Source organism: Chiloscyllium plagiosum, unplaced genomic scaffold (assembly GCF_037043375.1).
Source record: "Chiloscyllium plagiosum isolate Xiang-an unplaced genomic scaffold, Cpla_swu_hap1 HiC_scaffold_18, whole genome shotgun sequence".
Classification (NCBI taxonomy): Eukaryota; Metazoa; Chordata; class Chondrichthyes; order Orectolobiformes; family Hemiscylliidae; genus Chiloscyllium; species Chiloscyllium plagiosum.
The window spans coordinates 59,219,134-59,507,491 of record NW_028270156.1 but is presented as its reverse complement, the minus strand read 5'-3'; the positions used below and the strand labels follow the sequence as shown (position 1 = coordinate 59,507,491).

General features: G+C 41.5%; 1 long non-coding RNA gene across 2 annotated transcripts; it reads left to right on the top strand.

Annotated features, from left to right (window-relative positions):
• Window positions 1–105,688: 105,688 nt before the first annotated feature.
• On the top strand, window positions 105,689–257,686 carry LOC122557928 (uncharacterized). Of its 2 annotated transcripts, none has more exons than XR_015760204.1 (3): window positions 105,689–106,076; window positions 224,642–224,749; window positions 255,481–257,686. It is a non-coding gene; the product is annotated as an uncharacterized LOC122557928 (long non-coding RNA). The 2 variants fall into 2 exon arrangements; XR_006313980.2 differs by lacking the exon at window positions 255,481–257,686 and adding an exon at window positions 236,676–237,405.
• The last annotated feature ends 30,672 nt before the right edge of the window (window positions 257,687–288,358 follow it).

Below are 288,358 nucleotides of genomic sequence, written 5' to 3'. Positions count from 1 at the left end.
TGGATTTCATGGAGAGACTTATGTCGTATTATTTAGATTGGATACAAGGACAACTGTCACTTAGTATCCTGGAGCAGTCCATCAGAGGATGAGCACTGATATCCATGGAATACACAGCTATATTTTCTTAACAGGAAGGTCACATTCATGGTAGAATAATTACTGGAATGATCCACTACTGCAACCCTATAGCTAGCAACGTTGTCCTGGATGGTAGCAAACCTTTTGAATGTTGTTGGAGCTGCACTCATCCAGGCAAGTAGAGAGTTTTCCATCACATTCCTGACGTGGTGTGTCTTAATCATGATGAGATGATTGATGCACAGTTGTGTATAAAGTAATGGTTCTGAAAGAGTTAATGTTGAAATTATATTAGCTCCAACCAGTCTGATGGTGGATATAGTATTTGGGTGGAGGCATTCAGTTCTACGCCATTGTAGGCTGCATTCTATACAGCTTGCAAGAATCCTAGATGTGCAGTTGTACCTAAAGCTGTCATGCAATTGACCATTCTGATAAATAAGGAGAGTGCCTCTTTTGTATAAACTCAATCATGGTGTATTGCCAACTGTTGATCATTAGACAGGCCAAAGTGCAAGCGAAGTAAGATTGGTGGCTATGAAGAATATCAAACAACTTTTAAACTGAAGCACATACTGTTAGAGGTGGCAGAAACCTCAAGACATATGCGTGGTGACAATGAGGGTAATTCCACAGCAGTTGCCATGGTTCTTTTTGTCAAAATGAGAAAAATATTACCTTCCTGGAAACTGTGCCTCCTTAGTCACAGAAAATAAACCAGCCGGTCTAGATTGTAACTTGAGAACCTCATTGTGTGAGGCAGCTTGCTCTCATACTTTTAATATTTTCAGATCTGATGAGGACAAGTAGCCACCATACCTTTAGGAAAGTTATGTTTTCTCATTTGTGTTTAGTCCTTCTGTACCTGTACACAGGCCTGGTTCCTAAAGGTTCTTCATCTGTGAGGACTAAGATGGCAGTGAGCATGATGCCATCAAAGAGCCCCAACCTGATAGATATTATGCTCATTTTACACTGAAACGATATGTCTGTGTAGCCAGGAAATAATATTGGGCCCAGGATTGTGATGCCAGTTGCAACAACACCATGTTCAGGACACTCTGGAGTGAATACAACACTGCTTTGAGGAGATTTGCATTAGCCAACACCTAAAGGTTTACTATTTTCAATGTTAAGTATGGAGCTAACTCAAATTTCTCTAATTGAGAAATTTCTTTAATTCCAAATTAATGCCACTTCAAAATGTTATACACATAATACTGAGCACAAAAGACTTTTTCTCAGTTAATGAATTATTGTAAGGTCCATACGAACTTAAAATAGGTGAATTTTGTGAGCATTTAAACTTTATAAAATTGAATCTTTTTTTTATTGGCTAAGTGCCAATTTGGTCAAATTTCATCAAGGGTTTCTCTTCTTGAGACCTGGAGAATTTTCTCACACTGTTGTCCCACACACACACACCTCGTTACCCCGTCCCTATGGCAGCCTTTATTTCTGATGCCAGTTTGGTTTTTCCACTCAGCAGATCCAGAGGAACTCATCACTTTCAGGATTTTGTGGAGTAGTTTGGAATCCCTGGTGCCAGCTCCAACTTTTAAAGGCCATTAGATCTGCAGTGCAAGTGGCAGATGATTGATTGGTTGATTTGATTTATTGTTACGTGTACCTAGGTACAGTGAGAAACTTTGTTCACGAGCAATACAGGCAGATCATAGTAAGCAAGGACTTACAGATCACAAGGTGAGGAAAAAAATACTTAGAGGCATACAGGTTGCTCACTACAGCGACCCCCTTTGTGGATAGGCAACTGAATATCCTGATAGACGGGAAGTTGCAGATAGGGATTTCCTCTTCCCACCAGGCTGGCCAATCGGGTGCAAGGTTGCTGCCCATATGGGTGTGATCTCAGCTGTCTGGAAGAATGAGCAATAGTGAAGGACACAGGTCAATAGTCTATCCTACTCGACCAGAATAATTGCCACTATCTTCTCTTTGCTATCTCACACACACTCTATCTCTGTGACTGCACTCAGCTGTCATCAAGGCTCCTGCTCTGACCCTCTCACCATTACCTACAAAACCTTCCTTGCTCGCTCTCAGCCAGCCCAGCTTCCCCTCACCCATCTCAGCTTCCTCTCACCCTGCTTACGCCCTCACTCGGGTCACCTCACTGCCTTTCCCTCCCCAGCATTTAGGAGATGTGCCACCCCTTTTCCATTTCACTCAATCCTCCATTTCTCTCATTTAAATGAGAAAGCAGCCCAGAGCATGGAGGAAGAAACCAAGACAGGGTGGTGAGCTGCCCGACCATTCGGCAACTCATCTCCCGCGAGGACAGGAAACCTGGTACAAATGTGAGGGGGGGACCTGCCCCAGTGTGAAAAGTGCCCTTGCAGCAGCATTTCAATGCTAATTGCCTGAGCATCCAGAAACACAGGTTTGAAAAGCAGAAACGTCCTGCAACTAATTGGAAAGGTGCCATTACAGTCCTTAGAAGCTGGCAGGTGATGGATGGCAGCAGTGAGGGGGGTGGTGGGTGCGTTTGCCAGGTGTCCTGGATCATGCCCGGTGTTGTTGCCAGGTGTCCAAGTTGGCTGTCCCAGAAGGTTTACTAGGACCCACTCCGACTTCCACGTCAGGAATTGTCGGTGCCGCGTTTCCTCACAAGCAGTGTGCTAGGATAGGGAGCCGGATATGAATGAGGCGAGACTTGCAGTTAACGAGGCTGAGAACAAGTCATAATTCCCTTGAAAAGGCATCTTGTTTCTCCCTAATGAGAACCTTGCCGCAACGTCTAAAACTCTATTTGAAGATGCAACAATTTGCTCCCAAACCCAAGAAGGGTCTTACATGGGTGATCTTCCCAAATCTCTCACCGGAGCCCTCATTGTTCAGGTCTCTGTAAGATTCCATCCTGTTAATCCCTGTTAAAAAGTAAAATCCATTTCTTTTTAAGCAAGATTTATCAGATTTCTTGATACCATTTGAAAAGTAGGTATTTTTCCATTGAAAGAAAATCCCTTTAAATTTTCAATTTTGTGAAAACATGTTGAAATTATAATTTTACCAACCTAATTATAGACTCTTAAAATGTGCTTTTCCAATGCCTTTTTTACTTCAGCCACCTATTTATATCGTTTTTGTGGTATAGTGACTACCACAACTGACTGCTGTTTTCGCCCACACTACACCGTGCTGCTAAGACCTTGCAACAGCCCAAGTGGAAGGGAATTACCCCTTGAGCTAGCTCCAATTCCTGCCACCAGGATTGGTCAGAGACCTCTTCAATTCCAATTGAGCCAGCTAACCACAAAATCTGGGCTGTAGTGAGGGTTGGAAAGAACAGTTGATTGCAGTAATATGTTCTGCATTGCACAACATGAATTAAATTGTGGCTTCCTATCTTGCCACTCTGAACAAGGTCATTGAACTTAGCTTGGCACTGAACCCTGGTTGACTCTGCACACTGCTGCTGGTATTTGCTTGAACAGCCACCTCCTACCGAATTCTGTGACCCACCCCTGAGCTTATCTCATGTAGGGGAATGAGAGATCTCTGTGATTGCAGGGTACATCAGGTCATCAGGGTACATCAATTCATTGAAGTCCAGTGCCTTGCTGTTGCCATAATTGCACTCTACTGTTGTCTTCAGTGCCCACTATCAACACCCATGGTATTGATAGCTTTCCCATTTAAAGGCCTTTTCAATGACTTTAAGGACTAGTGGCTGCAGCTGGTGACCTCATATTGGGGGTGTGCTAGATCTGCCATTCTATATGATGGTCGTAAAGCCAGGCGAATTGGGCACTGGTAGACTGAAAATTGCCTGATTTGTATGGCCCAGTCAAATATGGGCTCCATTAAGGAGCTATGACTACCAGAAATGTCTCTGCATCCTTGTTTGTGTGCAGAAAATCCCGACCCCTCATCATTAAGCTCTCCATGCTGTGTGCTAAGAGCAGCATGACGCCATGTAGGTGAACTGAGCTATTATCCAGCAGGAACAGCTATCCCACCGCATGTAGTGCCAGTGTTATGAATTATCATCCCCATAACCATTGGTTGCTAGGTTGAAGTACAGGAAGGTATAGACTTGTACTTGGCTGCAAGTCAAATCCTGAGGTGCAGAGAAGTGGACATTACACACTTGTTGAGTTTATATCTGACATTCAGTTCTGCATTTCACAAATACCACATTCAGTACTGGACAGTTGGCCCATAATACTGAGATCACAAAATTGTTACAGCCCATAATGAGGTCATTTGGCTCATTGTGCCTGCCCTGGTTCTGTTTCCTGACCTTGCCCATGTCCCTGTGCATTTCTATCATTAGATTTTTGTCCAGAGGCTCAGATATTTGGGGGAATGAAACCAGAGTGTTGGCTGGAGTTACAATACAGACTGGATCTCATTGAATGGCTGAGCCAACACAATGGGGCTGAATATCCTTTTCTTGTCTCTATGCTCCTAGAAAGGGCACAAATTGGTAAAAAAAAAGTTATACACGATAATAGAACATAATTTTAGTGCACAGTGAGACATGTGAAGAAACATCTAAAGCATGACTCCAAAAAGGAAAATGATGTCACCTGAATGTCTAAATGTGAGCTGGGTGCAATTTTAATACCAACAGCTGAGCTCAACTGATTTTAAAAAGAGACTAACTGGCGTGATGAACTTTAAATGATGTACAATTATGAGCGTGAGGCGTCCATGTTTGGCAGTTATATTTGAAATAAACATGGGTTAATTGCCTTTCACCAGACCGTAGTAAAGGATTTTTCAAAATATGCAGCTTAAATGTACAGACGGATGGAGCAACAGGATTAGGGGATGATATTTTATCTGCCCCATGCGATTGGCTCAGAGGCGTGGGTGTGTACTGGTTAAATCACAGAGAAACATGTTGGAGTACAGCCCTAAGTCTTCACGACACTAGGAAAATGTCTCAGGGGCAGTTAGACACCTGAATTCAGAATGGGCAGGATGCTAGTAGTTGAGGTTACTAAACAGCCAACCAACAACAATTTTGAGACGTCTGTTAAAACCTTTCGTGGGGTACATGGAACAATCATGGCTCACCTGCCAGAAGGAAGCAAGAGCTCTGTGAGGGTTTCTGGAGATGGCAGTCTTTGTACGCAGTGGTATAGCATGTTCAGACAAAAAAAGGGTTCAAAATGTGGTGGCACTGCACACCGTGTGATTCCCATATCAGGGATCGTTTATTGGAAGGATGTTTCTCAGGCCTAATGCAGTGATATTGTCTGTGGTACTCAATGCTTACATCTCCAGGATACTTTTGAGGGATCGCACTGTCCTGGCCCATCACTGCATCAAGCTTCTGATGGATGCCATTCCCGAGGGAGTAGGGTGATGCATTGAGTATTACATTGGTCAGACCAGTCAGGCTAAGAGGGTGATAGGACTTGGGGCTATTGCAGGAGTTTATCAGGGACAGGGATAATTGACAGGTGCACTAAAATTATGTTCTATTATCGCATATAACTTTTTTTTTACCAATTTGTGCCCTTTCTAGGAGCATAGAGACAAGAAAAGGATATTCAGCCCCATTGTGTTGGCTCAGCCATTCAATGAGATCCAGTCTGTATTGTAACTCTAGCCAACACTCTGGTTTCATTCCCTCGAATATCCGAGCCTCAGGAAAATAACCTAATACTGAATGTGGTATTTCTGAAATGCAGAACTGAATTTCCGATACAAACTCAACAAATGTGTAATGTCCACTTCTCTGCACCTCAGGATTTGACTTGCAGCCAAGTACAAGTCTCTACCTTCCTGTACTTCAACCTAGCAATGGCTATGGGGATGATAATTTATAACACTAGCACTACATGCAGTGGGATAGCTGTTCCTGCTGGATAATAGCTCAGTTCACCTACATGACAGCATGCTGCTCTTGGCACACAGCATGGAGAGCTCAATGTTGAGGGGTCAGGATTTTCTGCACACAAATAAGGATGCAGGGACATTGCTGGTAGGCACAGCTCCTTAATAAAATCCATATTTGGCTGGGCCATACAAATCAGGCAATTTTTAGTCTACCAGTGCCCAACTAGCCTGGCTTTATGACCATCATATGGAATGGCTGTCCACAAAGTAGCAATAAGACTTTGGGAGCAAGAAGAGATTCCATTTGCTGAATGTAAAATTAGCCTGTGCACACTATGGAAGGACTGTGAGGAGCAGTCATGACTCACTCTTGGCTGTTTACAACTGTGCACTCTTCCACAATCAAACAGGATAACAACTACAGTCATTACCTTGTGACTATATCACCCACTCCTCCATCTTTTAAGACCCATCTGCCATCCTTGCGTACTTGGAGTGGTAGGACATCTTGCAGCAGATCCTGATATCTGATTTATTTTACTCACCCATTGCACAATAAAGCTTATAGATGAGTTTATAATATGGATGTTGGTGCTCACTCCTGTAGCCACCCAGTGATAAGTTGTATATTGCCCTTCATAAGGTGTTTTTCCTTTTCTCTCTCTGTCTCCTTATCAATGAAAACAATCATTCAGATGCTGGATATAGGACACCTCTCATGGTATTGACACTCTCCTCCATTGTCTGCTCATGGAGAACAGGTCCTGGGAGCTCTCACAGATCCTCACATTTTGCACACTCCTGCTGTAGAATCAGCAACATTGTGATGATTCCTGAGGCTTGATATCTGCAAGTAACTGAGCATAACTGGACCTGTCGTCAATCCTCCAAAGGGAACTGACCACAGCGGTCACAGAATCCATTCCCTGTTTTTGCGTATGTGTGCTATGCTTATCAGTTACAGGCTCCATTCTAAGCATGCGTCAATGCCCACTGGTGCTACTGGAGGATGGACAATTGATGTTTTTCTGTCCTCTGAGATCCTCCTCAGAGCTCTCATCTGTTCCTGCAGCCATAGTCAGACCCCTATCCCCTAGAGGGTCTACAGGAGAAATGGATGATGTCAATGAGTTGCACTTTTAATCAGCCCTTGCTGACTCTCCTTGATCTCGAGCTTCCAGTGTTCACCATAGCCCACAAGGGCTCTATAATTAGGACTTAGTGGAAGGTTTGATTGCTGCATGCATTGTTTTACCTACTTTCCATGAGGTCCAGATCAGCCTCACACTCAGTGACAGGCTGTTCTTCTGCAACCTATCCTCTTTTCCTTGCCTCCTCCTTCACCTGTGTCACTACAGTACAGGCCACCAGCTCCAGGTCTCTCTTCTCCCAGGCATTGTGAGTGCTTCTCTTGCGATCACATAAATGCAAAATGCCTCTCATATCCCAGCTACATTTGACAAGTTGTACCACCTTCAATGTCCAGTCTCACTGGGAGGGAGGCATGCTGCAAGTGAACATTCAGTCTTGATTCAATATGAAGATCAACACTGACTGCCTAGACTTCCTGTATCAATGGACATTGGTCCCTGGTCATTCATAATCCATGTTGCCACCTCACCCCACATCTTCCATGCACCATTGAGTTCATTTAGGGCTGCAAGTTGATTGCAACGAAGTTGAATGTAAATTTATTGCCACTCACCTTGCCAGACAGTACCTGGTCATTGAAATATTCCTGGTACTGTACACCCACCACCACCAGCCATACCTTCTTTCTGAGATGCGCTGACCTTCTCCACTTACACATTGGAAAGATAACTGATCTCTATTCCCTCACTGCTGCTCTTCCTTATGAAGATCTTCTTCTTTATGCATTGCTTTCTGGGTACCTTAAACATTGTTATTGCGTAAGAAGAATTTAACTCCTTACCATGAAGTTTAAGGTGGCATCAACCGTGCTCAAATAATTGAGAGTCACTGCAATTTCGCTCAAGTGAAAGACATAATATTTTTAATTGCAAATACTTGACCCACTGTCAGACTATTTCCATCAGAAAGCCATTTTATTTTTTACTGTTTAATTGTAGCTGTTGAGAAATCAAGATGAATGCTTAAAACCATATCACCAAGATCAAAAAGTGCAAGACAAGGCAAGAATTAAGTAACGTTTCAAGGTTGGTCGTATAGCAGCAATGAAAAGTGGAGATGTAACACGTTCTCTTGTTTGAAGATTATGGGAGCGAATGACTTTGAGAGGAAAGCCGTGACATAACTATATTAGGACACACAATGGATACTCATGCTCCAATCCCGAAAGCTAGCTGGTGAAGGATGATACTGGTGCCAATCAGTCTATTTATGTACAGAGTGAAACATTATTTGCACATCTTAACCAAACCATTGTTTTAGTATCTCTACATCTGCTCAAATGCGAGCAAACACCCAACTAATGATCTCCAACTACATATAACTGAGGACAATTGATATCTAATTTAACAGTCAGAGCAAAGACAAGAACACCAATAGTCATTGCTGTGATACCATTAAGTTAGAGTAAGACAACAAGTGGTACAATAGCGAAAGGATGGAAGAAGGTACAGGGAGAGGGATTGCAATAGTTTTCTTACATCACATCCAAAGGAATAAGGAACCTTTAGTATTTTTAATGGTTTTAGACTTAAAAAGGGAAAATTTACATGACTGTGGGGACAGGATGTGGTTGATGGACTAATTAGATAATTTGTCAAAGAGCCAGCACAACCTCGAGTAGCTAGGGCCTCCTCCTATCTTGTATGATTCTTTCTTTCATTTCTAGTTATTTATCCTTGAGTAGAAGCTTATCTTTAAGTTTAAGCTAGTGCCTTTAAGAGCTGCAGGGGCAGGTTGGGCCAGGAGGCTGGATTAATCATAGGAATTGGAGAGTCTTGTTAAAGGAATGCAAGGGTCTAATTTCACCAAACTCTGTATGTATCATTTGAACTTCTGGGGAAGTTGGCTTTGACTTGCATAATTCTATATTGGTCATTTCTCTATTTCAAAATACAAAGGAACCCTTTCAGATCATAAAGTGATGTTTTTCAGGAGGGGTATGGATGAAGTTGTTGTCTTTTATGGATGCAGGGAGAGGAAGCAAATGTTTAAAATATTGTTGCCTCCTGACTTTCTGCTCTTGGCCAGCGGTGAAAATTGGTAATGTTATTTCCTCATGCAGTCTCCTTGATAACAGCATGGGGGATGAAACTGCAAACATCCATTGTTCTGGTCTGGACAGACACACTGATATATGAAAAAGCAGCTTCATGTTGACTTTAGCCACTAAATGTGGTGGTCACATAACAGAGGTATCTCTGATGTAAATCTCAACCTTTTCTTTGGGCACTTCTTTGTTGTTCTTACTAGCTAAATGTGACTGGCATGCATAATGGATCCATGAGACATGTTGGTATGCCACTTAATACAATAGGCAGGCTTTCCTTGCTCATATTTACCCTCTTCTAGTGTAAGTGAAATGAAGAATGTGTACAAAAGCATAAGAACTGGAAAGATAATTTGACTCAATCTCTGAGTGACTTCAGTTTCCTCATTGTATCATTTGCCAGGCAGGTTTATTCATTCCTGATGAAGAGCTCTTGCCTGAAACATTGATTTTCCTGCTCCTTTTCCAGCACCACATTCTTGACTCTGATCTCCAGCACCTGCAGTCCTCACTTTCTCCAGGTTTATTCATTTGATGAGTGATTTGTGGCTGCTCCCATATGGGATTCTTCACTGTTACATTTCAATCCACAGGCTGATTGGCTTCAAGAAATTTCAGTTCAACAATTCTATCTCACTGTGTAAGTCACTGCAATTTTGAAATAGCCAGCAAATGGTGGTTGGTAAGCAAACACAGCATATCATACTCTTGTGCTTGGCAGGTTACTGCCTCGCAACTGCCACAGGCATTAATCTCAACGTTGAAAGAAAATTGAGGCTCTAATCTCTCGGAAACCAATATGAGTTTAGCCAAGTACACAACTGTATATTACCTTCTTTGAAATTATGTCTGGACATTCAAAAGGCAAACAGATGGTGAGATGCCCAAAGTCCAGCCATAGGGGCTTACAGCACAAAGGGACAGGAGGTCTGTGGAAGTGTTTTGTTGAGTAATCCAAAAATATTCCATGTGCTCTTTCCTAATTCTGTAACTTTTACTTATTAAGACACTTATTTCTGTTTTCCTTTAAGGACACAGTGGCCTCTGCCTGAACTATTGACAAAACATTCCATTCTGCAAAGAAAAAATCTCTTAACCTTATCTCTGTTCTGACTTTAAGTAATCATTTTAAATTGATCAACTCTGGTCACTAAATACAAGACTAGAGGTTATAACCTTTCCATTAGCACAATATTCTAATATTTGGTCAAATTAGCACTACTTCCTTACATTGGTGTTCCATAATGATGAAGTTAAGTTATCTCAATAACCTCTTTCAATCATTTGTTTGCACCACTGAGCTGTCATTTCATGAATTGTGCCTTTAGATCACAAAACTATGTTCTTTGGAGAACCACAGAAACTTACAGTACAGAAGTCTATGTACTCTGACTTTGCTAGCCACGTCCTCTCTGATTCATTACTAGAGCCCATTGCCTTTGACAATTTACTGGAATTCATTGCCCATCCTCTCAGGCTCTTCCTTGGACCTACTGTCTGTAGCCTTTTGTTAGTATCCATTGTGCATGGCTTTTTCTCGCTGAAGTCCATAGCAATTGCTTTTTGAAGGAACCCATCATTTCTTCCTCTTTGGTAGAACACTTGTTTACACAGTCCCTTTCATTGTTTCCCTGTTTACAACATTCAAAGAGTGTTCCCATTCTTCCAACTTCCTGTGTTTGCTTGTTCGTACCATTAATCATTTCTTTTGCCTTTCATAGTTCACAATACCTGTTAGATTAACAGCAGAAGATGCATTCCTTCTTATTCCAAATCCAGTTGATTTATGTGTGGAAGCAGTTTCGACAATGTAACTTTCCAATCATTTCCTAATCTTTTCTCTTTTCCTGATTCCCCAGGAGTTAGGAAATGCAACCAAAATGTAGGGTTTGGTTTGCTTTATGTGAAGGTATGCAGCAATTGGCTGTGCAAAAAAAAATGTCTTCAAGGCTGGGCAGCTCCCTCCCAGTAATTCTAATAGTCTTCCAAAGAGCCTTTCCAGAGGTTGCAGTATAGTGGGACGCACACTGCACTATACTGTGTGAGCAAATGTTACACTGCTCCAGAAGCTGCTGTTCTAGAAAAAGCAGACTTAATTATCTGTGCTGAGGGGGAGAAGGTGAATCTCAAAAGGGCATTTTTCGAAAAAGATTCCACGTACTGAAAATGAATTAGTTGACAAAAGGAAGCTTTGAAAGTGAGTAAGAGTTTAACAATGAATTTTAGAAACAAAGAGCCTTTAACAGAAGGGTGGCTGTATGGCAGAGAAGTTTTTGTCTGTTAATCGGGAAGCTTTTGTGCTTGTAAATCTATTGATGTCGCTGAATTATGATGACTACTATTAGCATTTTAAGGAAGAGTTTTTCTAAGCTTTCAAGTAACAAAAGTTAAGCAACAATCTGCAAGGTACAACAAATGCAATTTGCACAGAGGAGTACAGTGACTTTTTCTTTAATATGTTCAAAATATGAAGATTTAGTTGCTGTATACCACAGATGATGGGGTATGAATTTCTTTGGGTGATATGTGTAAACACTTAGTTACAGATTTCCTCTTTTTTTTATATCTTTTAACGAGACTATAAACATGCTCTGAAACTGAACAGGGAATGAAATGTTATTATGCACGGGAGAGTCTCACTTTGTACCATGAGCAAAAAGTTAGGTTGCTTGAAGAAAATAAGTGAGGAACAATGTATTGATGAACTGATAACAGTCTGTGTCGTATGAGCAAGTAGCATGGAGAAGACAAATTTCTCAATGGTTGTTAAATATAAATTTTTTAAAAATCAAGAATTCTTCATGAAAGTGGTGCAGTTGTTTAGGGCATGGTATATATTCATTGGATTAAGGAAAACGGATGATATTGTGGTGAAGAGGACTATATTGAAAGAACAAAGCTCAAAAGTACATTGTTAGCAAAGGGATAATACAAGGCAAGCAGTTGTAAGATGAAAGAATAAGAAATAATTAATTGTATATAAAGAGATTAAGTAGAGAAAGATTAAAGAGAAAAAACATGTTAAATATACAGTGAACAAAAAGTAAACTTTCTTAATGTATTAGCAAAGGTCAAACGGTAAAAATCTATTATTTTAAATGCTTTATGCACAGCAGGCATTTCCTTTTAAGCATCATACTACCTCCTACAGTTTTGCAGTCACATGCAACGTCAGACTGCCACTGTGTCTCGGCCCTATGTGAGCAATGCCAAAGGTGATCTGTTTGTAGAATGGCAAAATAATACTCATTGCAATGATTTGTACGGCTGCCCTCAGATGCCTCCTCCTTTTCGTTACTGAAATGAAACTTCATCTTGCTTATCAGTCGAGGTCCAATATAAATGAGCTGCTCCAAATCAGGATTTGTAGAACATATGATGTTGCAACACAATAGCTGAACAATACCTCTTCTCTTTTTGTTTTGTCTGATGATTCAACATATTTTTCATCACTGTTCTTCCTATTCCCTCAAAAAATAGGTCAACATCTAGCACGGCGATTCAACTCATGTTCAAAGCTCATGAGATTATTAAATTTTTTTGAGGTATTGGGGAATGGGTTAAATAAAAGATGAAGAATTCTCAATATAAGTACTGAAACAAACCCCATGTGACAGAGTGTGTTAGATTGACTTAGTTGTCTTGTTGTGTTCTCATGCTCCTGCTTTAAGTCTATAAAACTCTTCCATTGATGCGTGATGAAGCCATCAGCAGACAGTGAAGTCATGATATACTGTATCTGGTGGATATAAAGACATTATAGGGAATTGGAAAAATCTTGCATGAGCTTTCCAGTTTTCTCAGTTCATCATCAGCTCAATTAGTTCATCATCTAAGTTGAATGACAAAAAGCTATTTAAAACAGCTTCAATTCAATTAATTGCTTTTCTCAGCAAGTGAAAATGTCACAATGCGTCATTATTTAATGGAAAAAGTGATATAAATCACCAGATGCTGAGAATGAGATATTTGAAAGCATTTTTTTAATGAAGTGAAAGCCTTTAGAGAGTTAGGGTGCTACAATGGAGTAAGACATTGTCCTCTTCCTACTGAACTTGGGTTGAAATTCAATTCAGATTAACAGATAAGAACTTACCTGTTCCATTGTCTATATATTGGAACAATTTTGACCTAGCTATGTTTGGGTATAGGCTGACGGCACAAAACTGCCTTAACTGCAGCACTAAATTAGCATCTGCAGGAGCATCTGCCTGAATTTGGAACTGGTGGTGCAGGGTAAGAGATATTTTAAATTTAATTATATATTAATAATCCTTGCCTTGAGCACAGTGCAGAAAAACAAAACTTTAAAAAAACTTGATTAGAAATTCTTCACAGCAGCATAAAAGATTGCAGGACTAAAAAAGATCAAAAATGTTAGGTTATGTTCTTATTATTTTTCCACACTGTCTCTGAACCAACTTCTAAACCAAACATATTTTCACCTTTATTTATGGTTACCGACCTTTTGGCTGGTTTATTTTCTGAACGCCTCTGCATTGTTGAATGAGTTGATGAGGAAACGGGATTTTATGGTTCGTGCCTCATGAAGATTTTCATTTCTTGAATAGGGGTTGGTGGCAGTAACTCAGTTTCATACAATGTAAACTCTGGAATTCTTCCTAAACCTCTCTGTCTCCCTACCTCTCTTCCCCACTTAAAGGCATTCACTAAAACAAGCTTTTTTTGGCCACCTGTCCCGATGCCTCTTTATATGGCTCAGTGTCAACTTCTCTTTGGTAATACTGCTGTGAGCTTTACTCTATTAGTGGCTATTTAAATGCAAGTGGCTACTGTTGATAGTATGGAATTTGTAAACTTCATCCTATTAAATTGCAAAACTCTTGGACTGGAATTATGGATTTTTCCTTGGAACTGCACGTTAAGACAAAATACAAATTGTTGTTCTTGAATTTTATAAGGAAAGTTACAGTAGATTTTAGTTCATTTTCTTAAAATCTTGAATCCTTTGACCTTTCCTATTTAACATAGTGATATATCTCTCGATTCAAATGGTTAAGTTAGACAAATGTTTCTGTGCCTTTCTGAGAATGTAAATATTTAATGGGTGTAGTCTGCTCTTAGTTGATTTGCAAGTTCATCTACTTTGATGTTACAATGAGGTCACCCAGGAACAATGAGACTTTCGGCTTTTTGGAGTGTTGTTCAAATATTTCAGGTGCATGAGTCCTGGAACTTGCCCAGGTTTTCCCAAATTGTGCAACTTGTGAGGCAGCTTTAGTTCATAAAAGGCAAAAAGAGCGATAGCACAGATGGGGACTCAATTATTCAGTTCGAAGTCCATTTGAAGAGCTAATTTTAGTGTCGTCTAGCTACGAAAGAGCTGGGAGCACATTTACTTTATAAATACTTGGTCGAGTTTCAAGATTTTTCCAGTAAAGTAAAAAAAATCACAAAATTGTTCAATACGGGAGTCATTTGGCCTATCACGCCAGTGCTGGCTTTCTGAATGAGCAATTCGTTTATTGTTTATTCCCTGCTCTTTCACCATAGCCCTGTGTACTTTTTCAATTATTTATTGGGAATGCTTTCACCAACATTTCAATCTGTGTCTCCTAGATCAAAATTGTATAATGCAGCCTATTAATTTGCATACTTGCTTTTGTTTTTGCTAGTTAGCTTAAATATGTGTCCCTTTGGTTACTGACCATCCTGCTAATGGAAGCAATTTTTCTGATCTATGCAATCAAAATGCTTAATAAAAATGTAAGGTCTACACAGGCTGTAGCTATATCTACCAGATTTCTACCAGTGCAATATTACTTTCAGCTTGTAAACTGAAAAGAAATTCCTATTTGGGGAAACATCGTTGCGGAATGCTAGTGCACATCCAAGCAGCCTGTTTGTAAAGGAATCGAATTAACACGATTTCTGGCTCAGTGGACTGTCATTACATTTTCAAAGTATGATTAGAACAGGAAGGTTTAATAGGCTTGATAAATGGAGCGCATACATTGCAAACCTGAACTGAAGTTCAGTCAACAACAAGCCCTGTAAGTGAAGAGTTCTCTAGCTCCAACAAGCCAAGTTGTAATTAGTGATAGAGATACTATGTCACTGCAAATGCAGTGTTTTTTTGGCTGAAGTTCAACAAGGTGAAGAAAGGCAAACAGAAGATGCAGGGTGAGGGACAATCATCTTAAGTATAGGCTCAAGTACTTGACAATGGCCATAAAGAATTAAGATTTCAGACTGTGATCTCGAAATTCAATGAGGCTGCAACCATTTTTTTAGGTGGCGAACAGTTATGTATCTATGCCTGAGCAGGAACGATGCACTCATTTTGATGCTCGTATATATCAAATGCTACAGTTGATCTCCACAGGGATGCAAATGTCTTCTAGAACTAGTTAAAGCAATGAATAACTTGTACAGATGAGGCTTCTTGTTTGCCAAGCATGTTGGAGGAACATTTGCCAACTTTTAGTGCCTGATGAATTATATGCCAAAAATATCCAGCAATGTACAGTGCTAACAAGCAAGAAAAAAAGTCACCAAAATTATTTCAAAGAATCATGGAGCACTTTGAGCTGATTGCTAGTTTTCATAATTTCGGCCTGATGATTATGCTCTCGGTGTTCTGAGCTTGTCTCTTGACTCTGAGCATGCAAACTACAACATCAGTGTGGGTCAGTGCAATCTATCCAGCTCAACGCATGGTATTAGCAAGAGCGTTGGCATCTTGGGAAAGGACAGCACTTTCCTCTCTTATGGCCCTAAGCCCTCAAACCTGGGACTGTGTTAGAATTTTTATCGGTCTATTTTAGAACAAGATACAGAATTGGCAGAACACTCTAAGAAGGGAGAGACAAAGTATTGTGGTTGTAGACCAGTAATCCAGAGTGCTAGGGTGATTAATCAAAGAAACATGGATTCTAATTTCATCATGGTAGATGGTGAAATTTGAACAGGATAAAATCTGGAATGAGGAAAAAAATCCGGTATAATGTGCCCACCTTTACTGATTGTCATAAAAACCCACTTCGCCTCTTGGGGAAGGATATCTGCCATGCTTCCCCAGTCTGGTCCACATGTGACTCCAGACCCACAGCAATGACTAGTAGCGGCCCTCTGAAATTGTCTAGAGAGCCAATTTGACCTGGGGAATCTTGGAATGGGTGCAAAATGGTAGCATTACTAATTATGCCCGTATTTCTTGTAATCTGTCAAAACTGGTCCCAAATGTAAGATGGCAGTCTTCTATGGTTGCATGGCAGTTGTGGGAGTTGTCAGGAGAGACTTTGTGATGTTATGTCTTACTGCTGTATTAATGGAGCAGACAGCTGAATCCCTGTTCGGTAGAATGTTTTGTCTGAGGTCTTTACATAAGTTTGAACTACACTCCTCGGTGACATTGCTTCCGAGTTCACAGAAAGACTGAGATAGACTCACAGAAATAGCATTTCCTCCATCTTAGCCTTCCACAGTAGATTTGACTGAATTCCGGCAACACCTCTAATGTGTGATCACTTTGATCACTTCTCACATCTTCTTGATCTAGCTCCTGTAGACTTGTGATTCACCCCTCCTCTAGCCGTGCATCTGAATTACAAATGATCCCAAGATCTGAGCTAATGTTGCAAGGGTGAGATCGATTGACATTTGATGGTGCATCTTTAGCATTGGAATGAAATAAAGGAACATAGATGGACTTTTTAATGTAAAGGAATAATGATGTGAAAGTTTCAATCATCTGTCAGTTTATTGTCTGGATCTTTTAGGGTGAGAGAGAAGCAATGAGGAGAGTATAAGGGCAGGTTTTGACAAAATCTTTCTTTGTGATTGTCAGTTGCCATGGCATGACTGTGCCCTTGCCCACACCAACAAAATCTTTTCCTGGAGAAGGTGCACAGACAACCTTGCTGTACAAGAAAGATCAGAGTGTGTTGGCAACAATCTTGTGAGATCAAGGAATAGAGCACAGAGGACTGTACTTAAAACTTTGAGTATAGCAAGACAGATCTAAAAAGCAGTTAACCCTACATGTGTGAAATGGGGTTTTATAAATGGAAACGTTGAAACAACTTACCATAACCCTTATGATTTTATACGCTTCTATTCAATTGCCTCTTAACCGATTAAAGGTAAACTCTCTCATTTCATTAGATAATGGTAATCCCTTTTCCCCAGAACTCGATAAATAAATCTCGCCTGTACTGTCTCCAAAACCATCATGTCCTTTTTAAACAAAAACAGAAGTTGCTGGAAAAGCTCAGCAGGTCTGGCAGCATCTGTGAAGAAAAATCAGAGTTAACGTTTTGTGTCAGGTGACGTTTCCTCAGAACTTTATAAAATCCAGTGGCAAGAATTGTAAACAGTGCTCCAACTGACGCTTCAAAGATATTTGGTATAACTTCCTGATTTTCCTTTCAATGTTTCCATTTCTAAAACCTCATTTCACACGAGTAGCATTAACTGCTTTTTAAATCTGTCCTGTTATCCTCAAAGTTTTATGTACAGTCCTTTCAAAATTGTGCTATTTATCTTGTACTGTTTCCTTATTCTTCTATCGTAATGTATAAACACTGCATTAACTTTCATTTTCCACATATTGCCCAATCCACTAGCGCATCCTATTATCTTCCTGACACATCCCAGATCATGTCATCTACAGATTTCAAAATTATGTGCTGCTCCTCCAACAGCTCTGGCATTGAAATACATATCACCTTCTGTAGAATCTTATCTGTCCATTTGCCTTACCTCTTTGGAATTTTAACTCATGGCTCCATTTTTTTCATTCTCAGGATCATTGCCAATAGTTTCTTGGAGTTCAAAGTTTTGATGCGTTGAGTTATCTTGAAGATCCCTTTACAGTGCTCTCTTCTCTGGCTTAATAAATCTGTGTTTGTAATTCAACTGTTATAATAGCTTCCCGGTTATCACCAGTGGGACAATATAAAATTCATTGATGGGGTCACCTCACAGAACGTGTGCCAGCATCTAACTGGTTTGAATGATTTTAAATGTGAAAAGCTTTGAAGATGTGCATGTGATTGTTGTGGGTTACAGGGCCCTTGCTAAAATATGGTCACAGATAATAAGCCATGTGAGAGCTATAAAGGGCAAGTGCCTAGTCCACAATAGGCTAATCAGCAATATGCTGTGGTATGCATATTTGGGTCATCCACCCAGAGTTGCTGTTGAGTTACTTTGGCCTGTTGTACATCTCCAATTTTAATCATTTTGCCACTGGCAACAGCTCTCAGCTCTTGAATTCACTCCTAAAGAGCTCTGAGTTTCTCCCTCTGTCTCTGTTTTTAATATGTTCCTTAAAACCGTCCTCAAACATCTGGTCATCAATCCAAACATCTCTTTATTTGGATTAGTGTCAAATTTCATTTGCTAATGCTCCAATGAAGTGCCTTGGAAAATTTTACTGTGTGAATGGTGCTATACAAATTCAAGTTGTTGATGTCTTTCTTATCCTGAGGGTGTGCCATTTCCCCTGCACGGGTTCCAGGTTCTGAAGTCGTGATGTGCAGCATTTACTCTGGCTGCCTCTTCCTGCCAGGTAATGTAATTGCTGGACCCCCTTGGAGTTCCAAAAAGCAGCACCTGTCCCCAGCACCCACATTACCTGACAGTACCTTCACTTTGTTAGTCATTAGTCGGAGGGTTCTATCATTACATTGTTTCATCCTTGCAGCCTTGAAAAGGGTGGAATAATGACCACCCACCACCACCACCACCATTATTTCTTACATGAAATCTCTTTCAAAAGTTACACTTGCAATTGCTTTTCCAGAGCTTCTTGCACTTCTTTTTTTGCCAACATCTTCACACTGCCAATAAAATATGACCGTGAAATGTAGTTATGATTACCTTTTGCTCCTGGCTGAATGCACTGCTGGGAAAATCGATGGCAAAGTTCGAGGAAGGAACTTAATCAAACAGCAAAGAATTGAACCAAGCTGAACAGGAGGTCAGAACCTTGGCCAGCTCACATATCCCTGCTGGTGAGATCAGCCATGTTCACTCATTATTTCTCCCAGGAACATAAGGAGAGTAGTGCATGTGGACATTTCCAAGGACTCTGTCAATGCTAGTTTTTTTATTGAAAAGGCAGATGTTTTGTGGACTGTTCTGTCACGCTGGGAGGCTTAAGTTGACCACAATGATGGATTTGACATGAATTTGACCACTGCAAGGAGCAATATTGTTATCCTCTGTCAGACCCAGGATCCTGTACAGATGGGGTAAGTGGACAACTTCTTGTAACCAAAATACTTTTCATAATATTACAGCAGACAGTTCGGAACATTTGTTAGAGGGTCTTATTCATTGCAAAACAATGCATTTTTGAAGTAATGAAGGTCATGAAATTTAGAGTCATAGAGTTATACAGACCCTTCAGTCTAATTAGTCCATGCCGACCAGGTAATCTATGTAAATCTAGTCCCATTTGCCAGCATTTGACCCATATCCCTCTAAACCCTTCCTATTCATATACCCATCCAGATGCCTTTTAAATGCTGCAACTGTACCAGCCTCCACCACTTCATCTGGTAGCTCATTCCATACACGCACCACCCTCCGCATGAAAAGGTTACCTCTTAGATCCCTTTTATATCTTTCCCTATTCACCCTAAATCTATGCCCTCTTATTCAGGATCACCCCACCCAGGGAAAAGACCTTGTTTATTTACCATATTCATGCCCCTCGTGATTTTATAAACCTCTATAAGGTAACCCCTCAGCCTCTGACACTCCAGGGAAAACAGCCCCAGCCTATTCAGCCTCTCCCAATAGCTCAAATCCTCCAACCCTGGCTTGGAGGTGCCAGTGTTGGACTGGGGTGGACAAAGTTAAAAATCACATGATGCCAGGTTATAGTCCAACAGGTGCTTCCAACTACACCTGGTGTTGTGTGATTTTTAACTTTGTCCAATCCTGGCAACATCCTCGTAAATCTCTTCTGAACCCTTTCAAGTTTCACAATATCCTTCTTGTAGGAGGGAGATCACAATTGCAGACTGTATTCCAATAGTCTTCCAATATCCTGTACAGCCACAACATGACCTCCAAACTCCTATAATCAAAGCACTGACCAATAAAGGCAAGCGTACCAAATGCCTCTTTCAAACTGAGGGTCTGGACAAAAACAGAATATTATCTTCTGTGACCAGACAAAAATCTATCTCGGGCTCTCATGATTTTCCAACAGATGTGGCTTTGAGTTTGTGTCTGTGGATTATGAAGTGAAGATGTGTGTACAACCACCAAGCTTAGTTTTCTCAACTATCTAAATTACTTCAACATGAGAAAACCTCTATTACAAAGTTTATGAATGTTCTACATACTATTCTGAAAAAGTAACATTTTCAGCTGAATTGCATTATTTCATATTAAAGGTGATGAAAATTGCAGAGTACTATGTTATCACCAATATAGTGTAATTTGCTTAGAAGATCACAATGTATATTGGTTAGAGGGATTGTGATTCAGAGACATGAGGCCATGCTGCAGCTATACAAAACTCTGGTGCAGCCGCACTTGGAGTATTGCGTACAGTTCTGGTCATTGCATTATAGAAAAAATGTGGAATCTTTGGAAAGGGTGCAGAGGAGATTTACTAGGATGTTGCCTGGTATGGATGAGCCTTATGAGGAAAGGCTGAGAGACTTGAGGCTGTTTTCATTAGAGGGAAGAAGGATGAGAGGTAACTTAATTGAGACATGTAAGATAATCAAAGCATTAGATAGGGTGGACAGTGAGTCTTTTTCCTCGGATGGTGATGGCTAGCATGAGGGGACATGGCTTTAAATTGAGGGGTGATAGAAATAGGACAGATGTCCGAGGTAGGTTCTTTACTCAGAGAGTAGCAATGGAATGGAATATCCTGCCTGCAACCCCTCAGAAAATGAACAGGAAATGACATCACCACAAACCCCAGGAACCCCATCCAGGACAAACATATAAATAGAAAGCAGGAGGCTTCGCTTCACTTGGAGGTTGCCACTGATGATGTTACCTAGCCAGGTAATGAAACATCTGGATATCAAACCTACAGCTCAGTGAGCAAACCTACACCCTAAACAGTAGTACACTCACTAACGTTAAGGGCATTTAAATGGCCACTGGATAAACATATGGATGATAATGGAATTGTGCAGGTTGGATGGGTTTCAGATTGGTTCCACAGGTCCATGCAACAACGAGGGCAAAGGGCCTGTACTGCGCTGTAGTGTTCTATGTTCCATATTCTCTCCAGCTTGATGAAGCAGCTCATCGTATAAGGATCTAAAGTGATTATTAGATGATTGCACTGTATAAGATACTCAAACTTGTCTGTCCATTTCCTGCATTTTTTTTTGTCCTCACTTCTTTCCCTCCCTCCCCCAACTACGATATGGTTTGATTTCTCCTTATCTTCCAACCATCAGCCTCCTCAGTCAATGGAATGTATTTCACTATTTTCATCATTTCTGCTATACATACATGGTCTCTTCCCTGTCCTGTCAGTATCCTGAAGGTTCCAACTTCTCAATCAACTGCAATATCTTCTTCCATTAGCATTCAGTCTCCACAAGGAAGAACAGGAGAGGTAACATTTGCCTTTAAAGCCCTTTCTCTCTCTTACCGTCCATGTCTTAAATACGCCTTCCAAGTAAATTTACTTCTACTTATTTCAGTTTAATAAGCAGCATTTGCTGATCATGATGCAGTATTCTCCATGCTGGAGATATCATTTACAAATTGTGTGACCATTCAGTTCACAAGCCTAACCTGAGCTTTGGCTACCTGTTGGTTTAATTCCTTGCCCCACTATAACCCTGACCTCTCCATTCTCTGACTTCTACACTGATACAATGGAGCTCAATGGAAGCTGAGGAAGAGCATCCTGTCTTATGATTAGGCAACTTTACAGACTTTTGGACTTAAACATTGATTTCAACCATTTCAAATGATAAACCATTGCATGAATACTGATGTTGGTAATGTTTCTGCTGTTGTCATTTCTCTAGGCACATAATTAATTTATTTTTTTACTTATCCCATTAACATCTTGCTAACTTTGCAACATTATCATCTGTTTTGACATCTTATATTTCGTGTCTTCTGCTCCAATGCAGATCTTACGCGTTTGTTCTTCCCCGCCCCCTCACCACCCATACCCTTCTTTCCCTTTCTCTATACTTACTTAAAAATTGCAAAGTCTCGAATATTTTCCAGCTCTGATTAAAGGTTGTCAATCCAAAATATTTTTTCTCCACAATCAGTATCGGGCGTCTTAAGTATTTCCAAGTATTTTCATTTCAGATTCCCAGCCCCCAAATACATCGACTTCCTCGTGATCAGAACCCTATCCATCTCATTAAAGGTGTGATGTAAATACAAGAGCTTCTTCTTTCTTGCAAAACTGGCACATTTAGCTTCTGCACCTCATCCCACGTGACATTTAATGAAAATGTGTTTGTACTACAGTGTTTCTGAATACAATGCTAAAAAGATTTCTTTACAATTTTCTGAAGGCTGATGGGGGCTGGTTATTCAAGCTCTGTGAATTATATGTGCTGCGCTGCTAACTGATTCCAATCAGACCAAATACAGGATGACTCACCACTTGTTATGCCCTTTTGGAAGATCAGAAATTTTATCTACAAACCTGACAGTCATTGGTAATCTTGTGGGTTTGTGAAGTGCTCAATTGCTGTGAAGTGCTGCTGTGTTTACTAAGTAAATGGTTTGAGCAACATGTGGGTTAAAATGCTTGTCACCTCATGAATCATGGTAAGTTGCAGTTTGATGGAACTGCTTCCATGTAATTTTTCAATTGGCCTGACTATGATCTGAACAGGAGGTCTTTACGCTCTTGCGGATATTTTCAAGGTCTGAGCTCTGTGTCTTTTCTGGGGAAAAAAAGAAATATTGGGGCAGTTTATTTTGTGGTAGAACAACCCTGACTAAAGGATCCTGCAGTCTGCCAAGGACTACCATTGGCTGTGAGCGTCAAATTAAACTTTGCAAATGCCACCTCGCTCTCCCACCTGCACTACACCTCAATTCCCATTTTTAATTATTAACCTGAGAATCTCCTGAACTACAACTGGGTAGGAGATACAGGACTTTGAAGACTCCTGTGGTCCTGGGACAAGCAAACACATTCTATTTTCACCAAGTGAATGCCAAAGTTAATCTATGTGCATAGCACTTCATCTGGCATTGCAGCCTCACATGCACACATATATAGAGGTCAACTGCGTGTTTGTCATGATTGCAAGGGAGAAGCAGGCACTTTCCATTTTGCTCTTTTGAACCTGATTCCCTGAACTTTGAGCACACTGAATTGTGCTTTGCAGCTCCTTTCTTACTCTGTAGCTGTTTGCTTCTCTCTCTCTCTTTTTCATTATTCCTGTCTCCCTTTTTAATCTCTTACTGCTCTCCTATTCAGTCTGTCACATGAGTCAACTGGGTGATAAATTAATACCTCTAATCAGCCACATACCTCATTCCAGACCACTGAGGATATGAGAGCAACTGAATGCTTCATCCTTTTGAAATGTGAATGATGTTTCAACCAATCAGGATAAATGTTACTTCATAAGTGCAATATTTTACGTGTGGGGCAAAGTGTGACATTTCTCAATTACGTCAATGTTACATTTGGAGGTGTAATAAGCATGAACGAGGTGCAATACCTTTCATTTATTTATATTTTTAATTATAATTAAGCTTCTACCAGTCAAGTTAAAGGATGGTAAAGAATGATACACAAATTTAACACCCAGTGTCAGCATCAAAGGGAATGTCAGGTCCAGAACAGGCTATGGCCAAAGAAAAGAGGTTTGTCTCCAAGTCAACATTAATCTCAATCTCAGAGAAACACAATCAACTGCTGTTATTGTGCTATTTTTCAATTTTCAGTAACCTTATGGGTTATTAAAAAGACTGCAATTTTTGTGCCATGTTATCGATTCTCCATCCACTGGCAATATGTCTAACATAGCTTGTTGAGTCCAGGGCATCAGCTCAGCTCTGATGTGTGGGCCTGCTTCCTATGAAAGCATGATGAAGATTGCTGACACTGTGCACTTTAACATAGGAACGTAAGAACAGGAGTAAATAACTGAGCTCCCCCACCCCATCCTTGGGCGGCACGGTGGCACAGTGGTTAGCACTGCTGCCTCGCAGCGCCAGAGACCGGGTTCAATTCCCGCCTCAGGCGACTGACTGTGTGGAGTTTGCACGTTCTCCCCGTGTCTGCGTGGGTTTCCTCCGGGGGCTCCGGTTTCCTCCCACAGTCCAAAGATGTGCAAGTCAGGTGAATTGGCCATGCTAAGTTGCCCGTAGTGTTAGGTAAAGGGGTAAATGTAGGGGTATGGGTGGGTTACGCTTCGGCGGGTCGGTGTGGACTTGTTGGGCCGAAGGGCCTGTTTCCACACTGTAAGTAATCTAATCTAATCTAATCTTGATGCTACTGCACTACTCTGGATCATGGCTCATCATCTATCTCAATGCCAAGTTCCCAAATCTCTTGATGTCATTTGTAAATAGAAATCTATCAATGCTTGTCTTGTATGTACTGTGGCTGAGTTACCACAGATCTCTGGTGCAAAGAATTCCAAAAATCATCAGTTTCTGAGTGAAGAAATTCCTTCTCATTTCAGTCCTTAACGGTATGCCTTTTATTCTGTTCTGTCGGCTGGTTCTAAAACCCACAGCCAGGGGAATCATCCTCTCTGCCACCCATCCTGTAGAACCCTTTAAGAGTTTGTCATTTTCTAATGAGATCGTCCCTCATTCTTCAGAACTTCAGCAAATGCAGGCCCAATCTCCTCAATCTCTCCTCACAGGACAGTCCTGCAATCCCAGGATTCAGTTTAGTGAGCAAGCATCACATTCCCTGCAAGGGAAGTACTTCCTTCCTTAGGGAAAGAGACCAGAACTATACAACACGTCAGAGATGGACAAAGCATTGTTCTATTCCTTTTCTTTTATTTATTCATGGGATGTGGACATCACAGGATGGAGCCAGTATGTATTGTCCTTCCTAGCTGCCCTTGAGAAGGTGATGGTGAGCTGCTTTCTTGAATTGCTGCAGCTTATTAAGTAAACCCACATTGACCTGAGGGAGTGAGTTCCAGGATTTTGGACTAGTGACACAGAAAGAACAGTGAATACATTTCCAAGTCAGAATTGTGAGTGGCTTGGAGGGGATCTTGTATGTGGTGATGTTCCGATTTATCTACAGACCTTGTCCCAGAGATGGTAGGGGTGGTGGGTTTGGAAGTCTCTGTAAAAGGAGTCTTGGTGAATTGCTGCGGTGCATCTTTTAGATGACACACATTACTGCTCCACTGGTGAAAGGAATGTTTGTGGATATTGTGCAAATCAAGTTGCTGCTTTGTCCTGTTTGGTATGAAGCTTCTTGAGTGTTAGTGAATCTGCGCTAATCCTGGCAAGTGGAGACTATTCCATCACACTCCAGACTTGTGCCTTATAGATTGTGGACAGACTTTAGGAAATCGGGAGGTGAGTTACTCACTGCAAGATTTCTAGCCTTTGATCTGCTCTTATGTCATTGTATTCTGCTGGCTAGTCCAGCTCAGTTTCTGGCCAATGATAATCCCACAATGTTGGTAATAGGACATTCAGTGATAGCAATACCATGGAACATCAAGAGAAGGTGGTTAGATTCACTCTTGTTGCAGATGGTCTTTGCCAGGCACTTGTGTGGCACAATTGTTGCTGCCATTTGTCAGACCAAACTAGATATTGCTCAGAACTTGCCACATTTGGACAAGGACTGCTTCAGTATCTGAGGAGTCGCTAATACTGCTGAACACATTTCAGCCATTGGTAAACATTCCCACTTCTGACCTTATGATGGAGGGAAGATCATTGATGGGATACTGAAGATGTTTGGGTCCAGAACATTACCCGAAGCAGCTCCTGCACTGATGTCCTGGAACTGAGGTGACTGACCTCTGACTAGCAAAACCATAAATGTTTGCACCAGGTATGACTCCAACCAATAGAATGTTTGGCCCCGGATTCCCATTGATTCCAGTTTCGCTAGGGCTCCGTGATACCACATTCAGTTGAATGTAGCCTTAATGTCAAGGGCTGTCACTCTCACCTCACCTCTGGAATTCTCTGTTTTGTCCATGTTTGAGCTAAGGCTGTAATGGGGTCAGGACCAGAGTGGCCCTGGCGGAACCCAAACGGGGCGTCGCTGAACAGGTTACTGTCAAGGAGGTGCTGTTTGACCGCACTGTTGCCAACACCTTCCATCATGTTATTGATTGAGAGTAGACTGACTGTCGGTAGTTGATTAAGTTGAATATGCCCTTTTTTTTTTTAATACAGGACATAAAATGGGAAATTTTCCACATTTACAGGTAGATGCCGGTGTAACTGTAACAGAATAGATGGCTAATTCTGAAACACAAGTCTTCAGTGCTATTGCTGGAATATTGTTCAGGCCCACAGATTTGTGAGTATCCAATGTGTCCAACTGTTTGTTAATATCACTTGGAATGACTTGAACTGGCTGAAGACTGGTATTTGGATGCTGGTGAGGAGGCTGAGATGGATCACCCATTCGACACTTCTGGTTGAAGATTGCTGCGAATGCTTCAGAATCTATCTTTTGCACTGATGTGTTGGGCTCTTCCATCATTGAGAATGGGGACACTTATGGAGCCTCCTCCTCCAATGAGTTGTTTATTTGTCCACCACCATTCCCAACTGGATGACCTTAGACCTGACCCATTGATTGTGGAACACATTAGCTCCGGTTATCAATTACTGTTTGTGTTGTTTGGCAGGCAAGTAGTTCTCTATTGTAGCTCTACCAGGCTTCAACCTCATAGGTCCAGTGCTGTGGCTGGATCTCTTGCACACTTCACTGCACTAAGGTTGATCCCCTGGCCTCATGGTAACAGCAGACTGGAGAGTGAGCATAAGAGGTATAGTTAGTAAGTTTGCAGATGACACCAAAATTGGAAGTGTAGTGGATAGCAAAGAAGGTTACCTCAGTTTACAATGGAATCTTGATCAGATGGTCCAATGGGCTGAGAAGTGGCAGATGGAGTCTAATTTAGTTAAATGCAAGGTGCTGCATTTTGGGAAAGCAAATCTTAGCAGGACTTATACACTTAATGGTAAGGTCCTAGGGAGTGTTTTGAACAAAGAGACCTTGAAGTGCAGGTTCATAGCTCTGTAAAAATGGAGTCACAGGTAGATAGGATAACGAAGAAGACATTTAGTATGCCTTACTTTATTCATTAGAGTATTGAGTACAGAAGTTGGGAGGACATGTTGCGGATGTGTGGGAAACTTGAAAGTGTTCAGAAAAGACTTACAAGGATGTTGCCAGGGTTGGAGGATTTGAGCTATAGGGACAAGTTGAATAGGCTAGGGCTGTTTTTCCTAGAGCAATAGAGGCTGAGGGGTGATCTTATAGAGGTTTATAAAATCATGGGGGGCATGAATTGGGTAAATAGGCAAAGTCTCTTCCTTAGTATGGGGGAGTCCAGACTAGAGGGCATAGGTTTAGGGTGAGAGGGGAAAGATATGAAAGAGACCCAAGGGACAACTTTTTCACGCAGAATGTGGTACGTGTATGGACTGAGCTGCCAGAGGATGTGGTGGAGGCTAGTACGATTGCAACATTTAAAAGAGATTAGGATGGGTATATGAAAGGAAGAGTTTGGAGGGATATGGGTTGGGTGCTGGCAGGTGAGGTTAGATTGGGTTGGGATATGGGTCGGCATAGACAAGTTGGACCAAAGGGTCTGTTTCCGTGCTGTGCATCTCTATGACCCTGTGACTCTATATGCCAGAACATGAGGTTGTATAATGTATCAATTGTCTTTCCGCTGCTGCTAGTGGCCCACAGCAGCTCATGGATGCCAGTCTTGAGTTGATAGATCTGCATGGAGTCTATCCCATTTAGCACAATGATACACAGTACAATGGACAACACCTTCAAAGTGAAGGTGGGCATTCTTCTCTCCAAGAATTGTGCAGTAGCTGCTCCTGCTGATTCTGTTATGGACAGATATATCTGCAGCAGGCAAATGTGGGAATGTGGTTGAGTCTGTTTCTCCCTCTTCATCACCTGTTGCAGATCCAGTCTCGCAGCTATGTCATTAATGTAGGATCAGATTAGATTACATTCTGTACAATATGGAAACAGGCCATTTGGCCTGACAAGCCCAAATCTACCCCCCCGGGCAAGTAACCCATTCAGACTCTACATTTACCCCGACTAATGGACCAAACACTATGGGCTTGGCCAATTCACCTGACCTGCACATTTTTGGACTGTGGGAGGAAACCAAAGCACCTGGAGGAAACCCACACAGACATGAGGAGAATGTGCAAACTCCATGCAGACATCTGCAGCCAAGCCATTTTGGCTTCCTCCAAGTGATGCTCAACATAAAAGAGAGCTGATTCATAGCTGAGAGACAGTGTCACATAGTAATATGCAAAACAAGGTTTGCACATGTTTGACTTGTTGCCATGAGACTTGATGGGATCTGAAGTCAATGAAGAGGAGTACTAGGTCATCTCCCTCCAAGGCTGCAGACCACTATTCCACCATCTCTGTTCCAATGTGGTGAACTCTGCGCAAGGAGGGATTCGATTAGTATGACTATGTCAAGCTGTTAACCATGAGACAGCTCATCCAATTTTAGCAGTAGCACCAAGACATTAGGAAGGAGGACTTTGCAGGATTGGCAGGGTTGAGTTTGCCATTATTGTTTCTGCAGCCAAGTTTGGTACCATGTACTCCGTCCAAGTCCCATTCCCTTGCTGAGGCTTTTTAGCAATTTGTTAACAAGACTGGGTAAGAATAGCAGCTTTCTGAAAGGACATCAGTGATGGTTTTTAAATGAAAATTAACAGTACTTTTATGACGATAACTAGACTTATAATTCCAGAATTTTGTTTTAACTTCACATTCTATTGTCTGTCATATTGGAATTTTAATCCAGTTCCCCAGAACATGACCTGGCTTTCTAAATTACTAGTACAGCAACAAAATTGCTATGCCATTGTTTCTCCCAACCCTGAATGGAAACAGCTCCTTATATATACTTCTTGATAGTTCTGTAGTCAAGAATGTCAATATTTTGTTTGAATGGGAAGTTGATTATTTACCTTTTTGTCTATCAGCAAATGTGATGCTGCTAGACCACATTTAGAATAGTTTTGAGTATTTTGTTGAGGTTGTGACATGTTCAAATCCACAAATGGCTTCAATTTGACAGAAATGCTCATTAACAGTCTATGGCCTGTTTTCTTTACAACCATTATCAGGCATTCCAAATAACTCGTCTAAGACTCAGATAACTGCATCAAGAGCCGAGGTGTACAATTTCACGACCTCTTTCCATCAGGAGAAATATTTAATGACAATGAGGCAAGGTCTTCCACCAAAACAAATCGATCTGTGCCTACATATTCCCACGTTGTATTGGAGAATATGGTGGACATCAAAATTTCTTATTGCTCTGGTCTGTGGGTGGCACAGAGCTCATAACTATTCCTAAGCTTTGCTGGTGTCGCTTCTCCTGGACATCTTTGCAAAGTGAAACTAGAATGACTAGTTGTTCATCATACTCCAGCATGTTGCCCACAATTGTTAAACACCTGTCTCTTGGTGGCATCTTCCATGACTGTGGGAGCACCTTTCACATGAATACTGAGGATCTTCATCTCTATCTCTCCCTACCTTCCTTAACCCTGTCTTTAACTCTGTGCTGTCAGGTTAACTGTCTTGCACTTGGTCATGGATGAGCTATGACTTATTTCACCTCACCTTTGACAGGACCAAAATCATTACCTACAGCCTATGCAGTAAACTCAGTTCTCTTCGTAATGACACATGGTGAATAAATTGAACATCCCATTCAGACTCAAGATGAGCTTTTTTCCCATGTCTTGCTCATCACAGAGGTCACCAACTTCACCCCCTGGTCATTTCCATTTCTACCTCAACATTTCTGCTGGCACTGACATCATCTATGCCCTCACCACCAGATTTGCCTGTTTCAGCACCATCCAGGCCAGTCTTACATTATGATTGATTGATTTATTGTCATCAGATATACTGAGGTACAGTGAAAAGTGTTATTTTGCAGGCTATACAGCTGATTGTACCATACAAATTTCCTCAGGGTAGCAGGAGAGAGTGCACAATACAGTGTTACAGCCACAGGGAAAATGCAGAAAGAGAGATCAGAATTAACATTTGGGAGATCCATTCAAGAGTCTGCTAACAGCTGGGAAGAAGCTGTTCTTGAATCCATTCATAAGTGTATACAAACCTTCAGACAGAAGAGGCTAGAAGAGTGTATAACCTGATTATGTTGGTTTGTTTTCCTGCGGCAGTGGGAAGTATAGGCAGAGTAAATGGATGCAAAGCTAGTTTGCATGATAGACTGGGCTGAGGTCACGACTTTCTATTGTTTTCTGTGGCCTTGGGAAGAGCAGTTGCCAAACTACACTGTGATTGCATCAAGATGGAATGCTTTCTATCTAGAAAAATTAGTAAGGATCCTTATGGACATGCCAAGTTTCCTTAGCCTCCTGAGGAAGTAGAGATGGTGCTGTGCTTTGACGTGAGTGCACCAGGACAGACTGTTGGTGATCATCACTCCCAGGAACTTTCCTTCCTTTGTAGATATCAGCTGATCCAAAAACCTTCCTGGCCAAATTCTATTCAGCCTATAATCTACACATGCACGTCCCCAGTCCTTGCTAACCTCCATTGACTCTTGGGGTTGAAGCTTTAAATGGAATGGGTCCAAATTGGAGCTGGATAGCATGCAACTTGGTGCCACTGATCTCTGTGCTTGCTCACTGCTACGATCATGACCCTGAGCCATTTACAATGATGACAGCTTGGGGGTGGATTGGTGACCCACCAACAAGCAATGGACAGCCAATTTAATCTAATGATTTTGATTAAGTGGTGTATTGATTGGGATATTCCGTTCAATAAAGGCAGCCCATATTGTGAGCTCTGTGCAGGAGCATGCTGTATAAAATAAGGGTTTTGTTCGGATCATGGTTAGGCAGTTTAGTTTTTTAATCATTGGAAATAAATGAACATTGCTGCTTTAGTATGCCACTCCCACCTTGCTTGGTTGGGCTGTTGATCTTTGAGTTCTGGCAGGCCTTGGTTGGTTCTGGGTCTTGGCCCCATGACAATTTCCACTTCCTGTTCCATATACTGAATATAAATCCAGCCTTCAACACCTCAAATGTAATATTTTTCTTCCCTTTATTTAAATCAAAGTGTTAAACCTTCTGATTCTGTATTAGTCTGCAATCCTAGAACTCTGTCTTCCTTTTAACACTGGCCTCTTCTGTACCTCCCTTCATGCATTGCACCACTATTGAAGAATTCCCTCCCAAAACTAGCAGGCCTCTTCATCTCATCTTCTTCATTCTAGTGTCTCCATAAAATAGACCCCTTTGACCAAGTTTTTGGTTACTCACCTGAACAACTCCTTTACTAGCATTCATTTTGTATATGTTTCAGTGCGATATTTGTGTAATTCTTTGTGATATTGTCAAAATAAAAAGGCACATAAATATAAGTTCATGTCACTATTTGTTTGAAGTGTGTCATGCAGTTACCCATTTGCTTAGCATGCTTTATATACTGTAGTTTTTAAAATTTCAGACATCATAAATATATTGCATTATACAGGTGATGATTGTGCCAAGAGATATGGTCACATGTTTAGTACAAGTCAATGCAATTCTAATTGACATATATAATAGTTAACTGTAACTGACTTGGTGAGAATTTAATACCACACTTACTTGATTTAATAAGGGCCAAATATGTTTTGGAAAGGCGAGATTATGAAAGCTTTACATTGGAAGGACACTTTGTGACCACCCAATAGCCAAGAGTTTGTGTGGGATAAGTACAAAATTAGCTTTGGATTGGAACAACTTGCAGGAATGTGGACTGTCATTGAAAAAAAATTCAAGCCACATTATAATAAATTGTTAATTAATTTAAATAGTATTGAATAAAGAGTGAGAGATGAACTCAGAACAGACTTGATAATGAGACACAAGATCTTTCTGCGTGGGAACCACTCGCCTGCAATATCCGTACACATTAGATAAGTATAGCTTCAAATATCAATAGGCCTGACTTTGTCCTGCAATCCCTATATGAATAGATTGTAGTCCCTGCTATACGCTTAGAATTCTCAAACATGTACATGCTTTGGGATTGCCCTCAGATATCAACTTTCTGGAAAGCCAATATGGACTTTCTCCAATTGTGCAAGAGGCTGCCTCAGACATTCCATCATTGGATTGTCTTCTACAGCTGGGACAGATCTCACAGAGGATGAGTCTGCTTAATGTGTCAGCTCATAGATATAGCCTTATAAAGTGAAATGTTTCGCAATTAATTGCACTTCTAATCTGGGTCAGAGTTGTCTATGGCTGGACTCTTCTGCAAGGATTCAATAATTCACAAAAAAAAATTCAGATTTTTAGAATCTGGAATTCATTCCTGATTAGAGTCAGACTGATGAGTCTATGTCTGCTCTGTATAACAGTACTGATCCATAACCACAGTCTGGAAAAAAACAAGGGAAAAGGATGATAACAACCTGTGGGATGTGTCGGCTGGCTTGAAAATTTCAGTGACACGCAGATAATTGACCTCACCACTCTCTTTATCGTTCTTTTCTTGAGGCAAACTGGTTCAAGGAAAGGTTCATTTTAAATTCTTTTTACTGTGCAGCTTAATTTTTTGTTTGTGTCCCTAGAAGATTGCATGTAAACAAACTGAATGGCATTAATAAATGCCAGATTTAAAAATAAGAATTGGTATTTTGTTTGTCTAACAATGAGGTCTATACAAATATTTTTCATTAATAGAATGTAGATCCAATCCTAGCCTGGCAATGAGTTGTTCTTGTCAAGTAACAAAAGGAAACTTTTCTGTCTTCTCTCGATTCTGATGAAGGATAACTTCGTTTCTCTCTTCAAGGTTGTCTGTCTGCCGCAGAATTTCCAGCATTTTCTGTTTTTTATTTCTTTCCCTTCATGCATTTTATCTTGTTTTTGTAAATACATAACAATCGATTTTACCAAAAATTAAATTAACACAAAAGCCATATCCTCCAGCTTAGGGTTGGGTATGGGTTACAAAAATACAGGGTAGAAATCCTGGATTATGATAAAAGTCTCAGGGCCATGGAATATAATTTCACAAGACATCAATCCTTACTCTGTTGCATTTTTACATTGTATTTGATTTTGACAAAAAATGTATTTCAATTTTTTTATTTGTCATTTTATCTAATGTTTCTGATCTCAGTACTCACCAGGGAATATTAATCCTGTAAATAGAACTCTTTCCAATTTTCGACCATCAGTGGGAACATTACAAAACTCCCCTCAAGCTCCAAAGAGGAGTCACTGGACTCAAAATGTTAACTCTGTTGCTCTCACTACAGATGCTGCCAGACCTGCTGAGTTTCTGATGTCCCGAATCTGCAATATTTTGCTTCTGTTATCATAAAATTGTAGATCATTTGGTCCATTCTGTCTGCTCCTTTTGATCCTAAAATAATCCAGAGCTAATCCTGCTAATCCGATCTCTTCCTGTAGCTCTGACTGCTTCAAATACAGAGGAACCTCAATTATCCAAAGGACACGGGCAGGGTGCATTTCGTTTGGTTAATTAAATTCCGGATAATCAAATGACAGATAACATAGTTTAGCCAAGCAGCGGGAACTTGCAATCCTGCTGGATAATCCGATATTCAGATAATTGAATGCCGGATAATCGAGGTTCCTCTGTATTTAGCCATCTCATTTTAAATTATATAATTGTCTCTGATTCATCTACACTCTGCGACATAGTACAACATATTTGTATTAAGGATTTTTCTTAACCTCCCTTAGTCTTGCTACAATTTTAAATATGAACTTGGAACAGGAGTAGGCCATTCAGCCCCTCCAACCTTCTTTACGATTCAATAAAATCATGGCTGTCTTGATGTTAAACTTAAACTACATTTCCATTTGTACCAAACTGGTGACCTTTGCAATAGATGTAAGAAAAATAAGAAGTGGACTTTCATTAATCATCCTATCAGAATTCTTTATCATTTTAAATAGTTCTATTAAATATCATCTTATATTGCTTTTCTCCAGTAAGCTAACTGAAGAGTTAGGATTACAGTCAGAGTGAAGGTTAGTGCCAGAAAATATATTTCAAGGGAGTCCTGAAGGTCTTGCTGGAGTGTTTGGTGTCGTTCCACTTTAGACATGCCAGAACCTCACACTATGTTGCTCCAGATAGTGCAGTTTCATTAGCAAAGACCCACCTCTTATGACCACACCAGTAGGGAACCAGCCAACAGGAGACATTCGTAAGGCCAAGCGTGCAAGCATCTCTCCTGCACTCATCTATTCAAGTGTGTCTAACATGTAACTCATTCTTTTGGGATTTAAAATGGGCCAATTAGCCATCTATGAACACATTTGTGCCTGAAACTTGGTGAATGCTAGTTAATGACATTGTCATCTTTGACTCCAAAGGCTGAACATGACACGAGATGGACAGAGTGTCTGCCCGGTGTGATTTCAGCAGAAGACTCCATCCATTTTTATGATTGAATCTCATTAAAATAAAGCAAGAGTACGCTCATCATCACGCATGCTCTTTATTGGTAGATTGCCAGTTTACAAGGACGGAGATCTAGTCGGCTAGTAATAGCTTAACAGCGGCTTGAGGGACTCTTAATGTGCAGTGGTAGTGACCTTCCTCTAGGCTAGAAGGCTTGTGTTCACATGCCATCTGCTCGGCAGTTGTCTGAACAGATTGATTAAAAATGAAGCTTGAAGCTCTTTAAACAGGACAATTTATCATTCAAAAGTGGTAACAAGATCATTCTGTGACCAGTTTGTCCAAAAAAATGAGGTCCTGTCTTTCTTCAGTAACCCATAGGCATTCCACAAAATTTACTCTCCAATCAATGCCAACGACATTGCTTCAAAGACCTAATTGCATCGCAGAGACTTCTTGTCAGAACTAAACAGATCCATTTGACACCTCTATTGCTGTCTGCACTTTCTTCTACAGCACACAGACTGAGGATGGGTATCCTCCTCAAGACACAATATCACTTGGTCTTATTTTTCGGAGAACTAGAGCCAGCACACTAATTGCTGTTCTTCCTCATTCAGTTGGTGAAATATAAGGTTCTGCACTGGTTGTTTCAATTAGTGGAGATAATCAGGATCAGACGCATATGGAAAGTGAGTCTATAAAATGGCTGACAGGGAGTAAGCTTGGGCCTTAGTTTCGCTGAAAAGGCTTTAGGGACCTAACATTCAAAGCGAAAATGTTTTGGTTTAAAAAATTTATTGAATGCAACAAATGATCGCTGAGGAGTGATTGCAATGTATTGAAGATTGTGAGAAAACCCATTGTCAATTTGTTTGACTGTTTGAGGACATGGCATTGTGACATTGCAGGTAAATATGGAGTATTTGGCCACCTCAGTGGAAGATATGCCCGCAGCCCCATGCAAAGTCTTTACTAAGTTTCTGTGAAACAGCTGTATATTATAATCATCTGGTTTCTTTACTTCTTCTATTTCATCAGTGATGTATTAGTCATCATGTCCAAACGATTGCCAATTGTCCACATTGCAGTGTAATTTTATATAAGAAATGGGAAACTACTATCAGATGGAGCACTCTGGGTGGGCTGCATTTATAGGAAACACCATTGTAATGATCTTGTTGCTTGAAGAGTCCAGTGACCTCTGATGAAGATACTGATTAATTATTGAACAGTTTGACCACCAAGCATGGGTTCCCGAGATAGCTCATGAACCAAATATTGATGGAGAATTAGTCCAAGATAAAAATGTCATTGTCAGTATCTCGGAAAGAAAACACATCAGTTGAACATTAAGATCTATTTGCAAAACTAAAGAAGATAGATTCAGTGAAAAAGGCCGTACAAAACTAAAGATATATTGTACAAGGTTCCATTGATTTATTAATTTTTTAAAATTCAACCTATTTTGCAAATCAACCTATTCAGAGATGGTATTACATACCTCTGGAGCACGTGGGACTTGAACCTGAGCACCCATTCCAGGGGTAGGGATGCTACCACTGCACCACAAGAATGTCTTCTCCCATTGATTTATATGGAGAAATAGAAACCAGGAGTAGGTAAACTACTTGGCTCTTTGGACCTGCTCTGTCATTCAATATGAACATGGCGGGTCCTCTAGGTCAATACCATGTTCCTGCTTTCTCCCCTTGATACCTTCTAAAATCTAAACATTGATCTATCTCCATCTGTGGGAGAGAATTCCATAGGTTTGCTGCCCTTTCAGTGAAGAAATGTTTCCTCATCTCAGCCCTAAATGGTCCACCCTGTATCCTGAGACTGCATCCCCTAGTCTTAGACTCCACAACCGGGGAAAAAAAGTCCTCTCTGCATCTAGTCTCTCCAGCCCTGTTTCAAACAGATTCCCTCTTGCCCTTATAACCCTTCATGAATACAGGCCCAGTTGAACCATCTTTCCTTATAGGACAATCCTGCCAAGTCCATTATCAATCAGTGAACCTCTGTTGCACTCTGCTATGGCAAGTACATTTTTTCAGGTCGGGAAACCAAAACTACACACAATACTCCACGTGTGGTCTCACCAAGGCCCTGTATGACCTCAGTAAGAAATGCCTCTTCTGAACTCAAGCTCTATTGCAATGAAGGCCATCTTTATATTTGCCAACCTCACTGCTTGCATTGACCCGTGCACAAGAGCTATTTGCACATCCTCACTCACCAATATTATTACTATTTAAGTAATCCTCTTCCTTCCTCTTTTTCACAATGAAGTGTATTACTTCACATTTAGCCACATTGTACTGCCTCAACCATGTGTTTGTCCACTCCCTCAACTTGCCCAAGTCACCTTGGAGCCTCCTTGCATCCTCCTCACAATCCTGCTCAGTTTTGTGTCATTAGCAGAGTTAGAAAGTATGCATTTGGTGCCCATATCCAGGTCATTTATAAGTATTATGAATAGCTCGGGCCCAAGCATTGAACCTTGCAGTATTCCATTAGTAACAGCCTGCCATTCAGAAGGGTTACACCTGAAACGTTGATGACGTCTCCACCCCGTGATGCTGCCTGGCTTGCTGTGTTCTTCCAGCCTCCTGCCTGTCTACTCAGAAGAAGACCCATTTATTCCCACTGTCTGTTTCCTGTTTGTAAACAAATTCCTAAATCATGGCAATATATTATCCTTTATCCCATGTGCTTTAAATTTATCCACTAACCCCTTTTGAAGGACATTATCAAAAGCCTTCTGAAAATCCAAATACACCACATCCATTGGTTCTTCCTCATCTGTTATATTAGTTGCAATCTCAAAACATTTCAGTAGATTTGTTAAGCAAAATTTGCACTTCATAAACCCATTGTAATGTCCGATTAATGCTTCCCAAACATTCTGTAATTTTCTAACATCATTTATAACAGACTCTAGTATTTTTCCTGCTACTGGTGTTAGGCTAACTGGTATGTAATTCCTTGTGTTTTTTCTCACCTTCCCTTTTTAAATAGTGGGGCTATAATTCTCTATATTACATAGAAAGCTTTTAGACTGGTTATTGCCAATAAAATACTTCCATCATTGTGCATTCCAACTGCAGCAACAGACTGCTTACTGTTACTCTTCCTTTCAGTTTTTCAGACCATATAGAGACAGATGGATATTATCAACATACTGGCCTAAGAAGTTAACTAGTGAGAGTAAAGGTTAATGGATGGAAATTTATTTGGCCATGAATCAAGGACATTGACCTCAGCACCCAAAGTCCTGATATATGCTGAGAGGATTAAATTCTAATATTTACACCCATTTCCTGACTTTCAGAAAAGTGTTGCTAAGCTTCCTCAAAATAAACTTTTCACCAAAATCAAAGAAAAAGAGAAAGGAGTTGGTGAAGGGGTGGCGGGATAATTACATTTGCAAAGTGTCTTCAGGCAATGAATACTGTTTGAAGAGATGATGAAGGCAAACACTGCGTCAAATTAGCAAGCTGCGAGATCCCACAAGCAGACTATGAGCTACGTGATCAATTAATCTGTTTTTGGTGTGTTAGCAATGGAATAATCCTACCCAAGACAGTGTGCAAACTCATTGTTCTTCTTCAAATAATCATATAAATCAAATTAAATCAGACAATGAAGAAAACCTTCAGCCATCTGATCCTTCCACATCATTAGTCCTTACTTTGTTTTAGCTGTACAACATGTATTGATAATTGCAAAGTATCTAAAGACACACAATATAAGCCAGCTGTTAGGAAAACCGGGTAGCAATGTTCGCAATCCAGGCGCACATACAGAAGAAAGACACTCAGAAGAAAGATTCTGAGAGGCTCCTCAATGATTCAAAAAATATCTGATACATTTCCACGATTTCTTGCCCATTACTTCATGGGACCCAATCACATGCCCTTATTTGTACCTTTATTCTTTACATGCCTGTATAGAAAGAAGATTTACCTCTGATCATGTTCCTTCACCACTGCCCTGGTACCAAACCATCCCACCATGTGCCGTCATTCTCTGACCTTCTCAACTTCCCATTTCTTTCTTTAATCCTTTCTCCAATCATGAGTTATTATTAAAGATTACCAGTGTCTCACTGTTATAAAACCTGTATCTTTTTATTTTTTTCTGTATGTTTGATTGTGAACTGAAATTGGAAAAGGACTATTTTAAACACCAACAATTGTAGAAAGCATTACTGTACATTTTAAAAGAGTTGAAGAGTGTGTTGCTGGAAAAGCACAGCTGGTCAGGCAGCATCCAATGAGCAGGAGAATCGATGTTTCAAGCATAAGCCCTTCATCAGGAATGTACATTTTAAAAGCATGTTACCTGATTTTGTTTAAGTTGTTTACCCTGCTATTTGTTCAGGCAGTGGGGGTGGTTGCTACAGATGAGCTGCAACCAGGATCAGGGATGGGGTGTATGAAGAGAGATTCAGCCTGCAACAAGTTGCTGATTGGTCTCTGGGGTGAATAGCCTGTTGTAATTGACAAAATCCTCTCATTTAGGGTTTAGATTAGAGTGATATGCAAAAGTACAGCAGGTCAGGCAGCATCCGAGGAGCAGGAAAAGTCCTTTCATTTGCCAACAACAATGTTATCAGCTCACAGGTGGCTGAACAGCTTGTGGGTGTGAATGTTTGAGTAAGAAGCCATCAGGCTTCTGAAAAGTAAGTTGTCTTCTTCCCTGAAATAAAAGAAAACCCTCAAGTCTGAAAGCTATTTATTTCCCCCATTAATTGCTGTAAGTTATGGCTTTTAACCAATAAGTCAGAGATTTCATAAGTGTGAACCAGTTACCCTGTGCCATCTGCAAACAAGTGAAAGTACCTAGAGAAGGAAGATCAAGAGAAAAAGGTCATAGTGAACCAAAAATATTATCTAAGCATATCCTGTGGGTATGGATCACTGAACTGCCTTCCCGTCTTTCCCTCCACCCATAATATCAATGTTTCTTTTCTTGTCAGTCTCTGTATGTAAGACAGAATTTTACAAGGAGGTGAGAGTATAAACAATTAGTTATATGTTGGCAGTTCATAATTGTTTGTCTGTAGTTAGAATCTATTTGTTTATAATACAGTGGTGCCTCAGAATCTGAATTTAATTTGTTCCAGGAGGCTGTTCGGATTGCGAAAAGTTTGGATTCCGAAACTATTTTTCCCATAGGAAATAATGGAAAGTGAATTAATCCGTTTCTGGACCCAACAAAAAACATTTCCAAGACAGTTTTAACTGCAAATACACATGGTTGAGGTAAAATAAGATGAGTAAATGACCTAAATATCAAGTAATAATAATAAAAACAAGAAATAAGTGTACTAACATGAAAAAAACTTCATTTACCCTTAGTGAGGAGTGCTAATGGTGCATGTGGAAGCTGGAGAGGAGGAAGGAGGGAGAGGGTTTACTGCTTGGAAGGTGAGTCACCTTCCATAATAACATCAGGTAACTGTACTTCTGGAGTTTGCTTTTTGACTCTTTGTTGTCGTAACACTAAGACCACTTGTAGAGGGCTGAGGCTCACTGGACTGGCTTTCTTTAGAGAACCACCTTACCAAAATTGTCTGGTGTTGGCGACTTTTCTGAATTTTTCTGAAGTGGTCAATCACATTGTCATTGAACATGCTTATGCTCCTGTTGACCACTGCCTTGTTAGGATGTCACTTTTCAACAATGGCCTGTGTTATAGACCACAGGAAGCACAGTTCCTTAATTTCAGCACTGGAAATGTTCCCACTAGCGCCCTCTTCCTCCTCTGAAGAAATTTCCTCTGCCACTTCTTCTTTCTGCGTCTTGTGGAGGTGCTGACGTTCTTCTGTGGTGAGTTCATTCTTGTGATCCTCCACTAACTCCTCCACATCCTCTTCACTCACCTCCAAGCCCATGGACTTGCCCAGAGACACAATAACAGGCACAACAGGTAGTTCTTCGAAGCCTTCAAAGTCTCTCCCTGCAACACATTCAGGCCAGAGTTTCCTCCAGGCAGAGATCATTGTCCTCAGAGACACTTCCCTCCATGCTTTGTCTATGATTCTTGAGCAATGGAGGATATTATAATGATCTTTTCAAAAGTCTCTGAGGGTCAGTTCAATCTCGTTTGTCACCTCAAAACATCTCTGGAACATAGCCTTGGTGTACAGTTTTTTGAAATTTGAGATAACTTGCTGGTCCATGGGCTGGATGAGAGGAGTGTATTGGGGGGCAAGAACTTCACCTTGATGAAGCTATGTTCACCCACCAAATCTTCTTCCAAGCCTAGAGGATGAGCAGAAACGTTGTCCATCACAAGAAGAACCTTCAGGGGTAGATTCTTTTCCTCAAGATAAGCATTCACAGAAGGGACAAACTCCTCATGAATCCACTCAGTGAAGAACTGCCTGGTAACCCATGCTTTCATGTTTGCCCTCCACATAACATTAAGCTTGCTCTTCATAACATTTTTCTTTTTGAACACACGTGGATTCTCTGAGTGGTACACAATCAAAGGTTTTATCTTGCAGTCTCCACTAGCATTACCACACAACAAGAGAGTAAGCCTGTCTTTCATTGGCTTTTGGCCGGGTAAAGACTTCTCTTCCTTAGTTATATAGGTCTTCCTTGGCATCTTTTTCCAGAAGAGGCCTGTCTCATCACAATTGAACACCTGTTGTGCCACAGTGTTCACAAACTCACTACATTTCTTCACAAAATTTGCCGCTGCATCCACATTCAAACTAGCAGCCTCTCTATGCATAACAACACTGTGGATCCCTGTTCTCTTCTTAAAGTTTTCAAACCACCCCGTACTAGCCTTAAACTCATCACTATCAGCACTACTTCCAGGCACGTCTTTTTTAAGGTCAGCATACAGAAGCCTGGCTTTCTCACAAATTATGCCCTCAGAGATGGGATCACCAACCAACTGTTTTTCGTTTATCCACACTAAGAGGAGTTTTTCCACCTCCTCTATAAACTTCGATGTCTTAGAGGTCAGAGTCGTAACACCTTTTGCCACACCAGCTGCTTTTATCACATCTTTATTTTTCAGAATCGTACACATGGTCGATTTTGGCATCTCAAACATGGCAGCGAGATCAGACACATGCGTACCGCTCTCATGCTTAGCGATAAGTTCTTTCTTCAACTCAATTGTCATTCTCATGGACTTCCTCTTACTTTTATTTGCTTCACTGTTCTTCTTGGGTGCCATGGTGAATGCACAAGGGTGATCATTTAAAAAACCAGTACAAATCAAGGTGAGATAAACTAGTGATGGACACACGAGAGATGCTTCTGGGGACGAAGTGAACAAACAATGTGCGACCTGAATGGTACGTGGTGTTCGGATTCTGAAAATGTGTTCGGGTTTTAGGACAAAATTTTCTTGAAATAATTGTTCGGATTCCGAGTTGTTCGAACAATAGGGCGTTCGGATTCCAGGGTCACTACTGTAATTGGTAATTCTTGTTAAATGTGTTTTCTGTCACCCTGGATTTAAATGGCAGGTAATTTAGGGAATGTTGCATATTTTTATATAATCTTTAACTTTGATTACAACTCTGGGAATACTAGGGTTTGATTTCCAGTGTGCTACCCTAATGAGGAATAACACTCTATATTAATTTTAATAATTCAGCAAAATTAACTGTCCCTTTGTTTTTGCAAAGCTGATAGGTTTCCTATACTGCTAGTAATTTTATTTCAACATACAATCTAGAGTAGATTACTTACAGTGTGGAAACAGGCCCTTCGGCCCAACAAGTCCACACCGACCTGCCAAAGCACGGCTCACCCAGACCCATTCCCCTATACCTAACACTACAGGCAATTTAGCATGGCCAATTCACCAGCCTGCACATTTTTTGGACTGTGGGAGTAAACCCACGCAGACAGGGGGAGAATGTGCAAACGCCACACAGTCAGTCGCCTGAGACGGGAATTGAACCCAGGTCTCTAGCACTGATGAGGCAGCAGTGCTAACCACTGTACCACCGTGTCACCCTGATCTGTTCTGTCTTTTAGTGTCTCATATCAGTTTCTCAATTCCATCTGACCAATACTGAACTCAATCAAGATTCCTTCATGATGAACATTTTTAAAGGGAGTCCTGTCTAAATTCGACATCACAAGTGCACACTGAGAGCCTTTGGTGATAGTTAACAGGCCCTTTGGTGGTCATGGTTGTGGGAGTGGATGAAACTATAGAAATTTATGAGAAATTGTAGCAGTAGGAGCATTTTCTGAGAATGTCCTTCATTCATGACCCTGCCTACTCCCACTAACAAACCTGAATCAATGTCTTTGATCACAGCCTGGCATAAATTTAAACGGATGCCAATCGATTTAATTCCAAATATTGATATAATTGTGGATCACTGCATGCAGTCTTTGGATCTTGTGGTGTTATACAAATGGAACTTCAACTTTAAAATCTCACGTAATCCTCTTTACCCATTACTCCACAGTTTCAATCTGACCAATCATTAAAAGCCCAGTGCTGCAGCAGAAACATTATCCTGGTTCCGCTACCTCGTAAAACTATACTTGTTAATATCTGTCTCCAATCTGCCATTCACAACACTGAACCTTTGGGCTTTTAACACTGTTGCACTGATCTAATGGGGTCAGTTAGAGCAATTGTGTGGCAGCTTGTTTGCAAAGCAGAGTAATGCCAACAGAACAGGTTTGATTCCCATATCGGCTGAGGTTACGATGCACATCTCTTATTCTCAATCTCAACTCTCACCTGAGGCAAAATAACCCTCAGGTTAAATTCACCACCCATTCTCTCTCTCTCTCTCTCATGTACCTTCGCTGATATAACCAAAACTATTACTCTTCATCAACATGTATGTTACGCAAGGTCCATTTGAAATATGGTTTTGAAAGAACCCTATTTTTCTTGCTTGTCTTCATTGGACATTTCTCGAATACAGAAAATCAGCCTCATTGCTCTTCTGTGATTTACACCTACTTTCTTGTCGAGATAGTTATATTGCAAACTTACACAGTACTCTCAATTTATTCTAGCCAAGGTTTTCAACAGCTTCAACAAGACTACTGAAGAATTGCCACAACCAGTTTAATAATATACCCTGAATTCTATTCAAGTTGTTTCTTACTTCTTCATGTTGTTAGAGCTCAGTGAGTGATGAGTCTATCAATACTGTTAGTTTTTCAACTTCTAACAATTGCAATACCATTGACATGAGCTTCCTAGCTTTATTTCCAGTGTGCAATGCCTTACATTTGTCTGCGTTAAATTTAACTTACCATTGATCAGCCAAAATATAAATTCTGCCCAAATGTATTGTCAATTCTTGGCTGCCTCTTCCTAATCCAGAATCTACTCTGACACAGTGCCTCATATAAGTTTAACTAACTAGCAGGGGTTTAATCAACAGAAAGGACAATGAAATCTCTGAGGCATCCTATCCAATCTATTAGTTTATTTCAATTTAACAATTTTAATCTGTTCGAATCATTTAATTCTTTTCAATTAACCAATTACCCCTGTTTTACTTTGACTTTTATTTATAATGAAATCTCTTAGATAAAATTTGGCCATCAGTCTTTTATGAATCTAGATCAGTATTTATTCCAGATATGGGATGCCAGCTCCTTAGAACATCAGAGGTTACTTAGACTTTCCTTTTTCTATTCTGAACTTGCATTGGTTGACATTAGATTGTTTTCATACTGATTACATTTTCCTCCTGATTATTAATTTCATTAGGTTCTAATCACAGAGATCAAACTAACAGCCTGTAGCTGCCATGTGCAGCGTGTTTATCTTCTTTAATGATAGTACTTGGGTCTGGTGAAAGTTATGGATTGTTTCGTATGTCAGGACCCAACTTACACAGGGCCTTCAAGCTTTTCTGGCACAGCTTTTGTGCACAAAGCATGGTAAACATACAAAAACTGTGAACGCTCATAAAAATAGGTACAAATCTGGGAAGCTACTCATACCAGCTCAGTTAGCCTCCAGTCCCCCCCACCACATCTAACAACTTCTTGACTTTTACAAGGAACTGTCTACCTCATATGTTCAGGAGTTAATAATTGTTTAATACATCTGTCCCTTTATTCTAGAGCCATGGTTTAAGGTAGAGGTTTTGCTCAAGATTAATCCATTCTTTTCTAAGTGCTATTATGTACAGCTCTTTCATTGCATTCTCATCCCTGTCTTTTCAACAAAGATGAAACTCAAATATGATTAATCTTGCCTAATAAGTTAGTTACTGACACCAAAAATGAGCTTGATGGCCCTTTTCTGCACCGTTTCTGAGATTTGGCCATTTCCCTATTGTTTCAGTAGCCAGGGCAGCGGGTTAAAGTTGGATTCAGCCTTGTGAAATGTTGCACATTGTCCTTGGCACCGGACCTTTGGCATTAACATCGCTGCCAGTTTTCTTATGGTCTCATCTCAGTTTGATGTGTAAGGCTTCCTATCCACTTTTGGGGCCATGGCCTCCCTCCTGGAGCTTCTTCAATTACCAGAGCTTTCAGGTCAGTGTTGTTAAAACTGGCAGTGTACACCCATAGGAAATGTTGAGGTTGGGTTAGATTAGTTTCCCTATGGTGTGGAAATAGGCCATTCGGCCCAACAAGTCCACACTGGCCCTCCGAAGAGTAACCCATCTAGACATTATAATGCTTCTTTCTGCTTCCTATAAGCTTCCCAATTGAGGAACTGCCTTCACTGCATTATATCTGCATTAAAGGAAGAACTGAATCTCATGGTCTGTGACTCCCTTCCTCCAAAATAGATGGCTATCTAATCCTTAATCTGCTATCTTTATGAAGTGGAGGAAGGACAGTGGAAACTAATAAATAATTCTCATCATTACAGTTGTGGTTGATGCAGAATTCATTATGTTTTGTACTACAAAATATATTGTGTTATATCTTTGCAGCTGTATTTTCAGTTTGGTCAAGTATGATAAACTTAAATTAGAGCTATGTGACTATCCTCTTATGCCCAGGGGCCTGAGGTTACAGTGAATATACTGTCTAGAGATTAATTATTGGTATTAAAAGGTAGTGGTCAGAGCATCCGAGAGATCATTATATGTTAGCCATAACAGAAAATCTCTAATAGTGTATCAACAGTGGAAGACTGCTTGCTGATGCATCATGGCTGCTGAGGGCTATTTAAGGACAAAGCTTGGGAATGACACAAGAATGACAGAATATGCCTAAAACCTCGCTTCAAAGTTCTGCTGTAAAACACTGGAAACTCGGTGCAGCAGGAAAGAGATCTGAAATCCATAAAAACCACGGGGTCTTTTAGACAGATACTGCGGAGGCTGTGGGAGAACTAGCAGTCCGGGTCAATGCCGGCAGTGTAGCCTTGAGGACTTGAACACAGTGCTTCAAGACTTTTGAATGACCTCCCACAAATGGTCAAGGTCAATGACTGTAATCTTCAAATGTCACTTCTTGAGAACTAAGCTACCAGCCTCACACACTGTCCAACTCTCAACACCAACAATCCCTATTAACAACACACTTGCTTCATACACAAAACCTTTTCTCCCCCTAAGATACTTCACACTGCTGTAAGCTTCACACCCCTAATTCACAGCTTTGCACACACTGTCAGATTTTCAGCTGTATCACCCAATCTAGACTCACCACACTCACTGACATACTTCCCTCTGATAGGAAAAGGTGCAGCATAACTTCAGGCTGCACCACGATTCAGGAGACCATGGGTGAACATGACTGAGCATATGGCAAGTGGTGACGCTGAAATCATCAAAGGTGACAGACTCCTCATTTCAAATCTTCCTTCTAACATCCCCTTGCCCCTTCATCCCACAATCACTTCAGATTTACAAGCTGCAGATGGTTCATTTTTGCACATCCTGAGAAGAGTTTTAAAAAAAAGGAGGTTCATGCTTACACCATCTGTAAGTTGTAAATCTGAAGATGAAGGAATGAGGGGAAGTGGATATGAGGAGTATTTCCCCTCCCCTCCTAACAATCCTAACCTTTCGAATACACAACAACTGCAACCTGGAGCAGGAGGAAGAGGCATCAAAGGATGTAGAGACTGATGAAGGATCACTGTCACTTAGTTGCACAGTCACAGATACCAGCTCAGATGCTGACACTGTAAGAAGATACGAACATATGAAATAAAAGCAGGAGATGTCCACTTAGCCTCTAAAGCTATTTCCACCATTCAATAAAGTAATCCTTGACCTGTTTGTGGTTAGAATACCAGCCATCCTGATAACCCTCCATATTCCTGCCAGAAAGAATCCAACCATCTCGATCTGAAAAATCATCCATGTTCCCTCCTCCACTGCCTTCAGAAGCAGAGAATTCCAAAGTTGTGCAGTTCCCTGAAAGAAAACTCATCTCTGTGCTGAAATGTCAACCCCTAATGTTAAAACAGTTCTGTCTTATGCTGGACAGCCACAAGAGGGAACATCCTTTCCATGTCCACTTGTCACCCATGATTGTTGCCATCCAGTTATTACAAGCACCCAATATTTCTCTTGTATACTTTATCCCAGGTTGTGGTTAGTGTCGGGGGTCTGCAAACCACTCCCACTAGTGATTACCATTCCCCATCTCCACCCAGTCTGACTTGATGTCTGATTTCCTGAACCAAGGTCATCTTTAACAGTTGCCCAAATGCCATCTTTGATTAACAGTGCTCCCCTTAATCTTTACCTAGTTTCTTATTCTTCTTGAATGTCATATACCCTGCAATATTAAGGACTTGTCATTCTGTAACCATGTGTTTATAATGGCAATCAGATCTTATTTATTTACTTCAATCTTCCCTATCAATGTGGTTACTTTGCTTGGAATGCCACATGCCTTCAGAGGCTTTATTTTTGTCTTTTTGTTATCTTTGTAATTTCTAGCCTTGATATTTGGTGTACTCCTCAGATTTTTCTTTCCTTCCTGTCCCTTCCTGCCACTCTCTAACCCTATTCTTTGATATAATATCTTTCCAAATTTGAACTCTTACCCCAATTATTTAGGTTACAGCTCTCTATATTTCCCAGTTAGGAAGGACAACCCATCAGGCACATACTCTCCTGAGGGTACAGACCCCACTTTCTCCAGTACTGATATCAGTAGAACAATGAACTAGAATCCATTTCTCCCAGTCCAGTCCTACATATTAATCTCTCTAATCTCTCGAACCCTCTGCTCGAATTTTCACGTGGCTCAGATAATAATGCAGGTAGTCAAGTAAAAATAAAAATAGAGATTAATTTTGGCAGTTGCGCTTTTAAATTTAGTGCCTAGCCCTTCATTCAGTCTATGCAGAACTTCTTTGCTAGTGCTATCTATGTTACTAGTAGCTGTATGGACCACCAATCATCAGCAAGTGATATATGATGATGCAGATAATGACACTGGGAACTGGGACACAGTTTCTGGCAGCCATGAACTTTTGGAGGCTGATGGTTTCGAGGGACAGAGGAAGAACCAAACAAAAATGAAGAACTCAGCCATTCAAAAAAAAGGTGCAGATAAAACAAAGGCTGGTGAAGTATGCAGCTCTTCCTCACTCCTCCTTTATGCCAGATGGAGCAGAGTCTGCCATACTACAATGAGATTCCTGACCAGACAATTTGTAACATGGTTGACTATCGTAGTCGAGAGTGTGGTGCTGGAAAAGCACAGCCGATCAGGCCACATTCAAGGAGCAGGAGAATTGACATTTTGGGCATAAGCCCTTCATCAGGAATGAGGTGTATAAACTGTAGTCGTAGGGATGGGCAATAAATGCTGCCAGGCCACCAACCCCTCATTTTAAGAATGAATAAAAAAAAAGTTCCAGTCACAAATCCATCTCCTCAACTCTGCCAAAGCAATTTGTTCAAATACAACTGACCTATATTTTCCTGTGGCTAAAATTACTGAGCTGGCTAATTGCAGGCAATGTTTCTTTTCTTATCTCCAGCATGTAAACTTCTCATGCAGGTGTAAATAAAATGGAGATCCAGGTTACTTCATATCTGACTAGTTTCACTCTCATTTAATCAAAATGTTCATTTTAGTTGAGATAGATATTCTTATTTATTAATGGCTTGATGATGCTTGGCTCAACACGCTGTCAGGTGATTACTGCAGCCATTTCTCAGTCAGTGTATTTCTGTTTAGAAACTATTTCAGTCCATGGAATTTAAAGATCGATAGTCCATATTTTATCATTATCGTGACAAATTGATATCTTTATAATCCCTCGCTAAGAACATTGTGGGTCAATCCACAGCAGGTTGACTGCAATGGCTCAAGAAGGTAGCTCACCACCACCTTCTCAAGGGCAACTAGGGACCAGCAATAAATGCTGGTCAGCCAGTGACACCCACATCCCACGAAAGATCCAAATGTTAAAATCAGATGATGGAAGTTAAAAAGTGATAGTCCATATTATATCATTAGCGTGACAAATTGATATCTTTAAATTCCCTCCTGGGGGGTCAACCCACAGTACATGGTTTGCACTGGTTCAAGAAGGCAGCTCACTACCACCTTCCCAAGGACAACTAGTGACAGACAATAAATAGTGGCCAGCCAGTGATGTCCACACAAATAATTAAAAAGAAATAGGCAGGAGGTGATTCTTTTGTTGCTGAACATTTGCTCACCTTTCTAAGGTTAAGAGAGGCTGTTAGCTGGAGGAATGCACTTCTGTTTTTTTCAAAAAAAAGCATAAATTTAGAGAGAAATAATTTGTGAAAAGAACCACATATTGAACTTTCTTGTTGACAACCTGACTATCCAGCATGGGCAAGTAAGGTAAAGGAGCCATTTAAACCTCCATATATTACAACATTATTCATTCATATGTAATGATAGCTGGATAAGTCCAGTAACAGAAACAAATGTTTTATACTGAAATTGTTAAAATATTTATTCAAGGAATCTCATGTTGTTTCCTAACATCTCTCTCATGTCAATGATCTCATAAGTGTTTACATTGTCATTTTTATCTTTGCAAGGATTTACATTACGGCCATGTTATCTCTGCCTGGTTAAAATATTACTGAGTCAAGTGAACCTATTTACTGTGACAGAAATTCAGAACTGGCAGCTGTTTGAAACTTGTTAAAATTAAAGTTCACAGAGTACAGATAAATGTTGTCTTTAATACATGCTGTTAAAATTATTCCACGTGGAACAAACCATATGTAACAGCCATACAAAATGCATCCAAAAGATGTTTTTGGCTTGTTTCCTATGTTGTATCCTGAAGATATTGTCAACACATAGGGGGAAGATTTCCTCTTGCTTTTTTCTTGCAATGTGATCAACATTGTAGGTCTTTTATTCCCTCAGGACTACAGAAGTCTGCTGCTTTACATTAAAGTGTTGTTGATTGCAGGATTCCTACATGTTTTCTGCTGACAGTATTTCAATGGTAAATTGACTTCAGATCTCAAGTTTTCATGCAACATCTGTGGCCTGTGCTATAACTAACCTCAGAATGTTTCATTGATGCCCAAAATAGGAAAATGCTCCCTGGCATTGACTTCCATAACTTTTTTTTTCTTTTGATCTCCAATTTCCTTCCTTCCTTTGCTTACCTACAACTGTATGTCTCCTTCCAAACATATGCAATAGAGGGACAGAATTAAGACCAGTTGGAGCAAAAGCCTTTCCCACAACATGGTGGCTGGAGCTCCAAGGTTTAAAACTTGCTGACCAATGGACTGGGTCAAAGTCTTGGAACTCCCTTTCTAACCTCCCTGTGAATGTACCTACACCATACAGTGGTTCAAGAAGGCAGCTTCTTAAGAGCAAGTAGGGATGAGCTATCAATGCTGGCACATGAATGAACATGGGAGAAAAAAACGCCAATCATTGTCTGCATCCTTGCCTGCCCTCCACTTCAGTACAAGCAAAGAAGTCAGTGCTTTCTGGTACCTTGTTCAGTTGACTATTATGAACTCATGTGAACATTTATAATGATTGTCAATAGGATGCATCACAAAAAAGATCCTGCAGCTGCCCCAACTCCATCAGAGTTGTTTATTTCTCAAAAGCTTGTCAATGTTTAACATTCCTTTCTTTATCTACTTTTTTCTACAATATAAATGATTTTTCAAAATTTAGGATTGAAATTTCATATCCTGACCTCAACCCTAAAATTAACCTCACACTAAGTAGAATCTGTGTCCCCTGGACCAATTCCTACGATTTGTTTTGTCTGAACTTTTCAGGTGGCCTTACTTACCTTTTGGTACTTGTCAATGTGGAAATCTTTCAATTGCTTTGAACCACTGTCAAGATATTTCTAGCTTTTCCTGACAGCACAGATCTTTATTAGGAGTGACGTGGTTTTGTTCCTTTGGGGATTTGAACATTAAGCGCAAGGCCGATATTTGTTGCTCAGCCTCAGCTGCTATTAAGAAGGTGGTAGTGAACTGTGCTGTTGAATCTCTGCAGTCCTGGGAGAGTGGGCACTCTCACAGTGCTGTTAGCAAGAGAAATCCAGAATTTTGACCCCATCATGACAGTGAAGGAACGACGATATCGTTACACATCAAGATGGTGAATAGCTTGGAGAGGATCTTGCAAATAGTGGTGTTTCCATATATCTGCTTCCCCCACATCCCTTTAGGGAGTAGTGATCACAGGTGTGGAAGATGCTTTCAATGGAGCTATGGTAAGTTTCTGCAGTGTGTCCTGTATGTAGTATACATGCTACCACTGTGCATTGATAGTGGAGTGAGTGAATGTTTAAATTAACGGATGGAGTGCTGATCAGTGGATTGTTGCAATCAGCCTTAGACTCACTGTCTAGGATTCCTTTAGGTTTTGTACAGGAAATGGGTTTGGTATTCAAGACATGGTCCTACTAAAATTTTATGTCCAACCACCTGCGACTGTTACTATGACAGTTTCGATTTCACAGTCTATATTCCATTGGCTTTGTTGATTATTGCTTGCTTGTGGTAAGATCATTTATATCAGCAACCCCACCATCTAACACCTCTATCCCCCTCCCAATCCAAATCCCTTTCACAAGTAACGAAAGTGTATTTCAACACTATTTGGCAATAGTAAAAATCACAGCTGAATCCATTCCTGTCCTCAACCTATTAACCTGTAGATGTAAAATCAATACAATACATTTCCAACACTTTAACTGTGCTCAGTTGAGTGCTCAGTCCTCTTGGCCTGAATAATATAGGAGAAACTGTTTCTAGTTTATAAACGATACACAAATTCAGAATTGAAATTTGGCCCTTCTTGTGTTCTTTTCATTAAGAAAACCTAAAACTGATTAATATATGTGAATGGAACTATGATATGTAAGGTTCCACAGTACACCAAAGAGTGGGTGACAATCAGACAGAACATCTTGTCTCAGACCTAGCTGATACTAATGATTGTGAGGAGGTTTGCTCCTGAATATTGTTAAAAGGTGGGGATCTTGATTGCTTTAACCAGGAAGGATACTTTTACAACTTTTTGATTTTCTTTTGAGCTCAAATATCATTTGCCATGCTTCTGACCATGTGTGATATTGTGAGACCACCAAAGTATTTTACCTCCTTACCATACCTCATTCTTCTCTTGCCATATCAAAGACTTGTCAGAAGCAGGAATCAGAATTCCCAGTGGAACGACTTTGAGAAAGTTGTGACCACACTGATCTTTTATGACGCTAGGTCACTTTAAACAGCCACGGGGAATTGCTGTGATATCACCCAGGTGCTATCCTTGTGTGGGTTTATGTTCTTCAGTAGTGCAGGGGATTCGTGTATGACAGCTGAGACAGGCAATTCACATTCAATGAATTATTTTTTTTTAAAAGTGCTGAGTTCCTAAGCCATATGTGACAACAGTGAGATTCTTACCCATAACTTGTCACTGTGTGTATATCCTTTAGAATAGAACTGTCCCTGTGCTTTTCAAGAAGGAATATATGTCAGTGAGTGGTTTATGTCTGGGGAAACATGTTCCATGCAACCACAGCAAATCATCTAAGCATCTATAAGTTGTGTAAATAATAGGAGGGAATTGTTACCTCTACCAAAATGCTCATTGTAATTTTAAAGGGACTTTCCCCTGTTCTTACAGGTCAGGCAAACTTTAGCAATATGATCTAACCTTAATATCCCAAATACTTGCAGTTTACTCCACTCTGCACGGTTTTGCACTCTGAAAAAGGTCCAAAAGTGTACATTCCTGGGGTGGCCTGTGCTGCTTTGGATGCAAAGCAACTTGGAGCAGGACATCAGGATGATCAGCATTCCGTGGACTCCTTAGGGATTACTGTCAGGAACATCAGACTACAACTGCTCAGTGTTCTCATCTGTTTGGCATAATATACCCTGTCATCACAACATGTTCCCCATGATCAATCAGTTCTTCAAACCTGTATTCTTCCCAGAACATGACAAGATGTTAGATTTCTTTGTTCCTGCAAGAAGATGTTAATCAATGCAATAATTGCCAGATTGAATGAGTAAACAAAATTTGCATGACTGCAATTTTTATGAACAAGAAAGTATGATGTATGTGCACATTTGCCTTCATGACAACAAACCCCATATTGAACACAATCTAAACCATTTTTTCCTCAATTTGCCTGTATCCTTTAATGTGTCTTCCTTTCTCTTATTCCGTTACATCTCCTCAATGCAATTCTGGAGCCTGAAGTTACAACACCACAGAAACACTTTTTCACCTTAATCAGTTCTTGTTGCCATTAAACAAAAAAAAAACTGCAGATGCTGGAAATCAGAAGCAAAATCAGAAATTGCTAGAAACACCCAGCAGATCCGGCAGCATCTCTGGAGAGAAAGTAGAGTGAGCGTTTCAGGTCAAGTGATCCTTCTTAGCTCTGAAGAAAGGTGACCTGAAACGTTAACTCAGCTTCCCGCCTCAGGCGACTGACTGTGTGGAGTTTGCACATTCTCCCCGTGACTGCGTGGGTTTCCTCCGGGTGCTCCGGTTTCCTCCCACAGTCCAAAGATGTACAGGTCAGGTGAATTGGCCATGCTAAATTGCCCGTAGTGTTAGGTGCAGGGGTAAATGTAGGGGAATGGGTCTGGGTGGGTTGCGCTTCGGCGGGTCGGTGTGGACTTGTTGGGCCGAAGGGCCTGTTTCCACACTGTAAGTAATCTAATCTAATCTAAAAAGCTTTCTTTCAGAAGCTGAGTTTTTCTAGCAATATCTCATTTTGTTCATGTTGGCATTCACCCTTGAAGTGAGCAAATAGTTCCAATTATAGATAAGCTCAGTGGCTGTATGGTTGATTTGCAATGTAGAGTGATGCTAATATCATAGGTTCAACTCCCACACCAGCTGAGGTTGCCATGAAGGGCTCTCCTTCTCAACTTCTCTTCTCAGGTTAAATCACCATCCAGCGTCTCTCTCTAAAGTCCCAGTTATATTTATCTTTCCAGATTCCATGTCTTCTTAGCCTCTTGTTCTTCACTGATCAATACAGTCCAATCATGAATGTTATTTCTACCTCAAGTGTTAACCCTGGAAGTGAATTTCATAGCCTCACAACACCACATGTGAAAGGATTTCTCCACTTTTCTTTGTTTCTGTGACATGACTCACTCACTGCACCTTTCTCTGAATTTACTTGAGAACATAAGATATAAGAGCAGAGGTATGCCATTTGGCTGATCGAGTCCTCTCTACCATTTAATTATATCATGGCTGATCTGATAATCCTCAACTTCACATTCTGGTCTTAACCCCATAACTTTTGACACCCTTAAAAATCCATCTATCTAAGTCTGTTTCCAAGCTGTACATCCCTATGACTCTAAGTCTTGAACATATTCAATAACCCATCCTTCACAGCCCTCTGTCGTAAAGAATTCCACATTCATTACCTTCTGCGAGGACAAATTTCTCTTCACCTCTTTCTGAAATAGGTGACCACTTATCCTGAGGTTATGTCCGCTGATCCTAGACTTTCCCACAAGTGGGAACAACCTTTCTGCATCTAGCCTGTCAAGGTCCCTTAAAATTTTGTCTACTTCAATAAGGTCTCCTCTCTTCTAAATTCCAAGGCGTACAGATCCAACTCACTCAACGTCTCCTTATAAGGAAATTCCTCCATATTTGGGACCAACCGAGTGAACCTTTCTGAAATCCCTCCATTGCCAGTATATCTTGAATTAGTTCAGAGACCAAAACCGTTCACAGTATTCTGGGTGTCCCTTCCCATTTTTATATTCTTTCCCTATTACCTGTGCAACTTGGATTGCATTTTTTTGTGATTCGTACATGAGGATCCAAATCCTGCTGTGCTGCAGTTCTCTCCAATCTTTCCCTACTTAGACAATATTCAGCTCTTCTATTCCTCCTGCCAAAGCACATAGCCTCAATTTTCCTTCATAATATTCCATCTGTCAAGACTCATTCAATCTATCTCCATCCTTCTGTATTTTTTTTGTGTCATCCTTGCTATTTGCTTTCCCACTGACCATTTGTGTCATCTATAAACTTAGCTATAGTGTATTCACTTTCCTCATCCAAGTAATTAACATATTTGTAAATAATCATGGCCCCAGCTCTGGTCCCTATGGCACTCCAATAGTTACAGGTTGCCATCCTCAAATTGTACCCCAATCTCAACTCTTATAGGTTTATTTGAAATCACAAGCTTTTACAGCCTAGCCCCTTTGTCAGATGAAGGCAGGCTTGATATCCCCTTCATGATGTCCTGTTGACTTTGCTTGCATTTCTAAGTGCTCTGTTATGAACTGTAACATTTTCCAGTAATAGATTTAAGCTAACTGGCCTATAGTAACTGTTTTTTTGTCTCCTTCCCTTAATGAATAAGTGTCTTAGAATGGCAATTTTCCAAACATTAGGGATGTTGCCAGAATTCTAAGAATTCTTGGAGGTTTGCTACCAGTGCATTCGCTATCTCTTTAGCTACTTCCTTTGATGTTCTAGGATGCAACCCATCAGGTCCAGGGGACAAATCAGCCTCTAGCCCAGTTAGTTTCCAATTAGTTTTCTCTAGAGACAGTTATTAAGTTCATTTCCTCACCCACTTTAGCTCCTGGATTAGTTAGTAACTTTGGAATGCTTTTAATGTTGTCTATCATTTAGACAGATGAAACATATTTATTCAACTCCTTTACCATTTCCTAGTTTCCCTTTATTACTTCTCAGTCCTTGTTCTCTCAGGGAATCTATGTTCACTTTGACATTCTCTTACCTTTTATGTATGTTTTTACATCACTTGTTATTTTGGCCTGATATTTATTTCCTTCCTCTTTAATATTTTTAGTCATCTTTTGTTTGTTTTTAAAGCTTTCTCAATCTTCTGATTTAACCATTGTCTTTGCTACATTTTATATTTTCTTTTTTTAATTTGATACTTTCCTTAACTTCCTTGCTTAATCATGATTAGTATCCCTTTCCTAGAAACATTCTTACTTGCTGGATATATCTTTACTATGATATCTTTACTATGAACTAGTTTCTTAAATATCTGCTATTATTCTTCAATTATGTTTTCTGCTAAACTCCTTTCCCAGTCCTTTCCAGTCAACTCTGCTTTTACCCCGCCATAATTGCAATTATTTACATTTAGTACATTTGTTTAGACCCAGGTTTCTCACTTTCAAACCGAATGCTAAATTCTACCATGTTATGATCACTGTTCCCTATGGGATCCTTTATTTTAGTTATTTTGTTAAACTGCCTCACTAACTATTATCAGATTTAAAATAGCCCAATCTCTAGTTGGATCTTCAGCATATTATTCTCAAAAATGTCCCAAGTATACTATATATTTTTCCTCGTGGCTACCTTTGCCAATTTGATTTCCCAAAACTATGTGAACAACAAAGTCACTCATGATGAATGCATTGCCTTTTTGACATGCTTTCATTACCTCTGTTCTATTCAGCAGCCATCATTAGGAGGTCTTTAGACTATTCTCACAAGTGTCTTCTTCTCCTTATTATTTCTTCCCTCGACCTCAATGGATTCTACATCATCCAATCCTAGACCTTTTCTTGCTATCGTACTTATTCCACCTCATACTCACAAACCATCACTCTTCCTATCCACCTCTGTCCAATTGAAAAGTCACATATGCCAGAGTATTTCATTCCCAGCTTTGATCTCCTCCGCACCACGTCTCTGTAAAATCTATAAGACGTAGCCATTGTTGCTTACATTGTCCTGGATGATATCTGTCCTAAGTCTGATGGCATTAAAATTTCAAACTACAATAATCCATTTGGAATTATGATGCTAGTTACTCTTGGAGTAATCTTACAGAGAACTTATACAAAGCAAAAAAGAACATTCATCATGCACCATAAAGATATGGGGCACAATTTAATAGGGATATGAGCAAAGTGGGCTATGTTGTGGTTTGCACAGAATCAGACAAGAAACCCAGTAAGGCCGATCTCAAATTTGGGAGAATCTCACTCCATCTTTTATGTTTTTCACAAATGGAGTGGTGAGTTTGATGTTAGACATCAGCAAGTTCCCAATTGTTAAATGTTTTGTTGATAACCCAAGCTAACTCATTCAACTTTCTGTCTCAGCAAACTCACCAAGCATTCTAGACATCAAAATAACCCAGCAACAAAACAGGAAAGGGTACCTGGTGAGTCTAACTCACTGCTTACTCCAAAGCCCCTCCATGTTGGCCACTAGGCATCAGCCACCAAGCATCAACGTTTAAGGACACATTCCATGGCCAGTGGCCACATGCACACCATGTTCATGAACATTGGCATCTGGCATGTGGCGGCTTCTAAGAATTCTTATGGCATATCTCCAATTCACTTACAGGTCACTTCTACACTGTAGTGCTGCCCTCTGCCTGCACTGCCAACTATCATTGTCAAGCTGCAATAAGGACTTATTCGCAGATACACACCGAGCTCACACACTGGACCAGGCTGCATCTCCAGGCTCTTTGTTCACTGTCATAGTGCACAGTCACTTTGAGTCATTTGGAGCCCTCAACATTCCTCTCTTGCATTGCCATGCCAGAGGCAGAGATAGCCAGCTCCTGATATCAGCAAAGTATGGCCTTGCTGTTTAACACAGGCCAATGGAAGCAATGGTTGTCAGCAGGCCTTAGACAAGTGAAGGAAGATAGTCATTTTTGGGGGCCACAGCACAGTTAGTGAAGGGCAGCAGCTGATACCAGTCGAGGGGCTTAGACACAGTCAGCTAGCCACTTGGTGTTGACAGAATCAGGATGCTCTCCACATAAGGGGTGAAGAACCGAACGTCGGGCAGCTCACTGCCCATCTTGACTCTTTCTGCCCTCTGAGACATTGTTTTCCCATTAGAATAAAAGAGAGGCAAATACTAAGAGAGATCAGAGCTGTTACTTTTGCTATGGGGGGTGGGGGCGCTGTTCCAAATGAGTACACAGCGCAGAGGACATGCATGGCTAGTGATATCAGGGCTTAGATTGGGTGAGTGTGAGTAAGGGAAGATGTTGCAGGCTGTAGCGAGAGTGGTAAAGCAGAGTAGGAGGTGGGTGCAGTAGCAGAGATAGAGTGAGTGAGAGGCAGTGGAGAGAAGATGGTCTCACTTATCCTGGTCGGATGGAGAAGGGGTTATTGATCTTCTTATAGTCCTGGGAATCCCTCCAGATGGCTGTAGGGCTGTACTGAGCAGGGTGGCAACTTTGAACCAGACTGGCAGGGTCTGGTGAGATGGCTGGCACTAATTTCCCCTTCTCTGCCACGTCAAGGGGAAACATCAGGGTCTAAGCCAGGGCTGCTCTGGGCGAACAGTGCTTCTCCAGATGTGCAACTGGGCTTTTAAAGATGGCATAGGCACACATTGCAGATTCTGGAGACTTCTGCAATACCCGAGTGGTGGTTGTTCTGGGAATGGTGCCAGACATGAGGGATGGCATGGGGTGAGGTAGGTAACTAATGGAGTAAGTTTGGTAAGATATGGTGAGAAAACTCTCTGGGTCTCACAGTGAGAAACTCTCCAAAGAAAAATCTTGAGAAATTTGAACTTACTGAGACTAAAATAAGATTCTGCCCAATGCCTTCAAAAAGTAGTAAGAGCATAAGGTATTTATGTGCAATGCACCTACTGAGCATCTGTAGCTTTTCTTAAATGATTAAGAATGTAAGTCTTCGGACAAATAATATGTCCGAGCCACTTCATTCACCAATCTATCACTATAAAAGAATGAGGGTGGATCTCCCTTGAATGAAACTTTCTAAGCTTGGTCGCTCTGTCATTTATCTTGGCCCTCTCCCTATAAGTCCTGCATAGGCTTCAGCTGCAAGTAGATGACATTTAAGATAATATCAGCAGCTACTTGCCTCCTATTCCCCCTTCCTGGTCCTTGTCCATTAAGTGGAGTGGTGTATAGATGTAGGTTTGCTCGCTGAATTGGAAGGCTCATTTTCAGACGTTTCATCACCATACGAGGTAACATCTTCAGTGAGCCTCCAGACAAAGCAATGATGATGTTTCCTGTTTTCTAGTTATATGTTTGGGTTTCCTTGGTTTGATGATGTATCTACTGTCAGTACTAACTTACATCCAATGTTTGAAGGGTGTCCCTTTGGATTTCTGCCCTCTGTTATGTGAACGTGTGCTACAAAAAGTGGCACATGTTCACTATGTTCCATCTTCCTGAAAGTGCGATAAGGGCCATGCCTTCCCAGGATGCATTATGAGTATGTAAACAAGGGTGGGAATCCCCTACTCATCATTTACTGACTTACTCCATGATCCATTCAGCTTGAATTTTAGCTGGGTTAACATTGACAATAATATGCACCAATCATCTTCTTTCCACCTCAGGCGATTACATTTCAAAGGAGTTTGCACTAAATGTGAGAATCCTCTCATTTTTCCTATGAAACTGGGAACTATATCATTTCATATTGTTAGTGATCAGTAGCACACATCACCTTTACACTACAAAGCACATCTCTTTAATCTAATTTTGTGCTTGTCCGTGCATATATTTTCATTATTCAGTGAGTGTAAGGAAATTAAGATTAAGGCCCTGCTTCTCCAAATTTGATGAGGCCAAATTAGTGCATTCACATCAATTGCGAGTTTTGCTCCTGTTAAATGGAGGTCTTTTTTTTTACTTCAACTGTTGCGATGTTTCACTCACCAATTCAAAGCAATATTGGGAAAAATGATCCCCTACTTTAGCATTGATGCATGACAGCATGACATAGATCTTAAAGGATTACAGAAAGGGCCAATTTGGGATCATTAAGTGCAATGTATTTTGGGGAAACCTCTAATCGGAACAGTCTATTACATGAGCGAGAGTAAGATGGCTCAGATAAAAAACGCCTAAAACATTTTGTAATCCAGCTGGAACCTCATACCACTGTCTTCTTTTTGTTGATTTACAATCATTGCAATTATACATTTCCAGAATTACTTCTCTTAATGATGTACACTATTGGTAACATTTTACATTTATTACAACCATATACAGGAAAACTAAAAGGTGTTTTGCAAGGTGCTAGTTTAGGTGTGTAAGGTAACTTTTTTATTCTCTGTGCATTGATACACAATAACAAATCAGAGTTAGACTCCTAAGAGGAAGTGAAAACTCAGTTTGCCTGTTAGTGCCACAATATTTAATCATAACTCTAAAAATGTTCCAAAATCTTTTTATCATTGCTTGCTGCTTAGCTAAAGGCAAGGTAAACTTGTGCATAGTTATACAGCTAGGGCAGAATAAGAAGATTAAAGTTGGAAACTTGTGGGGGCTTGAGCGATGTGGGCTATGATGGGAAATGTGGCAGAATTGCATGAGAGGCCTATCTCGACTTTGGAAACAACTTGTATCTTTTCACTAAGTTTTGGTGTTGACGTGAGATTCTTGCTAGGCAGTGTTGAGTTTCTACGTAAGGAGGATTGTTGTTTGTCAATGACCTTTTTACTTGCAAGTCCAACCTGATGCAGCTTTCTAATGTATCATCTGTCACGAGCTAATAATTTGAGTCACAGGAGTCTGAGTGGGGACCTGGTGACTTCAGCTTGCTGTTGGCAGCAAGCAGCCTCTTTGTTGGTCAGCACAAAACAGCATCTATTGGGTGTTGGCACCAGTCACCGCGCCCCCCCCCCCCCCCTTCCCCCACCTCACCTGCTGATATTGGCATCTGATAAGTGCCATCCCTCTGGGATCCTCGTGACACCAGATCATTTGCAGGATGCTCAGAAAATTGGGAACTGCATTTTAGGATGTGATTGGAATTGAAGTGCAACAAAGACACTTTGTGCACAGAGATAGGCACCCCACCTTAGGGGTTGGACTAGGGTGCACCGCCAGGCTGCTTGCTTGCTCTTTTAGCACTCGCTCACTTAGTAACCACCTGCATGCTCACAGCATCCATGCCTCACCTTGCCTTGTCTTGCTGTGCCATGCCTGTTAGAGACTGAAAAACTGCAGATGCAGTAATCCAAAGTAGACAGGCAGGAGGCTGGAAGAACACAGTGAGCCAGGCAGCATCAGGAGGAGGAAAAGTCGATGTTACACCCGAAACATCAATTTCTCCACCTCCTGATGCTGCCTGGCTTGCTGTGTTCTTCCAGCCTGTTGTATGCCTGTTTGCATGTTGGCTATCATGATTGACACAGATACATTTAGGGATCTGTCCAGCCAGGAAATCAACTTGATGTAGAACATGCCAAGAAGTCATGCCAACACCTACAGCATATGCCAGCTGCCTGTGCAGCAACCGCACTGTTTATTTAACAAATGTTGGAAAAAATGTGGAGATTTGTCCTCAATTAAATCTAGGGGCGCCCGCCAGCAAAGACAGATAAAGTGTGCTGTATCAGTGTGGCATGCTGCACTCTGCACAATTAGAGCATACAACAAGGCGATAGATGCTGAAGAACTGGGAGGATAGGAGTAGTCTTCTGAGGAAGAGAGGAGGAGGATGAGATCACTGAGGAGAAGTGAGTGAAGAAGAACGAAGCTCTCCTTTTGCATGACAGAGCTCATTTACAAGACAGGCACGAACTGATTGACACCCCAGTTCCAATCGACGGGAGCTGGATTCAGCTGGCAAACCTGGAAGGTCAAATAATCATTGGTCTTCATGCCATTATTTCATTTTCATCACACTCACTATTCTTAGAGTCATAGAGATGTACAGCACGGAAACAGACACCTCGGTCCAACTCGGCCATGCCGACCAGATATCCCAATCCAATCTAGTTCCACCTGCCAGCACCTGGTCCATATCCCCCCAAACCCTTCCTATTCATATACCCATCCAGATGTCTTTTAAATGCTGCAACTGTACTAGTTTCCACCACTTCCTCTGGCAGCTCATTCCATATACGCACTACTCTTTGTGTGAAAAAGTTGCCATTCTTATCTATGGTTGCTCTTGCTTGGAATTGTTTGATTACTTGCCTGCATGGAACATTTCCCTACTGGACAATGATGAGATGTAGGTTTACAGTTGGTACTGGGGACAGAGTAGCAGTGACTAAGAGGGTGTTCACATAGTATATGGCTAAGGGCATATAAACAGATTGACTTGGCAGTTAAACTAGTGAAAGAATGAGTTTTTTGTGCCTGAGAGTGTCAGTCATACCTGCTATAGTTTTGTTGACTGCTGTGCCATTACATTACCGGTGAAAGGAATCACTGGATTGGCAACACTTGACCAGGTATCTTTTAAAGATGGGGTGCGTTCCAGGGATACTGGTCATCAGGGGACATCCTGTGAGTTTTACCAGCAATGGTGAGCATTGGCATGGGGTTACAATTGGGTGAAAGGGGCACCATTGGAGCCGGGTAGGTAGTTAAAGAGGTGATTATGGTAAGATGCAACAAGAATGGGAAGCCTCTGCGAAACTTGACAAAACTTATACTTTGCCAAAAAAAAGTAAGATTCAGTCCAAGTCTTTAGTCCAAAGTAGAACTGTTATTAGTCAAACTGAGGAAAAAAAATAGTTTCTTATTTTAACACTTGAATTTATTAATTACAAAAGCAGTGAGTTGGGTTAAGAGGACTGATTAAATGGACATGGTGATTGGAAGCTGGAGATTGGACACCTCCAAAAATACATTGACAACATTTCTCGGGCATGAGTAGCAAAGGTTATTATTCCATTGACATTACTGAACATAATGTGTGACTCCCTGGAAAGACCAGAAGGTGAGACGTTGGAAAAGAACTTCCGGGCTTGTGGTTGATATGTCCTCAGTTCCTCGACCTTACTGTAGCTTCAGGAGAGTCTGCTGAGGCCACTGCCCAGCATTCAGAACACTGTGAACATTTCTTATGAGTGCATTCTGGAGAACGTTGGGTCACTGGACCTGTGCTTGGCAATTGATGGGCAGAATACAACAAAGCTGATGGAAGCCTCCATCCCAACCAGGGATTAGGTGGCAGGGATATCCCTAGGATCCAGGATCCTGAAGGCTGAGGTCCCAAACACCAAGAACTACCAGCCAATCAGAGCATCATTGCTTAGGAGCATCATGAGGAAGGCAATGAAAGCTACTGCTAATGTACCAAGCTGAGGGCTAGGATCACAAAAGGTGGCTGGAAACAAATTGCATTGGTGAGTGTGTGGCTCTCAGTGAGCACTCCCTCCCCCCACTGACCTTCCCAACCTTAATGCTGAGACCCAACCTCAGGGACTCAGTGCACCCTTCTCCACGAGCAAGTCTGTCAGGATTTGTTTTACTGGCTCACAGGAAATAAGCAGCGTTGACAACTGGCAGAAACCAGCACATTACTGAAGAGCATTGAGATGAGGCAAGGGGGCACTAGCTGATGGGAGCAATCCCCTTCCTCCTCTCTCTCCTCCGTGATCCCCACTCCATGAAACTACTCCCAATTTGCTCCCCAGTTCACTCTTCAAACCTGGGAGTCTTGCTGAGAGCACTACCAAGTGGCAGCTATAGTCTCCTCTGTGGCACTTCCCAGACCAAGACTTCTTATTGGTTTGGCAGCTCTGGAAAGGTGGGATGTATTATATTGGGATCTTTGGTCAGGGGGAATACACACAGTAGTCCTCTTATGTGCCCAAATGGTTCAAGATCAGAGGACATTCCTTCCAAGAGTGAGGTGTCTTGATGTTTCTTCAGGCAGATCATGAGACACCTACTGAACTCAGAAGAATGTCCTTCGCTGGCTCCTGGTTGAATGCCAGCAGTGGTTGGGAAATGCCCTTGGAAGAGTAATAATTACCCATTTATGTGGTCGAACTGATGGCAGGGCAGGAAATTCCATCCACAAACCTTCCTGTTATGGTCTTAATCAGAGCAGAGGCAAGAGTGCAGCAGGGTTACCACTCACCACCTCCTGCCTGATAAATGCTCCCATCAGCATATTCCCCACAGGACTGGGCTTTAAATTTTGGCCGATATTTAATTTCAAACAGTGCAGTGTTACAGCTGTGGGGAGGGCCAATGCACAACACACCGTCCAGGGAAAAGAAAGAACACAAGAGGTGAGAGAGAGCGATCTGAGAGTTTTAGTGCACCACTCTCTGCACACCCATGAACCATGTTGTGAACCTATAATTAAAGTGAGCACAGGTCTAGGACATATTCATAGAGGACATTGATTCGGCCTGTCAGAATACCGTGTCTTCTCAGATGATAGACTGTTTAAAGTCAACAGAGAAAACTCTGGAGAACCTCAGCAGATCTGGCAGCATCTATGGAGAGAGAAACAGAACTAGCGTTTCCAGTCCAGTGACCCTTCCTCAAAACTAGTCTGGAAAATGGTGGGTTTTATACTTTTGACAGAGGCAGAGGAGGAGCGAATGAAAATTTAGATGAAATTTTAATGAAATGGTAAGCAGCTAGGAGATCAGGGTCATTCCAAGAGAGAGGTGTTCTGCAGTCACCCAGTCTGTTTGGTTTTGCTAATGTAAAGGAGACTGCATTATGTGCAGTGAATGCAATAAGCTAGATTGAAAGAAATATGAGTAAAGTGCCATTTCACTTGGAAAGCGTGTTTGGAGGCTTGAACAATCAGGAGGGAGGAGGTGAATGGGCAAGTGTTACACCATTTGTGGTTGTATGGGACGGTGCCAGGGTGAAGTGTGGAAAGGTTGGGAGTGATGGAGGAATGGACCAAGGTGTCACAGAGAGAATAATCCCTACAGAGTGCTGACAGTGGAGGGGAAGAGAAGCTGTGTTTGGTGATGGCATCCTGCGAGAGGTGGGGCTGATGGCGAAGGAGGATCCTTTGATGGTGGAGACTGGAGATTGTAGCTCTGTGAGGAAGGGTAAAAGGTGAGGACAGAAGCCCAGGCAAGGTCAGATGTTGCTGAGGACCCTCTCAACCACAGTGGGGAGGGAGGTGCACAGGTTGGGGTTGGGGGAGGGGAGTCCTCCAATGGGATAAAGGGGAAAAAGAGGTCAACTCGGAAGGACCGCAGCAGAGGGAGACAACATCGGAATAGTTGTGACAGAGACAGAGAAACTGGGAGAATGGAATGGAGTCCTTGCAGAAAGTAGACGGTGAAGAAGCTCAACTATATCTTCTCATACCCTACTTCCTGCTTGTCCTGGTGCATTTTGGCCTTTTAAAGGTGGAGCTGGTGCCAGGAATGATGGGTATTTCTGGGATAAGCCAACGGTAAGGGTCGCTCCAGGAACAGTGCGTGGTGAGATGGGATAGAAATGGACTGGAGGGACACTGAAAGGGCATCAACAAGGTGAATTTCGTAAGACCGGGTGAGCAGACATGCTACATCTCAGGGTGAAAAACCTTCCAAAAAAACTCAACGCAACTGGCACTTCGCCAAAACTCGTAGCACTCAATATATTCTGCGTACACGTGAAACAAGAAGACTCAGGTTTCTGTGGTTTGCTCATATCTACTGCACACAAACACAGCAACTTCATACACTGCAGTGATTTTCACTGCTCTAAGGTCAACAGTCTGGTAGTCTTTTCAGAAAGCTAACAGTCGAGAGCTGCAACTAACTTTTGGATTCTCATCTTTTTCTGTGCATTCATTTCTCACCTAAAATTGCTGCACTATTTACACATAAATAATGTGGAGCCTCACTAGCCTCACCATTATTTTGTCAGCAAAGGCTGGCGTATTATAATTTCCTCACAGTTTTCTGTTGTTTGTGTTCACTTCCACATTTTACAAAGGCACCTGGAACACAACCACACATTGTCAAATTTGCATGTGTTTCTAAACTCCGTGTGGGAAAGGCATTTAACATCTTCCTGAGAAAAAAAAACAGGATACAATTACATTATTTCACAAAGCTTATAGGTCATTAATTAAGGATGTATAAGAAGATCATATTAAAATCATCTCTTCCATTTTAAGATGATTCACACATACATTTCAGTCTAGTGGGTCTCTGTTGAATGCAGTTTCCAGTAAAGTTAAAAAACAAGGTCTCTTGGAAGACCAATAATTTTCAGTCAATACACAGAAACTTAGTGTACTTATAACTATGTTCCTGTTTTTGAAAGTTTTATTAGACATGCTATAGACCTTTTGTACATTTTTTTTTGTGTTTTCTGGCTAATTCTGTCCAAAAATGCATTGTTTCTGAAACTTTTTAATAAATAACTTGACTGAAAGCAGTTAAAAATTGCTATTGTGAATGACTCCAATGCTTATTCCAGTTTTCTCCCTCCTCTCATGAAGATATTAACTCATTCCTGGCTTCCAATTTGGTCAGGTTTCATGGAGTGCTTCACTCTGTGAGGCCTAACGGGATTTCTCATTGCATCGTCCCAATCTGCCTCATTAGCTACCAACTGGGCCCCCCCTCCCATGGCTCCCCATCAATTCTAGCCCAGTTCTCCCACTTGACATAACTGAAAGTTCTTGCGACTGACCAGATATCCCAGGTTAAAAGACTTTGGGCACCTGAGCAAGTGCTGATGTACTGGAGGTGCCCTACATGGGTGATCGATACTGGTCCCAGCAACCTCTGGCAAGTAAAACGGGCACTGGGATTTATGTGGGGAGGTCCTGGAGGATGGGATAGCTCAGAGGAGGGCAGGCTTCATTTCACCAGCCCTTTCCCAAAGAAGGCCACATGCCTGACCCTGCCAGCCCAGTCTGAGGGCACTACCCAGGTAAAATGTGGTCAGTATAATCCAGGTGAGAACACAGTGCAAGGGGATCTGTCACCTTTTCCATTCTGTTAGAGCAAGTGCTACAGTCTGCTGTCTGCTACTTCATGCTCACTCCATCTCTACTGCTGCACCCACCTCCCACCAAGCTGTACCACTCTCACTATTGCTTTTAACATAACATCCTTCTTCACTCCTCCTCATCCACCCAACCCCTCAACTGTACCTGGCTTCTTTGCTGCCAACTCACTCATCTGGGACATTTACTGACTTTGCCCTAGCTGCACCAGTGCTATCCGCTCTCACTGTGCTCAATCCCTCATTTTGTCACATGCCAGGAGAAAACAGCCCACCTTAATTCAGACAGAGCTAGGGAGGTGTTGGGTGCCTAAGTTTTGACTCCACACCCTCCCACAAGGACAAGACATCTTTTGTGTGGGACGCCAAGGTCGCTCTGTGCTGCAATGTGCTGAAATTAGCACCATTCTCGATTCAAGTGCAACTCTCATATTAGCTTCGCTGTCAATGTCATTCATTGCACATAATCCTCTAACCTTTGGCCACAAATTTGCTGGATATGTCAATGGGCCATGCTCCATTGTTCCAGCCATTGGTCCCTCAGTATCAAGACAACAGAGGAAATGGGGGAGCCTGACCTCATTCGAGGCGCCCCTTTCTCACAAGGAGACAGGATCGTATCAGTAGGTGGCCAGCCAGAGGAGAGACCACACGAAGAGGCCCCACAAAATCCTCCTCTCAGGGCACAGCTGGGGTGACAGGGCCTTCCAGCTCCCTCACGCATGCCATCCTCAGCCTTGTGGAAGTTTGAGCTGAGGGATGGTGTATTTTCATTTAGCAAGGACAAACCAGGCCCTCTGGACACCAATACACTCACTAGTATCAACAGAGAAAACCTCAAAGGCCAATGGGCTCCAGTGTAGGGCTTCTCCTTCCATCCCAGTTGTAGAAGACACAGAGTGGCACTGAGATGCAGTGAAAGGGAAAGGGAAGAGGTAAACCTCTTGAGGGCACCTAGGTAGCGCGGGTGATGCTGCATTGTGTATTGATGCTCACCTTTGTCAATACTTTTACACATTTCCACATAGTTTGTTTGCTTGCGTACCTGTGTAGTCACTACTATAAATGTCACACAGTGAGGCCAGCTCCCTGTTCGGTACATGATAAGCCACGGACCAATGTGTGACTTGAGAAGCTGCTACCCCAAGTGCACGCAAGGTGTACAGCACATCTGCTAGGGACTCCGACAACTCAGCACCATTCCTCTAGATAATCTGACATTGCTATTGTATCCCAGACCTCAATGTGTAATGGTGTTGCATGAAATAGTTTGCGATGTTAAGAGATAGGGGTTGCATTGCAGATGGAAGGGCAATGCACATGAATGGCCAGGGATGGGGAGTCTGCAAACATGTGCCCGCTAAATGCATCTGAATGTAATGTTATTGCCCTTCGAAAGGGCTCACACTAGTGCCCTGTTACTTGCAAGTTGAAGCCCCTACTCTGTTCAGTTGGGTGTGGGTCACAGCCATTTTGTGTACCATTATGCGGCTGTGGTTTACAGATCGATAGAAGGTGACAGACAGCACTACTCGCACAGTGACTTCCAGCCTTTGCCTCAAATGGTCTGCAAGTCCTCAGGCATCAGCAACCACTTCCTGGCTGCCCTTTCCCAGAAGCCTGCAGAGACTAGATGCACACCCCTCACCTGACTGGCCACGTCCAAAGACTGATGTCAGAGAATACCCTTGATTTCTTGTGCCTGGACACCCTAACTGACAGGCCCCTCCATGGACTTCCATGAGCAATGCTCTCATTAGATTTGAAGACATGGCCAATGGCTTGCAGCTCACACAACTTGTTTGCCACACAATATGCTGGCACATATTGGTGCGATATTGGTATCATAATGAGCCGCTTGGTGAGATGTCTGCCCTCTTACCAGCTAGTTGCCCATCTCTCTGCCTGCAAGGCTATACAAAACTGGGGTGCTGACTTAGCGTTAGGAGAATAACTGAGCAGTCAAGTAATCCATTCTGTGTGTGAGGTGTCTGTCCCTATGTCCCCAGTGTCCTTATAGCAAAATTTCAATGCTAGTTTCCAGCGCTTTAAAATACGAAAGTAGCCTATAAGTGGATTGGACAGGTGCTGCGAGGATTTTGAGATACTTGCAGTTGTCAGATGGCATCGGGTTTGTGCCACTGCTGCCCATGGAGAAGAGCCTGAGATCTGGAGGAACAAGCGGCAAGTTGGAGTCACTAGGTGCCAGTCCAACTTTATTCCCGGCATCTGGTTTTCTCGCAGTAGGTATCACGATAGGAAGCTGCATGTTAATAAGGCAAGATGTGCAGTAACTGTGGCCAATACCAAGCAATAGTCTTTCCAGTAGGCACCTCAGGCACCCTAGTGACAATCTTACCTCAATGTCCAGATTATGATTGGAAAATGCAGCTAGTCACTCCCGATGTTGAGACTGGCCTCACTGAAATTCTCATGTGATGCGTCCAGGTTCCTCATCATCAGGATCCTATATGACTCCATCCCTGGACCCTCATCTCTAGTCCTTCCACTCACATTGTATTTCCTTGCATCTGAGCTTGTATTGATGATCATATCACCACAGTTACCATTGGTGTTGTCTCCATTTAGCAGTGGACTGCAGAGCAATCATTTATCATTATCATTTTGGTTGCAAAAACTACAATAACTTGCAGTTATATCTCAGCTTTAACATAAGAAGTGTCATCAAACAGAATTTGACACAAACCCAAAGGAGATATTAGACAGGCAACCAAATGCTTTCTATTAAGGTCAGCCTTGGGATTGTCTTAAAGGAGGAATTGTTGAGATACAAAGGGAGGAAAGATTAGATTCCCTACAGTGTGGAAACAAGCCCACAACAACCCTCCGAAGAGCAACTCACCCCCTTCTGACTAATGCACCTAACACTATGGGCAATTTAACATGGCCAATTCACCTGTCCTGCACATCTTTGGACTGTGGGAGGAAACCCACACAGAGAGAATGTGTAAACTCCACAGACTGGAATTGAACCTGGGACCCTAGCACTGTGACGCAGCAGTGCTAACCACTGAGCCACCGTACCACCCAATTTTAGAGTTCAGAGCAAATATTGAGAGAGAACTTGTGAGACCATTATGAGCTCTGATCTCCACATATCCTCCAGCAGGAGTCAGTAGAAACTCTGATCAGGAACAGGAAGACTAGTTGATTTTCATTTTGTTTGTCTAAAGGTGTTTGAACCAAATGTTAGACTTTTCTCTGTCATCAAATCAGAAGTAGTGGTGTTTGCTGATGATTACATGATGTTGAGTACTAATGACAACTTCTCAGATACTGGAATACCCCATATCCAAATGTAACAAGACCTGAAGAGCATTCAAGCTTGGATGGATAAGTGGCAAGAGACATTCATGCTACACAAGCATCAATTAATAGCCTTGTCCCTAACAAGAAAAAAATCTAACCATCTCCAGTCATCAATCAATTGCATAACCCTCACTCAATTCCTGCTATCAACAGCCTGGGCGGCTTATCTCTGATGAGAAACTGAATTGGATCAACCATACACATACAGTAGCTACAGGAGCAGATCAGAGCTGGGAACTTTGTGGCATGTGACTCATCTTCTGTCTCCCCTGTGCTTGTCTGCCATCTGCAAGGCACAAGTCAGGGATGCTCTCTACTTACCTGGATGAGTGTAGCTCCAACAAGATGCACAACACCATATTGGTCAAAGCAACTTATTTCCTTGATACTCTATCCACCACCTTAAATGTTCACTCCCTTGACCACTCATGCACAAAGGAAAAGCGTATACCATGCACAAAATGTACTGCAGTAACTTAGCGAAGCTCCTCTGCCGTATCCTTTTAAACTCGTGACCTCTACCACCTGGAAGGACAAAGCCTGCATGGGATTATCATAACCTGCCAATTGTCCTCTAAGGTACACCCTATCCTGACTTGGACAAATGTTGCCTTTGTTTCACTGTCACTTGACCAATCTCTTGGAATTCCATCCTTAACAGCACTGTGGGTGTACCTACACCACATCAACAGCAGGGATTCAAGATTGCTTCACCATCACCTTCTCCAGAAAAAGAAAATAGAGCTGGAATGCTGACCATGCCAATATCGAACTAAGCCTTTAAAGAATAAAAAAAGTACTTCCTATGCCTAAGCTGTTTGAGAATGTGAAATGCTTGGAGAATATCAATACCAAGATTTGCACTTACATTTTGAAGATGTGGCTAGCTGGATTATTGATATGTGCACTAAAAACAATATTACAATTGATTAGCTTGACTTTTTCATGTTGGAGAAAGTGAGGTCTGCAGATGCTGGAGATCAGAGATGGAAATGTGTTGCTGGAAAAGCGCAGCAGGGCTAATGCCCGAAACGTCGATTCTCCTGTTCCCTAGATGCTGCCTGACCTGCTGCGCTTTTCCAGCAACACATTTCCATCTCTTTTTCATGTTGGGTTTTGGCAATACAAGTTGGGCCGTCTTCCAACTTGGGAATCTGAGCCTATTTCTTCTGCACAGGCCCATCATACCTTTGTCTCCCCGAGAAATAGACAGATGGCATTCAGGTTTCTCAACTACCCCAGGGACAGAGGACTATGGGTACCAAGTCAAGCTGGTTAGAAGGCCTGCATTATTTCACTGGGATATTGTTCATGTTTTCACTTCATTCTCATGCCCTTTAAACCTCATCCCTCATTTCCCATCCACCTCACTGCTCCATCCGTACACTGTCAGATTCCCCACTCCCTCATATTCTCCATGCCCCCATCATTCTCCTTCATAACCCCATGACTTCTCCATGTCATTCATACTCCTGTGCATCCTTCACATCCTTATGTGTCTTCTATGTCACTTAACCAAGTACAGACCTTAAGAGCCATGTTATAGCATTGGGAATCTTCTAAAATGTTCTTAGAATAAGTAAATTCTCACCATCGAATGTCATCACATATATTGCCAATCATGTTGAACAGAAATACACCTTCTTTCCCATTAGGAAAAAAAAGAAGAGTTGTCATTCAGTTCTAAATATAGACAACAATTTATTCAAGGAAGATAATCCTTTCATAATCTCTTCAAAATGTCAGTCAAACTGTATACGATATTCCCTGCTGAAAGAAATTGTTTACCAAATTTTAAACCTCATCTGAGCTCATTTTGAATGCCTGGTTATCTAAACAAACCATAATATCTTCAGATAATGGGATCGCTTTAAACTGAAAGGTCAAATAGTATTTGCATTTCTATTTCAAATCAGACATTGTGTCAATCAAAGGAGTGCTGTAGGTGGCTGGATTCTTTTTCCTACATTTCAAGGACAAGGTGAGTTGTTTGTAAGTAACATTTAAACTCCAGTTCTGATCATCATAGGATGCTTCCTGAACATATTTCCCACAATTTTGAATGCACTGTGGTACTTCTCCAGATGGGTTAGTTGCTAACGCATCTGAGCACCTAAACAATGCTGGTCAAGGTAATATTAACTCAACTTCACAGGACAGTCCTTAGATCAATTATTAAAACTCATCTACTTTAATAATAGCTCATCTTATTCCTGGTGGAAAATGAAGCATGCAGCATGCTTATTTATGTTTCTTCCCATAGTTAGATTATCATGGCAAAGTTTACTAACATGTCAACAGAGGATGTAGTTTTAAGGGTGCCATTGTGAATCAAGTATGGCGGACCAGGAGACTCTATTATTTTTATCGCCTCCTGTAGGTGCAATGAAAAGATTTATAGGTTTATGTTCAATTTATTTGGCCACATTATCACTATACCTTCTTCGGTCATCTAGGTCTGGAGTGATATTTGAAGCAAAAACTTTGGGCTCACAGGCAGGAACATTAGAAGTTGTCTTTACCTTAAATTATGACATCTAATAATTAAGTTTCAATTTGTCAAAACATTTAACAGCTACCAGTGAGAATGTTCAACTCTTATGTAGGTTTCCCCAGCGTTCCCAAATGTCAAATAAGATGTGCTTTCAGAAGCTTTGCAAAACCCATCCAGCCCATTGGAAGTACCAGGAGACACGGCAAACATATTTCCCAAGGGTCTGTCTATGGAGACCCTGACATGATTGAATGTGCATGTGTGGGCATGAGCCTAACCTAATGTAGATCTCTTCCCACATACAGCATGATTGAGTGAGACTATTTCAAATCTTGGAGCAGGCTTTCAATGATTGCTGGTGTACAATATGCGTCAGAGACACCTCTGTTAACAGAGTAAATATCAGGGATTCAGCACAGTAGATTTTTCAAGTCGATGTTCAACCTTTTTGAAAAAAGATGTAACACATTCACAAATCAATAGAATCAAGCACTTCACTGTTAGCCCTTTACAGTACACAAACACTTTAGCTTTTAAAGATGGAAGGGGAAATTCATTTTTAAAGCAGTCATTAGCTGCTTTTATTTTAGGTCCAATGGAATGCCAGAGGTATTGGCTTCTGAGTCAATGATCTTGGCAGACATCAGTAACTTCAAAGTTAATTATTCATTTTTGTTAAGATCAGCAGCCAGCAAGCCTTGTAAATACAGTAAAACACTGACTCTGATATGAAAATATTTCTTCAGTCATAGATTGTACCAATTAACACCAAATGTTATCCTACAAAAAACTACAACAGAACGTCAGTTGAATGAACTGAACTAACTTGAGACATTAGAATGTGTCTTTCTGGGAGGCAGGAAAGGTCAGGAAAAAAACGGACGCAGCTGCCCAAAATATTTCGCCTTTTAGGGAGATGTGACAGAGGTGGTCAAAGCAGAATATTAACAAGGTGAGCAGCTGATTAGGGGCCATTTTTCCAAATTACATTCCAACAAGTAAGGAAGGTTCCAAGGTATGGATCCATGGTTAACTAGAGATGTCAAATATCATATCAAATTAAAAGAAAATGCATATAAGTTTGCAAAGAGAGATGCTGACCTCACTTTCTCCTGCAAAAGGAGATGGGCAGTTCAGAAGATTGGAATGAATATTAAATATGCAAAGGACATCATAAACATTAGTAAGGAGGGAAAAATTAGTGTAAAAGAGAAAGCGAGATAGAAATATGAATATAGATATTAAACATTTTTGTATATATTTAAATATGAAAAGTGTTCTAAAGAAAGTGAAGAAAGTGAGAGTGAAGCATTAATAATAGAAAGTAAGGAAAATAGCAGATGAATTGAACAGATATTTTACTTCAGTCTTTGCTTCAGAGGATACACATAATATTGCAATGCAGCCAGAGATCAGGAAAAGGCAGGGAGAGAGGAAGTTAGGATAGTCACAATCACCAGAGAACTGATACTGAGTGAACTGTTTGAGCCATAGGCTGACAAGTGCTCGGGTCCTGATGGACTTCACCTCATGATCTTAAAACAAGTGACTAATGACATAGTTGATGCATTGGTTTTGATTTTCCAAAATTCACTTGATACAGAGATTATCCCGTTACATTGAAATCTAGTGAATGTAACTCCTTTATTCAAAAAGGGAAAGGGGCTGGAAACTACAGGACAGTTGGCTTCAGATTTTTCATAAAGAAAATACTGGAAGCTTTTAATCAAAGAAGTTACGCATAGATAGTTCAAGGTAGATGGGTAGAGTCAACATGGTTTTGTGAAAGAAATCATGTTTGGCCAATATATTGGAGTTTTCTTGAAAAGGCAGCATGTGCACTGGATAGAGGGGAGCTGGTATCTACTGTAATTAAATTCTCAGAAGGGATTTGATAAAGGTCCACATCATAGATTATTGAAGAAACTAATATAGATATCATGATATAGAGTGTAGCATTATCCCTGTTGCCCTCCTTAAACAGAGGAACAACATTAGCTGTTCACCAGTCTTCTGGGAACTTGCCTGTGGCTATAGGGGATACAAAGATACCTGTTAAGATCCTAGCCATCTCCTCCCTAGCCTCCTTCAGTATCGTGGGAAAAATCTCATTCAGCCCTGAGCACTTATCTACCTTAATGTTTTTCAAGACAACCAACACCATCTTTTCCTTAATATTAACATGCCCTAGAATATCAACATACCCCCTTCCTAGTCGTACCATCATCCATAATCTTCACTTTAGTGAATGCTGGTGCAAACTCCTTTAGATAAAAATTAGGAGCAAGAGGGTAACTAGAGAAAAGGTAGGTCCACTCAAGGACAAAGGTGGGAATTTATGCATGGAGCTGGAGGTACTGCCTGAAGTCCTTAGTGAGGAGGTGGTACAAGGGTTAGCATGGCTATCTCACAGTGCCAGGGACCCAGGTTCAATTCCAGCCTTGGATGACTGTCTGTGCAGAGTCTGCATGTTTTCCACACTGTGTGCTCCAGTTTCCTTCCAGAGGTAAAAAGTTTGGGTGGATGGGCCATGCTTAAAAATTGCCCTGTAATGTGTAGGTTAGCTGTGGCTAAACCCCCTTGGCAGTGGTTATGTGGTCTGGGTGGAATGTCCTTTGGCATGTTGGTGCTGACTCAATGGTCTGAATTGCCTCTTTTGATACTGTAGGGATTCTCGATGCACCTTATAAGCTTTGCCCCATCTTAGCCCCTGGTGCTAAGGGAGTCCCAGTCAATATTTGGAAAGTTAAAAATGCCCACTACTATAACCTTGCTTTTTTTAATATCTTTCCATGATCTGCCATCATATCTATTCCACTATCTCTGCTGGCTATTGGAAGGCCCATAGTATTACCCCATCAGAGTGATAGCACCTTTCTTATTCTTGAGTTCTAAATATGACTCCTTTTTCAGAGATAAGTAGGAAAGGAAGTATTCATAAACACATAAAGAGGTTACAACAAGATACAGATGGGTTAGGTGAGTGGTGAAAGATTAGGCAAATGGAATATAAGGTAGGTAAATGTGCAATTGTCCATTTTGGCAGGAAACATAAAAATTAAATCTATCATCTAAATGGTGAGAAGTTACAGGGCTCTGAGATACAGAAATATCTGGATGTCCTGTAACATGAAACAGAAAATATTAGTATGCAGGTACAGTAAGTGGTTAGAAAAGCTAATAAAATGTCATTATTTATCATGAGGGGAATTGAATGCAAACGTAGGTAGGTTATATTTCAGTTATATAGGGCACTATTGAGACCATACCTAGATCACTGTGCTTTGTATTGGTCACCTTATTTAAGGTAAATGAGTTAGGGGCAGTTCAGGGAGGGTTCACTCGGTTAATATGTGGAATGTGTAGGTTGTTTTAGGGTTCAAGGTTGGACAGACTTGACTCGTACTCACTGAAGTTTGGAAGAGTAAGCGAAGCCTTGATGGAAACAAATAAGAATAGCCTTGGCAGGGTAATTATGGAGAGGAAATTCTAGAATGAAAGGGTCATTGGAAATGAGAGGTCACCCATTTAAAACTGAAGTAAGATGTTTGTGTTTTTCTTAAAGTCGTGTGTACTGTCTTCCAGAGAGGTTGTAGAAACAGAGTCCTTGAATACTTTTGAGACAGACAGATTTTTTTTTCCCCATGGATTCCTCACAGTGTGGGGACAGGTCATTCAACCCAACAATGAGGCAGCACAGTGGCTCAGTGGTTAGCACTGCTGCCTCACAGTGCCAGGGACACAGGCTTGATTAATTCCTTAGGCTACTGTCTGGTGTGGAGTTTGCACATTCTCCCTGTGTCTGCATGGGTTTCCTCTGGGTACTCCGGATTGAAAGATGCGCAGATCAGGTGAATTGATCATGCTAAATTGCCCATAGTGTTAGGTGCGGTGCATTAGTTAGGGGTAAATATAGGGTAGGGGAATGGGTCTGGGTGGGTTACTGTTCGGAGGGTCGATGTGGACTTGTTGGGCTGAAGGCCCTGTTTCCATACTGTAGGGAATCTAATCTAATCAACTCTCCACAGAGTATCCTGCCCAAACTCACCATCCTGCCCATAACCCTGCATTTCCCATGACTAGCCTACACAGCCCTGTACACCGTGGGTAATTTAGTATGGTCATCCACCTTAACCGCACATAGAGTCATAGAGATGTACAGCAGGGAAACAGACCCTTCGGTCCAACCCGTCCATGCCGACCAGATATCCCAACCCAATCTAGTCCCACCTGCCAGCACCCGGCCCATATTTGGACTGTGGGAGAAAACCAGAGCAGCTGGAGGAAATCCACATGGAAAGTGCGCAAACTCCACAGGGACAGTCACTCAAGGATGGAATTGAACCCAAGTCCCTGGTTCTGTGAGTCACCAGTGTAAACCATTGAGCCACTGTGCCACTGTGTTAAGCAATGGGCTTAAAGGTTATCGGGGTAGCCAGGAAAGCAGCTTTGAGGAAACAATTGGGTCAGTTCTGATCTTATTGAATGACAGAATGTGGGTCTCAATGGCCTATTCCTGCTCTTAATTCACACGTTTGTATGCGACAAGTGGAAATGTTCCACAAGAACCATCTCCAAGTGAGGAGTTTGAATCCTGAAGATTGTGGAAGTTGAAGTAGGGAGAGTGGTTTATTTACAGATCTTGATTGAGTGGCAATGCCAAATCCGGTACTATGCAATGCGAACCTAATTAACAACTTTGTAGCAAAAGGGTTTCGAAGCCGGAGTGAACTTAATATAGAAGAAAATTACATTGAGCTTGTAAGTGATCTAGTTGGATCGAGAACTCAGATCTTAAATCTAAAAGCAGCAAGTTGCGTACACATATGATATGAGTTGACTAAAGCAAAACTGCATGAAAAGTTAAGATTACAGGTAGGCAATAACTTGTATTTATAGAACCATTACACAATTTACAGCAAATATACCTTCCTTTCAGGTGCAGAAAAATCACAGAAAGCGTGGCATATTGCTGGACCAAGAGACCAACATACAACTCCCACTGGCTCCAGAATTGTGTAAAAACATATTTGCACAGGTTGATTAGCAACGTAAATTAAACAAACAAAAAGATAGTTGAAGGTGAAGCTGTTTAAAAGTGGTAGCATTGTGGCACTGCTGCCTCATGTTGCTTGGGACCTGGATTTGATTCCACCTTTAGACTGTCTGTGTGGAATCTGCATGTTATGTGCATGAGTTTCCTCCCACAGCCCAAATATGTGCGGATGGGCTGTGCTAAAATTGCCAATAGTGTCCAGGGATGTGCAGGCTATATGGATTAGCCATGGCATATGCAAGGTTAGAGAGATAGGGCAGGGGTTGGGTCTGGGTGGGATGCTTTTCAGAGGGTCAGTAGGGAATCGATGGGTCAAGATTAGATTACTTACAGTGTGGAAACAGGCCCTTCGGCCCAACAAGTCCACACCGACCCGCCGAAGCGTAACCCATCCATACCCCTACATTTACCCTTTTACTTAACACTACGGGCAATTTAGCATGGCCAATTCACCTGACTTGCACATCTTTGGACTGTGGGAGGAAACCGGAGCCCCCAGAGGAAACCCACGCAGACACAGGGAGAACGTGCAAACTCCACACAGTCAGTCGCCTGAGGCGGGAATTGAACCCGGGTCTCTGGCGCTGCGAGGCAGCAGTGCTAACCACTGTGCCACCGTGCAAATGGTCTCTTTCCACACTGTAGGGATTCTAGGATTCTATGATCCTGGCTAACAAGAGTTAAAAATATTAGATATGGAGGAAACTTTTACTGCTGGCAAAAAAAGTATTAACCGTCATAATTTTAAAAAATTCAGAATTCAACAAAGGAAGACCAAAAATTCAAAAATGAAATAACAGAAAATATGAAAACAGGAAAGAAAAGGTTTGCAAATATTTAGCAACCTCATGGCCACTGGATGTGCTCAAAGCACGATGTGGCCAATGAAGTTCCTTTTCAACTGTAATCACTGTCGGAAACAAAGTTTAATCAGGTCAGTTCCCGTGATGACGGGACTGAAGTGCATGGATTGAGTAGACGAGACCTATATTCCTGGAATTTAGAAAAATGAGATGTGGTTGAATTGAAATGTGTAAAATTCCTTAAAGGCTTAGTAGAGTCGATACTGAGAAACCTTTTTCCCTGGCAGGAGAACATAGAACATGAGATCACAGTCCCAGAATAAGGGATCAGTCAGTTAGGACTAAGATGAAGTGAAATTTCTTCACTCAAAAGATTGTGGATCTTTCAAATTCTTTACACCAGACTACTGAGATTAATAGATTTTGGGGAACTAAGGAAATTAAGGGATATGAGGATCATGTGGAAAGGTGATTTTGAGATAGAAGATTAGCTGTGAATGACAAAATGGGTTCTTTTTTCTATGTAACATAAAAAATCCTGTGCTGGCCACAATTTTCCAAACCTCCTGTTATAGCCAAATGTCAGAAAGATTGTAATTCTGCAGCCCTGACTAAAACAAGGGGCTTAGGATAAACCTGACAATCACATAGCAGTCTGTTTAACATTGTTGGCGGGGAGCATTTTAGAACTAATCTTGAGGAAATTAATAGCCGTTTGGATGAATAGGTCCTAATAAAAGAAAGGTAGCATAGATTTATTAAAGGCAAATCTTTGACTAACTTGATTACGTCTGTTGATGAGTTAACAGAGACTATTGATAGCACGTGCAGGATAGGAAGGTGATGGCCTAATAGCATTATTGCTGGGTTGTTAATACAGAGACCCAGGTAAGGTTTTGGGAACCCAGGTTCAAATCCCACCATGGCAGATGATGGAATTTGATTTCAAAACACAAATTGGACTTAAAAATCTAATGATGACCATTGTCAACTGTTGGAAAACCCCATCTGGTTCACTAATGTCCTTTAGGGAAGGAAGCTGCCATCCTTACCTGGTCTGGCCTACATGTGACTCCAGACCAACAGCAATGTGGTTGACTCTTAACTGCCCTCTGGGCAATTAGGAATGGCCAATAAACGTGCATCCAGTGAATAAATGCATTTTTCAAATCTGATGTTGTGTGCGTCTTTTTAATTGAACTGTCCAACTCTGGTGGCTCAGTAGTAGTAACTGTACTCCAAGAGGAAGACGCCTGGGTTCAAGTCCCATCTAGTCCAGAGTTGTGTAGTGACACTTCTGAACATGTTGATTAGAAAAAAAAAATTAAAAATTAAATCACCCAGTTCAGACATCTTGGGAGTAAGTAGAACTTGAAGCTAAGTCATAGAGTCATAGAGATGTACAGCACGGAAACAGACCCTTCGGTCCAACCCATCCATGCTGACCCGATATCCCAACCCAATCTAGTCCCGCCTGCCAGCACCCAGCCCATATCCCTCCAAACTCTTCCTATTCATATACCCATCCAAATGCCTTTTAAATGTTGCAGTTGTACCAGCCTCCACCACTTCCTCTGACAGTTCATTCTATAAATGTACCACCCTCTGTGTGAAAAAGTTGCCCCTTAGATCTCTTTTATATCTTTTCCCTCTCACCCTAAACCTATGCCATATAGTTCTGGACTCCCCGACCCCAGGGAAAAGACATTGCCTATTTACCCTATCCATGCCCCTCATAATTTTGTAAACCTCTATAAGGTTACCCCTCAGCATCCAACACTCCAGGGAAAACAGCTGTTCAGCCTCTCCCTATAGTTCAAATCCTCCAACCCTGGCAACATCCTTGTAAATCTTTTCTGAACCCTTTCAAGTTTCACAATATCTTTCCGATAGGAAGGAGACCAGAATTGCACGCAATATTCCAACAGTGACCTAACTAATGTCCTGTACAGCCGCAACATGACCTCCCAAATACTGTGCTGTAAGACTGCTTTATTGATGATGCATACATGGAATTTGAAATGACATTTGATAATTTACTGCCGATTAACTTTGTTGGCATAATTGAAGACTGTGAAATTAAAGGATCTTTAGCAGCCTTGCTGAGGGCTAGAAACTAGGTGTGTGGTGAATGGCTGTTTATTGTACCTGATAGCAGTGTTTCCCAGGACTTTGATATGCATTAATGATTACAAATTCAAAATTTTTGGATATGATGCAACTCCTAATGGTTTTAGGAGAGATTAGCAATGCAGTCCACAAAGCTTGTGGGTTTCTGGCAGGAATATGATGTGGGAAAATGTAACAGTCGGCATTTTGGCAGGAAGAATCAACAAGCTGCATGTCACTTAAATGGAAAAAGACTGTAGAAAGCTGCAGCACGGAATAATATGGGGGGGTCCTTGTGTATGAATCACTAAAAGCTAGCATCAGGTGCAATGGATAATAGGGAAGAGAACTGAACTATTGGCCCTTGTTTCAAAGGGAATGAAGTAAAGAAGTAAGGAGTCTTGTTGAAACTACAAAGGCACTGGACAGACCACAGCTGGAATATTATGAACAGCTTTGGCCCCCTTCTCTAAGGAAAGATATAATGGCATCAGAGGCAGTTCAGAGAAGGGTCCCTAAATTGAATCCAGGCAATGGACGCATTTTCAGATGAGAAGAGATTGAATATTTTGAGTTTGTAATCTGGGGGAGCTTGTAAGAAGGAGAGGAGACCTTACTGAAACATGTAAGATTCTTAGCAGGCTTGCTGCATGTGGAGAGCTCGCTTCCTCTTGTGGGAGGATTTAGGATCAGAGGGCATAATCTCAGTAATCCATTTAATGCCAATTGAAGAGGAATTTCTTCTCTTAGAGGATAGTCAATCTGTGGAATTCTTTACCATTGTTGGCTGTGGTGATGAGGACAATAAACATATTCAAGGTTGATACAGTCAGATTTTTAATCAGTCAGGGGATCAAGTGTTCTGGGGAAAAGGAAGGAAAATAGAGTTGGAGCTTATCAAATTGGCCATGATCTCATTGAAAAGTGGAGCAGACATTCTTGCGCTGAATAGCCTACAGCTACTCCCATATTTCATGTTCATATGGTCTAATAAATTCCAGTAATGAAGAATTACAGCTTGATGGATACAAGGAGAAGCCGTCATTGTTCTCCCTGGAACAAATAACATGATGTGGAGGAGCCGGTGTTGGACTGGGGTGGACAAAGTTAAAAATCACACGACACCATGTTATAGTCCAACAGGTGTATTTGGAAGTACAAGCTTTCGGAGCATTGGCCCCACTAGCTACCTTCATCAGGTAGCTAGTGGGGCCGATCATGGGACACAGATTTTATAGCAAAAGATCAAAATGTCAGACAACTGATGTGATGTATTGAATAAATCTAGATTGCTGTTAAGTCTTTATTACTTAGAATAGGTTGCAGGTTTCGCTTCATTAATATGTAAACCCCAGAACATCTTTCAAGTCACATTCCTGCGATAATTTAAGATTGTCTAAAAAAAAAGCTGACATCTCAGCTCAGACAATGCATTAAAGGTGTGAGATTAGAGTCTGTCTGTATTCCAACCTTGACTCAGATCTGTTCTACTTCCAAAATAGGAATTTATGAAATGTCACATGGACTGACTGCCTACAGATTGTGTGCTTTTGGAACAAAATGGAATATATTTGCAAATACAAATTCACACCAGACGTCTGTGTGTGTGTGTATGTGTGTGTGTGTGTAAGAGAGAGAGAGATCCTGCCCCACTAGCTAGCTGATAAAGGAGCAGCGCTCCGAAAGCTAGTACAGGGTGACAGCCATATCCACGGAGTCGGTTACTGTGGTTTCAGTTACCCATGATTTACCATGGCTCGAGCATATTATATGGAACATTCCAGAGCCAGGGACGAAGGGGCCGCCGGGAAGGTAAATTTCCCATTTAAATGAACGGGTTCACTAATATCTGTGTTTCGGGCTTCCACGGTCGGTCTTGGAACGTATCCCCGGCGGGTATGGGGGTGGGGGGCAACTATTATACTTCCAAATAAACTTGTTGGACTACAACCTGGTGTTGTGTGATTTTTAATGTTGAGCAAACAATATTAAGAGGAAATTTGATGGCAGCACTGGATGATATGAAGGGTTGATGTACAGTACTTATTACCAATGACTGATAACAAACGTCAACAGATTTAACATAATTTTAGTGTGTGGTTAGGATTTGCGATGCACTGCCTGAGAATAATGGTATTTTTGTAGCTTTCAAACAGAAATTGGATAAATACCTGAAGGGAAAGAAAGATTTACAGGGATATAAGGAACCAGTTAAGGAATAGGAAAAAATATTTTGCCCCTTGAAAGAAGCAGTACAGGCTCAAGGGTAAATGGCCTCCTTCATTACAGCACTATTTTGTGTGTCTCTCACCCTCACTTTCTCCCTCTCTCTCTCTCTCATGATTTCCTCCCTCTCCTGATGTCCCCCACTTTCTCTCAATTCCCCACTCCCAATGTTCCCTTCTTTCTCATGATTTGACCCCCTCTTTGACTTTACCCCTGTCTTTTGACTTCCACTTGCTCTTTCGATTTCCCCCACTCTCGATTTCCCTCTGCTTCTCCATTTCTCTTCCCTCTCTCGATGCCCCCCTCATGATTTCCCCCAACACATTATCCATCTCTCTCGATATCCACCCTTCAATTCCATTTTCTCTCACAATCTCCCCTTTTCTATTTCCCTCCTCTGTCTCAATTCCTCTCTCTCAATTCCCCCTTCAATTTTCCCCTCCCACTCCATTTCCTCCTCTCTTCCTCGATTTCCCCCGCCCTCCTTCGATTTTCCTTCCCTCTCTTGGTTCCCCCTCTCGATTTCCCCCCTCTATCAATGTCCTCCCTCTTGATATCCAACTTTCAAATTCCCTCTCTCTCTCTCTCTCTCTCAATTTCACCCCCTCTTCATTTCCCCCCTTCTCTATTTCCCCCTTTCTCTCAATTCCTCTCTCTCAATTCCCCACTCTTGATTCCCCCCTTCTCAATTTCTTCCTTCTCTCAATTCCTCCCCCCTCAATTGCCCCCCTCTCAATTCACCCCTCCCTTGATAGCCACCCATCAATTTCTCTCCATCTTTCTCTCCCCCTCTCTTTTCTCAGGACAACAGTACATCCATACTATTTACCGCTCCACCCTCCAATTTACAGCTATCCAAAAGCTGGAAGGCAGGTTGAACCAAACTGGTCCCACACCAGTTGAGGTTGCACACTGTGGGGGTCAGTGGTATAATGTCACTGAACAATGCCGCAGCTTAATGTTCTGTCGACATGAGTTCAAATCTCGCCATCACAGATGATGCCATGTGCATTTAATAAAATCTGGAATTAGAAACTAGCCTAATAGTGACCAAGTAACCACAACTGATTGTTATGAAAAAAAAACATCTGGTTCGCAAATGCCTCTTGGAGAAGAAAACTTTCCATCCTTACCTGGTCTGGTTTGCATGTGACTCAACCACAACAATGTGATTGACTTTTAACAGCCTCTGAGATAGTCTAGCAAGGCATTCAGTTATATCAAACTGCAGACAAGTCTAAGGAAAGGAATGAAACTGGATGAAATTGGCATCAATCTCTTCGCTGGAAATATTAACGACAAAACTCATTTTGTTGACCCTGTGAGTCCTTCTCACCGGCATCTGGTGGAAACTTGTGCCAAAATTGGAGAGCTGACTCACAGATTAATCAAACATCAGCTTCACATAGACATATTATATCTTACTCACAATGTCCCAGACATCATCATCACCATCATTGGCTCTGTCTTACCAGCAAAAAAGACCCACCAGAGGCTGTGACAAGTTGGTACACAGGGAGTTGATGATCCAACTCTTTGTAAAGTTTCCAATCTCACAGATGCTGGTCTTCAACCAATTCAATTCACTCCACATGGTATCAAGAAATGGCTGAGGCAATGGATTCAGTCAAGGCTATGGAACTTGACAATAATCTAGCAATTATATTGTAGGAGAAAGTGAGGACTGCAGATGCTGGAGATCAGAGTGATGTGTGATGGAAATGTGTGATGCTGGAAAAGCACAGCAGGTCAGGCAGCATCCGAGGAGCAGAAGAATTGATGTGACCAGCATAAGCCCTTCATCAGGAATGTTTCTGATGAAGGACTAATGCACAAAATGTTGATTCTCCCTGCTCCTTGAATGCTGCCAGACTTGCTGTGTTTTTCCAGTGCCACACCTTTCGACAGCAATTGTACTGTAGCCTTCTGTTCCAGTACAACTACAACCCAGGCATCTACCCATGATGCTTACAAGTTGCCCATGGATATTCTGTGCATGAAAGATAAATCTACCTTGGCCAATTGCCATCCTATCACTCCACATTTGATCCTCAACTGAGTGAAGTAAAGATTAACCAACAATTTTAGCAAGCAGCATTCGCAAAGGAATAACCTGCTCATTGATGATCAGGTTGGGTTCTGCTCCTAACCTCATTACCATCCCAGTCCAAACATGGACAAAAGTATCAAATTCCAGAGGTGAGATGCAACTGATTGCCCTTGACAGCAAGGTCATGTGACAAAAAGGAATTTCAAAAAGAAGTTTTGATATAGTTCTTTAGGACAGAGGGGATGGGGAGAAAATAGGATCAAGATGCTGATTGGAATGATTAGCCATGATCATATTGAATGGCAAAGCAAGTTTCAAAGGGCTGAATGGCCTACTTCCTGCTCCTATCTTCTATATTTCTATGATTGAGTGCAGTTGTCTTGTGGAGGTCAATATCAGCAGCAGAACATCACGCCATAAGTTCCTCAGTATAATGCTCTAGGCCAAAACATCTTCAACTACTTCATCAATGATCTTCTCTACTTCTTAAAGTCAGAAGTGGAAATGCTTGCTGCTGACTGCACAATGATCAGTACTTTTTGCAACGCCTTGGATGCTGAAGCAGTTATTATTTATATGCAACAAGACTTGATCCACTTCTAGGCCTAGGCTAAGAGTGGCAAATAACATTTGTGTCCAGCAATGACCATCTCTTTGAAGAGAAAATCTTACCATCCTCAACAATCAGTGTGTTACCATCACTAAATCCCCCACTACCAATACCCTTGTGGTTACCAATAACCAAAGACTGAACTGGATGAGCCATGCAAATGCTATGGCTGCAAGTCCAGGTATGAGACAATGAGTTTTGCAGCATGTAACTCACCTCCTGTCTTCCCAATCACTGGTCCAGCACTTGACACCATTCAGGACACAACCTGCTTCATTGGCATCTTATCCAGCACCTTCAATATTCACTCCCTTCACAACTAATGCACAGTGGCAGCAGTCTGTACCATTGATAGGGTGCATTGAAATAACTAATTAAGGCTCCATTTGAAGTACCTTCCAAATCCTTGATCTTTCCTATCTGGAAGACCAAGGACAGCGGATGCATGGGAATGCTCCTCCAAGTTACCCTCCAAATGTCCGACCAATCTGACTTGAATGTTACCATTTCTTCACTGTTGCTAGGTTAAAATCCTGGGTCTCCCTTCCTAACATCACAAGGACTGCAACAGTTTAAGAAGGCAGCTCACCACTGGCTTCTCCGAGGTAATTAGGGATTGTCAATCTATATCCCTTGAATGAATATTAAAAAGAAATCTTCAGAACACTGAAAGGTTTGAAAACTATCTTATTTCCAGCACCAGGTTCTGGACCTCCTGTTCGCTTGTCAGTGGGGGGGTTAGAGGTATAGCGGAATGGATGTGCAATGCCAATACCCAGCAGGGAAAAGGCGGCCAGAAAGGCCGTGCGTTGTTCTGGGAAGTGAGCTGTCATCCAACATAGGTCAGAATTGGAGTGCAGTCAGTTTGTGCATTTTTTTACTGTAGCTGGACACGTATGGATGTGTGCAAGGAGGTTTTGCAAATAGGAAGGTACTGTAGATCTCACCAAGGGAATAATCTTGAAGTTGATTGAGGGTAGAGACATTATACAGAAAAAATGTAAAAGGAATTCCCACACTTTGCAAATGAAGCAGTTACTGTGACTTTGGAAAAGGCTTAGCAAAAAACCTTTAGCAGTATCGAAGAAGGCTCTTGCTCCACTTCTGCCTCCAAACCAACTATGGCTAGCACCTAATTCCCCTGGGTTAACACTCATTTACAGAAACTGGAGCAGGCTGTTCAGGCCCTCAATTCTGTTCTGCCACTCAATGAGGTCATGGCTGATCTGTGGCCTAACTCCATATAGCTGCCTTTGGCCCATATCCTTTAAAACTCTTGCTTAACCAAAAAAAAATCACCAGTCTCAGATTTCTACCATCAACTGCTATTTCTGGAAGTGAGTTCCAAACATTTACCACCTTTCCTATTTAAAGATCCTTCCTAACAAGGCTCCTGAATGATTTAGACTATTGCCCCCTTTTCTAGAATCCTCAGTCGGTAGAAATAGTTTGGCTTTACCCACCCATCCCTTTCCTTGAGGACTTCAATCAGATCACTCCTTAAGCTTCTAAATTCTCAGGAAAATATTCCTAATTTGTATAATGTCTTCTTATAGCGTAACCCCCAAAAGCCAGATATCATTCTCGTGAACCTATATTGTACTATCTCCAAGGCTAATATATCCTTCCAAAGGTGTTGTGCCCAGACCTACTCAAAGTGGTCCAAGTGGGGGTCTAACCCCATTATTTGACTGTATCTGGAACAGAAAGGCAAACGAAAGGACCAATTTACATTACCTGAAACCTGAAAGACTGACATGCTAGAAACGTTCTCCTGCAAATTCTATCACCCTTTTTCTTTACTCTGCAAAGGATTTGAGTTTGGTACAGTTTCAAAGGAGAGCACAGGAGTGGTGTTTATTTGCTTGCCATTGAATCTTGCCATTACTAATCCCTGAAGCAGTTCCACACACTGACCAATAGTCTTTCCTGATTTTTATTGTGTGCAGAATAATAGTTGGCAAATACTGTGTTACAGGACTGACCAATTAAGTGAGCTGTATGATATCACAGACCATCAGAATTAATAGTTCACTTATTAAGACACCATATGGCAAGATTCCTGCTGGCCTCAAATACATTTCCAGATGCCTGCAGTTCATATATTTGATGAACATCTTGTTCTGTTCACAAACACTGATATCTCTTGTCGAGAGCTCAAAATAAGGGAAGTTAACATGAAATGTGATCAGTTAGCCACCTTTTGTATCTGGTGTTAGCTCTCAGCTCTACCCAATCTGATATGGTTTGTATTAGATTCCCCACACCAGCCATCCATCAATCTCACTGATTATACTTCGGATAACAGTCGATAACGGACTCTGAAGTGAACTGAAATTTTTAATGCATTGACGGTGGGCTGCAGAGTGGAGTGATTACTCCTGTGAGATATTGCTTTGTTCTGGGGTTAGTGTTTAACTTTGGGAGTTGTTTTGAGTAATTATGTTCTACACAGTGATGGCTGTCTAATCAAATCCCAATCGGAAATACCTAATTACAACTGAGAATGCAAGAGTTCTACCACCGATAACAACTTAGTTATATTGAGCCCTTAATGAAACAAAATGCCTCAAGGGGCTTCACAGGGGCATTACAAATCAAGATATAATGCTGAGTCATGTAGCAAGGCAGCATGGTGGCTCAGTGGTTATCACTGCTGCCATACAGAGCCAGGGACCTGGGTTCAATTCTACCCCAGGGCAACTGTCTGTATGCAACATTAAGGAGCAGGAGTAGGCCATCAGGCCCCTTGAGCCTGCTCCGCCATTCAATAAGAACATGGCTGATCTTTTCATTGCCTTGGGTCCACTTACCCACCCTCTCACGTAACTCTTAATTCCTTTACTGTTCAAAAAAAATCTATCTTAGCTTTAAAAACATTTAGTGAGGAAGCCTCAACCACTTCACTGGGTAGGAAATTCCATAGATTCACAACCCTCCGAGTGATGAAGTTCCTTCTCAATTCAGTCCTAAATATACTCCCCCGAACTTTGCTATGCCATCTTGTCCTAGCTTCACCTGCCAGTGGAAACATCCTCCCTACCTCTATCTTATCTATTCCCTTCATAATTCTCTACATTTCTGTAAGATCCTCTCTCATTCTTCTAAATTCCAATGAATATAATCCCAATCTATGCAGTTTCCCCTCATAAATCAACCCCCTCAACTCTGGAATCAACCCAATGAACCTCCTCTGTACCCCCTCTAGTGCCTGTACATTCTTTCTCTAGTAAGGAGATCAAAACTGCACGCAATACTCCAAGTATGGCCTCACCAGCTGTTTTGTGTAATTATGTTCCACACTGCGATGGCTGTCCAATCAAACGTCAATCGGAAATAACTAATTACAACTGAGAATGCATCAGCTGCAACATAACCTCCCTGTTTTTAAACTCAATCCCTTTAGCAATGAAGGATAAAATTCCATTTGCTTTTTTAATTACCTGTTGTACCCGCAGACCAATCTTGTGTGATTCACGAGGACACCCTGGTCCTTCTGCAGAGCAGCATGCTGCAATTTCTTAGCATTCAAGTAATAGTCCTTTTTACTGTTATTCCTACCAAAATGGTTGACTTCACATTTATTAACATTGTACTCCAGCTGTCACTGACTTTGCTCACTGACTTAAACTATGTCCCTTTGCTAAGTTCCACAGTCCTTTGTAAACTTTGCTCTGCCACGCATCCTAGTGTCATCTGCAAACTTTGACACGCCAAACATGGTCCCCAACTCCAAACCATCTATGTAAATTGTGAATAATTGTGGTCCCAACACTGATCCCTGAGGTACACCAGTAGTCATTGATACCCAACCAGAATAGCACTCGTTTATTCCCACTCTTTGCTTTCAGTTAATTAACCGACCCTCTATCCATGCTAATACATTGACGATAACATATTGTGTCTTTGTCATATGCCTTTTGGAAATCTAAATATCCTCAAATGATACTGGAATTGGCAGATTATCCCAATCTCTGCAGGGGTTTACTCCGGGTTCTCCAGTTTCCTCCCACAGTCCAAAGATGTGCAAGTTAGGTGGATTGGCCATGCTAAATTGTCCAAGTGTTCAGGGATGTGCAGGTGTGGTGGATCAGCCACGGGAAATGCAGGGTTACAGGGATAGGGGATAGGTCTAATTGGGATGCTCTCTTGGAAGGTCATTGTGAACTTAATGGGCCGAATAACCTGCTTGCATACTGTAGGGATTCTATGAAAACACATCAGGGAAGGTGGCCAAAACCTTGATCACAAAGGTAAGTTTTGAGGAACATCTTAAAGAAGCAAAGTGATGTTAAGAGGCGGAGAATCATAGGGAGGGTATGCCATAGCTTGGGCATCGGCAACTGAGACACCAATGCTGGATTGAATAAAATCCAAGATAAGATAATTAGAAATAGGAAAAGAAGTAAGCCGCTTGGCTCTTTGAGCCTACTCTGGCCATCAATAGGTCATGGCTGACTCAAGTTCCTCACATCCGCTTTCCTGCTCTTTCTCCATAACCCTTAATTCCCCGACTGGTCACGAGTCTATCTACTTCATCCTTAAATATAGTCAAGGATTTTGGCCCAACAGCTCTGCAGAGCAAAGAGTTCAAGACTCACAGCCTTGTGAGAAGACTTTTCTTGTCATCTCAGTCCTAAATTGGTGCCCCTTTGTTCTGGAACTATGCTCTTTGGTTCTAGACTCTCCCATGAGGGGAAATATCATCTCAGCATTTACCCTATTGAGGTCCTTATGAATTCTTAAGGATGTTTAAGAGGCAAAAATTAGAAACGTGTCGATGTTTGGGAGGTTTGTAGGTATGAAAGAAATTAAACTGATAGGGAGAGCCAAGATAAAGAGAAGGTTCGAGAACAACGTTCAGGACTTTAAAATAAGGACATTACTTGACCAGAAACCAATGAAGTATACAGGGCTGATAGGTAGATGGATGATAATTCAGGTTCAAGGTAGAGACAACAGAGTTGTTGATGAACTTGAAGGCTTATTCCTTGTCTGGTTCCATGCTTGTTTTGGTGTGATGTCCTCAAGCTATACCTCAAATAGAGAGAGATGCTGTGATCCCTCTAAACTACACTAACCTTTCAAGTTTACATGCAGTAGATTGTGGGAAGCCAGTCAGGAATTGTCAAGTCTAAAGGTAACAAAGTGATGAAAGAATGAGAGCTGAGACAGAAGTTGGACAAAGTTATAGACATAGGAATAGACAGTCTTACGAATAGTATGAATATGATGCTCATGTTCCTTTTTCCCTGTGACCCACTCTCCCTGTGCCCTCCTTTCCTTTGCCTTCACCCATGATGCTTTGCTCCCACTGTGCCCCTCCCATCTTGGGATCAAGTATGTCATCACAATTGAGGCTTTAGTTTCAGACTGTTGCCTGGGAGAGGGAAAGAAATGGCAGCTAAGTAACTAAGGTGAGCAAGAGGGACCAAAAAAACGGCTTCAGTCTTCTCAAGTTTTATTGAAAGAAATTCTTGCTCATTCAGCAATAGATAAACAGTGGATGGGTTGGGAGAGCTAGTCACTGTATGTGTAAAACATATGAGGGACAGCATAGAAGTGAGAAATTAGGGTGAAAATGTGGTCAAGGTTAGACCACAAGGTCAAGGTTAGGTGATCCTAAAGGTAATGGTCCAGATGGAAGTGAACCCATTTTAAGTTTTACTCTGGCAATAATTAACTAGATTGGAATGAACCAGGTGAGAACAGTGCCCAGTTAGTTGAATGACTGTTGGCAAAGGAGGGTGTACAAACTGTACCAAAATTGAGAAAGATAAGGAGGGAACGTTTACCTCTGTCACAGTAGCATAGGATATCATTTATAACTTTGATAAGGGCTATTTGAGTACGGGGCATTTGAAGCCTGATTTGGAAGGATTCAGACATGGAGTTCCATCAAAAGATTTGAAATTAACGATGTGTTCAAAGACTTTGGAGAGGAAAGAGAGGTTGGAGATAAAGCAGCAGTTTGCAAGAATGATGGAATCAAAGGTTGATTTTTAAGAGAGATGGCAATGGGCAATTTAATAGAGAGAAAGGCAACACCCAAAGAGAGGGAATCTGGAAGAATATTGCCTAGTATGGGGGCCAGGAGAAGGTGCTGGTTCGAGAGTAGCGGGGTTGGAATGGGATCGAGAAAGCAAGAAGGAAGTGGGTCTCATGGGCAAGATGAGCTGGGATTGGGCATGAGAGTTCAAGGCCAGAGAAATGAGGAGCCTTTTAAGCAAATCTTAGCCTGATGGTGAGGGGTGAGGTGAGGCAGCTGATGAGATTGTCTCGATTCTCGTGACTGACAAATCCATGGCCTTCTTGAAAGTTTTATTGGAACTGAGGATGGAGGGACCAAATAAGAAGGATAGAAGAAGGAGAGAAACTAAGCCATAGTTTTCTTTTTGCATTACAAGATGACCCTGAAATAGACAGCAGTTAATGAGAAGACAGCAGGACTTATATTGCCTTATATGGTCCACCTAGATCCAGCATTGGAAAGTTAAATCAATTGTCCATCCTATCGTATAGACTTAAGAGAGCAGAGATGAGGACCATACCAAGGGGAATGGCTAGGGTGAGAAAGAATTGTGGTTTTATTGGGGATCAGAATTGGGGGGATGGGGGAATTGGAGAAAATAATTATCTGCAGGCATATTGTGATGGATGTAGGGCCAAAGCCTGGACAGATGGAACTCTGAAAGTATAATTGTGAGTAAATTATGAGCTTTCGTTTTCCTGGGCTGGAGAGAGAAGGGTTAGCATCGACGTATGGAAAGAAGCCGTGAGTGGAGAGTGAGAGAAGGAAGAATTAGTTAGAATAGCCTTACCTTTAGTGCAAAACACAAACAGAAACTACTTCTGAAGAAGATTGGCCTTAAAACATTAACTCTGGTTTTTCTTTCTCCACAGATGCTATCAGATAAGCTGGTTCCTCAGCATTTTCTCTATTTCTTTCAGATTTCCAGCATCAGCAGAATTTTCCTTCACATGATCTTATGGGTAATTGACACTGTGGAACTAGCAAAGCCACAAGATGGACAGGTCAAGGGCCAAGGAGGCTGTGAACAAGGGCAGAAGAGTTTGCATGGAAAGAGATGTATTGAGGATGAGAGGAGTAAGCTCAGAGGAGAGAGAGTATGATGATTTGAAATGAACACTTGAATCACTAAGGATGAGAAGTTAAGGCTGAAGGAAAAAGTAGTGAAGGTATCTAGGTGAGGATTTTTTATTATTGTACTTGAGAATGATGATTATGACCGAGAGGTGAAAGTAGAGTCATAGAGTCATAGAGATGTATAGCATGGAATCAGACCCTTCGGTCCAATCTGTCCACGCCGACCAGATATTCTAACTCAATCTAGTCCTACCTGCCAGCACCCAGCCCTCCAAACCCTTCCTATTCATATACCCATTCAAATGCCTCTTAAATGTTGCAATTGTACCAGCCTACACCACATCCTCTGGCAGCTCATTCCAGACACGTACCATCCTCTGCATGAAAAAGTTGTCCCTTAGGTCTCTTTTATATCTTTCCCCTCTCACCCTAAACCTATGCCCTCTAGTTCTAGACTCCCACAACCCAGGGAGAAGACTTTGTCTATTTATCCTATCCATGCTCTTCATGATTTTATAAACCTCTATAAGGTCACCCCTCAGCCTCCAACGCTCCAGGGAAAACAGCTCATTCAGCCTCCCCCGATAGCTCAAATCCTCCAACCCTGGCAACATCCTTGTAAATCTTTTCTGATCCCTTTCAAGTTTCACAACATCTTTCTGATAGGAAGGAGAGCAGAATTGCATGCAATATTCCAACAGTTGCCGAACCAATATCCTGTACAGCCGCAACATGACCTCCCAACCTCTGACCAATAAAGGAAAGCATACCAAACGCCTCCTTCACTATCCTATCTACCTGCGACTCCACTTTCAAGGAGCTATGAACCTGCACGCCAAGATCTCTTTGTTCAGCAACACTCCCTAGGACCTTTGCTTTCCCAAAATGCAGCACCTCGCATTTACCTAGATTAAACTCCATCTGCCACTTCTCAGCCCATTGGCCCATCTGGTCTAGATCCTGTTGTAATCTGAGGTAACCCTCTTTGCTGTCCACTACACCTCCAATTTTGGTGTCATCTGCAAATTTACTAACTGTACCTCTTATGCTCGCATCCAAATCATTTATGTAAATGACAAAAAGTAGACGACCCAGCACCAATCCTTGTGGCACTCCACTGGTCACAGGCCTCCATTCTGAAAAACAACCCTCACCACCACCCTCTGCCTTCTACCTTTGAGCCAGTTCGGTATCCAAATGGCTAGTTCTCCCTGTATTCCATGAGATCTAACCTTGCTAATCAGTCTCCCATGGGGAACCTTGTCGAACACCTTACTGAAGTCTATATAGATCACATCTACTGCTTTGCCCTCATCAATTCTCTTTGTTACTTCTTCAAAAAACTCAATCAAGTTTGTGAGACATGATTTCCCATGCACAAAGCCATGTTGACTATCCCGAATCAGTCCTTGCCTTTCCAAATACATGTACATCCTATCCCTCAGGATTCCCTCCAACAACTTGCCCACCACTGAGGTCAGGCTCACCGGTCTATAGTTTCCTGGCTTGCCTTTACCGCCCTTCTTAAACAGTGGCACCACGTTTGCCAACCTCCAGTCTTCCGGCACCTCATCTGCAACTATCGATGATACAAATATCTCAGCAAGAGGCCCAGTGATCACTCCTCTAGCTTCCCACAGAGTTCTCGGGTACACCTGATCAGGTCCTGGGGATTTATCCACCTTTAACCGTTTCAAGACATCCAGTACTTCCTCCTCTGTAATCTGGTCATTTTGCAAGATGTCACCATCTATTTCCTTACAGTCTATATCTTCCATATCCTTTTCCATAGTAAATACTGATGCAAAATATTCATTTAGTATCTCCCCCATTTTCTGTGGCTACACACAAAGGCCGCCTTGCTGATCTTTGAGGGGCCCTATTCTCTTCCTAGTTACCCTTTTCTCCATAATATATTTGTAAAAACGCTTTGGATTCTCCTTAATTCTATTTGCCAATGCTATCTCATGTCTCCTTTTTGCCCTCCTGATTTCCCTCTTAAGTATACTCCTACTTCCTTTATACTCTTCTAAGGATTCACTCGATCTATCCTGTCTATACCTGACATATGCTTCCTTCTTTTTCTTAACCAAACCCTCAATTTCTTTAGTCATCCAGCATTCCCTATACCTACCAGCTTTCCCTTTCACCCTGACAGGAATATACTTTCTCTGGATTCTTGTTATCTCATTTCTGAAGGCTTCCCATTTTCCAGCCGTCTCTTTACCTGCGAACATTTGCCTCCAATCAGCTTTTGAAAGTTCTTGCCTAATACCATCAAAATTGACCTTTCTCTAATTTAGAACTTCAACTTTTAGATCTGGTTTATCCTTTTCCATCACGATTTTAAAACAAATAGAATTATGGTCGCTGGTCCCAAAGTGCTCCCCACTGACACCTCAGTCACCTGCCCTGCCTTATTTCCCAAGAGTAGGTCAAGTTTTGCACCTTCTCTAGTAGGTACATCCACATACTGAATCAGAAAATTGTCTTGTACGCACTTAAGAAATTCCTCTCCATCTAAACCTTTAACACTATGGCAGTCCCAGTCGATGTTTGGAAAGTTAAAATCCCCTACCATAACTACCCTATTATTCTTACAGATAGCTGAGATCTTCTTACAAGTTTGTTTCTCAATTTCCCTCTGACTATTGGGGGATCTATAATGCAATCCCAATAAGGTGATCATCCCTTTCTTGTTTCTCAGTTCCACCCAAATAACGTACCTGGATGTATTTCCGGGAATATCCTCCCTTAGCACAGCTTATCAAAAATGCCACTCCCCCTCCTCTCTTGCCTCCCTTTCTATCCTTCCTGTAGCATTTGTATCCTGGAACATTAAGCTGCCAGTCCTGCCCATCCCTGAGCCATGTTTCCGTAATTGCTATGATATCCCAGTCCCATGTTCCTAACCATGCCCTGAGTTCATCTGCCTTCCCTGTTATGCCCCTTGCATTGAATGTTGGAACAATGTGAGATTCTCAAAGGAGCAGAGACAGCTAGACATGCAGGCAGGCAAACCATGGTGATAAGTACATTGTTACCATGGTGACTGTCCTGATGGAATACGTGATAGAAGATGTAGCCATAACAAAAGGCTTCATTCAGAAGATAGGTATCATCATCACTCAGCTAGGTTGCTGGTTAAGGCCTTCATCTCGATGCAATCATCCACAATAACTTCATGGATGTTGAGGGTCTTGGTCACAATTGAGCAGACATTTTTGAGAGCTGATCCACTGGCACAGTTCACGGGTATCAACCTCTGTTAGAACTGGGTAACCATTTAACCAGACGTTTATTTTGATTGGCTCTGATTTGGATGGTACTAAACAGTTTAACTGTCCCAAACCAGATGTAGGTGGGCTTCTCAGTGTGTGCACTCTCCTGGATACCAGCCTATGAGTTATCTTACTCAATTTACGTTGAGTGGGACAATTTTGCTGTCTCGAGTCCACATACTGGCAGCAACTACCATGGTCAGCCTGCCCGGATCCCGAAGAAGATATTAATCTTTTGTCCGAGGCTTGGCTTTGTTTTGGGGTTTTGCTGTGGGCTGACCTAGAGTCCCTTTGTTTAGGATATGTCCTCAAAACCTCTTTCACTCAAGTGGTGTTCCCCAAGCTCAGATGGACTAGCGAGAGTGTACATTTACATTGGAATTACCTGCAACTCATATGCTCCACTTGCTGCATTTTCTAATGTTAGAGCCAGTGGTAGTGCCTGTTTGAAAGTCCAGTTAGGTTTCAGTTAGAAGGAGCTTTTGTTTGCTAAAATCATCAATCCCGCTCTCATCACCACTGATATAACTTCACAGTTACCAAGTCACCCTTTATTGACATGTGGAGAATCCTTGACATGGCTCCAGTTCCCTCAGAGCTAGGTCTCTGAGCGAACAGGATGTCTGATCCGCTTGTTTGTATCTGTCAGCCAGGGCTACCTTATTGGCCCAGATTAACAGTCCAATCAGGGAACTCATACAATCACTACATACATCTGTCCCGTTAACCATTTAGAGTTAGTACAAATTAGAAGAAGTAATGTTTTCCACAGCTATTGCAGGCCCGAGATTTTATTCCTGTGCACCACTTGAACTTGTGCACCTGAATATTGCACTCCTACTTTCCCGATGTCAAGTTTTGACCCCCCAAATATCTTTTGCTATGTTCCCAGACAAAGCCAGACAAATTTTATGTTATAATCTGACTTGGACCCATATTTTAGAAATGTCAATGAAGTGTGAGATCCCAGGTACTTAGCAAATTAATATAGTTAGAAGGCTCCACAGTTTTAAGCAAGCAAAAATAAACTTTTAACTTTCAAATTTAGAACTGTAACAGTCTACTCTCTCTTTTAATCATACAACTTATACTCTAACATCCAGCGTTAACATGGAGTAAATAGTGGCAACAGACAAATAGAGGAAGCTGCCCCTGCTATTGCAGTGCTTTGCAGTGATGTGCTCTTCATGGGTATTCCACAGCCAACTCCATGGAATATCAGTTAGCAGCTACCAAGAAGACTATGCAGGTGTTGACGATGGCTATGTACATTCTAATTGCTAACATACCTGTCAGCTTAAATTGGAAGACAGGTGTTTTAGCCTTGGCATGACTGTGCTGCACTGATCTTCATTTTAATGTTGCCCATCACCATGACGATAGTAGCATTTGGCTGGGGCATGATAGTGACAAAAGAATGCATAGACATGAGGACTGCTCTCATGGTGTCTCCACTTCTAACCTATTAGTGGTAAAGAGGGTGTCTCTTCTCTCAGCTGCTGGGTAATGTTGCACTGCCCGTTTTGTATTATTGCACAGATTTCAGAAAGGTACTATGCCTTTAACACAACTAGGTGACATCGCAAAATGTCTGAGACCCTCTGAAGAGTATCCCACCCAGACTCAACCCACTATGCTATCCTTGTATTTCCCATAGTTACTCCACCCAACCTATAGATCCCTGGAAACTGTGGGCAATTTAGTGTGGCTAATCCATCTAACACTGGCAGGAAACTAATGTGACATCACAAAATGTCTGAGATGTCACATAACTTAACTTACATAGTTCATTCAAGATATCTGTCTCAATGAGAACCTACTCTCTGGCATACATGTTATGTGTGCTAACATATAGACAGTCATGTCATGCAATGGTGTCAGCAAGTGTCCATTCTCTGCCATTTCTGGGCAAATGTCAGCAACTGTGCAGGGCAATTCTGGGCTGAGAGTTCTAGTTCAAGTGGCCAAAACCTCTCAAACTTGGTTTGAGCACAATAGATGATGTGAGTTCCAGGATATCATTTGAGCAGTGAGTTGTCTCACAAACAGCCTGTAGCATGATGGGGTGGATATCAGATGTGAGACACGCCATAGGATCAGAGCTGAAAATGTGTTGCTGGAAAAGCGCAGCAGGTCAGGCAGCATCAGATCATAGGATCAGGGCAGGTAATTAATGAAACAGGTTAGGTAAGAGAGTGAGAAAACACATGAGGCCTTGTGACGAGACACTCAACAAAAGACTCAATGCCGCTTGGACTTCACCAAAAAAAGCAAAAGCTTATGGATGGTACGGTGGTTCAGTGGTTAGCACTGCTGCCTCACAACACTAGGGACCTGGGTTCAATTCCAGCCTAGGGTGACTGTCTGTGTGGAGTTTGCACAGTCTCCCCATGTCTGCGTGGGTCCCCTCCAGGTGCTCTGGTTTATTCCCACTATCCAAAGATGAGCAGATCATGTGGATTGGCTGTGCTAAATTGTCTGTAGTATTAGGTAGGAGAAAGTGAGGTCTGCAGATGCTGGAGATCAGAGCTGGAAATGTGTTGCTGGAAAGGCGCAGCAGGTCAGGCAGCATCCAGGGAACAGGAGAATCGACGTTTCAGGCATAAGCCCTTCTTCATTCCTGAAGAAGGGCTTATGCCCGAAACGTCGATTCTCCTGTTCCCTGTAGTATTAGGTACATTAGTCAGGGGTAAATATAGGGTAGGGGAATGGGTCTGGGTGGGTTACTCTTCGGAGGGTTGATGGGTGGGTTACTCTTCGGAGGGTTGATGCAGACTTGTTGGGCTGAAGGGCCTGTATCCACTCTGTAGGGAATCTAATCTAATTCAGCCTGATAACACTCATGCTGAAAGTAACCACATTTAAAAGGCATGGTACACAAATGACAGAAAGGATGCAGACAAGTTACATTGCTGAGTCATGATCATTTCAATCCAATCATGTCATATATCCACCAATATTACTTTAGTATATAAAGATCAGTACCAATATGCATCTTTGTTCACACTTATCAGCATAGTATCCAATTTTTCAAAGGGAAAATCGGAATATTATATTGATATTCAGATCTAGAAAGACATTATGACTTTAACTTGGCTAGATGACATCACAACATGTGATACTCTTGTATAAGAAGTCTAATCTTAATCTAGGTTGGTCAGTTAGTCAGCTAGAGTCATTGAATCATTGCAATATACAGCATGAAAACAGACCCTTTGGTCCAGCTGATCCATGCTGACCAGATATCCCAAATTAATCTAATCCCATTTGCCAGCATTTGGCCCATATCCCTCTATGCCTTTCTTATTCTCATACCCATCCAGGTGCCTTTTAAATATTGTAATGGTACCAGCCTCCACCATTTCTTCTGAAAGCTCATTTCATACACGTATCACCCTCTGCGTGAACAAGTTGATCCTTAGGTCCCCTTTAAATCCTTCCCCTCTAATCTTAAAGCTATGCCCTCTATTCTTGGACTTCCCAAAACTGGAGAAAAGACCTTGTCTATTTACCCTAACCATGCGTCTCTTGATTATATAAACCTCTATAACGTCACCCCCCGATGCTCCAGGGACCGGAGCCCCAGTCTATTCAGCTTCTCCCTATAGCTCAAACCCTCCAACCCTGGCAACATCCTCATAAACCTTTTCTGAACCCTTTCAAATTTCAAGACATTCTCCCTCAAAGAATCCCACAAGTTCACACTGACTCTCTGAAGAGTATCCCATGCAGAGTCATCCCACTATGATATCCATGTAACTTTGCATTTCCCATAGTTAATCCACCCAACCTATACATCCCTGGAAACTATGGGCAATTTAGCATGACCAATCCATCTAACGTGCACATCTTTCGACACTGGCAGGAAGCTAGAGCACCTGGAGGAACCCATGGAGACTGTGTAAACATCACGCAGTCACCCGAGGCTGGAATCGAACCCGGGTCCCTGGTGCTGTGAGGCAGCAGCACTAACCACTCAGGAACCATGCCACCCGATCCTTCCTTTTAGCAACATCCTTCTGATAGGAAGGAGACTAGAATTGCACGCAGTATTCCAATAGTGACTTAACCAATGTCCTGTACAGCTGCAGCATGACCTCCCAATTTCTAAACTCAATACTCTGACCAATAAAGGAAAGCATACAAAACACCTTCTTCACTATCCTATCTACCCGAGAGTCCACTTTCAAGGAACAATGAACCTGCACTCCACAATCTCTTTGTTCACCAACACTCCCCAGGACCTTATCATTAAGTGTATAAGTCCTGCTCCGATTTGCCTTCCCAAAATGCAACACCTCACATTTATCTAAATTAAACTCCATCTGCCACTCTTTAACCCCTTGATCAGTATCCTGTTGTAATCTGAGGTAACCTTCTTCGCTGTCCACTACGCCTCCAATTTTGATGTCATCTGCAAACTTACTAACCATACCTCCTATGTTCACATGTAAATCAGTTTTTTAAATGACAAAAAGCAGTAGACCCAGTAATGATCCTTGTGGCACTCCACTGTTCACAGGCCTCCAGTCTGAAAGGCAATCCTCCACAATCACCATGTCTTCTACCTTTGAGCCAGTCCTGTATCCCAACAGCTAGTTGTTACTCTACTCCTTGTGATCTAACCCTGCTAACCAGTCTACCATGAGGAACCTTGTCAAATGCCTTACTGTAGTCCATATAGGTCACGTCTACTTTTCTGCCCTCATCAAGCACCTCCTCCTCTGTAATATGGACATTTTTCAAGATGTTGTTATCTTATTTCCCCACAATCTGTGCCTTCCATGTGCTTCTGCACAGTAAACACTAAGGCAAAATACTCATTTAGTACCTCTTCCATCTCCTGTGATTCCACACATAAGCTGTCTTGCTGATGTTTGAGGGGCCCTATTCTCACCCTATTTACCCTTTTGTCCTTAGTATATTTGTAGAATCCCTTTGGATTCTCCTTAACCCTAATTGCCAAAACTATCTCATGCCCCCTTTTTGTTCTCCTGATTAATCCAAGATGAAGGACAGGAAAAATTTCTGACTGTAACAGGCTGTTCCTTTTTTTGAGGTACCTCCAATTCCCTGGAGCAGCAATTACTGTTTTATATGCTGTTGCATTGTTTTGGAACTTTGGAGAAGAAAAGTCAAAACAATGGCCCTTTTAAAGGGGAGGACAACAGACAACAGGCAGCATGTGGTCAGGTCAGTGCAGGAGAGAGAGAGAGAGAAGGAAACCCACACTGCTAACTGACCCAGCAGTGAACCTGCGCTGTTACTGCATTTGCTGTCGAATTCATGTGTTACTGGATATCGGAATGTGTCGAGGAAATCCTAAACAATGCAATTCACAACTGATCTTGGAGGAACCTATTTGGGAGAGGTCACAGCACAGAGACAGATAAGTGAATATTTTAATTGTGGCCTTGCTGTAAAATTACAATAGTGAGCAGAGTGAGTTCTTTCTTGATTATTTGTTTTATTGAAATATGTCTTTTGATTAAACTTAAAAATGTAATCCATAAGTATTAATATCATATAATCTAATCTAATATAACAGGCCTGGAGTAGTGTTTGTAGAGGAATAAGATGGTACTATTTTCTGGGTCTGTAGATTGGAAGAAGCAAATATCGCCCTTAGTAGAGTGACATGTGCTTCTTGTTGGATGTGGGAGTTCAGGGAGACTTTACATTTTACTGAAGATTATATCTGTAATAAATGCCATTGGTTGCGAACCCTATCAGATCGAATGGAACAGATGGAGTGACAGTCAGACGCAATGAGGAATTTACAAAAGCAAGGGGGTGTGATGGATGGCAGTTATAGGAAGGGAGAAAAGTTGCGGATACAGACACATAGATGGGTTAACTCCACGAAAGGTCAGAGAGTTAGACAGGTAATACAGGAGTCTTCTGTGGCTATCCCCATTTCAAACAAGTGTGATGTTTTGGAAAATGCAGGGGGTGATGGATTCTCAGGGGAATGTCGCACGAACAACCAAGTTTCTGGTATTGAGACTGGCTCTAATGCAATGAGGGGCACATTGGGTTCCAAGAGGTCAATTGTGTTAGGAGACTGTCTAGTCAGAGGCACAGACAAACGCTTTTGTGGTCAGCCGTGAAAACTCGGAATGGCGTGTTACTTCCCCAGTGCCAGGATCAAGGATGTCTCAGAGAGGGGGCAGAATGTTCACAAGGGGGAGAGGGCCCAGAAGGAGGTCATTATACATATTGGAACCAACGACATAGGAAGGGAGAAGGATAAGATTCTGAAGGGAGAATATAGAGAGTTAGGCAGGAATTTAAAACGGAGTAGCAATATCTGGATTACTCCTGGTGCTATGAGCTAATGAGGGCAGAAATAGGAGGATGGAGCAATTGAATGCATGGCTGAGGAGCTGGTGTATGGGAGAAGGATTCACGTTTTTGGATCATTGGAATCTCTTCTGGGATAGAAGTGACCAGTACAAGAAAGACAGACTGCACCTAATTGGAAGGGGACTAATATATTGGCAGGGAGATTTGCTAGAGCGGCTCGGGAGGCTTAAAACGAGTAAGGTTGGGTGGGGGTGGGTGGGGTGGCGAGGTGTGATGGTAGGACCCAGGGAGATAGTGAGGAACAAGATCAATCTGAGACTGGTACAATTGAGAAAAGAAGTGAGTCAAACAGTCAGGGAAGGCAGGGACAAGGTAGGGCTAATAAATTAAACTGCATTTATTTCAATGCAAGGGGCCTAACAGGGAAGGCAGATGAACTCAGGGCATGGTTAGGAACATGGGACTGGGATATCATAGCAACTACAGAAACATGGCTCAGGGATGGGTAGGACTGGCAGCTTAATGTTCCAGGATACAAATGCTACAGGAAGGATATAATGGGAGGCAATAGAGGGGCGTGGCGTTTTTGTGAAGGTATAGCATCACAGCTGTACAGAGGGAGGATATTCCCAGAAATAATTCCTGGGAAGTTATTTGGGTGGAACTGAGATATAAGAAAGGGATGATCACCTTAATGGGATTGTATTATAGACCCCTAATAGTTAGCGGGAAATTGAGACACAAATCTGCAAGGCGATTTCAGTGATCTGTAAGAATAATAGGGTGGTTTTGGTCGGGAATTTTAACTTTTCAAACATAGACGGGGACTGCCAAAGTGTTAAGGGTTTCGATGGAGAAGAATTTGTTAAGTGTGTACAAGTAAATTTTCTGATTCAGTATGTGGATGTATGTACGAGAGAAGGTGCAAAACTTGACTTATTCTTGGGAAATAATGCAGGGCAGGTGACTGAGGTGTCACTGGGGGAGCACTTTGGGTCTACAACCATAATTCTTTTAGTTTTAAAATAGTGATGGAAAAGGATAGACCAGATTTAAAAGTTGAAGTTTTAAATTGGAGGAAGGCTAATTTTGACGGTATGAGGCAAGAACTTTCAAAAGCTGTTTGGGGGCGGACGTTAACAGATAAATGGATGGTTGGACAATGGGAAGCCTTCAGAAATCAGATAATCAGAATTCAGAGACAGTATATTCCTGTAAGGGTGAAAGGAAAGGCTGGTAGGTATAGAGAATTCTGGATGACTAGAGAAATTGAAGGTTGGTTAAGAAAAAGAAGGAAGCATGTGTCAGGTAGAGACAGCAGAGATCAAGTGAATCCTCAGAAGAGTATAAAGGCAGTAGGAGGATAATTAAGAGGAATTTCAGGAGGGCAAAAGGGAACATGAGATAACTTTGACAAATAGGGTTAAAGAGAATCCAAAGGGTTTATAAAATACATTAAGGACAAAAGGGTAACTAGGGAGAGAATAGGGCCCCTCAAAGATCAGCAAGGTGTTCTTTGTATGAAGCCACGGGAGATGGAAGAGATACTAAATGAATATTTTGCATTAGTATTTGCTGAGGAGAAGGACATGGAGAATATAAAATGTAGGGAAATAGATGGTGACATCTTGAAAAATGGCCATATTACAGAGGAGGAAGTGCTGGATGTCTTGAAAATGCATAAAAATCGATAAATCCCCAGGAGCTGATCAGGTGTACCCTAGAACTCTGTGGGAAGCTAGAGATGTGATTGCTGGGCCCCTTGCTGAGATATTTGTAACATCGATAGTCGCAGGTGAGGTGCCGGAAGACTGGAGGTCGGCTAACATGGTGCCACTGTTTAAGAAAGGTGGTAAGGACAAGCAAGGGAACTATAGGCTGGTGATCCTGATGTCAGTGGTGGGCAAGTTGTTGGAGGGAATCCTGAGGGACAGGATGTACATGTATTTGGAAAGGCAAGAACTGATCAGGGATAGTCAACATGGGCTTTGTGCAAAATAAATCATGTCTCACAAGCTTGATTGAGTTTTTTGAAGAAGTAACAAAGGATTGATGAGGGCAGAGCAGTAGATGTGATCTGTAGAGGAACCTCAATTATCCGAATGAGATGGGTGGGCACAATTTCGCTCGGATAATTGATTATTCGGTTAATTGATTTCCTCTGGGGCAGAGAGTTTTCTGTGAAGTCTGCTCCCCATTCAGGAGACTAAGCAGTAGCACACTGCATGCGAGCCCCTGTCTGTCCACTGTCCACCCCCAACCCTGTCTGCCCCCATCACCATCCGCCAATTTTGAACTTTAACTTTTAGATCCGGTTCATCCTTTTCCATCACTACTCTAAAACGAGTAGAATTAGGGTTACTGGCCCCAAAGCACTCCCCTACTGACTCCTCAGTTAGTAGCCATGCCTTATTTCCCAAGAGTAGGACATGTTTTGCACCTTCTCTAGTAGGTACATCTATATACTGAATCAGAAAATGTTCTTGTACACACTTAACAAATTCTTCTCCATCTAAACCCTTAACACTATGGCAGTTCCAGTCAATGTTTTGAAAGTTAAAATCATAATCATCCCATTATTCTTGCAGATATTTGAGATCTCCTAACAAATTTGTTTCTCAATTTCCCGCTGACTATTGGGGTGTCTATAGTATAATCCCAATAAGGAGATCATCTCTTTCTTATTTCTCAGTTCCACCTAAATAATATCCCTGGATGTATTCCCAGTAATATACTCCCTAACTGCCTCTGTAATGTTATCCCTAATCAAAAACTTCACTCTCACCCTCTCCTGTTCCCCCCTTTCTATCCTTCCTATACCATCTGAACCCTGGAACATTCAGCTGCCAGTCCCGTCCATCCCTGAGCCACATCTCTGTAATTGCTATGATATCCCAGTCCTGTGTTCCTAAACATGGCCTGAGTTCATCTGCCTTTCCTGTTAGTCCTCTTGCCTTGAAATAAATGCAGTTGAATTTATCATTCCTACCTCGTTCTCTACTTTGTTCCTGCCTGCTCAAACTATTTGACTTACTCTTTTACCCAATAGTACCAGTGTCAGACTTATCATCGTCCTCACTATCTCCTTTGGTCCCACCCCCTCCTTTACTAGCAGCTCTAACAAATCTCCCAGCCAGTATATCAGTCCCCTTCCAATTCAAGTATAATCCATCCTTCTTGTATAATTACTTCTACCCAGAAGGCATTCCAATGATCCAAAAATGTGAAACCTTCTCCCATGCACCAGCTCCTCAGCCATACATTCATCTGCTGTACCCTCCTATTCTTACCCTCACCAGCTCGTGGCATTGGGAATAATCCAGATATCACTACCCTTGAGGACCCACTTTTTAAATTCTTGCCTCATTTCCTATATTCTTCCCTGAGAATTCAATCCTTTTCTCTTCCTATGTCATTCGTTCCAATGTGTACAATGACCTCCTGCTGGTCCCTCTCCTCTTTCAGAGTATTCTGCACCCTCTTTGAGATAGTTAATTGGTTAGCAAGCAGCCAGTCAGTAAGCAGTAGGTTGGACACTCAACGATATAGGTATATAAGCATTTTACTCAGACTTTGTACATTAGTCTGGGATGCCCTATTGATATACATGTTTACATGCAATAAATTTTAGTACATCTATATCAATAAGAAGCCAATTCTCTGTGGTACATATTAAGTGGGTGACCATCTAGAAAACCACACTACATCATCATGCGTATCTATAGTAGGAGCAGCCTTCAACAAAGCCCTCACAGACTTGAAATCCCAGTGGACTTTGATCAATTGTATCTCACCATTCAGAGCAAGAATGTGAGCAGTCTACCTCCACCTCTTCTGAGGCTACGAGGATGCCCCCAGAAGCCTGGAGAACCCATCAATGTGCTGTAAAATCTGAAAGTGAGTTGAACATTGCTCTGTTCAATTAATATAAACTATTAATTAACCTCTCTCGCTCAAGGAGGTTACATGCTTGCAGCCTAATGCACTCCTGTTAAATTTTGAAGTTCGTGACTTGGGACCAACTCTCTCAATATGCTTACTTTGATGACTTTCACTTTGTCGTCCTTCCCCACACAAAGTTTAAAAACTTGCATACCCTCCAGATTCAAATTCACCTCAGAATGTTGACTAATTTAACTTCCGATAGGCCACTCTATCTCTCGTACTACGCAAGTGGGATCACTCTAGTCTAAATGTTGATCCCACATCTGTCTTTGTGCTATTGTTTATGGCAAAGAAGAGATTGATGATACCTGCACAGAGATAGAAACTTTGAACATTCACTCTTACCCTTTGTGATGGCAGAATAATTTCATGTGTCATTGGAATTTGCGCAAAAAATAGATGTTATTCCATTTAGTAGCAGGTTGTTGATATTAGTTGCACCAAAGAGCTGATTTTTTGCTGTCAATCTGCTAATTGTAACAATTGTCCAACAATTATTCTGATTAAAAACACATATTGGGTTGGAAAAATTGTACAATATCTTCCCAAGAACAAACCGTACATTCATCTGAATTCCCTGGATAATTTCTATCCTTAGCACAGCTAAAAAATCCTGACTTAATTAAAGAATGATTAACTACTTTCTTGTTAGAGATAAGTTAAACAAAAATGACCTTTCTAGGAAGATTTTTTTTATCCACATTGACCTGGTGTTACAAAACATGTCAATAGGACGTTGATGAAACATTTTGGACCCAGACTGCCAAAAGTAGATGGAACAGGGTGTTACTAGATAAGAATCTAGTTGGCGCCTCTATTCCCTGCTTTATAATAAAGTCTGTTAAGCAAGTAACTATTATTGAGAGGACATTATAGTGTTGATTTACTTATGTCTTTGTAAAGATGATGTACACAGTAAAGAAAATGATTCAATTTTATAAAACCCAAAATAGACTATATATTACGATTCATTTGTTGCTGTAGAGGAATATCAGCTGACCCTTAGCTGGTTGTGTTTCTGCCTCATGTTGAAATGAAGATTCTGCCTGAGGCCAACTACAGTAGAATTTCAACCACAGAAACTGAAGGGGCAGCTCACTGAAGAAAAACATTGCTTGTAGTCCAGAGGGAAGGCACACGGGAATGGAACAAATTGTGTAGCTCTTTCAAAAAGCCAATGCAGGCCCTATGGGTCAAATGGCCTCATTCTGTTTCGTTAGATTCTATGACTTAAAAGTCAAATGCAATTTGACTTAGAAGGGCCATTAAATTGAGTAGTGCGTTATGTAACACACAAGGTAAAAGTGCATGATTTATTCAGGTGGAGATGTAAATTTAGCCCTGAAAATTGTTACTTCTGTAAGTATGGCTAAGTAAGTTGGCCCAAATCTGCTGTTCAACAGCACTGACATGAACTAAAACTTCCTTCTTAAGATTAGATTACATTAGATTAGATTACATTACAGTGTGGAAACAGGCCCTTCGGCCCAACAAGTCCACACCGACCCGCCGAAGCGCAATCCACCCATACCCCTACCCCTACATTTACATTTACCCCTTACCTAACACTACAGGCAATTTAGTATGGCCAATTCACCTAACCTGCACATCTTTGGACTGTGGGAGGAAACCGGAGCACCCGGAGGAAACCCACGCAGACACGAGGAGAATGTGCAAACTCCACACAGTCAGTCGCCTGAGGCGGGAATTGAACCCGGGTTAAGAAGGGCTACTTTTCCTACTTTGGTTGCTTGAGATCAAATGACAGGATGAAAGGCTTATAACTGAGCATATGTCCCTGACCTAGATCTGAGAAGCTTGCAAGAAAAGGTCACTGAGACCTCAAAAGACCCTGCTAGTCCATCATTAAATCATAAAACTTTACAATACAGAAGAAGGCTATTGTGTCTGCATCAACTCCCGAAAGCTAGTCCTATTCTCCGTACCCCTATATCTGTAGCCCTCTAAATTGATCACTTTCAAATATACATCCAGCTCTCGTTGAAAACTCCTATGTAATCCACCTCTCTGAAGCAGTGTATTCCAAATCCTAACAATTCTCTGTAAAGAAGTTTCTCCTCATCTTACTTGTACTCTCTTGCTGACAATCTTAAAACTGAGGCCCCTAATTACTGACATTCCAGCTAATAGAATTTGTATATCCTGCTTCACACTTTGGAAAATTGTTCATAGTTTTGAACACCTCAATAAGATACCTCTTAATCTTCTCCGTTCCAAAGAGTATGAGCTCAATTTTTCTAAAATCCCACATTCCTGGTATGATTTGAATAAATCTCTTTTGCACTCTCTCCAGGGCTTTAATGTCCTTCCTCAAATAATGTACCCAGAACTAAACACAATACTTCAAATGTGGTCTGACCAATGACTTCCTTGGTTTCATACTATATGACTCTACTTATAAACCCAAGGATCCTATAAACCTTCTTAACAACGGTTTCAGGTTGCCTGGTCACGTTCAGAGAATTATGCACTTGAACCCCAAGGTCCCTCTGCTCCTGTATTCCTCTCAAAATTGTACCATTGTGTCTGTAGTGTCTCTCAGTGTTTACTCTAGCAAAATGCATTACCTCACATTTCCCGGCATTGTAATTCATTTGGCAGGTGTTTGCTATTAGGTCAAACTGTCAATGTCTCTCTGAAGTCACTGAGCAACATCCTTACAATTTGCTATCTTCCCTAGTTTAGCATCATCTGCACATTTAGAGATCTTGCCCTCAATACCCAGCTCTAAATTATTTATATAAATCTGAAAAAGCAACTGTCTCAACAATGATCCCTGGGACTATCAATTTCAACTCATTTCCAGCCTGATAAATGCCCATCTATACTTGCTCTCTGTTTCCTATCTTTTAGCCAACACTTAATCCATGCTGCTGAAGACTCATTAATCCCAAACATTTCTACTTTTTCTAACAAACTTGCCTTGTGATGCCATAACAAATGCTTTCTGAAAATCTAAATATATAACATCCACAGCACTACCCTCATCCACTGCCTTTATTATCTCATCAAAGAACTTAAGCTCACTTCACCTTTCAAAGGAGCAGCTCTCCGAAAGCTTGTAATTTCAATTAGACCTGTTGGATATGACCTTGTGTCGTGTGACTTCTGACCTTGTTCATCCCATTCCAACACTGGCACCTCCACAGCTTAATTAGATTTGTCAGACATGACCTGTCCTTAACATGTTGACTGTCTGGTATTAACTTCTTTTTCTATAAGTGAATATTTATCTTATCCCACATTATTTTCCTGGATTATCCTTTATCTCTTTCTTCAACAATAGCATCACATTTGCAATCCTCCAGTCCCCTGAGACTAATCCTGTGTACAGGGACACCTGGATGACTTCTGCCAACAGCTCTGCAATTTGCTCCCTTACCTGTCTCACCAATCTGAGCTGCATCCAATCCAGACCTGGCAACCTCTCCAATTGGAGAGATTAGATTACTTACAGTGTGGAAACAGGCCCTTCGGCCCAACATGTCCACACCGACCCGCCGAAGCGCAATCCACCCAGACCCATTCCCCTACATTTACCCCTTCACCTAACACTATGAGCAATTTAGCATGGCCAATTCACCTAACCTGCACATTTGTTTTGGACTGTGGGAGGAAACTGGAGCACGCGGAGGAAACCCATGCAGACACGGGGAGAATGTGCAAACTCCACACAGTCAGTCGCCTGAAGCGGGAATTGAACCCAAGTCTCTGGCACTGTGAGGCAGCAGTGCTAACCACTGTGCTACTGTGCTGCCAGCCTTTCTATTACCTCTTCTTTATCTATTACTAAACTGCTTAGTTGTTCAACACCTATATTTTCAATGAGGCCATTGTCATCATTTTCTAATTTGGTAAAGACAGAAACAGAATACTCACTTTGTTTCAGTGAATAGCCTTCCCTGCTTGTTCCTTATGGACCTCACTCTATCCTGCATTAATCTTTTACTGTTAGTATGTTTGGAGAACATGTTACTATTTGGTTTAGCGTGGTCTGCCATCCTTTCCTCATGCTTACTTTTAATCTTCCTTATTCCAGCCTTCGCCTCTCTCCTGCATTTGAGATACTCTTGTGAATTTCTAATGCTATTACTTATCCAGCATGCAACATATGCTTCCAGTTTCTTTCTTATTTTCTTATCATTATTCTTATCATTTGTGTTACCACAAATAATTATGTTTAATGCATTCTACAAATCAATATCACAAGAGATTGGTTGCATTTATTCCTCTGAATGGTATTCCACCCATAATTATTTGCAGGACAAATATAGTTGTGTCAAACCAGGTAATCTAGGTCTGTGGTTGTGCAATGGATTAAGCAAATGAATAAGGAAGAGGTCAGAAACAGTCACCAGTAATTCAAAGAGGAAAATTGAAACAATGATGTGCACTGAAATATCACTTTTATAGGGTAGCTCCTCTGATGTATAGTGACCCCAGTTAAAGCTAAATTTTAGTGATATGTTAACATGTAAGGCACTGAATGGACTGAAGGAGAACACAATATTGTCTATTGAGGCTGACCTGACAACTGGCTAAATAAAATTTCATATAGCATAATGATTTAGCCATTTTTTACTAATGTGCCAAAGTGTCAGTTTAACATCAATGTTGTGGACTGTTAGCTTGAACCAATAAAGTGCTTGAAAGCTAAGTCTGAATTATTCAAGCTTAATATCACCACGGATGGATTCAATGTCATTACTTAACTAAAGATAGTGGTGTCACGTATTTGCTCAGATCAGTAAAGGTAACTGAGCATAATGTTCTGAAACTAACAAAAATTGGCAATGATGCTATTTGTTGAGTTCTCATGTTGACATAGTATTCTATAATTGGCAAAAGCAGCAAAAATTGAGCTGAAAGTGCATAGAGTAATGAGAGAAAAAAAAGCTGTTTAAATAGCGAGTGCGAGGGGATAAATTGGCAAGCTTGTCCAATGATCTACAATTAAAAGCCACATACCAGTGTATAATTTCCTCCAGTATGCTTATAATCCATTTGAAACTTGTTTATAACATCTGTTGCACTTATTAAAAGAACAAGCATTAGATGATTTAATTAAGTACCATTTTATTTTCCAGAATCTGTCAGACAGGAATCATTGCAGTTTTTAACTTATTAGACGCAAAGTCTAGGTCTAAAACAGATCAGAATCGAAATACCCCATACCTTATAACTACTGATTTACCATGGCCAATGGTGCTGATTAGCAACAATCAGAGTTGAAAGAACATACTCCAATGAATTGGTCAAAATACAGTGTATCTGGATATTACTGGAGGACCAAGGACGCTGAATGAATGGATAAACTGTCAAGAGCACCAAACACACAAGAACAGAAAATACAAGCTAAAAAGAAAAAAGTGAACCATTTTCCTGTTATGAAGGGCTTATGCCCGAAACCTCGATTCTCCTGTTCCTTGAATGCTGCCTGACCTGCTGCGCTTTTCCAGCAAGACATTTTTCATCTCTGATCTCCAGCATCTGCAGTCCTCACTTTCTCCCATTTTCCTGTTATCTCAATCACATCTAAACATGTACATTTAACCTCTCAAGTCAAGTTGAGCTGGTACAGTTTAGGACTGCTCAGATTTTCTATTCTACATGATGCAAGTTTCTTCAGATTGTTACAAGGATACTGATTAGGCTAGAAATTACATCAACAGAAAATAGTAGACATTAAGGGGTATTGAATGGTGTGTAGGAAGACTCTAAACAAAAGGTTTAAATGATTGGAAAGCAACTACCCTGAAGGACCTAAAGTAAAAGGAGCCAAAGGGACACATAACCAAGAAATAATTTGGCTGAAGATTTTACCTTCAGATCAAGGCTGTAGTCCATTTTCTCTTTGCTTATTGTTCTCAAGGATAGGTACTTGCCTGCCAATCAACAGGATACTCTTTCCCTTATTGCTTATGAAAATTCAGTCATACCAGGAAAGGCAAGCCAAAGTCAAAATGTAACCAATAATAATTCATTTGGTTTGTGCTTCAAGGGTATATTTTTTCATTTTATGATAAGCTTTGCAGCACCACTTTAAAAACTACTGCAGTTCAGCAATTAATAGACAAATCATAAGATATAAACCCTGTCCATTTATTTGAGTGCCCATGCCCAGCAAAATCTCGACAGCCTGTACAGTAATATTTCCACTTGGTGAATATACTGGAAGCACTAATTTACAGAAATGGACATTTGTAAACATTGCACAGAATGTTTACTGAAATATTCATATTTCTAGACTTGGGGACAATTGTAGTGGAAATGACGAATTAATGATTAATTAGAAATGCAGTGGATTAAAAACTCCACAAGGCTGGCTGCTAGATTATAACTCACAGAATAAATTCCCAAATTATAATCGAAGAGGTAATAATGGCTATCATGTTGCTGATCTAACTGTGCAAAACAACATTTTGTGGATAAAGTGATTTTAACTCTTGTTATGAATTGACGAGTTTTCATGACCATATTCAGCTGGAAATCAAAAGACAGCATACAGATGGTAGGTCCTAAAAATTGACAAGACTGTATTTTTAAAACAAGACTATTATTTCCATGATTTACTGCACTGTCTGCACAGTATAAATCTGTTTGCAAGCGTTTGTTCTAAATCCGTTTTTTAATTCTGTGGTGTTCAACATGTTTGCATAATTAACAACGAAGATGCTTCTAACAGGGGGGGCGAATTTTTCTCTAAACCACACAAACCACAGCAGAGAAAAGCAGTAGCTTAATTGCGGGGGATAAAAGTAGGAAAATAAATACTTCCTTTTTGCATTGGTGTTTATGCAGCTGTTGTTAAAAGCTAAAAAAAAGATAATTAAATTGAATGTCCAGGGAAAATCCTTCAAAGCAGAAGCTGGTATTCTCAGGACATGGAGTTTCAGCTGAAACTTTGGGTGTGGTAGAAGACATTGATGTCATAGGTCACATTCCTGTATTTCATTAGGCAAATCTCCTGCACACTTCGGCGATTACTGACTAAGGATATTAACGTAAAATTAAATGAGGGGAAAGTGCCTTTGCATTATTGTGTAAGTGATGGCTGAGATTCCAGAGGCGGTGACAAAGAAATTGAGCTGACCCACTGCTGACATTTATTTCTAAGAATTTCTAAGTGTAGAGTAACTAGAATCTGATGTCAGTTCATATTCACTTCTGTGCAGCAAAACTTAATGAGTGTTATGAGTTGTCCATGTGTTTATCAGTTTTGGGGCTGGCTCAGTGCACTGGGTAAGGAAGTAGAGAAAATAAAAGCTTGTATTGGAAAGAAGAAGGTTAGCTTTTTTGACTGCTGGTTGAAGAGCAAATTAAGATGCACAGATTTTCATCCGACTTACAAGCTACATATGTTTATATGTGCAGTCATGCTGGTATGTTTATGTTCTTACTAACAACCACTTATTGACGATGGGCTGAATTTTCCCAAAGTTTGACTAGGTGTCAGTTCACCCCTTGTGAACTCCAATTGGTTTTCTTGTGCGATTTGAAGGTGCTCACCTCATTAACTATGCACCAGGTCTCCACTCCATGTCTTCACTCTCGCACTACCTTTCAGAAGATGATGTGGTTGCCGAGGCTGTGACCTTCTGGCGTCCATGCTGCTGGCGTCATACTTAATGCTCAGCTGTCAAACCCGATCAAATCCTGCCAGCCTGGAGCATTCCTTCATAGTTTCAGTGCGTGAAGACCAGGAGATGGCTAGTACAAGAAAGTTGGCACTCCAGCCTGCTCACGGGAACCAGGTTGAGTGGTGAATTGGATGGCTGTCCTCTTTCCTCTGGGTTACTGCAGGAGACCAGAGCACCAGACCCTACTAGCCTGGCCCAAAGTTGCCACCAAATCAAGATGGCAGTGTCAGAGTAGCAGTGCAGTGTATGCGCTCACTTGCCTCCGTCTGCTATCTTTGTTCTTCTTTACCTTTTGCTTTTTATTTCTCTCTTCTTTTTAAGGCCTTCTAAGGCAGCAGCAGGAGAGAGCGAGCCATCTATTCAAGATGGTGACACCCGCACCGGTAGGCCACATTCCTTTTCTTTCTTTTCCCTCCTCCTCAGATTTTTTTCGACTTACCTTCTGTAGTTCTGGAGACCAAGGCAGCAGCAACGATGACATCGTGGGGATCATGGCAGCGGCTGTGGGCCTCTAGTATCGTCGTTTGGCGGCCCAGGTTATGGCGTCTCTCTGGGTCTGAGCCCAATGTAGTTTGAGGGAGCTCGAAGTGTCGGTGAAGGACGTCCCCCAGCATCTGCTGCATTGAAAGCAGGAAGCCTAAGGTTTCCCAGAGAGTGGACCAAACCAGAGGAGACTGAGCCCTTGCAGGGACTGCACCTCAGAAAGACATGTGAACTTTTACCTTTGTTTTTCCACCTAATTCTAAGAAAGGACTGTAATGTTAACTTTTTATTTTCTTTCTTTATTTTTCTGTTTGTACTAAGATCAATGGCAGTGCTTTAATTTTAACGTTTGACTCTGTACGCTGCTACTTGTACCTAAGTTTGTACAGGTCGTTCTGCTACAATGTGACAGTTATGTTCCTCTGCAACCTCGCGCTGTAGAAGATCATGATGTGGAAACTGTTATAGAAAATCGTTCTGTGGAATACCACTATAGAAAATCGCATTGTAGAAGATCGCTAATAGAAAATCACTATACCCATTCTGTGGAAAGTTCCCATTATCAAGATAACATCCACAGTTTGTCAATGATGTTAAAACCAATTTGTGTTGATGAAACATACATTGTACCAAAACAACTTGTATAACTAGGTACCTTCATACCTAGGATGGTGTCTTGCTTGGCGACATTGTCCACTTTTCACTGTATGTTTGCATCCCCGTACTTGAGTGTACCTGACAATAAAGCTTAAATTGAAATCATATCAGAGTCATGTTCACTGTTCAGATGAATGTCCAACAATGCCTGAAGAAGGTTAATAACATTCTGTGATCCATAAAGACCACCAACTTCTCCCTGTTACTCCATGCTTACTGTAACTCTGCTGTTTCACACTTTAATTTGTTCATGGGATGTGGGCACCTCTGGCTGCATCAGCATTTGTCTTTGATAAGCTGCCTGTGTGATTCTTTGTTGACCTGCTGTAGTCCATATAGCGTAGATTGACCCACAGAGCTGTGAGGGAGGGAATTCCAGGATTTTGATACAATGACAGTGAGGGAATGGTAATATATTTCCAAGTCAAGATGGCAAATGACTTGGAAGGGAACTTGTAGGTGCTGGTGTTCCCATCCATCTGCTGTCCTTGTCCTTCTGGATGGTAGTGGCCAAAGGTTTGGAAGATACAATGTATCTTGTAGATGGAACACATGCTTCTAGTCACCACTGGAATGAATGGCTGTTTGTGGATGTGATGCCAGTCAAATGGGCTGCTTTGTCCTCAATTGTATTGAACTTCTTGAGTTGGAGTGTTGTCGTGGTGAAGTGCGTGCTTTGCCAATACCAACCTCCATGAACAGAGGGTATGAATGGTCACTGCCAATGGATTGTGCCTGAGAATGTTGGTGGTCAAGATGGAGGCCTGCAGAAAATGCCAGTGAGCTGCAGCACCGGTTAATCGCTCCAACATTCACATTGTGAACTCGCGCAGTCTCGTTTTCAACCATGGAAAATAGCAAACTGCATATAACTAAAGTGAAATTAGATAATAATGAGATGTTAAAATGTGAAAATAAACCCCTCACTAATCACTAGTAAGATTCTAAAGTAACTATTGGAACTTTATGCACAAGATCAGACTTTTTCTCTTGAGATGGAACATTTAATTTTTTTCTATCTGTACCATATTTTGCCAATTGTCTCTCAATTAGCCACATGATTTAAGGCCAAGGAACATTCTGCCTTATGCATGTGATAAATACAGATCTCCATTAGCATATGCAAAACATTTTATTCTTTCTGCAGATTCGTAAAGTGGGTATTTTCACTGATCAGATTTGTAAAGTGGGTGTTTACATTGATCAGATTTGTAAAGAGGGTGTTTACACTGATCAGATTGTAAAGTGTGTATTTTCACTGATCAGATTTGTAAAGTGGGTGTTTACACTGATCAGATTTGTAAAGAGGGTGTTTACATTGATTAGATTTATAAAGAAGGTGTTTACATTGATCAGATTTGAAAAGAGGGTGTTTTCACTGATTAGATTTATAAAGTGGGTGTTTACATTGATTAGATTTGTAAAGAGGGTGTTTTCACTGATTAGATTTATAAAGTGGGTGTTTACGTTGATTAGATTTGTAAAGGGGGTGTTTACATTGATCAGATTTGAAAAGAGGGTGTTTACATTGATTAGATTTGTAAAATGGGTGTTTACATTGATTAGATTTATAAAGAGGGTGTTTAGATTGATTAGATTTGTAAAGAGGGTGTTTTCACTGATTAGATTTATAAAGAGGGTGTTTTCACTGATTAGATTTGTAACGTGGGTGTTTACATTGATTAGATTTATAAAGTGGGTGTTTACATTGATCAGATTTGTAAAGTGTGTGCTTACATTGATTAGATTTGTAACGTGGGTGTTTAAATTGATTAGATTTATAAAGTGGGTGATTAAATTGATCAGATTTGTAAAGTGGGTGCTTACATTGATTAGATTTGTAACGTGGGTGTTTACATTGATTAGATTTATAAAGTGGGTGTTTACATTGATCAGATTTGTAAAGTGGGTGTTTACATTGATTAGATTTGTAACGTGGGTGTTTACATTGATTAGATTTATAAAGTGGGTGTTTACATTGATCAGATTTGTAAAGTGGGTGTTTACATTGATCAGATTTGTAAAGTGGTTGTTTACATTGATTAGATTTATAAAGTGGGTGTTTACATTGATCAGATTTGTAAAGTGGGTGTTTACATTGATCAGATTTGTAAAGTGGGTGCTTACATTGATTAGATTTATAAAGTGGGTGTTTACATTGATCAGATTTGTAAAGTGGGTGTTTACATTGATCAGATTTGTAAAGTGGGTGTTTACATTGATTAGATTTATAAAGTGGGTGTTTACATTGATCAGATTTGTAAAGTGGGTGTTTATATTGATCAGATTTATAAAGTGGGTGTTTACATTGATCAGATTTGTAAAGTGGGTGTTTACATTGATTAGATTTATAAAGTGGGTGTTTACATTGATCAGATTTGTAAAGTGGGTGCTTACATTGATCAGATTTGTAAAGTGGGTGCTTACATTGATTAGATTTGTAAAGTGGGTGCTTACATTGATTAGATTTATAAAGTGGGTGTTTACATTGATCAGATTTGTAAAGTGGGTGTTTACATTGATTAGATTTATAAAGTGGGTGTTTACATTGATCAGATTTGTAAAGTGGGTGCTTACATTATTCAGATTTGTAAAGTGGGTGTTTACATTGATTAGATTTATAAAGTGGGTGTTTACATTGATCAGATTTGTAAAGTGGGTGTTTACATTGATCAGATTTGTAAAGTGGGTGCTTACATTGATTAGATTTGTAATGTGGGTGTTTACATTGATTAGATTTATAAAGTGGGTGTTTACATTGATCAGATTTGTAAAGTGGGTGTTTACATTGATTAGATTTGTAACGTGGGTGTTTACATTGATTAGATTTGTAAAGTGGATGTTTACATTGATCAGATTTGTAAAGAGGGTGTTTTCACTGATTAGATTTATAAAGTGGGTGTTTACATTGATTAGATTTACAAAGTGGGTGTTTACATTGATCAGATTTGTAAAGTGGGTGTTTACATTGATTAGATTTATAAAGTGGTTGTTTACATTGATTAGATTTATAAAGTGGGTGTTTACATTGATCAGATTTGTAAAGTGGGTGTTTACATTGATTAGATTTATAAAGTGGTTGTTTACATTGATTAGATTTGTAAAGTGGGTGTTTACATTGATCAGATTTGTAAAGTGGGTGTTTACATTGATTAGATTTATAAAGTGGGTGTTTACATTGATCAGATTTGTAAAGTGGGTGCTTACATTGATCAGATTTGTAAAGAGGGTGTTTACATTGATCAGATTTGTAAAGTGGGTGTTTACATTGATTAGATTTATAAAGTGGGTGTTTACATTGATCAGATTTGTAAAGTGGGTGTTTACATTGATCAAATTTTTAAAGTGGGTGTTTACATTGATTAGATTTGTAAAGAGGGTGTCTACATTGATTAGATTTATAAAGTGGGTGTTTACATTGATCAGATTTGTAAAGAGGGTGTTTACATTGATTAGATTTATAAAGTGGGTGTTTACATTGATCAGATTTGTAAAGTGGGTGTTTACATTGATTAGATTTATAAAGTGGGTGTTTACATTGATCAGATTTGTAACGTGGGTGTTTACATTGATTAGATTTGTAAAGTGGGTGTTTACATTGATCAGATTTGTAAAGTGGGTGTTTACATTGATTAGATTTATAAAGTGGGTGTTTACATTGATCAGATTTGTAACGTGGGTGTTTACATTGATTAGATTTGTAAAGTGGGTGTTTACATTGATTAGATTTATAAAGTGGGTGTTTACATTGATCAGATTTGTAACGTGGGTGTTTACATTGATTAGATTTGTAAAGTGGGTGTTTACATTGATCAGATTTGTAAAGAGGGTGTTTTCACTGATTAGATTTATAAAGTGGGTGTTTACATTGATCAGATTTGTAAAGTGGGTGTTTACATTGATTAGATTTTTAAAGTGGGTGTTTACATTGATCAGATTTGTAAAGAGGGTGTTTTCACTGATTAGATTTATAAAGTGGGTGTTTACATTGATCAGATTTGTAACGTGGGTGTTTACATTGATTAGATTTATAAAGTGGGTGTTTACATTGATCAGATTTGTAAAGTGGGTGTTTTCACTGATTAGATTTATAAAGTGGGTGTTTACATTGATCAGATTTGTAAAGTGTGTGTTTACATTGATTAGATTTATAAAGTGGGTGTTTACATTGATTAGATTTATAAAGTGGGTGTTTACATTGATCAGATTTGTAAAGAGGGTGTTTTCACTGATTAGATTTATAAAGTGGGTGTTTACATTGATCAGATTTGTAACGTGGGTGTTTACATTGATTAGATTTATAAAGTGGGTGTTTACATTGATCAGATTTGTAAAGTGGGTGCTTACATTGATTAGATTTATAAAGTGGGTGTTTACATTGATCAGATTTGTAAAGTGGGTGTTTTCACTGATTAGATTTATAAAGTGGGTGTTTACATTGATCAGATTTGTAAGGAGGGTGTTTACATTGATTAGATTTGTAAAGTGGGTGTTTACATTGATCAGATTTGTAAAGGGGGTGTTTACATTGATTAGATTTGTAATGGGGGTGATTACATTGATCAGATTTGTAAAGAGGGTGTTTTCACTGATTAGATTTATAAAGTGGGTGTTTACATTGATCAGATTTGTAAAGAGGGTGTTTACATTGATTAGATTTGTAAAGAGGGTGTTTTCACTGATTAGATTTATAAAGTGGGTGTTTACATTGATCAGATTTGTAAAGTGGGTGTTTACATTGATTAGATTTTTAAAGTGGGTGTTTACATTGATCAGATTTGTAAAGAGGGTGTTTTCACTGATTAGATTTATAAAGTAGGTGTTTACATTGATCAGATTTGTAAAGAGGGTGTTTACATTGATCAGATTTGTAAAGTGGGTGTTTACATTGATTAGATTTATAAAGTGGGTGTTTACATTGATCAGATTTGTAAAGTGGGTGTTTTCACTGATTAGATTTATAAAGTGGGTGTTTACATTGATCAGATTTGTAAAGTGGGTGTTTACATTGATTAGATTTATAAAGTGGGTGTTTACATTGATCAGATTTGTAAAGTGGGTGTTTACATTGATTAGATTTGTAAAGTGGGTGTTTACATTGATTAGATTTGTAAAGGGGGTGTTTACATTGATTAGATTTGTAATGGGGGTGATTACATTGATCAGATTTGTAAAGAGGGTGTTTACATTGATTAGATTTGTAAAGAGGGTGTTTTCACTGATTAGATTTATAAAGTGGGTGTTTACATTGATCAGATTTGTAAAGTGGGTGTTTACATTGATTAGATTTATAAAGTGGGTGTTTACATTGATCAGATTTGTAAAGAGGGTGTTTACATTGATCAGATTTGTAAAGAGGGTGATTACATTGATTAGATTTATAAAGAGGGTGTTTTCACTGATTAGATTTATAAAGTGGGTGTTTACATTGATCAGATTTGTAAAGTGGGTGTTTACATTGATCAGATTTATAAAGTGGGTGTTTACATTGATTAGATTTGTAACGTGGGTGTTTACATTGATTAGATTTATAAAGTGGGTGTTTACATTGATCAGATTTGTAAAGTGGGTGTTTACATTGATTAGATTTGTAAAGTGGGTGTTTACATTGATTAGATTTATAAAGTGGGTGTTTACATTGATCAGATTTGTAAAGTGGGTGTTTACATTGATTAGATTTATAAAGTGGGTGTTTACATTGATCAGATTTGTAAAGTGGGTGTTTACATTGATTAGATTTATAAAGTGGGTGTTTACATTGATCAGATTTGTAAAGTGGGTGTTTACATTGATTAGATTTATAAAGTGGGTGTTTACATTGATCAGATTTGTAAAGTGGGTGTTTACATTGATTAGATTTATAAAGTGGGTGTTTACATTGATCAGATTTATAAAGTGGGTGTTTACATTGATCAGATTTGTAAAGTGGGTGTTTACATTGATTAGATTTATAAAGTGGGTGTTTACATTGATCGGATTTGTAAAGTGGTTGTTTACATTGATTAGATTTATAAAGTGGGTGTTTACATTGATCAGATTTGTAAAGTGGGTGTTTACATTGATTAGATTTATAAAGTGGGTGTTTACATTGATCAGATTTGTAAAGAGGGTGTTTTCACTGATTAGATTTATAAAGTGGGTGTTTACATTGATCAGATTTGTAACGTGGGTGTTTACATTGATTAGATTTATAAAGTGGGTGTTTACATTGATCAGATTTGTAAAGTGGGTGTTTTCACTGATTAGATTTATAAAGTGGGTGTTTACATTGATCAGATTGGTAAAGTGTGTGTTTGCATTGATTAGATTTATAAAGTGGGTGTTTACATTGATTAGATTTTTAAAGTGGGTGTTTACATTGATCAGATTTGTAAAGAGGGTGTTTTCACTGATTAGATTTATAAAGTGGGTGTTTACATTGATCAGATTTGTAAGGAGGGTGTTTACATTGATCAGATTTGTAAAGTGGGTGTTTACATTGATTAGATTTATAAAGTGGGTGTTTACATTGATCAGATTTGTAAAGTGGGTGTTTACATTGATCAGATTTATAAAGTGGGTGTTTACATTGATTAGATTTGTAAAGTGGGTGTTTACATTGATCAGATTTGTAAAGGGGGTGTTTACATTGATTAGATTTGTAATGGGGGTGATTACATTGTTCAGATTTGTAAAGAGGGTGTTTTCACTGATTAGATTTATAAAGTGGGTGTTTACATTGATCAGATTTGTAAAGTGGGTGTTTACATTGATTAGATTTTTAAAGTGGGTGTTTACATTGATCAGATTTGTATAGAGGGTGTTTTCACTGATTAGATTTATAAAGTGGGTGTTTACATTGATCAGATTTGTAAAGAGGGTGTTTACATTGATCAGATTTGTAAAGGGGGTGTTTACATTGATTAGATTTGTAATGGGGGTGATTATATTGATCAGATTTGTAAAGAGGGTGTTTTCACTGATTAGATTTATAAAGTGGGTGTTTACATTGATCAGATTTGTAAAGTGGGTGTTTACATTGATTAGATTTTTAAAGTGGGTGTTTACATTGATCAGATTTGTAAAGAGGGTGTTTTCACTGATTAGATTTATAAAGTGGGTGTTTACATTGATCAGATTTGTAAAGTGGGTGTTTACATTGATTAGATTTATAAAGTGGGTGTTTACATTGATCAGATTTGTAAAGTGGGTGTTTTCACTGATTAGATTTATAAAGTGGGTGTTTACATTGATCAGATTTGTAAAGTGGGTGTTTACATTGATTAGATTTATAAAGTGGGTGTTTACATTGATCAGATTTGTAAAGAGGGTGTTTACATTGATCAGATTTGTAAAGTGGGTGTTTACATTGATTAGATTTATAAAGTGGGTGTTTACATTGATCAGATTTGTAAAGTGGGTGTTTACATTGATTAGATTTGTAAAGTGGGTGTTTACATTGATCAGATTTGTAAAGGGGGTGTTTACATTGATTAGATTTGTAATGGGGGTGATTACATTGATCAGATTTGTAAAGAGGGTGTTTACATTGATTAGATTTGTAAAGAGGGTGTTTTCACTGATTAGATTTATAAAGTGGGTGTTTACATTGATCAGATTTGTAAAGTGGGTGTTTACATTGATTAGATTTATAAAGTGGGTGTTTACATTGATCAGATTTGTAACGTGGGTGTTTACATTGATTAGATTTATAAAGTGGGTGTTTACATTGATCAGATTTGTAAAGTGGGTGTTTACATTGATTAGATTTGTAACGTGGGTGTTTACATTGATTAGATTTATAAAGTGGGTGTTTACATTGATTAGATTTGTAAAGGGGGTGTTTACATTGATTAGATTTATAAAGTGGGTGTTTACATTGATTAGATTTGTAAAGGGGGTGTTTACATTGATTAGATTTATAAAGTGGGTGTTTACATTGATTAGATTTGTAAAGTGGGTGTTTACATTGATTGGATTTATAAAGTGGGTGTTTACATTGATCAGATTTGTAAAGTGGGTGCTTACATTGATTAGATTTATAAAGTGGGTGTTTACATTGATCAGATTTGTAAAGTGGGTGTTTACATTGATTAGATTTATAAAGTGGGTGTTTACATTGATCAGATTTGTAAAGTGGGTGTTTACATTGATTAGATTTGTAACGTGGGTGTTTACATTGATTAGATTTATAAAGTGGGTGTTTACATTGATCAGATTTGTAAAGTGGGTGCTTACATTGATTAGATTTGTAACGTGGGTGTTTACATTGATTAGATTTGTAAAGTGGGTGTTTACATTGATCAGATTTGTAAAGAGGGTGTTTTCACTGATTAGATTTGTAACGTGGGTGTTTACATTGATTAGATTTATAAAGTGGGTGTTTACATTGATCAGATTTGTAAAGTGGGTGCTTACATTGATTAGATTTGTAACGTGGGTGTTTACATTGATTAGATTTATAAAGTGGGTGATTACATTGATCAGATTTGTAAAGTGGGTGCTTACATTGATTAGATTTGTAACGTGGGTGTTTACATTGATTAGATTTATAAAGTGGGTGTTTACATTGATCAGATTTGTAAAGTGGGTGCTTACATTGATTAGATTTGTAACGTGGGTGTTTACATTGATTAGATTTATAAAGTGGGTGATTACATTGATCAGATTTATAAAGTGGGTGTTTACATTGATCAGATTTGTAAAGTGTGTGCTTACATTGATTAGATTTGTAACGTGGGTGTTTACATTGATTAGATTTATAAAGTGGGTGATTACATTGATCAGATTTGTAAAGTGGGTGCTTACATTGATTAGATTTGTAACGTGGGTGTTTACATTGATTAGATTTATAAAGTGGGTGTTTACATTGATCAGATTTGTAAAGTGGGTGTTTACATTGATTAGATTTGTAACGTGGGTGTTTACATTGATTAGATTTATAAAGTGGGTGTTTACATTGATCAGATTTGTAAAGTGGGTGTTTACATTGATCAGATTTGTAAAGTGGTTGTTTACATTGATTAGATTTATAAAGTGGGTGTTTACATTGATCAGATTTGTAAAGTGGGTGTTTACATTGATCAGATTTGTAAAGTGGGTGCTTACATTGATTAGATTTATAAAGTGGGTGTTTACATTGATCAGATTTGTAAAGTGGGTGTTTACATTGATTAGATTTATAAAGTGGGTGTTTACATTGATCAGATTTATAAAGTGGGTGTTTACATTGATCAGATTTGTAAAGTGGGTGTTTACATTGATTAGATTTATAAAGTGGGTGTTTACATTGATCAGATTTGTAAAGTGGGTGCTTACATTGATCAGATTTGTAAAGTGGGTGCTTACATTGATTAGATTTGTAAAGTGGGTGCTTACATTGATTAGATTTATAAAGTGGGTGTTTACATTGATCAGATTTGTAAAGTGGGTGTTTACATTGATTAGATTTATAAAGTGGGTGTTTACATTGATTAGATTTGTAAAGTGGGTGTTTACATTGATCAGATTTGTAAAGTGGGTGCTTACATTGATCAGATTTGTAAAGTGGGTGTTTACATTGATTAGATTTATAAAGTGGGTGTTTACATTGATCAGATTTGTAAAGTGGGTGTTTACATTGATCAGATTTGTAAAGTGGGTGCTTACATTGATTAGATTTGTAATGTGGGTGTTTACATTGATTAGATTTATAAAGTGGGTGTTTACATTGATCAGATTTGTAAAGTGGGTGTTTACATTGATTAGATTTGTAACGTGGGTGTTTACATTGATTAGATTTGTAAAGTGGATGTTTACATTGATCAGATTTGTAAAGAGGGTGTTTTCACTGATTAGATTTATAAAGTGGGTGTTTACATTGATTAGATTTATAAAGTGGGTGTTTACATTGATCAGATTTGTAAAGTGGGTGTTTACATTGATTAGATTTATAAAGTGGTTGTTTACATTGATTAGATTTATAAAGTGGGTGTTTACATTGATCAGATTTGTAAAGTGGGTGTTTACATTGATTAGATTTATAAAGTGGTTGTTTACATTGATTAGATTTGTAAAGTGGGTGTTTACATTGATCAGATTTGTAAAGTGGGTGTTTACATTGATCAGATTTGTAAAGTGGGTGCTTACATTGATCAGATTTGTAAAGAGGGTGTTTACATTGATCAGATTTGTAAAGTGGGTGTTTACATTGATTAGATTTATAAAGAGGGTGTTTACATTGATTAGATTTATAAAGTGGGTGTTTACATTGATCAGATTTGTAAAGTGGTTGTTTACATTGATTAGATTTATAAAGTGGGTGTTTACATTGATCAGATTTGTAAAGTGGGTGTTTACATTGATCAGATTTGTAAAGAGGGTGTTTACATTGATTAGATTTGTAAAGTGGGTGTTTACATTGATTAGATTTATAAAGTGGGTGTTTACATTGATCAGATTTGTAAAGTGGGTGTTTACATTGATTAGATTTATAAAGTGGTTGTTTACATTGATTAGATTTATAAAGTGGGTGTTTACATTGATCAGATTTGTAAAGTGGGTGTTTACATTGATTAGATTTATAAAGTGGTTGTTTACATTGATTAGATTTGTAAAGTGGGTGTTTACATTGATCAGATTTGTAAAGTGGGTGTTTACATTGATTAGATTTATAAAGTGGGTGTTTACATTGATCAGATTTGTAAAGTGGGTGCTTACATTGATCAGATTTGTAAAGAGGGTGTTTACATTGATCAGATTTGTAAAGTGGGTGTTTACATTGATTAGATTTATAAAGAGGGTGTTTACATTGATTAGATTTATAAAGTGGGTGTTTACATTGATCAGATTTGTAAAGTGGTTGTTTACATTGATTAGATTTATAAAGTGGGTGTTTACATTGATCAGATTTGTAAAGTGGGTGTTTACATTGATCAGATTTGTAAAGAGGGTGTTTACATTGATTAGATTTGTAAAGTGGGTGTTTACATTGATTAGATTGTAAAGGGGTTGTTTACATTGATTAGATTTATAAAGTGGGTGTTTACATTGATTAGATTTGTAAAGTGGGTGTTTACATTGATTAGATTTGTAAAGTGGGTGTTTACATTGATTAAATTGTAAAGGTGGTGTTTACATTGATTAGATTTGTAAAGTGGGTGTTTACATTGATCAGATTTGTAAAGTGGGTGTTTACATTGATCAGATTTGTAAGTGAGGGTGTTTACATTGATCAGATTTATAAAGTGGGTGTTTACATTGATCAGATTTGTAAAGAGGGTGTTTACATTGATCAGATTTATAAAGTGGGTGTTTACATTGATTAGATTTGTAAAGAGGGTGTTTACATTGATCAGATTTGTAAAGTGGGTGTTTACATTGATTAGATTTGTAAAGAGGGTGTTTACATTGATCAGATTTGTGAAGTGGGTGTTTACATTGATCAGATGTGTAAAGAGGGTGTTTACATTGATCAGATTTGTAAAGTGGGTGCTTACATTGATTAGATTTGTAAAGTGGGTGGTTACATTGATCAGATTTGTAACGTGGGTGTTTACATTGATTAGATTTGTAAAGTGGGTGTTTACATTGATCAGATTTGTAAAGTGGGTGCTTACATTGATTAGATTTGTAAAGTGGGTGGTTACATTGATCAGATTTGTAAAGAGGGTGTTTACATTGATTAGATTTATAAAGTGGGTGTTTACATTGATCAGATTTGTAAAGTGGGTGTTTACATTGATTAGATTTGTAAAGCGGGTGTTTACATTGATTAGATTTGTAAAGTGGGTGTTTACATTGATTAGATTTGTAAAGTGGGTGTTTACATTTATCAGATTTGTAAAGAGGGTGTTTACATTGATTAGATTTATAAAGTGGGTGTTTACATTGATTAGCTTTGTAAAGTGGGTGTTTTCATTGATCAAACTGCTTTGGGCTGTCCATTTTACTATTATCATTTTCTACCTTCTCTATTTTATTTTCCTTTCTTTCCCCTTGGCATTGATAATGCCCACAATTGATCTTTGTAAGGCCTGAGAATGGGGTTCGTGAGGTGAGCATGGCATTGATTTGACCACATGGAGACCTACACTCAACTGTGATCATGTACCCACTAATTCCATGTGTACACATATTTTCAAGTGGAAAGGAACCTGGGAAAGAATCTATTATTGGTCGTTTGTTAATCTCTTTCTAGTCTTCAGGTACCTCTATTACCTTTTAGATGAAGTAACACCATGTGCATTGGATCTTCTTAATGTGGATTTAGTCCGTTCCTCTTTAGATAGGTTTAGTTGGGATTCTAGCAGGTAGAGATTGCATTCAACCATTCTTGCGTAACTATATTTGAAGCAAGCTGTTAGGATCTGAATGAATGTCGTTCACTCTCCTTCACCATGGATGGCATATAACATCAGCTGCAGGACTATCTCACCCTCTAAAGAACCTATTATCTATGATTCTTCCCTGTTGTACATTAAACAGACTTACAAATAAACAGGACAAAATCAGGACTTTTGAAACATTTATATTTACAAAATACAATATATCTTTAAGAAGTATTAATTGTAGAAGAAGACTTGAATATCCCATCCATATATTGTAGACAATAGACAATAGACAATCGGTGCAGGAGTAGGCCATTCTGCCCTTCAAGCCTGCACCACCATTCAATATGATCATGGCTGATCATCCTTAATCAGTATCCTGTTCCTGCCTTATCTCCATAACCCTTGATTCCACTATCCTTGAGAGCTCTATACAACTCTTTCTTAAATGAATCCAGAGACTGGGCCTCCTCTGGGGAAGAGCATTCCACACAGCCACCACTCTCTGGGTGAAGAAGTTTCTCCTCATCTCTGTTCTAAATGGTCAATCCCGTATTTTTAAGCTGTGTCCTATGGTTCGGAACTCACGCATCAGCGGAAACATGTTTCCTTCTGCCAGAGTGTCCAAACCTTTAATAATCTTATATGTCTCAATCAGATCCCCTCTCAGTCTTCTAAACTCAAGGGTATACAAGCCCAGTCGCTCCAGTCTTTCAGTGTAAGGTAATCCCGCCATTCCAAGAATTGACCTCGTGAACCTACGCTGCACTCCCTCAATAGCCAGAATGTCTTTCCTCAAATTTGGAGACCAGAACTGCACACAGTACTCCAGGTGTGGTCTCACCAGGGCCCTGTACAGCTGCAGAAGAACCTCTTTGCTTCTATACTCAATCTCTCTTGTTATGAAGGCCAGCATGCTATTAGCCTTCTTCACTACCTGCTGTTCCTGCATGCTTACCTTCATTGACTGGTGTGCAAGAACACCCAGATCTCTCTGTACTGCCCCTTTACCTAAATTGATTCCATTTAGGTAGTAATCTGCCTTCCTGTTCTTGCCACCAAAGTGGATAACCATACATTTATCTACATTAAACTGCATCTGCCATGCATCTGCCCACTCACCTAACTTGTCCAGGTCACCCTGTAATCTCCTAACATCCTCATCACATTTCACCCTGCCACCCAGCTTAGTATCATCAGCAAATTTGCTAATGTTATTGCTAATACCATCTTCTATATCATTAATACATATTGTAAAAAGCTGCGGTCCTAGTACTGATCCCTGCGGTACCCCACTGGTCACTGCCTGCCATTCCGAAATAGAGCCGTTTATCACTACTCTTTGTTTCCTATCAGCCAACCAACTTTCAATCCAAGTTAGTACTTTGCTCCCAATACCATGCGCCCTAATTTTGCTCACTAACCTCCTATGTGGGACTTTATCAAAAGCTTTCTGAAAGTCCAGGTACACCACATCTACTGGATCTCCCTCGTCCATCTTCAGAGTTACTCTACTGGATCTCCCTCGTCCATCTTCAGAGTTACAAAGTTAGTCAACTATGTGATTGTAAGCTTCATAGGAGCCTGGATCATAAAGATATATGTGAATTGTATGATTGCCACAACCTGAAAACAACATGGCCCAGATTCATGACATAGACCTTAGACTTGCTTTGTGCCAGAAACAATGGTTTCGTACAAGCAATTTTTGTTTGCTTCCTTAATGAAAGGTTAACAAATTATGTTCAGCATCTGCCACTACCATTTTCAGCATTTTGCACTCTGATAGCTCTGAACTTATTCAGCTTCCAATTAAAGCAAACACTGCATTAAAAGCATCATTAGCCTCTACACTTTTTAAGAAAAGTGCCATGATTGATTATAGAAAGTTGTTTTGCTGCAGTACTCATTACTCATTCACTTTTTCTCCACATTTGTTGTTCTTTTTTTGTTACTTAGTGTATCCAAGTTCCCGCCTGCATTTTCCATCTGTACTTATTTCCAGGCACCATTTAAGTTGCCGCATGCATATTTCTGAAATTGGTCATTAACCTTGAGATATTTATATTTGTTTCTTCAAGGATAAGAAAACACGGGAGTGAGGCATGTTTGTATTTGATGGGGTCATCTGCAGCCTCCGTGGCTCTGGACTGAGATTCAACAGTCAGGACAGGTCAGATAGATTAGCTTTCCTCACCTATCCTCCAGAGTCAAAAAGTGTGGTGCTGGAAAAGCACAGTTGATCAGGCAGCATCCGAGGAGCAAGACAATCGACGTTTCGAGCATAAGCCCTTCACCAGGAATAGCCCTTCACCTATCTCACACTAAGGAGGAGGTGGTGTAGTGATAATGTCGCTGGATTAGTAATACAGAACATTAGGCTGATGTTCTTGGGTCACATGTTCAAATTCCACCCTGGCAGTTGCTGAAATTTGAATTCAATAAACCAAACCTCTAGACTATAATTCTAGTCCAATTTTGTAGTCCAATGATGCTAGTCAGTGAATGATCAATGCAATAAGCTGGTATCTATTGAAACTAGGAGACAGTAAGGACTGTAGGTACTGGAAGCCAGTGTCAATAGATGTGAAGCTGGAAAAGCACAGCAGGTGAGAAGCAGAAAAGAGAATGTTTCGATCCAAAACGTTGACTTTCCTGCTCCTCAGATGCTGTCTGACCTGCTGCGCTTTTCCATCTATTGAAATTAGGTATCAATTAATTCCTAAATTAAAACAAAAACAGAAATTGCTGGAGAATCTCAGCATCTATGCAGAGAAAGCAGAGTTAACATTTTGAGTCCAGTGACCCCTCTTCACAACTGGGTCTGTAGCACTGTATCAACCATGGTTGCTGATGGTAACCCTTGTCTCCCAGTAACTATCCTTGTAAAGCATCCAGCCCTTGAAATGATGCACATGAGAGTTCTCAAGGATATAGGGATCATGGCAGTTCCCAAGATACCTGGCACAGACATTTAAGATGTGGTACCAATGGTCACAGATTTACATTCATGGAGTGGAACCTTTCTCTATTGATGAAATCAGCTGCTTCATGATGTCCTGCTTTCAATGTGATGAGTATTCAGCCTACAGCGTCCTGCAGCCAGCTATGTTGACACAACCTCTTGCCTGGGCTACAGGAAATGAGATAATGTGATGTAATCCGGCACAAATTGCATCAATAACAGACATGATACATTTGTGGCTTGAGTACTGGTCTGGGTGCGATGGTCTTTGGAGGGTCAGTGCAGAGTTGATGGACCAAAAGTTTGCACTAGACTGATTCTATCATTCTACAGTGAGGGTCTTGACCTTGCTGGCACACCTGTTCCTCCTCAGTTTCTCTGTGCCAGTGACCACAGCGATAATGACAACTCTGTGGCCGGATCCATTGGTCACTCCATGAATCTGTGTGGGGAATATTAGAAACAGGACATGTTCTTAAGAATGTGAGCATTCAACATTTGCTTCACACACAAATCACAAACTGACATGGTCCTCCACTCAATGGGCCATGGAAAACGTTGACAAGGAGGACAATGGAATGCCTGTATATGGATCTTTGACATAGAGAATCTTATTCAGATGAATGCCGCACAAGTCATGCCATGCAAATACAGCAGTAGATTGTGAGTGTAGTAGGAGATAGGTACCTTTCTAATCATTATGAAAATCATGGACCTTGGGGATAAAGCAGGAGAGTGGAGTTGAGGATTAGCTAATACATTATGTGCAGTTGTGGATGCCATGTTATACAAATTTTGGGTGATGAAAAAATGCTTTTCACAGAGCAAGTAGATGGCAGGTACAATTGAGGCATTCAAACGGGAATTGGATGGTCATTTGGATGGAAATGGTGTGCAGGGATTAGGGTAAAGGCAGGAGATTGGCATGAAGTACTGAAACAGGTGCAGGCATGATGGGCCAAATGGCCAGCTTCTGCACTGTAACAATTCTGTAATCATCAGATCAGCTACAGTCTAATTGAATGCTTGAGTGGACGTGGTAGGCCAAGAGGCCCATTTCTGCTCCTACGTGTAATATGATTGCATTGAAAAAACATTCCCCAGGATGTTGCCTGGGTTGGAGCATTTTAACTATGAAGAAAGACAAGATGAGCTTGGTTTGTATGCTTTGGAGCAAAGAAGGCTGAGGGACATCCTGATTGAGGTACATAATGTTATGAGGGGCAAGGACAGGGTGTATAGGAAGCAACTGTTCTCCTTAGTTGAAGGGTCACTAATGGGAGTATAACTTTAAGTCAAAGGGTAAGCGGTTTTGAGGGATTTGAAGAAAAGTTTCTTTTCATCAAGTGTGTGATGAGAATCTGGAATGCACTGCCTGGGAAGGTAGTTAAGTGGGAAACCTCACAATCTTTAAAAAAAAGTACCAGGATGAGCTCTTCAAGTGTCATAGCATTTAAGGTTTATGGGCCAATTGCTGGAAAGTGAGAGTAGTTTAGTTCAGTGGGCATCGACTTGATGGGCTAATGGGCCTTTTCTGTGCTGTTTGACTTTGTAGAATCTTACAAGTGAAAACTCTTTTAGATTGTTAGAAGTTTATTTTTCTATCATCTCCACATGGCTCCTGAGATTTGCCCATAGCGGATACTTGGGAATGACTATGAGGGGCATGAGGGGGAATGGAAGTGGCAGTGGGTATGAAAACTTACAGGATGGGTTCAGGGACATCTAGGGGTGGCATAAGGATTGAATAGACATTGGAGTTGGTGGAGAGCAAGAAATGAGGACTAGAGAGCCTAACAGTCATTACACCTTTGGGCTAAAATCTCAGATGACTGAGGTGGACCTTCAAACCGGCCAACTCTGGAAGTCACCTGATTCTATTGCCATCTCCAAATCACTGCTGAGGATGGCACGTGGCTGGTTGAGAACCATTGGATGGGCAGTGTTGAAGGGGTAGTGTAGTCAACAGGCAAGAGGTATGGTGACAGGATAGTGGATGATGGGTTCATGTGGCAGCAGGATGGGTGGAGACATCAGGTTCCTGATGAGTAAGTGAGAGAGCAGTGTGTCAGGCCCCACCAGAGGGCCCCTGTCAGCTTGGAGTCTGTGGGTGTCCTGAATCAAGATGGTGTTTCAGGAGAGATCTAATTTGGAACATAGGTAAGTTTGGGGCAATGGGTGTGTTGATGCCATGGGGATGGGGTGGTGGACTGAGTTGAGTTGTAGCAGTGTCAGGGAGCGAATATTGGGTTACGTTGTGGGAGGGGTCAAGTTGCGATGAGTTGAGTTAGTTCAGAGGATGTGTAGGGATGATCATTACTGAGTCAAGGGTATCAATTGCACAGTTACTCAAGGGTTGGAACAAGTATTAATCCTTCTAACCTTTCCTGGGTAACTACTCAGGCCAACGAGTGGAACCCTCTGAAGTCTCTGACTCTAACTTTTCGGATGGTTTGAAATTCCAGATACTTGTCCATTGAAAGTTTAAACTTCCTGGGGAATTCTTGGATTGTCTGTGCTTCAAGTTTTCTGAAGAAGTCCCTTAATACATCTTTCAGCATATATTGCTGCAATGATTATATTAGTCTTAGCTGGTCAGTTGTTTTCTTAACTTTCTCATGGTTGAATAAATTTATTATTGATATTTTCTTTACCTTATAATGCTAATATAAATGCTTGTATGGAAATGTATACTTCAAAAGACTTCCCTCAGATAAGTAACCCCATTTATGACATCGTCTCTGTGCAAAATTATGTTTCATTTAACGCCATTTCACAGATGTTTCCAGGAACCAGTTAATGAGGTTAAGTGAGGACTTCCTGAATATATTGTCCTCAATCATTTGGATTGAACTTCCTGCTTACTATTGCAAGTTCAATACAACACTCATTGACTGATTTAACTGCAGTTGTGCAGCCCAGGAAGATCCAGATGATATTCCTGATTTGTTCCAACATGGCTGACTCCATCCATTTGTTCACATTTTGAATCAACTACATTGGACATTTTATTATACATCTCTGAAGGAGGTGATCCAACTGGGTGTATTATTCTGGTACAGCCATTAACACAGGCGTCTCTTCTCGACTGCTGATCAGTGAATGCTGCTGGTGAATGCTATCCCTCACTTGGTGGATCAGTCTGCAAGCATTGGCAACCAAACACTTAGATGCAATATTCAACACTGCTTACAGGTACCAATGGAACCACTTCCCTCATCAGTCTGTAGCTTCAAGAGAGGAAAGGGATAAAATGAATGACATTGAAATGCTTAAAGGATACATGTCATCATGGAAATGGGTCTCGCACACTGCAAAGGATGCACACTTTTTGTATGCGCTTAGGTCCTTGTTGGCTTAAGGTGATTGGCTGCTTTGCATCCTGACAGCAGACATGCTAAGTTAGTTTTTGGGTAGCTCTTGTAGTACAGTGGTAGCATCCCTATCTCTGAACCAGGAGTCTTGAGTTCAAGTCCCATCTCTCCCAGAGGTATATAAGGCCATCTCTGATAGGTTGATTTGAAAGTATTTTCTCTGTGCTGGAGCTGCGTTGCTATTCTCACAATCCTTACTGAATGCAATCAAAATCTGATTCCATTTACTTTCGAACCTCAAGAAGAATGTGGCAGTTTTGAAGCTGTCTGGTATTGTGTTGTGATTACATTTCCTTTAATACAACTTAACATTGCACTGAAAGAAAATCTTCACTTTTTTTATACTTATAGGAGGGAAAATGGGCAATACCAAGTCATGGCTTTGGACAGCCTTACTCTATAATTTCTCTGAAACACATTACTAGAACTTGGCAGTGCTGTGACAGAAATTTAAAGCAACTGGAATTGATCTTTGAAGGTACAATAAATACTTGGCTGCAGCTCCCTGTAAAATTCATAAGGTGCTGTGCCTGGAGCACAGGGGTGATTGATTAAGTGAGTCTCATTTTTCACATGGTGGTGGAGGGGGCAGTGGGAGGGGGGAACAAACAAAAAATAAATGTAGAATACTGAGCAGTTAGACAGTGAAGCACAGGCTGTTGCTGCAAACAGGTCATTTTTTGAGTCACTATCGTCACTGAGGAAGGATTTCCATGCAAAGGTTTAAATTCAGTTTGTTAAAATTCTTCTCCATTACAAGACAAAGAAGCATTGTAAGTTATAATATATAGCTACAAGTGCAACTCCATTCTAAGGGACTACAGTGTTATCTAAAAACTACTGTCAGTGCAACGTCAATCACTTGTTCATCAAAAATCATAACATGTTGATACACAAAGGGATTCTACTTGGCGCATCATTATTGTAAGGACTATTGAATTAGTTCCAGAACTCTGTTCTTCCCTGTAACCTTGTAAATGTTTCCCCTTCAAACTTTTATTGCTTTTGAAAGTACTTATTGGATGTGCTTCTACCATCCTTTTCAGGTTACAATCGTTCATTAAGACAAAGTTTGTTTGTCCATACATCTCTTTAGTTCTCTGTGTTGTGTGCTAACTGACCCTACTCCCATTGGAAAGAGTCTCCTTATTTACTGTGTCATGATTTTGAACACCTTTATCAAATCCTCCTCTGTGGTAAAAAGAGTCAGAGTTCTCTAGTCTTTCCAACTTATTCATCCTTGATACATTTCTATTAAATCTCCCATAACACCTTAACATTCCTTCCAACCCCAAAATTACTACAATTGGGCCTCACTATAGTTTTATGAAGAGTTAATATGATTTAATTGCACACTGTGCCTCTACTTATAAAGCCAAGGATTAATATGTCTTTTTAATAGTCTCCTGAACTTGTCCTGCTACTTTTAAAGACTTTACATACATCCCCAGGACTCACTGTTCTAACACCCCTTTTTAAATTTATACTGTTTCATTTATATTGACTCTTCTACCAAAATGAATCACCTCACACTTCATTATGTTAAATTTTAACTACCACGTGTCTCCAAATTTTTTTAGAATTATTATTCTTAAACTATTTTAAATAAGAAGTGATAAGAGTTGTATGACAGTACAAAGGATAATCTGGGTGTCAGTGGGGAAATAATATTCTGTATCCAGTTCTCAGATGTTGGAGAAAATTAAACTCAGGACTCAATGAAGAACTACTTTCAACCTTTTATAAAATAAAACCAAGACCTGGGATGCTGGAAATCTGAAAGAAAAACAGAAATTGCTGGAGAAACTCAAAAAGTCTGACAGCATCTGTGGGAAGAAAGCAGAGTTAATGTTTTAAGTGCAGTGACCCTTTCCAGTAATCCTTCATCAGAAGCATTCTGATGAAGGGTCGGTGGACCAAAACCATTGACTCTGCAGGACCTGCTGAATTTCTCCAGCAATTTCTGTTTTTATTTCAACCTTTTCGATGTCGGCCTAAGACCTGTATTAACGAAGGAAAGGATTATCTTTGACCCTTTTTTTCATGAGTTCCTTAAATTTCTGCCAAAAAGTGACTTGAAGGTGGGGGGAGAGGAGATGAGGAAACTGGTGAAATCCACATTGATCCCATGTGACTGGAGGGTCCCAAGGCGGAAGATGAAGTGTTCTTCCTCAAGTCTTCGGGTGGTAAGGGTTTGGCGGTGGAGAAGGCCTAGGATTTGTATGTCCTTGGCGGAGTGGGTGAGGAGTTAAAGTGATCAGCTATGGGGCAGTGGGGTTGTCTCATGTGAGTGTCCCCTGCCCTATCCCTCCTTTCCTGCCCTATCCTTGTAACCCTTCATTCGCTTACTAGTTATAAATCTATCTCAGCTTTGAATATGTTTATCAACACAACCTAGACAGCTCTCCAGTAAAGAATTCCACAGATTCACTATCCTCTAGGAGAAGAAGTTCCTTTTCTGTCTTAAATGGGTAAATCCTTATTCTGAGATTATGCCCTCTAGTCCTAGATTCTCCCACAAGGGGAAGCAATCTGCCCACATCTCTCAAACCTCCTAAGAATCTTACATGTTTCAGTAAGGTCTCCTCTCATTCTTATCAACTCAAATGAGCACAAGCTCAAACTTCTCAATCTCTCCAAATAAGAAAATCCCTTCTTATTCTCGATCAACCAAGTGAAACTTTTCTTCAATCCTGCCAATGCGAATGTTTCTTTCTTTTGATGACGCCTCCAGTTCATCCACTTTACCAACACCTTCCACCCCGACCTCAAATTCACCTGGACCGTCTCAGACTCCTCCCTCCCCTTCCTAGACCTTTCCATTTCTATCTTGGGCGACCGAATCAACACGGACATTTACTATAAACCGACCTTCTCCTACAGCTACCTAGACTACACCTCCTCCCACCCTGCCCCCTGTAAAAATGCCATCCCATATTCCCAATTCCTTCATTTCCGCAGCATCTGCTCCCAGGAGGACCAGTTCCAAATCCGTACAACCCAGATGGCCTCCTTCTTCAAGGACCGCAATTTCCCCCCAGACGTGGTCGACGATGCCCTCCACCGCATCTCTTCCACTTCCCGCTCCTCCGCCCTTGAGCCCCGCCCCTCCAACCGCCATCAGGACAGAACCCCACTGGTCCTCACCTATCACCCCACCAACCTCCATGTACAGCGTATCATCCGCCGTGACTCCCTCGTCAGGTCCACACCCCCCAACAACCCAACCTCCACTCCCGGCACCTTCCCCTGCAACCGCAAGAAATGCAAAACTTGCGCCCACACCTCCCCCCTTACTTCCCTCCAAGGCCCCAAGGGATACTTCCATATCCGCCACAAATTCACCTGCACCTCCACACACATCATCTATTGCATCACCTGCACCCGATGTGGCCTCCTCTATATTGGGGAGACAGGCCGCCTACTTGCGGAATGTTTCAGAGAACACCTCTGGGAGACCCGCACCAACCAACCCAACCACCCCGTGGCTCAACACTTCAACTCCCCCTCCCACTCCACCAAGGACATGCAGGTCCTTGGACTCCTCCATCACCAGACCATAGCAACACGACGGTTGGAGGAAGAGCGCCTCATCTTCCGCCTAGGAACCCTCCAACCACAAGGGATGAACTCAGATTGCTCCAGTTTCCTCATTTCCCCTCCCCCCACCTTGTCTCAGTCAAATCCCTCGAACTCAGCACCGCCTTCCTAACCTGCAATCTTCTTCCTGACCTCTCCGCCCCCACCCCACTCCGGCCTATCACCCTCACCTTGACCTCCTTCCACCTATCGCATTTCCAACGCCCCTCCCCCAAGTCCCTCCTCCCTACCTTTTATCTTAGCCTGCTGGATACACTTTCCTCATTCCTGAAGAAGGGCTTGTGCCCGAAACGTCGATTCTCCTGTTCCTTGGATGCTGCCTGACCTGCTGCGCTTTTCCAGCAACACATTTTCAGTCCATTTAAAAAATATCCAGTTCTTCCATTCTTCCTGCCAAATTGCATAACCTCATATTTCACCCATATTATGTTCTGTTAACTTTTTCCCACTCACTTAACCTGCCCATATCCCTCTGCAGACTCTCTGTGTCATCCACACTAACACTCAAAGCAAGAGAATCACTAACACTCTATTCAGGAGTGTTGCATAATTCTTTTTATTTACCAACTGTCGCAGACAAAGGACAAAAGAGGGGGTTATCCAGTGCTACAGACTGGCTAAACTCCAACTGGTGACATGGAGCAATTAAAGGAATGTACAGCACTCAGAGCTCCACATGAACCTCAACTTATGAATAAGCAGGATGTCACCTTATGAACGTCTAGTCATAATATGATGCTGTTATCATATTCTAGCAGATAACTGTGAAGTTTGCCTTATGGGACAGTTCGGCAAGCCAGCCCTCAGCACAGGGAGCCATGTGCCCAGATCATTAATTGTGATTAGGATTAACCAGATGGAGAATTAGGGAATTCCTGCAACATAACTGGCGAGACTCTAGAATGTCGTTGCATTCTGCATAAGATTCTTATGCTGCTTCCCAAGGTTGGAGGTCATAATGGAGAAGGGAGAGTGGGCAGATATATTTCCCCATAGGAAAGACATAGCTTGAAGTAAGACAGACAATAGTCAGATAAGGGGACCTGCAACTGTACCCAAGGCTTGCAGCAATTAAATGTCAGCTGAGAAATAAACTCACACTAACCTGCTCTTACTCCACACATGCACAAATTCCTCATTGCTGCCAGGTTCTCACATCAGATAGAAGTCTACATTTTCTCCACCTTCATCCAAACCAGAATAAAGATCATGCAGAATTTTTAATGGAGATTCAAGAGCTCCCGTGCTACCTAGCACCACAGAGCACCATATTCTCCAAAAACAGCAATAATAAGAGTCAACTTGTGTACAATAATTTCTTGACACCATATCAACTTTGAGCTCACAAACATTGTTTTTCTTGCTTCTTTTATTGGATGTGGCCATCTCCTGCAAGATTAAGCTTGTTTTCCATTATATTTAACCTTGCTGAACTATTTCAGAGGGCAATTAAGAGTCCAGCATATTGCAGTGAAGTCACATGTAGGCCAGATCAGGTAAAAACAGCTGATTCACTTCCATGAAGGATATTTGCATACCAGAGGGGTATTTAGAATAATTGATGGTGTGACTGAGACTAGCTTAATAATTCCAAAATCAAATTTCGCCAGTTGTATGGTGGGATTTGTACTCTCTCCCCAGAGCAATATCTGAGCTTGTGGGATTGTTAGTTAGGTAAGTTTACCAAAACACCACCAGCTCAGAGTTAACACTTCTGGTTGAGTGACCCTTCCTCAGAACCCCTCAGTTCTGAGGAAGGGTCACTCACCTGAAATGTTGACACTGATGTATCTCCACAGATGGTGCCAGATCTGCTGAGCATTTTCAGCAATTTCCATTATTGTTTCTGGTTTGTACCATCTGCAGTTCTTTAGCTTTTTGTTTTGGTTAAGAGTTCATTTCACCAAGTTTCATGGTGGGTTTTTTTTCTACATGAGACCCAATGAGTTCTCTTGCTGCATCTTATTAATCTGACTGTCATTAACTACCCACCGTGTCCCTATCTTGTCCACGTTCCGCCACTTGTACTCAGACCATCTTGCCACCACTGGGATTTTCCAGAGTGAGCCAGCAACTATGGTGCAGGTACCATTTTTAAGAGAACATTGTTCACCCAGAGCTGCCCTGCACACTTCCTGAGATATGCCCCGGATATAGGTTGATGCCCCACTTTCTAAACAGGGATGGGGTGGACTTAGTGGTGCAGAAGAGGGATATCCTCTTCCTCTTTGGACCAGCAGAGGAAGCCATGACACCAGACCACGCCAGCCTGGTCTGAGCTTGCCACCCAGCATAAATGCAGTCACAGCCATCTGCAAAATATCAGCAAGAAATCAATAACATTCTGCACTCTACCAGCACATTGTCTTCTCCCTGATACCTCTCACCCTTGTGGTTGCTTGAAAAAGTTTTCCTCACATTCACTCAGCTCAGCAACTGACACCATTGACTCTGAGTTCCCTCTGCACTGCTTACTTACTCTCTTGGAGTTGTGCCACCCATTTTAAAATTGCTTAAGACCTGGCTCTGTCTCTCATTCTAAGAGGAAATCGCCCCCCCAAAAGGGCAGTAAGAGTCAAGATGATGCAATGGAACCAATCCTGACTCTGACCACCTTGCAGCACCAGGGAGCCTGGTTCGATTCCACTCTCGGGCCACTGTCTGTGTGGAGTTTGCTCATTCTCCCTGTGTCTGTGTGGATTTCCTCCCACAGTCCAAAGGTGTGCAGGTTAGGTGGATTGACTATTGGGAATGCAGGGTTACAGAGATAGGGTAGGGGGTGGGACTGGGTGGGATGCTTGCTTTGTTCATGGGAGGTTGTGTCTCATTAACTTGATTAAGTTTTTTTGAAGAAGTGACAAAGAAGGTTGATGAAAGGTTGATGGACATTGTTTTTGTGGACTTTAAGGAAGTGTTTGACAAGGGATGGTATGGTAGAGCAATTAGCAAAGTTAGATCACATAGAATCCTAAGGGAGTTAGCCAATTGTATACAAAATTAGCTTGAAGTTAGGAGACAGAGGGTGGTGGTGGGGGGTTGTTTTTCAGACTGGAGGCCTGCAGCTGGCGGTGTGTTGCAAAGATGGGTGCTGGGTCCACTGTTTTTCATCATTTGTATAAATGATTTGGATGTGAACATAGGAGATAGGGTTAGTAAGTTTGCAGATGACAGCAAAATTGATTTGGGAGTGGACAGTGAAGAAGGTTATCTCAGACTACAATGGCACCTTGATCAGGTGGGCCAGTGGGCCGAGGATTTGCAGATGGAGTTTAATTTAGATAAATGTGAGGTGTTGTATTTTGGAAAGGCAAATCAGGTCAGGAGTTATACAGTTATGGTAGAACCATTGGGAGTGTTGCTGAACAAAGCGACCGAAGGGTGCAGGTAGACAGGATGGTGAAGAAGACATTTGGTGTGCTTACCTTCATTGGTCAGTGCATTGAGTACAGGAATTGGGAAGTCATGTTGTAGCTGTAGAAGACATTGGTTAGGTCACTTTTGGAATACTGCATTCAGTTCTGGTCTCCCTGCTGTTGGGAATATGTTGTTAAAATGGAAAGTGTTCAGATTTGCAAAGGCGTTGCTAGGGTTAGAGGTTTTGAGTTATAGGGAGAGGCTGAATAGGCTAGGGCTGTTTTCTCTGGAGCGTTGGAGGCTGCAGGGTGACCTTATAGAGGTTTATAAAATCATGAGGGGCATAGATAGGATAAATCGACAAGGTCTTTTGTCCCAGGGTAGGGTAGTCCAAAACTAAAAAGTATAGAATTAAGGCGAGAGGGAAAGGTTCAAGAGGAACTAAGGGACAACTTTTCACACAGAGGGTGATGCACGTATGTAGTGAGTTGCCAGAGGAAGTGGTGGAGGCTGGTACAAATACAGCATTTAAAAGGCACAAACAAAAACCAAAATTGCTGGGAAAGCATAGCAGGCCTGTGGAGAAAAATCAGAGTTAACATTTCAGGTTGAGTGACCCTTCTTCAGAACCATTCCTCATTTAAGAGGCATCTGGATAGGTGTATGAATAGGAAGGATTAGAGGGATATGGGCCAAGAGCTGGCAAGTGGGACTAGGTCAGATTAGGATATCTGGTTGGCACAAACAAATTGAACTGAAGTGTTTGTTTCCATGCTGTATGACTCAATGCAGTGGATCAGAGTTGTGCCTCGAAGGTTCTTACAGGCTGGCATGTATCAGATGGCACTGTCCAAGGAGTGATGCATGTGGCTGGAACCCATGCAGTCGTGTCCACTCTGACTTCCATGTCAAGAATTGTCGACAATAAGTTTGTTCGCAGCTAGTGGTGAGGTAGAAAGTTGCGTATTAATAAAAAAAAAGATTTGCAATTAATCAAGTCTTGAAGATCCCCTTTCCATTGACAATTTGCTGCTGCCTGGTGGGAATCTGACCTCGATGTCTGTAACCTAGTTCAAAAATGAAATACGTTGCTGGTGACATTGAGAAGGGCTTTGCTGGACTTTGTACACAATTCTGTCCCACTTCTCATATTATTCAGACCTCAATAAGATCCTGTCTCACATATATCTCCAAGGTTGGGACTGTGGGTATGGTGCAATCTCCCAAGGTTTGTAACAGTTTCCCAAAGTTTGTGACTCCTTTGAATTGTTTATCTTATCATCCACCTTCTCTCTCTCTCCCCATGAGGTGGATACTGCTGGAGACAAAGGCTAGCTGCAGGTGCTGGGGGGGGGGAGGGAAGGGAAGATCGCATATACTGATGGCAGTCATGCAGCTGGACAGCAAGAGAGCTCATTTGGATTTGAGGGTAGTGCTAACAACAGCAAGGATTTTTCCCCAGCTTCACAGAAGGGCTGTCTCAACAGTTTGGAGAGCAACTGCATCTGTCACTTGACAACGAAGTGGGACAGCTAGATGGAGATTCTGCACCCGCACACGTCTTATGACACCTCGGGTGGCATTCTTATGAAACTTAGCCACTCAAAAATGGCAGGCCTCCATCAACTCAGGGTCATGCTTGTGGATTGAATAGAGAGATTCCTCAAAGCAGTCCCCACATCTCCATTGTCAGCAACAAATGTAGTACACTAATCTGAAATAAGTTAATCATTTTTTTTTATCTGGTTATGTGTTTTGGAGAGTGAGGGAGTGACCCATTTATTCTTGCCTTTTCTTTGCATGCGCTTTGGTCTTAGGCCAGTTTTGACCACAGACTCCAAACGCCTTGAATGACGTCAGGGGTGGGATGGATGTCAGAAATGAAAGGAATCTTTGACAAGGCGGCAACATTTTGTTAGCCTTATGCCGGAACATTAACTATGGGAGACCTTGCCTCAATTTATGCTCACGTTGGCCATCCACACTTATCATAGTAGAAACTGGTGATAATATGATAGGCAGATTTTAAAAACTGGCAGCAAAAAAATATATCACCTGACCCAACCCCCTTCCGAAAATCTATAGCTCTGAGGTTCACATATGGAAACTTGCACTGCCTAAATCAGAACAGACGGGAGTCAAGGACCAAGTCAGAGCATCAACAGGTCATGTTAACTTGGCAGCATTGCAGCCTCATTTATGGACGCAAATGGGGAACCAGGGATGCGAATGTAACTCTCCCACCCATGTGGAATGCTTTTGGAACTGAAAACACTTCCTGAGAGAGAGGCGAAACAGAGCAGGTTATGAAAGAACAGCGTGAAAGGTGGTCCTCCTGCTACTGACCCAGAGCAACTAAAACACTGGAGCCGGTGACAGAGGCCAACACATTTAACAACAAATGCAAATGCTGGGTCAAGCAACAGAATGCCGACACGCCTTGTGGTAAGTAGGGTAAAGTTCACTGATCTTGTGATCTCATCGGGAAACACAAGCCAGACAGTCAGAGCTGCTGTATTGTAGTCCTATAGCTAATCTATGTTCTCTTAGAGTGCGCACCACCTTCAGGCATAAGATTGGTGAACGCATCCTATTCAAACAAATTAGACATTATATAAATTTATGCAATATTTATGAACTGCAAAAGCTCCACTTCAGTATTCAGAAATTCCGGAATCACTCAGCTGCACTTATATCTGCCTGTTTCTTTTTTCAAGTATTTGTAAAGGAGAGGAATCTGAATGAATTTCATTGAAATGTCTGATACTGCAAATGCAAGAGAAAAGGATGTGAATTTCTTTGGAATCAGATTAACAAGAGAGAATAAGCAAGATGAGAAATGGTCGTCAGACACTAGGGCGATTCAATATGTATAACCTTGGGAAGCAGGGACAGTAGAGGTGGCGCTAGAGTTGGTTTGCCATGCTCTGGGCTGACAAAGTTCAACTCTGGTTCTCCTCATCTTTTGCTTCTCACAGATCTCAAAAGCAATTTGTACAAGGATGTATTTTAAGCCTCTCTGCCAGCATCACACACCCCAACCTCCCCCACTCCCAGCTCTACTGCCCATTGAGGAGAAGGGATGATAAAATCAAGACTGCGAAGGCTGTTCAGAGTAGCTGAGTGACTTGACTCTGGATTGTGGGGTGAATTTTCCTATTTTCAGGCAAAGTGTTTTGTCAAGTACAATTCATGGCACACTGCACCTTAGCTACTTTTCTCACATAACCTACTGCTCTTTACCTCAGTAATGATGTAACCAGCCCCTACACTGCCTGTTTAGTGGAATTGCATCACCCTGACCCTAATCCTAACCTTATCGCATGGCAATAGAGTGGAAGAACTCGCTGCTTTTGAAACCTTGTGATACTCATGCCTCTGGCTTAATATATATTTAATGCCTTTTAATGCTACCAGCTGGGAACTGTGTCTTACAGTGTACTCTCTGATTGTCATCACTGACAACATGGCACAGAAAAGCAAGTTTGCCCATCAGTGCCAACAGCAACCTGAAGGTGGCAGTGTTCAGAGTGGTGAAGAGGAGGGCCACCCTTTCTCCTGCACTTCAGCTAAAGAGCTCACACCGGCAGACCCAGCCAGCCCATAGCAGCCTGAGTCAGCGCAATGTCCCAGGTTAAATAAATGCTCAGCAAAGCACGAAGAAGATTGATGATCTTCTGCTCTCTACCAGGTGAACACCTCCATCTTCTCTCTGTTGCCTCACACTCTCAGGGCCACCATTCAATTTAACTCGGTCGCTGCACACGCCACTCACAGAGGTTCATGGAGGAAACCTCTCACTACTTCATGCATTATGTCAACTCAAAGACTGTCCATCCATCTCCTTCTCCCAAACCGTGAACGCTCCCTGCCCTCAGTGCTGCCGACTCATTTACTGAATATTCACTCATCAGTTCGATACCTTAACATCCCTCTTGCTCATGCATCATCCATTTTGAACATGCTCAATCCCTGTGTCTCATTGTACAGAAGATTGGCCTGGCCAACTGGACTATGAGGACATTGATCCTCAGACCCTGCTATGACCTGCCTGACTGTGGTTGAACTCCTGAACTGGAATCAATTGAGTGACTGTAATGGCATTGCCTAATGGATCATACTTTCTCCTGACCCCAGTAAGTACGACACCCCTTTGACTTTCACATAGGGCCATTTGCTTGAAATGCATTGAGTGTGTTTGCCATGCAAGCTGCTGGTACTTGGTGTAGGTGTAGCATTAACATAACACAGAGCTACATAACAACAAACCACCCGTTTTGAATGTTCAGTGCTGCCCACACTTACAAGCTTCCCCTTTGCTCTAAAAAGCAATAGAAATCATAGAGGGTAGCAGCCTGTAAGTGATTGCAAAGTGAATGACTGTGAAAAATATGAACTATTACAAAACATCCTGTGGAGGTACATAAATTGTATTGTTTTCCTGGAGCACAAAGGGACCTGGCGCAATCATACAAGACCTACGTGTCCCCGCACTCCAAAGTGAAATCTTGAAGGGCTGCAATGATGTGAGAGTTGGTCTGAGAGCAAATATGCTAAGCATGGAGATTTGCCAAGGCCAACTTGCATGGTTGAAGGGTGGAGCAGGATGGTGTCCATGGAGCATGCAGGCTCAACGTGAGCAGACAGAATTATCCGAAGGCCCAGAGAAGCAAGCAGTGAACTGCAGCTGTCAGATGACCATTGACTTGCATGTGGAGAAATTAGTGCTGACTAGTTTTATAAGGAAGGAGAATTGGAAGCTGCATTGATATTGGGCAAGTTAGACTATTTAATGAAATATAAAATTATTAAATGAAGGTAGATTTAATTCATTAACAAGATTCTAAAATTAGCATTTAAACCTTAAGGGGAAGATGAGTGTTTTTTTTTCCTCTATTTTGAGATTCTGATTTTTTTCATTTTTGTTGCACTTTCCCAGAATTCTTATCATTGTCCACACCATTCAAAGGAGGAGGGAAATTCGCCACTGTTGTATCAATTTTCATGCAACTGTCTGAATGCTACCTGGGCTAGTTGCCATTTAAATAGAGTCATAGAGATGTACAGCATCAAAACAGACCCTTTGGTTCAACTTGTCCATGACGTACAGATATCCCAACCCAATCTAGTCCCATCTGCCAGCATCTGACCCATATCCCCCCAAACCCTTCCTATTCAGGTACCCATCCAGATGCCTTTTAAATGTTGCATTTGTACTAACCTCCACCACTTCCTCCGGCAGCTCATTCCATACACGTACCACCCTCTGTGTGAAAAAGTTGCCCCTTAGATCTCTTTTGTATTTTTCCCCTCTCACCTTAAACTTATGCCCTCAAGTTCTAGACTCCCCCACCCCAGGGAAAAGGCATTATCTATTTATCTCATCCATGTCCCTCATGATTTTATAAACCTCTATAAGATCACCCCTCAGCCACTGATGCGCCGGGAAAAACAGCCCCAGCCTGTTCAGCCTCTCCCCATAGCTCAGATACTCCAACCCTGGCAACATCATTGTAAATCTTTTCTGATCCCTTTCAAGTTTGACAATATCTTTCCAATAAGAAGGAGACCAGAATTGCACGCAATATTAAAACAATGGCCGAACCAATGTCTGTTCAGCCGCAACATGACCTCCCAACTCCTGTACTCAATACTCTGACCAATAAAAGAAAGCATACTAAACGCCTTCTTCACTATCCTATCTACCTGCGACTCCATTTTCAAGGAGCTGTGAACCTGCACTCCAAGGTCTCTTTGTTCAGCAACACTCCCTAGGATTTTACCATTAAGTGTATAATTCCTGCTAAGATTTGCTTTCCCAAAATGCAGCATATCGCATTTATCTAAGTTAAACTCTAGACAAAAGCCGCCTTACTGATCTTTGAGGGGCCCTATTCTCTCCCTAGTTACCCTTTTGTCCTTAATGTATTTGTAAAAACCCTTTGGATTCTCCTTAACTCTATTTGCCAAAGCTATCTCATGTCCCCTTTTTGCCCTCCTGATTTCCCTCTTAAGTATACTCCTACTGCCTTTATACTCTTCCAAGGATTCCCTTGATCTATCCTGTCTATACCTGACATATGCTTCCTTCTTTTTCTTAACCAAACCCTCAATTTCTTTAGTCATCCAGCATTCCCTATACTACCAACCTTTCCTTTCAGGAATATACTGTCTCTGGATTCTTGTTACCTCATTGCTAAAGGCTTCCTATTTCCCAGCCGTCCCTTTACCTGCGAACATCTGCCCCCAGTCAGCTTTTGAAAGTTCTTGCCTAATACCGTCAAAATTGGCCTTTCTCCAATTTAGAACTTCAACTTTTAGATCTGGTCTATCCTTTTCCATCACTATTTTAAAACTAATAGAATTATGGTCGCTGGCCCCAAAGTGCTCCCCCACTGACACCTCAGTCACCTGCCCTGCCTTATTTCCTAAGAGTAAGTCAGGTTTTGCACTGTCTCTAGTAAGTACATCCACACACTCAATCAGAAAATTTTCTTGTACAGACTTAACAAATTCCTCTCCATCTAAACCCTTAACACTATGGCAGTCCCAGTCTATGTTTGGACAGTTAAAATCCCCTACCATAATCACCCTATTATTCTTACAGATAACGAAGATCTCCTTACAAATTTGTTTCTCAATTTCCCTCTGACTATTTGGGGGTCTATAATACAATCCCAATAAGATGATCATCCCTTTCTTACTTCTCAGTTCCACCCAAATAACTTCCCTGGATGTATTTCCGGGAATATCCTCCCTCAGTATAGCTGTAATGCTATCCCTTATCAAAAATGCCACTCCCCCTCCTCTCTTGCCTCCCTTTCTGTCCTTCCTGTAGCATTTTATCCTGGAGCATTAAGCTGCCAGTCCTGCCCATCCCTGAGCCATGTTTCTGTAATTGCTGTGATATCCCTGTCCCATGTTCCTAACCATGCCCCGAGTTCATCTGCCTTTCCTGTTTGGCCCCTTGCATTGAAATAAATGCAGTTTAATTTATCAGTCCTATCTTGCTCTCTGATTTCTACCTGCCTGCCCTGACTATTTAATTCGCTTCTGTTCTCAACCACCTGATGAAGGAGCAGCGCTCTGAAAGCTTGTGCTTCCAAATAAACCTGTTGGACTATAACATGGTGTTGTGTGATTTTTAACTTGATTACACTCCAGTCCAACACCGGTGTCTCCAAATCAGTCTCAGATTGATCTCTTTCCTCATTATCTCCCTGGGTACCACCACTCCCCCCCCCACCTTCCTAGTTTAAATCCTCCTGAGCAGCTATAGCGAATTTCCCTGCCAGTATATTAGTCCCCTTCCAATTTAGGTGCAATCCGTTCTTCTTATACAGGTCACTTTTACCCCAAAAGAGCTTCCAATGATCCAAAAATGTGACTCCTTCTCCCATACACCAGCGCCTCCGCCATGCATTCAGCTGCTGTATCCTCCTATTCCTACCCTCTTTAGCTCGTAGTACCAGGAGTAATCCAGATATTACTACTCTTGAGGACCTCCATTTTAAATTCCTGCCCTAACTCTCTGTAATCTCTCTTCAGAACATCAACCTTTTCCCTTTCTATGTCACTGGTTCCAATGTGGACAACGACCTCTTGCTGGCCCCTCTCCCCCTTGAGAACATTCTGCACCCTCTCTGAGACATCCTTCATCCTGGTACCAGGGAAGCAACACACTATTCTGATTTTTCACTGCTGGCCACAGAAACGTCTGTCTGTACCTCGGACTAAAGAATCCCCTAACATAATTGACCTCTTGGAACCCGACATTGCATTAGAGCCAGTCTCAATACCAGAAACTTGGCTGTTCGTGCTGTGTTCCCCTGAGAATCCATCACCCCCTACATTTTCCAAAACAGCATACTTGTTTGAAATGGGGATACAGAAGACTCCTGCACTACCTGCCTACCTCTCCTACCTTTCCTGGAGTTAGCCCATCTATCTGACTTTTCCCCTTTCCTATAACTGCCATCCATCACATCCCCTTGCTCTTGTAAATTCCTCATTATCTCTAACTGTCTCTCCAACCGATCCATTCAATCTGATAGGATTTGTAGCCAATGGCATTTATTGCAGATATAATCCTCAGTAACCCGTAAACTCTCCCTAAACTCTCAATCTGACAAGAAGAGCATATCACTCTACTAAAGACCATTTTTGCTTCTTTCAATCTACAGACCCAGAAAATAACACTGTCTTATTCCTCTCCAAAACACTGCTCCAGTTTAAATTAATACTTATGGCTCATATTTTTAAGTTTAATTAAGCAACATATCTCAATATAAGATGTGCTTTAAGATTTTATGTTGTCGTTTAACCTGAGGTTGTTATTGTAGTCATGCTGACCAACACATACACTCAGCCAAATCTTCCTCTAGGTTCAGAACAAACTGACCCACACATGTTGTGGTTTGCAAACTGCACAACTGACCCACGTATGACTGATTACACAGTATGCTACAACACAGTATTTTATTCCCCACTGGTTAAAAGTCCCCTAAATCTCACCCCCTCACCTCTCTCGCTTGCCTATCAATCCCATGCCAGCCTTCAGAAAGCCTATGCCACTCGATGCCACCTCTATGCCCACATATATCCTCCATAGCTATTCACACAGTGAACACGTGTACATAGTGCATGTACACCTAACATGCAGTATCAGTGGAAAATATTCCTCACTCTTTGGAAAACATGAACATCTGACCATCTAATAAAGACTATGTTATTGATACTGTGAGACAAAATGCATTCTGCCGCTTTTTTAAAAAAAACTTGAAATATTTACAAGCCTTTTAGTTTCTGTCAACAAATCAAAAGCCTCATCAAAGGCACATCTGTTATTGCAATTGCTTGAAACTGTCATTCTTAGATAAATAGAACACCTACTGTGCTGAAATTCATTCACACTTCAACCTGACTTACAGGAACATAGGGACAGGAATAGGCCATTCAGCCCCTTGGGTCTATTCTGACATTTAATGAGATCATGACTGATGTGTGACCTAATTTCATATACCTGCCTTTGGCCCATATCTCTTAATACCTTTGCTTAAAAAAATCTATCTCACAACTAACAAATAACAAACTAACAAGCATTAGCAATTTTCCAAACAGTACATTGCTCCTGTAAAGAAAGTAAAAAGTGTTCATTTCAATTTTAAAGCAATGTGCTTATTAATCAATGTAGGAAAGCAGATTCTTAAATTTCCTTTTAAGTGTCAAAGCAAGGCTTTTATTTTAGCCTGAGCTGTTTAAATTAAAGCAGAAAAGAAAATATTACAGTTCACAGGACATTTTACCCCTGCAATGCCTTTGTCAATGGTAATTTATATGAAAACATGCACAAGACTGTCTCTCTGTAGTTGAAAAGTGTGGGACTGGAGAATCACAGCTGGTCAGGCAGCACCTGAGGAGCAGAAGAGTTGATGTTTTGGGCATTAACCCTTCAGATTCTCCTGCTCCTCGGATGCTGCCTGACCTGCTGTGCTTTTCCAGCACCATGCTTTTCGACTCTGATCTTCAGCATCTGCAGTCCTTGCTTTCTCCTCCACTGTCTATCTGTTTACAAGCATATATAATTTTAACAGGTATTTTAATACTGTTAAAATAATGCAGTAAATTTGATCACCCAGAAAGTGAGTCTGGGGAATTAATAATGGAAAATAAGGAGATGTCAGATGAATTGAACAAGCATAGTTTGCATCAGCCTCCCTATATAGAGGATGGAAGCAACATCCCAGAAATAGCTGTAACTCAGGGAGTGGAAAGGAGGGAGGTGTTTGAGTTATAAGGAGTGGCTGGATAGGCTGGGACCTTTTTCAATTGAGCTTAGGAGGTTGAGAGGTGACCTTATAAAATCATGAGGGGTACAGATAAGGTAAATGGCAGATGTCTTTACCCTAGGGTGGGGGATTTCTAGATTAGGGGCATATTTTTAAGGTGAGAGGAGAAAGATTTTAAAAAGGCATGAGGGGAAATTGGAAGAGTTATACTGGACTTGAAATGCTAAGTCTGTTTCTTTCCGCCATACCTGCTGAAGTTCTTCAGCACTTTCTGTTTCAGACTTCCAGCATCCACAGAACTTTGCTTTTCAACAGATGATGTGTTAGTTCTAATTTTCCAAAGTTGCCTAGATTTTACAAAGGTTCCATTCAGTTGGAGAGTAGTGAATGCAATTTCTTTACTCAAAAGACAGAAAGCAGCAAACTAAGGCCACAGGCAAAAAGTTTGAAACTATTCTTAAATAGGACACTTATCAGGACAGTTGGACAAGTTCAAGCTAATCAGGCATAATCAACATAACTTTATAAAAGGTAAAATATGCTTAATCAATTAATTGGAGCTCTTCAGAAAAAAAGTAATGTGTGCTGTGATAAATTGGAAATGGTGGATATTCTGTACTTAGATTTCCAGAAGGAATTTAATAAGGTACTACATGAACTATTATTATGGAGAATAAAAATTCAAGGTGTGATAAGTGACATATTGACTTGAAGGTGCCAGTGTTGGACTGGGGTGGATGAAGTTAAAAATCACACAACACCAGGTTATAGTCAGCAGGTTTATTTGGAAGCACTAGCTTTCAGAGCGCTGCTCCTTCATCAGGTGGTTGTGGAGAAGATCAGTTAAAATGCGGCTAGTTTAGTTTAGGAAACCTGGTCAGCATGAACAAGTTGGGCCAAAGAGTCTGTTTCTGTGCTGTATACCTATATGACTCTATGACTAACAGCAAACAGAAAGTGGATTAAATCAGTCTTTTCCTGAATGTCAAGATGTAATGAATGATGAGCCACAAAGGATCAAGCATATATAATTTGCCTCAACTTTTTACCAATTATGGAAACAACTTGGATGAAAGTATCAAAGGTATAGTTGCTAATTTTGCTGATGCCAAAAGGATAAGTGCAAAATTAAATTATGAAGGGAACATAAGCAGACAACAAAGAAATATAATCAAAAATGTGGTGCTGGAAAAGTACAGCCACTCAGGAAGCATCTGAGGAGCAGGAGAATCAACGTTTCGAGCATAAGGTCTTCATCAGCAATGTCTCGAAACGTTGGCTCTCCTACTCCTTGGATGCCTCCTGACAGGCTGTGCTTTTCTAGTGCCACACTTTTTGACTCTGACTCTCCAACATCTGCAGTCTTCACTTTCTCCCAACAAAGTGATGTAGATAAGTTAAGGGCAGGGAGTGTGAAATTATCCACTTCGACAGGAAGAATTTAAATAAAAACCATAATGTATAAATGGTGAGACTGCCATGTTTTGAGATCTGGGTGCTCGCACGTAAGTTCTGCTCAAGATTAGTATTCAGGTACAGTAAGTGAATAGGAACGCTGATAGAATACTGTCCTGTATTGAGAGGGGAATTGAATACAAAAAAGTGGAGGTTATCCTTCAGTTACAGAGGTCACTATTGAGACTTCATCCAGAGTAATCTGTACAGTATTATTCTAGTTATTTAAGGAAGCATGTAACTATGTTAAAGGCAGCTCAGAGCATGTTTATTTGACTCATGCTTGGGATGGGCAGTTTAGTGGGTAGGAACAGGCTAATATCTGATATGCTGACATCTACCTAGCAGAGGCTGAGTACCAACTCTCAAGCATTTACTCCTATGTCCAACTGGGTCATGACCCACCAGTGAACATCTGGTTGTTGTTTCCAGACCTCACCCCTCTGGAGATCTCCAGTTCGTAGCCTCCCATCTCATAGTTGCCAAAGCTGTACAGCTTATTTCTACCCCCTTTCAGAATCCACAAGTGGCGCTGATCATTTCAGCTTAGGCCTACCACATTTAGCTTATCTCTTCTTATCTTGACTCAATTGGGGTAGAAGTGACTTTTACAGGAAGGACGGATTGCACCTGAATTGGAAGGGTTCTAATGGAATGGCAAGGAGATGTGTTAGAGCTGCTCAGGAGATTTAAACTAGTAAGGTGGGAGGGTGGTTTGGAACCCAGGGAGATAGTGAGGAAAGAGATCAGTCTGAGACTGGTACGGTTGAAAAAAAGGAGTGAGTCAACAGGGCAGGCAGGAACAAGCAGAGAACAGGTAGGGCTGATAAATTAAACAGCATTTATTTCAATGCAAGAGGCTTAACTGGGAAGGCAGATGAACTCAGGGCATGGTGAGGAACATCGGACTGGGATAAAATAGCGATTCCAAAGATGTGGCTCAGGGATAGACAGGACTGACTTAATGTTCTAGGGTATAGATGCTATAGGAAGGATAGAAAGGGAGGCAAGAGAACAGCATGGTGGTTCAGTGATTAGCACTGCTGCCTCACTGCAACAGGGACCTGGGTTCAATTCCCAACTTGGGCCACTGTCTGTGTGAAGTTTGCACTTTCTCCCCACGCCTGCATGGGTTTCCTCTAGCAATCTAAAGATGTGCAGGTGAATTGGCCATACTAAATTTCCCATATTGCTAGGTACATTAGTCAGTAAATATAGGGCAGGGGAATGAGTCTAGGGTGGGTTACTCTTTGGAGAGTCAGAATGGACTTGTTGGGCCAAAGGGCCTGTTTCCATACTCTAGAAAATCTAATCTAAGAGAGGAGGGGGAGTGGTGTTTTTGGTTAGAGATAACATTACAGCTCTATTCAGGGAGGATATTCCTGGAAATACATCCAGGGAATTTGGGTGGAACTAAGAAATAAGAAAGGAATGATCATCTTATTGGAATTGTATTATAGACCCCCCCAATAGTCAGTGGGAAAATGAAAAACAAATTCATTAGAACATCTCAAATATCTGCAAGAATAATGGGGTGGTTATGATTTTAACTTTCTAAATATAGACTGGGACTGCCATTGCGTAAAGGGCTTAGATGGAGAGGAATTTATTAACTGTGTACAAGAAAATTTTCTGATTCAGTATATGGGTGTATCTACGAGAGAAGGTGCAAAATTTGACCTACTCTTGGCCAGAAAATATAGAATGTGGGGAAATAGATGGTGACATCTTGAAAAATGTCCATATTATAGAGGAGGAAGTCTTGAAACACATAAAAGTGGATAAATCCCCAGGACTTGATCAGGTGTAACCTAGAACTTTGTGGGAAGCTAGGGAAGTGATTGCTGGGCTCCTTGCTGAGATATTTATATCATCGATAGTCACAGGTGAGGTGCCAGAAGACTGGAGGTTGGCTAACGTGGTGCCACTGTTTAAGAAGGGTGGTAAGCCAGGGAACTATAGACCTGTGAGCCTGATGTTGGTGGTGGGCAAATTGTGGGAGGGAATCCTGAGGGACAGGATGTATGTTATTTGGAAAGGCAAGGACGGATTAGGGATAGTCAACATGGTTTTGTGCGTGGGAAATCATGTCTTCCAACTTGATTGTGTTTTTTGAAGAAGTAACAAATAGGATTGATGAGGGCAGAACAGTGGACGTGATCTATATGGACTTCAGTAAGACGTTCAACAAGGTTCCCCACCTACCTTGCTAACCTACCTTGGTTAGCAAGGTAGGACCTCATGGATAGAGGATGGTGGTGGAGGGTTATTTTGGAGGCCTGTGACCAGTGGAGTGCGACAAGGATCATTGCTGGGTCCACTACTTTTCATCATTTATATAAATGATGTGGATGTGAGCTTAAGAGGTATAGTTAGTACGTTTGCAGATGACAGCAAAACTGGAGGTGTGATGGACAACAAAGAAGGTTACCTCGGATTACAACAGGATCTTGATTAGATGAGCCTGTGGGCTGAGGAGTGACAGATGGAGTTTAATTTAGATAAATGCAAGGGGCTGCAATTTGGAAAAACAAATCTTAGCAAGACTTACACACTTACTGGTAGGGTCCGAGGGCATTTTGCTGAACAAAGAGAGCTTGGAATGCAGGTTCATAGCTCCTTGGAAGTGGAGTCGCAGGTAGATAGGATAGTGAAGAAGGCGTTGGTATGCTTTCCTTTATTGGTCAGAGTATTGAGTACAGGAGTTGGGAGGTCATGTTGGGACTGTACAGGACATTGGTTCGGCAATTGTTTTAATATTGATTGCAATTCTGGTCTCCTTCTTATCGGAAAGCTGTTGTGAAACTTCAAAGGGTTCAGAAAAGATTTACAAGGATGTTGCCAGGGTTGGAGGATTTGAGCTATAGGAAGAGGTTGAATAGGATAGGGCTGCTTTCCCTGGAGCATCGGAGGCTGAGAGGTGACATTATAGAGGTTTATAAAATCATGAGGGCATAGATCTTTTCCCTGGGGTGAGGAAGTCCAGAACTAGAGGGCATAGGTTTAGGGTGAGAGGTGAAAAATATTAAAGAGACCTAAGGGGCAAGTTTTTCACGCAGACAGTGTTGTGTGTGTGGAATGAGCTGCCAGAGGAAGTGGGGGAGGCTGGTACAATTGCAATATTTAAGAGGCATCTGGATGGGTATATGAATAGGAAGGGTTTGGAGGGATATGGGCCGGGTGCTGGCAGGTGGGACTAGATTGGGTTAGGAAAAGCTGGTCAGCATGGACGAGTTGGACTGAAGGGACTGTTTTCATGCTGTATATCTCTGTGACTCTAAGTGACTGAGTGTCAGTGGGGGAGACACTTTGGGACCAGCAACCATGATTCTATTAGTTTTAAAATAGTGATGGAGAAGGATAGACCAGATCTAAAAGTTAAAATTCTAAATGGGAGGAAGGTCAATTTTCACGGTATTAGGCAAGAACTTTCAAAAGTTAAATGGGGACGGACGTTCGCAGGTAGAGAGATGGCTGGAAAATGGGGAGCCTTCAAAAATGAAATGAAGGAAGTCCAGAGATAGTATGTTCCTGTTGTGAAAGGCAAGGCTGGTGGGGAAAGCTGGATGACTGGAGAACTCGAGGTTTTGATCAAGAATAAGAAGGAAGCATATGGCAGATACACACAGTAGAGATCAAGTGATTCCTTAGAAGAGTATAAAGGTAATAGGAACATACCTAAGAGGGAAATCAGGAGGACAAAAAGGAGACATAGGATAGCTTTGGCAAATAAGTTTAAGGAGAATCCAAAAGGATCTTATAAATACTAGGGAGAAAATAGGACCCCTCAAAAATCATCAAGACAGCCTATGTGTAGAACCGCAGGAGATGGGGGAGATTCTAAACAAGTATTTTACATCAGTGTTTACTGTGGAGAAGGACATAGAAGATAGAGAACATGGGAAAATAGTTAGGGACATATTAAAGAGGAAGAAGTGCTGGATGTCTTGAAACGCATAAAGGTGGATAAATCCTCAGGACCTGATCAGGTGTATCCTAGAACTCTGTGGGAAGCTAGGCATGTGATTTCTGGGCCCCTTGCTGAGATATTTATATCATTGATAGTCACAGGTGATGTGCCGGAAGACTGGAGATTGGCTAACGTGGTTCCACTCTTTAAAAAAGATGGTAAGAAAAATCCAGGAAACTATAGACTGGTAAGCCTGACATTGGTGTGGACAAGTTGTTGGAGGGGATCCTGAGGGAAGGATGTACATGTATTTGGAAAGGCAAGGACTGATTAGGGATTATAAACATGGCTTTGTGCATTCAAAATTGTTTCTCACTAACTTGATGGAGTTTTTTCAGGAAGTAATAAAGAGGATTAATGAGGGCAGAATGGTGGATGAGATCTATATGGACTTCAGTAAAGCTTTCAACAAGCTTTCTTATGGTAGACTGATTAGCAAGGTTAGATCACATGGAATAGAGGGACACCTAGCTTTTTGGATACGGAACTGGCTCAAAGGTAGAAGACAGAGAGTGTTGGTAAAGGGTTGCTTTTCAGACTGTGACCAACAGTGTGCCACAGGGATAGGTGCTGGGTCCACTGCTTTTCATCATTTATATATATGATTTGAATGTGATCATCAGAGGTATGGTTAGGAAGTTTGCAGATGACATCAAAATTAGAGATATAGTTGATAGTGAAGAAGATTACCTCAGAGTACAATGGGATCTTGATCAGATGGGCCAATGGGCTGAGGAGTGGCAGATGGATTTTAATGTAGATAAATGTGAGGTGTTGCATTTTGGAAAGGCAAATCAGGGAATTTATAAACTTAATCCCATGTCCTTGGGAGTGTTTCTGAGCAAAGAGATCATGGAGTGCAAGTTCATTGTTCCTTGAAAGTGGAATCACAGGTATATAGGATAGAGAAGAAGGCGTTTGGTATGCTTTCCTTTATTGATCATGGCATTGAGTATAGGAGTTGGGAGGCCATGTTACAGTTGCAGAGGACATTGGTTAAGCCACTATTGGAATATTGTGTGCAATCCTGGTCTCCTTCCTATTGGAAGGATGTTGTGAAACTTGAAAGGGTTCAGAGAAGATTTACGAGGCTGTTGGAGGATTTGAGCTATAGGGAGAGGCTGAATAGGCTGGAGCTATTTTGTCTGGAGCTTTGGAAGCTGAGGGGTGACCTCATAGAGGTTTATAAAATCATAATGGACATGGTGACGATAAATGGATAAGGTCTTTAACCTGGGGTGGGGGAGTCCAGAACTAGAGGGCATAGGTTTAAGCTGAGAATGGAAAGATTTAAAAAGGACCTGAGGGGCAAACTTTTCATGCAGACAGTGATGTGTGTATGGAACAAGCTGCCATAGGAAGTGGTGGAGGCTGGTTCAATTACAACATTTTAAAAGGCATCTGGATGCAAATATGAATAGGATGGGTTTAAAGGAATATGGGCCAAATAGGACTAGATTTACTTAGGATATCTAGTCTGCATGGACAGGTTGGACTGAAGGTTCTGTTTCCATGCTGTACAGCTCTATGACTCTATTCCTTCTCCCCTTGATCAGTCTGTTTCTACTTACATTCATAATTCTTCTGATGTTTTACATCGGTTCCATCACATCTAGGTTCCTTGTCCCAGTTCTCTCCTCTTCATCGTGGATGTGCAATCCCTCAAAACATCCACACTACCCCCCACAGGATGGCCTATAAGCTCCAGTTCTGAAGAAAGGTCACTAGACCTGAAGCATTAACCCTACTTTCTCTCCACAGACGCTGCCAGACCTGCTGAGCTTTCATCCAGCAATTTCTGTTTTTGTTTCTGTTTCCAGTATCCGCTGTCCTTTCGGGCTTTTTTGGGCCTGAAATCTCTCTGTTTCTTCATTGAGAAAAGGCACGCACACTCCCCAAACACCACCACCCTTCTCCACCTGGCTGAGTTTGTTCTCATTTTGAACAACTCCCCCTTTGAATGATGTCATTTTCACTGAGTCAAAGATGTCAAATAAAAGTCAAATATGGGCAGCTGCATGGATCCCAGTTACACCTGTTTCTTTATGGATCATTCCTTGTTCCAATCCTACTCAGTCCCTACCCACATCAACAGAGGTTTGCTTAACTAACACAAAACAAAGACTGGGGTTAAATGGGTGTGTTTCTGGCTGGCGATCAGTGGCTAGTGGTGTGCCTCAGGGCTCAGTGCTGGGACCGCAATTATTTACAATTTCATTAGCTGACTTGGAATTGGGGAGCAAGTGTAGTGTTTCAACATTTGCAGAAGATTGGGGGTGGGGGGGGGGGGGGGGAGTCGGGAGTAAGGAGTAAACAATAGGTGGAGATATAGCCAAAGACAAAGGAGTGGATTATGGTCAGTCCAGGAAGATAAATAGCTATTTATGGGGACTGTTAGTTGTCCTTTGTCTATCCAACTCTCTACAACATGCCCATCAGTTTTGAAGAAGGGTCACTGGACCCGAAACGTTAACTCTGATTTCTCTGCACAGATGCTGCCAGACCTGCTGAGCTTTTTCCAGCAATTTCTGTTTTCGTTTCTGATTTCCAGCATCTGCGGTTCTTTTGGTTCTGTCAATCACATACACCTCGAAGTGCGGCTGTGCAGACGAGCAGGAAAGGCAGCAGTCAAATTAACACAGCAAAATCCGACAAACAGCAAAGTTGTGAAATGAATTACCAGATAACCAATTTGAGCTGTTGACTGAGAGATAAATGTTGGCTCAGATATGTTAAGATTACACCCTTGCTGTCTCCAAAAAGAACTAAGGAATTTTCTAATACCACCAAAGAGAGCAGTTCGTGTCCAATGTAAAGCGTTATTTGAAAGCTGGCACTTCCTACAACGAAAGCACGCCTTGCAGACAGGATTGACGCACCAGTTTGTTATGCTCAAGCCTATCAGCTATTCATTCAGCTCCTGTTCTACATTTCATGACCAATCCTCTGGACACTAACATTTGGCAAATAGATCAGGCAGGTGAAGATTGAGGCAACCATGCCTGGTGCTTCAGAAAACACAAGGAAAAAAAATCCAAAGTCTGGCTGAGATCAAGGCTGACTGGTAAAAGCGAAATTAACATTGCTTTCCTGTGTTCAGCCACGGTGAAATTATTTAAATTGCATTTCTGCAGCCTTTGGTTCCACAACACTTTCGTTCTGATGCCCTTTCACTATGTCAACTCAGGAACAATAACAAGCAATAGTTGTCCTCTCATATTTTCCTCAGAAAATAGAGAATGTTAGTAGATGTTATTGCACACAGCAACACATACCATACTGGTCACGTGAGCTCTAGGCATAAGCACAAGCAAATATATTGGCCCGACAATTAGTTAGTGAAAAGCTGCTCCTCGGTTTTATCACAGTTTTTTAAAAAAATCAGTATCCGGCAATATGTAAATAATTGCCAATAAAAGTATGTAAATGTTCATCAACAGTGGAGTTTTTGTGGAAAATGAAATAAAACGCACAGTAAAGCAGAAGTTATGTCTGTGAAAGGGCATTGGGTCAGGTCTCGGTTTTCATCAGATCTCTTGTGAAAATATTCCTGTCTTTAGTTAACCTGCAGCTTTATCCTCTATCAAGGGAGCTTTAATAACGTGTGAAACTGGCTTTTCAGGAAACAAAGGAGTGATAAATACCATTATCTCTTCAGTTTGTGCTAACGGCATCAGTAAAGTTAACAAGTTTAAACGACAAGCCAACACAAATGACAATGCAGTGATAAGACTGACTAAATGGGAACTTTGATAAAACTCTGCTTTGTTGATAAACCAACATTGAACCGGGGCAGAAAATATACACCTACAAAAACATTCTTGTCCTCGTTTTAAAGATGTAGATCCTGTGTAATGGATATGAAACAAAAGTGCCCTCAAGTTGTCACCTATCAAAGCCTTCAACCAAAAGTAGTCAGTCAGTCAGTCAGTCAATCACTCTTATTGCTCATCATTGTTAAAAGGGCACCATCCACATGGAGCAATCATTACAGAAAGATTAATTTCGTTGACCAAAGAAATGTATTGGCCATTTCTAAAGTCAATGAAATTGGTTATGCGTTGTTTGGGATATGATGACTAGATTAATGTTGTGATGAAATAATAGCTAACTCTTCCAAATATTTTATTCTTTAAGTTTTATTGAAAATATAAAATATCAAATGGTGCAAAATGGGAGCATTGCTGCCAGAGGGGTGTAATGTTTAAGGCTTCCTCTCTCACCAATGTCAAAAGATCAGCTATACAAAATAAATCATGTGCAGTTATACAGGAGAAGCTAACAAAATGGTGGCAACAATGCTGGCCTACACACAAAGTTCATCCAATATTTGGCCTGCTCATAGACAAAAGGTATTGTGGGCGTGCTCCACATATTTCACGAGCACAGTTATAAAACGGTGACTCAGTGGTTAGTGACGCTGCCTCACAGCATCAGGATCCAGGTTTCATTCTGCCCTCGGGTAATTGTCTGTGTGGCGTCTGCACAGTCTCCCCATGTCTATGTGGGTTTCATTTGGGTGCTCTGGCTTCGTCCCACAGTCCAAAGATGTGCAGGTTAGGTGATTTGGCCATGCTAAACTGCCCGTAGTGTGCAGGCTTGGTGCATTAACTGTGGAAATGTAGGGATAGGATTATAGAATCCCTATAGTGTTGAAACAGGCCCTTCGGCCCAACAAGTCCACACTGACTCTCCGCAGAGTAACCCACTCAGACCCATTCCCCTACCCTATTAACCTATATTTTACCCCTTACTAATGCGGTAAAAACAAGGGCTGCAGATGCTGGAAACCAGATTCTAGATTAGAGTGGTGCTGGAAAAGCACAGCAGTTCAGGCAGCATCCGAGGAGCAGGAAAATCGACATTTCGGGCAAAAGCACTTCATCAGGAATGCATCTAGCCTACTAATCCCTAAATATTATGGGGAATTTAGCATAGCCAATTCATATAACCTGCACATCTTTGGACTGAGAGAGGAAACCGGAACACCTGGAGAAACCCACGCAGACATGGGGAGAATGTGCAAACTCCACACAGACAGTTGCACGAGGCTGGAATCAAACCGAGGTCCCTGATGCTGTGAGGCAGCAGTGCTAACCACTGAGCCATAAGGTGGGGGAGGCGGGGGGGTGGGTGTGGGTCTGGGTGAGATACTCTTCAGAGGGTCAGTGTGGACTCGATGGGCTGAATGGTCTGCTGCCATCAGAATTCAATGAAGAATGGATGTTTTCTGTCAACTACTCATTTTTTAGGTCATCGTCCACCAAAACACCAAATGTCTGAAAGGACCTTGCCTTGACTTTTCCCACAACCATAAACTTGGCATTGCAGTATTGTTTACATATCTTTGTGACCACATGTTCTTCATTGTTTTCTGTAAGAATGGAATATTGTGATATCAATCACTCCACACTGTCTTTTGATATGATTTGATTAATTATTGTACCGACATACAGTGAAAAGTATTATTTTGCCTGCTTTCTAAACAAATCATACCTTACATAAGTACATCAGTGTGTTTCCAAAATTCAAAATTGATTGTCTTGGTAGTTGCAGCCTGATCCAGAGTATGCCACTCTGGAATTCTAGAAAATTGTTATCCAGATAGTCACAAGGCAGTTGAATAAATTGAAGGATTGGTTTGGCGTACTTACATTCATTGGTCAGAACTTTGATATATAGTTGGGACATGATATTGCAGGACTTTGGTGAGGCCACTTTTAGAATACTGCATACAATTCTGATTGCCCTTCTCTGGGAAGGATGATGCAGAAAGGAATTACAAGGATGTTGTTGGGACTGGAGAGTTTAAGCTCTCGGGAGAAGTTGAATAGATTGATTATTTTTTCCTTGGAATATCGGAGGTTGAAGGATGATCTTAAAGAGGTTTATAAAATCATGAGGGTTATGGATTGGGTGAATAGCCAAGACTTTTTTTTCCCGGAGTAGAGGAGTCCAAAATTGGAAGGCAAGATTTAAGGTGAAAGTGGAAAAATTTAAAAAGGACCTAAGGGGCAACTTTTTCATGCAGAGGGTAATGCATATATGGAACGAGCTGCCACAGGATGTGGTGGAGGATGGTACAATTACATAATTTGAAAGGCATTTGGATGGGTATATGTATAAGAAGGGTTCAGAGGGATATGAGGCAAATACTGGCAACTGAAACAAGGTCACATTGTGATGTGACAACCACCTGATGAAAGAGTATCGCTCCAAAAGCAAGTGTTTCCAAATAAACCTGTTGGACTATATCCTAGTGTTGTGTGGTTTTTAAATTTATCCACTCGAGTCTAACACCGGCACCTCCACATTATTGCATAGTTGAGATCTGTTCTCAAGCATCATCTATTCCAAGACCCTTGCTGATGGAAACACAATGCTGTTCCAGCAAATGCTTGATTTCACCATTTTTTTCCCCCAAGTGTAACAGAAGCTCCATGTGATTTAAAAATCACCAACTTCTGTAAATCAAGGTCACTGCTGACGTAAAATTGCTTGATTGCTATTACAAGGGAAACATTGTCACAAGGATTCAGTTTCAAAATTCCCATAAAGCCAACCTTTGGAATACAATTTCCAATTCTGGTCAAAAGCAGATGAATAAAATCTTCCACTTTTTCTGGACCATAATATCTGTAATTTCATAGAATCCCCAAAGCACAGACAGTGGCTATTTAGTCCATCGAGTATGCACCAACCCTCCAAACAGCACACCACCCAGACCCACTCCCTTCCCATAACCTTGCATTTCCCACAGCTAATCCACCAATTTGCACATGCCTGAACACTACGGGGTAATTTAGCATGGCCAATCCACCTCACCTGCACATCATTGCACTGTGGGAGGAAACCAGAGCACTCAAAGGAAACCCACACAGACAAGAGGAGGATGTGCAAACTCCATACAGCCTGTCATTCAATGGAATCGAACCAGCGTAGTTAGTGCTGTGAAGCAACAGTGTTAACCACTGAGCCACCATGCCTCCCTCAAATTGTCAATGGTTATTCAGTCACCATTAGGCTAGCTTTACATTCCAGATTTTATTGAATTCAGATTTAATAATCTGTCAGGGTCGGATTCAAACCCACATCCTCAGAATATTAGCCTAGGCTTCTGGATTGTTGGTTGCAAGCCATTACCACTGCACTGCAATTCATCTACTATCAATATAAGGAGACATGATCTTGGCAATTTATCCAGAAACTGTTTCTGCGTTATGAAGTTGATACACTGCGCAAATTAAAAGGTATATTTTTTGCTGCACCATCTGTCAGTAATTGCTTTATAGTTTGCAAAATGATCATGAATCTCTTGTCCAGAAAGTGTAGCCGCCTTCATCTTTCTTGTAAGTGTAACATTTTCTATTAGAACTTGCACTATATTGAGATTGAATTGAATTGAATTTATTGTCACATGTACCGAGGCACAGCGAAAAGCTTTGTCTTGCGAGCAAAGTAGGCAGATCACAGAGTTAAGTAGCATAGATAGTAAATAATAGGTAAACAGCGGCAAACACAAAATCACAGGTACAGGCGAATGTTAAGAGTTTGTGAGTTCAGTATTCTAAAAACAGTAGGGTAGAAACTGTTATGAAACCGGCTGGTGCGTGTGTTCAGGCTTCTGTACCTTCTCCCCAATGGTAGAGTTTGTAGAAAGACATTGCCAGAGTGGGATGAATCTTTGAGAATGCTGGTGACCTTTGCTTGACAGTGGGCCTGATAGATGGATTCTATAAATGGGAGATTGGCCTTTGTGATTGCCCAGGCCGAGTTTACCACTCGCTGTAACTTGGTCTTTATGCACGCCATTTTTATCCCATAATCTCCTGGTAAACATTAATAAAATTATACCTTTGTGCTGGCTTGGAAATGTAATAATGTAATCCATGTGCAGTTTTTGGTTTATGTATTGCTCTTAGGTAATCCAATCCATTTGTACAATTTTTCCAATGCTGGACTAATCTCCACTGTTTGCTTTACAGCAAGTAGGTGTGGAGGACATTGAGTTTTTCACTTATTGTCCAAATATTTATGATTTTGTGCTTTGACGATGACATTTTGGTTCCAATGATCTTGGAAAGCCATTCCATTTTGAATTGCAAACTGCATTTTTATTATAGATTTTGAAGAATTTTTTGGACTTCTGGAATTATCATTCAGTCCAGAGAACACAATGGAATGTATGTGGTCCCTCATGCCTTCTCTGCTTCTGGACATGACTATTTCTTGGCTGGTCTCCCATGTTCTATGGTCTCTAAACTTGAGATCACCTAAAAGTGTGCTGCCTGTGTTTGAAAATGCACCAAGTCCCGTTGGCCTGTCACCCAAGAGCTCACCCAACCACATTGTCTCTGAGTCAAGTAACATGTTGATTTGAAGATTATCAGCCTCATTCACAAATGACCCTATTACCTTGCCCTTACCTATGTCATAATCTCCTCCAGCTCCAAAACCTTCTGAGATATTGGTGCTCTTCCAATCATGGAGGAGAAAGTGAGGACTGCAGATGCTGGAAATCAGAGCTGAAAATGTGTTGCTGGAAAAGCGCAGCAGGTCAGGCAGCATCCAAGGAGCAGGAGAATCGATGTTTCAGGCATAAGCCCTTCTTCAGCTCCTCCATCATGACCTCATGTTCACACCCAGTTTTAATCACTTTGCAACCTCTAGAAAATTCTCTGCTTCTATACGTTACTATCTTCCTTTCATATACTTTTTAAAAATCTGTCCCTTTTGAGTCATCTTTACTAATATCTCCTTATGTAACCATGATTTGCTTTGTAGTCCTCTTGTGAAATGACTTGCGATATTAATTATGTTGAAGGTGCTATATAAATGTAAATGTGTTTTGTTCTGCTTCTCCTATTTCTTGTCATTGAAATTTGGAAAAGATGGGGTTCAGAGTTTTCCAAGAGAAAATAATTAAAATTTTCTTTTTACTAAAATGATATATTTTTAAAATAAATTAGAACCTACATTTATTCCTGCATTTTTTAAATGTGTCTAATTATTGTTGTCAGAATTGCAAGATGTGCAATTCTCTTGCCTACAGTTAAAAGATCCTGATCAGGATGTTTGAAATGTATGTGGAATGTGGAAAGTCTTGTGTGTGGCATTAACACACTTCTGGCAGTGAATATTCCCAAACAGCACATATTTACCGCTGAGCCATTACAAAGATATTTTCAACATTCCTGCATAACATTGCACACCCCAGTGGTACTTGATTAGTCCGTGGTTTCAGTTGTCAGAAATTCATCTCTACCAGCCACTGTGTGCTATTTCTAAAATTCCTTGGCTTCCGAAAATGATGAACTAAATCTGGACATGGACTGGGACATTAACAAGCAGTATCGCAGAGGTTGCCCATTATACATTCTGCTTTGCAGTCGGAATTCACTTGCAATGATGGCAAATCGAAATGAATACTGGTCACGTCATTAGTTGGACAATGCAAGTGATATTAATTTCATCCCCTGAGCTTGTCCAATTCCGTCCGCAAAGCTTCAGGAGCTAATGTTACTTGAGTCAGAGATGGGTGAGATGCTCCAATCAAAATACCCCTAATGCTACCTGAGAAAAATGTAAAAGGCTGACTCCAGGAAAGAATTCTAAACTGTGCAGGCTATGATCCAGGCAACTCTGTCAGGAAAACACCTACCAGTGCCTGTTGGTTGTAACTAGAGGTCAATAGAGGGAGGCTTAATGTAGACTGGCCCCCTATTTGACATCCTGGAATCTCTGACAAACTTCCACCACAGGTATAAGAATGCCAAAGCCCTTTTGGCAGTGATCCATGTGAATCTGTCCTCAGCCCACAATGTGAAGGACCAGTATAAGTACCAGAATAAAAATTAAGGGATTCAGGCCACACTCTGCTCAACTACCCACCCCACCCCTCCCACTGAGGGTATCCATTTTTGCCTTTCCAGAAGTGGGTCAGCCTTGTTTCACTTGGTATAAAGCCATCAACTTTGTGCCAGGCCTCTGACAGACCAAGGCCTCACTTTTGAAACTTACTTTGTGAACATTACTAGCCATTGTTAAGATTGGTAACGAGGTGCAACAGGAACAATTGCTATATCTGAGTTCTGGCCCCTTCTATTACATTCCTCTTGTGTTCTCTTCAAGAGAATGCACAATGGATGAGCAGTTTTAACTCCTCAGCCTGCAGATTTCCAGAAAGAAATGGTTTGAAATGGAGGAAACATTTGAACAGTGGTTAAAGATTATACTCGATGAGAAAATTGTGTTTAGCTATCTGCGTTGCACTGCCTAACATGTAGATCCTTACATCTACTGAAGGGCATACAGAGGCTTTGAAATTGGTAAGATCACCGCTGAATCTGATAAGATTTCTTCCCGAGTTGGGGACGGAATCCTTTTGCTGTGGGCAAAAGGGAGGAAACTGGGAGAATCGTCTGAGTTGGCCAATAAGGAACTTCCTGAAACTGCAAGTAAATACAAGTCATTTTCCAAAGAAGTATCGAACAGTGAGCCAAGATGGCATCTTACTTGTGTTACTATCTTATTCTTATTGAATCTCACCTCATTGATGTGCAGTTTCCCATTGCTCCACAGTGGTCAAAAACTGGATGGTGCCAGTTCCTGACATGAAATTTGGAAAGGTACAAGTCACCTCCAGCTTGCATGCTTCTCCTCTGGACAGTAACTAACAGCTCATGGCAAACTCCTGGGGCAATGACTACATGTATCCCCCACTTCCCCAGGACTTCCAGTTCCCCATTAGCAAAATGGGTACCAATTTGTCTTTACCCAATATGCCTGGGGCAACCATGCAGGGCAGCTGCAGGCTACCAGCATCTGACCAGGTGCATGAGTGTGAGTGTGTGAGGCCCCTTTCAGTCATGGCTGACCATGGGTTGCATCCTCATTGTTCCAGCTTTCTGCTTCTCTGAAGCAACGTCGCTTGTGACTGAAGAGACCGATGCTGGACTGACGGTCCAGGTTGCAAAGGTCACATCTCTATGTGGTTGTTGATCTGCTAGAACTGCTGCATTCCTTCCTTTGTGCCCGTTTGTCTGCTGCAGCGCTCATTAGCTTCTTTTCCCCAATTTGAGGCGTAGGTTCAGGGAGCTTCTCCATCTCATGTGGTCACCAACAAGCCTTTCCCAGGACTCCGTGATATCAAGTGCCTTCATGTCCCTCATGCAGACGTCCTTGTAGCGCAGCTGGGGATGCCCAGTAGGTCTCCATAGAGGATACCCTTTGGGATGTGGCCGTCCTCCTTCGGTGATTGTGGCCCAGTCAGTGCAGTCGCTGCTGCCTGAGCAGAGTGTACATGCTGGGAAGGCCAGTGCAAGATAGGACCGCTGCATTGGATGCTTTGTCTTCTCAGGATATTCCCAGAATACAACGGATACTTCTCAAATGGAAGGCGTTCAGTCTTCTCTCCTGTCTAGCAGCTGTGGTCCATGTTTCACCGCCGTACATAGCTGTGTGCCTATGATGCAGGCATTGTAGACTGACATTTTTGTCTTCACTGTCAGCTTGGTATTTGTCCATACTCAAGTCATGAGGCGAGCAAGAGTTGAGGCTCCTTTCCCGATCCTCTTGTCGATCTCTGTGTCCAAGGAGAGGTTGGCAGTGATGGTAGTGCCAAGGTAAGTAAACTGATGGATAACATTGAGTTCGTAGTCGTGGATGGTGATGATCAGTGGTGTCTCTGTGTCCTGTCCAGGACACTCATCTTCTTCAGACATATAGTCAACCCGAAATCCTTGTAAGCATAACTGGAGTTCCTGTTGGGTGTATGTTGCAACTACAACACTATTGGCAAAAAGCATGTCCCTGATGAGTGCCGCACGTACATTTGCCTTAGCTCTGAGGCGAGCCAGGTTGAAGAGCCTACCATCTTATCTAGTGCATAGGTAAAGTCCCTCTTTTGCAATGACAAAGCCATGTTTCAGGAGCACAACAAAAAAAAATCCCAAAGAGTGTGGAAGCGAGGACGCAGCTTTGTTTGACGCCGCTGAAGATCTCAAAGGGCTCAAAAGAGCTGCCGTTGAACTGCACTGTTCCCTTCGTGTTATTGTGGAAGGATTCAATCATGCTCAGCAGTTTCACTGGGCAGCCAATCTTCAGGAGAACCTTGAAAAGGCTGTGTCTGCTGACCAGGTCGAATGCCTTGGTGAGGTCGATGAAAGTGACAGACAGAGCATTTTCTGTTCTCTGCACTTCTCCTGCACTTGGTGATGGGAGAAGGTCATGTCTACTGTTGACATTTAAGCTCGGGAGCTGCACTGTGACTCTGGGTATACACCTTCTGCCAGTTTCTGCAGGTGAGTCAAGATGACCTGTGCAAAGGCTTTGCAAACAGTATTGAGGAGAGAGATGCCTCTGTAGTTGTTGCAGTTACTTCTCTCGCCCTTGTTTTTGTAGAGGGCAATGATCTAGGCATCCCTTATGGTCTGCGGTACAGCTCCTTCTTGCCAGCACTAACAGAGGACTTCATGCCATGGGACCTGTCAGCTAGTCTTGCAGCACTTGATCAGATTGGGAGGAATCCCATCGCTACCCAGGGCCTTACTGAGACCAGGCCATCAATGGTCTTGCTGAGCTCTTCTACTGATGGCTCTGCATCTAGCTCATCCATGGTCAGCAAGCACGTGATGGCATCAACTGCTGAAGCGGACAAAGTCTGCTCTCTGGAGTAGAGATCAGAATAGTGTTCAACCCACCTCTCCATCTGCTAGCCTTTGTCTGTGATTACCTCCCCAGTAGAGGATTTGAGGGGAGCTGTCTTGCTCTGAGCTGGTCCTAGTGCCTTCTTGATGCCTTTGCACACTCCCCTAATGTTCCTCGTTATAGCGGCCGTCTGAATTTCCTCACTTAGCTGTTTCCAGTACTCATTAGTGCAAAGCCTGGCAATCTGCGGAACCTTGTTCAAGGCAGCCCTGAGAACCTGCAGGTTCTTCCCACTAGATGACCGCTTGTACTCAGCTAGGGCGACATGCTTGCCTTCAATGACGGGAGTCATCTTGATTGCCTTAGTCTCCAACCAGTTGTGTGTCTTGCAGGTCTTCTTCCCAACGATAGCAAGGGATGTGTGGTGCATGGTATCCCGCGAGGTTTCCCACTTCTCTTTGGTGGAGTCTATGTGTCTTGAGGTGCTGAGATCTCTCTCGAAAGCCTCTGAGAACTGTTGCATAAGTTCTGACTGGGACATCTTGCTGACGTTAATGTGAGAGTTCCTCTGTTGCCTAGTGCAATGGAATGTCTTAGGTTGCAGCCTGACCTTGCAACACACTATAAGAGTGGTCTGTGTCACAGTCCGCACTGTGGTAGAGCGTATGTGGAGAACGTGTTTGATGGCAGCACACCTAACTAGAATCAGATTGAGTTGGTGCCTATGCTTTGACCACGGGTGTCTCCAGGAAACCTTGTGCTGAGGCTTTGCCTGTAGCAGGAGTTAGAGATGCACAAATCATGGTAAGTGCACAGCTCAAGCAGTCGCTGTCCATTCTCATTCATTTTGCCCACACCAAAATGCCCAAGGCAGGAGTGCCATGAGTCCTGGCTTATACCCTCTGGTGCTGAAGTTGCCCAGAGGAACAAGTTGCTCCTTCCTAGGGATGCCGCTAATGAGGGGTACAAGATTGTTGTAGAACTTGTCCTTTGTGTCTGGCCTGGAGGACAGTGTCGGGGCATACAAACTGATGAGGGTGACTGGGCCTGTGGTGGTGTTGAGGCGAAGAGTCATGAGTTGCTCTGACCCATGGCTGCCTGTGTTCATCAGGGTGTTCGTCACGGCTAAGCTGACTCTGTGCTCTCTGGGCTCATCAGAGCCCTTCCCCACCAGGTCACTGGGGGGATTTAAAGACGATACGACACCAAAAACCCAGGAGATCCTGGCGGAAGCCAATGCTTCCATATATGGTGAGTAAGAGAATCAAATAAGCAGGGCATAACAGCGGCATGGTGCACAGGTAGTGAGGGGAGTTTGACAGGATAGTGTGAGAAACCTCACTAAAGCCTGAGGCTGGAAAGCCTCCATGAAAGAAACCAAAATTGACACTTGGACAATTTCTGATAAGATTCAGCTCAATATTACAATTTAAAATGCATGCAATGATCAAAAAAGAATATTATTCCCCCACTGCACCATACAATTTTCTCTTCTTTCACTGATGTGCTACCATATTCTATCATGGACACCAGCAGTACTCCAGTATTTTAAGTAAATTGCGCATTCTTCGTACTGGAGTGTTGACATTAGGAATAGGATGAGCTGTGAAGAACCACACTATACTCTTGATAGACATGTATCTCCTGTTCATAGTGGCCAGTGCTTAATAATAAAAAATGAGATGACATTTTGCAGGATTATAAATAAAACACAAGGCATTGGTTAAAAATTGGATAGTTCTTCACAATGTCTGGCAGAGCTTCAAAGGGTCAAACAGTTTCCTTTTGTGTTGCATACTGCAATTCTATTTCGGAGAATGAGAATAGTACTACAACTGCCATCCTGAGTAAGTCACCTAGTTCAGCAGGGATATGAGTCAACTGTATAACCTCTTTGATTATTTTGGCTCTCATATCATAGATTTGGTGTTAATGACAGTTGATAATTTATCCATGTCTTTGGGTATCAATCCTTAACTTGAGATCTGGAAAAGTTTTCAGGAATGTGCCAAGGAAATAAACTTCAAGTCTTGCGAAGTAATTGGTTTTGCTTCTATATCACCTGAGTTTGAGAGTTAGGTTTTGTGGAAAGGGCTCAAATTTAAAATGTCAAAAACATCGACATACACGGAGTGACAGATCACTTTGTAAACCTTTCGCAACCTCACCTTTGTCTGTCTGGACACTTCAGATCAGGAATTAATCCTGTGACCCTCCTCTACACCCTTCCAAAGTCTCAAAATCAGCCCCCAACTGCGAACAACAAAACTGCACTTAGTCTTCTACCTGAGGCTTAACCAACATCTTGTTTAAGGACAAATTAGTAAACTTTGTTTTGTACTAAATTATGTTGTAAGTACATGATCTTATCGGTCTCATTATGGCTTCATGCGTTTGACATAAACCATTCAGATTGAATACACAAATGTGCTTTTAAATTGCATGGACAATTTTCCATCTTGCTGCATCTTGAAGAACTAGCTTCTTCTTTATAATATCAAAGAATGATGTTTCCTTATTGCGACAATCTGATAATCTACATTGTTGGAAATTCAAACCAAATACTTCTGCCTTTAAGAAGTTTCAGAAATCAGAGTTAACATTTTGGGTCTGGTGACCCTTCTTCAGAACTGGACACTGGACCTGAAATGTGAGCTCTCCTTTCTCTCCACAGATGCTTCCAGCCCCTGCTGAGTTCTTCCATCAATTTTGATTCTTGTTTCTGATTTCCAGACATCACAGTTCTTTGGTTTTTCATGATTTTCAATGCGTGCTTTAGTCTGAGCACCAGGCTCCTAGTCAATTATCATTAACGTTTCACATTGATTAACAAACTATTGATTAAAAAGAATTGATTTGTCACGACTACATACACATGGAACTTTCATGTGATCAGTCTGACTGTGTAATCACCACTTGACCTTCACTTGGCAGATTCTCCAGATTTGGGATCAATCAATTCTGGGAACTGCGGGCACCCAACTCCCATGTCTGGCACACTATGGTATGATATGTTTAAACATCATCATTTTACAGGTAGTGAGTTAGAAAGAAATATTGTATCCTTAGAGACACAAATAGATGGCACTTGAGTAAACCACCAATTCAGTTGGAAGAAAACATTTTGGGTAAAGGAATAGTGAAGTAACTAGTGTACCTGGATAGACTCTCAGTTTCTCCTTCCATTAATTTTTGCACATACTTTCCTCTACCTTATATTTTCTTGTTTTGACTTGGACTGATTTTATTTTGTTGGAAATTAAGTCTATGTCTCTTGGAATATTTTGATATGTAAACAATATCCTACACATAGAAGTGGAAGGTAAAAAATATATTGTGAAGGTGCAGCCAGGCCTGATGCCCATTCTGTGACAGGATGTAATCTATGGATGATGGAGGCTCAAGTTGGAGTATAAGGCCAAAGTCAACAATACACAGAATTTTAACAGTCAACCTTTATCGAATCTGTTGATTCTACCCTACGCTGTTTAGATACTCAGAATGCATAAGTGCATTTATCATGGAATTTATAATTAGGATATATGATAAGAAATAATGTTTTGTGGTTGTCAACTCTTGTTGCTGACTGCACTACTCCATATGGTATTGAGCTGTTCAGATTAAAAATACTTTAGCTTTAGCTTATGCTTAATTCAACCTCCTCAACCAATTTGGCAGTGGAGCCGCTGTAGCCTGGAGTGAAGGCTGAAAGGTTTCCACTGAATGTATGAGCATCAGCTGAGGGCAGGGTCAAGGCCCTACTCTAATTTTCCCTTTGGCCAAGTATCCTATTGGTCATCACTGCCTCTGCTCACAAATGGAGAGTCATTGCACAGACAAGGTGTGGAGCGGAAAATGATTGAAAGGAACTTGGTACCCCTAAAGGGCAAGAGCACTGTCTTTCATCCTGTTCTAATTCCCATGAGTTGGGTTATGGCCTTCCACTGGATTGACTCACACATGAGGGCAAAGTACTTCAGTGCTTTGCAGTTGCCTTCTCCAGGATAGCTAGCTAGGAACTCTCCCAGTCTGAGCATCTGCCGCCGACAAACATAGTAGAATGATTTAAAGGCTAAACTAACCTATTTAGTCACATTACAAACCCACCTTTCAGGGTCAATACATCTTGCATGACTGGTACCCAGAGTTTCTGGTTCAGATGTAGTGACACCATATTTCCAGACCTCCTGGTAACAGCCCTATTTATGTAATTAAATAACAATGATCAACAAGGGAGAGGAGAGATTCATAAAAATAAACAGAGGTTTAAATGACTGCGAAAGACTGTAGAATTCACACAAGTAGAGAGATCAATCAGATTGCAAAGGAATACAAAAGCTGCCAGAAAGGAATATGGGTAAAAGCTTGCATAAGATAGTATGAATGATTACAAAATACATGAAGACTAAGTGGGTGGCTGAGAATAATATGGACCCCTTAATGAAATACATGAGTGTTGTTGCTTTTTATTGGTCTTCGCAGAAGAGGCTGACGATAAAATGCAAGAGATACACAGAAATAGAAAAGAATCACTGAATGAGAGAAACTAATTGGGGTGGTATGGTAACACAGTGATAATGTTATTTGACTCGGAATACAAAGGCTTGCACTGATAATGCAGAAAAACATGCAAATATAAGACCTAGGGGCAGGAATGGATCATTTGACCCTTCAAGACTCCTCCACTATTTGAGAAGATTGTGGCTGATCTGGTCGTAGACTTGAGTTCACTTTCCTGTATTGCTGCTTACCTTTTGACTCTCTTATTAAACAAGAATCTGCATAACTCAGACTTTAAAAAGAAATCAATGACCCAGCGTTGATTGCTCTCTGAGGAGCAGAATTCCATGGACAAGTGACCCAATGAGAATAAATACATCTTCCTCATCTTCATCTTGAATGGGAACCCCTTACTTTAAAACTTTTCTCTTCCACATAGAGAAATATGCTCTCCATATCCACCATGTCATTCTTCAGGGTCATATAAATTTCAATAAGGCCATCTCTCATTCTTCAAAGCTACAATGCACATGGCATGTGGCTCAGTGGTCAGCACTGCTGCCTCACAGCACCAGTGACCTGGGTTCAATTCCCAGCTTGGGTGTCTGTCTGGAGCTTGCACATGTGTTTGTGTGGGTTTCCTCCCACAATCCAAGATGTGCAAGTTAGGTGAATTGGCCATGCTAAATTGCCCATAGTGTTAGTCAGGGGTAAGTATAGGGTAGGGAAATAGGTCTTGGTGGGTTACTCTTTGGAGGGTCAGTGTGGACTTGTTGGGCCAAAGGGCCTGTTTCCATACTGTAGGGGATCTAATCTAATCTCAAAACATTTCTGGATATAATAATCATTTTATCCCAGGAATGAATTGAGTTAATCTTTTTTGATTTGGTCCTGATGTAATTATATCCATTAATTAAGGAGAGCAAATTATAGAGAGCATTAGATCAATTAAGGAGAGCAAAACTGTGCTGAATATTCCAAATTAGGGACAAAGTACTGCAGATGCTGGAATCTGTACTGAAAACAACAAATGCTGGAGATCACAGCGGGTCAAACAGCATCCATGGAGAGAGAGCCAATTAATGTTTCGAGTCTAGATGACTCTCCATCACTCTGACGAGTCATCTAGACTCTAAACATTAGCTTGTCTCACTTCATGGATGCTGTCTGACCTGCTGTGATCTCCAGCGTTTGTTGTTTTCAGTCTCAATATTCTAGTTGTGTCACCAGTGTCCAATATAATGGTAGCACAATTTCTCTACTTTTACATTCTATTCCCCTTGCAATAAATGACAATAATCCATCAGCCTTTCTAATCACTTGTACCTGCTCACCAACATTTTTATGATTCAAATATCAGGAGACCCAAATTCCTGTGCACCTTAAAGTTTTGCAATCTTCTTTAGTCACTATTTAAACAACAAATAAAATATATAAGTTCACACTTTTGGACATTATACTTCATCTGTTCAATATTCACCACCTACTTAACCATCCAAATTGCTTTGTACAGTTGTGATACTCACCTCACAAATGTACTTGTCTACTTATTTTATATCATCAGCAAGTTTAGCAACTACCCTTTTTGTCCCTTCTTCCAAGTCACTTATTGCAAATAGTTGAGACCTGTAGCACTGATCCTTGTGGCACTCCACTGTTTACAGTTTATTGACACAAACGTGAAGTCTTCATTCCAACTCTCTACTTTCTGTTAACCAGTGACTTCATTACCAATGATAATGAATTACCTCTTGCACCATGAGCTGTTATATTATGGAATAACATTTGATTTTGCACTTTATCTTGCTTTTGGAAATTCAAGTTCATCAAAATACAGGTTCTCCCACATCCACGTTCCTTGTTACTTCCTCAAAGAACTCCAGTAAATTCATCAAACAAGATTTCCCTTTCACAAAATTACATTGACTCTGTCTAATTGCATTAATTTTTTTAAAATGCCCTGCTAGAACCTCCTAATCACAGATTCTAACATTTTCGATACGACAAATAGTTATCTGTCCCGTTTCTTTCTTGATTGGAGAAATCAGAGGATATTCGCTATTTTCCAATCGGGTAGGATGCTTCTAGATTCAAAGGAATTCTGGAAAATTAAAAGTATACATCTACTACCTGTGAAGTCACTTCTTTTGGGATTCTAGAATGAAGTCAATCATTTCCAAGTGAGTTCCTTGCCTTCAGATCGTAATATTTTTCTCACTCTGTTTTCCCTGGTAATTCTAATTGTGTTTTGCTCCTCCCTGTTTCACCTTGTCATTTGCAAGTGTTTCTGGGGTGTTATTTGTATACTCTTAACAGTGAAAACAGACCACCATAACTTAGGAAAATTTCAAATCAAGTTGATTAAATAAAATCAGGATTCAGTATGGGTAATCATGGAATAATTGGATTGTGGTTAACAGATCATAAATGTCCTTTAGGAAAGGAAACCTCATTGCAAATGCCTAACCTCCACGTAACTCCAGACCCACAACCTTACATTGACACAATGATGGAAGGTCTCACTGGGAGTGCTGTCAGGTAGTATTTATACAGCAGTAACCAGCTCACCCATCTGTAAAGTGAACTCCATCAAAGGCATGCATTTCCAGGCAACGTTATAACCTATGTCCAAACGGATGGTTGTTTTTCAGACTGGAGGCCTGTGACTAGTGGAGTGCCACAAGGCTCGATGCTGGGTCCACTACTTTTCGTCATTTATAGAAATGATTTGGATGTGAGCATAAGAGGTATTGTTAGTAAGTTTGCAGATGACACCAAAATTGAAGGTGTAGTGGACAGCGAAGCAGGTTACGTGTTCTCAGATTACAACGGGATCTCGATCAGATGGGCCAATGGGCTGAGAAGTGGCAGATGGAGTTTAATTTAGATAAATGCGAGGTGCTGCATTTTGGGAAAGCAAATCTTAGCAGGACTTATACAATTAATGGTAAGGTTCTGAGGAGTGCTGCTGAACAAAGAGACCATGGAGTGCAAGTTCATAGCTCCTTGAAAGTGGAGTTGCAGATCGATAGGATGGTGAAGAAAGTGTTTGGTATGCTTTCCTTTATTGGTCAGAGTATTGAGTACAGGAGTTGGGAGGTCATATTGCGACTGTACAGGACATTGGTTAGGCCACTGTTGGAATATTGTGTGCAATTCTGGTCTCCTTCCTATCAGAAAGATGTTGTGAAACTTCAAAGAGTTCAGAAAAGGATGTTGCCAGGGTTAGAGGATTTGAGCTATAGGGAGAGGTTAAACAGGCTGGGGCTGTTTTCCCTGGAGCATCGGAGGCTGAGGGGTGACCTTATAGAGGTTTATAAAATCATGAGGGGCATGGATAAATAGACAAAGTCTTTTCCATGGGGTGGGGGAGTCCAGAACTAGAGGGCATAGGTTTAAGGTGAGAGAGGAAAGATGTAAGAGAGATCTAAAGGGCAATTTTTTCACACAGAGGGTGGTACGTGTACGGAATGAGCTGTCAGAGGTTAGTACAATTGTAACATTTAAAAGGCATCTGTATGGGTATATGAATAGGAAGGGTTTGGAGTGTTATGGACCGGGTGCTGGCAGGTGGGACTAGACTGGGTTGAGATATTTGGTCGGCATGGACCGAAGGGTCTGTTTCCGTGCTGTACATCTCTGAATCTATGACTCTAGACAAAACAGCTGAATTCCAGTGGTAAGGTGAAAGTGAGCATCCTTAATATCAAGATAGTTTTTGAGCAAACATTTTTTATATACTCCCTTGTGGGTCATAGGCATCACTAACTGGGCCAACATTCAATGCCTGTCCCTAGTAGCCCTTGGGAAGGAGGTTACCTTCTTGAACTGCTGTATTTCACATGCTGTAGTTAGAACCCCAATGCTGTTAGGGAGGGAAATTCAGGATTTTGACCTGGAAATGCTGAAGGAATGGTGGTATATTTCCAAGCCAGATAGCGTGTGGTTTGGAGGGGAACTTGCAAGTGGCAGTGGTTGTCACGCATCCCCTTCCCTTGTCGTTCTAGATGGAAATAGTCATAGGTTTGGAAGGTGCTTGTCATAATTGTAATGAGGTCAGCCAGATGGGCCTCATGGAATATGAGTTCCCTGACTGGGGCTGTTAATCTGGTCTAATCAGGGAGCCCTGGCTGACAGATAAGAACAGAAGTGAGAGATGTTCTGTTCACTCTGAGAGCTAGCTCTGACGGAACTGGATCACACGTAAGTAAAGTGTGCCTTGTAATGCATTGTCAGCTTTTGTGGAGTTATTTCAGACCTGTCTAAAGATTTTTGGCAAATTTCTGCATTGCCTCTTTTAGATATAATACACTGATTTATTGTTGTCACATGTACCGAGGTATAGTGAAAAGTGTTGTTTTGCATGCTATACAAGCAGATCAAAGTGCATCATTGTAGCAGAACAGAAGTGGAGTTATCTGTTACAGCCACAGAGAAAGTGCATAAAGATATCAACATTAACATTTGAGAATCGATTGTCTGGTAACGGTGGGGCAGAAGGTGTCCTTAAATCTACTTGTATGTGTATTCAAATGTCTTTATCTTCTGCCCAATGGAATAGGGTGGAAGAGAGTATAACTGGGGTGGGAGGGGTGTTTGATTATGTTGGTTGCTTTCCCAAGGTAGCAGGAAGTGTAGTTGGATGCTGCTATTGACTGTCAGTGATACAGGGAGTGAATGTTTGTCAAGATGGTACCAATTAAGTGGATTCCTTTGTCTTGGATGACATCTCGGTTCTTGAGTTTGCTGTTGGGGCTGCACTCATCCAGACAAATCAGGAGTTTTCCAACACAATCCTGATTTGGGCTATGTAGATGATGCTGAAAATGTGTTGCTGGAAAAGCGCAGCAGGTCAGGCAGCATCCAAAGAACAGGAAGCATCCAAAGAACAGGAGAATCGACATTTCGGGCATAAGCCCTTCTTCAGGGCTTATGCCCGAAACGTCGATTCTCCTGTTCCTTGGATGCTGCCTGACCTGCTGCGCTTTTCCAGCAACACATTTTCAGCTCTGATCTCCAGCATCTGCAGCCCTCACTTTCTTCTATGTAGATGATGAACAGGCTTTGGGGAGTCAGGCAATGAGCTTTTTGCTGCAGTATTCCTCACCTCTGATCTGCACGTGTGAACATTGTATTTATATGGTGAGTCCAGTTGAATCTCTAGCCAATGTTAACACCCAGAATAATGATAGATGTTGATAAGTGCGGCAGTAAGGAGACCAAGTAACACTTACAATAAGGAGCTCAAGTAACACTTGATTGAATTGAATTGAATGTATTGTCACGTGTACCGAGGCACAGTGAAAAGCTTTTCTTGTGAGCAATACAGGCAGATCACAGAGTTAAGTAGCATAGATAACTAAATAATAGGTAAACAGCGACAAAACCAAAAACATAGGTACAGGCGAATGTTAAGAGTTTGTGAGTCCATTCAGTATTCTAACAATAGTAGGGTAGAAACTGTTACAAAACTGGTTGGTGCATGTGTTCAGGCTTCTGTACCTTCTCTCCGATGGTAGCGGTTTAGAAAAACATTGCCAGGGTGGGATGGATCTTTGAGAATGCTGAAGGCCTTTCCTTGACAGTGGGCCTGGTAGATGGATTCTATAGATGGGAGGTTGGCCTTTGTGATTGTCAGGCTGAGTTCACCACTCTCTGTAATGGTACCAGGTTGCCATACTAGATAGTGATACATCCAGACAGAATGCCCTCGATGGCACACCTATAAAAGTTGCAAGGGTATTTGCTGTCATGCTAAATTTCCTCAACTGCCTGAGGATGAAGAGATATTGTTGGGCCTTTGTAACCAGTGCGTCCACATGAAGAGTCCAAGAAAGCTTGTTGTGGATGACCACTCCCAAGAGCTTGACAATCTCCACTCATTCCACCTCTGTGCTGTTAATGTGTAGGGGGGCATGACTAACATCTCACCGCAAGTCAGTAATGAGTTCCTTGGTTATGCTGACATTGAGAGCTAGGTTGTTCTCAGTGCACAATTTTTCAAGGTCTTCCACCTCCCATCTGCAGTCTGTTTCGTCGTCATCTGGGGTTCGACTGACTATGGTGACTATACCTTCTTGACTGAATCCCCCCCACCTCTCACTAGAGTCATAGTGACATAGTGATGTACAGCACGGAATCAGACCCTTCGGTCCAACTCATCGACGCCGACCAGATATCCTAACTTAATCTAGTCCCATTTGCCATCACTTGGCCCATATCTCTCTAAACCCTTCCTATTCATGTACCCATCCAGATGCCTTTTAAATATTGTAATTGTACCAGCCTCCACCACTTGGTCTGGCAGCTCATTCCTTTTGCACACTACCCTCGGTATGAAAACGTTGCCCCTTAGGTCCCTTTTAAATCTTTCCCCCTTATCCTATACCTAGGACCTCTGGTTCTGGATTCCCCCAACCCCAGGGAAAAGACCTTGTCTATTTACCCTATTCATGCCCCTCATGATTTTATAAACCTGTATAAGGTTACCCCTCATCCTCCAAAACTCCAGGGAAAATAGCCCCAGCCTATTCAACCTCTCCCTATAGCTCAAGCCCTCCAACCCTGGCAACATCCTTGTAAATTTTTTCCGCACCCTTTCAAGTTTCACAACATCCTTCCTAAAGGATGGAGACCAGAATTGCGTACAATATTCCAATAGTAGTCCAACAAATGTCCTGTACAGCCACAACATGACCTCCCAACTCCTACACTCAATGCTCTAACCAATAAATGAAAGCATACCAAACACCTTCTTCACTGCCCTATCTACCTGCACGTCCACCTTCAAGGAACTATGAACCTGCACTCCAAGGTCCCCAGAACCTGACCACTAAGTGTATACGTCCTGCCCTGATTTGCCTTTCCAAAATGCAGCACCTCACATTTATCTAAACTAAACTCTATCTACCACTCCACGGCCCATTGGCTCATCTGATCAAGATCCCATTGTACTCTGAGGTAACCTCCTTCACTGTCCACTACACCCCCAAGTTTGGTGTCATCTGCAAACTTACTAACTATACCTCTTTTGCTCACTTCCATTAGTCTTCACATTAAAATAGAGCCACATTCCAACTAGGAAAGCTGAAGTGGTTAATAGAAAAAAAGTCAAAGAACAGAGTGGGCAGACAGTGTTCAGATCCATAGTAGAGGATGAACAATAAGACAGTCACCTTCCATCTGATAGTCCCTATGTAGTTGTATGTAAATGTAGTCAACATATCTTCACATATTTATTTCGACCAGGTTTTGGAAAATAAATTACATCAACTGTACAATTTTGTAAGGAATGATTTAATCTTGCCTCACTTACCCAGACTTATTTATTGGTAAATATATGGTGATGGTGTTCTGTGCAGTCTCACACATTTATTTACAGCGCTGCACAATTAGAAAAATGTAAAACAGATGATTTCTTTTTCCGACTGAATATTTTTCAGATCACATGACATAACCTTAGGTCATCATGACCTCAACTGACTCTCCATAAAAGAAATTCATTCATGTGTTCAATTTTCTTTTTTAAACACTGCACCCATGCTCCGTCTATCTCATGACTGTCCTGTGTTAGAGTTCCTTTGAGGAGAAGCTTTACCCTCTTGAAATATGGTTCTACAAACAGAAACAGTGCCCGAGGTATTTCATCCCTGTTACTAATCTCCAATGGGGTAAGAATGGTTATCCCACGTTGAGGAGCTTGTGCTGGATCTGCCCAAAGGCTTGAGTGATGCTGTAGTTTTCAATTCTGTTTATTGAGTCCAGGCAGTAAGCCTTCTTAGTCATTCTGTTATGGAAGGCATCACGGTCAGTGTGAAACTGCTCAAACATAATAGCCATGCGTTTGCATTTTCGAGAAGCCGTTACTGGCAACTGAACAAGAGCGAGAACCGTCAATAATTTTCCCTTCATCTCAGGAAGCTGAAATTAAATATGACGGACCTTGTCATTTCATTGCTTGAGTCCAAGTCAGTAGTCAATGTCACGATGCCAGTATATGCTGTAATGTTTTGCTTTTCATTGTTGTGTTGTGATTTTGTTGCCAAGTGCAACATACATCATGGTATGGGATAAAATATCGCAGATGCTTCATGATTTGGAAACTGGTCGAAAAGTGTGGTGGAAAAGCACAGCCAGTCAGGCAGCATCCAGGGAGCAGGAGAGTTGACGTTTCGAGCATAAGGTCTTCATCAGGAGTGAAAAGCTTATGCTCGAAATGTCGCCTCTCCTGCGCCTCAGGTGCTGCCAGAACGGCTGTGCTTTTCCAGCACCACTCTTTTCCACTCTGATCTCTGCATCTGCAGTCCTCACTTTCTCATAGATGATTTGGAAACTGCATGTGTTTTAAGTCTGTTTCTATTGTCCTTGAATAGAACTGTTTTATTTTTTACATTCCATGACAATGTACTCTAGTGATGTAGAAACATAGAATCATAGAGTTATACAGTACAGAAGAGACCTTTCAGCCCATTGAATCTGTATGGCCGAAAATACATTGCTACCTTTACTAGTCCATCTATTCCACACTAGATCTATGGCCTTGATTCCTATTACACTTCTAAGTGCTCATCCAAATACTTTTGGATCTTGGATGTTTGGTGAGTTTTTATGCAATTCCAATTTTCCCATTTCTCTGGCAATGGAGCTAATTACTAATCTCCATGCTGTTTCATGAATGCCAAGGGTGGCTTTGCATCTGTCCACTGCCTGCCATATTTACGAATGTCCACTTGTTAACTTGTTTAGGATTGTTAATTTGCACATCTAATCTGAATATGAAGCCTGGTTTCTGAGATGGAAGGACTGTGTTCAATATTTCTCAGTACATTACTGAGGAAATGCTGAACTGCTGGAGGTGCCATCTTTCCATTGATGGTATGTCACTATTCCAACTCAGATTCATGTAAAAGATCCAATGACACTACTTTGTAAAACAGATAGCTCTCTTCATTGTCGCGTTCAATATTTATCCCATCATGCAACATCAGTAAGACACATAACTGGAATAAAGTCATTACTTCAGTACTGTTTGTGAGACCATGCCATCCACAAATTTGTTGTTGTGTTTCTCAGCATTACAGAAGTGAGGCACCTCAAAGCTACCGGTTCTAAAGAGCTTTGGGATGTCACAAGGTATGAAAGGCACAATACAATTGCAAGTTCTTCAGTTCTGTAGGCTCCTGACGTGAGAGCCGCCTTGCCTATAGCAACCACATCACAGACAAAAACCTTTCCTCGATTGTTTGATCATATGTTTTCTCCCAAGTAGAAGCCGACCTTCCCCATATCCAATCTGTTTTAATAGCAACAAATTGCCTGCATTTGACACAATGATAAACAATACTCCGCCCTACCAAGGGAATGATGTAAGCTTCACAGTGCATGTTTGCAAAATATTATTTCTCCACGAGCCTAGACACGTTAATGCACTTCCTCATTGTGTTTGAGTAAAGCAAAAGATACCGGGGCAAGTCTCTGAGTCGACAGCAATATAGAGGGCTCAGAACAAAATATACACCATAATAGTAGCTAAGACCTTTTGCTATGTACTCCACCCTCTAACCATACCACAACTTTCTCAATTATATGCATCAATTTTACAACATCATACAACATCAAATTATATAGCAACCGTGTGATACATGATTAAAGAATTATAATGCAGCTTGTCAATAATTATGTAAAAAACAGAAGCTAGTGGTAAACAAGCTCCAAGAAACAGTGACTTAAAACAGAACTTTTACCCATATCCTGTTTCCTTCATTTTGCCACAAACTCTTGATTGTTTACATTTTAATTATTGCACCAAAAAGAGTCACAAATGTGAGGGGATTTTTAAGTCAACGTTGCCCTCTCACCCTCTTTGAAAAGATGACTCACATGAAGGGGTGCAACGCCCATGTGTGAAGCTTAGTAATGAATGTTGTCAGGTCAACTCCCATGGGTGGCAGCATAGCTGAGTCCATCCCACTCAAGAGCATTTGCTGTTTTTCATCCATCGACATTGAAGAAGACAGCCAGGGTATCACCTAACTTTCTGCAAGAGCTCTTTCCAATGATTGATGAGACTTATTTTTGCTTGGAATGAGGGTGTGCAGGTTGACATCTTGGTTTCGCAGCCAATACTTCCCTCAGCTGGCATTTGCATTCAGCAATGAGACAGGCCTCCTATTAGGAGGTCTTTTCCTGTTTGTTTTATACTTGCCATGCTTTCTAATCTCAAGCAACTTGTTCCCACTCACGGTCATCCTTTTCATAATGTTAAAGACCTCTTTCAAGCAACCTATCTACCTCAAACAATTAGCACTACTTGCAGCATCCTGCTCAAACCCTCAGTCAGCTAGTATGGAAGGTTCATTTTCCATCTCTACCTTTGGACACTAACTTGTCATCTTATCGATCTTATCAGGTAACTTGGACGTCTTTCTCAAAAAAAATTTCCTGGCCTTTCTGACTCTTATAATTGAGTCTTAGGATAGCCTGTCTGTAGTGCTGAAACTTATATAGTAACTGCTGTTTTAGAAGACCAACATTATATTGTTTAAGCAGAAGGTAAAAAATGCACAGAAGATGTGACTAACATCAATATTGAGCTCATAGTTTTATCAATGACTTCCTTTGCTGTATGCAAAAAAGAAATATAAGATGCTGCAGTTATCAGTAATTATAAATCATAATGAGAAGAAAATGATTCCTGATTTGTTATCAGCTCCTAGCTGCAGACGTTACTCTGAACAAGGAATGAAGGAGAGTGAGTTATTTCTGAAAAGTAATATGACACTTATGATGACCAATGGGCAATGGTGAGCTGCTTGAACTATAGTTTGAGTATTTCTAAAATTCCTTTGCTTCCTTGACATTCAATGGCATTGAATCCCTCACTATCAACATTCTGGAGGTTACCATAAACCAGAAACCCAACTGTACCAGTCATATGAATACTGTGGCTACAAGAGCAGGTCAGAGGTCAGGAATTCTGCAGTGAGTAACTCACCTCCTGTTTCTCCAGTGACTGCCACCATCTAAAAGTCAGATTTGTGAAAGTAATCTTTCCAGGGAGGCATGGTGGCTCAGCAGTTAGTACTGCTGCCTCACAGCGCCAGGGACCCAGGTTTGATTCCTCACTTGGGTGACTGTGTGATGTTTTAACATTCTCCCCATGTGGGTTTCTTCCCTCAGTCCAAAGTTGTACAGGTTAAGTGGATTGGTCACACTAAATTGCCCATCATGTCTATGAATCTGCAGGGTAAGTGGATTAGTCCATAGGCATGCAGGGTTACAGGGATTGAGTTGGGGAGGTGGGTCTAGGTGGGATACTCTTTGGAAGGACAATGTAGACTTGATGGGCTAAGTGGCCTCCTTCCACACTGTAGGGATTCTAGGAAATGATCAAACTGAAAAGCTTACCTCTACAGAAAATTGAAGGCAATAAAACATTGAACCAAAAACAGAATTTGCTGGAAAAACTCAGCAGGCCTGACAGCATCTGTGGAGAGAAAGCAAAGTTAATGTTTCAGGTCTAGTGACTCTTCTTCAGAACTACCCCTGAAGTGATGAACCAAATTAGGTCTTTAAAGTTATGAAGGGGTTGATGTTTTGGCTAGAGGAAAGAACATTACTGTTTGTGAATAAATTCAGAATCAGTGCTCAGAAATAGAAGGTAGTTTTGAATAAGCCTAATAAGGAATTCAGGATGCATGGTTTTACTCACTGAGTCGAGAGAACATGGAACGTACTATCTCACAGAGTAGTTGAAGTGAATAGCAAAGATACATTAAAGGAGAAAATAGATAAGTATATGAGGGAGAAACGAACAGGAGGTTTTGTGATAATATTTGATAAGATAGGGTGGGTGGAATTTATGGGGAGTTTAAACAGCAGCCCAGAGCAGCTAAGTTGAACAGACTGGTTCTGTGCTGTAAATTCTAAATAATTCAACAGGGAATGTGCATTGAAGGAAGATTGACATTCTGGTGAAACACAGAATAAAAATAAAGAAGAGGACATTATAAATCATGGTATTACTTATTCAGCATGAATAGTCAGCTCCTGAGAAGATGCGTATCACAATACTTAGACTTACAGTGTGTGCATGCACTATCTTCAGAGTACCTTCACACTCAGTCCATTCATCAGCTTCAGACAGGAGCCAATTATGAGAACTCCAGGGGCAGACTCAAATTGAATTCATATGTTCATCTATTATTTATTTATGACTTTAAAAGTTTATAATTCATTTATAACTTAGAAGGTCTGCACAATGGGATATTAAATAAGGAACAGATAGCTCAAACTGCCTTGCATGGTTACATCACAGTTTCAATTCTCTACTGCTGCCTGAAATCAATTGAACTGTTTCCAAATGCTCATTTTGAAAGCTTCTATCACACATCCAGGTAATGTAAAAGCTTTCCGCAATGACTCAGTGGGTAGGTAATCTGCCCGATGTGGTTCTGAGACTCATAGTCTCATCTCTGTGCTTTGTTAACATAACAGGTGGCCTTGGTGACTCTCCCGAACTTGGGAGGGGCAAAACCATTAACTAAGGTAACTGTGTCTGCTTGTCATATCGTGAAGCTCCTTTGGAACATGAACACGCTCTGGTGAGAATTCCTCTACTCACCACAGGCAGCAGCATTTGAAAAAGGTGTCTTCTTTGAGTGTGAGCTGGCAAATCCATCCAATAAAAATGGAAGAGAATTGTTCATAAACATATTTACATTGTCACTACACATGGTTATTTGAGGAGCTATTATACTGGCTGATTGGGATTGGCTGTGGTAAATATCCATTCTCACTAGATTATCATCAGTCATAAATTGTACTCAAAGAGTCCTTTAACAATATGTTAACTCCAGTGAGAGCCCTTCAGACTGTGACAGCCAATCAGCAGCCCCATGTTATCCTTTGCCTCATTTTCCATTTCATCGAGTTGCAAACAGACTTCCAATTCACTATCACTTACTCTATGCTATGGAGCCTGACTTTGAAAAGGAAACATTTTCAAAGGATTCAATGGGATGTGAGGACACATGAGAATAATCTGAGAGAATGTGCAGTTAATGATGGATCACTCGGATGAGTCCATGACATGCACTTGAAGGGATGGATGTCTTTTCTTATTATTCTTTCATGGAATATGAGTGCTGCTGGCAAAGCCAATGTCTGTTGCCCATCATTGGTTGCCCTTGAGAAAATGGTAGTGAGATACCTTCTTAAACCATTGAGTCCATGTGATTCTTACCTGGTGCTGTTATTGAAGAGTAGTTCTAAGGGATAAAGGGATCAAAGGGTATCAGGAGAACGTGGGAACAAGATACTAAGTTGGATGATCAGCCATGGAGTATTGTGTTCAGTTTTGGTCACCTTGCTATAGGAAGAATTTTATCAAACTGGAAAGGGTGCAGAAGAAATTTACAATTTTGTTGCTAGGTCTCAAGGATCTGAGTTATAGGGAGAGGTTAGACAAGCTAGGACTTTTTTCTTTAGAGCGTAGGAGACTGAGGGGGAACCTTATAGAGGTGTATAAGATCATGAGAGGCATGGTAGGGTGAATGCACACAGTCATTTTCCCAGGGTTAGGGAATCGATGATTAGAGGGCATTGGTTTAAGGTTAGAGGGGAAAGAATAAAAGGGAACCTGAGGGGCAACTTTTGTACACAGAGGGTGGTACATATATGGAATGAGCTGCCAGCTCAAGTGGGATGAGGCAGATACATTAATGACATTTAAAATGCATTTGTACAAATACATGGATAGGAAAGGTTTAGAAGGATATGGGTCAAGTGCAGGGAAATGGGGTTAAGCTTTGAGGGACATTTTGGTCAGCATGGACCAGTTTGGGTCTTAGGGGCTGTCTCCGTGCTGGAGGATTCTATGACTCTTTGACATTGCAAGGCAGAACAGGCTCGAAGTGCTGAACTCCTATTCCTGCTCCTATTTTCTATATTTCTACGCATTCCAGGATCATAACACAGGTTTTCCAAACTATGTTTCCATTTACTCAGAACAGATGAAAACTGCAGGGTGCCCTTCAGAACAGAGAGAGAGAGAGAGAGAGAAAGCGAGACCCTATGAGAAAGGTTCAATTGACATTTGTTTGCCCTATGCATGGAGCTGAAGCTTTAGTTACAGAGCCTGAAATATCATATTCAACAGACTGTGTCTTTTCTGATTTCAAATGATTATAATTCTGTCTCACTGAATCACAGCACTGCTGTGAAACTGACTCTTGGGGCCTTAACTATCCTTTTCCATTGTGCCTAGGATGTCTGCCCTCTACATTCCTGATTATCTTGATCTAGGTTAATGGTTCATTTCTTTGGGAGTTCTGCATCTTGCCATTAAACAGCTTTTTTAATATCCTGTTTAATTCCAAAAGGGAATGAATGGTTCCTAGTGCTCGTTGTCCTTTCCATTTCTTGCAGGTATTTAAAAATTACTGCAATTTCTTCATTTGCCATTTTTTCACCTTCCCACTGCCACCTGACAGCTGTCCCCACCCACCTAACCCCCAACCACTGTGCTCAACCAGTTCCCAATGGGAGCCTACCCTCTTCTAATCAAACCAATTAAAGAGAAACAGTTAGCCAAATAGATGTTATTGGGTTGTCAATTAATCAAAGATAGCTTCTGCGATTAATGTGCACATCTTTTTAGGTGATGTTTTCTTCATAAAGAGTGTTAATTGTAAAAGTTACAAAAGTGTTGCGTTCTGCTTTATGAAGGGGTGGAGAAGCCATGACAATTTCCTTTGGAGTCAGCTGCAGCAATCATGTCAATTCACTCCTGGCTTGTTTGCAAGATGAGTTCCTGCTTAAGCAGTTCTAAAGCAGACTAACAGTTGTATGGGTAGCGCAGAAATGCAACACATCCAGCACCTCAACACGCTTCTGCATTTCAACCCTTTATTGCTTACATAGAGACAACAACTTAAAGCCTGTTTCTATATGCTCTAAAAGCTCCTTTGCCTCAGTCACTAAAGCCATGAAGTAAATTTAGCACATGTGCTTTGCTAATATTATTCTAAACCGGCCTGTGAGAGATGCAGAGTGATTTTCTTTCCCGTTTTCCATCAGGCTTTAGGGAGTGGTTTTGCTGAGGATTTTCATAAGTTCATCATTGAAATTGGGATCTCAGTGGTTCGACAGGCAGTAAATGTTCTGGAGGGCATTGCGGGTCAACCTACCACACATGGACTTCAGTGGTTCAAAAAGGCAGCTCACCAACACCTAGCCAAGGTCAACTGGGGACAGGCAATAAATGCTGGCCAGCCAATGACGCACACGTTCCACAAGTGAATGAAAAAAAAAGTCCTGTATCTAAAATCCATTCACCCCGCCCCTCTGTACAAGCATACCACTTGATTTGGCAACATGCATCCTGACAAGGAAGGTTTTTTGAAACCTCAGCATTTGCTCAATAGTATTTGCATAGAGCAGTTTCAAGGCCTCGTTGAATTTAACTTTTAACCTGTTTTATGCAATGAACCAACACCTGCAACATTTGGCTGTAGTTTAGCTTGTCACACACTTGCTGCCGTGCTAGAATGTTGTAGGTTCAAGTTCCATTTCAGAACTTAAAACATAAACGTCAATGCTGGCACTCGAACTGAGGGAGTTCTGCACTGTAAACGATGTTACCTTTTGCATGAGACATCATCCCCAGCCCCATCTGCTCTCTCTCCAGTAGACATGAAACATCTCAGTGGCACTAATTTGGAAAAAAGCAGGGAAGCCCTTCCTTGCTATCTTGGTCATAAAATCATGGAATGTTTACAGCACAGAGACAGGCCATTTGACCCACTGTCTGTCATGACTTTCAGAAAGAGTTTTGTCTTGGCACTCCTTTTCTCCAGTCCCCAAGTCTAAGAAAGATTGGAAAATTAAAGCTCCTGATCTCACTTGCTGCAGAACTCTTGAATGCATCTGATCCAGTACAGACAGCCTATGCAACATCTCGTTATGGATCTAAATCATTCATGTATGTGAATTCCTTTCGCTTTTACCTTGATCTGTCCAATATCTTCTTCCTTGGTAAAGACATATGCAAAGTATTGTATTTGTACCTCAGCCACAGCCTTGACTCCATGTTTCACTTCATTATTGTCCCCTAACTGTCCCCTCCTCCTTTTAGCACGCTGCCACAATTTGTATGGCTATGGAAGACATTGATATTCTTTTTTATATCAGCTGTCAACTTCTTCACAAACTCTCTTGTTCTTTCAATAGAGTGGTCATAGATTTCAGAAGAAAAAATCAATTCTAGCAGAAGTATAGTATTAGCTTGTGGAAATCTTCAGGCCAAGAGAGCTGGAAAGAATGCTTATGCAGTTTTAGCTGTTCAAATAGGTGGAGCTAAAACTGCCTTATTTTTATTCAAAAGTCCAGTGAGGCAAAGTCAGCAAATTAACCTGTCTGATTCTCTCTAAGAGAGAGAGGAAGATCACATCTTTTTTTCAATAGAATCCCTACAGTGTGGGGAGACAGGCCATTTTACCCAACAAGTCCACATGGACCCTCAAAGAGTATCCCACCTAGACACATTTCCCTAGTCTTGAACATTTTGGGCAAACTAACATGGCCAATTCACCTGACCTGCATATCTTTAGGCTGTGGGAGGAAGCCAGAGCACCTGGAGGAAGCCCACAAAGACACAGGCAGAATGTGCGAACTCCACACAGACAGTCATCTGAGGGTGGATATTAACCTGGGTTCTTGGCACTGTGAGGCAGCAGTGCTAACCATTGAGCCACCATGCCTGTTGAGCAACATTTTAAAGGCATTTGGATAAATTAATGAACGGGAAAGGTTTGGAGGGACAGGGATGAGCACAGGCAAGCAGGACAATGTAGCTTGGGAACATAGTCAGCGTGCACCGAAGGGTCTGTTTCCATGCTGTATGACTCTATGACTCAAAAGCACTTTGCATCCAATTAATCAATTTCAAATAAAACATCTACAGAAAGTCACCAAAATAAAACGCAAATTCAACAGTTGAATAAGATACTTAAAGTAAACATCAGTGTGATACCTCACTGAAATTAACTGTATAAGAAATATTGTTGGGAAAAAACATTGAATTATTCTTTTTTTGCTGTTTATGATAGGATTTTTCAACTCTTTGCTTCTTTTATTTTGGTGGCTTTGTGCAAATATGTTCAGTGATTGACTACCATGATGACAAATAAAACTTATGGACCAACAAACCAGGTTTCAGTCTGGGATCGGAATTGTCCAGTATTGCCATCAGCTGGTGTCATAAGACTCTGTTGACATTTGATCCAGTTAGCGCACCTCATTCATAAGAACCAGATCAGAAATGCTTCCTTTATCATATTGCTGTAGAAAATTCTCCTGAGTACACTCGAGGAACTCTGGCCTCTCTTTGCACTTTACACCAGTACTTTCCCAAACTATATTCAGGTAATTAATTTCCCATTCTAAATGACCCAATAATTTTTGCATTTCTTGGCCATTGCTTTGAAAACTTGTGCCCCTTACATCTTCTCCTATTATTTCCTGACCTATAGATTATACCAAGCAATATAATTGCACCTTTTATACTATGTTATGATAGAACGTTCTGAAAAAGTCATTGGTTCTGAAACATTAACTCTGCTTTCTCTCCACAGATACTACTGGGCCTGCTGAGTTTCTCCAAATATTTATGTTTTCATTTCAGATTTCCAGCATCATTAGCATTTGTTTTATTTGAAATTGTTTAATTGGATGCAAAGTGCTTTTGAGTCATTGAGTCATACAGTCATACAGCATAGAAACAGATCCTTCAGTCCAACCAGTCCACTGCTAACTATGTTCCCAAGCTACCTCTTCCTGCTAGGTCTATATCCCTCCAAACCTTTCCTATTCATGAACTTATCCAATGTCTTTAAAAATGTTGTAACTGTATATGCATCAACCACTTCCTCTGGCAGTTCATCCCACACACGAACCATTCTCTGTGTAAAAGCATTTCCACTCATGTCCTTCATAAAATTTTCTCCTCTCACCTTGAAAATATACAACCTAGCTTTGAACTCGCCAAGCCCAGGAAAAAGACCTTAACCATGATTTTACAAAGCTCTATAAGGTCACCTCAACCTCCTGCACTCCAGTGAACAAGCCCCAGCCTACTTTTTTTAATTCAAGCCCTTCATTCCAGGCAACATCCTGGTAAAACCTCTCTGAATCCCCTCCAATTTAATAATATCCTGCCTATAGCAGAGCGACTAGAACTGCACACAGTACTCCAGAAGAGGCCTCACCAACATCCTGTACAACTGCAACATGACATTCCAACTCTAAACAAAAGGTCTGAGCAATACAAGCAAGCATGCTGAATGCCTTCTGAACCACCCTGGCTACCTGTGATTAAAATACTATTAATGAAGATTTGAAAATGTAGTCAACAAATATTTTATAGTAATTGTCAGCCCTAAAATAGAGACTCTCATTCACATGGCCCGTGGCTTATGCTTGAGACAAGTACTGTATTGGAGAGTTGCTTAAAGGGGGCTGTTCTGAGGAAAGCTAATTTTGTGCCTGTTAGGTGCAGTGGTAGTGTCCCTGCTCTCTGGCTTAGCAGGTCAGGGTTCATAACTCACCTTTTCTGGATGTGTGTCATAGCATATCTTAACGAGTTGATTAAAATAAGTAGGTGAGTTTCTGATACCTGTGGCACCACTCTCTGTGTCTTCAGGAGAGGCTGGTAGAGGGAGAGGATTGTTCTTGAAAAGTATATGCTGACTTGAAATTTTCAGTCTACTTTTACACTTTGTGTTTGTATCTTATACTCCTGCAGTCTTTACACACAGCAAGCATTATCACAAGATACCACGTCCCATATGTAATGCGAGATTAATTGCAGACATGGGCATTTACTTTGGATAATACACAAAAATGGATTAAGGGTTCGCAATGGGGCAATGTGTCAAACACTCAATACAAACAGCTTATCATGACAACAAATAAAAGTTATGGTCTATCCAGCCAGGTCAGTGCTGTCCGCCCCATGAAACCGGCAGGCTCCATGTGCTATTTGATCATCAGGGCACTCAATAGTGGGAACATGACTTAAATCTAGTCTGCAGTTCCTAAAGTAAAAGTACATTGTGATTGCTGTTATGTTGCTACTGATGTCAATACCGTACTGTGGAAGAATCAACAAATATCGACCATAGGGAAAAAGTATGCCCCAAGGTCTTAAGTGCATTTTTGGATGTCTTGGTACAAAAGATGGGAAGAGCGATGTTCTCTACATTCAGGTCTCCAAACATTTAGGAACATAGGAACAGGAGTAGTCCATTCAGCTCCTCAAGCCTGTTTCAACATTCAATGAGATTATGGCTGATCTGTGATCTAACTCCATCTGCCTGCCTTTAGCCCGTATCCTTTAATACTTTTGCATAGCAAAATCTTATCAATCTCAGAATTAAAATTAACAATGGATCTGCCGACTGTTAAAGAGAGTTCTAAAGCCATACCACCTTCTGTGTGTAGAAGTGTTTCCTAACATCTCTCCTGAAAGGTCTGGTTCTCATTCTTAGGTTATGGCACCTGGTTTTTTTTAGATTAGATTACTTTACAGTGTGGAAACATGCCCTTCGGCCCAACAAGTCCACACTGACCCGCCGAAGCGCAACCCACCCACACCCCTACATTTACCCATTACCTAACACTACAGGCAATTTTGCATGGCCAATTCACCTGACCTGCACATCTTTGGATTTGTGGGAGGAAACCGGAGCACCCGGAGGAAACCCACGCAGACACAGGGAGAATGTGCAAACTCCACACAGTTAGTCGCCTGAGGCGGGAATTGAACCCGGGTCTCAGGCGCTGTGAGGCAGCAGTGCTAACCACTGTGCCACCGTGCCGCCCACACCACTGTGCCACCGTGCCGCCCACACCACTGTGCCACCGTGCCGCCCACTAGAAGCCCAACCAATGAACATAATTTATTTTTATCGATCCTATATTTTCCTGTCAATATCTTAAAGACTTTGATCAGATCATCCCTTAATCTTTGAAATTCTAGAGAAAACAGACGTAAATTGTATCCTCATAAGCAATGGCAAATGATAGTTTGAATGTTAATGCTCGGAATGAACACAGTGTGGGAAGAAATTACATGAAAATACAAGAAAAAAGCACAAAGACTGTGGATGCTGGAAATCAGAAACAAACAAATTGCTGGAAAAACTCAGCACATCTGGCAGCATCGGTGGAGAGACAGCAGGGTTAACATTTCGGGTCCGGTGAACTGATTATAGGTAGAAAGGTTTGGTGCATATGCTGAAGATGGGTAGGGGTTGCGTGGGTGCGGTTTATGGTGGGGAAGAGGAAACAATGTTTGGAGATGGAGCCCAGAGAGAGAGAGAACAACAATTGAGCAGAATGGGTAAAGGACATGGGAGAAGGTGCTTAGCCCCTAATATTATTAAACTCTATATTGAGCCCTGAAGGCTCTCTGGTCCCCAAATGGGAAATGAAATGTGGAAATTAAATGACTTAATACAAATTTTCAACATGGGTAATCTAAAAATTCCACCCGTGTCAATTGCACTGCACTTATTGCTCAAGTCACAAGAGTCTCATCACATACTTTTCGCACAAACCTTGAATACTTACAAACACTATTTGTTATTCAGGTCTGCTGTAGCAGCCTGGAAGATCCTTGTGCACACCATACAACATCAAGCATAGATTACAAGATCTCAGTCTGACTTTCACCAGCAGCACTCAGGCATTGGTCAATGCTGCCTATGGTGCAGTGGAAGCTGAGATGTGGGCCATCAAATGCTGCATTGTGCTCAGTTCCAAAGGCTTTTTGATGGAAAAGGCAACCTGTTCCATGTTGGAAAGGATGGATTCCAAACACTTTCACTTCAGGTCAATAGTCAATTTCAACCAAGGCACTTACAAACCCAATGCTTACAGTTCATGACACACTCCAGCATGGAGCAGTCTGGAATCCTAGAAAACCCTTGTTCTCACTTTTCTATTTAGTTCTGACAAGAGGTATTGAGATGAATTTGTCTGTCTATGTACAGGTAGTATTGTGATTTTCATTCTTCAAACGGTGAAGTATTGCCTATTTTCTTCACTAGCAACCTTTGAGAAGTCTAACACATAAAGATTCAGAACCATGGCCCCAGGCAATGCCCTCCTAACCCTGAACTTGGGTTGAATAAACGCAAGAGATGGTAAATTGCAATAATAACGTTTCTCATGAAGTGGAGAGATCTTGACCGTTGCTACACAGCCGTACAAAATGCTCCAATCCCCTGTCTGCACTTTGGAAAGTCAGATCACAACACTGTCTTCCTCCTCTCAATTTACAAGCAGAAGTTGAAATGTGAGGACCCAGCACAGAAAGTAGTGTGACACTGGTCTGAGGCAGCGTAAGAGTGGGGGGGCTGGGCCATATTTACGAATTCAGGGACCACCTAGACGAGTATACTACTAAGGTCACGGACTTCATTAGCAAGTGAGTTTTGAGAAACCCACCAACACACTAAACCAGCAGCTAATGAACTTGAAAGACCCTATACAGACAACAAGCAAAACTAATGTCATTTACAAAATACCATGCAAGGGTGGTAACAAACACTACATTGGACAAACAGGCAGAAAACTAGTCACCAGGATAAATGAACACCAACTAGCCACAAAAAGACATGACCCTCTCTCACTACTATTCTTACATACGGATGAAGAAGGACACAACTTCGATTGGGACAACACATCCATCCTAGAACAAGCCAAATAGAGACACACATGGGAATTCCTAGAAGCATGGCATTCCAACCGGAACTCTATCAACAAACACATCGAGTTAGACCCCATCTACCACCCTATGAGAAAGGGAACAGGAAGTAGCGTCACCACAGGAAATAACATCACCACAGGAAATGACATCACCAACACAAAGAAACCCAAACATGTAAATAGAAAGCAAGAATTTTCAGCAGTGCTTCCTCTGAGGCCCACTGAAGATGGTACCTAGTAGGGTGATGAAATATCTGGAAATGAACCTGCAAACTCAGTGAGCAAACCTACATTCATTAGCAAGTGCATAGAGGGCTGTGTGTCAAAGAAGACAACCTGTATGTTCGCCAACCTGAAACCATTGATAAACTGGGAAATCCATTGCCTATTGAAGACCAGGCGTGTGGCATTCAAGTCGGACAACCCAACCTTTACAGGAAATCCAGATACGACACCCACAATGCCATAGAGTTTCCAAGAGGCAATACCGGACTAAGTTAGAGATCCAAACTAACCACACAGACACCTGCTGCCTGTAGCAAGACCTACACTGAATGCAAAATGAAGTAGAACAGAATTTGCGACTAAAACATATCCCTCCCTGATGTGCTCAATGCCTTTTACACTCGGTTTGAGAAAAATGCCAGTGAAACAGTATCACCTGGCTCAAAATTAATTTTAGAATTTAAAAGGTACCCATTTTTGATCTCATGGTGACCAAGTTCAACTTGAGCATGAGCTCAATGCATCAACTCCTGGGTGTTCCTGCAAGCTATCCAGGGAGGAGCCATTCACCACCTGAGAACATAACAATATATTTCGCAGTTGATGAGATACGCCAGAGGCGTAGTTACGCCTGTAATGCAAGAAGCATGGCAGTCAGTTTTTGCATGCAAGATCGCACAAGCAGAAGTAAACCAAAAATCAAATAATCATTTTTAGTAATGTTTCGTTCAGGGATGAATGTTTTCTGGGATGTCAGACAGAACTCTCAGGCTTGGCATTGTCACAGGACAATCATGCCTAGCCGAGAAAGGAGAAGGTACTCGTGTTTAATGCTTCATCCAGAATATGGCATTTTGGAAGGTGCTGCACTCCTTCGGTACTGAACTGAAGAGTCAGCCAGTCTTATGAGTTTAAGTCTCTGGAATGAAATGTGACCGCAGATGAGAGAGCTATCCCACTCAGCAATCACTAATACCAATGAACAGCTCGAAGCTGAGGTGTTAAAAGCCTGCTTGAAATAGTGTAAATGCTACCAATAGCTTTCATTCTTTCAATATCTTTCCAGATCGAAGATATAAACTAGGGCTGTGACGTGTAAAACGCATTTTCTTGGATATTTGTGATTTGAGCATCACTGGGAATCGCATCATTTGCTGCCTACCTAATATTTGTACAGACATGGTGATGGTGAGTTGCTATCTGAAATTGCTTCAATGCATCAGGTGTAAACACATTCATAGTACTGTCAGGTAGGAAGGCGGAAGTGGGTACTGCAGATGCTGAAGATTAGAGTCAAGGTCAGAGTGGTGCTGCAAAAGCACAGCAGGTCAGGCAGCAGAAAAATTGACGTTTCGGGCAAAAGCTCTTCATCAGGGCTTTTGCCCAAAGTGTTGGTTTTTCTGCTCCTCGGATGCTGCCTGACCTGCTGTGCTTTTCCAGTACCACTCTAATCTTGCCAGGTAGGAAGGGCAAGGATTTTGACTCAGCAATGTGAAAAAATTGTGATATAATTCCAAGTCAGGAAGGTTTGTAGCTTAAGGAAAGCTTTTTTTGAAAGTCAATGATGAAGAAATTGAAGATAGTTAAGCATAGGTCTCTACCCTAAGGAGCTGGGGCTCTTGTGGTTCAGCAGTGATGTCCCTACCTCTGAGCCAGGAGACCCAGGCTCAAGTCCTACCTGCTCCAGAGGTATCTCCAAACAAGTTCATCAGAAAATCTCGACCTTAAGGAACTCCATGCAGTGATGGCTTTGAATTGAGGTAATTGGACCAAAATAACAACAATCAACTTTCTATGTCACTAGTCAGTGGAGAGCATAACTCCCATTCATTTGAACTTTCTTGTAGGCTTGTTAATGTCATACCCAGCTAATTGCTGCCTTGATGTCAGATGTTTTCCTCCTTACCTCAGCTCTGGAGTTCAGTTCCTTTATCCATCTTGGATCAAGTAAGATCTGGTGCTGACACTCCTTGACAAAACTTAAATAGAACATTGTTGAACAGAATTTTGCTATTTACCATTTGATAGACATGTCAGCCACAACATCTATCACCCTGCCGATGACTGAGTGTAGACAGATAGCGTGATAGTTGGCTGGATTGAATTTGCTCTCCTCTTTGTTGTATTATGTAACTGGGCAAATTTCCACAATGTCAAACTGATCCCTGTGCTGTAGCTGTACTGGAACAGTTTGGCAACAGACAGTGCTGGTTCAAGAGCACAATCTTCTGTACTATTACCAGGCTGTTGTCAGCATCATGATGAGTGAATTGAATTGGTTGAAGACAGATATTTGTGATGGCTCATGGTTCAAGAGGAGAGCAACATGGATCATCTATTCAGTGCTTCTGGCTGAATACATTTGGCTATGCTTCAGCCTTGCCTTTTGCAATTACCCACTGGATTCCCCCATCATCGAGGGTGGGGCTATTTGTGGAGCCTCCTCCTCCATTTTGTTGATTGATTGTTACCACCATTTATGATTGGATGTGGCAGATCCACAGAGCTTAAATTTGACCAGTTGTCTATGGGGTTCCTACGCTTTATCTCTTCATCTAAATCTCTAAAGACTCTAAAAGGAATTCTAAGAGTTGAGATTCAGGTGAATTTTCATTGCTTCCTCTGAATAAAAAATAGTTAAAAGGTATTGGTTGCACTGAGGCAGAGCTATATTTAAGTACAGTGGCAGATCTCTGACTGCCTGTTGGTTAAAATTTCACATGGACGCTGTTTAATTTTTCAGCCAACATATGCTAATTTTCTTTGGTTGTGCAGTGGAGGAAAAAGTCACAAATGGCTTGTACAAAGTTAAAAATCACGCAACACCAGGTTATAGTCCAACAGGTTTAATTGGAAGCACTAGCTTTCGGAGCGCTGCTCCTTCATCAGGTGGTTGTGGAGGACACAGTTGTAAGGCACAGAATTTATAGCAATTGTGTCCTCCACAACCACCTGATGAAGGAGCAGCGCTCCGAAAGCTAGTGTGCTGTGTGATTTTTAGCTTTGTACACCCCAGTCCAACACTGACATCTCCAAATCACAAATGGGTTGGAGATTTTAATTAAGTTTGATGCTGTGTAGTGAATGACTTACTTCTCATCTCCTTTCTCATTTGCTCATGCTCCTCCCTTTTCCATTGGTTCTCTACCTGTTCACATTAGTAACATATAAGAGAATAGATTCTCAAGTCTGTTCTAATATTCATTTAGATCAAGGAATGATCTTTACCTGACTCCATTTACCCCATATCCTTGAAAATTCTTTAGTAGCATAATAAAATCTAATAATCTCATTTCACCTAGTGTACAAAGAGTTCTGATGCTACTTGTGAAAAATTGTGACTCCTGACTGTGTTTAAAGCAGTTTATCTCCCATTTTAGGATTTATACCTTTTTTTCTGGATTTCCTCAGCAGAAAAGTTAATTCTTCTGAATGTAACATGATAAATTTATTTGATATTTTAGAGTCCTTGATTAAGGTTCCCCTCAACATTTTGATACATGTGATTCTAAAGCACTAACAGCACACCGAATCTTTATTCCACTCTTATCGAACCTTTATGGGCTTTAATTGAAAAGCTGAACTCAGAGGAACAGATTATTCATGATGGACATTCATGTTAGATGCTCCAAATTATTAATTGAGCTTAACTCCCAATCTTCAGTCAGCTAAATAGTAGAGTTCTGTTGGTGGAGCTCTCATTGCTATTTCACATGACCATATGATCCAGATGTCCTTGTCTCCCAGAATCAAAGGAGATCTTCCCCTCCTCATTGACCCTTGAACTCGGGAGCATAGGCCAAGAAGCCTGATCAGGTCTTCTGCATCTGTTTGCTTGGTATACTGCCACTTCCCAGTTCTCCAGCCACTATCAGAAGCTTTGGCCTGTGGGCAGGCACTAAAGCCAGAGGTCAGGATGCTGATGTCTTTTTCACTTCACCTGCTGAATCTCTGAAAATCAAGAAAATATGTAACCAGTTATTCAACCTAGTTTCTTTATTCTTTCATGTGTGATGTGGATATTGGTGACAAGGCCAGCATTTATTGCCCATTCCTAATTGCCCTGGTGGTGGTGAGTTGCCTCCTTAAACTCCTGCAATTATGTCTTGTCAGTACCACAACCACAGTGCTTTTAGGAAGGGGTTTTTTTTTTGGTTTTAATCTAGTGACAGTAAAGAAATGAAATAAAGCTCCAAATGAGTATGCTTTGTACCTTTGAGGGAAACTTGCAGATAGCAGTATTCACAAGTATCTACAGCCTTTGTCTTTTTAGGTGGTAGAGGTCATGGATTCAGAAAGTGCTGTCAATGGAGCCTTGTTGAGCAGTTGCAATGCATCTTATAGATAGTACACACTGCTGACACTGTGCATCAGTGGTTGAGGAAGTGAATGTTGAAGATATAAGGTAGGGCTCAAGCAAGCAGGTCTCTTTGTCTTGGATGATGTTGAATTTCTTCAATGTTGTTTGAGTTGTACTCACCCAGGAAAGAGAGGGGCATTCCGTCACACTCCTTATTTGTGTTTTGTAGAGCAGTCAAGAAAGGAATTACTCACTGCAAAATTCCCAGTCTTGTACCTACTTTTAAAAACCATTGTATTTATATGGCTGTTCAATTCAGTTGTTGGTCATTGGTAACACTCAGGCTGTTTGATACTGAGGGATTCAGTGATGGAAATGCCATTGAATGGCAAAGAGCAAAGGTCACATTCTCTTTTACTGGAGATGGTCATTGCCTGGTAATTTTGTGGTGTGAAATACACTTGCTATTTATCAGCTTAAGCCTGTATATTGTCCAGATCCTGTTGCAGATGGACATGGGTTGCTTCAATATCTCAGGGCTTGCTGAACATTGTGCAGCCATCAATGAACAGCCCCCTCTCTTACTTTATGATGGTCATTGATAAAGCAGCAGAATTTGCTTGGGTTTAGGAAACTATCCTGAGGAATTCCTGTACTGATGTCCTGGAGATGAGATGATTAATCTCCAACAACCACAACCATTCTTCTTTGTGTCAGGTATGACACCAACCAGCAGATAGATTTACCCTGACACTCATTGACTGTAGCTTTCAGAGAGTTACTTGATGCTACACTTGGTCGAATGCAGCCTGGATGTCAAGGGCAGTCACTCTAACTTCATCTCTGAAATTCAATTCTTTTGACCATGTTTGGACCAAGGCTCAGGAACTGAGTAGCTGTAACAGAACTCAAACTGAGCCTCAATAAGTTCGTATCCTTTCCAAGTGCTGTGTGACAGCATTGTTAAAGACCACTTTTATCACTTTGAACTTGATTTATTGTTGCCACATGTACCGAGATACAGTGGAAAGTGTTGTTTTGGTGCTATCCAGGCAGATTGTACCACGCAAAATGCATCAGGGTAACAAAACATAATGCAGAATACAGTCTTACAGCCACAGGGAAGGTGCACAGAGAGAGAGAAATCAATATTAACATTTGAGAGATGTGTTCAAAAGTCTGATAACAGTAGGGAACAAACAGTTCTTGAAGCTGTTTGAATGTGTATTCAAACCTTCATATCTTCTGCCTGATGGAAGAGGGTGGAAGAGAGTATAACCGGACTGGGAGGGCTCTTTATTTGAGGTCACTGTATTTTTCATTGGTACATTTTTGGTGTATTGTACCTGCAACATTATAATCTACACATATTATTCAGAGAATGAAATAAATAGCACCATATAAAGATATAAAAGAGACCTAAGGGGCAACTTTTTCACGCAGAGGGTGGTACGTGTATGGAATGAGCTGCCAGAGGATGTGGTGGAGGCTGGTACAATTGCAACATTTAACAGGCATTTGGATGGGTATATGAATAGGAAGGGTTTGGAGGGATATGGGCTGGGTGCTGGCAGGTAGGACTAGATTGGGTTGGGATATCTGGTCGGCATGGACGGTTGGACCGAAGGGTCTGTTTACATGCTGTACATCTCTATGACTCTATGACTCTATATGCTCTGTATAACTTTGTTGTTAACCTGTTCTTTGATCAGGTCGGTGTTGTGAAAACTCCACTATTAAGAGTGTTCAAATCCAAAAGCACTATGTCATGTGTACAATGTGCAATTCAGAAGAACTTGTTCACCAAGGGAAGTTAAGAAAGTGCTCTACCAAAGATTGCTAGCGGTGAATAATATAGATGCATTAAAGAGCAAGTTAGATAAGCACATGAGGGAGAAAGGGATAGACGAATATGCTCTAAGGGGGAGGAAGAGGATTATGTGAGCACATGCAAATGTAGTATATAGAACAGTTGAGTCAAAAGGCTGTATTTGTGCTAGAGACTCTTAAGTTGTTCCATAGAGTATGAGCAAGATTTTGTATATATCTCAGTAATGTTATTACCATACTCTTAATTCCCAATCACAAATCCCATTTCTTCGTCTTTGAACTACCCACTTGATCCAGTTTTTAAGATAGTGAGTTTGCATGATGACAAGTTGACAGCATCTACTTGTCAAATGAAGAAGTATTGTCTTGTACAATGTGACACCTGTAGCATTGGAAGTACCCATTACAACACCACTCACTGGAGTAACAGGTATTACAATTTCAATTGAATTGTCTGACCTACGTGAGACATTTATTGTAGCTGATGTACAATTAGTAATGGTTAGAAGCTTAGACTGATCTTGCAATTGGGATTGAAACTTTGTGTGAATGAGTTTTTCCAGCTGCATTCTCTAATGTTTTCTTTCAGTGATATTTTACTTTAGGAGGTCTATAATCCCTGCATCTTAGTCAGATACCCTTGTGAAAAGTTCCATTCCAGCTCTTGATGGTCAAGCAATGTGTGTTCCTCACATGGTCAAACTGGTTGAGTATCAACTCAGGAAATCCTTCCAAGATATGCCAATGGTGGATAATAGGTCTGGAGAGTTTCCTCGTCAGGAGCATGAAATAAACTGGACCCCCTGCAATCAATATACATAGCTTCAGTTGACAACATGCTTGTAAAAAATTGTTGCCAAAGCAATTCAGCCTCCTTGGTGGTTGGGTTTGCTCATTTGGCTGGATGTCTGGAGTAATTTCAGGCTTATTTTCCCTACCCATGGTTGAGATAACACATAGCACGAGAGGAAAAAATATTTTACTTTGTGCTTTGAATATTTTGATTTCAGTTCTTTGATTTTGCATATACAGAAAATTCCCACCATACATGAGCTGCCCTTTACAATTTTATCTGTACATTATATACCTTTATGTCCACAGCAATTTCAACGTTCACTCAAAAATGGCTTTTCAGGAGTAAATATGTGCACGGTGCCTACATTGAATATTGTGCATGTAGAGTGAGCCATTTCTCGCTGTTTACAAAAATCACTAATTCCTTTCCTTTGATTATTCTTCTGTCTTTCTTTCTACTGTTCCTCTCTGAATCATTGCTTCTAAAAGAAACACAAGGAAGGCTGAGGCAGCTGACCCTTGTACAAGCCCACCACAGAGATAAAGACATGCCAGTACAGCTACACGAGTATGTCACTAGGAAGGCCCTGGCAAAGAGCTGACATCAGCACATGTCTGAACTTTGGGCAATCTTGACCACAGGATCCACTGCCATTGGCTGGGGAAGTGACAGCAATAGCACCTTGATGCTTCCCAATCACTCCAAACCATCACTACGGGATGTCTGCCAACTCATTCAGTCATAGACAGCACTGAAACTGACTTTTCGATCCAACTCATCCATACCATACAGATATCCTCAATTAATCTTGTCCTATTTGCCAGCATTTGGCCCGTATCCCTCTAAACTCTTCCTATTCATATACTCATCAAGATCCTTTAAAAGTTGTATTTGCACTTGCCTCCCCCACCTTCTCTGGCAGCTCAATCCATACACATACCACCCTCTCCATGAAAAGGTTGTCCCCTCAGTCCCTGTTAAATCTTGCCCCTTGCACTTTAAATCTTTGCTGTCTAGTTTCAATCTGCTGCATACCCCTAGCTCATTCATGGCTTTCCTCATGGACAAAATACAGTTGCACGAGGGATGGCTGCATTTTTCTCACCTAGCATCATGCCTCTAATGTCTTGTTTATTGATGGCAACCATGTGGAGTTATTCGACTATCCAAGCCCAACACTTGAGCAGGTGGCCTTCATGATCTACAAAACATTCCATTATGTCAATGTGGCGATCAGTAGCAACCAGCACTTCACCTTCATTGCCTTCTTAGCAGATAGGGTTTTGACTGCTTCATTTTAAGATTAGATTAGATTAGATTCCCTACAGTGTAGAAACAGGCCCTTCGGCCCAACCAGTCCACATTGACCTTCCGAAGAGTAACCCCCCCAGACCCATTTCCTACTGACTAATGCACCTAACACTATGGGAAATTTAGCATGGCCAATTCACCTGACCTGCACATCTTTGAATAATTCAAGGTTGTTTGAGTTTGAATTATATGAAGGATGCAGTTTGAAAGCATGCCTACTGTGACACAAATGATACCTTCTTCAGTCTTGTCCTTTGACCCCATTTAGAAAGTCTCAAATGTGAAGAGGTTTATGAAAGACCTATAGAGAAAAATCAGTGAGTGTGTCTAATCATACTACCTCTTCAAATAAATGTTTCTGGAACATTAGGTCAAATAGCTTCCTTAGTTATCTTCAGTGTAATTGCTCAGTTAGTATTTCACTTACAGGTTTGCCGTATTAACAGTTGTACTTTTATTATTTGCTCATGGGATGTGGTTGACGCTGACTGGACCAGCATTTGTTACTTGTTCCTAGTTGCCTTTAAGAAGATGGTACTGAGTTGTCTTCTTGAACCACAGCGGTCCAGTTGGTATGGGATCCACAATGCTAGCAAGAAGAGAGTTCCAGAAATTTAACCCAGTGAAGGAAGAGAAATCTATTTCCAAGCCAGAGTGGTAAGTGACTTGGAAGGAAACTTGCAGGTTGTAGTGTTCCCACATGGTGCCAATCAAGCGGGATGCTTTGTACTGGGTGGTGTCAAGTTTCTTGAGCATTGTTGGAGCTGCACTATCCAGACAAGTGAGGTTGTTAGCTATTGGCCATGGCCCTGTGTGATATTATACATTACTTTAATCATTTGGTTGTGGATTGAATTCTGCTGTGGAGACTTGATCATAAAATCAAAGCTGAGAGAGATGCACGCTGGAGGATGTCGTATTAGGAGAACATTATACCGAGGCCCTCAACTAATGGGATTATGGGAGATATGCATCAATGTAGAGTTGAAGTTAAAATCAGATCAGTCACAATCTTACTCAATGGCGGAGCAAGCTGGATGGACCGAGTGGTCTCCTCCTAGTTGAATGTTTGTACTTTTTTCAGTCATTAGTACATTGCTGTTAGTGGGAGCTTGCTGTGCATAAATTGGATGAAGCATCTGCTGCATTACACCAGTGACTATACTACAAACTTATTTAATTGGCTATTAAGAGCTTTATAGAACTTTGGGCTGTGCCAAGGTCATGAAAGGCACTACATAAATGAAAATCTTCTATTGTTTGCACAATCAAATCAATAGATGGCTGTGTAATTATCTGTTGATTGTCTTCAAATCTCACCCAATGCCTTCATGGACATATGAAAAAAATTTGGTGCACCAATTGATCCTGAGCAATGGCACAAGCCATTTGCTCATTAAATGTTAAAGCCTTTCAAGGACACACATCAGACAGAAAATCCTACACTATAAATCCATGATTAAACAATGCGTCCATCCAGTCAGTGAGGTTTTGAGCTGGGAGTAACTCAATTATAAAACTTAACTTGACTGTTATATTGATATTTCCAATTCATATTGGTGCAAAGAACTCAATTTGTTTCAGTCTAATGAAACCATTTGATGAGAGAGTTGTGGTCAAAACCAAGAACCCACAGGGAGACGGGGCTTCTGAAACCTGCTTAAATAGCAAACTGGTGATTAATGGAAAAACTGATTTGATCTGGTGTGGTATAAAGCTAACCAGAGTAGTGTAATATCTGTGGGCTTTCCCTATTCTGGAGAGCCCTGTTTCACTGTTGCTGTTAATGTAAGACAGAATGCAGAAATGGTGAAGTATTCTGGGTGTTAGCTTGCTTGATGAGCTGAACGTTTGTTTTCAGATGTTTCATCACCATACTAGGTAACATCGTCAGTGAGCGTCCGGTGAAGCATTGGTGTTATGTCCCCCTTTCGATTTATGTGTTTAGGTTTCCTTGGGTTGGTGATGTCATTTCCTGTGTTGGTGATATCACTTCCTGTTCTTTTTCTCAGAGGGTGGCAGATTGGGTCCAAATCAATGCGTTTGTTGATAGAATTCTGGTTGGAATGCCAAGCTTTCATGGAAAGTATTATTTATGCGTCATGAACCACGCTGAAAGGGCATAGAGATTTTGGATAACAGAAGATCAAATACTTGGTATCATAGGGACAATGGTATCGTTCCTGCCTCTGAAACAGAAGCTCTGGGCTCAAGACAGACAGCCTATGGGCTGATGACTAAGGAAAGTGTGTTGATGAGATGGCCATGCAGGTTGTAAATCAATTCACAAATCCTTCCAAAGTTTTCTGGTCAAACAGAACTATGTAATAACTGCAGCAGAACAACTTTCTCACATCAGAAGACTTCACCTGTAGGTTTTGGTCATTGGTTAGACTCTGTGGCATGTTTTTCTCTCTTTCTGAGGGACTGCCAGAAGAAGAAGATTTGTTAATATGTACAAAATATATACAAAACACAGTACTTGTGCACGAGTGAGAGAGGGTTAGAGTTCCCAGGCTTTATTTGATTCAATCCTTCCAATTTGTCATCTTGGTGCTATCTGGGTTGAGGCCTGGATATCAAGCTAATGTGAAGATAGAGAGAAGAATGGGAAATTAAGATGAAAGTTGCTGGAGTGTCTCTTTTTTTTATTCACTCCTGGGACATAGACGTTGTTTGCTGGACCAGTATTTATTGCTTGTGCCTACTTGCTCTTGAGAAGATGATGGTAGGCTACCTTCTTGAGCCACTACAGTCCATATTCTGTAAGTACACCCATTAGGGAGGGAATTCCAGGAATAGTGAAAGTGATTGGCTTGGAGGCGATCTTGCAGGTGGTGGTGTTCCTATGTAACTGCTGTCTTGTGATTGTGGGTTTGGAAGATGCTGTCTACGAATATTTGGTGCATCTCTGCAGTACCTCTTGTAAATAGTACTACTGAGCCTCCGTGATGGAGGGAGTAAATGTTTGTGGATGTGGTGCCGATCAAGCGGGCTGCTTTGTCCCGGATGATGTCAAGCTTCTTAAGTGTTGTTGACATTGCACACAAGAAGCTTAACATGAACGGATGTTCAGAAACAACTCTGCATTGTAATTGGGAAATGTTGCGTAAATTGCATTAAATTTAGTTTAAGAAAATACTAAATGCTAGTTGATTGAGCTGCTGTTGAATCAGAGAATATAATTTCAATAACTTCAGTAAATAGATTCTGAAATAAATTCAAGGTATTGTGATAGCAAAATGAGACTTGTGCTAATTTCTGAAGGGTGGCAGGACTAAGAGGGATGTGATGAATTTTGAAGCCTGAACACTGGATGTGCTTCAGTTTATCCTATAGACCCATTATAAAGAAGAAGGTCTTGCCTCTCTCAATGACACATTCCCTTGGCTACAATTTGTTCAAAACACTTGTTCAGCTACATTCAAACATAGAGGAAATTGGACTTATTACACTCACACACGGATATTAAAGGCTGCAAATGGGCTTAGTCAAACCTGGCCTCAGTCATTATCCAGAGGAGGCTAAATTCTTAACAACTTCGATATTTAAGGTTCAGTGTAATTGTGCAGAGTTCTAAATCAGTTGTTAATCTGTAACCAGAGTTTATTGAATTTGCATTCTTGCACTATTTATTTTACCTTGTAGAATTGTTTTACCCTTGCTTCATGCATTGCCCACTTGTTCTTTGCACTCTTGAATTTGGTGGTGAATGGAAATGATTATTTATTCAAAACCATTTTTAAAGTCTAACAGTGAAGCTACACGCTTCAATACGTTGGCGAATCTATTGTGAATATTTGTAATAAATTGGAAGTTCATTCCTCCATATAAAAAGAAGCTTGTGTTCATAGATCATGTTACCTATTTAAAATTAACAAGCACAGCAAATCACTTATCTCCATTCCATCAATAAGTAACAATGAGTAAATTGGAGATAGATGTAACTTGATTCCAGGCTTCTAAAATTCCTTTTAAAATTCAAATAAGCTATCCAAATCTAGTTTTTATTCGTCACTATAAATGAAATTATGGATTTCCATCAGTGTGGACCTGATCCTGTTTAAGTGCAAATCTCTTTGTCGCTGCCAGTTTATACACAACTGAGAATGCTCTGTCCATGTACTCACAACATAAAAGCTCCTCACTATCTCCATATCTGCAGATATATTCCAACTCCCTCTTTGTTCTCATATCTTTATATGTTAGCCATCACATTACGCTTGTATTTGTCAATAAATGATGCCATTGAGTGTAGGAAGGCATTGCCACCATCTTGCTAATTGATGCCTGGATACTAGGGGAAGGCTCTAAGCCAGCGCAATGGAAATGTGTCAATCATTTTGACACTTCCGATGCCCATTTCCAGTGTTACATACCCAGTTTTATTCATTATAGAATAGATGTTTGGGCTTTGATACAATAACATACCAACCACCCAATCTTACCTTTCGAAAAGGTCAGGATACTGTTACTCTTGCTATCCAAATTTGAGGCTTACCTTTAGAATGTGAGATTGTGGAATTCACCGTCCAGTGACTACACCTATTATATGGCAACCAAAAGAACTGTGGGTGCTGTCAAACTTCCTCAGCTCAGAGGAAAGGACACTTGACCTGAAACCTTAATTCTGATTTCTTTGCACATATGCTGCTAGACCTGCTGAGCTTTGCCAGCAACTTCTGGTTTTGTCCCTATTATATGGCACTTTTCTGAAGCAAACTCTTTTGCTCTTTGTCCATGCTATGTTGGATGACAATTGAGCATGTTCAGTAACTTCAGAAGCATTGGTGCTTTGAGCAAATGTGAGCCTTAAGCTTTGCAACTCAGCTAATCTGTAAGTTATTCCTTTCAGAAAATAAATTCCAAAATGTATTTTCACTTTAAGTATTTTCCCAAGTTTTCTAAGGAACTAATTGAGGAGCTCAGGAAGAATTCAGCATAGGTCCTTAAATGAATATATGGTTAAATTTGTAGCAGGTTAGCGCTTTGTTTGATGTATAAGTATGTCACATATATCTTGGAGATACAGCGAAAACTGTTTTGTCGTCACAATCAGCAGCTATTTTGAGCTACAAAAAGAATGAAAGGAAGTTACTTAAATAAGACTGCATCTTCTGTTCAAATTGGGTCTCAAGCATGACTTGAGGGCTTCTTCAAGGTCTCTGGAATGTGTTCCAGTCCTCAAGAAGCCCCTGGCTCTATTGCTGTTCAACACCGTCAAGAGTCCAGGCTCCCGGCCTACTGCTGGCAAGAATCCAGTCTCCGGGCACCACCACTGCCAAGAGTCCTGATCCACACCACCAATGTTACAGCTACTGCTCTGCTGACACCACTCCTGCCTTGAAGATTAAAGAAAAGAAGACAAAAAGAACCCAAATATTAATTACTGTGCAGATGCCACCATCTATGTCTTGTTGAAACATGCAAATTTATTTCAGAACAATAATAACTCAGGTTAAAGAAACATTGCTGAAGGAAAACATCTCACAGCACATTGTGTTAGTTAATTAGATTTCCTGCATCCTTCTGTTGTTGCGTATCCCAAAGTCTGCCTTGGAGGACAGTCACCCGAAGATCCAAGGCTGAATGTCCCTGACCACTGACATGTTCCCCAACTGGGAAGAAACACCCTTGTTGTACGGTGTCCACTCATCCATTGTTGTAGTGTCTGCTTGTTCTCGCCAAAGTACCATGATTTGGGGCATCCTTGCCTGCAGCGTATGAGATAGACAATATTGGCCGAGACACATGAGTACCTGCCGTGTACATGGTGGGAGGTGGCCCCACATGTAATGGTGGTATCCATGTCTACACTGACACATCTTACAGTGGTTGTATGGTGTTGTGGTCCATGTTGTCCTGAAGGCTGGGTATTGTGTGATTATTTTTCAGCAAATTATAGCTCATAATGTAAAAGCTTCCTAAGTTGCACCTCAAGCACATCAAATAATCTACTGTGTTTATAGAGTCAGATATGTGATGATTTATGTGCTTCTTACGTTTATCTTATTTTGTAATGTAATATAGTGAAATAATACAATTTATCATATTCATAATGTTATGATATGAAACCTTGCTCTTTACTCATACTTCACACCTGACAGGAATTCAAAACTGAAAACATAGAGGTGTCTTCTGCATTATTTTCTGAACAACCACCCAACAAGTTAAGCTGTTCAAGAGGGTGAGTTCAGACAACTGTTCCTTTTACTGGTATCACAAAGGGTTATAAGGCACACTACCAAAATTACATTGCCTTTTATACATCTGTTGAATGAAAGGGCAGCCAAACTTGAATTATAATTGCAGTTAATCCTAAAGCACCCTCACCACATTGTTCTTTTTTTACTTGTCCTCTGCCCAATTGAGTCATCCACTTGGTGCTCCAAATGCAGCTTTTCAAAGGCAAGGGGGTTGCCGCAGTGAACTTCCTCTGTCAAGTTAATGATGCAGCTATAGACAATTATAGGGTACCAGAATGGCCAAAATTCACTCACAGACAAACCAATGTACTTAACATGGAAACTGATGTGGTGGACACTCAACCAAGCTACTTCAAAAGAGCCAAATAACTGGTTGTTTTCAAAAGGCAATGTATCAACAACCATTCCCGTCCAAAAAGAGGAAATCTTGTGTATTGGAAAAAGAAACATTTATTTCAGGTGTAATTGAGGGAATGGCAAAGGAGATAAAAATTCTGCAATAGGAATTTGCCCCTTAACTGCATTAATCCTGATTTTTTTTTTGTTAATTCCTTCATAAGATGAGGGCATCACTGGCTAGACCAGCATTTATTACCCATCTATAATTGTCCAGAGGGCATGAAGGGTCTGGAGTCACGTGGAGGACAAACCAGATAAGGACAACAGATTTCCTTCAGTGACCATCTATACAGCATCCCACCCAGACCCACCCCAGTACCCTATTTCTGTAACCCTGCATTTTCCATGGTCAATCCACCTAACCTGCACATCTTTGGATTGTGGGAGGAAACTGGAGCACACGGAGGAAACCCACACAAACAATGCACAAACAGACAGTCACCCGAGGGTGGAATCAAACCGGAGTCCCTGGTGCTGTGAGGCAGCAATATTAGCTGATCCACTGAGCCATCCCCATTGAAAGTGGTTTCATAGTCATCATTAGAATATTAGTCCCAGGTTTTTAATTGAATCGAAATTCCACCATCTGTCATGGTTGGATTTGAACCTGGGTCCCCAGACCAATACCCAGGCCTCCAGATTAATTGCCTAGTGACAAAAACCATGAGGCCATTGATTCACCTTGAAAAATGAAGAATTATAATGACTCCCACTTCTCTTTCAAAACTCTTGCGTAGGCTGTGGGCTGTTTCCAATACTGCCAGAACTATACAATTTAAACACTAGTTACAAAACAGAAAAATACAATTATAGCTGATATAACAGCTCATTCCTAATAATGATTAAGGTCCATTATTATAATTAATGTTCAGCTCCCTCTACAGCTTAGAGGTATCAGATGTCAGGGTCACTTTTGACCTTTGGGTCACAAACATAGGTGAACTACCCATCCCACAGGTCAAAAGGGCTCTGTGATTTTTAGATTCCCAAGCAACTTTGAGGTGTGGATTCATGCTACTGGGCACCAAATAGCCATGCTGTATGGTACACCAAGCTGACACCAGAGCTACCATCAACAATGTGAGTTTCTGGAATGGGGGCAGTGGAGTTCCCATACCACTGGTGGTCCTGAGGTGATAGCAATTGGCCAGAATAGGTCTGTGTGCAGTTCACTTCCAACATCCATGAAACTCTTCAAAGACTTCACTGCATAAAGTCTGATCAGCTCCAGCCTAAAATGGCTTTCAGCATTCTTTTCCATCATCAGACTGCCCTTTTCCACATCAGGTTTGCACTTTGAACTCCCAGAAGGCAGCCCCTTTTAAAATGGTGCCAGTTGGGCTGAAAAGTAGCAAGTAACATTCATGCCACATAAAAGGCAGGGTATGACCATCACTAACAAGAGGCAATCTGACCACCACCGCTTAACATTCAGTGGTGTTCCCCCACTATCAACATCCTGGGAGTTATCATTGAGCAGAAACTTAACTGGACTCACTACATAAACACAGTGGCTACAAGAACAGGTCAGAGGCTAGGAATACTGCGGTGAATAACTCACCTCCTGACTTCCAAACACCTGTCTACCATTTACAAGATACAAGTCAGGAGTGTGATGGAATATTCCCCACTTGCCTGGATAGGTGCAGCTCCAACAGCACTCAAGAAGCTTGACACCATCCAGAACAAAGCAGGCCGCTTGATTGGCACCACATCCACAAACATCCACTCCCTCTACCACCAACGGTCAGGAGCAGCAGTATCGACAAGATGCACTGCAGACAGCACCTTCCGAACCCACAACCACTTCCATCTGGAACGATAAGTGCAGCAGATATATGGGAACTTCACCACCTTCAAATTTCTCTCCAAGCCACTCACCATCGTGACTTGGAAATGTATCGTGGTTTCTTCTCTGTCTTTGGGTCGAAATTCCAGAATTCCCTCCCTAATGGAATTGTGGGTAAACCCATAGCAAGTGGATTGCAGTGGTTCAAGAAGGCAACTCAGCACTACCTTCTCAAGGGCAACTGGGGATGGGCAATAAACACTGTCCAGTCAGTGATGCCCACTAAAAAATGAATTTTAAAAAAATTCACATCACTGACATTATTAACCCTGCTTTGAGGCTACAGCCACCCTCATACTAGGTGAGGGGACTCAAAAATCAATATCACTGCATGGACATTATAGACCAAGAAAGTCTGTGATGAAAACATGTGTCTGTACTGCCATTTAAGATCACCATTGTGGCGATGGGTGTGAGAATTTGGTCATGGTACCCTTCAATTTCGAACAATTCAAAAAAGAATTTTGGTCAGCATTCCCATTCCTAACTTGTGTTTGTTGAGTAGTAAACATCAGGCATGGGCAGTTTGCTTGTGAAGCCTTCCACAGTTGAGAAGCAAAGTCATACCTATGAATAAGGCACTGTTTCAACAGATTCACTCACATCAGGAGTGGCAAGGGAATGAGAACTCTAAATCAATCCGTAATAATACAGATAACTTGGGTTCATCAAACTATTAAAATACATTGAGCAATATGGGATAAATTAGGCCAGAAAACCTCATAAATGCAAATTGTTGTTTAATTAAAAGGCTTGAAGCTAATGCTTTTACACTACTTCAAAACCAGCGGCAGAGGTTTCTGATTATATGTTCCCAAAATGTCATGACCACAAACATGCTAACATATGTTTGCATATGTTGGTGCATCTGCCATGAAGGGTGTGTTGTGTTTACATCAGAACGCAGTGAATTATAAATGAAGTCATCTATTATCTGATTTATTGTTGTGTCAGAACCCTTTTGTAAACATTGCCTAATATATTATCAACATTGTTTGAAAATACCCCAATAAATCAGTAGTTGGATCAGAAAAATGAGTTTTTATTTGCATGTATAGGCTCCTACAGCTGTTCTATAGCTTACTGTGATGCAATGTCTGGTCTAAAACATCAGGAATCATTTGTTGTCTCATTTATTTAGCACTAGGTTGTGGAATGGTCTTCATTATTTCAAAATGTACTACCTGAAAAAACTAGTGTAATCCTCCATTTTGACTGCTCCCTCACTGCCCAGTGTAAAATGAATCTTGCTGAGGTTCTCTGCTGTGGCAAAAATGATGAGCAGACCAAGAAATGGGAGGTTCCGCCTCTAAACACAGTATTCCCACTTGTTTGGGGGGAGAGGGTTGTCGGGAATGGGGTCAGGTGGGCTTTGTGCATTCCTATTTCTTGGGGCAGAGACTATTCAAGTCATCAATTGCCGCTTCTAAAGTGGGTTTTTAGTAATCCTGGAGTGTAAGCTAATGATTGTTACAAGCAGCTCTGAACTCTGGCTCTTCATTCCATTGACAGCATTTGGAGCTGCCCAGTATCCCTTTGGATGCAGTCCCCCGAAAACCTTTGGAAGAATAAAGGATGCCCTTTGGTGGAGTTGGTGGATTGTGCGCCCTCCGAAAGAACTACCCTTTGCAATTGTTAAAAGTAGGGAATAAATGTGTTTAAAAAGTCTCGAAACATAATATTGTCAGGCACATTGGAACTGCCAAAATCAGCTGTCTTCATTGTTCGAAGTATATGTCCCAGAAAATTGTCAAGAGGATCTATCCCAATCACCTGTGAAAGGGAGTTGTAAAACTGACAAGGCATTTTAATGTCCTGCCTTTAAAACTTTGAAAACAATTCCTGGCCTGTTTAAAGCAAAATTGCTTGCTACCTCGCTTTGTCTACTGATGCGAGCCTGAGGGCTTCTCTTCCTGGGTTAGAGCTGCATGATGATTTCACTGTCCTATCCAACAATTTACTTTTGGGAAGGTAATTCTGCCATTCTGACCTGGTCTGGCCTACACATGGTTTCCAATCCACAGGAAAGTCTTCACTGCTCTCTGGAATGGCTTGGCAATCCATTCAGTTCAAGAGCGATTGGAGATGGGTGATAGATGCTGGCCCAGCTAATGATGCCCACATCCCACGAATGAAGTAAAACAATAATTGATGGCAAATATCAGTGTTAGCTCATCCCTTACTGTTTTCCCTCCTCTCCAAGTCTCCATCCCTCTTCTTCCCTCAATCTTCCTTTCTCCATCCCTTCCTTTTCTTCTCCTCTCCTCTCCTTTCCAATTTCCTCTCATTCAAATCTCCCTCCCTTTCCCCTCTCCTTCCTTCCTCTTCCCTCTTGTTCCACCTGAAAGAATGCTTCCACCCATGGGCATTATTCCAGGCATCAACTGTACACAGTAAAGAAGAATTCTCATAGGGCAGGAAGTCCTACCACACATTGCAACAACCAGAGAGCTGCCTGCTTACAAAGAAAACTGATAACAGTAAAGTTAAAGTGGGATGGCACTGAAGAGGAAAGGGACAGGAGGGCAGATGTTCTGGAAGAAACAAATTGAGGACCAAAGAGACTCAAGGAGTGGAATCTTCTGCCTGCACTGATGGTGAGCTTTGAGGCAGGATAAAATCACAGAATCCTTACAATGTGAAAGCAGGCCAATTGGCCCATTGAGTTCCCACCGACCGTCTGAAGACCATCCCACCCAGAATCCCCCCTACCTTATCCCTATAACCCTGCATTTCCCATGGCTAACCCACCTAGCCTGCACACCCCTGGACACTATTGACAATTTAGCGTGGCCAATCCACTGTCCTGCACCTCTTTGGACTGTGGGTGGAAACCATGGCACCTGGAGGAAACCGGCCCTGACACAGGGAGAATGTGTAAATGCCACACAATCACCCAAATGTGGTATCGAACCCATGTCCCTGGTATTGTCAGGCAGCAGTGCTAACCACTGAGCTACCATACTGCCCACAGGCATGTGATTCAATAACTGGTGGTGCTAATGAACCCCACTGTCAGCATGCTTCTGCCAGAATGGAATTTTAGGTGGAAAAGCCCATTATTGACACTGCTGGCCTGTCTTCGGTTGAGGCCCAGAGATCTCATCCTGTTGTCCCCATTATTCACTCAGCTGTAGGTGGGCCTCTCACCATGTGGCTCCTACTCTGCACAGCAGCGACACCCATGGACAATTGTCACCTCCTGAGGGGTGAGGAGACTTCACAATCAAAGGCACTCAGTGCCTGATTGAGCAGCTTGACAATGGGAAGGGGTGGACCTTGCTGAGACCCATGCCTCTCCCTTTCTAGAAAAACCCCTTACATCCTTCTCCTCGTGAACCCAACCAGCAAAACAAATCTAGGCTATAAAGCATCTTCAAACATAATGAAACATCCTTAAACACTTCACATGAGAGTACTAAAGAGGAGATTGACACTGAGCCATGTAAAACAGCATTAGCACTGGTGGCCAAAAGCTTGGGCCAAGGGGCTTGTTTTGAGGAGTATCTCAAAGGAAGATTAAAAGGAAGAGAAGTTGATGAGGTTTAGGGACAGAATTCCACAACTTGGCTGAAACTATGGCAACAATTATGCACAAATTAAAATTGGAATGCTTGAGAAGTCAGAATTAGAGAAATGTGGATATTTTGAAAGTTCCTGGGGCTAGAGGATCAGAGATAAATGGGATTTAGTTTGAAGAAGGGAACACACCACAAAGCTTTGGAAGGTCAAGAGTAGAATGTGGAAAGTTGGCCAGGAGTACTTTGGAATAGACAAGCTCAGAAGTAATGAAAGTTTCCTAAAAATATTTTATTCTGAGGGTTCGGGTCTCGAGCAAAAACAATGCAGGAAGCAGAATCCGTAATACCTGTTGAAACAGGAAGGAATAGCTACTCAAATAAAAAAAAATAAGGAGAGAGGAAGCAGATAAAGGCTGGGAGTTTGGTGGGAGTTTTGACATCTCTCTAAACCAGGTTTGGAAAGAAGACAGTGCTTTGGAAAGCTCTCCCAGAAGAGTTCAATGTGGAAGACGATTGTTTCAGTGATGGAGGGAAGAGGTGGTCTGATCAGTCTGTTGAAATTGCAGTTTCTACATCAGAATTCAACAAAACGTTAAATCAGGGGAAATGGAAACTGGACTGTCAGATTGCTCCTGCCTGTTTCACACCATCCCACAGTCACAATTACTCTTGGCAAGCATAAAAATTCAAGGGTACGTTTGTTGGATATTACACTGTGCCAAATCAGTTGCTCTAATGATATTCAGGCTCCAGTTGGAATGAAAAATAGTTCTTAAGCAATACTCCTTCACTTTCAGCACACAATAAGCAGTATTGTTGTTGATGGAAAAAAAGCTGAAGTAATTTTCTATCATAATATTTATGATTGGCAACATTAGTAGAAGTCTATAATAATGATAAATCTCCATCTATTTCAAGGACACTGTTGCTCCTGTTTCTACTTCTGTGCACCATTTATTAAAACATTTCCAGAAGTATTGGATTCCTGTTCGAAATTCGAATGGCCAATATCAACTGCCCTCAAGAAGTATGCTTGATCTCTATTCATCAGTTCTTGACGGAAGGATCTGTATTACTAAAGATACACCTTTCCCGTCATAAGAATGGCACTGACCATGCCATACAGATGAAGGAAGAAATACGAAAGAAAAGAAAAAGAACAGGAAGAATGAAAGGTACAAATAGTTTTTAAAAAGCTGTTTTTTTTTTAATTAAAGATTCCCAGTCAAACTGATAGCTTTCATATGGCTCACAGGGACGTAAGGTAAAGTCAGCTTATGGTATTCTGAATCTCTTCAATGCAAGCCTCAAAATCCAGAAAGAATAGAACATCATTACTGAGTCAGGAGACATCAAACTTGACATTCATCTGTGAAAAGCCAGTGGACGTGAAATCCTTTTAATATTTTTAAAGACAAAGGTGGGTAGATTCTTGATTACCAAGGGGGTGAAAAATTATCTGGACATGCACAAATATAGAGTTGAGGTTAAAATATTATCAGCCATGATCCTGTTGAATGGTGGAGCAGGCTCAATGGATTGAGTGGCCTACTCTTCTTCCTTGTTCACATGTTGTACAGGTGTTATGAAAAGTTTTTATCTGATCTAGAGATTAAGGACCATTTTTGAGACAATGCATAGGATATTTTCCCTGTTTCTAGTCCATGTCATACCGAGTAGAAAATGTTTGATGGTGACACCGATTTGTTTTCCCAACACATTACTGACAGACAGACTTGCATTTATATAACACCTTCTCTGACCACTGCACGTCTCAAAGACCACTACATTCAAAGAAGTACTTTTTTGAAATGTAGTCACTGTTATAGATGTTGATACTGAAATTGTTCACCTTGACCACAGACCGAATCTATTTTGGTAAATCTTGGGCCTAAGCTTCAAAGCTTCAGCTGCCTGGCAGAGGCTTTAAAAGTGAGCTAATAGACTGCTGGAAAGCCGAGGTGAGAAATGGAGACGTAAGAAGGAATGGACAAGGGAAAATAACATTTGCACGCACAGAGTTTTCAACTATACAATGACAAAATAGGAAATGGCAGAGGGAATGGGGCATAAGTAAATAATTAAGGGTGGGGATGGGGAGAAGATAACATTTATAGGAAACTACTGGGTCCTCCAGTATAATAGGTTTTTGGGAACTTCAAACAAACAAACAATTATGAGCTGGTGTGGTACTTTCCATTAATGGTAGCTGAAAATTAGATTCAACACAATATGATCTTATCATATTAGCGCTGAGATGTAGTGTAAACATGATTATACTCTTGTTGTTTTGAGTGTGATAAAATAGTTTTCCAATGTCCACCCAGTCTCTGGGTGTGGTGCTGAATGGTTCATTAGACAGCAGGGGTTAAACTCTTACTAACTTGCAGTTTGCCAAACTTAAGTTAGTTAAATGGGTCGTTAAAGACAAGCATAGCAATCTTAAATATGATCTAAACAGCCAGAGCGTGCTGCTGCTCATCAAAACATGTTGTTTGAAATTCTTCATCTGTAAAACATGTGTTAATGATTAATAATATTTAACCACTAAAAGATAAGTACTTCATAAATGGCTTCTAAAATTAACACTTAGAGGCAATCTGTCTGGAACCTCTTGTCTGGGGTGCTTAGGTCAGAAATAATAGTACAGCCCAATTTGTTTCTTTACATAATGAATCACAGACTTTCATTTCAGTAATATGGAAGCCTCGATAAACAGTGAAAAGCAGCTACTATTGGCGTTCACATTTACATAAGTAAATAGTGGCTTATTATTTTCATTCAACCAGTTGGGCTGCACCTAAGCAATTTGACTAGCTATAATTTCCATTGCATTTTACATAGGTTAGATTAAACAGAGTTAACAAGGAATGAGATAAGGTGGGTTGAAGTAAGGTCATGGAGAAGACTTAAGAACTTTGAATTGATAGGATTCCAACGGTAATGCGAACATTTCTCTTTCACTATTTCTTTACACTTTGGAGTATTGCTCTAGCCTGGGCATAAAGTCAAATGTCAAATGTGAGATAAATCTGACAGCGAATTGCAATGTTTGTCAGGGATGAAATAAATAGTATTCCAAAGTTGTAGAGAACTACTGTTGCCAAAGTTACCGCTCCTTCACACACTATATCAAATTTCTTTTTGATGTACAATTTGACGCATGGATCTGTTGTAAATAAAAAATATCTCATGATGTTCTTCAATTAACCTGAGTTGTCAATGCTTTGTGGAGTCATCATGCAATCCTATTAAAATAGCATGAAGAAGAATTTGGTGCAGATGAATTAACAGTGGATGAAAATGTTGCAACAGTGATTCCTATGTTTATGTGCCTTACATAATATCAGTGCATTACTTTTAGATGATCATTAGGGCTCATATTTCAATGCTGAAATAAAAGCAAAATATTGTAGGTTCTGGAGATCTGACATAAAAACAGATAGTGCTGGAGAATCGAAGTATTGGGGAGGCAAGGAGGCTCAGAGTGCCAGGGAATTGATACCACCCTCAGGCAATTGTTTTTGTGGAGTTTGTACATTCTCACCGTGACTGTGTAGGTTTCCTTTGGGTGCTCCAGTTTTCTCCCACAGTCCAAAGATGTGCAAGTTAGATGGATTGGTCATGCTACATTGCCCATAGTGTCCAGGGATGTGCAGACTGGGTTAACCATGGGAAATAAAGGGTGATAGAGAAATGGTGAGGGGTAGATCTGGGTGAGGTGCTCTTCGGAGAATCGGTGTGGACTCGATGGGCCGAATGCCCTGCTTCCACACTGTCAGAATTTTAAAATTCTATGTTCTGGCAGTTATCTGTTCATCTCGCCATCGATGCTGACTTTCTTATCTCAGGTTTCAATTCCTAGTCTGTGGGTTAGTGAGGAAAATGTTGCACTGGCGACAGCAATGCATTTATTGCTCCTCAGTGGCAGGATTATCAGCAGCAATTATCTCATAATTTGTGCACTCGAGCGGAAGGAAGATGTAAATACTAACTTATTTTGTACTCCTTATAGAGAAGCTGTGCATCAGTGAGGAAGATAGAGAATCAGTAATCTCATAAAGCACGCTGTGATTGTAATGAAAAACGAATGCAATTGATGCTCAGTGCAACCCACACAGATTATACTGTCTGTGTTGATGATATGCAGTTCTTTTTCTGGTGTCACCTGTATAAGTACAATAAACAATTTGAAAAGTATTATCTTAAAATAGCATTGTCTTCTTACGAAAAGCATTCAACAAACCTAGTTTCGTTCAGGAAGAACTTATCCAGCAAGCTTCAGATCCCACTCTGCAGCAGTGACAAAAGTAATCCAATGATATATTGCAGCATGATTTAGAATTACCATGAATGACATGTATCAATAAACAAATTTATGAAGTTTGGTGAACTTTTTTCTGGTGAAATCTGCCCCTGTTTCAAAACTATTGGTTTTGTCAGATCTGGGGTGAAGTGTATGAAAATCTTTTGGAGCAATGATTTTCCATCTTGCTGACAGACACGTAAACCTGCGATGATCAAAGACCTTTATGTAGGAGGCCGTCTTTTAATCTCAGCCAGAGTCATAATTTTGTTGAAGATCTACTGGCCAAATTATACCAGGAAGGTCATCACTCATAGTTAAAGTGGGATATTTCAATCAGTATCACTGAAACAGATTATCTGGTCATTATTGCATCGCTGTTTGAGGGACCTTGCTTCACTTAAATGGGCCCTACTTTGCAACAATGACTATTAATTGGCAATAAAATGTTTTGGTACATTTGGTATCAAGAAGACATCCACGCACTCAACTTTCTCAAAAAGCAGAACATTTCGTGGAATGATTCCCACTGTGAGTTCTAGCATGTTATCTCACATGATCTTATTCTGCTCACCTCACTACATATGCTTCGCACCTTCTACAGCGTTACACTTGCGCTGTTTGCTGGACTTCCCGGACTATTATGATACAGACCCCCTGATGCTGAATGTCTCAAGCAGCCATTGACCATGTTGAGGATCTTGGACAGATATTGGATGACTGAAAAAGAACTGCATATCATCAACACAGACAGTATAATCTGTGTGGGTTGCACTGAGCATCAATTGCATTTGTTTTTCATTACAATCACAGCGTGCTTTATGAGATTACTGATTCTCTATCTTCCTCACTGATGCACGACTTCTCTACAAGAAGGAGTACAAAATAAGTTAGTATTTACATCTTCCTTCCGCTCGAGTGCACAAATTATGAGATAATTGCTGCTGATAATCCTGCCACTGAGGAGCAATAAATGCATTGCTGTCGCCAGTGCAACATTTTCCTCACTAAACCACAGACTAGGAATTAAAACCTGTCTGACTGAGGTGGTAACCCCAGAGTGACGACACTCTCCTTTGACTCGACTGAAGGGCTCCATTCCCCTTAGAATTTGAGGTTTGCCACTTGGTCATGAATGCGTATACACTGGTTTGCATGGTGTGGGAGTGACTGGACCAGCATTTATTGCCCATACCTAATTGCCCAGAGGGTAGTTATGAGTCAACCCCATTGCTGTGGGTCTGGAGTCACATGTAGGCTAGAGCAGGTAAGGATGGCAGTTTCCTTTCCCGAAGGACATTAGTGAATCAGGTGAGTGTTTTTTCTGACAATTAACAATGGTTTCACAGTCGTCATTAGACTCTTAATTCCACCATCTGCCATGGCAAAATTTGAACCCAATTCCCCTGAACATTCCCTCGGTCTCTGATTTAATAGTCTAGCAATAATATCACTAGGCCATTACCTCGCTACCCCCTTGACTGACCATTGCTGTCAAACCTGATAGGCTGTTTGGCTTTTCGTCCCTGCTAAGAGGCAAAACAGAAGCATTGTGAGTCAGTAAGTTCTGAATAAGAGGCCAGTGCACGAAAAGCCAAGGTGGGGGGGGGAGAAATGCCTCGAGCATCCAAGTTCTTGTCGCCTCGTGCAAGCTGCTTGACAGCAGCATTGAAATGTAAGAGGTCAGTGAGTGAGCTCCAAAGTGCAGTATTGATCCGATGAATTGCATTATTCGCGAGTCGGAGACATGATGTGGTGAGGCCTGTGCTTTGCCGATGCCAATCTCCGTGAACGGTGGTGGCAGGCAGTCATTACTCATGAAATGTGCCCTCTGGACTTAGGGAATGCTGGATAAGATGGACGCCCAGAGAGAGCACCCACCTGGAAACCACTCTGTCAGGAACTGTCACCGTCGAGCTTCTCTCTGCTGACTGTGAAAATAGCATCTGGTAAATAAATGTGGTGAGATTAGCTAATAATGAGACTTTAATGCAAATAAATAGGCCCCTTGTCAATCACTGGTGAGTTTCTCACCTCGGCATTAAAGCTTTATGCAGAATATCAGACTCTTTTCCTCAACATTACCCGAAAGTGAGGTGAAAATGACAGGTCTTGACATTATAGGCCACATTGAGGAGCCCTAGCAAAACTAGAGTCAAAGTGAAACAACAACAGAAATTGCTGGAAAATCTCAGCAGGCCTGGCAGCATCTGTGAAGAGAAATCAGAGTTAACGTTTCGGGTCCAGTGACCCTTCCTCAGACCTGATGGTAGCTAGGAAAATGTGGGCTTTTATTGCAGAATATAGGATGGGGGGAGGGAGTAAGGGGTACATGATAGGTGGGGATAGAGCCCAGAGAGAAAGTAAAACAGTTGGACAGACAAGGGAGAAGAAAACAAGCCAGCTGGGAGGGTGAATAGCTGTTAGTGGAGACTGTTAGTGGCTAACAATGAGTTGTCTGTAATAGCAGACTACGTGATAACAAGGCCTGGTGTGTGGGGGTGGGAGCGAGGACATGGGAGAGCTCAAACCCTTAGAGGATTTAAAAGAGAAGTTGTTGACGGTGAGGATGCACTTGGCTAAGTGGAGGAGGGTGATGGTGGGTGAGAATGGTTCAGCCCTTTGGTCCAGGAGGAAGTGGAGAGCCCTGAGAGCATCCTGGTGGAGGATGCTCGTGCAGAGGGTTTGCATGTCCTTAGTAAAGAGAAGGCGGCTGGAGCTTGCAAACTGGAAATTCCGAAACTGGCTTAAAGTGTCAGAGGAATCATGGATGTACGTGGGCAGGGATTGGACCAGGGGAGAGAAGACTGAGTCAAGAGAAGAAGAGGGGGTGAGTTCTGTGGGGCAGGAGCAGACTGAAGCAATGGGTCTGCCCGGGCAGTCCTGTTTGTGGATTTTGGGAAGGAGGTAGAAGCGAGTTGTGCGGGGCTGAGATGCTATCAGTTTTGAGTCAGGCCATACAGTCAAGATGAATTGAGGGAAATGCTCTACCTGGTTGGAAACACATCTGACACATAGAAAGGTGGTAATGGTCATCCCATTTCCAAGCATCTCTGCAGGAGTTCTTCAGGGTAATGTCATTGGCCATCAATCAGACAGTCAGAAGTGGGGATATGCAGTGATGACTGCACAATTTAAGCACCACAGGCAATTTCTCAAATACTGAAACACTCCTTGTCCAAAGGCAGCAAGACCTAGGCAAAATCCAAGCTTGTTCTGAGAACTGCCAAGTAACATCCTCACCGCACAAATGCCATACTGTGATCATCACTAACAAGAGACAAAGTAAGCACAATCCCTTGTCGCTCACTGGGTGTAATCATCACTGAATTCCCCCACTATCAGCGTCCTGGAGGTTATCATTAAGCAGAAACTAAATGGGACGAGCCATTGATATAGCTAATGGAGCAGGTCACAGGCTAGGAGTACAGCAGTGAGGAACTCACCTCCGGATTCCTCAAAGCCTGTCCACCATCTATAAAGCACAAGTCAAGGGTGTAATGGAATACTCCTCACTTGCCTGGATGAGTGCAGTTCTAACAACACTCAAGTAGTTTGATAACATCCAGGACAAAGTGGCCCACTTGATTAGCACCACATCCACAATATCCATTCGCTTGACCCACCTACACTTGGTAGCAGCAGTGTATACTATTACAAGATACAGATATTCACCAAAGCACCTTGGGAAACTTCTTCTAAGCCCACAGCCACTTCCACCCAGAAGGTCAAGGATAGTAGATGGATGGGAACACCACTAGTTGCAAGTTTTTCTCCGAGCCATTCACAGCCTTTACTTTAATATTACCGCTCCTTCAGTGTCATTGGGTCAAAATCCTGGAATTCAATTCCTAATGGCATTCAGGGTCAACCTAAACACATGCACTGCAACAGTTCAAGAAGGCAGCTCAACACTACCTTCCCAAAGGCATCTGGGAGAGGCAATAAATGCTGGCCCAGCCAGCAATGTTCGCATCCAATGAGTTAATAAAAGCAAACTCTTATGTTTCTATTTTGGCCATATTTTTCCAACTGTCTAAAGCTTGACCACATTGTTCAGGATCTGGCAAGTTTCTGCTCTATATCAATCCAGATCTTTGCACTTCATTGATTTTCACTGCAGTGGAAGTTACTTCCTTAATGAAGAAATAATGATCTTTCAAAAGAAGCTGTATTATAATGAGGTTACAAGAAACAAACCTGGAGAAAGGGATACCTATTACAGCATGAGAATCGGGTGCTGATTGGTTAGATCATATTTGCTATTAAGATGCAAGAGACTCAGTTAACTGTCGATCTTCATTCTGAGATCAGACAAGTAAACTCTTTTTGGTAAGGGTGGTACCACAGAAATACAGCAGAGATTTACAAGCTCCACTACCCCTCTTTTCCCCAATAAAAATGTGCAATGTACACCTGCCCGTGCTGTATGAACTGGTGTCCTTTTTGTTTGAAGACTGTTTCATACATCCTAGTCCTGTTGATTGCAAGACAAAAGGCTTTAGCTTCTTGTCTCCTTTTGGCAATGTTTATGTTCTACACTACCAACAACTATGTGTTTACATCTAAGCAAACCCTGTTTCCTTGAACCAGAAACTTGGAAATTTTGAGTTGCTAGACATCATATGTTGTCATTGCAAAATGATTCTATGTGATCATTTTTTCTTCAGGGCAAACCACATCTGTTTTTGGCAGCCATTATTCTTTTAAGTGGACAATTTAATGAGATGTGCCATGATTCATGAAAAAAAAATTAGACCTACATCAGCTTAGAGCGAGCCAATGATTTTACCTAACAGCAAATGTTTCCAAATGCCTTTTTCTAAAGAATCTGTCATTAATAATGACTATTTCATATCTTTAAGTACTGGATTCTATTACTTACATGGAAACATTGTCCTCTGTCAGTCGCTCATCCTTTAAGCGCCTCCTTAAAACCTATTTCTTTCACCAAATTTAGGGTAACCTGTTGTAACAAATTTCTTTACAGGATTAGGTGTCAATTTTTGAAGAGACTTGAGGTGTTTGTCTGCATTAAAGGCGCCACATAATCCAATCTGTTGCTGTTGTACACTTACCTCAACCTTAAGTCATTACCTGTTTCAAACATGATCTGCATCAGTGGTCTCCAACCTTTTTCAGCACAACATCATTTTTTTGAATTTGAATGCATCCTAAGATCTACCCTGAAGAAAACTTATTTCTAGCACTACATAAACCTAAAGCTAAGTGAACATAACTGTTTATTTTGTCTTCTACAGACCACGTCTCAATGGCTTTACCTTAATTGCCAGTACCTTGAAGGCCTGGGTTATGACTTGAGACGCTAATCGTATGCAATCCATCTCACTGAGGTATGGGGAGTCAAAGTAAGTTCTCACTTTAAAAGCACTGTATGACAGAAGCGAGTATTTGAGGGTTAGGGACATCTCAGAAAGGTTGAAGTATATTGACAATGTGGAAAGTGTTGCCAGAAGTTGTTGTACACTTTGGTATGAACAGTATGGTTTGGGAAAGGGCTACGGTTTTGCAGAGTGACTGTAAGAGATTGGACAGAAGGTTAAAAAGCAGAACCTCAAAGGCAGTAATCTCTAGTTTACTCCTGGTGCCATGTTCTAATGAGAGTAGGAATGTAAAGATAGGGTAGATAAATCAATGGCTGAAGAGCTGTTGCAATGTGCAAGGATTTGGATTTTTGAATCATTGGGGTCTCTTCTGGGGCAGAAAAGACTTGCCCAAAAGGAATGGGTTTCACCTGAACTGGAAAGGGACCAATATCCAGAGGGTAGATTTTCTAGTGCTATTTTGGGACCCTTTAAAATAGTGGTTTTGAGGGTTTTGTTTGGGGGGGGAAAGGTTCCTAAATAGCAGTAAATATAGAAAGAAAGAAGAGGATGGTTCTGAATCAGAAAAGAACAAGTTAGACAATGAGGCAATACTGAAGAATTAAAATGCATTTATTCCAATGTAAACAGGCTAGGCTAGTGAACTCAGGGCGTGTATCGGAACATGGGACTGGGATGTCTTAGCAATTACAGCAACTTGGTTGAGGAAAAGGCTGGCAGCTCTATTCTCCGGGTTTTAGATGCTACAGGAAGGATAGAAAGGGAAGTAAGAGAGGAATGGGAGTGGCATTTTTGATTGAGGAAAACATTCCTACTGTAATTAGAGAGGATATTTCTGAGGGATTGTCCATTGAAACTATATAGTTAAAACTTAGATATAAGAAATGGATGATCACTTTAATGGGATTGTACTATAGGCCTCCCAAATATCGAAGGGAAATTGAAGAGCAAACCTGTAGAGAGATCTTAGATATATGTAAGAGTAATGGGTTGGTCAGAGTGGGGGATTTTAACTTTCCAAACATTGACTGGGACTGCCATAGTGTTTAAGGCTTGGAAGGTGAGGAATTTGTTAAATATCTTCAAGGAAATTTTCGTTATCAATGTGTAAAAAGAGCAAGACTTTACCTTCTCTTGGGAAAGAAGACAGGGCAAGTGACTGAAATGTTAATCGGGGAACATTTGTGATCACCATTCTATTAGTTTTAAAATAAGTATGGAAAAGAATGAGCCATTCATAAAACTTAAAGTTTTTAACTGGAGTAAGGCAAATTTTAATGGTATGAGACAAGAACTTTCAAAAGTTGACCAGAGTAGACTGCTTGCAGGCAAAAGGGTGACTGACAAATGGGAGTATGATAACAAGAGTTCAGAGGCTTTATGTTCCTGCTAGAGTGTCGGATAAGGCTGGTAAAAATAGCGCACAATGGATGGATAGAGATATTGAAGTTCTAGTCAAAAATAAGAAAGAATCTTATATTAAATGTGACAACTGGGATCAAATAAATCTCCAGAAGAGTGTTGGGGCATTCTTAAGAAGGAAATCAGGAGGGCATCGAGGGGATATGAGATAGCCTTGGCAGATAAGGTTAAGGATAGTGCAAAGAGATTCTACAAGTACATTAAGACCAAAAAAGCAACTCGAGATAGAACAAGGCCCCTTAAAGATCAATGAGGTCGTCTATGTGTTGCAGCTCGGGAGATGATAGAGATACACAAAAGAATATTTCGCATCAGTTTATACCGTGGAGAAAGAAATGGATACCAGAGAACTTGTAGAAATAGGTATTGATGTTTTGAAAACAATTCAAATTAAGGCGAGCAAGTACTGCAGGTCTTAGCAACAAAGGTGGATAAGTCTCTAAGACCTGATCAAATGAATCTCAGGATGTTGTGGGAAATTAGGGAAGAAATTATGGGGCACCTAGCAGAAATATTTGTATCATCTATACCATGGGTGCAGTGCCAGAGGGTGGGGGTGTGGTAAATGTTGTGCTTTATTTAAGAAGGACTGTAAGGAGAAACCTGGGAATGAGATACCTGTTAACCTGTCATCAGTGCTGGGAAGTTGTTGGAGATGATACTGAAAGAACAGATTTACATACATTCAGAGTGGCAAGGACTGATTAGGGATAGTCAGTTTGTCTTTGTGCAAGGAAATGGTGCCAGCACGGTGGCTCAGTGGTTAGCACTGCTGCCTCACAGCACCAGGGACCTGGGTTCAATTCTGACCTCAGGCGACTGTCTGTGTGGAGTTCTCCCTGTGTCTGCGTGAGTTTCCTCCCACAATCCAATGATGGTTAGGTGAATTGGGCATGCTAAATTGTCTATAATGTTAAGTGCACTAGTCACTGTTAAATGTATGGGAATGGGTGTGGGTAGGTTACTCTTCAGAGGGTGGGTGTGGACTTGTTGGGCTGACGAGCCTGTTTCCACATTGTAGGGAATCTAATCTATTAGAAAACCATGTCTCACAAACTTGATTAAGTTTTTTAATGAAGTAATCAAAAAGATTGATGAGGGCAGAATGGTAGACATTATTGGCATGGACTTTAGTAAAGCATTTCGCAAGGTTTTCCTCAATAGACTAATTAGTAAAGTTGCATCACATGGGATTCAGGGTTAGGTTGCCAATTTGATACAAAATTGGTTTAATGGTAGGAGACAGAGGGTGGTGGCGGAGAGTTGTTTTTTACACTGGAAGCCTGTGACCAATCATGTTCCACAGGGATTGATACTGGGTCCACTTTTGTCTGTGATGTATACAAACGATTTGGATAAGAATATGAGAAGCATGATTAGTAAGTTTGCGGATGATACCAAAAGCAGAGGTATGGTGGACAGTGAAGAAGGTGATCGAAGATTACAAGGAGATCTTGATTAACTGGGTCAATGGACTGAGGAGTGGCAGATGGAGTTTCATTTGCATAAATGTGAGGTATTGCATTTTGGTAAAACAAACAAGGGCAATTAATGGTTGGGCCCTGAGTAGTGTTATGGAACAGAGAGACCTAGGTGCTCAGGTACATGATTCTTCGAAATGTGCGCCATAAGTAGACAGGGTGGTTAATAAGGTATCTGGCACACTTGCCTTCAATGCTCAGACCTTTGAGTATAGCAGTTGGGAAGTAATGTTGAGGTTGTACAACATGTTGGTGAGGCCTCTTATGGATTTCTGTACAACCTGGTCAGCCTGCTCTGGGAAGGATATTATTAAATTGGAGAGGGTTCAGAAAAGATTTACCAGGATGTTACCGGGAATAAAGGGTTGAGTTACAAACATAGGCTGGATAGATTGGTGTGTTTTTCGCTGGAGTGTAGGAGTTTGAGGGATGGCCTTATAAAGGTTTATAAAGTCATGAGGGACAGATAAGGTGAATAGCGGGGGTCTTTTCCCAGGGGTGGCAAAGTTTAAAACTAGAGGGCAAATTTTTAAGGTGAGAGGAGAAAATTTTGAAAAGGATATGAGGGGCAACTTCCTTTACACAGACAGTGGTTCATGTGTAAAATGAACTACCAGGCGGTGTGATGGGTGCAGGTACAACATCAATCCCTGTGGAACAACATTTAAAATATATTTGAGTAAGAAATGAATAGGAAAGGTTTGGAGGGATATGGGCCAAACACAGGCAAAGTGAAAATAGTTTTGTTTGGGAACATGGTCAGTGTGGATTAGTTGAACCAAAGTGTATGTTTCTATGCCGTATGCTTACTAGTTCCCAAAAATTGTTTTCCCTTGATTCGACTTTAAGTTCACTATCATTTTGCACAGAGATTATCTCCACATCAATTGCACTGCTTTGGAAACCAAAAACCAGAAGGAATTTGGTGGCCACCTGACTAGTGTTTACTGGAAGGAATGAATTTATGACAAACCTAACGATTTGTTCCATCACATTTAATTCCTGAAGTCATCTGTTGAATTCCTCTACTAGCCTCCTCGTTTATGTACAAACATTTGCTGGGTGGAGCCAGTTTTTTCCTTGTCTTTGAATGTTTTTCGTATTTTACCCAGATTCAGGAAGGTTTTGGAGCATTTTGCTTTTTTTTTAAATTGAGAGGACCGCAGACCCACTTTCAATTTGAAAGCTTTCACAGTACTGATTATGTATGCTAAGTCTCTGTCCTATGTAGGAGAAAGGGAAGACTGCAGATGTTTGAGATCAGAGTTGAGTGTGTGGTGCTGGAAAAGCACGGCAGATCAGGCAGCACCGCAGGAGCAGGAGAATCAATGTTTCGGGCAAGAGCCCTTCATCAGGGATGAGGCTTATGGGCCATGGGAGTGGTGAGATAAATGGGAGGGAGGTGGGCATGGAGGGGAGGTAGCTGAGAGTGCATTAGGTAGATGGGGGTGGGGGCAATGGTGATAGATCGGAAAGGAGGGATGAGCGGATAGGCAGGAAGGAAGATGGACAGGTAGGACAGGACATGAGGGCGGTGCCAAGTTGGAAAGTTGGAATTGGGATAAGGTGGGGGGAGGGGAACTGAGGAAACTGGTGAAGTCCATTGATATTGTGAGGTTGGAGGGTCCCAAGGCAGAAGATGAGGCCTTCTTCCTTCAGGCGTCAGGTGGTTATAGTGTGGCAACGGAGAATGCCCAGGGCCTATATATCCTTGGCGGAGTGGGAGTTCAGCCATGGGGCAGTAGGATTGGTTGGTGCAAGTGTCCTGGAGATGTTCTCTGAAGCGCTCTGCAAGTAGGCCAACTGTCTCCCCAATGGAGAGGAGACCACATCAGGAGCAACAGTAAATGGCATGTGTGGAAATGCAGGTAAAACTCTCTTGGGTGTGGAAGGCTTACCCGCAACCGAAGTAAGGCCCCCTGGTCTATAATTACCAGGGTTGTCTTGACTCCCCTTCTTAAACAAGGGAACAATATTTGCTAACCTCCAGTCTCTGGCATTCCTCCTGTCAACAATGATGATATAAAGATCAAAGCCAAAGGCTCTGCAATCTCATTCGTGGTCTTATCTATTTTTAGATCTTCCAAAATCTCCTCATTGTCAACCATAATCCCACCTAATCCTGTACCTCCATATTCTCACTAACATTGCCCTTTACCAATGTGAATACTGATGAAAAGTATTCATTAAGCACTTCCCCTATGTCTTCAGGTTCCACACACAACTTTCCACTACTATCTGATTGGCCCTAATCTTACTCTAGTCATTCTTTTATTCCTGATATACCTATTGAAGGCCTTAGTGTTTTCCTTGATCCTATCCACCAACAACTTCTCATGTCCCCTCCTGGCTCTTCTTAGCCCTCTCTTTCGATCTTTTCTGGCTAATTTATAACTCTCAAGCCCTTCTATAACTCTAATGACCTGTCCGACCTGTCCATCTTCCTTCCTGCCTATCTGCTCCACCCTCCCCTCCGACCTATCACCTTTACCCCCCTCCATCTACCTATTGCACTCTCAGCTATCTTCCCCCAAGCCCTACTCCCTCCCATTTATCTCTCCACCCCCTCAGCTCACAAGCCTCATTCCTGTTGAAGGGCTTTTGCCTGAAACGTTGATTCTCCTGCTCCTTGGATGCTGCCTGACCTGCTGTGCTTTTCAAGCACCACACTCTCCACTCTGTCCTATGTAGTCAGCCAGGAGGCTGGAAGAACACAACAAGCCAGGAAGCATTAGGATATGGAGAAGTTGACGTTTCAGGTGTAACCCTTCTCCACCTCCTGATTCTGCTTGGCTTGCTGTGTTCTTCCAGCCTCCTGCCTGTCTACTTTGGATTCCAGCATCAGCAGTGTTTTTTCTCTAAGTCTCTGTCCTATCCCTGCAGTCACGTTCAACTCATTGAGTTTTGACATCTGTAAGATACCGTGCACTGCCTGAAAGCTCACTTTACCCCTTGACTTAAAAGTGACAATTTCAGGCATCAGATGTAAGAATCTTTGCAGGAGTTCCCCTCAACTTAACCATCTCACATCAGCCTGGAAGATTAGTTCACCATTGACAAGTTCATCAAATAATGATTACAATAAGCGATGCAGAAGGGCTCTTGCTCGAATCAAGTTTACAATCTCAATAGCAACTTTTGCATATCTTTCCTTGCTAATGCTTGCTTGTGGCCTGTACAATGGTAATTGACGATAGAGGGGAAATCAGGATTATTTCTACAAAATGCAACAAAGCCCACCTTTGTGCCAATCATGGCTGGTGCAACCTTAGTTGTGGTGGAAACCAGTTTGTGGATCAAAAATTTTTTATCAAGAGTGTACTTTTTGAATTCAAACCTGGTAATGTGCGACTTGAGTGTACATTTACATCAAGGATCCTAAATTATGCAACAGAAATCTGTACGCATGAGCAGCAATTGTGTGCAGACAGGTTAAGGAGTTTTTTGATTAACTCTCTAGCAATGCTAGACAGCTCAGGACATAGTGTAAATAGAAATGGGAACTATCCATAGAGACAGTGAAGAAAGTTAGGACTTGTTGATGCAGGTAACTTTTGAATTAATCCATGGACCTGTTAGATTAGATCCCCTACAGAGTGGAAACAGGTCCTTTGGCCCAACAAGTCCACACTGACCCTCTAAAGAGCAACCTACCCCACTCTGACTAATGCACCTATCACCATGAGCAGTTCAGCATGGCCAATTCACCTGACCTACACATCTTTCGACTGTGGGAGGAAACCAGAGCACCCAGAGAGAATGTGCAAATGCCACACAGTCGCCTGAGGCTGGAATTGAACCTGGGACCCTGGTACTGTGAGGCAGCAGGGCTAACCACTGAGCCGCGGTTCTGTAGACATTCTGTGTTGGACACACATGAGGGCAATGACAGTATCTTGGAAGAGTAGTCCTGAGCAAAACTGCAGGAAAAAAGAGCAATGGACTGTCCAAAAGAATAAGATGCAGGTAGCCACAAGAAAAGGAGATGGAGTTTCTGCTTCAGATAGCTTTTATTGCGAAAGGGTAAAGGAAATGCTATGTTGCTTTTTCTGGTATTAGGGTGAAATACATCATGGAATGATTTCTGGAAAAGGAAGGAAAGCATAAAAACGTGTGGTCTGTGTTGTAATAAATGACATTGATAAATGTACGCTTTAAGTCTTGTAAAGGGAGTTAAGTATTAAATCCAAAAACAAATCCTCAAGTATGGTAATTTCCAGATAGTTGCCTATATCACGTCTGCAGCATACTCTGAAAAGGTTGAGAGAAGCTGACGAGAAAGGGCAAAGTGTGGTCAGAAGGTTAGTCCATTAAGGAATCATCCAGATTCTTGTGGATTGGAAAGACATCTGGATTCAAGGAAGGCTAGAGAAAATGGATAGGCCTCATTAGCGTCATTGTCCTTGTGGAAAGGTTAAGTGAAGCAATGGGAGAAAATGAAATGTGTGAAAGTTGATATCTTAAGACAAGAAAGGAAGTGTTCAATTATTGAAGCTTTTCAAACAGAGGCAGCAGACAAGATGATACTGTAAACACTACAGGAAAGAGGCTATGAAGTAGTACACATTAAAAATACATGTTTGTATGCAAGGAAATATGTTACAAAATATTAAGTGAGAAAACCAGTTAAAAAGAATATGTATCAAAATTCCAAGAAAGGTGTGGATGTGAATCCACAACATTCCAAATGGAATTTAAGAATTAGAATAATTAATATATCTCATCATAGCTATAATGGAAGAATGGTTTAGATTCACACCAGGTATTCAAACAGGAAAGAAAAATGATCAGTGAGGATGGCAGTTAACACTAAAAAAAAATCACCATTAAAGAATGTAAGCATTCCAAGATATTGTGTTCAGACACAGAATATAGTTTGGATAGAGTTGAAAAATAGGATGGAAAATGACACATATATCACACATCCATCTCAATTCACCAATTAATGCATGTGTGGTAGAGGGGCAGAAATACAGAATGTTCACAGACAATAAGACAATAAGAATAGGTAACTATTCTGCCATTGTGGCATTAACCTTAGAAGAGGTTGTGTGCTCTACATTGCTTGACAGAGGCTCATGGATTCTAAGATTTTTCAAAATGACTGCTTAATCAACATTCTATAAAGTATTTACACTCTTGGACTTATCCCATGGTCTATACAGTGGCATCTTTCTTGAAAGTCTCACCATCATGTGAACGCTTGCATCACGACTGATGTCACTTATATTTATGTATTTGAGAATTAACCCTTTATATATCTCCTCCCAAGTCTCTATTCTTATGCAATATCTATATCCACGAACATGTCCTTCCAAAGTCTCTGCTTCACAGGGATTAACATTACGCTGGTTTCTCCAATCTCCCTGGTCCTCTTCATTGATTCTTCACAGGGGATTGAGAATTTATGTTCTCCATGCTTACATTTACATTCTGTGAATTATTGCTTAAGTCATCGTAGAATGGCACCTCTTTGTTCATGTTGTCTTCCTGGGTGTCTGGATACAAGGTCAGTCTTAGGAATGGTTTCCTTCTCATCAAAATCAAGGGCATTCCGGTTTTGTCTTCTACGGTTCTCTTGCTGAATATGGAAGTGCTTATTGTATAAATGCATTTTCATTCATTCTTTGTAATTGTTTAGTTCCCTTTAGTTTTCTTGCAGGCAACTACCTGGTAGTCAGAGAGGTGAAGGTTTCTACTTCTTCAATAAGGTTCTTGTCCCCCGTGCTGGTTGTTCAACTGTGATTCTTGATAATATATCTACTGTGATTTGATAATTTCCCTGAATATATTCTATTGTAGTATCTTATTTCATACGTCATAATTAATCGTCAGATCCTTCGTACACTTTTGCAGTTTACTTGGTATTCATGAGTATTCCTAATGGCTCATGGTCTGTACAATAGTAAGTTTCAAGCCTATGGCATTAACTGAACTTGATCACATGCCCATACAGTTGTCAATGCTTCTTCCTTAATTACAGCATATATTCATTCCATTTCTATTAAAGATCTAGATACATCATTGACTGGTCCATGTTTCCCTCCTTTCTGGATTGGGAATGGCATCACCCCAATTGATCTGATGATGCATTAGCTATTAATATTGCTCGTGTGCAGCATTGCAATAAGCTAGAACTTCTGATGAGATAATTAGATAAACATTTCCTTTGTTCTCTTAAACACCTATGCTGTTTTTCTTTCCAAAATGATCCTTGATTTTGTCTGTCGAGTTGTTGCAGTTGTTCCCTAATGGACGACTTGGTAAAATTTTTTAGTTGGTTGATCATTCCCATGTAAGTGCAGTTCCATGACTCTTCTGGATTGAAGGAGCTCTTAGGTAACTCCAGCCTTCTGTGGCTCTGCTATAATGTCTGCTGCATGAACAATATCTCCCAAGAACCTGGTGGTATGTTGTGCAAACTCAAATTTTTCATTCAAAGTTAGGTCCTGTTTCTTGCTGTTACCTCTCCATCTTCTTCATTTATGGTTGAGCCATGAATTACATTGTCATCCACTTGGGTACATCACACTCTAATCAATCAGTGTTCTTTGGAATATTTCTTGCACAGATGTAATGCTGAAATGTAAACAGTGAAAGTAATACTGTCCATATTGTATGATTAATATCATTGGAAGCTGCCAAAAAACACAGTTGGTGCCAAGTTTGATGAAAATGGTGCAATTTGCTAACTTTGCCAAACTTTCATCCACAAATGCCAATCCTCCTTCTTAATTTAACCCAGCAACACAGAAAAGATTTATCCCATGCAGTAATTTGTGAAAATTCAATAGGCCAAGAACTAGTTAAAGTAAAAGTAACAACTTTATTTCTTAAAGTATAATAGAGAATAATTAACTAATAACTATTTACAACTCCTTCCTCTAACCTATCTTTTGCCTCCCTCTTCTACAATACTAGTCTGATAAAACTCCCGACTAAGATTTACAAACCAAAACTTCTTATCTCAAAACCAGGCAGCTTTCGGTCCTTCTCTGTATTTTGGTCTTCTTTTTTTGGGGGGATTCTACTTCGCAAGTTACTGATCGATGAAGGTACCTTTAAGAGAGCTATTCTCTGGGCTGTTTGCAGATGTCATTGGCTTGGCAATACTCCACCCAACTGTTCAATTTTCCCCAGTCTTATTTCCCCAAAGCATTAGATTGTGTCATTGGCTTTTAAGACTGTCAGTATACTAAATTCAAACTTGATTGGAATTTGTTTTTTTTTGTGGTATAATTTAAACTGGTTGGTCTAATTCAAATCTGTTTTTGTCTCCAGGCAACCGGCTAGCTAGCTATCCCACTAGCTGGACCACATGTTACATTGCATCTTACTGAGAACATTTAGTGCTGTCCCTGCTAGCTTTTAAGTCTCTTAAAGGTACAGTACACCCACATCTTTCTAACACAATAGATGAATTTCTCTTCATATTGTTTTCTTTAGGTCCATAAGATCCACACAAATTTAGAATGCCCATGTGTTGGCTTGGTCACTGGTGACATCACACCTTGATGAAGTATTACCCTATTTTGCTGTTCTCCTTTTTTCAAATGTGGTTGTCAGACTTTTCTTACCTTGTGAATAGGTAAATTGGCTTGACACCTAACCTCAGCATGATGTGGTAAGCTGTCTTTAATTTCCCCAAGCCACTGGAGAACAACTTTAAGAATTCAGTTATGAATCCTGCCTGTGTATTTCATTGGCTTGTGAATGAGTTGCAGCTCTTTGCAGTTGTTCCTGCTTTGTCAATAACATTCTTAAAATTAGATCATGTATAATGTTTCGGTGATTGCTCTGTATTTATAATGCAGTCAATTTGTTTTCAGTTAGGTACCTCCTGGTCCCTGAAGTCGAATGTCAGATGGCTGGAGTTTATCTTTACTCAACCATTTTACCACATCTGAGAGGACTGATGCACTTGCCTCATTGCCATTTAGATGTCAAAGTTAGAAATGATTTGCTGTCCATTTGCATTTATGTGAGCACTCTAGCACTTCCCTTTTGATTCTTTTATTTCTACAAGTAATGTCATTTCATTGTTGCCTGGTTCTTCTTTCTCTTGGATATCCCTTATTTTTGATCAGGCTTTGCAAAGCTATTGAACTTTGAATTTTCAGCATGATAATTTTCACACTGATGCAGTTTCCTGATGCTCAAGCTGATGACAGTGCACAGTTTTGTCTATTGCTCATGTGGGTGAAACTGGTAAGGGGCTTAGTGGATGAGGGTATTCGGGTCACAGATAAGTGGATAAGTATTTAGGTTAGGTTATGGGGGGTCAGGTGGAAAGGGTGTTTCTTTGGGTTGGGTAAGTTCTGGTCCTGGGAATTGGTTTTCGGGTCAGGTCCTGGGAATGGGTGCAGTTAGAGTTGTGAGTAGGTGCTGCTGAGTCCGAAAGGATTGGACAAAGGTAGGAAGGGATAAATGCCAGGTCTAGTAGTGTCAGGTCAGATAGAGTGGCTCTCTCTCTCTCTCTGTCTCTCGAGAGGCTAATGATTCCTTTCTCAACAGCAAGCTATCCCTCTATGGATTTTACCCCAAACTGTAGACAGGTTTTATGTTTATCCTTTGGATGAATACATAATAGAAGATGCTTTCATTGGCAGGAGAGACTAGGACCTGAGAGCACAGCCTAGGAGTAAATGGAAGACCCTTTAGAACTGAGATAAGGAGAAACATCTTCAGCCAGAGAGTGGCGAATCTATGGAATTCATTGCTACAGAAGGCCGTGGTGGCCAGGGCATTGAGTATATTTAAAACAGTGGTAGATAGGTTCTTGATTGTCAAGGGAATCAAAGGTTATGGGGATAAAGTGGGAAAATGGAGTTGAAAAAAACCTTTTCAGCCATGATTGAATGGCGGAGCAGACACAATGCGCTGAATGGCCTAATTTCTGCTCCTATCTTATGGTCCTATGGGTTGAAATGCCAGTTTCAACCCTACTGGAAGGGATTAATGGGACTGAACACTGTTGTGTTTACACAGTAATGCCACTGTGAAGGTCACAGTCAAAGAATTATCCCTTAGTTACTCCTATGTTGCAGATAAAAGAAGACCTTTCCTCACTCCAAGCACCGTAAACCAGTTGGAAAAGGCAACTAGACAACAAGAGGATACTCTCCCTCAACCTGCTTGAATTAAATCATGCTTGAAAGGGATCAGAGCCATTGAAACTCAACCAATCTGCAAAACTAAGGATCATGAAACCGATTAGAAACCTAGCAAGGTCAACACTATTGGTAAACTCCACTGCAACTGCTCAACTCTTCACAACTCGCTTATTTCTGAGATTGTGTAGGTGTTGCATTACTAACTCTTCTTGCATTTCATAATTAATAAACTCAGGTCTTTTATTGTAATTGAAGAAAGCCTGGTTAACTTCACTTCTTTGAAAACACAAGTTCATTTGGATCTGGGAGAAAGATATCCACCTTGGAAGGGATTTATTTAAATTAACCTTGTTGCATACAACCAAGGGGACTGGGTGAACAAAGCATCCATCCTCACACAGTATCTTTATAGTTTGATATATTCTGTCAGGATCTATACCGAATTGAAGAACATCGCTTTGTGCCTTGTTGATTAGAACCTTTTCAAAGATATCGGGAGAAAGTAGGTTGCTAGGACAATGTGGCTTGCTTTTTCAGAGAACCAGCAGAGTTACAATGAGCTGAATGGCCTCTTCTAATGCTGTAGGATCCTATAAACAAAGACATTAAGCTGTTTGAAGAAAGAAAACCGTTTATGAAAACATTGATTTGTTAATTTTGGACCATTTACTAGTTAAGCCGATTCACTTTAAAACCAAAGCAAAAACAGGTTGTTTGTTTCCTACTGATTCATCATTCTCCACGGTGACCTTCTTACTACTTTTGATTTCAGATTCAGGCTTTCAGGTTTTACACTTTAGAAAATAGAACATAGAACATTACAGTGCAGTACAGACCCTTCAGACCTCGAAATTGCACCGACCTGTGGAACCAATCTGAAACACATCCAACCTGCACTATTTAAATTCCCTTAATGTTGGTGAGTCTACTACGGTAACAAGCAGTGCATCCCTACTATCCTCTGAGTAAAGAAATTACCTCCGACATCTGTCCTATATCTATCACCCCTCAATTTAAAGCTATGTTCCCTCGTGCTAGCCATTGCCATCTGAGGAAAAACGCTCTCACTGTCCAATCTATCTAACCCTCTGATTATCTTATATGTCTCAATTAAGTCACCTCTCAACCTTCTTTCTAATGAAAACAGCCTCAAGTCCCTCAGCCTTTTCTCATAAGACCTTTCCTCCATTCCAAGCAACATCCTAGTAAATCTCCTCTGAACCCTTTCCAAATTTTCCACATCCTTCCTATAATGCAGTGACCAGAACTGTACACAATACTCCAAGTGCGGCTGCATCAGAGTTTTGTTTAGCTACAGCATGACTCCGTGGCTCTGAAACTCAATTCCTCTACTAATAAAACGTAACACACCACATGCCTTCTTAAGAACATTATCAACCTGGGTGGCAACTTTCAGGAATCTATGTACATGGACACCAAGATCTCTCTGTTCATCCACACTACCAAGAATATTACCATTAGCCCAGTACTCTTTATTCCTGTTGCTCCTTCCAAAGTGAATCACTTCACACTTTTCTGCATTAAACTCCATTTGCCACCTCTCAGCCCAGCTCTGCAGCTTATCTATGTCCTTCTGTAATCTGCAAAATCCTTAGCACAATCCACAACTCCATAACCTGAGTGTCATCTGCAAATTTACTAACCCATCCTTCTACACCCTCATCTAGATCATTTCTAAAAATGACAAATAGCAGCAGACCCAAAACAGATCCTTGCAGTACACCACTAGTAACTGAACTCCAGGATGAACATTTCACATCAACCACCACCCTCTGTCTTCTTTCAGCTAGCCAATTTCTGGTCCAAACCACTAAATCATCCTCAATCCCATGCCCTCGTATTTGTGCAACAGCTTACCACGGGGAACCTTATCAAATGCCTTACTGAAATCCATATACACCACATCAACCATTTTAGTCTAATCCACCTGTTTTGTCATCATCTCAAAGAACTCAAAAGGTTTGTGAGGCATGACCTACCCTTCACAAAACAGTATTGACCATCCCTAATCAAGTTAGTCCTTTCTAGATGATTATAAATCCTATGTCTTATAACCTTTTCCAATACTTTACCCACAACTGAAGTCAGGCTCACTTGTCTATAATTACAATGGTTGTCTCTACTCCCCTTCTTGAACAAGACGACAACATTTCCTATCCTCCAGTCTTCTGGCACTATTGCTGCAGACAGTGATGACATAAAGATGAAAGTCAAAGGCTCTGCAATCTTCTGCCTGGCTTTCCAGAGAATCCTAGGATAAATCCCAATCAGCCCAGGAGACTTATCTATTTTCACACTCTTCAGAATTGCTAACACCCCCTCCTTGTGAACCTCAATCCCATGTAGTCTTTGATGGTTATTAAAGAGGACCATGATGGTTTCTTACCTTCTGACAGATGTTTGGTCCTTTGGGATATGATGGACTGACTTTGCCACAATTGTTAGCAACCAGACATCAGGGCCATGTCTGAGAGCTGACCCAGCTCCATATTCTATTGCCAGCTGAACTTCACAGGAGACAGCCAGCTCATAGGTCACCTCTTCCTTTTGCCGTCCTTTAGTAATTAGGTGTGGAGGCTGGGGCTTGGACGCAGTAATGCAAGACATCGTGGACCAGTGTAAGAGAAGTTGAGAGCCTTCAGTGTCAGTGGAAGTGTTGCAGAGGCCTAGTGTGGAGGAGCAGTACAAATGCTGCAGTTGTCAATAGCAACGAGGATGGGAGACCGAGACCACATGAGATGTGTGGCGATCGGAGATGATTGATCCCAGGAACTGTACAGTCAATAATAACATGAGGTGGATGAGCAGCAATCTTGCCATTTACTGTTGGCATAATTTAAAGATCACCTTCTGCTGTGCAGCTGCCTCCTTCTATATGCTGGAGTATGGACCCAGTTCAGGCTGCCAACTGTTATTAATCTGCAGGATTAATACTATATAGTTTATCAAGAAATCTAATGTGTCTTTAAAATGACCTGAAGGAAGCTTATAAAATGGCTCCCAGAAGTCACATGACTACCCTTGTGGCTTCAGCTTGTAATAATGCCACACTGAGGAGAAGCAATCGCATAAGGTAAGGGTGGCATGATGGCTCAGTGGTTAGCACTGCTGCCTCACAGCACAAGGGACTGGCTTCGATTCCAGTCTCGGGTGATTGTCTGTGTGGAGTTTGCACGTTCTCCTCGTGTCTGTGTGGTTTTCTTCTGGATGCTCTAATTTCCTCCCACAATCCAAAGATGTGCAGGTTAGGTGCATTGGCCATGTTAAATTGCTCATGGTGTTCAGGGATGTGTAGGCTAGGTGCATTAGTCAGGAGAAATATAGGGGAATGGGTCTGGGTGGGTTACTCTTCGGAGGGTTGGTGTGGACTTTTTGGGCTTACTGATTCTATTCTGTGAAGATGCTTTGAAATATTAACGTATGATTACAAAGGTAAATAGAAACTCCCTGATAGAGGTTCCCCTGCAGATGTGATTGGATCTTTCTATCTCACCTAAAAACTGACAAGATGAGACCCATCCATGCTAGCAGTTGAGACGGCTAAAAATCTCATTGTCTCAATTAAAAGACAATGGCTGGGATTGTGCTCCAGGCTCAGGATCAATGATTTTGCAAATTCCCTAAAAATTAATGTAAAATTTCTAGTTTAAGGCTGCAGTAGTTCAGGACCTAATATCTGGGGAGGAAAATTTAATGGATGTTGTTGTAATAATCACTGCTAAATTTAGATTTGAGATACTGGAAGAAGGATTCCATTAGAAACTGACTGATTAAAATCTTCCACTTCATGCAATGGAAGGTATGTTTAGGGTGATGGTTTTTTAAAATGTAGAGGTGTATCAGTTAATTTGAAGAAAACTTTTATTCTTAAATTATACCCATTATCATGAGTCAGTTCAAATATTGTTCTGTCTAAGATACAAATGTTTTCCTTATGTATCATGACTTTAAACTAAATGAAGGATTGATATTAACCATTTTGATGAATTCTTCTAATTCTGCTTCTGTGTGACTCCAAGTATGTGCTAATATGTCAACACAGATTTCATAACTATATAGTCTAATTAATGTGTTAACGAAAATGATGAAGGAGACCCTGAAAGCCAACATGTGCCCACCAAATCAGAACGTATGACTCGAGAAACTCCCAAGAGCCCTCAGAAAAGAATATTTTCTGGCCTTCCCACATTGAAGCTAACTCAATAACTCATGTGTAAGTCTGACATAATAGTTTGAGGATAGCAGTCATTTGAAGTTTCGATTTGTAAAAATGTTCCATGAGACTGTGATAGAAATATCTTGAAGCACTCGATGAGGAAATCAAGAGGAGTGTATCCAGTCCCTCTGCACCAAACCAGGTACTGAGGAGCCACTGACTGCTCTAAAAGTGAAACAGAAGAGTCTTCACTCATTCCCAGAACTAGTTCTGCTCAGTCCATCTGTGGGAGCAAGCTCTGACTATTTGACGATAAAAACTGCTGAATTCTGACATTAGTTTGCGCCCCTTCAATTCAGAAAGAGAATCTTCAAGCAAGCCAAGCCTGAAAAGGCAGCAGAAGTGAGTCTCATTTTTATACATAATTTTATCCTTACTTTGCATTTTTGTGAATAGGTTTATCGATTTGGGGGGGTTAGCACTGCTGCCTCACAGCGTCAGAGACCGGGGATCGATTACAGCCTCAGGCGAATGTCTGTGTGGAGTTTACCCGTTCTCCCTGTGTCTGTAAGGGTTTCATCCGAGTGCTCCAATTTCCTCCCACAGTCCAAAGATGTGCAGTTTAGGTGAATTGATCATGCTAACTTGCCCATAGTATCCAGGGATATGCAGGTTAGGTGGGCTAGTCATGGGAAATTCAGGGTTGTAAGGATAGGGTTGGGGAGGGGGGGGTGGGGGGGGGGGGGTGGAGGATGCTGTTTGGAGTGTTGATACAGAAACGATGGGCCGAATGGCCTCTTTCCACACTGTAGGGATTTTATCATCTAATTGTTTTGCTTAAATCCATTGCTTCAGTAGTCATGTTGCAAAGCTTCCTTTGTTTTGCGTTTAAAGCAAGAAGCTGCGCTGCTGCTCTTTCATAAATGGAAACACTCAAAAGCTAAAACAGGGCTTTGACTGAGCTTGCACAATTTTGTTGTTCGCAGTCCATTCTGAGGATGCGCCTAGCGTGTGTGTCAAATTGGCCGTCCTCCTTTAGTTAGCATTGTCATCTGACTCCTGAGTTTGGTCAATTGCATTTCCACAGCTTCAGGGCGGAAAACCATCAGTACCTTGCTGAAAAGTTGTGAGGAAGTGGCAGCAGATCAGGTAATTGGCACATCATCATCTGGTGCTGATTTACAGCCCGCTTCAACCTTGCAAACCAACCCCCTGGTTTGCCGATAAAATAACCCCCTGATTTGTCTCTGAGGGCATCCTAATAGGTTTGATGTGTGATGTAATGAATGCAAGACTTTGATCTTGTTTCCTGTTGAAAACAGGGTCATGTTTTCAGTCATAGTAAATGGGATGGAGTGTACCAGTTAGTACAGAATATGCTATGCAGAAATTGGAACGATTAGATATTCGTGAGGATCCTGGGCCAAATGGGATACATCCTAAAATCTGTAAGGAATTTAAGCAGGAAATTAGTCATGCCTTGGATGATATTTTTCAGACCTTCAAAAATACTGGAGAAATACCCACAAACTGAAGTATGGCAAATGTCATTCCAATATTCAAAGGAGGAATAAAGCATGCATCTAGTAATTACAGGCCAATTGACCTCCCATAGCGGCAAAAGTGCTTGAGGCATACTGCAGAATGCTATAAATGAGCTTCTAAAGACTATGAGTATCACAGGCAGCAATGGGCATGGTTTTAGTAGTAATCAGTCATGCTTATATGCCGCCTCTAAATCATCAAGGGTGGGGGGGATATATAGATCTATTTACCAGGTTTTCATGAAGTGTTCAGCAAAGTTTCTCCTGTGTGGCTGATGAGGGAGCTGAGAATTCTGGGATTCATTGACATGTTAGGGTGAATTTTAACCAGTAAGAATAGTAGCCGATCCCAACGCCATCCAGTTTTGGATTTTAGGGAGGCAAGACAGGGTGAGCAGCTGACTTATACGTTTTCCACTGGGGATAAAGGTCAATGTCATTATCTCAAAGTAACAGCACAATTCTTCAGCATGAATTATTAGCAGCTGTCACTCTCTGTTAATTTTATTTCAAAATATTTAGTTTTCATTCCTGACTGCTGCACTTATTTATTTGATTTTCTTGGTGTCAGTCAAGAATCATTGGTGTCTCTCTCTCTCTCTCTTTCTCTCTCTTAACGCTGAGTCAGGAGCTTGCAGGTTCAAATCACAATCCAGAAACCCGGCTGGTTTTTCAACATAATACTTTGGGCATGTTTCATTGTCGGAGGTGGCATCTTTCAGGTGAAATGTTAAACTTGAAGGCCCATCAGCTCGCTTGGGTGGGGGTGTGTAGAGGATTCCATGGGATATTAGGAGAACAATGTTCTCCCTGAGGTCCTGGCCAATACCAATCCCTCAACCTACATTAAACCTGATTCTCATGCCATTGTCTTTATTGAGAGCTGGTTTTGAACAAATTTATTGTTGTATTTCCCACAGCACAGTGGCAACTACACTTCAGAATTTCAACAGGTGTCATTTTTTGACATCCAGCTACCTGCGAAATGCACAATACACATGTGACTCCGTAATTTAAAGAAAAAGAGCCAAACAAATATATACATTTATACATGAAGGAGTATAAGGAATGTAGAGTCAATAGATGTGAAGCTTGAAAAGTGTAGCAGGTAAGACAGCATTGGAGGAGCAGGAAAGTCAAAGTTTCGGGCCGAAACTCTTCATCAGGACTGACGTGTTGGGCTTTCCCAGCTCTTGACTCTGACTTCTAGCAGCTGCAGTCCTTACTATCTCCAGATGTAAGGAGATTAACTGGAATTGAGGGTATACAGCAGCCCTGGGAGAAATGAATGGTTTAACAACTGAGTAAAGGGATTCCTGGGTTTTGATATTAATAGGGAGGTTTCTCTGGATGTTGAAATAACTGTAACCTGGAACAACTTGGCAACACTACTGTGTAAATGTACAGCTCCTAGCAGCACAGAAAAGGAAGGTTGGAAGAGGTTAGTGTTTAGATTAGATTAGATTACTTACAGTGTGGAAACAGGCCCTTCGGCCCAACAAGTCCACACCGACCTGCCGAAGCGCAACCCACCCAGACCCATTCCCCTACATTTACCCCTGCACCTAACACTACGGGCAATTTAGCATGGCCAATTCACCTGACCTGCACATTTTTGGACTGTGGGAGGAAACCGGAGCACCCGGAGGAAACTCACGCAGACACGGGGAGAATGTGCAAACTCCAGACAGTCAGTCGCCTGAGGCGGGAATTGAACCCGCGTCTCTGGCGCTGTGAGGCAGCAGTGCTAACCACTGTGCCACCGTGCCGCCCACTGTTGCAGTAGTATGAGGGTTAGAGAGTTGGCAGTTTCGGGGGGATGACATTAATGAACATCAGGCTGGTTCTCTGGTGGCAGGTCTATGCCACCTCTTTTAACACAGAGACAATGGATTTGGAATTCAATACTGTTGTGCTGCAAGGCCGCAAATAGATTGTGAGTGCAGCACAGTGACAAAGTAAGGCCAGATACAACAATGGATTGAAGGTGGCAAAACAGGTTTTAAATGCTTTGGCATCAAGGTGAGTGTTGGTTAAAATCAAATAGCTTAGGCTAGGGAGAAGTAGGGTTGCTAAGAAAGGTTATTGTGAAATTCAATTGCATCACACCTGGATTGACAATGCTATGGGTGCCAGTTTGATACCAATATGGCATCCGTACCACACATATACACTCCAGGTGTCATTTTGAATATATTAATTCTGTAGGATCTGGATAGATCCAGCAAATGTATAGTGAGTGGGCAGGTTGTGATTCCATTTCGCAACTAACATTGATTTGATGTTATTGTACCTATATACAAATTTAGTATAAAAATTCCAGAAAATGCCCTCTTTCAACCTCACATAGCTAATGTGCATTCCACAACAGGAAAGCATCCACTTCCTTCTAACTTAATGACATATCTAGTTAAGACATCATCAGGTACTTGTTGGTTAATTGCGGATTGATTGGTACCTACTGCTGAGTTAGTGGAGGTATTTGATGGTTTATTCAGCTATTTCAAGCTGAATACAGGGAATGCTGTGGCAAATGTTGAAGACCTTGGTTCTAACTTCAAGAACTCTGTTTAGATTATGTGCCCCTCATCCTAGGTAAAGTAGTGTCTATCCCCCTTGCTTTCTCCATCACAAGAAGTAACACAGAGAAGGACAAGATTGAAGGTGGGGGAAAGGCTGTCAATAGAGGGCCACATTCACAGAGGGTCTTTGGAGAATGTTCCTCCTTTCCAATCAGTGAGAAACAACCCAAAGGTTGCAAGCTCCCCAAGCAGATGATGAGGTATTGTTCCTCCAGCTTGCAGTGAGCCTTACTGGAGCACTATGACAGCCCTAAGACAGGAATCTTGGTATGGGAACATGGTGGTTTGTTGCAGTGGCAGGCAAATAGAAGCCCAGGGTAATTTTTACAGAGCGAAAGTTGATGTTGTGCATAGTGGTCACCCAGTCTGCCTTTAATTTCCCCAGTGTGGTCTCCTCAGACCTGTTCAGTTTCTCCAGCAGTTTCTCTTTTTTTTTCAGATATGTTATGGACTAGACCAAACCCCGTCAAAATATATTAAGAGGATAGCCTAGAACCCCAACCTTTTCCTATTTTTAAAGGCATGTGTAAGGTGCTGTGTTCCAGATGCAATTAGTTTGGTCAAACTACCAAACTTGAAACAAAACATGTTATTCTTACACTACATTTAAAATACAAACAAAAGAAGGAAGAATTGGAATAACTTAATTCCAATGGAAAATTGAACAGAATAGCAGATCATTTAACTACTAAACAGCAACTGTTCTAATATTGCAATATTCCCATAAACACATCTCAGCAAAGGCAAATTAAAATAGATTAGCTCGCATGCAATTCTCTGGACCAGGCGAAAGCTCATCAAGACAAAACTCTAAGAGAGACAGAGAGAGGGAGAGAGAAAGAACTCAAGCATTTTGCTGTAGCAGGGGCAGATATGCAACATCTTCCAAACCCCAATAGCTACTGAAATTCAACTAAAGTCCTAGTTCTGCATCATTTATGCTGCTTCTATTGTTCCAACTTTAAAATAAAAGCAAGGCTTCACATGCTGTTTACTTTGTTGGATTGGAACAGATCACTCAGCACCTCTCTCTCAACCTCATCATAAAACAAAGGACAAAATACACCTATTAAAGCCATAGTATCATCACAGATCTCCACAGTTGCTTCCATTATTATAATGCATGCTACTAAAGAAAGATAATTCAGCAAAGGCTTGTGTGTAAGAAACCATGCAACTTTCGATGAGATATAACAAAACATTTTGACAGATGAGCCAAACTGTAAGTTACAAATGGCATTGGCGTCGGCAGTATATGCAAAAGATTCCTTAGAGATATTTGTTTGGAAGATGGTGGCATTGTACAGCTATTTGTACACAGCTGGATCCCAAAATTGCATTTCAGGTATTTGCATGGCAACCCTCTAACACTAGAAAGAGCAATAATTAGGTCATTTTACTTTTTACCTATCTAAATGCTGATCGACAAGCATTTATTAAATCTAAAATACAGAAATAAGTAGGAGAGACCCTTCATCAGTCTGTCCAGATCTGGTAACATAGTTTACTGTAAGAGAAATGGACACAATGAATAGAAAGGACCAGGAAATGACATTGGACAGGATAGGAGCACTGCCATAATACAACAGAGGAATCAGACCATAAAGGTGCAATCCTCATGAGTGAGAGTGATGATGATAATCTTTGAGATGATGATGAAGCACCATGTACTTCACATAGAATCCCTACAGTGTGGAAACAGGATATTCAGCCTAACAAGTCCACACTGACACTCTGAACAGTATCCCACACAGACCTACTCCTCTACCCTATCACTCTACATTCCCCTGACTAATGCACCTAGCCTACACATCCCTGAAGACTATGGGCAATTTAGCAAGGCCAAACCACCTCAACGTGCGCATCTTTGGACTGTAGGAGGAAACCCGGAGCACCTGAAGGAAACCCATGGGTTCAACAATTTGGAACCAAAGACTGGGTCTTAAGAGCTCAGGAAATACCTTCTGATTCAGATATTATTTGCTTTTGTGTTTTCACTTCAGCCTTAGTCAACACCACTCCAGTAATAACAAACAATATTCTTCTATTTGGTGAATGTCATTGTTTCAGAGTCGAATAGCTCACAGTTTCTGCAAGCTAGCAGACAAGGATGAGCGGCTCGCTAAACAGCGTTAAGCGTGAAGCATGCCTATTATTGTCAGATATAAGTCATGGCTGAGAGAGATTGTTGATAGGTGAAAGGAGCAGAGTATGCCATTCATGGCTCTTTGTGCAAGTATAGCATTTAAAGATGCATTCACTGATCTTTATTCCTAATGTAATCAAGTTGCTTGCAGCCCTGTATCAGTATCCTTGAGACTGCACTGTAGCCATTAATCACAATGGTTGTTTGTTCCCACTGCCTCTGCTGTACCAGGAGGGCTGCTAGGAATAGAAGTCTTTCCTCCTCTTTCAACATCCTGCAGGCTTTCAGTGCTGTGTTAAAACAGCCTCAGGACACAATCTTTTTTAATTTATTCATGGGATGTGGGCGTCTCTGGCTAGGCCAGCATTTATGGCCTTTTCTTCATTGTCCAGAGGGCAGTTAAGAGCTAACCACATTGCTAAGGGTCTGGATTGTTGGCAGGTAAGGATTGTGAATTTCCTTCTCTAAAGGACATTAGAACAGATTGCCGGTTTTATCCGGCAATCAGTTTTACAGTCATCAAAAGACCCAAATTCTCGACTGAATTCAAATTCCACCATTAACCATGGCGGGATTTGAACCCAAGTCTTCAGGACTTTAGCTGAGCTTCAGGATGAATAATTTAGCCATAATACCACTAGGTCATTGCCTCTGTCATCTTGAATCATTATTTCTTGATCATGCTGGGAATCTCTTCCTAAGCCATCTAACACACTGAGACATTGTATGGTGGCTTTAAGCATTGCAGGCTAACTTTAAATAGTGCCAGCTTGACAAAGATTTGAAGCCCGTGTTGAGGCATCAGTAGGGTATAGTGCATGCTGCAATCATGTGAATAATAAGGCAGCACAATGTTTGCTTGATATGTGCATTGGAAGGAACAGGCATGTTTTCAGGGACGATTCAACTTTACTTCCAGTAGTTGGCTGACCTTTATTGGTGAGCTTTCTTGACTGCTCTTCAAGTTTGTTTTCTTTGCAAGTCTTCTCATTTGATCAACAGCAATTTAACGTTCCTCAGTTCTGACTGGGTGAGACCAGTTTGCCTTGAACTGATAAGGATTGAAATCTAAAGTGGAAAGGATGGAAAGCAGAACGGGTGTAGCAACCTTAAAGAAGTAAGCCTTAGAAAGTATTGAAATTCGAAACAGAAAATTAAAGAAGAGCTCAGCAGGTCAGATAGCATCCGTGGAGACAATAAAACAGCTATTGTTTCAAGTTGATAATTCTTCAGGAGAGTTAAGGAAAGGTAGATTACAATGTGTTGTGAACAAGTGAAAAGCGTGGGAGGGGGTAAATGAGTGGGGGTGTGGAGTTGAGGAGAAGGGCAATTAGATGTTCTGTGAAAGTGTGCAAGGGAGATCAGATAAGAGCAGATTGAACAGAGGTTTCAAGGTAAAACAAAACAAGATTTAGTTAACAAAGTTGTGTCCGGTCCAATATTCTGTCCAAAAATGAAAGCAAGTCCATCACTTAAAGTGTAAAAATTATTTTTGTCACACCCTTAATTTCCTCCTAGCTTCTTTTGATCTGCTTCATCTGGACTTTTCCTGAATGAAGCAGCCAGAGATTTCATTGCTGCAGGAAGTTTCTGAAGCTTGGCAATTAACCTCTCATTAACCTCCATGATGTGGATTGTTAGGCCACTTCCCTGCAAGTTGTCCTTGAGGGACAGTCTCAAGGGAACAGGTCTGGTCTAATGTATCTTAGGTCCAAACAATACTTCGACCTTCAAACTGCCTGTGAATAAACCAATAAACAAATAATCAATTAGTACCAATTAATTAAAACATACGTAATAGGCACTGATGTCAAATAGAAATTGATGAGGATCAGGAATCCTGTTTGGGGTTCAAGAGGAAACTTCATATGCAGTGCCTTTCAGATGCAAACATATTTATTTGAATAATTATTTATTAAGCAAGGATCCTCCCCATTAAGTTACCTAGTTAAAAATCACACAACACCAGGTTATAGTCCAACAGGTTTACTTGGAAGCACAAGCTTTCGGAGTGCCGCTCCTCATCAGGTGGCTTAACTTTGTCCACCCCAGTCTAACACCGGAACCTCCAAATTACCTAGGAACACTTTCTCAAATGAGCAGATTCCACATTATGTGGCTGTGACAGATCTATTTACCTCCTTTTTCACAGTCGTGTTGGACTATTTTCCCTATCCCTTGCAATTTAGTCATCGTGGAATCCCTACACTGTGGAAGCAGGCCATTTGGTCCGTCAAGTCCACAACCCCCCTCCAAAGAGCATCCCACCCAGACCACTCCTCTACCCTGTCCCTGTAACCCTGCATTTCCCATAGCTAATCACCTAGATGCACATCCTTGGACACTATGGGAAATTTAGCATGGCCAACCATCTGCATATCTTTGGGCTGTGACAAGAAACCAGAGCACCCAAAGGAAACCCCTGCATAGACATGGGGAGAATGTGCAAACTCCACACAGCGTTGGAATCAAACCTGGGTCTCTAACGCTGTGAAGCAGCAGTGCCAACCACTGAGCCACTGTGCTGTCATGCATTGGGAGTTGGGAATAGTATTGAGAAATGATGGGGAATTCTTCTGTACCCAAAATGCAACTTTCACCCACTTATTGAAGAGTAGAGTTTTAAAGCCAAAATTACTTATTCTTCTTGAAAACAATTTCATTATTTTGTTATCTTATTGTTTTAAAATGTGAGATTATTGTCATCCTTGAGTATTCCCCACATTTTTCTTTCTGCGTATTCCCAAAACTTATGGGGGTCTCCAAATAAATTATTGGTAACTGGGATGATCCAATCTGTGATATTTATGGAAATATATATTGCCATCAATCAATGATAGGTTTACAACAGATTTTAAGGGTATGATGTACCATACAATTTTTGCTTAAATCTCTTTTCCTTCTCTCCTCAAAAATGAACACAGTGTTAGTATGTGGTTCATGGGTTTTAATAGCTTTTTAAATATATTGCCTGCAAAATGCAATGACCTACTGTAATCCTCTCACATAGAAATTAGGGTGGCCCGGTGGCTCAGCAGTTAGCACTGCTGCCTCACAGCGCCAGGGCCCTGGGTTCAATTCCAGCCTTGGTTGACTGTCTGTGTGGAGTTTGCACGTTCTCCCTGTGTCTGCGTGGGTTTCCTCCCACAGTCCAAAGATGTGCAGATCAGGTGAAATGGCCATGTTAAATTACACATAGTGTTAGGTGCATTAGTCAGAGGGAAATGGGTGTGGGTGGGTTAGTCTTGGGAGAGTCGGTGTGGACTTGCTGGGCCGAAGGACCTGTTTCCACACCGAGGGAATCTAATTAACACTAACGTTAGCGCTTATGAAGAATGAAAGACTTACATTTATGTGATGTTTTTACAAATGCTGGACATTCCAATCAGCTTGATATTTGTTTAAATAATTTCAAAGGTTCAGCTTTACTAGTAATGTATGAGGTGAATTAGTTGACTAGCGCAGACAAAGATCCCACAAATGGAAATTAGATTACGTACAGATAATTTTCTTTAAACTGATGAAGAAAAATGCTGACCAGGACATTGAGAAGAGTTTCACTATTACTCTTGAAATAGTACTACATGTTTCTTTTTTAAAATATTTGCTTGTGAGGGAATGTGGGCTCTCAGTTTTAACATCTCACTCAGGTTTTGATATCTCACCTGAAAGGAAAACATATGTGAGCACTGTCCTGGATTTTATGACTGGGGTGGGGTTTGAACCGAAAATGTGTTGCTGGAAAAGCGCAGCAGGTCAGGCAGCATCCAAGGAGCAGGAGAATCGACGTTTCGGGCATGAGGAAAGTGTGTCTAGTAGGCTAAGATAAAAGGTAGGGAGGAGGGACTTGGGGGCGGGGCGTCGGAAATGCGATAGGTGGAAGGAGGTTAAGGTAAGGGTGATAGGCCGGAGTGGGGGTGTGGGCGGAGAGGTCAGGAAGAAGATTGCAGGTTAGGAAGGTGGTGCTGAGTTCGAGGGTTGGATTTGAGACAAGGTGGAGGGAGAGGAAATGAGGAAACTGGAGAAATCTAGTTCATCCCTAGTGATTGGAGGGTTCCGAGGCAGAAGATGAGGCGCTCTTCCTCCAGCCGTCGTGTTGTGATGGTCTGGCGATGGAGGAGTCCAAGGAACTGCATGTCCTTGGTGGAGTGGGAGGGGGAGTTGAAGTGTTGAGCCACGGGGTGGATGGGTTGGTTGGTCCGGGTGTCCCAGAGGTGTTCTCTGAAACGTTCCGCAAGTTGGCGGCCTGTCTCCCCAATATAGAGGAGGCCACATCGGGTGCAGTGGATGCAGTAAATGATGTGTGTGGAGGTGCAGGTGAATTTGTAGCAGATATGGAAGGATCCCTTGGGGCCTTGGAGGGATGTAAGGGGGAAGGTGTGGGCACAAGTTTTGCATTTCTTGCGGTCGCAGGGGAAGGTGCTGGGAGCAGAGGTTGGGTTGGTGGGGGGTGTGGACCTGACGAGGGAGTCACGGAGGGAGTGGTCTTTTCGGAACGCTGATAGGGGAGGGGAGGGGAGGGAAATATAGCCTTGGTGGTGGGGTCTGTTTGGAGGTGGCGGAAATCACGACAGATGATACGATGTATATGGAGGTTGGTGGGGTGGTAGGTGAGGCCCAGTGGAGTTCTGTCCTGGTGGCGATTGGAGGGGCGGGGTTCAAGGGCGGAGGAGCAGGAAGTGGAGGAGATGCGGTGGAGAGTATTGTCGATCACATCTGGGGGGAAATTGCGGTCTTTGAAGAAGGAGGCCATCTGCGTTGTACGGTATTGGAATTGGTCCTCCTGGGAGCAGATGCAGCGGAGACGAAGGAATTGGGAATATGGGATGGCGTTTTTACAGGGGGCAGGGTGGGAGGAGGTGTAGTCTAGGTAGCTGTGGGAGTCGGTCGGTTTATAGTAAATATCCGTGTTGATTCGGTCGCCCGAGATAGAAATGGAGAGGTCTAGGAAGGGGAGGGAGGAGTCTGAGATGGTCCAGGTAAATTTGAGGTCGGGGTGGAAGGTGTTGGTAAAGTGGATGAACTGTTCAACCTCCTTGTGGGAGCACGAAGTAGTGCCGATACAGTCATCGATGTAACGGAGGAAAAGGTGGGGAGTGGTGCCAGTGTAGCTGCGGAAGATGGACTGTTCCACATATCCTACGAAGAGGCAGGCATAGCTGGGGCCCATGCTGGTTCCGCAGCTACACTGGCATCACCCCCCACCTTTTCCTCCACTACATCGATGACTGTATCGGCGCTGCCTCGTGCTCCCATGAGGAGGTTGAACAGTTCATCCACTTTACCAACACCTTCCACCCCGACCTCAAATTTACCTGGACCATCTCAGACTCCTCCCTCCCCTTCCTAGACCTCTCCATTTCTATCTCGGACGACCGAATCAACACGAACATTTACAATAAACCGACCGACTCCCACAGCTACCTAGACTACACCTCCTCCCACCCTGCCCCCTGTAAAAACGCCATCCCATATTCCCAATTCCTTTGTCTCCGCCGCATCTGCTCCCAGGAGGATCAGTTCCAATACCGTACAACTCAGATGGCTTCCTTCTTCAAAGACCGCAATTTCCCCTCAGACCTGGTCGATGATGCCCTCCACCGCATCTCCTCCACTTCCCGCTCCGCCGCCCTTGATCCCCGCCTCTCCAATCGCCACCAGGACAGAACCCCACTGGGCCTCACCTACCACCCCACCAACCTCCATATACATCGTATCATCCGTCATCATTTCTGTCACCTCCAAACGGACCCCACCACCAAGGATATATTTCCCTCCCCTCCCCTCCCCTATCAGCGTTCCGAAAAGACCACTCCCTCCGTGTCTCCCTCGTCAGGTCCACACCCCCCACCAACCCAACCTCCACTCCCAGCACCTTCCCCTGCAACGGCAAGAAATGCAAAACTTGTGCCCACACCTTCTCCCTTACTTCCCTCCAAGGCCCCAAGGGATCCTTCCATATCTACCACAAATCCACCTGCACCTCCACACACATCATTTACTGCATCCACTGCACCCGATGTGGCCTCCTCTATATTGGGGAGACAGGCCGCCTACTTGCGGAACGTTTCAGAGAACACCTCTGGGACACCCGGACCAACCAACCCAACCATCCCATGGCTCAACACTTCAACTCCCCCTCCCACTCCACCAAGGACATGCAGTTCCTTGGACTCCTCCATCGCCAGACCATCGCAACACGACGGCTGGAGGAAGAGCGCCTCATCTTCCGCCTAGGAACCCTCCAACCACAAGGGATGAACTCAGATTTCTCCAGTTTCCTCATTTCCCCATCCCCCCTCATTGTCTCAATCCCAACCCTCGAACTCAGCACCACCTTCCTAACCTGCAATCTTCTTCCTGACCTCTCCGCCCCCACCCCCACTCCGGCCTATCACCCTCACCTTCACCTCCTTCCACCTATCGCATTTCCAATGCCCCTCCCCCAAGTCCCTCCTCCCTACCTTTTATCTTAGCCTGCTAGACACACTTTCCTCATTCCTGAAGAAGGGCTCATGCCCGAAACGTCAATTCTCCTGCTCCTTGGATGCTGCCTGACCTGCTGCGCTTTTCCAGCAACACATTCAGCTCTGATCTCCAGTATCTGCAGTCCTCACTTTCTCCTGGGGTTTGAACCCACAGCCTCTGACTCTCAGGCTCTTCCAACTCATGAAACGTTTACTCGTACCTTTGGGGAAATCACTGATTTAAACAGAATAATTCACAGATTGTGGACAATTCTCAAATTAAACTAAAATATCAGGAGACTTGTGCAACTGAAGAAAACCAAGTTAAAGTAGAATCTCAATTTGTCACACAATCAATTAAATAAATTAATGTTAGCATATATGATGTTTAACCAAACACATGAAAATTGTTCTCTAACTTATTTATCTGGAAATCAATTATTCTTAATATATATATAAGCAAAATATATGTATATGCTTACATAGCACCTAATCATTCCATTAATCTTACACACAACTTATCATGTAGGCAAAAAGAGTAATCTTTCAAATGGTTCTAATAAAGAGTAAATGTTGAATCACCACTTAAGTGTAGGCTTTTTAGAATTTTCAGCTGGTCTGAACATTTGTTACAGCACTACTGCATTTAAAATAGTGAGTGCAGCAAAATAGCATAGGTGGGAAGGAACCAGCTGTCCATAGCTATCCGTATATCTTCACTTCCAGTCTTTCACCTTCTCTAATCTCTCTCCCAAACCTTCTACTGGCAGGAAATCTGCTTGGAAAATCTGTTTTCTTACTCTATGGCAATTGGAGATTGGGGTTTGACACAAGAAATGTCTTTTCAAGACAGCTGTTTCTGAACATTGTCTGTTTAATGATTTACGAAAATGAGTCGATTAATATTTTAAGGTAACCTTTAAAATCATAAAAGATGGTGCAAAACAGTGGAAGTGAGGTATTTATTAACACTAGGGACTGAATCTAGAGTTTTGATGTGATTAAAATGGTTAACCCTAAAAACATTCCAGGGATTGTGGTCCACAATTAACCCGCGCACATTGCTGAGTTGCTATCTTACTGAAACTGGTGTGCACTGAGATTCTTTGATGTTGAACTGGAGGCATTGGTTCAAAACGTGTAAAGGAAGGAAAACATTCTGTAGCTGCAGGGATCATGAGGCCTTCCATATGCTCAGGAGGCAGTGGGAAGAAGTAGCAGCAGATCTCACTGCCCACATGTGTTTCTCCAAAGCAAAGAGGATGTTGTACAGGAAGAGGTTCTGCTTCCTGACATGAGTTATCAGGTGATTGAATTCAATCATCAAATGTGTATCTGGCCAAAACCACTCCGCCATAATCAGTGCTCATTTTAGTGTACATCTAACATTCACCATCCACCACTCTCTGTCAATCAGTACTTAACCCTTCAATTCACAAGGGGTTCACTCATTCATTTGGTGCTCTCGCATCCCGAACACTCAGCTTACAAACAGTGGTATCTGCTCAGTCATGATAACCATATTATTCTCACTGACACTTTTCTCACTGTTGAGAAGGAGCATGTGGCACATAACAGGAGAGAGCAACAAAGAACTGCAGCAGGGTACAAATGCCATCTGTTCTAACCTTCAAGTGGAGACAGAGCTGGCCATGATTGGAAGGGAATTGGGGTTATGGCCACTGATGGAGCTTCAGATGTTGATTAATATTATGCTCCTCTTCCCCCTCCATCCACAATCTCAGTTTACGGATTGTTTAAGCTCTTCTTACTACCTCCTCTCCCCCAACCACTACTGAACCCTTGCCCTTTACTCATTTCAGATCCTCAGAGCTGGACCATTTCCAGTCAGAAGACGCAAGGAGAGAAGACAGCAAAGATGGAGCACAATTTTACACTGGCAGAGGCAATTCAGAGATGGGAGACAGTGGTGCAGTGATTATGTAAAGGGTTAGTCTTCCAGAGAGCTAGGCTGATGCCCTAGAGTCATGACTCAAATCCCACCAAGAGAGCTATTGGAATGTAAGTTCATGTAATAATCTGGAACACAACATTTTGGTGTTTGTGACCATGACTTTGAAAACCCATTAGATGCAGGAGACCTGCCATTCTTACCAGACCTGACATAAATGTGACTCCAGCTCTACTGCAGTTTGTTTGGCTCTTAATTGAAACAGCCCAGCAAGCAGTAAATGCATGGACAACAAATGCTGACATTGGGGATTTGTGTGGTGCAGTGGTAGTGTCCCTACCTCTGAGCCAGAATCCTTGGGTTCAAGTCCTACCTGCTCTAAGTGTGTCTAATAATATCTCTGAGCAGGTTGATTAGTGAATATAACAAATGCTGGTCTTGTCAGCAATGCCCCCAGTTAATGAAAAAAACAGGAAAACAAAGATATCGGGCTTGGAAGGAGTGCATTGCAGATTTATGAGATTGTTACCATGGCTCTTGTAGTGACATTATTAGAAAAGATTACTTAAACTAGAATTGTATTTCCTGAAATTTAAGAATTGAAGATTTAACAATCATGAAAGGATTTGATACATTTTGTTTTAAAAAAAAACCTTTCCATTCAAGAGGAAGTTTAAGACAATGGCATATGGTGTTAGAAAATACCTTGTCATACAACAGAGATGGAAGTAGCAACCAGCTAGATTCATTGACAGATCCTGAGGAGAGAAGGCCAACACTACTTTGAGAGGACAACAGAGTCTACTAACCTTCTAAACTTTAAAGAGTCACGTGATAAGCAAAAACAGAGGACAAGCTGAATGTCTGATACAAGAAAACAGTGTTTACCACAGGATAACAAGTGCTCACAGGCATAAGACAATGTCCAGCCATCCCTAAGGAAAGTAATTTTGTAAAACTGAAGATCACTTCCAGAAAATGTGCTGAAGTAAGGCAGAGTTTCAGTGCATTAGAAGTACAAGTGCTCACATATACTGAGAGGTCTACACAGTAGAACATCTTTCATGGTTTAAAAAGACACCTGCATTAGCTGAGACATTTCCATTGAAGAAGATAACAGGTACCTTAGGGAACTTCACAATCCAAACAAACCAGAAGAGACAAATTGTGTCTACATCAATATGCATCTTGTTGATTTTGTGCGTAACATGAGGGGATAGAGATGCTACTATGCTTTAAAACCAGTTACCATGACTGAAGCAGCAGAGATTTTACAGACATAGGACTACATGGTACGGGCAGAAAAACTGTCAGAAACATGCAATGGCTACATTTTACTGAACAATGGAATACACCTCAGTGAGATGGAAATGTGTACTTTGTTCACTATCAACATTCACTAGAGTCATGATCTCAGCTTCATCAGAAGAGTTAGAGAAGATTGACATCCCTGAGAATGATTAGTCTAGAGGCAAGAAACTGTCTGAGCACTGGTCCAGAAACAAACAATATTGGCAATGTAGAAGACTACATTGGGATTTTCAGACTCATGGTGGAACTCAATGGAAGAAAGACTCCAATTAGATCACTCATGTTGGCATAAGACAGCTGTTTAACAGAAAGGAAGTCACAGTGTTGACAAAGCAAGTGGAGATGTTCAGTCATCTGTATTCTAAAACTGAAGAGTCAATGCCAGTGGAGGGAAATTGCAAAGTGAGCAGCAATCTCTCAGTAATGTGACAGAGAGTCTGAAAAACATTTGCTTCACCTGTCGAACAGCCCCAGTGGGTGAATGAAGATGTCCAGAATGGCCAACAGCTCGAGAGACCTAAGCTGCATGTGACTCCATTGAAGTCAGTCCACTGTCAATACATCCAGAACACAGTCAAGAAAAAGAAACTGCCTGGCCTCAACATTCAGGAGACTGTAAATAAGGAACAAGCATAAAACAGAAATTACTGGAGAAACTCAGCATATCCGGAAGCGTTTGTGGAGAGAAAGCAGAGTTCATGTTTTGAGTACAGTAATCCTTCTTCAGAACTCAAAAAGAAGACTGCCTCTTCTAATAAGAAAGCAATTTCCTGATCCAGATATCCAGAATATTACAGAAAATAAAATACTTGTTTCAAAAGAGTGGCTGTCTTTTATGATGGGTACTCATAAATGTCCTGCCAATTATGTTATTGGGCAATTACTTGAGTTCGAAGAGAAGAGTTCTCTAAAAAAAAACATTCAGGAGACCAAGGGTCCTCCAGATGAGATAATAGACCAACAATAAGGTCTAAAAGAAACACTGTTCTTTGTGAAGGTTAACTGAGAGATTGAAGATTTACAGATCAGAACCAGGGCCAAGAGAACTCAAGCAGAGCCCTACCATTCTTCCAAATCTATGAGAGTGCATTCAGGGAGAATTGTGCATTAGCCAGACTGTGTACATATGGAAGTCAGACACTGGATGGAAAAGTGGGATAGTGGCAAATGTAATATAGGTAGATTGATAATTATATGATGGGTTAACACTGGGGGAAAAAAAAGAGCTTTGGGGAGATATATAAAAGTTAATGGTTAATTGGAGGTCAATATTCATATTGTATTTCCTTCACCCATTCCACTGATGTTTTCTACTTTAGCTTCTGCAGGGAGTAGATGAGTTTGTACCAAATCCAGATGGTTTGACTAATTATGCCTGATCAAGTGTGGTTGCATTTATTGTTCTCATGCATTTGATTGTTTCAGAATAGTTTAAAAACCTGTGTCTCTTCTAAAGATTCTCTACAGTGGTATTTTCTGTACTATTAGACAAGGCAAAGATAAAGGGGCACAACAGAAATTGCTGGAGAAACTCAGCAGGCCTGGCAACCTCTGCAGAGAGAAAGCAGATTCAACATTTTTGGGTCCAGTGGCCCTTCTACAGAACTGATTGTAGCTTGGAAAAGGTTAGTTTATATTGTTGAAGATGGGGTGGGGAGAGAGGGGAAGAATAAATGATAGGTAGAGCCCAGAGAGAGAGAAAAACAATTGGACAGACAAAGGAATGGGTAAAGGTCAGCCTGGGAGAATCAAGAGCTGCTAATGGGGACCATCAGAAGCTGATAATGGGTTGGTTGTGGCAGCTGCCAGAAAGCCTCGTGTTTGGGGGCTGGGAGAAGAACACGGGAGAAGATGCTCAGGCCTGAAAATTGTTGAACTCGATATTGGATGCTGAAGACTGCAGGGTACCCAAGTAGAAAATGAGGTGCTGTTCTTCCAGCTTGCACTGAGCTTCACAGATGCAGCCAGATCTGCGGAGTTTTCCCAGCAATTTTTGTTTTTGTTTATGATTTCCGGCATCGCAATACTTTGTTTTTTTTCACAAAGGAGGATTAGTAACTTCAAAATAACTCTAACAATCCTCACCCAGTACCTCATATACTGGTAGAGATGGCATATGAAGGCTGAGAGATTGAAGATTTACAGATCAGAACAAAGGCCGAGAGTCCTCAAGCAGAGCCCTACCATTCTTCCAAGTCTGATGAGAGCGCATTCAAGGAGCGCATTCAATAGCCAGACTGCGTACATATGGAAGTCAGACACTGGACTGGAAAGTGGGATAATGGCAAATGTAATATAGGTAGTTGGATAATTGTATAATGGGCTAACACTGGGGAAAAAAAAAAGTGTCAGGGGAGATATATAAAAGTTAATGGTTAATTGGGGGTCATATTGTATTTCCTTCATCCATTCCACAGACGTTTTCTACTTTAGCGTCTTGTTTGTGATTTCCAGCATCACAATTCTTTGTTTTTGTTCACAAAGATAAAGGAGGATCGGTAGCAGCAAATTAACTCTAACAAAGCTCACTCAGTACCACATATACTGGTAGAGATGGCAGATACCTCAAGGTACTGGAAGCAATCATCTGAAAGATACCACACCAGCAATGTGTGTTGCTGAAACTGCTTTACCATCATACAAATGCATTTCAGGGCAGTTTCACTAATCTACTTGATAGCCAGAGACTTTTTCCAAGGGCAGAAATTGTTAACACGAGGTGTCATCGTTTTAAGCTGTTTGGCGGAAAGTATAGAGGGGATGTCAGAGGCGGGTTCTTTACACAGAGAGTTGTGAGAGCATGGAATGCGTTGCCAGCAGCATTTGTGGAAGCGAGGTCATTGGGGATATTTAAGAGACTGCTGGACATGCATATAGTCACAGAAATTTGAGGGTTCGTACATTAGCTTTACCTTACATGAGGATCAATGGTCGGCACAACATTGTGGGATGAAGGGCCTGTTCTGTGCTGTACTGTTCTCTGTTTTATGTTCTATTATACTATAAGGCACATAAAACATTGGTATTACATGGCCCAATTTAGCCCTACATGTTTTGTACTTCAGAACTTGGAGCGAATTGCTGGCCAGCTTGGTCACAAGTTTAGATATGGCTTTGGTTAAAAGGTTACTTTCAGATGAGGCATTAAACCAAGGAGCAGCCTACCCTCTTATCTGGTTACAAGAGATTCAAAGGCACTACTGGAAAAAAACATCAGGTGTCCTGGGCAACATTTCACCCTCAATCAGCATCATTGAAAAAAGCAGATGATCACATGTCTTTCTTGTCACAGACACTGCCAAACCTGCTGAGTTTCTGCAACAATTTCTGTTTTTGTTTCAAATTGCCAGCATCCACAGCTTTTTGTTTTATTTTCAAGATTGCATCACTGATTGTGGAACCTTGCTTTGTGCAACTGGCTGCAGTGTTTCATAAATTCCAACAGTGACTGCATTTGAGATGGATTCAATTTGCTGGCCATTACTTTGCTTGAGGACCTGAAAAGTGATATGTATATGCAATTCATTGTAAAGCAGTTTGGGATGCATTGAGAAAACGCATTGTTTAAATCTAAATCTTTCTTTTTGTAACTCCAGAACTCCTGTGAATATAAATATTGCAAGAAAATATACTGAACCTAACTAACACAGCACGGTTTTATAACGATAGTTTAAACTCTCATAAAATAAGACTGTACTCTGGCCAATGCAATCACCCACCTCATTGGCACTATAAAAAAGGCTAGTCCTCTTTATATGTTAAATATTCCAGAATTTTACCTTATTGCGCATGTATAATATATAGTGTTCACCAAACCAATAGATGTAAAATAGAAGCTTTTTAGCTGTGATGACCTCCCATTTTCAATCCACTGACCTGTCTTGCATCAGGATACATTGACCCCTGCGCCTGTATGACAAACTTCAATGTCATTCTAAAGGTTGCTTGGTCCTATGGTATCACTGAACTCTGTAGCACACATTTAGAGATTTAAAAGTCAATTTTGTAATTTGGGCAAACAGGAGAGTTATGTTGCTGTGTGCAGTTGGTAAAGACTGTTGTATGAAAATTCCAGCATTTGTACATTTGACATGAAACCAGTTGGCATTTAAGACGCTGATTGCTCTTGGCTGCAATGATCAGCCCACACAAAGAGAGTCATTTGGTTTATTTAATTTCGAACATTCAATATTTGTAATGTACGTTTGGAAATTCCAGCTGGCAAAAGAGCTTTCCTGGCAGAAACCATTCAAATGTGGGTTGGGAAGTCATCAATTCAAGAACTTGTTCCCTTTCCACTTGTTCCGGCTTTTGGATGAATTTCTTTATCGAATTGAATGCCGGCAGAACGTTCTTGCCCAGTAAGAGCTTCATTTTACAGTAAAGTGCAAAGGAGATTGTGTGTCCAGTTTCCAAAACTCGCAAAGTCTAGAAGGCATCGAGCCTTTCATTAAGAACGCTCGTCCAGATCCTGATCAGAAACTGCCATAAGTACGTCCTGTGCCTTCAGTAGTTTATTTTACAGTATCATGCCCGTAATAGTGGTAGTGCAATGGACACTGCAACTCAGGAAGGCATTCAAGAACTCCCCGGTGCATTTGGCAGTCCTGCGAGGCAGCCTGCTTGCAATACCAAGGTCCACAGAGCAGGCTGGCACCAACTTGGCACAGGTTTTTGCACAGGGCTTGGGGCCTACCTGTTTCAGCATGCATACTGGAACTAGGGGGCAGAGCTTCCAAACAAAGGGGTGCAGAGTTAGGACAGAGTGAGGGAGGAACTTCTTCACCCAAAAGGTTGTGAATCTGTGGTGGAGGCTTTCTTGTTGAATGTTTTTTTTAAGGCAAAAGTAGATAGATTCTTGAACAGTAAAGGAATCCAGGGTTTTGGTGAGCAGGTGGGTAAGTCCATGCAAAAGGTCAGACATGATCTTATTGAATGGCTGAGCAGGCTAGGGGAACCAGATGTCCTACCCCTGCTCCTATGTTCTTAAGTAAAGTGGTGGTCAACTCGGTGACAGCATATATGGTCCCTCCCACCATAAGCTGTGTTCAATGGCCCACTGTTTGTGCTTCCATTACAGTATGACAAGACGCTGGGTGCTGCCATTGAAACATAGGCACAAGGCCAGCTTGCTGTCACACAAGTTCAAATTGCTGCCATCATGTCAGTGAATGACGGAGTTCAAATCTGCTTTCAGAAAGTCATGGCAGTCCAGCAATCCATCCCTACCAATTTGGTCTGTCTAACGTTCACACTTCTAATCCCGGTACTACCCAAAAGCAGCCATAGTATCCTCCAGTGAACATCAGCAACTTCCACCAGCCATAATTCAGTCAGCAGTGCAGCTCTAAATGAGGCAAAGACACATGGAAGACTCACCAAGGGAACGAAGGAGTGGATTAGTCGACATGTAAAATGCCATGCTCTGGTTTATAAAGTCATTTGAAATTTTGGTGCCTATTGTGGTCAGCAAGCACAGTGATGGTCAGTACAGAAGAGCAGTGAAATGTGGAGTTATGGGTGAATGGAGAATGCAGGTTGAGGTTACTCATTCCACAGATAGATGAGATGTTCCTGGACAGCCTGGAGAGGAAGGGGCTGTGTCAGCCAGCTCTTCTATTCCTTATGCTCCTTAGGTGCTCAGGGTGAACATCGAGGAAAGAACTGTGCCCTCCCAATGGTGTGGTTGTGGAACATACACAGACCACCAGGAGCCTTGACACCTGCTCAATTAAATAGGGCAACCTTAACAACGTATGTGCTCTTGATAGAATGAAACTCCCAAGGTGCTTCACAGGAGCAGTATAAAACAAAGTATGGCTGCATGCATCTCTTGTCAGATGCAAGGTCATCAACCTAGACATCTCCCATTAGCTTAGATAATTCCAGTCCCATCTGCACTGCCTCAGCAACGTTCATCAGATGGTCAACACAGCAACCCTCAAGATCTACTGTAAGGTGATCTGGTCACGATCACCTTAGTGTCCATACCTCCTCAGAAGGACATCCGCAAGTGAGATTTGTAGATGGCAGACGTTGACACTGATATCTAGGAGATAGGTCACTGAGGGCTGTTATCACTGGACTCTGACTGTTTGAAAGGTCATTGCATGATGCAGGCATAACTTGAAAGTTCAGCTGGTCAACTCAAAGGCCCAGAGATAAAGAGAGGCCAATGAAACATGCACCTACTGGTTGTAGTGGCTGTAGGGAGGTCAATCAGGTGGACCTCATAGAATATGAGTTCCATGACTGGGGTGGTTAATCTGGCCCAATCAAAGAGCCTTTGCTGACAGATAAAAATAAGAAGGTCAGACATCCTGTTCACTGTGAGAGCTGGATCTGGGAGAGCTGGATCAATGTCAAGGACTATCCATGTGTAAATAGAGAGTGACTTGGTGACAGGATACTGGCCTCTGTGAGCTATTTTGGTGACGATGAGAATAAAACACGGTACTGAAGAAACTCACTCGCAACAGTCATCTTTGAGTTGGGGTAAACACTTCTCGGATCATTTTGCTATTTGAGAAGCTTGACTCATTCAACCGAGCCAAAGACTGGGCCCAGTATTGCGAAAGAATGAGTTATCTTTTCCAGGCAAATAAAAAACTCAATGAGCAATTCTCCCCACAGCTTGTGGACCCACAATTTTTTCAATTATTAGGAGTCTAACTTTCCCTGAGGCACCAGATACTAAAACCTATCAAGAGTTGGCAGATTTGGTTAAGGAATACAATAACCTCAAACACCCTCCAGTTCTGAGATACTAACAGTTTTATTCACAATTCGAGAACCATGTGAATCCAAGTCGGGATTTTTAAGTAGGTGAAGTTGACTGGCAGAGGCATGTGATTTTTGTTTAACCCGAAATGAGATGCTGAGGGACCAGTTGGTATGTGAGATTAATGATGTCCAACTGAAACCAGAATTGGCTTTATCTTTGGAAAAGGTGACAAGTGGAGTATAGAACAACCTCGATTATCTGAACAAGACGGGCAGGGAGTATTTTGTTTGGATAACTGATTGTTTGGATAACTGATCTGATCGTAAGCAAATGAAACTTTACTGAACGTAATTATGTAGAAAGCATGTTTACAGGGTTTTAATTTCATTCAATTGATAAAATATATACAAACACTGATATTGCTTAAAAATTCATGATATTTTACAAATAAATTCACTTTTTGTTTAAATAAAATTCATTGAGGTGGAGGTCGGTTATTGTTTTTAGAAGAAAATATCAAGTCACTGTTGCTTGAAGTGCTTGTGTTTCTTTCTTCCACTGCTCCAATCACAGCTTCATGTACACTTCAAATGAGGCATTTACTAAATTTATAATGTTGGCATTAATTTTATCAACCTTGGATGAATATATCTTTAGACGCAACATTATGCCTCACAGCAGTTATAAGAGTCAAAATAATTACATCTAACACAAAGTATTTTTTAATTTTAAATGCTTACTATCTTAAAATTCATTACAACTTAGTAAATATGGATATTTTTGGCAAATTTGCTTGGTCATAATTTCCTGCAATTAAGACACTGGAAATACCAAAACCAATACAAACCCCTCACTCATCCTGATTTCATTGAAACAGATCATTCAAAATTCTTATCACAATTCTGACAAAACTCTCACCATTTCAGACCAGGTAAAATCCAAGCCAGACATTTGCAATCTTATTTTTTTTACAAATCACACAACCCCAGATTATAGTCCAACAGGTTTATTTGGAAGCACTAGCTTTCAGAGCATTGCTCCTTCATCAGGTGGTTGTGGAGGTTAAGATCATACTCACAGAATTTACAGCCAAAGGAGTCCATGGTCATGGAGGTGTGATACAGTATACAATCGTAGATTAAAACTTTATAACGGGACAGTCTGGTTTCTGTTCTTTGATATTTAAATCCCAGAATGGGAATGGCCTCAACCAGGACCTTGAGTCCATGTCAGTACAGGCGACCACACTGCACAACACACACACTCACACACACACACGTACACAAATACACACACCACACACGCACAAACACACACACATACACACACACTAACACACACAAATACACGCTCACACACACTGACCCACCCTCATACACATGCTCTCTCTCATATGCACACACATACATACCCCACACTCACACTAGTACACGCACTTTCGCACACCGCATCACACTCACATAAACATTTAGCCAAGCTTACACACACTCATATACACATACACTCTATCATGTGCACACACACCCACACGCACACTCTCACATGCACACTCAATCTGTCGCTCCTACATGCTCACAAATATAAGCATATGGGGTGAAATTATTTTTGCAGAATTACATTTTATTTTGCGCAAAAACTGCCTGAATTCATGTAAAACTCTGTAAAACTATACAGAGGGTTTAGGTAAAAACAATGACTGCAGATGCTGGAAACCAGATTCTGGATTAGTGGTGCTGGAAGAGCACAGCAGTTCAGGCAGCATCCGAGGAGCAGTAAAATCGATGTTTCGGGCAAAAGCCCTTCATCAGGAATCAGAGGGTTTGCCAGTATGACACCATTGGGACACAGACAGACTTCACACCTATTGTTTAAAAAGCTGAGCTATCTTGAAAATGTAATTTAAAAGACGTTCTAGGATTTACATATCAAAGAATAGAAACCAACATACCCTACTGTAAAAGATGAAAGTTTTAATCTAAGATTGTTTACAGTATCACATTTCCATGGACTCCTTTGGTTATAAATTCTGTGAGCATGATCTTAATCTTCACAACCACCTGACAAAGGAGCGGCACTCTGAAAGTTAGTGCTTCCAAATAAACCTGTTGGACTATAAACCGGTGTTGTGTGATTTTTAACTTTGTCCATCACATCCAACACCAGCTCTTCCAAGTCATGGCAATCTTATTTGATGACTGAAATGGTCTTCTGACTATCCTTCCAACCACAGCCCCTGCCTTGCCCCACCCCCATAAACATTAAACCATTTAAAATCCCATATGCTGTTGCAGACAACTCAGCACCCTCCTTGCTGATGCACTCAGATTTCCCCATCGCAATCGTTACACCAGTGTCGGTAACACCTCTTCAATGTAACGTTTTTATGGGGCCTTGAGATCTTGTTCGGATAATCTGAAATTTGGATAATTGATGTTCGGATAACTGAGGTTGTTCTAACTATGAGCTACAGGATATTCTGAAGGAAGTGGACACCCTTGCCAGACTAACTGAGCTTGGGGAATAGCACTTGAGTGAAGATAATAGTATAGCCTCACTCAGGACATATCCTGAACAGATGGACTGTAGGTCAGCCAACAGCCAGACCCCAAAACAAAGCCAAGCCCCAGATATACAGTTAAAATCTTCTCGAGGATCTGGGCCAACAAGCCATTGTAGTTGTTGCTATAGTGGACTCGAAACAGCAAAAGAATTCTACCAGACCTGAAATGAGTAAGAGAACTAATAGGCCGGGTGTCCAGGAGAGTACACACCCTGGATAGCCCACCTGCATCTAGGTGCTTAGCAACATCTAAATGAGAACCAATCAAAGTAAACATCTGGTGAAATGGTCACCCATTTCAAATGGAGGTCAAGGCTGTATCAGAACCAGTCTTTAACAAAATTCACTCTGGACACCAACCACTACCTTTGGACAAGACCTCAGCCAGACTGTGAACCTATAACGGGGAATCTTTGCAGATTAAAGGTACCACTTCAGATCCAGCCTTTTCTGAGTAACAGCAGGTTCAGTTACCACTGCTTGTAGTTAAAGACCCGCCCTCAAACCTGACAGGGTGTAATTGGTTGAGAAAGATTCATTTTGCTCAGTTCAGCATTTTTCGATTAGAAAATGGTTGTCTGAGTGAAGTCTTAATTAAATACTCGGAGGTATTTCAGAAAGGTCTGGAACTATCATTGGAGCCAAGGCTACCTTGTGTGTTGACCAGGAAGTAAGTCTATAACTCTGCAAGACCCACCCAGTGCCATTTGTCTTGTGTGCAGAAGTAGAGGCAGAAACCAGAAGGCTGGAAAGCGAACAAACCATCAAACCAGTCCAGTTTGCGGAATGGGCAGCACCGCTCATACAGATTGTGAAGCCCGATGGGTAGCTTCACTTTTAAGCAAGCATTGAACTGCTTTCCACACCTGGATAAATACCCATTCACACCGAGGATCGATACGTAATGCTGGCAGGAGAGCTGTCCTTCACGAATCTGGACATGAGCTGTGTGTACTTGCAATTGCAGTTAGATGGGGATTCCCAGAAGTATACTATAAGTAATATCCATAAGAGTTTGTACATATACATGACTGCCATTTGGGGTGTTATCAGCCCATGTGGATGGTGCAGAACATTTTACAAGTCTACCCCAAGTTGCTATTTATCTAGAGGACCTGCTAATAATAAAGAAGACCAATAAGGGGCACTTAGACAACTTGGATATAGTCCTTAGACATTTCTCCCGGTGGGGGTCCAGGTAGCCTATATGACCTACTTTAGCAAGACAGTTGATAAGACCAGGTGGGTTACACCCATTGGAAGATAAAGTGAGGGTGATCAAAGATGGTCTTGGTTCCCATGTTCGAACCGGAGCTTAGGTCGTTCCTTGGGCTAGTGAATTATTATAGAGAGTTCATACATAACCTGCCCTCCATCCTGGCACCTTTACATCAACTCTTAAAAAATGCTCAGTCTTGGAATCAGTCACGCAGCCAAGCCATAGATTTCAGGAAAGTAAAGAAACAGCTACCATCCTCGGAGGTGATGGCACACTATGATCCCAAGCAAGATCTGGTATTGTCATGTGGTGCACCTCTGTATGGCATCGGGATAGTGTTAGCCCATGGGTGACTCAATGGAGAGGAATGCCCAAAGCATATGCCTCCAGGGCTTTGGCTAATGCAGAGCATAAACACACCCAGATAGAGAAAGAAGGTTTGGTGGCCATATTTCAAGTCAGGAAGTTCCACTGATTTCTTTATGGATGTAAATTTGTAATAATAATGGACCGTAAACCCCTGCTAGGTCCACTTAAAGAGAACAAGGCAGTTGCCACCCATAGTTTCAGACCAAATTCAACGGTGGGCTCTAAAACTAAGTATGTATCTTTACAAGTTGGAACACCGTCCGGAAGGCCAAGTAGCAAATGCGGATGCATTGTGCCACCTCCCACTGGCAGATACTCCTCTGGTGGCATTGCCCCTGGAAGAGTCCATAATAGTTTTAAAGTTTTGGGACACACTTCCAGTCACAGTTGACAATATCTGACTTCGAATGCAGAAAGATTGGTTCTTGGCAAAACTGAAACAGCTGTTGGTGATGGGGAAAATCAAAGGGCCATCACAACCAGAATTGAAACCTTTTTGTACCCGGAGAGACCAGATCACAGTAGAGGACGTCATGTTATTATGGGGAGGAAGAGTGATTGTCCTGAGCAAAGGTTGCTGCCAGATACTGGGGGTCAGATACCAGGGTCATCTAAGGGTTTCCAAAATGAAGATACTGGCAAGAGGTTATATCTGATAGTGAGGTTAAATGCAGACATAGCTGCGTTGGTGGGGCAGTACCCAGAATGCCACCAAGGACAAAAATTACCATTAGCAGCTTCTCACCATTTGTGGGAATGGTTGGATAAATCCTGGACTCACTTACACATCAGCTATGCAGGTCCTTTCATGAGCTCAATGTTTTTAGTCACTGTGGGCAACCACTCGAAGTGGCTGGATGTACAAACAGTGCATTCGTCAAACACGAGACGTCAAACATATTTTGTAATATACGGATTGTTGGAAGTTTTGGTCCAGGTAATGGGCCATCATTAACCAGAAGGGAAGTTGTGTATTTCCTGAAGTCAAATAGCATTTCACACATAAGGACAGCGCCATATATTCAAGCATCCAATGCTCTGGCAGAAAGAGCAGTTCAAACTTTGAAGGCAGGTTTAAAGAAAGAGCCTACAGCTTCTCTAGATACCAAACTGTCCCAGTTCCTGTTTGATTACAGAACCACTCCTCATGCAACTACAGGGATAGCTCCAGCAGAGTTGCTAATGGGGCAAGACTCTGCGTCAGGTTAAAGCTGATCTTCCTGCACCTGGGGGGGGGAGGGGAGGGGAGCGGGGCGAGGGTGAAATGGCATCAGGAAGGCCTATGCCAGACTTAAAACTCCGCAAAGTGAGAGAAATAGTCTATTTTAGGGGACAAGGTTTGGTGTAGGAACCACAGAAATGGTCTTGTATGGGTAAGAGGTGTGGTTGACATGAGGTCTGGTACAGTGACATATAAAGTTCAGGTAGGTGTGACGGTCCTGAACAAGCGTGTGGACAGTATGAAAGCTGCAAACGTGCAAACGGGGCAGGAGCAAAACATGTCCTGCTCCTCACAACAGTCAGAAAGATTGTCAGAAACCATGTCTCATCCCTCTTTTGTCAAGTATTGAAGAGATCTTGGAATCGGAGATTGACATGGTGGATGTTGCCGCCTCAATACCGTTGCCACTTTTAGTAGAGACTAAATTTGTCCAGGTGGAAGAGGTGAACTATTGTCCATACACGTCGCCCGAATCCAAGGTGGGGTCAGAGGAACATTAGCCAATGCTAAAATGCCCCTAGGAAATGCTAAAAAAGAAAAAGAACAGGCTATGTCCTCAGATTCAGAGAAGAAGGGATGTCATGATTGTACAAGGTCAGCCAAATGGACCTCAATGAATATGAGTTCCCTGATTGGGTCTGTAATTCTGGTCCAATCAGGGAGCCCTGGCTGACAGAGATAAACAGAACTGTAAGATATGCTCCGACAGCTAGCTCTGAGGAAGCTGGATCAGTGTTAAGGACTCTCCATGTGCAAATAAAGAGTGACTTGGGAATGAATTACTGGCCTCTGTGGAGTTATTTCATTTCTTAATACAGCGATGCCAAAGTGGATCACATCAGGTAAGGCTTCACACAGATATGACCATAGCAATAGCAGAAGGCATCATCTTACGTGACAGGAAGCTGGTAATACAATGACACAGAGCTATGCAACACAATGTTAGATCAGGTGATCAAAAGCTTGGTCAAAGAGGTTCATATTGAGGAGAGAAATTGAGGCAGAGACAGAGGGGTATAAAGAAGACTCCCAATGCTTGCTGCTAAGGGAACTGAAAGTATTTTACTAACAGTGAAGCAACTAAAACTCGGAAGGATTTGGAATCAAAGGTGAAATTTTTAAAGTCAGGACATTACTTGACAAGAAGCCAATTTAAGACAGTAAAGCGCAAGAATGATTATGAAGGTGATTACTGAGCATTAAGTCACGGACAACTGTATCTTGGATTGCCTTAGGTTTACGGAGGGTAGGATATGTGAGAGCAGATAAAAGTGTGTTGAAATAGTCAAGTTGAGAGGAAACAAATGAATGAAAGAGGATTTCAGCAACCGATGAGCTCTGACTGGGGTGAAGTCAGGTGATGTTATGGAGGTGAAACTGAGCAGTCTTAGTGATAGCATGAATATAAGTTGAAAGATCATTTTTGGGATCAGTCTGACTCCAGTGTTGCAAATGAATAGGTTTAATTTCAGACTGTTATGTATTTGAGTTGATAGTTAGAGAATGAAGTTTGCAGTGGAGAACAAAAGCAATGACTTCAGTCTTTCCAATATTTAATTGGAAGAAATGTTATCCAGTACTGAAAGTTGGATAAGGAGTCTGATAACTTAGTGGAGGGGTTGAGAGAGGTATTGGTGAGGTAAAGCTGGGCGTTTCCCTCTGGAAACATGCCTTCAAATGATAGGAGCACAGGCACAGAGAAACAGGAGTAGACCATTCACCTCGTCAAGCCTGCTGGGCTATTAAATATGATCCTGGCTTATTGAAAACTTCCATGTTTTTTAACTTACCTCAATCCATAATGCCACTGATAATCAGAAATATATCAGTCTGTACCTTAAACATACTCAGAGACTGAGGCTCCACAACCTTCTGGGGTAGAGAATTCCAAAGATTCACAATCGCTGAGTAAAATTCTTTCTCCTCATCTCAAATCTAAGGGCATCCCCCTTATTTTAAAATGATGTCCCCTTGTTTTAGACTCCCTAACCAGGGGAGATTTCACTAATGAGCTGCTTCCAGGTAGAAAAAAAGAGTGGGCCAAGGAGAGACCCCTGAGTGACACAAGAAGTAGTGGTGTAGAGCAGGAAGAGAAGCCATTGCAGGTGATGTACTGGTTGCAATTAGATAGGTTAGAAAGGAACAAGGTGAGAGCAGTCACATCCTGATGGATGACAGTGCAAAGGTTTTGGAGGCAGTTTGGGTGGTCAAAGAATGAAAACAGTTCAAGCAATATGAAGTAGGATAGTCATTTGACCTTTTCCAACAACACATTTTTCAGCAAAATGCCATCGCATAATCCCAATATCTTCGCCTCTGCCGCATCTGCTCCCAGGATGACCAATTCCAATACCAAACAACCCAGAGGGTCTCCTTCTTCAAAGACCGCAATTTCCCCTCAGACATGGTTGACGATGCTCTCCACCGCATCTCCTCCACTTCCCGCTCCTCCACCCTTGAACCCTGTCCCTCTGATCACCACCAGGACAGAACCCCACTGGTCCTCACCTACCACCTCACCAACCTCCAGATATATCTTATCATCCTTCATCATTTCCACCACCTCCAAACAGACCCCACCACCAAGGATATATTTCCCTACCCTCCCCTATCAGAGTTCCGGAAAGACCACTCCGTCCGCGACTCCCTCGTCAGGTTCACACACCCCCACCGACCCAACCTCCATTCCCGGCACCTTCCCCTACAACCGCAAGAAATGCAAAACTTGCACCCACACCTCCCCCCTCACTTCCTTCTAAGGCCCCAAGGGATCCTTCCATATCTGTCACAAATTCACCTGCACCTCCACACACATCATTTACTTCATCCGCTGCACCCGATGTGGCCTCCTCTATGTTGGGGAGACAGGCTGCCTACTTGTGGAACGTTTTAGAGAACACCTCTGGGACACCCGCACCAACCAACCCAACTGCCCTGTGGCTGAACACTTTAACTCCCCCTCCCACTCCGCCAAGGACATGCAGGTCCTTGGCCTCCTCCATCGCCAGACCATGGCAACACGATGACTGGAGGAAGAGTGCCTCATCTTCCACCTAGGAACCCTCCAACCACAAGGGATGAATGCAGATTTCTCCAGCTTCCCCCCACCTTATCTCAGTCCCAACCCTCGGACTCAGCACCGCCTTCTTGACCTGCAATCTTCTTCCCGACCTCTCCGACCCCACCCCCTCTTCGGCCTATCACCCTCACCTTAACCTCCTTCTACATATCGCATTCCCAACGCCCCTCCCCCAAGTCCCTCCTCCCTACCTTTTATCTTAGCCTGCTTGGCACTCCCTCCTCATTCCTGAAGAAGGGCTTTTGCCCGAAACGTCGATTCTCCTGCTCCTTGGATGCTACCTGACCTGCTGCGCTTTTCCAACACATTTTCAGTGCTAGTCATTTGACCTGAGCTATTTCAGAAATGCAGCAGTAACGGAAATCTACCTGAAGTGTTTCTAACATGGATTCTGAGAAAACTGGGAATGGCTTTGGAAGGAAATGGAAAAGGTGATCAACACTTCAATAGGTTTAGGATTAAAAGAATAACACATGGATGCTGGGGACAAGAAGCAGTCACCCGGGGACATGAGGGGAGAGAGGAAGAAAACTAAAAAAATTGGAGAGGTTAAAATGAGGGCCAGGCACAATAGGAGAAAGTGAGGACTGCAGATGTCGGAGAACAGAATCGAAGAGTGTGGTGCTAGAAAAGCACAGCCGGTCAGGCAGCATCCTGATGAAGGGCTTATGCCTGAACCGTCGATTCTCCTGCTCCTTGGATGCTGCCAGACCGGCTCTGCTTTTCCAGCACCATACTCTTCGACCATGGCATAATAGGCAGAGGCAGCTGAGTGGATTGTCTCAATCTTGGTAACAAAGTAACCTATGACTTCCTCACATTTGTTGTTGGAGGTGAGGATGGAGAGGATAGGGAAATGGACAGGATTTCTCCAGGATGGTTCAGGCAGTAGAGGCTTTAGCATCCAATGGACAACTCAATCATATTGCACATAATGCCATACTTAAAATGAAGTTATAAATTGATAGGGAATCCTTCAGTCTATGGCATAATAGATATATTGCCAGTCACTGAAGAAAAAGGAAATTTAAAACCAAGGAGCAGGAGACTTTGAACTTTGCTACATTGGTCTGGCTGTGGGTGTTCTAGTAGCCCCAAGTTCATGGACACCTCCAGAAGTTTGATTGTTCCAAATGGGGAAAAGCTGAGAGCATGGATTTGGATTCAGGGAAGGATGCCAATCAAATGCAGGGACAAAGTGTAATGCTGGAGAAAAAGTTCAGCAATAGAACTTGAATGAAGAGAGATTGCACAGTAAATAAGGGGCTGAATGGCCAACCCTTTCTTCCACTTTATCAATTTCCTCGTAAAAAGATCATTTCTCATCTGTGGAATGTGCAAGGGGTGGAGGTGGAGAACATTAACCAATAAAAAGACAGAATGCACACTTTGACATGGAATTCATGAAGGAGAACAAGCAACAAATAAAACACCACTTGGAACATTTGTAATCCCAAAAGGTTCATCTTTTCAAGCTTCCAGTTAGGTAACTTTCTAAAGATAAAGAAAGCTGACATTCAGAGGTTGCTGAGAGCTGCTGTATATAGTGGCGTTCTGAGTGTTGTGGGGATTGTCAGAGTGCTCACCATGGGGAATCTGATGTTTGATGATTATATTAAACATAATTTTCCATCTGTACATACTTTCAATCACCTTTCAGCAGACATCCAGAATGGTAGTTCTTGAGTACGGGGACACTATGTTGATTGTCTTTCTAATTTTGTTTCCCCATTATAGTATAATGTACATAAAACCATGCTGAGCAAGGCTTGAAAATCAACTGCACCAAACCCAACAAAGTTTCTGTTGCATGGTGACTGGATTTTTGGTAATGCATTGGGATTGAACTTCACAATTGTGTCTATCATTCTAAAAAAAAAGGTGGTGAATATGTGGACTTAAACTTTATATATATTCTTCTTACTGTCTGTATTTATTTTAATCCGTTACTATTTTTGAAACTGAGGAAATATCATAAGACAGTATATAAGATGTACAGATTGGATATAGGTACTGGGGCTAGAAATTCACATTGGTGGGGGTGGAGGTTGGGGAGGAGGGAGAGTTGCTAAACAGGCGAAACTGACTGACCTCTCATTGTACACAACACCTGATATTCAGTCCTACTGAAGTCAATAGAATTAAATATCATACACTGTCCATGACAGATAGTCCATCTAATACTGTCCCATCTGCAACAGTATCCAAGGCAAATTTCTAGTCCCATGCATTTAGCAGTATTGGGGAGGGGTCTATTATGTTTAAAATGGTGGACAAAAGTTATTTTAAATAATTGTATTGGTTTATAGGTTCAGTGAAGATTGGCTGAAACTAGTGTACCAAAGTGTAATGGAGGAAGACAGAAGTGTCATAGACAGGCAATTTGATGTCATAGATAGCTGTTTGTAAGTTACAACTAGATTCCCTGGTGGCATTACTTAAACTCCACCATGTCACAATAATATTGGTACTCATGCTGATTAAAAGTTGCATCAAGATGCCTAATTTACATTACCTGAATCCATTCGCCCCCCCCCCCCCCCCCCCCCCCAGGTTCTCTAACAAGTCCCCAACAAACTGGCATTTCAATCGCTATTGAAACCCTCTAAAAAAAGCCCACTATCTGGAAATGCTGGAATGCTCTAGCTCTTTTTGCAATGCCAGGACCATTCAACAAGATAAAGAATTGAACCTCTTTCAATCTCCTTAATGAAGCTCCATTCATTCTAAGGTGTTAAAGTTTGTTCCTTTGATGCTGCGTGATCTGCTGCGCTTTTCCACCAACACATTTTTAAGCTCTAATCTCCAGCATCTGCAGTCCTCACTTTCTCCACATTTAGTCACGCCACCTATCTGATTCATAGTAGGACTTATACATTTAATGGTAAGGTCCTAGGGAGTGTTGCTGAACAAAGGGACCTTGGAGTGCAGGTTCACAGCTCCTTGAAAATGGAGTCACAGGTAGATAGGATAGTGAAGAAGGTGTTTGGTATGCTTTCCTTTATTAGTCAGAGTATTGAGTACGTGGGTTGGGAGGTCATGTTGCGGCTGTACAGGACATTGGTTAGGCCACTGTTGGAATATCGTATGCAATTCTGGTCTCCTTCCTATCAGAAAGATGTTGTGAAACTTGAAAGGGTTCAGAAAAGATTTACAAGGATGTTGCCAGGGTTGGAGGATTTGAGCTACAGGGAGAGGCTGAACAGGCTGGGGCTGTTTTCCCTGGAGCGTTGGAGGCTGAGGGGTGGCGTTATAGAGGTTTACAAAATTATGAGGGGCATGGATAGGGTAAATAGGCAAAGTCTTTTCCCTGGGGTCGAGGATCCAGAACTAGAGAGCATAGGTTTAGGGTGAGAGGGGCAAGACATAAAAGAGACCTAAGGAGCAACCTTTTCACACAGAGGGTGGTACGTGTATGGAATGAGCTGCTAGAGGAAATGGTGGAGGCTGGTACAATTGCAACATTTAAGAGGCATTTGAATGGGTATATGAATAGGAAGGATTTGGAGGGATATGGGCCGGGTGCTGGCAGGTGGGATTAGATTGGGTTGGGATATCTGGACAGCATAGACAGGTTGGACCAAAAGGTCTGTTTCCATGCTGTACATCTCTATGACTCTATGACTCTGTGACCTCAGCTGTCATAATTCTGCTTCTAAGTTATGCATCCAAGTCCAATTGCAGTGTGTTACTTTGGAAGGCTATGTTGTTTTAGGCCCAATGTTCCAGGTAAACCATTGAACCAAGGTCCAGATTGAGATGGAGCTTCAAGATCCCTGTAATACGATCTGAAGTAAAGCAAGGGTGCTCCATTATCAGGGATAGAACACCTTCTCCAAAAAAAACCCATTAGTTTTTGGGAAATATAAGACTCAAAATTAAATAAGACTTTTTCTTTCACTGATATGTGCAACTTGAAATTTACTGTGTCCAATATCAGTTGACTGAAACCTGAGAATCATTCCAAACTCCAAGTGTGTTTTGAATTGTAAATGAAGCATCTTAAATGTGAGCTGTCGAACTTGCAAAAAGTGAGGATTTCTTAGTCCCTGCTGAGAAAGGATTTGCACACTTTGGGGTTTGCTATGCCCAGAGCAATCTAAATATCATTTCATCTCCAGGCTTCTTACCAGTCAACATCAAATCAATGTCAAATGAAGGATTCCTAATTGAAGGATTCTGGCCTGAGTTAGAATGGCTTACCTGGCATTACTGGAACGGAGCAAGGACCAGGGATGGCTGCTTTTACCTACAGGTTCTGTTACAGTGTCTGTATTCATGCAGAGAGCTCTCTCTGGGAGAGCTCAGGGAGGAAGATGCTAACCTCTCCAGCCAAGCAAGCATAAATTGGAGTGTCCAGCAACTCCATGCCCCTCCAACCTGAAGATAGAGCACCAAAAGAATACAAGGCCTGAAGAAGATGAGAAAGGTGAGTAGTAAAACATCTTGTCATATGTCCTGTGCTACAAGTGATGCTATTAGTGTTTGTGGAGACCTTGTTTCTGCACTTGCCCCTTGGTCAAACTGCTTCAGTTTACCCCCATGCCATGGTGAAGGCCAGCAACAGGGTCGTGCAACTGAGGATGAATGAAGTGGGAATGATTTCCAAGGGGTTGGCAAGCTGTTAAGCACTGTCTTGAGAGAAGATGTGCTTTGAACAGCAGCCTCTGAAAGGCCATGATTGGAGCTCTTCATTTTCACTGGTCAAAGCCTTCCCAGCTTGTCGGGAAGGAGCCGTTCCCTCATCTTGGAGATTCCATCAAAGTGATGACAAGTGGATGGCATATGCTCGTGGGAAAGGCAGAAACCAAGGCTCAAAAACCTCTTAATTGCCTCTTTAATCACTTCCATTGCTTTCCTGTCACACCCGAGGGGATTCTCCACTGTATTCAAAATCTGCCTGAGGGAAAGCAGGAAGGGAGCAGGATGACATCAGGATCCCAGCCCAACAGTGTTTTCTGGAACTTTCTTGCCTGATTACTCCTAGATAGGATAAGAACAGCCATCATGTCAATGATGTCTATGAGAGCACAGGCTGCAAAAACACACTAAAATAACAACTACATGTGTTCCAAACAGCAGAATATAGAATCATAGAAGCCTTACAGTGTGGAAATTGGCCCTTCAGCCCAACAAGTCCACACTGACCCTCCGAAGAGTAACCCAACTACACCCATCCCCTACACTATATTTACCCCTGACTAATGCACCTACCTTACACATCCCTGAACACTATGGCCAATTCACCTACCCTGCGCATCTTTGGATTGTGGGAGGAAACCAGAGCACCCGGAGGAAATTCACGCAGAGACGGGGAGAATGTGCAAACTTCACACAGACAATTGCCTGAGGCTGGAATCAAATCCGGGTCCCTGGCGCTGTGAGGTAGCAGTGCTAACCACCGAGCCACCGTGCCACCCCAACAGTTTAAAATCAAGTGCCTGCAATGGTAATGAAATGCATAAAGGCTTTGATAAAACGTTGTAATTTGAAATCACTGAACCCACACTTCCTATGGAATACATACTTAATGTGGGCACAGGTCAGAGATGAGGTTACAATACCGTACCTAGCACCTACATCTGACTTCAAGTGCAGCTCAGTGTTTAAAAATTCAGACTTTTATTTATTTCCTCATGTTTATTGTTGTTTTAATGGTTTCTGTTCCTTTTTCAGATTACTTTTTTCGTCTCAGATTTGCCTATCTCCAGTCATCATTGAAAATAATTTCAGCATTTTTCCTTCCTGGTTTAATGGAAGCGAAATGATTCGAAACACAATAGTTTAATCAGAAATCTCTCAGAACTAAGACTCTCCAGACTGATTGATGGCTGTGACACTGGGCCCCGTCATCTTACTGAATGGAGCCTGCTGGTTTCCTGTACCACTTTCCACAGCTCCCCCCTCCCCACACACCCAATATGAATCATAATCTCATTAACAGTCTTAATATGACACAAAAGTATTAGCTTGGAAGGGGGAAGAAAGATATGTTTAGAAACTGTTAAACTGTTTAACTTATATCTTTGCTTCTGGTGACAGCAAGACGAAAGCAATGAAGTTGAAGGACTGTTCATATGTCATCCAAGGGCAAGATCAACTCACACGGTCACTGCTCTGTAATCGAGTCATTGGCTATATCTGCTACAGTGGCAGTTCAGAACTACAGAGGAGATTTTTTGTTACATCATACGTTCATTTCTGTTGGATGCGATTACAATTACAATGTTTAAAAGACATTTGGATGGATACATGAATAGGAAAGGTTTGGAGAGATATGGGCCAGGAGCAGGCACGTCAAATTAGTTTAGTTTGGGATTATGTTCGCCATGGACTGGTTGGACTGAAGAGTCTGTTTCTGTGCTAAATGACTCTATGGCTCTATGAGTGATAATGTGTGGTCAGTGATATAACTACTTTTTTCTACTTTCAGGATGGTAGATGCTTGTTCTCACCACAGAAGCTGATTAACCTGCTCTGTGCTTCTAGCTTTTTCTATTGGTGGATCAGATTGCCAAAATTTTGAACCAAAAGTTCCTCTGCTGATAACAGGTGAACTAGTGCTAGTATAGTTTGCATGTCACTTAAAATAAACAATTTATGCTTCAGTAATCAGTTTAACATCCCCTTTCACTGAACTGTAATGATCAGGTGCCTGCACTGCTGTATCCCTGCACTCGGGCTCTGATTTGATAACACAGCATTTTTCGCTGGAACAATGAACACTGTAGTTATTGTGCAATGATCTGAATGTCCTCACACAGTGACAAAGAACCATATGCTCCCTCACTTGCCCTTCTTCATATTGACGCTGTTCTCAGATATCAGTCAACCTTGCCTTAATCTCCTGAGCTCAATCCACCCAGGAATCGGAGGTCATGGCTAAAAGGAAAGGCTCATAAAATTGGAATAGTCATCACTAACCGCGAAGATCAATTATCATCAAAATTATGAAATACTGTAGGAGACTAAATAGTTGTTTCTACTGTTTTGTGAATTGGTAACAATTTAACCAAGACGCATGACTATCACAAGAAAAATGTGGGGGATGTTAGAAGAAATGCTCTTGAACACGGCGTTATTTGAATATGGAATGTTTTACCATGTGTGGCACTGAAGCAGAATGTATGCAATCATTTTACAAGAGAATTGAGAGTTGAAAAGGAAGAATACGAAAGCATAAAGCAAATGGGAAAAATGCATATACATTCAGCTGAAAGCTCACACATACAGTGGATTCCTTCTGTTTTGTATTTTCTATAACACAGACATTGTGCAGTTGCAATAGAACAACAACAGCCCGGTGGAAAATCCATATCTACACTTACGCAGTCTGAAAGCTCTACACTTTTATGAAGTTAAAGTGGGAATCAGGGCCAACAACATTTAATCAAGAAGTTCAAAGCCAGTTTCTGTGGTGCAATTGGTTTATATGTTTGGCTGTCAAATGTATTTGTGTTTGTTTAATCAATCTGTTCAGGGATATTCTTACACACCTGTGGAGCAGGTGGGACTTGCACATAGGCCTCCTGGTTAAGAAGTAGGACAACTACCACATACCACAAGAGCACAGGCTGTTAGATGTAAGGTTGATGGTTTGAGGCCACTCAGGTGAACTCTCTTACTTTAACTGGCATGGACACTATGGACTGAATGGCCTTCATCTGTGTTGTTAAATTTTCTATGATTTTAAAATGGGGGCTATATCATATACACAGGAATCTTGATTAGGTAATCTAAATGGGCCAGTCAGAAACAGACTACATCGGACTAAATATAGGGGGCATTGTAGGATCAGAAAGAGGATCTGTGGCTATCTTTGAGAAAGTGAACCCATTTTTACTTTTACAGAGTACAGCCAATGTTATTTGTGTTCAAATTAATTAAACTAATCTATCAACATTGATAACTGGTTGCTCCTGGTTCAACCTCTGGCACAAAGTGAGAAGATTTATAGCAAGTCACTTTAGGTACACTTTTGCACGCGCAACTGAAGCGTATCTATAAATAAATCAAGACCATTTTTAATTTCGGTATTGACTGGCACTGGATTCGCCCAATTAAACTGTCATATTACACAGTACATGTGTCTTCCCTAATGAGTGGAAACCATTAGTATGAATGGTTGATTTAAATGTAATGTTTAAGTCAAAACACAATCTGATTTTATTGATGTCCAATAAAATATCCAATAGCAAATATTGTTGACCTGTTATGGAAAATTTTACCTCTGCACACCCTATAATTTCTCTTTAACTTGCAAGAAGTCACATAAGGGCTTGAAAGAGCAACTGAAGATATTTGGAGCAACTGAGTCCAGATTATTTTGAAATGGTCTGGTACCATGAGACTTGGCAGAGTTCAATTTTACCAGGATAAATTATACACTGTAAGTGCCCTCCCCAAGATGAGAGCATGACTTATGAAAAAGCCTGTTCTAACTAAAACAATATCCAATTGTCTTGATCATTGAAAGAAAGTGTAACCAGCAATGTCCATTTGTCATCTTTTGCATCACACATAATGATGAACACCATGCAATCTATTTCTGCAGCTGCAGTAACTTGTGTTTATATAAACTCTTAGGAAAATACTTTGGAGCTTTATACTGTGCTAGAGAGTTAGCAAAAAAAAAATTTGGCATCAAGCTGAGTTGGAAGATATTGGGATAGGTGACCAAACACGATCAAAAACGTCTTATGAGAGTAGAGAAAACTAGAAAAATATTGAGATTTAGGAGGAAATTTCTGAACTTAGGGCCTAAACATTGGAAGCCACCATCACCAGTGATGAAAAATTGAGATGTGCATGAGGCTAGAACTGGAGGAGTACAGAAATTGCATGGGGTTATGGGACTGAAGGAGATTACAGTGGTTAGAGGGGCAAGGTCACAGAAGGACAGGAAAACAAGGAGAGGATTTTCAAAATTTATCCACGTGGCATGTAAACAACAGCAAACAGTTGGAGCACTTTTACCCATAGATCATTTGCATCCTGTGCCTGTAAAGCAAGTCAATTAGGATGATTTTAAAGTAGACCAAAAATAGTAACATCGGATCACATTTGCCCAGCAATAGGAATGCAATTGCCTTCCTTAAAAGGAGAGATTATTTCCAAATACATGCAAATAAAAGTTAAACAAAGAAATCGCAATGTTGTTTGCCTCATTGATCCTGTAGTGCTCAAATAAATAGAAACTGTCTTCTGCAAACCCATTTCTCATATGTCACACCCTACACTGTGGATTACTGCCATCAGCGAGAGAGTGTTCTGCATGATGCCATTATTTAAAAGGGCCATAAGTTAGAATTACAAAATTATAGGGCCTTAGCCTTATGAGAATTAAGTAAGTCACTAGAAGATTAGAGATGCACTGCACAACCACATTGTCAGAGAGGGGATTATTAGAGAGTCTCAGTATAGACTCAGGAAGAGAAGGCCCTATTACACCAAACTAATTAAGATTTTTGTGGAAGTTTCTCAGTTAGTAGAAGGCCCAATTGACTATGTGTTTGTAATTTGTTATATTTTGCAATACTCCTCATGTTAATATTCCTGACGGCTGTTCAGCGGAACAGATTGAATGACATTATTGTTAGGCGAAATGGTAAATATTGTTAAGATAATAAAATGGTTGCTAAATGCAAATTAACTGCAGAAACAGTGGTTCTTGAGGAAGCACAGAAACATAGAAACAGAAGATAGGAGCAAGGGTAGGCCATTTGGCCCTTTGAGCCTGCTCAGACATTCATTATGATCATGGTTGAGCATCCAATGCAGTACTCTAATCCTGCCCTCCTCCCCTATTCCTTCATCCCGTTAGACAAGAGAGCTATATCTACCTTCTTCTTGAAACACAAAAACCTTTTGCCTCAATCACTTTCTGTGATAGTGAATTCCACAGATTTACCACTCTCTGAGTGAAGAAATGTCCCCTCATCTCAGTCCTAAAAGGTTTACTCCTTCTCCTTCAACAAAAACCCCTAGTTCTGGATTCTTCCACCTACAGGAGCATCTTTCCTGCATCTACCCTGTCTAGTCCTGTTAGAATTTTATTCGTTTCTGTGACAACCCCCTTCAATCTTCTACGTTCTGCTGCATACAAGATTGATGACGTCACTTCTGCCCCCATCATGGCCACTCCCACAACCACTTCCACCCCTCACAATTCCTCATGCATCACACGTGACATCACTTCCGCCCCTCACATCATCGCCTGATGCCGACATGCTCAGTGGCGTCCGCTACCCCAAATGCCATGGTCACCACCACTTCCGCCTCCACCAGCCACTCACCTGAATTCTGTGACATGCCCCCCACAGACCCCACTGACACTATCCCCACCCCCCAGAACCCCGAGGGGAATACTACCCCTGCTCATGACTCCACCCCCATTCCCCCCACCATCACATCCGCTCCAGTTACAGGTTCCGCCCCCACTCCCAGCTCTACACCCACACCAGATCCCAGCTCCCAGCCCTGTCGAGTTTTCACCATCCCCCCAGACCTCCCCCTCACTGAGGATGAATGATCAGTCCTCAGCAAAGGACTCACCTTCATCCCCCTCCGTCCATGCATCAATGAATTTAATACACACTGTGACATCGAACAATTCTTCCGTCGCCTCTGCCTCCGAGCTTACTTTCACAATCAGGATTCCCGCCCACCTTCCGAGGACCCCTCCAACACACTGCATTCACCTGGACACCCCGCGCTGGCCTATTACCTGTCCTCAACCTCTTCATTTCCAACTGCCGCCGGGACATTAACCGTCTTAACCTGTCTACCTCTCTCTCTCTCACTCCAACCTCTCACCCTCACAACACGCAGCCCTCCAATCCCTCTGCTCCAATCCCAACCTCACCATCAAGCCAGCGGATAAAGGGGGTGCAGTGGTAGTCTGGCGCACTGACCTCTACACCGCTGAAGCCAAACGCCAACTCGAGGACACCTCTTCCTACTGCCCCCTCGACCATGACCCTACCCCCCAACACCAAACCATCATCTCCCAGACCATATAGAACCTCATCACCTCAGGTGATCTCCCACCCACAGCTTCCAACCTCATAGTCCAGGAACCCCGCACTGCCCGGTTCTACCTCCTTCCCAAGATCCACAAGCATGACCACTCTGGCCGACCCATTGTCTTAGCATGCTCCTGCCCCACTGAACTCATCTCTACCTACCTCGTCACTGTCCTATCCCCCCTAGTCCAGGAACTCCCCACATACATTCGAGACACCACCCACACCCTCCACCTCCTCCAAGACTTCTGTTTCCCCGGCCCCCAATGCCTCATCTTCACCATGGATATCCAATCCCTCTACACCTCCATCTGCCATGACCTGCGCCCACACCTCCTCCCTCACCTCCATCCAAGGCCCTAAAGGAGCCTTCCACATCCCTCAAAGTTTTACTTGCACATCCACTAATATCATTTATTGTATCCGTTGCTCCCGATGCGGTCTCCTCTACATTGGGGAAACTGGGCGCCTCCTAGCAGAGCGTTTTAGGGAACATCTCTGGGACACCCGCACCAACCAACCACACTGCCCCGTGGCCCAACATTTCAACTCCCCCTCCCACTCTGCCGAGGACATGGAGGTCCTGGGCCTCCTTCACCGCCGCTCCCTCACCACCAGACGCCTAGAGGAAGAATGCCTCATCTTCCGCCTTGGAACACTTCAACCCAGGGCTTCAATGTGGACTTCAACAGTTTCCTCATTTCCCCTTCCCCCACCTCACCCTAGTTCTAAACTTCCAGCTCAGCACTGTCCCCATGACTTGTCCAGACTTGTCCTACCTGCCTATCTCCTTTTCCACCTACCCACTCCACTCTCTCCTCCCTGACCTATCACCTTTATCCCCTCCCCCACTCACCCATTGTACTCTATGCTACTTTCTCCCCACCCCCACCCTCCTCTAGCTTATCTCTCCACGCTTCAGGCTCACTGCCTTTATTCCCGATGAAGGGCTTTTGCCCGAAAAGTCGATTTCGCTGCTCCTTGGATGCTGCCTGAACTGCTGTGTTCTTCCAGCACCACTAATCCAGAATGCATACAATTGTAACTGACTCATTCTTCAGTCTTGCCATCCCAGGAATCAATTTGTTGCATTCCCTCCATAGGAATCTCTCAGTTTACAGAGGAATTATAAAGGAAGGAAGTTTACAGAGATATACTGAGAACAGTTTACCAATTGAATGTTATGTTGACCATCATTTCTGGTGGAACAATGTTCACTTCACAAAAAGTATCAGTGAAAACAGATTAAGGAGAGATGTGGCTAGTGTGAAGCACATATTGGAAGAAAGGAGGTCTCTACTAGATTGTTGATTATCTGTTTTTTTTTTAAGCAAGGAGAAAGGTGGCTCAGTGGTCAGCATTGCTACCTCACAGGGACCCGGGTTCCATTCCACACTCGGGTGATTGTCTGTGTGGAATGCTCCACCTGTCTCTGTGGGTTTCCGCCTGGTGCTCCGGTTTCCTGCCACAGTCCAAAGATGTACAAGTTAGGACAATTGGCCATGCTAAATTGTCCATGGTGCCCAAGAATGTGCAGGCTAGGTGGATTAGCCATGGGAAATGCAGGCTTTTAAGAATGAAGTGGGCCTGAGATGCTCTTTGGAGGGTTGGTGTGGATCCGATGGGCTGATTGGCCTGCTTCCACACTGTAGGAGTGCATGTGTCAAGAAGTACTGAGCATCTGAGAAGAGGGATGTCACATAATAGTTAATGTGGGAGATCATTTCTTTTCTGCTTCAATTTAAAAAAAATAATAATCTGAGCATTAATTGTTAGCTTTCATTTTGAGGAAGGAAAGACATCTGTTATTTGTGTAACCAAACATTAAGGTTTTAAAAGTGGTAAAATTAATATTTGAGCATATATAAAGAAGCAATTACTGACACTGGGGAATTGTGAGTAGTGTTACATTTGCAAGCTACACTTTGTAAATATGCATTATATTGACTTGATGTTTTCTCTTTCACAAATATCTGTAAGAAGTTTACCACTTACGGACGAAATATCTAAAAGCAAGAACAAACAATGGGTAGAGCTTGAAAGTCAGAGATGCAGAGAGGCAAGAATTGAAGTAACACTGAAATTTCAGTAGGTTTTAAGGTTAGTAGTTAAAGAAGCCTAGTGGAATAAAGCCATCGAGGAATTTGAGAATAATGATGAGAAACTTAGTCTGAGGCTTTGCAGGATTGTAAACGGGCTTGATACATGTCAGGATATGAGCCGTAGAATCAAGATTAGTGTAGTACTGGAAAAGCACAGCGGGTCAGGCAGCATCTGAGGAATAAGAAAATAGACGTTTCGGGCAAAAGCCCTTCATCAGGAAGGACTTTCCATTACTACTCTAATCCTGACTCTAATCTCCAGCAGCTGCAGTACCCACTTTCGCCTATGGACAGTAGAATGTTGGATGAAGCCAAGAAGGTCAGTCAGGGGGCCATTTTAATGAACCTGGAGGTAATAAAGATATGGATTATCCTACAAACAGTGTGAATTCCCTCAGTGTCAAGATCTAAAAAGATTAGATAACTTGATCAGTGTATTTTTGCAAGGATGGTGAAGGTTTGTAGCTCAGGTTGAGGTTTAGGGTGCAGGTTTACTCGCTGAGCTGTAGGTTTGATATCCAGACGTTTCATTAGGTTAGGTAACATCATCGGTGGCGACCTCCAAGTGACGCGAAGCTGTTGTCTCCTGCTTTCTATTTATAGGTTTGTCCTGGATGGGGTTCCTGGGGCTTGTGGTGATGTCATTTCCTGTTCATTTTCTGAGGGGTTGATAGATGGTATCTCGATCAATGTGTTTGTTTATGGCATTGTGGTTGGAGTGCCAGGCCTCTAGGAATTCTCTGGCATGTCTTTGCTTAGCCTGTCCCAGAATAGATGTGTTGTCCCAGTCGAAATGGTGTTTTTTTTCATCCGTGTGTAGGGCTACGAGGGAGAGAGGGTCGTGTCTTTTTGTGGCTAGCTGGTGTTCGTGTATCCTGGTGGCTAACTTTCTTCCTGTTTGTCCTACGTAGTGTTTGTGGCAGTCCTTGCATAGGATTCTGTAGACTACGTTGGTTTTGTCCATGGGTTATACTGGGTCTTTTAAGTTTGTTAGTTTTTGTTTGAGAGTGTTGGTGGGTTTGTGTGCTACTAGGATTCTGAGGGGTCTTAGTAGTCTGGCTGTCATTTCTGAAACTTCTTTGATGTATGGTAAGGTGATTAGGGTTTCTGGCTGTGTTTGGTCTGCTTGTCATGGTTTGTTCTTGAGGAATCTGCGCACTGTATTTTTTGAGTATCCGTTCTTCTTGAATACGTTGTATAGGTGGTTCTCCTCTGTTTTCCGAAGTTCTTCTGTGCTGCAGTGTGTGGTGGCTCGTTGGAATAGTGTTCTGATACAGCTTCGTTTGTATGTGTTGGGATGGTTGCTGGTGTAGTTAAGTATTTGCTCAGTGTTTGTCGGTTTTCTGTATACGCAGGTTTGTAGTTCTCCGTTGTCCTTTCTTTCGACTGTGACATCCAGGAATGCGAGTTTGTTGTCAGTTTCTTCCTCCTTGGTGAACTTTATGCCTGTGAGGGTGTTGTTGATGATGTTAAATGTCTCTTCTATCTTGTTTCGTTGTGTAATGACAAAGATGTCATCTACATAGCGGACCCAGATCTTTGGTTTGATAGTTGCTAGGGCTGTTTGTTCTAGTCTTTGCATTTACCATGTAATTTGTAGAAACCTTACAGTGTGGAAGCAGGCTATTCAGACCCTCCAATCTATGCCACGCAGCATCCCACCAGAACCTATCCCCAACCATGTAACCCTGCAGCTAATCAACCTAGCCTGCATATCCCTGGACACCACAGGAAATTTAGCATGGCCAATCCACCTAACCTGCATGTCTTTGAACTGTGGAAGGAAACTGGAGCACCCAGAGGAAACTCACATACACAACCAAGGGTAGATTTGAACCCAGGTCCCTAGCACTCTCAGGGGACAGTGCTAACCACTGAGCCACCGTGCCACCCTAATTGCCTTGACCTGGCTATATAATCAAGCAGTATTAAGATGACCCTAATATGTTGTCCATCTATTTTATTTACCTGACTTTGCTTTTTTCAGTCTTTACTGGCTTTCATCTTGCTTTTCTTACCTCTGGTGGTTTCTTCCCTATGTATCATTTGAGTGGGCTGGTGTTTCCTACCCCCAATCTCCATTTGACACAAAAGTAATATTAATTCTATCTGAAGTTGTGCAAGGAATCTGAAACAAACACATTAATAGCCATACAGGATCGTAGGAGTACTGGTTACTGAAACAATTTGCAACATTAATGCTGAACTGATTGAATAGAAATGAGCTTTTTTATGAAGATGTTATTACATTGCATGTGAAAGTGCATGATAGCTGCTTAGACCAATCTAGCAATATTGACTTTGCATCATTCTCTGTCATGGAAACCTGAACAGAGTCTCACTTATCAGAGCCCAGAGTTTTAGTTAAATTTTAATGTAGCAATGAAACAGCTAGCTGATTATAAAAGATTCAAAAATGAAATCTAAAGTTTGCTTCAATCTCCTCTAGCTTTGGCAGTCATCACACCATTGTTAATTGGACAGTGACTGTCCCTTTCAGTTACTGGTTGGCTTACATAACCAAGATCAGTGTTAGATGACTGTTCCCAACACAGAACAGCACGGTGGCACAGTGGTTAGCACTGCTGCCTCACAGCGCCAGAGATCTGGGTTCAATTCCTGACTCAGGCGACTGACTGTGTGGAGTTTGCACATTCTCCCCTTGTCTGCGTGGGTTTCCTCCGGGTGCTCCGGTTTCCTCCCATAGTCCAAAGATGTGCACGTCAGGTGAATTGCCCATAGTGTTAGGTAAGGGGCAAATGTATGGGTGGGTTGCGCGTCGGTGTGGACTTGTTGGGCCGAAGGGCCTGTTTCCACACTGTAAGTAATGTAATCTAATCTAGAACTAGATAGGGGCCCACATTTGGCCCCACTATGGGGGTTCCAACCCAGAACAGAAAGCTCTCTTTTAGAGGTTGCCAGAATTCATTGCCAGCCCACAATGATTTGGCTGATTCCAACCAAGTTGGCAGTAGGATTTGTTACCAATTGAGGAAACCAAAATCAACAATAGATGCTACTCCTGATCACAGGCATATGAATTATGGGTATACATGTGTGCATGTGTAGATATGTATGTCGGATGAGGAGAATGTTAGATTATGATGAACTCCATCGCATTCAAGCCCTTGCACTCATCAATTATGGAATAACCTAACAGTGTATAAATGTAAATGTTC